The 288,358-nt window shown below is 38.2% G+C and overlaps 10 protein-coding genes and 2 long non-coding RNA genes across 21 annotated transcripts; 8 read left to right on the top strand and 4 right to left on the bottom strand.

Annotated features, from left to right (window-relative positions):
- Positions 1 to 41,267: 41,267 nt before the first annotated feature.
- LOC127965098 (UPF0538 protein C2orf76 homolog) lies at positions 41,268 to 44,923 on the bottom strand. 2 transcript variants are annotated; one of them, XM_052565661.1, is made up of 6 exons: positions 44,555 to 44,923; positions 44,403 to 44,453; positions 44,283 to 44,320; positions 43,945 to 44,026; positions 43,731 to 43,832; positions 41,268 to 42,793 (listed from the first exon to the last, which is right to left on the bottom strand). In XM_052565661.1, exons 1-5 carry the CDS (start codon positions 44,682 to 44,684, stop codon positions 43,756 to 43,758), a joined length of 378 nt encoding a protein of 125 aa, XP_052421621.1. In that variant the 5' UTR covers positions 44,685 to 44,923; the 3' UTR covers positions 41,268 to 42,793; positions 43,731 to 43,755. The 2 variants fall into 2 exon arrangements, with proteins under 2 accessions (XP_052421621.1, XP_052421620.1); XM_052565660.1 differs by lacking the exon at positions 41,268 to 42,793 and having other exon boundaries at positions 42,891 to 43,832.
- Positions 44,924 to 46,045: 1,122 nt separating this feature from the next.
- On the top strand, positions 46,046 to 49,394 carry LOC127965099 (acyl-CoA-binding protein). 2 transcript variants are annotated; one of them, XM_052565663.1, is made up of 4 exons: positions 46,046 to 46,209; positions 48,498 to 48,615; positions 48,720 to 48,782; positions 48,942 to 49,394. In XM_052565663.1, the coding sequence occupies exons 1-4, from the start codon at positions 46,201 to 46,203 to the stop codon at positions 49,013 to 49,015; spliced, it is 264 nt and encodes an 87-aa protein (XP_052421623.1). In that variant the 5' UTR covers positions 46,046 to 46,200; the 3' UTR covers positions 49,016 to 49,394. The 2 variants fall into 2 exon arrangements, with proteins under 2 accessions (XP_052421623.1, XP_052421622.1); XM_052565662.1 differs by lacking the exon at positions 46,046 to 46,209 and adding an exon at positions 46,776 to 46,798.
- A 1,206-nt stretch (positions 49,395 to 50,600) lies between these two features.
- Positions 50,601 to 52,216, top strand: LOC127965095 (voltage-dependent calcium channel gamma-like subunit). Of its 2 annotated transcripts, none has more exons than XM_052565658.1 (2): positions 50,601 to 50,767; positions 51,171 to 52,216. In XM_052565658.1, the coding sequence occupies exons 1-2, from the start codon at positions 50,747 to 50,749 to the stop codon at positions 51,780 to 51,782; spliced, it is 633 nt and encodes a 210-aa protein (XP_052421618.1). In that variant the 5' UTR covers positions 50,601 to 50,746; the 3' UTR covers positions 51,783 to 52,216. The 2 variants fall into 2 exon arrangements, with proteins under 2 accessions (XP_052421618.1, XP_052421617.1); XM_052565657.1 differs by lacking the exon at positions 50,601 to 50,767 and adding an exon at positions 50,790 to 50,963.
- A 2,350-nt stretch (positions 52,217 to 54,566) lies between these two features.
- Positions 54,567 to 80,449, bottom strand: LOC127965100 (secretin receptor-like). The gene is made up of 13 exons (XM_052565664.1): positions 80,059 to 80,449; positions 79,037 to 79,151; positions 68,318 to 68,413; positions 66,929 to 67,038; positions 66,610 to 66,716; positions 59,901 to 60,033; positions 59,632 to 59,785; positions 57,814 to 57,874; positions 57,524 to 57,593; positions 57,242 to 57,333; positions 56,865 to 57,003; positions 56,134 to 56,175; positions 54,567 to 55,913 (listed from the first exon to the last, which is right to left on the bottom strand). Exons 1-13 carry the CDS (start codon positions 80,119 to 80,121, stop codon positions 55,761 to 55,763), a joined length of 1,335 nt encoding a protein of 444 aa, XP_052421624.1. The 5' UTR covers positions 80,122 to 80,449; the 3' UTR covers positions 54,567 to 55,760.
- Positions 80,450 to 93,216: 12,767 nt separating this feature from the next.
- Positions 93,217 to 98,786, top strand: LOC127965103 (uncharacterized). Of its 3 annotated transcripts, XR_008155250.1 has the most exons (6): positions 93,217 to 93,996; positions 94,444 to 94,553; positions 94,721 to 94,812; positions 95,713 to 95,816; positions 97,851 to 97,971; positions 98,536 to 98,786. It is a non-coding gene; the product is annotated as an uncharacterized LOC127965103 (long non-coding RNA). The 3 variants fall into 3 exon arrangements; XR_008155251.1 differs by having other exon boundaries at positions 93,217 to 94,553; positions 94,736 to 94,812; XR_008155249.1 differs by having other exon boundaries at positions 93,217 to 94,553.
- A 1,195-nt stretch (positions 98,787 to 99,981) lies between these two features.
- Positions 99,982 to 105,828, top strand: LOC127965096 (ras-related protein Rap-2a). Its single transcript, XM_052565659.1, has 2 exons — positions 99,982 to 100,870; positions 103,254 to 105,828. The coding sequence occupies exons 1-2, from the start codon at positions 100,557 to 100,559 to the stop codon at positions 103,489 to 103,491; spliced, it is 552 nt and encodes a 183-aa protein (XP_052421619.1). The 5' UTR covers positions 99,982 to 100,556; the 3' UTR covers positions 103,492 to 105,828.
- A 6,735-nt stretch (positions 105,829 to 112,563) lies between these two features.
- LOC127965090 (FERM, ARHGEF and pleckstrin domain-containing protein 1) lies at positions 112,564 to 165,740 on the top strand. Its single transcript, XM_052565652.1, has 26 exons — positions 112,564 to 112,725; positions 114,914 to 115,101; positions 130,333 to 130,437; positions 130,690 to 130,732; positions 130,896 to 130,974; positions 131,052 to 131,149; positions 133,288 to 133,402; positions 133,951 to 134,098; positions 134,183 to 134,278; positions 134,359 to 134,525; positions 134,876 to 134,944; positions 135,030 to 135,102; positions 145,979 to 146,156; positions 153,696 to 153,826; positions 155,160 to 155,249; positions 156,427 to 156,560; positions 158,170 to 158,251; positions 158,337 to 158,574; positions 159,370 to 159,569; positions 159,981 to 160,070; positions 160,159 to 160,241; positions 160,434 to 160,543; positions 161,215 to 161,390; positions 161,478 to 161,585; positions 161,664 to 161,815; positions 164,347 to 165,740. Exons 2-26 carry the CDS (start codon positions 114,931 to 114,933, stop codon positions 164,420 to 164,422), a joined length of 3,012 nt encoding a protein of 1,003 aa, XP_052421612.1. The 5' UTR covers positions 112,564 to 112,725; positions 114,914 to 114,930; the 3' UTR covers positions 164,423 to 165,740.
- Positions 125,190 to 127,645, bottom strand: LOC127965105 (uncharacterized). The gene is made up of 4 exons (XR_008155252.1): positions 127,607 to 127,645; positions 126,056 to 126,223; positions 125,615 to 125,768; positions 125,190 to 125,427 (listed from the first exon to the last, which is right to left on the bottom strand). It is a non-coding gene; the product is annotated as an uncharacterized LOC127965105 (long non-coding RNA).
- A 1,570-nt stretch (positions 165,741 to 167,310) lies between the features above and the next one.
- Positions 167,311 to 242,557, top strand: LOC127965089 (dedicator of cytokinesis protein 9). 4 transcript variants are annotated; one of them, XM_052565648.1, is made up of 53 exons: positions 167,311 to 167,811; positions 193,621 to 193,737; positions 198,237 to 198,326; positions 201,067 to 201,149; positions 202,372 to 202,441; positions 205,177 to 205,272; positions 205,352 to 205,486; positions 207,911 to 208,085; positions 208,300 to 208,352; positions 208,990 to 209,064; positions 209,232 to 209,372; positions 209,461 to 209,661; positions 210,661 to 210,783; positions 211,072 to 211,154; positions 212,127 to 212,249; positions 212,446 to 212,525; positions 212,630 to 212,817; positions 214,981 to 215,046; positions 215,161 to 215,253; positions 215,358 to 215,481; positions 215,736 to 215,854; positions 217,139 to 217,228; positions 217,339 to 217,422; positions 217,522 to 217,637; positions 218,800 to 218,869; positions 218,979 to 219,101; positions 219,617 to 219,688; positions 219,813 to 219,959; positions 220,746 to 220,829; positions 220,962 to 221,073; positions 222,066 to 222,244; positions 222,328 to 222,441; positions 222,974 to 223,076; positions 223,265 to 223,389; positions 226,909 to 227,023; positions 227,106 to 227,172; positions 227,275 to 227,322; positions 227,837 to 227,973; positions 230,603 to 230,718; positions 230,825 to 230,962; positions 231,834 to 232,016; positions 232,127 to 232,240; positions 232,384 to 232,599; positions 232,690 to 232,747; positions 234,276 to 234,382; positions 235,536 to 235,658; positions 235,857 to 235,970; positions 237,046 to 237,192; positions 237,441 to 237,651; positions 238,325 to 238,515; positions 238,592 to 238,692; positions 240,565 to 240,703; positions 241,740 to 242,557. In XM_052565648.1, exons 1-53 carry the CDS (start codon positions 167,695 to 167,697, stop codon positions 241,863 to 241,865), a joined length of 6,222 nt encoding a protein of 2,073 aa, XP_052421608.1. In that variant the 5' UTR covers positions 167,311 to 167,694; the 3' UTR covers positions 241,866 to 242,557. The 4 variants fall into 4 exon arrangements, with proteins under 4 accessions (XP_052421608.1, XP_052421610.1, XP_052421611.1 ...); XM_052565650.1 differs by having other exon boundaries at positions 167,338 to 167,811; positions 217,142 to 217,228; XM_052565651.1 differs by lacking the exon at positions 167,311 to 167,811 and adding an exon at positions 188,660 to 188,908 and having other exon boundaries at positions 217,142 to 217,228.
- An 801-nt stretch (positions 242,558 to 243,358) lies between these two features.
- Positions 243,359 to 254,458, top strand: slc15a1a (solute carrier family 15 member 1a). The gene is made up of 23 exons (XM_052565655.1): positions 243,359 to 243,590; positions 243,680 to 243,717; positions 244,476 to 244,563; positions 245,227 to 245,368; positions 245,513 to 245,632; positions 246,682 to 246,781; positions 246,871 to 246,961; positions 247,045 to 247,128; positions 247,208 to 247,290; positions 247,553 to 247,639; positions 248,427 to 248,516; positions 248,594 to 248,638; positions 248,832 to 248,864; positions 249,394 to 249,482; positions 250,477 to 250,558; positions 250,637 to 250,756; positions 250,869 to 251,012; positions 251,807 to 251,853; positions 251,924 to 252,019; positions 252,731 to 252,839; positions 252,924 to 253,058; positions 253,690 to 253,797; positions 253,925 to 254,458. The coding sequence occupies exons 1-23, from the start codon at positions 243,584 to 243,586 to the stop codon at positions 254,144 to 254,146; spliced, it is 2,160 nt and encodes a 719-aa protein (XP_052421615.1). The 5' UTR covers positions 243,359 to 243,583; the 3' UTR covers positions 254,147 to 254,458.
- Positions 254,459 to 256,615: 2,157 nt separating this feature from the next.
- Positions 256,616 to 271,905, top strand: LOC127965094 (serine/threonine-protein kinase 24-like). Its single transcript, XM_052565656.1, has 11 exons — positions 256,616 to 256,716; positions 259,355 to 259,585; positions 261,135 to 261,191; positions 262,463 to 262,571; positions 262,692 to 262,849; positions 263,276 to 263,461; positions 264,089 to 264,231; positions 264,330 to 264,450; positions 270,713 to 270,790; positions 270,960 to 271,090; positions 271,168 to 271,905. The coding sequence occupies exons 1-11, from the start codon at positions 256,696 to 256,698 to the stop codon at positions 271,184 to 271,186; spliced, it is 1,254 nt and encodes a 417-aa protein (XP_052421616.1). The 5' UTR covers positions 256,616 to 256,695; the 3' UTR covers positions 271,187 to 271,905.
- A 484-nt stretch (positions 271,906 to 272,389) lies between these two features.
- Positions 272,390 to 285,408, bottom strand: LOC127965092 (INO80 complex subunit D). Of its 2 annotated transcripts, none has more exons than XM_052565653.1 (10): positions 285,139 to 285,408; positions 283,624 to 283,870; positions 281,625 to 282,430; positions 281,000 to 281,102; positions 280,664 to 280,888; positions 280,472 to 280,566; positions 280,180 to 280,313; positions 279,874 to 280,082; positions 278,043 to 278,203; positions 272,390 to 277,863 (listed from the first exon to the last, which is right to left on the bottom strand). In XM_052565653.1, exons 2-10 carry the CDS (start codon positions 283,839 to 283,841, stop codon positions 276,929 to 276,931), a joined length of 2,886 nt encoding a protein of 961 aa, XP_052421613.1. In that variant the 5' UTR covers positions 283,842 to 283,870; positions 285,139 to 285,408; the 3' UTR covers positions 272,390 to 276,928. The 2 variants fall into 2 exon arrangements, with proteins under 2 accessions (XP_052421613.1, XP_052421614.1); XM_052565654.1 differs by having other exon boundaries at positions 278,043 to 278,200.
- Between the last annotated feature and the right edge of the window lie 2,950 nt (positions 285,409 to 288,358).

The following is a 288,358-nucleotide window of genomic DNA, read 5'->3' as shown; positions in this document are numbered from 1 at the left end:
GGTTAGACTACTGTAATGCTTTATTGGGTGGTTGTTCTGCACGCTTGGTAAACAAACTACAGCTAGTCCAAAATGCAGCAGCAAGAGTTCTTACTAGAACCAGGAAGTATGACCATATTAGCCCGGTCCTGTCCACACTGCACTGGCTCCCTATCAAACATCGTATAGATTTTAAAATATTGCGCCTAACCTGATTTTACCAAGTGAGACATGTTCCTGGGACAACATCGTTGTTGACCCTGGAACAACATTGTGATTAACCAATCAGATTTGAAGAACCAGTTTATAGATTTTGTGAAGTTTATGCTTAAAATCAGTGTTTGGTGCTTGTACATCAGTGTCATTCATCTATCATTTCCTCTGATTTTAGGGATTACTCATGGTTAAGGTTAGGATTAGTTGTAGGGATATGGTTAAGAATATATTTTTGGAGTAAAATGTTGTTCCAGGGTCAACAAAATATGTTGACCTAGGAACACATAGGACTTGGCAAAATCAGGACGTGCAAAATATTGCTTATTACTTATAAAGCCCTGAATGGTTTAGCACCTCAGTATTTGAATGAGCTCCTTTTACATTATACTCCTCTACGTCCGCTACGTTCTCAAAACTCAGGCAATTTGATAATACCTAGAATATCAAAATCAACTGTGGGCGGCAGATCCTTTTCCTATTTGGCGCCTAAACTCTGGAATAACCTACCTAACATTGTTCGGGAGGCAGACACACTCTTGCAGTTTAAATCTAGATTAAAGACCCATCTCTTTAACCTGGCATACACATAACATACTAATATGCTTTTAATATCCAAATCCGTTAAAGGATTTTTAGGCTGCATTAATTAGGTAAACTGGAACCGGAACACTTCACATAACACCGTACTTTCTACATCATTAGAAGAATGGCATCTACGCTAATATTTGTCTGTTTCTCTCTTGTTCCGAGGTCACCGTGGCCACCAGATCCAGTCTGTGTCCAGATCAGAGGGTCACTGCAGTCACCCGGATCCAGTACGTATCCAGACCAGATGGTGGATCAGCACCTAGAAAGGACCTCTACTGCCCTGAAAGACAGCGGAGACCAGGACAACTAGAGCCCCAGATACAGATCCCCTGTAAAGACCTTGTCTCAGAGGAGCACCAGGACAAGACCACAGGAAACAGATGATTCTTCTGCACAATCTGACTTTGCTGCAGCCTGGAATTGAACTACTGGTTTCGTCTGGTCAGAGGAGAACTGGCCCCCCAACTGAGCCTGGTTTCTCCCAAGGTTTTTTTCTCCATTCTGTCACCGATGGAGTTTCGGTTCCTTGCCGCTGTCGCCTCTGGCTTGCTTAGTTGGGGTCACTTCATCTACAGCGATATCGTTGACTTGATTGCAAATTAAAACAGACACTATTTCAACTGAACAGAGATGACATCAATGAATTCAATGATGAACTGCCTTTAACTATCATTTTGCATTATTGAGACACTGTTTTCCAAATGAATGTTGTTCAGTGCTTTGGCGCAATGTATTTTGTTTAAAGCACTATATAAATAAAGGTGATTGATTGATTGTTTATTTAGAAAACGTAGAAGTACCGGGCAGAGGTCAGAAAACAGCATCAGGGATATCAAAGACAATCAGAATCGAGATCGGTTACCTGGCTTCAATCAGGGCAGGTGGAACAAAGCAGAGGTTCAGTAGGGCAGGCGGCAGAGAATCGGCAGAATAAGAACAGTCCAAGGTAAAACACAGATAATCAGGCAAGGATAAACGCTCAGAAATGCTAGATAGGCTAAACAAGACTTTACACTGAGTGAGTGTTTGGCTTCAGCTTATATAGAGTGTGGAATGAGGAACACTTGGTGGTAATTAGTCCGAGGTACGGGGCAGATGGGTAATGTAGTCCATGAGGATGTTAGTACTCAGGTGAAGGTGCCCTCTGGTGGCCGTCGGGAGAGAGCCACAGAGGCCTGGGCCGTGACATAAATAATATAGATTTATGTTGTAAAATATTAAATTAAATGTCTAATACTTATAGGGAAGAGTGGGGTAAGATTTGCCACTTTTTATTATTTTGCTCCTCAAGATATGGGAAAATTATGCAAAAGTATAAAGAAAGTATCATATCCAAACATCATTTCAAATTATCAGAATGTATCTTTGACAAAGGGTTCTAAAAATATGACTCATAAAAATGTGTTCCCATGGCTCAGTTTGCCCCTGGTTTGTGGTAAGTTGACACAAGTCGAGTCCGTGGCTAAAATGCACCATCTAGGTGTAAAACGACCATCTGACCAAATTTAATTCAAACCAATGTAAAATAAATAATAATTTAAAAACTAATTCATAATTTCCTTTTACAGACAGTCATATTTCTTTTCTTAAAGTTATCTTTAACAACATAAAATCAACCAAATTAAGTTTAAATTTCAATATTTAATTGTTTTCATTTCTGAAACAATATGTTGAACACCAAAGTTGTAGTCTTCCTAAAAACAGAATAAAAAAAGAGAAAGTTTGTTGGCCATTAGTGACTACAGGTGGAAAAATTTATTTATATTTATTTATTTTTTATTTGTTTTCATAGAAATATCTGGCAACACTGACAGAACTTAAACTGATAGTAATCAAAAGAGCCCACAGAAATGCTATTGCTGACAGGATACCACATTCGGGAAAGAGAACACAAACACACACAAAAAAACACATCATAATATTATCTGTCAGAAACATTATCAGCGCTAAGAAAACAGTTACATATAACACTAGTGCAAAGATCTGCAGAACAAGTATGCCATTTCATATTGTATTTGGAAGTCATGCCAATAACATTCATAAGGGAACTAGACAAAATTATATAAATAAGTTATATAAATAGCACAACTCCCAAGTTGTAGTTATATAAATAGCACAATTCCCACCCAGATCACAGTAATTTTCAAACACTGGCTACTGTCGTGGTGCCTTCCATTCCCCCGTGTTTCTCCTTTTAAAAGTCTGGCAGAAATTATGGGTGGTTCCAAAATACATGGTCAAATGACAGTAAAATTGTACAGTTGTCAAGATACAGGGGGTGGGTCAACTTACCCACTGTTTCAACTTACCCCACCTTCCCCTACTTCCTTTGAAGATGAGGCCAAATCAGACTCAGAGAGTGAGGGAGAGCCCACTCTTATCAAAACATATACAATAAAGTCAGTTATTACAGAGTGTGCTATCTTCTAATTTTATATTTGTAACAAATGGAACATTTGTATCAACAAGCAACCACCCTCCTTGTGGCCCTTTTTTGGTTTGGGCCACTGCCCCTCAAAATGTCTGTGCACGGCCCTGAGGGGCATGGTCACCCTGAAATATGACTGCCGCCCCCATTAGATGCCCCAACATAATTGGGCTAGAGACCTGTCAAACTGACTATGCCTGTATGCTGTATGCTACTGGATCAGAGCACTGTCAATTGCTGCCTGATTGTTGTTTGCATTTGGAGCACTCATCAATGACATTAGATCGATGGGCTCTGTCAGTGCTTTTCAGTTTTTTTTTTTTTTTAAAGCTACATTCAAAGGCCAATTAAACATATTGGTACAGTAAATAAAGTGCAAAAAAGAACCAAGCTCTCCTCCGCGTCCTCCTGCACCTTAACGAACAAATACAAATTGTAGTTTAAATATGCAAATAGAAAAAAATTTGAAAGTGCATAACACAACATGTAAATTGTCACATATTATACCCAAAAATTCTCCATACAATGGGCTACAAAAATTTGGTTGGTTCATCGTCTGGCTTACTACGCCTTGAATTAATGTTTCTGAAAAATCCTGTCATATGCACACAAACTGACAGTCACCACTTATAAGCTACTACTAAATACTGTAAAAACATAATTTTCTGTAAAGTTGCTTTGTAATGATTTGTATCGTAAAAAGCGCTATACAAATACAATTGAATTGAACTGAATTAAAAAAATACATCTTGTAGATGTAAATGCAGACATCAAATAGACGTCTCAGAGATGTGCAGAGTATACCAAAATAAAGTAAATTGTCACATATTATACCCAAAAATTCTCCATACAATTGGCTACAAAAATTTGGTTGGTTCATCGTCTGGCTTACTACGCCTTGAATTAATGTTTCTGAAAAATCCTGTCATATGCACACAAACTGACAGTCACCACTTATAAGCTACTACTAAATACTGTAAAAACATAATTTTCTGTAAAGTTGCTTTGTAATGATTTGTATCGTAAAAAGCGCTATACAAATAAAATTGAATTGAACTGAATTAAAAAAATACATCTTGTAGATGTAAATGCAGACATCAAATAGACGTCTCAGAGATGTGCATGTGCTATCAGCTACTATAGTAGTTAAATCTCAGTACATAATTTGCACATAAATCATACATAAATTCATTTAATTACATTTGGATTTGGATACATGTTTAAATATAAACAATGGCTACTTTTGGTATTTATCTGTTTTTTGTTCAATTGTTTTGTTGTTGTTGCTTGAAACATTACTGTCGTACTGTCACCGAACTAATGATCTTGGTGACAGGAAATGGCCAATAAATTTGGGAGCTAATTTATTAGAAACGGAGCGGAGCGGAATGTTGAAAGCCACACCTTTTGACCCACGACGTATACGGGAGGCTTTGACCGGTGGCAATTGGCCTTGGCCTTAGTGTGCTCCCTCATCTGGAAGCAGAGTCTCACGGACTTAAATTACGAAACAAACGTCGATAAAAATTGGCAAACCCCAGAAACCGCTGTAGGGCCTTACGGGAATCTGGACTAGGCCAATCTATCACAGCCTTAACCCTTTCGAGTCGATTAACGCATATATGCGTTTTGAGTCATTTTCACCTGATAACCCCTAAAAGAACTTAAATTACACTCTCAGTTTTAATCGTACAGATAAGAGCAATACATCAATCGAATCTGTAAAGGGTCTAGTTTTTTTTGGATACAGACATAATAACAAAAAACCTTTGTGCACTTATAAAATAAAGATAACAAACAAGGTGCGCTGTCTACAGTCTTTGTCTCCGCTGATCGTCATGTACAAACATTTCATTAAAATGAACTGTAACTCCGTGAATACTCAACGAAGAGACATGAGAGAGATATCTATAGAAAGCCTGGAATGTCTACTTTTAAACTAAACAAGTGCTGCCGAAAACAAATATTCTGAGATAAAGTAATCCATATGAAAACAACGCAATGTCTGTTTTTCATATCTCCGCTCATTATATCTAATGTGACCACGCCCCCGCGCTGAACGCGCTATTCAGATTCAAACTGAAGCGCGCGGCTTGAATACGCCCACACAGAAGAAAAAGCAGCCAGACTATTCTTCAAGTTTTTATTTTATTTTACTGTTTGCTTCGCGATGAGAGGACTAAGACATAATTCACCCCAAAAAGATGTGATGTGGTTGAGGATTTGAGAAATGGATTTCCTCAGAAAAAAGAATGAAGCACTTTATTCAGCAGAGATCATAAACAGAGTAAGTCTCTCTTTATTTATTTGTACTAGTTTTCACATAACGTGTAAACATTTTACTAGTTAGACTTTTTCCAAATACTTTTTCCAAACTATAATTCCTGACTAAATGTATAATCAAGTGAAACATTATGAAGTTTCAATAACAATATACAATACTATACCATTCAAAAGCTTGATGTAAATAATATAAATGTGACAAATAGAGATAACTCTAACAAATGTAAAAACAATGCAGTTCTTTCGATTTATTCCCCCTAAAAAAACCTGAAAAATATTATCAGCTCTTTTCAACATTAATAATAATAATAATAATAATAATGATGATGATAATAAATGGGGTTTATTTGGTAGAAAATAAGATTGTTAAAAGGATTTCTGAAGGATTGTGTGACTAGAGAAAGGATGCCAAAAAATTTGAAAGTCAGCTTTGATTGTTCCTAATAAACTGTTTAACTGCTCCCCCAAGTGGATATTAAATTATGTTGTGGGATAATTAAATATATTCTTAATAAACTACAAACATAAAATTATATACTTTTATTTTGTTCTCTTTCTTGTAAGTCCTCCCTCACAGTGGCACAGTTGAATGAGAGGCTCATTATGCTGCTCATTATGCAGGCCTTTGTCTTCTCAGGTGTAAATCACAATGATATTCATGATAGTTGACGCCTACTCGCATATGACTTTTACCAACAAAAAGTGTTTTAGAAAATTTAAATCAATATATTGTTTTCTGTGAGTGAGTAAACAAGATGATTTTCACATCATTCAGAAAGAAAAATTCTAGGCTACAAGCTCCAGTTCTCAACTTTTCCGGCAACCAATTTTATGTATGTGTTTTATTCCCTTATTCAAGTGATTTAACATTTTTAGTTTTTCACTAACCATGCATAACATTTTTTTTTCTCAAAAATACAATCATGTACATGCATGGGTTTCACATATTATTATAGCCCAGTTTGTGCTGATTACAGTGATATTAGACTTTACCCATTTAGATATTTATAAGAAACTGAAAAAAGCACAAATGTCAGGGCATGACAAAACTTCTCAAGGCCCCAAAAATACCCTTAGACTCCAGAGGGTTAACCTTGTCAGGATCCATATGTATTCTCTCGGACGAGACGATATACCCTAGGAATGGAAGAGACTGTGCATGGAATACACATTTCTCCGCCTTGACAAAAAGACCATTCTCAAGTAATCTCTGGAGCACTCGTCTGACGTGTTGCACATGTTCCTGGAGAGATTAAGAAAAAATCAGTATGTCATCCAGGTAAACATATATAAACTGATCTACCATGTCTCTCAACACGTCATTAACGAGTGCTTGGAAAACCCCTGGCGAGTTGGAGAGCCCGAACAGCATCACCAAATATTCAAAGTGCCCTCTAGGGGTGTTAAAGGTGGTTTTCCACTCATCCCCCTTCCTGGTGTGGACCAAATGATTAGCATTGTGTAAATCCAGTTTTGTGAATATGGATGCTCCCTGTAACCTCTTGAAAGCTGAAGACATCAACGGCAAAGGATAGGTATTCTTTATCGTGATGTTGTTCAACTCTCGGTAGTCAATACAAGGTCGCAGAGAACCATCCTTCTTACCCACAAAAAAGAATCCCACCCCTGCTGGAGAAGAGGAAGGGCGGATGAACCTCGATGCCAAGGAATCAGAAATGTATTTCTCCATGGCCTCCCTCTCCGGAATAGAAAGAGAGTAAAGCTTGCCCTTAGGCGGAGACTTACTTGGAACTAAGTCTATGGTACAGTCATAGGGACGATGCAGAGGAAGAGAAGCAGCGCAGGACTTGCTGAACACCTCCTTCAGGTCCAAGTACTCTGCAGGCACATTTTATAAAACCATGGTCTCCTCCTGAAAGACAGAAACAGGCACAACAGGACAAACAGAAACCAGACAATACTCATGACAACTTTCACTCCACAAAGTGACGGTGTTCGAACACCAATCCACTCGTGGATTGTGTTTAACCAACCAGGGATGACCTAAAACAATGGGAGAGACAGGGGAGTCCATGAGGTAAAAGGATAAGGTTTCAGTGTGGTTTTCCTGAGGTGAGCAGAGTTATGGGTTCATTGGTGTGAGTGACATGGATAGGACGAGACATGGGTAGGACAGGAAGGTTCAGGTGATGTGCAAGGACAGTGTCAAGGCGCAACAATGATGATGGTTCTCCCACACTGCCATCCCCCATAAGGCGGCCCTGCCAGAAAGCAAAGTGAGAGCAAACGCGACCTTGGATTCTTCCATCACGAAGGTGCGGGGTTGTAAAGCCAAGTACATGGAACACTTGTTAATGTAAATTCTGCAAAAGTCAGGCTCACCGGAGTAACTCTCTGGCGCCGGAAGTCGCAGCTCTGGTCGGAAGTGGTCATGGGAGACCTAGCGGGTGGCGGAGCGGGAGAAGTCAGCTGATGGATCTGCTGGGTGAGCTCGGACACCTGTGTCCCCAGCGCTTGGATCGCAGATCCAGTGTTTGCGATACTCTCCTGCTGCTGATCAATGCGGTTGAAGCTGTGGTGGATGAAGTCAGAGAGTGAAGTGGTGCTCGCTGCTTCCATGTTTGGTCAGAGCATTCTGTAACGACTGGTGAAAGGAGTGGCAGGAAGCAAGTGCGAGTTAATAGATATTTAATATAATGAAGGGCACAGTACATGAAGACAGAAACACAGGTGATACTTGGCCGGGGATACACAGTCAGAGAAGATGCAGGTGAGTGGAGGATCCGAAGTGCGGTGATAAGTTGGCAGCAGGAGAGGGTGACACAGGAACTGCAGGGAAGCAAGCCGAGAGGTAAGTGATGAATCCAACGGTGAGATGAGATGAGTGGACAGGGTTCGGGGGAGACAAGAACATCCAACGAAGAAACAACAAAGAGAGCAGAACATGAGACATGAGACAATTAGCGGAGACACCCACAAGAAACAATCAGTGCTGACGCGTAACACACAGACTTCACCCACATGGTGAAAAACCCAGAGATCACGGTTTACCAACCGTGACACTATGCATTCCATTTGTTTTTCAAATTGGTGTGTTTCAACGGGCCACAAAGAAATATAGAGCTGAGTATCATCAGCATAACAGTGAAAGCTAACACCATGTTTCCTGATGATATCTCCCAAGGGTAACATATAAAGTGTGAAGAGTAGCAGCCCTAGTACTGAGCCTTGATGTACTCCATACTGCACTTAAATTTAAAATTAAATTAAAAATTAAATTAAATTTATGCATTTATCCAAAGCGACTTACAGTATATTCAGGCTATCAATTTTTTTACATATCATGTGCTCCCGGGGAATCGAACCCCCAACCTTGCACTTGCTAGCGCAGTGCTCTACCAGTTGAGCTACAGGAACACCATATGATATGATATGATACCTCTTCATTCACTGCTACGAATTGATATCTATAATGCACTGTCTGATGTGATACTTTAGCTGACGGCTGAATGGTTACAATTTTATCTCTAATAGTATCGATTTTAGAAGTAAAGTAGTTCATAAAGTCATTACTGCTGTGATGTTGGGAAATGTCAACACTTGTTGAGGCTTTATTTTTCGTTAATTTAGCCAGTGTATTGAATAAATACCTGGGGTTATGTTTGTTTTCCTCTAAAAGAGAAGAAAAGTAATCGGATCTAGCAGTTTTTAATCATTTTCTGTAGGATAAGTTACTTTGTAGGATAAGCAATACGAAATACCTCTAGTTTTGTTTTCCTCCAGCTGCTCTCCATTTTTCGGGCTGCTCTCTTTAGGGTGCAAGTATGCTCATTATACCATGGTGTCAGACTGGTTTCCTTAACCTTCCTTAAGCGTAAAGGAGCAATTGTATTTAAAATGCTAGAAAAGAGAGAGACCATATTTTTTTAACATCATCAAGTTGTTCTGAGGTTTTGGATATGCTAAGGAATTTGGATACATCAGGAAAATTACTTACAAAGCAGTTTTTTTTTGTGGTAGAAGTGATGGGCTGGGCGATATGGAGCAAAACATATATCTCAATATATTTTGCTATATCTCGATATACAATATATATCTCAATAGCTTTACAGGAAAAATAACCCCCCCAAAAACTACTGCAAAAACAAATATGCCAAATATTACATGTTTAGGGCCCTATGAAACATTTAATTTTTTTCTTCACCATATGTTTTTGTTACCTAATTCTCTGTTTTATAATGTGTAATTATTTATATGCATAAAATCAACTTCATTAGTAAAAAAAAAAAAAAAAAAAAAAACTCTTAAAATAGCCTTATTTTAAATGTTTAATGTTTTTTTTACCTTCAGATTTTTTTTATAATTATTTAAAATTAACTTTAACTTTTATAAACTTATTTTTTTGGTAAACAAAGGGGATTTACTACTAAAACATGGAAGAAATGTTGTGTGATTATTCCTTAAAAAAATTATGTTCGTTTAATTTTAATAGTAGTAGTAGTAGTAGTATTCTGCTGAACAGTAGTAATAGGTTTCTGGCAAATACTTTTATTTTGACGGGTTTACCTTTACAGTTCTGTCTCTTTAGTGAGACGACAGAAGCTGAAATCACTGCAAGCGTCACGCGCTCTTCCGTGTGTTTAATGAATGAAGATGCGCTTATGCGCCATTCATTAACACAGACATGCAGAACATGCAGGATTCATATTTAAATAGACTTTACCGGGTTAATACTGTATTCGCAGATATTAGTCCATATCGTGATTTGATGTAAGTGCAATGACCTACTTTTGATTAATTCATTCAAAATTTTACAAATTCTATGACATTCCGCGTTAAACTGTAAATTCAGTTTTTATGACCTATCTGCCTGGTGTTTGCCCGACACCTTAAAACCGAAGAATCTCCATATAATGGAGCCAGTTGTCCTTTTTTTTTTGAGACTTTGTTTTAGACTAGTTCTGTACACGCGAGGGGAGGGGGAACAAAAGCAAGGAGGTGAGGGGCGAGCGAACGGGGGCGAGCACAGCACAGAGAAGGCAAACAAGCAAAGTGGCAGAATCAGAATCAAATATAAACAATATATCAATATATACGATATGTCAAAATCTATATCATGTTTAAAAAATATCTCAATATATTTTAAACTTCGAGATATCGCCCACCCCTAGTTCTACCATACTTGTAACAAGAAGTAGAATTTACAGTTTTGGCTACATGAAGTTTGCACAAAACTAAATAATGATCTCCAATATCATCACTTGGCTGCATAATTTCAACACTATCAACATCAATTCCATGTGACAGTATTAAATCTAGAGTATGATTTCGACAATGAGTAGGTCCTGAAACGTGTTGTCTAAACCCAGAGTTCAGAATGTCTATAAATGCTGATCCCAATGCATCTTTTTCATTATCAACATGGATATAAAAATCAACAACTAATAAAACTTTATCTGCAGCCAGAAGTAAACTCGGATGTAAAATCACCAAACTCTAAAATAATTTAATCATTAGGTTTTAGCCAGGTTTCTGTCAAACAGAGCACATCTAGATTATGATCATTAATCATATTATTTACAAAACCTGTTTTCATAGAAAGGGATCTGATATTCAGTAAGCCAAGCTGTATCATTTGTTTATCCGTATCTGTTTTTTGTTTGTTGAACCTACGTTTTTTGTACTTTCTAGTTCGGGGAACAAACACAGTCTCTACAGTGTGATATCTAGGTGAAAGAGTCTCTATGTGCTGAGAATTAACTGGACTCTGTGACATGAGGCAGCTAGCAGACGGTCAGTTTAGCCAGTCTGTCTGCTTCCTGACCTGGGCCCCAGTTAGTCAAGTATAAACTCTAAGACTATTTGCCATATTTCTAGAGAAAAGAGTGGCGACACCCCAGGAGGGAAGAAGACCATCTCTTTTCAACAGGTCAGGTCTGCCCCAAAAGCTTGTCCAGTTGTCTATGAAACCTATGTTATTCTGCGGGCACCACTTAGACATCCAGCCATTGAGTGATGACAATCTGCTACACATCTCTTCACCACGGTAAGCAGGGAGGGGACCAGGCATATTACAGTGTATGACATCGTGCTTGCAAGTTCACACACCTCTTTAATGTTGTTTTTAGTGATCTACGACGAACATCAGTCGAACATCATTTGCGCCGGGGTGAATAACAATCTTACTGTATTTACGTTTAGCATTAGCCAGCACTTTTAAGTTTGCCAAGATGTCAGGCGCTCTGGCTCTTGGTAAACATTTGACTATGGTGGCTGGTGTCTATATATTCATGTTCCGTACAATAGAATCGCCAATTACTTGAGCATTTTCCCTCAGGTTTCTCATTGGGTGTATCACTGAGTGGGGAGAACCTGTTTAATGTTTTGATCGGAACAGAAGAGCAGTGTTTTGACCCTCGACATCACCCAGTTGCCCTGCTGCAGGGGCTCTGTTGCTGAACAATGTACAGAAATCCCTCAGCTAGACGCATCCAAAGCTGTATCTAGAGCCGTAACATTCTTACTGTCCTCAATTAAAGTTTGGATGCGTGTCTCTAATTCTGAAAACTTTTCTGTCAGCCTAACTTTTTCCCTGCATTTATCACATATGAGTGAGAGACAGTAGCAAGAGAGAGGAGGAGAAAAGAAAACAGCTATAGGTACGAATGAAAACGCTAATGACAGGCTAACGATTGCTAATGCAATGCAGGTGTCCAACCTCAGTGGTCCACAGTCCTCTTTTCAGATGAAAGTAAATTTAATTTTTATTTCATTTGGAAATCAAGGTCTGGAGTCTAGAGGAAGACAGGAGAGTCACAGAATCCAAAGTCCAGTGTGAGGTTTCTGAAGTCAGAGATGATTTGGGTGCTGTGATGTCTGCTGGTGTTTCTCCATTGTGTTTTATCAAGTCCAGAGTCAATGCAGCCATCTACCAGGAGATTTTTGTGAGCACTTCCATCTTCCATCTGCTGAAAAGCTTTATGGAGATGCTGATTTCCTCTTCATGCAGGACATTAGCACCTGCCCACAGTGCCAAAACCACTTCACTGTTTGATGACCATGATACTACTGTGCTTGATTGGCCAGCTAACTCACTTGACATGAACCTCACAGAGAATCTATGGGGTATTGTGAAGAGGAAGATAACTAACATCTGACAAACAATACAGAGGAGCTAAAGGCCACTATCAAAGCAACCTGGGCTTTAGTAATGCCTCAGCAGTGCCACAGACTGATTGCCTTCATGCCATGCCACACTGAAGCCCCAACCAAGTACTGAGTGCATAATTAAACCTACTTTGGATTTAAAATTTTCTTTAAAAGTTTCCTACTTTTAATTTTTCTAAGCTGTAAGTCACTATCAGAATTAAAACAAAAAATCTCTTGAAATATTTCAGTTTGTGTGCAATGAATCTAGAATATAAGAAAGCTTGCTTTTTGAATTAAGTTACAAAAATAAAGAACTGTTCCATGACAATCAAATATTTTGAGATGCATCTGTATATGATCAGTATCGTTACCGCTACAGGCACAATTGAGGTAGCTACCAGCTCCTCGTAGGACCTCGTGGTCAGGAGTCATCGCAATACACACACAGGGAATGTAAACATCAGTGGCAGCACTATCGTCGTGTGTTTGACAACAGAACAGCGTGTAGTGAGAAGGTGGCTACAAAGTAACGGTTCGATTATTACTGTGCTTGTCTGCGTCTCCCCTGACCCGATTCTTTAGCACCAAAACAAACGTGCTGCAAATGACAAGACCTGCAAATTATGAAAACATCTTCATCAGTTTGACAACACGTGCTGCAAATACTCACAATACAAACAAATAAAGAAATATGCTGCAAAAACACAGACCACGTTGGAAATATTTAAGGGAACCGTAAAGTGACAAATATGGCTGGACATGATTTATCAATGTTTGCTCTGAAAAGATCTTTGTTTATTTTAACAATCCTGTTCATGCCATTCCTTAACTTTTTTGTGTGGATATTACTAAATACACAATTACTGTAACTTTGAAAGGTTATGTAAGCTAGCTAACTTACTTTTACAACTTACCTTACAAAAACTTACCAAAGCCTATGGTTTTACTATTGAAATTAATTAATTAATTTATTTATTTATTGTGTTGAGTATTTGCAGCTCGTTTCTGTATTTGTTTGTGTTGTGAGCATTTGCAGCATGTGTGCTCTCAAACTGATGAAGATATTTTCTTAATTTGCTGGTGCTTTTTATATTTGAATGTGTTTTGTGAAGTTGAGCTCTCTTGGCCACTGTGCCTCACCCCTATTTTTAAATCGTCATGGCAACGACAATTGCGGAAACAAGCAAAGATGGCATACAAACATATTCAAATAAAAGCCAACATGCATAAGTTGTGTGAAACAACGCAAAATCAACGATACTCACCTATCAAAAAGAAACAAAGAAACCTCTGCATCTGATTTAAGCCCTTCCCAATCCTTGAGTTTCACTCCACTGCTGGAAAGCTGCACCGATATTTACTCAGGTCCTACCTCTTGCCTGATTGTAAACCCTCTTTTTATCCACCATCTCTCTCAATCTGTAGTCGATCTGCTAATATGCTAATTTTGAATAAAAGCATCTGCTAAATGACTAAATGTTATAATAATATGCATCCTCTGCACTCAAATAAAGTGCTCTCTTCTCGCTATCAGGACAAAACACGCCCCCTTACCACTGATTGGCTACAAGTGTGTTTTGGGACTGTATCAGACACTGCGGTCAAAAGCGTGTTTCAAAAATCGTTTATTACTCGTTTAAGGAGCGGTGGCTCGGGTCGGCACTACTTAGACTAATGTATATAGCAGAAACTCAGATTAATCCTCTGTTTACCAATATAGCCTTTCATTGAGACAGTGAGGGGGACGGATCTGGTTACTATGAATCTGGGGGGATCATGTCCCCCAAGTCCCTAGTGCCATCTGCGCACCTGTCCCTGGGTGTCCACTAGAGGTCTCACTTTCCCATATCGTCACCCCACTTCAGGAACTGCATTTCCCACAGGCCTTTGTCTGGATTCATCACTGTTAATTGAACACAGCTGTTCCCACTTACGTTGTTTGCACCTGCCTATTTATACCCTGGTTGTTTCTGTCATTGTTATGGAGTCCTTGTTTAATGTCATCCTGTTATTTCGTGTTCCCTGGCTTATGTTCGTGTTTCTTGTTTTGTACTGCTTACCTGGGTTTTGACCTTTTCCGGGCTGGATTTATGATTTTGGATGACCCAAATAAACACTGTGTTTAGATCTACCTGTTTGTGTGTGTTCTGTGACAGAAGGACTCCATCATGCCCAGATCCAGCGGTGTGGGATTTCCAATCCGTTCCCCAGCCACCATGGAGGAGCAGAGGGGGAGACTCCTAAATTTTACCACCCTTCGTCAAAGGGGGTGTGAAGTGGGTGGTCTGACTCAAGTGTTTTGGATCATGGCAGTAGGGCTGGAGTATAACGATGAGGCGTTGTAGGACTTGTTTAATCACTGCCTTGATGACCCTTTGCCTCAATGGGAGATGAAGGGGCATGAAATCCTGGACTTTTGGGGCCTCACCAGATACATACACCATCGTAGTCAACAGGATACATCAGCCACATCCGTCTCTCCAGACACGATGGTCGACTCTACACCTGTGTCTCCAGACAAGATGGCCGCCAGCCCAGCGCCACTGCACAAGATGGCAGCCAACCCAGAGCCACTGCACAAGATGGCAGCCACAGTTATCTTCCAGAGTCAAGTCAGTTCCCCATTGGTTTTTCAGAGTCAAGTCTGTTCCCCGTCAGTTTTTCAGGGTAAAGTCAGTTCCCCGTCGGTCTTTCAGAGTCAAGTCAGTTCCCGTTGACTTTCCAGAGTCAAGTCAGTTCCCCGTCGGTCTTTCAGAGCCAAGTCACGTCCCCGTCGACTTTCCAGAGCCAAGTCAGGTCCCCGTCGACTTTCCGGAGTCAAATCATGTCCCAGTCGACCTTCCAGAGTCAAGTCAGGTCCCCTTTGATTTCCCAGAGTCAAGTCAGGACCCCATTGATCAGGTCTCCGTTGATTTCCCAGAGTCAAGTCAGGTCCTCTTGATCAGGTCCCCATTGATTTCCCAGAGTCAAGTCAGGTCCCCATTGATCAGATCCCCGTTGTTTCCTAGAGTCAAGTCAAGTCACCATTGACCATCCAGAGTCAGGTCAAGTCACCATTAACACCCATGAGTCAATTGAAACCACAGTTAAACTTCATGGGTCAAGTCAAGTCACGGTTGATCCCCATGAGCAAAGTCAAGTCACCGTTGATCTTTGTGAACAAAGTCAAGTTACCGTTAATCTCCGTGAACAAGGTAAATTCACTGTTGATCATTATGAGCACAGTCAGATCACTGCCATTCTTCCAGGGCTTCTTCGCATCTCAGTGGATCTTCCGGAGCTTCGTCATGCCACAACAGATCATCCAAGGCCTCGTCACATCCTGTCTGTTGCACCCACTAATGTTCTCTCAGCCTGTTGTACTGCTGTCAAGGAGACTCTTACTGCTGTGGAACCTCCAGAGGTGGCGGCAACTGCTGCAGAACCTTTTGAGGCATCAGTAGTATCCATCTATGAACTCACCACCTGCCCTGTCATGGCCATGGAGGCCATCTACCATCTCATCAACGGCCACGGAGGCCGCCATTAACCAGTTCATGTTCTCTGTTTCAGTCCTACCTGACCAGACTTGCTCTCCTGTTCTATCAACTCCACTGTGGTGGTCCTCTGCTCCTCCCTGGTGGGTTTCTGTCTCATCTGCTCGGATGTGGTGGTCCTCTGCTCCACCCTGGTGGGCCCCTGTCCTGTCTGCTCAGCTATGTTGGCCTTCTGCTCCACCCTGGTGTGCTTCTTTCCCATCTGCTCGACTGTGGAGGTTCTCTGCTCTGCCTTGGTGGGCTCCAGTTCCGCCTGCACTGCCCCGGTGGGCTCCAGTTCTGCCTGCTGCGCCCCGGTTGGCTCCAGTTCCACCTGCTCCACCCTGGATTCCTGCTCTGTCGGCACTGCCCTGACCCCCTAAACTTTCTGATCTGCCCTGGACCCCTGAACTGTCTGATCTACCCTGGCTACCTGTTAAGCCATCACTTCCTGTCCCTGTTCCCCCCCACCATCCCTCCCCCGATTCTCAACCATTCCACCTCCCTCCTGGACTCTTTTTTTTTTTTTTTTTTTTTCTTTTCAGAGGATCATCTGGAAGCTGCTCCTTTGGGGGGGGGGGGTAGTGTCACAGTGTCTGGTTCATGTATCCCTGGGTGTACATTAGAGGTCTCACTTCCCCATATCGTCACCCCACTTCAGGAACTGCATTTCCCACAAACCTTTGTCTGGACTCATCACTGTTAATTGCACGCAGCTGTTCCCACTTACATTGTTTGCACCTGCCTATTTATACCCTGGTTGTTTCTGTCATTGTTATGGAGTCTTCATTTATTGTAACCCTGTTATTTCGTGTTTCCTGGCTTATGTTTGTGTTTCTTGTTTTGGACTGCTTACCTGGATTTTGACCTTGGCCTGGCTGGATTGATGATTTTGGATTACCCTAATAAACACTGCGTTTGGATCTACCTGTTTGTGTGCATTCCTTGACAGAAGCTAAGAGCCGGCATGACTAAAAGCAAAAGCTAAAAGCAAACTTTGATGGTTTCCTGAGTATTTAAACTGGCCTTTTGGCCAAACCTCAAATGTTGTCTTGACCAGTTAGATATTGTCTTTGGTTGGGGTGTTGCGATGTTTCTCCACCCCCATAAATAAATCATATGTCATCTCCTCAATCATGTGGTCTGAATTTTTCCGCTCTTGCAGGGTATAATTTTGGACATGATTCCTATAACAAGAATATGATACATTTGACAAATAATTGATGCTCAGAAACGTTTCTGGCAAGAAGATTCAAATACACACATATTAAACATGAATATGAATCCTTAAGCTATTCAATAGTTATTAAAAAGTGATTAGAAACATGATAGTCAAATTTGTGGGTTACATATATAATATGGAGTTAATGAATGGACTGACATTCCTTAAGAGGATTTTTTTGATTTCATTTTGGTGCATCTACTTCTGTAAAAGGCTGTGCCATTCTCTGACATAAGGACGTTCTATGGAGACAAGAAGTTATAAGGAATTTCAGTGTAGTTATTTTCTTCTAGGTGGGGTAAAGTCAATCAAAAGATCTTGTGATCATGGGCTATGTTCACACTGCAGGCTGAAATGACCCAATTCCGATTTTTTTGCCCTATTCGACCTGTATCTGATCTTTTCATGACAGTCTGAATGACACAGATTTGATCTTTTAAAATGTGACCCAGGCCACTTGGGTATATGGTCCTGAATCCGATACTTATCCGATCTTTTGAAATGTGACCTCCGTCTGAACAGCCAGGCCACATGTATCCGATCCGTACGTCATTGATACGCTACAAACGTCATAATTCTGCATTGAAGTAGGCGGGAACGAGAGGATAAACGGCAACCATGGCGGACGATGCTGCTGAGTCCAGTCAATGGAAGGGAAGCGAGGTCACAGATTTGATTCATATTTGGGGTGACAGCTCTATTCAGGCCCAACTCGAGGGCTCTTATCGGAACCGGGTGGAAAAAGTTTCCAGCGAAATGGCGGAGCATTTTTTACAGACGATCCTGGCTCCAATGCCAGCGAAAAATAAAAAGCCTCCGAGCCAAATCCGAGGTTAAAGACTGGAACAAACGAAGTGGCCGTCAACGTATCACCTGTCCATTTTACGAAGAGCTGGACCACATTTTGAGGGATAAGCCCAGCGTTCAGCCACTAGAACTGTTGGGCAGCTCCTTTTTATTTTTTTTTTATTTTTTTACAGCTATTGCTGCCAAGGGCAGAACAAGAAAATCAAAGATGGAGGCAACGCTGGAGGTGTTTGCTGACAAGAATACCAGTGCCCTTAAAGATGACGACACAGATCTTTTGTTGAAGATGCAAGCAGCTCAGCATGAGCATGATCGTAAAATGTTCGCCATGATATCTCAGCTTATGGAGAGATCTATCCAGCCTCCACAGCCACCTTTCTACCAAGCACCAATTCACCCCTCTCAGATTTACAACTCCTCCTACTCATCATTCCACATGGTTTCCTGTGGCTTCCTCTCCATCTCCCACCCAGCCCCTGTCCTTTTTTCAAGATTTAAATCAACCACTGCCGTTCAATAATACTCATCCACATACTCATCTCACTCAGTCCTTTTTTCAGGCACCGGCAAATACTCAGGATAAACAGGCTTTTAACAACGAGGATCATCAGCCACCTTTCCAGTCTAAAGATGATGAAACCCACTTTACAATTTTATGAATGGTTCTAAAACATTAATGCCAGTTAATGATGCAGTTTTGCACAATGTTCAGGTTGAAGTGTGAAGGTAATTGATATGCAAGGTTATTTTGATTTGTTGATGGAAAACTGAATATGTTGCATTGTATTTGTTTGCACTATTATAGCCACACTGTTTTCTCTTAATAAAAAGGAATCCGCAATGGCAGTATTGAAAATGTTATGTAATAACGTATTGCAGCTATGGTAACAATTCAGCAAAGGAGCACAAAACTAAACAAATAACTAATTTGTGGTTAGGCCTGTCAAGATAACAGGTCCATATTACAGTAAATATTACAGAAATGTTTTTTTTTTTTTTCTTTTAAACTTGTGATTGTCCTGTGAAATTATTTTCCTGAACTGTGATTTGTTGGATAATTTGAGTTACAATGTTTAAATAAAGTCATTCATTTCCTGAGGTTATTTCATTGTATTTGTGTCAATTGTGCGATCCCATGCAATCCTAGAGTAGGCCTAAATAAAATTTATTTTCATTTAATTCATTTTTTTATACATCTAACACTAAATGCAAAGCAACTCACTTAAAAACTACACATGAAACATCTCATAGAATGGCTTTTAAAATGATGAAGTTCAACTTTAATTTATTTTACACACAATACAAGTCAATGCAAGATTTTTAAAACAGATTTCAATATATTGAGCTATTAAAATATTGAATACCTTGTAATGACACAGAAACTAACTAACAAATATATGTACAGATAAACATTGAGGTCAAAAAGTACAAAATGTTGAATGATATTGTAGTTATTGTGACAGCCCAGTTTGTGGCTCAACGTTGGCTAAGAAAAAGCTGAGTCAGTGCTTCTCTGACTCTTGATGGCTGCACATCTACAAATCCCCTTCCTTCAGCCCATCTCTCAACATGAGGAACAGTTCCACCAGCCTCTTCATAATTCTCCCCATGCATTTCACACACGTTTCACATTGTGGAGTGTGCAACATGCACTGATTATGGTGGGGACGAGGGAAACGTCCACAACAAGCCGTTTAGCAAGGCACCTCCACCAGCCCTTCAGTCGGCCAAAAGCGCACACTCCGCAGTCATCCTGGCTCTGCTGTGGTGCTCATTGAAGTACTTCTGCTCAGCTGTCAGGGTCCCTGTGTCACAATATCCTTTCAACAGCCAGCTTCGAAGGGGATAAGCCGGGTCATCGAGCAGCATGATTGGCAATTGAACGCCCATTATCTCCTCAGTCTCCTTAAGATTTAAAAGCACAAAAAAAGCAAAATAATTAAAGTGAAAGTGAAGTGACATTCAGCCAAGTATGGTGACCCATACTCAGAATTTGTGCTCTGCATTTAACCCATCCAGAATGCACACACACACACACACACACACACACACACACACACACACACACACTGTGAGCACACACCCGGAGCAGTGGGCAGCCATTTATGCTGCGGCGCCCGGGGAGCAGTTAGGGGTTCGATGCCTTGCTCAAGGACACCTAAGTCGTGGTATTGAAGGTGGAGAGAGAGCTGTTCGTGCACTACCCCCACCCACAATTCCATCCGGCCCGAGACTAGAACTCACAACCCTTCGATTGGGAGTCCAACCCTCTAACCATTAGACCACGACTTCCCCATAAGGGAAGACATTGTATACGTTATAAATCACTATTACTAGATTACTCACTGGTGGAAAAAGCTCCCCTCTCTCTGCGAGTGAGTACACATGGGAATTCCGGAGTACCCTTGCATCATGAACACTCCCTGGCCATGTTGGTGAAGCTGTTGGAAGAGAGTGTTAAATTACTGAACAGTGTACAGTGTCCTATGTACAGTATTTTCAAGGATAATATTCTTGCAGATGTATGGTTCTACCAAAAGAACTGCCGGGCGGGGGCAGCCTCCACCGAGTACCAGCTCCTCATACAGGGAGGCACAAAAACAGAGTGTCTCACGTGCTCCTCCAGCTAAGTGGAGCCATGGGTCCAGACGACTCTCTGGGTCAGGGGCTTCTAAGTCTAAGCCGGATCTGTGGACCGTACTTAAGGCTAAGAGGTCTTCGGCCAATAAGCCCTGACGCCACTGGCTCAGGGCTTAAGAGGGCAGTCCCCTCTCTGGTGCACCGGGTTACACCGCATTACATGGTGTCCGTCTCGCCTCAGTGCCCTCAGGAGATCGTTCTGCCAACCCTGCCGGAGTTACAGGGCGCAGCGGTCTCCCGCGAGCACCACGCCCAGTTACTGCCCAGAAACGTAGCGGTGCTGAGTGGTTCAGTACAGAGAACCACTTATCTGGGCGTGGTGTGGGATTCGACCACGATGCAGACACGCATGTCATCTGCTCGGATTGAGTCAATCCTCGCCGCAGTCGTGAGAAAAGGCCAGTCACTCACTGTCAAGCGGTTTCAAAAACTGCTCGGTCTGATGGCAGCTGCGTCCAACGTGATACCTATTGGCCTGCTGTACATGAGACCCCTACAGTGGTGGCTCAAGACCAAGGGGTTCTCCCCGAGGGGAAACCCACTTCGCATGATCAAGGTCACACAGTGCTGCCTACTAGATATGATATGTGGAGGAAGCCTTGGTTCTTGGCATCTCTGGCCAGCGCTTGCTTCATCCTTTGAGGCTGGTGACGGCTGTGCCTCTCCGGCTTTTATGCTTCCTGGTCTCTGACGACAACCGCCTATGACGTCTCGCCCATCCATTGGACTGATTTCACACATGATTCAGAGACGTCACGCTGGGGGCGTTGCTCAATTGTTCTCGACACAGCGTCTCGTTCCTTCGAGGAACCAGGGTTATATACGTAACCTTAGACGTTTGTTCAGACACTTTTGCGTCTCGGGAGTATGTGATGATTTCTTAATTTAAAACAAGGAGTAAAGATACAATTTATGAAATGTAGTGGATTAAAAAGCATGATCTTCTTTGGAATTTAGTGAAGTAGATGTAAAACTTACTCAAAACAAAACTACTCCGGTAAAGTAGGCTTACAGATACTTGGAAAATGTACCTCTGGAATTTTTTTATGAACTTGTTCTTTTGTTGTTATTATTATTATTATTATTATATGTTTGGAGCTTTTGACTTGATGCCTGATTTGTTTTGTAAGGTTTTTCACAAGTCCTTGAATAAATAAAGGAAAGAAGAAAGGATTATTAAGAGGTTAAAATTGTATATGTAAAATAATAAAATATATTCAATATAAGTTTAATAGACAGGGCGTGACAATGAAGGTATAGAGCCAAAGGCAAGATTTATTAAAACAGATCGTAGTCAAGACAGGCAAAGTCCAACACCAGCAAACAACCGTATCCAAGGCAAGGCAAAAGAGTAATAAAAATGCATTGGTCAGGGCAGGCAGCAAACAATGATAAAAACAATGAAACATTCCAAGGTATAAAACGCAGGCAAGACAAGGCAAGGCATACATGATATGGTACATTACATTTAGTCATTTGGCAGATGTTTTATCAAAAGCACCTTACAAATGAGAACAATAGAAGCAATCAAAATCAACAAAAGAGCAATGATATGCAAGTGCTATAACAAGTCTCTGTCAGCTTAACACAGTACACATAGTAAGTTTTACAAATAATAAAAGAAAAAGAAAAAAACTACAATATGTCACAGATCGCAAGAGGCGAAGACTCAAGTGCAGGCTGATGAGGAGTCTTTATTTATAAATCACCAAAATAAACCAAAACACAACTGAAACCAACCCAAAGGGGAAAAGACCAGAGAAGTGTTCATGGTTACAACGAGACATAAACTGAACACAGGGCAGCCACACATCAAAGGCACAAACCTGTACATATGTGAGACAAACGAGCACACAGAAAGACAGTGTCATATGGTGGCCATCCTGGGCACACCAGTTGAAGACTGTGACACAATAAAGTAAAAAGAATAGAATAGAGAAAGCTAGTGTTAAAGGCTTTTTTAGCTTTTGTTAATAGTATAATAAAAAAAGAAAACAAATACAATGCAAAAAGATTAGACAAACTAGTGTTAATTTCTTTTCTTTTCTTTTCTTTTTTTTAAGAAAACAAGCTGTTAGTAGATACACAGAGTGCAAGTCTGCTATACAGTGAATAATTCTAATTGTTAAATGATGATGATGACCAGTTTCCACTCTGTTGAAAACAGTCAAACATACTGGATTACAATATTATTATTGGATTATGATAATCTTTTAATGTATACATCTAAACTGTTCTACTTAGTCTATATGATCTACATCTTAATCTCTATTAGTTATGATTCAGATGTGAGCAGACTGCTTATGGGTGAATTTCTGTCAAGTGGAGATTAATTAACTTCTTGTCTGTAATAAGGAGAAGACGAGAGGGTAAGTTTAGCATCCGACAGCAGTTTGCACAAAAACAGTTTTGAATGTTTGTTTAAAACACCAATTGACATTTAACAAAAAATATGAACTGTTCTTAACACAAGGGTATCTTAATTTCATAAAACATTACCTTTTTGCTTTTTTCCTGAATTAATTTGTTTCAATGTATTTTCCGCTGACAAACAAAGCTGAGCTGCTCCTCACAGTTTCTGTGTGTCCAAAGCTTTGTTTGCTTGTCCAGGGCTCCACAACGAAGGCCTATGGCAGGACACTGGGGCTGTTGGTTCTGATACCAGGCTGTGTAGTTAAGATCATCTCCAGTGACCCAGAACCAGTCCCCTGCTAGAAAGCGTAGACCAGTCCACACATATTCAGTTTCAGCCTTTGTGATTTCTGGTAAAGCAGAATTCATCCTGTTCATTGTGCTCAGACTTGCCAGATCATCATAATAAGTCCTACAGTATTCCAGAGCTCCTTCCCAGGTCTCTTTCTGTTGCACCAGAACAAACTCTGATACGTTCATACAGAAGAAGTTATAATTAGCATTGCATACTGCACCTTGTAGTGTCTTCTGGTTATAGCGTAGATAAGCACATCCATATTTTACATCCAAGCTAATTTGTGTTGCATTTTCACCTCCTGACCACTTCCAGACTCCTGATTCTGTGTAGAGTCCAACCCAGGCATCAGAAGTTTGACTAAGTGCATCTTCCAAAAACTGCTGTTCCTCAGTCTGATTAGTAAAGGTGGAGAGGTCATAAAAGTAAGTTTTACAGTACTTGCTTGCAGAATTCCATGTGTTCTTCTCGTTCATAAAGAAATGTTGTTTAATGAGACCTGAGGAGAGTCTAAGGAGCTCCATGATTAGGAGAAGATTGAGTGCTGTCTTCATCTTTTTCCACTGAAGATGTTCTGTGATTTTTTTATTGAACAGTTGAAGCTGAAGAAAGAACTGTGCATGATGATGCTGACGTTCTCTTAAACTGACCTCCAGCCAATGACAAATGAGTGTGATGATGTGACCAATCACAGCACACCTTTACAGACAAAACAAACAAAACTTGTATATTTAACCAGTCAAAGAAACCTCATTATAGTTCTAAGAAAGTAACTGTGGGCAGAGAACTAGAGAATGAAACATGGACTCAAATAAATAAATAAATAAAATGTTAAATATACTTGAAACAAATTAAACAAAATTAATTCAAGATGTTGTACCAATTTCGTTGTGCTCATCAAATTTACATAATCCATTTGTGTTGAGTTGCATAAGTGATTGTTGTTGTTGTTTTTGGGTACCAAACATGGAAACAAGATTTCAACTTTCCATCATGTTTTGCATGGGACTGGACAGAGAGAGTAAATGCTGAAATGAAGTGTTAAATTAAACATATTTTTAGCAAGATGAGAAAATAGGCAGATGTGTTCATGTTTAATTTTACATTAAGTTAATACTTTTTTAAGTTAATAGTTTCTTCTGTGAACACACATGTTAACAAGATTGCACTTAAAGAAAAACAACTACTGTGGAAATGACTGTAACAAGTATAATTTCCTGCCATCATCTAATAGATAGTGTACTTCTGTCTGTGTAAAAAGCTTGCTAGCATATCGTACTGTTATATAAATTTTTACTTCAAAGTAATTCATTTCAGTTAAGATGAGCAAAAATTGTTGTTACGAGTGCGTCATTCTCAGTTGATTTAAACATGGTTCTAGATTTGTTTTTCATCTGATTTGTTTACAAATACCAGTTAACCAAGCACGGATGAAATAAAACATCCACTGCCTTATAAAAAATAGTTCATGCTGTTGTTTAAATGTGAAATGTTAATTTTACAGTTTTACACAAATATTTCAATGGAATAAATATTCATCACTAGTTTTGACCAAATTGGTAAAAAAATAAAATAACATAAAAAATATTCACAATCACATATTCACAATCAATCAAAGCGTTCTGATAATGTATCTCTAAAATCTATCATCATAAGGCGTCTTTCTCTTTTCAGAATTAGAAAAACAAATCTTTAATAGCATCTAAACGGGCAGAAAAGCATTTGCATTTGAGAATAATGGAGCAGAATGCAAAAACATGTCAAGTCAAGTCCAGTCTGCTTTATTGTCAATTGTACAGCCCATACACACAGAATTTAAATTGCGTTACTCTCAGACCCTTGGTGCATACAGATAACACTAACAATAGAGCATAAAAATACAGATAGATACATATTAAATATAAAGTACACCTATACAAATAAAGGCCAGTTAAAATAAATAAATAAATCAGCACATGGCAGATAGAGTCCAAACCAGTGAAGTAAACAAACAGTGCAGATAAAATGATTGTAGTGCAAAAGAGCTTATTCAGACAGATTTAAAGTGTCAAAAAGCTCAGAGAGCAGTTCTTTGTTTAAACTGACCGAAGAGGTAGTTGATTGAGACTTGAGGAGAGTCCGTAGAGCTCCATGATTAGGAGAAGAGTGTCTTCATCTTCTTCCACTGAAGATGTTCTGTGATTTTTCAGTGATCAGATGAAGATGAAGACAGAACTGAGAATGATGACGCTGTCTCTCTCTTAAACTGACCTCCAGACAATTACAAATGAGTGTGATGATGTGACCAATCACAGCTCATCTTTACAGACAAAACAGATGCATTTAACCAGTCAAAGAAACCACAAAATATTTCTAAGGAAGAAACTGTGGGCATAGAAATAGAGCATGGAGCATGAAACATGGACTCATTTTTTTTTTTTTAAGTACTTGAAACAAATTAAACGAAATGTAATTCTTGAAGCAAGATGAGACATCTGCCTATTTTCTCATCTTGCTAAATGTAGTGGGTTGGCATGGTTATTAACTTTTTTTGGGTGATGTCATGATGGGATGTGTGCCACGTAATTTCAGCCCCAAATGAGTTAAATGGTGTATGGCACAACATTGTGTGTCTCGCACATGGTTGTTTGTCATTGTCTTGGTGTAAGCGTGGACAGCGGCTGCACACGAGTATGTTATTTTATTGACGGCCAGGCACGTGTGTTTTATAATATTCGGCAACAAACCTGATTTGGGTGCTGTACGCCTGTAGACAGTACCCCAGTCACTAGGGTGTGTTGTGATGCAGTGATAATACTACTGGTCGATTTGTTTGATAGTTCTATATTGAGTTGCACGTTTTAAAGTTGTAAGTTTCCATAGTTCCAGTAGAAATAACTGAGATGGTTTCTTTCAGCCTAGTATGACTTTTCAGTCAGAGTATGACCTTACTAAGAGAAAGATGTTATTGGGCAAGAATGTGGAAGGATGTTAAATTGTGGTGTAGTGAATGTGAGCAATGTGTACTGGCTAAGGCCACACAGCCTAAATTTCACACTTACTGTATGTGGGAAGTATTACTGTATCAAGAACCCTAGAAATTATTGCCATTGATTTTACTCTTATGGAAAGGGCTAGTAATGGTCAGGAGAATATTTTGGTAGTAACAGATGTGTTTTCCAAATTTACTCAAGCCTGTGCCACATCAGATCAGAGAGCAAAAACTGTGGCTAATATACTGGTGGACAAGTGGTTTTGTGTGTATGGTGTTCCTAAGCGTATACATTCTGATCACAGCCATAGCTTTGAGAGTGAGTTACTTAAATATATCTTTGACATTTATGGAATTCAGAAGAGTCGTACCACCCCATACCATCCTGGGGGGAATGGGCAGTGTGAACGTTTTAATCGCACATTGCACGATTTGTTATGGACTTTGCCCCCAGATAAGAAAGGAAAGTGGCCACACTTCCTTCCGCAACTCTTATAACATTTATAACTTATATTTGCGTATAACACCGCTGTTCATCAGTCAACGCAACACTCCCCCTATGAACTAATTTTTGGCCAGAAGCCAAAGTTGTCAATTGATTTTCTTTTGGGTGTGGCTGGAGAGGAGTTAGTAGGAGGTAGTGTAAGTGACTGGATTATTCAACATAAAGAGCATTTATCCTTGGTCTATGATAGTGCACGGAGGTACTTAAGAGGAGAGGCCCCATACCAAGGAATAATGCCATTGAATGATGCATCCATACTTGCTCCAGGTACGTTGGTTTATTGTAGGATTCATCCTTAAGGGCGAGGTAAGATCCAAGATGCATGGGCCCCTAGCATGTTTGTTAGTTGTAGTTAGTTTGTTTAGTTGTGGAATGTAACGATGGCCTTGGTAATCTCTACAAAGTGCGATGCCGAGATGGGGAGGGACGCTCTTAGTGCCTTCGTAGATATGAACTAAAGTCAGTCCCTACCTCACATATAAGCAGGGTCCTGTGGCTGAAGGAGGAGTTGAGAGTGGTGAAGGAGTAGAGGAGGAGATGGAAGTGGAAGAAAGTGATGGATTGGTTGTGGAAATCCAAATTTCCCACCCAATTGCTTTGAGCCAGATCAGTAAAGGACAAATGGAAAGGGAAATACAGTTACATTCTGGGTGTGGTGGTTCATCTACTGTAATCGGTAATGGACAAGGTAGAGGGGATCTGATACCTCCTCCAGTTAGACGTACTACACGTCCCACCGCACGATGACACTCAAACCCATTACCTCAATGTTTGGGGTCCAGTGATGCAGTGGTGAATTCTCAGTTAACTGTATTTAGACAATGGCAGTAAGAGTTGTAGTGAGGTATTCACCGGGATGATACATTTTTTTAAGTAGGGGGGTGTGTAGTGGGATGGCATGGTTATTAACTTTTGATGTCACGAAGGGATGTGTGCCACGTTATTTCTGCCCCAAATCAGTTAAATGGTGTATGGTGCGACATTGTGTGTCTCGCACATGGTTGTTTGTCATTGTCCTGGTGTAAGCACGGAGAGTGGCTGCACACGAGTACGTTATTTTATTGACGGCACGTTTGGTTTATAATATTCGGCAACAAACTGGGCTTCCCAGCCATTGATTTGGGCCGGTACGTCTCTTAGCGTGGCTTTTTTTCCCCATTTTAGGTGCTTGCTAATATCGGGGTAGGTCGGTGGATTTTATTATGTGCCATAAATGGTGCGGTTTGTTTTAAGCATGTGTTTTGTTTTGTTTCAATGTAGTAATGAATTTGGCAGCACAGTCGCTTAATGTGATACAATACGATGTGTCCAATTGAACTGGGAAACAATGTGGAGGTAATTGAATTGTTTTAATGTTTTATAAGTGTAATTAATTGATTCATGGTAAACGTATATTGTATATTTTTTAGTAATATACAAATGTATGTGTATTTAAAAGTGTAATTGTGTTTTGGCAGATTTTTCTGGTAGCTGATCATCGACCACTGTTTTCCCAGTACTGAATGTTTATATTTAAGTGTTTGTTTTGGTTTGTTTATTTTTATTTGATTTGATGTGATTTTTTTTTTTTTTGGCTGCTTTAAGGGGACTCTTATTTGTTGAGACAGTACCCCAGTTACTAGGGTGTGTTGTGATGCAGTGATGACACTACTGATCGATTTGTTTGATAGTTCTATATTGGGTTGCACGTGTGAAGGTTGTAAGTTTCCATAGTTGCAGTAGAAATAACTGAGATGGTTAATTTCAGCCTAAGAGTTGTAGGCTAAGCGAACCAATCTGACCCTCTTATTATTGTCATATTTGTACTTTGTAGTTAAGTGATGTTTTGATTGTGTTGATTTTGTTGTCCTGTCCCCCTTTTATATTTTTTTTAAAAAAGAGATAAGAAATAAAGAGACCATGTACTGCATCAGTGCCTATGCATTCATTTAGTTGAATAGCTTGAATGGGTCTATTGCCCCTATTGGGTTTATATGTGTTGGTTTATGCCAGTCTGGTTACATAAAAATATGTTTAATTTAACACTTCATTTCAGCATTTACTCTCTCTGTCCAGTCCCATGCAAAGCATGATGGAAAGTTAAATTATGAAATCATCAAAAAATAAATATTGTTTCCATGTTTGGTACTTTAAAATAACAACGACAATCACTTATGCAACTCAACACAAATGGACAACATTTCTTTGTGAAAGTGGAGAGGACATGTGATTCTGCAAAAACATACTTTCATTACCTCTCTACCTACATCAGTTCATCTATTAGATGTTTCCTGAAACCATGGTTCCACTGAACATTCCCAAAGGGGTGGTTTACATTTTTTTTTCTAGGCTTGATTGTGTTTATGAGGTGCAGTCTAACATGTGTTAAAGGAAAACGCCACAGTTTTTCCATTTTCCATTTCTCTCCACTTAGAAAATCACCACGTTTTATTTTGTGTCACCATACTAACTCGTGTAACTACTCATGTAGTCGTCTTTAAATTGGGAAAACATGGAAGTGTTTGGTGGGTCTAAAATCATCCCTGTTTGGATCCTAAGGAATGAATGGAGCTAAGATAAATGTTAGCACGTGGCGCCGCGTGCTACAGCGATTGAGTGCAAGCATTGAAATGGGAGACATACGCATCAACTCATCTAAGTTGATGAAAGAACATAGTTGAAAATGGAAAAATGAGGGCATTTTTCTTTAATGCTTTGCTTAAAAACACACACACACACATTATTTTATTTTACATAATTTATTTTAATTATTTTTAGTTTGTTGTCTCATACTTTTAGATATGCTGCTACTTGTAAATGCTGGATTCTTATGTTAGCTTTTAAGGTTTTATCCTGATTAAAGCTTTAATACAGTATGGCAACTGCTCGCATGTCCATGTTTAACGAATAAGATAGAGAGAGAGAAATGCAGAGCATGTCCATAGCATGGTGACATGAGGAACAGGACTGAGAACCACTGCTTTAGAACATTTATTTTGAAACTTGTAAATCCATTAGAATCGTTAGAAGACAGAATCACGATTCATATATGAATAGATTTTTATGTGCACCTCATGGCATGGCCTTGCCCCCTTTCCTGCCTTTTCCTGAGGGCAGGGTATTTTCAGGGTTTGTGACATCACAATCCTGTGAACAGGGACGGAGCACCTTGGCCACCCCAATCAAAACTGTAGGTTTTGTCCACTTTTTTTGTGACAATAAATGCATTTATTTAGATACGGAACCGCCGTATCTCTTTATGAATACATCAAACAGCAGGCAAATGAGCTTCAGTAGAACAACAGTGAACTGCGGTCTGATGAGATGTTAGACTATTTCAGCAAAACACACTTTCCTGTCCCATCAGCCATTTTATTGTGCTCACGGTGCACACTCTTCAACAGAACGCAAATATGAGGCGCACACTCTATATCACTTAATAATAAATAACCCGCATGAGTCATGAAGTCATGAAATCATCAAAAAAGGCAATTTAAGCTGCATACACAGCACACAAGAACGTCTCTCAAATGTGTGCACTAAAGTATATTCTGCAATTTAAGGTCATGATATAAGGCACAAGCTTAGAATAATTTTTTATTTGCAATTTAAATGTACAAATTAATGTGAGAACAGGGCACTTGTAATAGAAAGTATGCAAAAAATTATCCATTTAAATGCATAAAATAAGTAATTTTATATTCTGGCATTTATGTCTACTGTTGACTTCCAGCCTTTTTCACATTTTATCACTATCTGCATCCCATCCACGAGTATGCAATGTCGGAGAGCAAGCACTTAGGAGTTTTGAGAAGCTAACTAATCAATAAATAAAGCTATAGTGAGCCCCTTTATTAAAATACCTACAGGTGAAGAACAATACAAAAACTGTCATATTCAGGCCATCCTTAAAAATATTCTTGTTTGCTGTAACCCGACCGACCCTGTCAATTTAGGACCGAATCCATTAAAAAAAAAAAAATTTCTTTTCTTTTAGTCTGACCAACTTGCCGGTTGTAAATTTGCGTTAAGACCGACAATTTTTTTTTTTACTCTTCAAACAACTAATAGAAAAGCAATAAAATAATATTAATTCTATTTTAGTAAGTATTGTGAATATATAAATTGCATACAAACGAAAGGCTACGTTCTTTCTTTGATTTTAAGCACGTCCAAGTTTTTGTCCAACACGCGTCACACAGCGACTGCAACTTCTGCACAATGTTTCTCTTTTAACAACAGAAATGTGAATTCTGCCGGTATTCAGACAGTCTCATGCATACAGATACAGATTCGGGCTAGAACCCGATTGAAGTATGCAATTTTTTGTTGTTGTTGACCTTTCTAATCGTAAACAAAACCATGTTGAAGCCTGCAGTAAATGTTTTGCATTGTTATGGCACTCCACTCTGCTTTTAGTTTTTCTAGAATGTTGTTTGAGAAATATTGTTTTTTAGCAATATATTGAATCTTTACATTCCTCCTGCCTGTTGTCCGTGGATTTAAATATAGTTGGTGTTATTTGCCGTATAAAACGTATTTAGACATGCAAAATTGATTTTACAATCGATTTAATGAACACTTCACAACTCTTCTCAAATCAAACAGTATTTTTTTCACAAAAGTGACAACCCAAGAAAGCAAAGTAAACGGTCTCTCATTTGTAGGTTGCATTGACATTTAGTGGTGGATGCAAGTAAAACAGTATAACAGTACCTCATTTTTTTTCTTCTCATCTGAAATTCATGCAATAAACATGTTTTTGACAAAGATCTAAATTTGTTTGTGGTCTATATAGCCTGCATCAAAATCCGGTTTGCAATTATGTACCAGAAGGCACAGGTTGAAGACCCAGTCAGTGACGACACAATATGCTAATTTGTTTAAATTTATTTTATTTTATTGATTTTTATTTTGTTTTTTTATTTAAAAAGGACAGTGCATATAAATGAACATAGCTTTTCAGTGATGTACATATAGTCCCCTTGGAATTATAAGGTTCTATCTGCGTTCTGAGTAGTTTTGAGATATTGAGCTTTAAAGTTTTTGTGTTCCATAGACTTCTGTAGATAGAACCTTATTGTTTTTTCAATAAAAAATCCCAAAATGTACACAACTTAAAATAAAACATCACATAATGTAAATAAATTGTCACAGAATAAGAATATGTGAATAACTCAATTTTGACAAAAATGTCAGATAGAACCTTATAATTCCAAGGGGATGATATGCCAAAGTTAGCCCCCAGGCTATTTTACATTTGTAGTCCCATGTGAGGTCCTCAACAATACCTAGTAATACAGCTAAACATTTAATTTAAACATGATTCGACTTAATTTAAAAGACACTACATTTAACAACAACATATGAGAAATGCCGCAGTTAGCAAACAGGGCATCTAACATGGCATACTCATACATGACAGAGACACACATATACACATACACAATAAAGTGCTACTCAAAGTGCATTAAGTGCATTATCAATTTCTTAAAGTGCTATTAGATGCTGCCAAGTGCTTGATCTAGTTTGGTATACATACATACACTTATAAAGTAATAAAATGGACCGTACCCATTTATCTAAATTACAACAATTATTATTAGTGGGCACATACTTGATTTGTTTTAAGCCAATGTTTAAGTTGGTTCTTAAAACTGGGCACTTCTGCCTCCGCCCGTTGTTTTCACTTTCATGTAATCACTTAGTGGGGGTGGGGCAAGACCATGTAAGATCTTATATATGCAAATTCATACCTACGTATTCACTATCACCAAAATGTACTCTTTTTTTTTTTTTTCATTGAAACTTGAAAAAAAAATATAGGCCTACCTACCGACCCATTAAAAAAAAAAAAAATTACTGTTACTGCAAACCAAAATATTTTTAAGGATAGCCTCACTCATGATTATTTGATCTAATTCACAAATATTTCAATAAAAGTTAGGAAGAAATTAATTGTTCTAAGCACTAAAACAGTCCAGTAGATTATAATCAAACACATATTGAAATTATGAAAATTTCATGTCGTATGGCATGTCGCAATTTCCTAATGGGAAATTAGATAGGTATAACATATAACTGAATAAGCCAAATACAAGTCTTCATGATCTCACACACACAAACCTGTTTACTGTACATACACAATGTTTTACTGTTTGCATTTCTAATACAACCCTCTTTCCTTAGTTAAACACACACCTTGTCCTCTGTTTGTCACTCTCTGCGTCACAGCGGTCTGCGGATTGAAAAAGAACACACTGAAAGATGGGGAGGAGTCAATCAAAGTCTGCCGCCATTTCCATATGAAATTTAAAGGGGACTGAGGCAATCACAAATTCGTGATATTCGGCCATAGCCCCCCTTAAAGTCTAGCGATGCTGAAATTTTTTCTGCATTCTGAGGTTGAATTCTTCCAGACATGGGGACTTGTGACTTGGTGACTTGGACTCGAGTCGACTCGAGTCGCTATTTTTAGGACTTGAGACTTGACTCGGACTTGGAAGTTAAAGACTCGGGACTTGACTTGACTTGAGACACGATGACTTGAATGACTTGAGTGTTAATCACATCATGTTTTCAGTTTGAATATAAAATATATAAATTATTTTTTTAAATAAAGTTGATTACTCAGCTGGAGCGCAGGCTGAGAATAGCGTCGAGACTGGATCAGGACACTATCATCAGTCATGCCCTCTCTACCTTACACACACCACGCCCACTTAAATCAGATATCACATCACATCAACATGTCAGCCTGAGAGGTACCGAGGGTCATCGCTTTTGTCTTCAATAGTTCGCGCCTAAAAACGTGTGGAAAACGCTGGGTGCGCCGCTTTCTCCTTCTTTCCAAAGCGCTCGGGCAGAAGTGCTCCTGGGGCGTCTGTCGTTGCTAAGCATCCATGACGCTCTCTCTCTCAATGAAGACGCGGAAATTTCAGCAAAGTATAAATGGATTTGCAGCACTAACAATCGCTCGCAGTAGCTCTGCTACTAAATTCGTTTCAAAATGGCAATCCATATACAGCTATGAACAGCTGTCCCTTCATCTTAGCTGAGCTTTCAACGTTGATACGGAAAGGATGAAGCTGATTGGTTAGTTATTGTCACATGACCTGCGGTGCGCTTGCGGCATTCTGAAAAGTTTAGATGTTTTTAACTCGATGCGGTGCGACGCGCGCGCGTTGCTTCCATTATGAGCGCGCATACCGCGCGCCTACATTGGAAATAACGAACTTGCGCGCGCAAAAGACGTGCTGTGAACGGCCCCTAATGATCCGCTAGCAGGCCGTCAAAAAAACGCATTCCAGGGGCGGTGCTAGGGCTGGGCTAAGGGGGCATAAGCCCCGAATATTTTGTTACCTTGACTTTCTCATAGAGCAAAACAATTAATCAGAAAAACTAATGTAGCTGCCGCGATTACCCAATCATGAGAAGTGCATATATATATTTTAAGAACCAAGAATATTACATATTTTTGGTTGTTTCACACTTTTTTGTTATGTATATAATTCCATAGTATATAATTCCACATGTGTTAATTCATAGTTTTGTTGCCTTCAGTGTGAATCTACAATTTTCATAGTCATGAAAATAAAGAAAAGTCTTTGAATGAGAAGGTGTGTCCAAACTTTTGGTCTGTACTGTACATAACAAAAAAGTATGAAACAACTGAAAATACGTCATATTTATATTCTATACTCTGAGAGAGAGAGAGAGAGAGAGAGAGAGAGTGTGTGTGTGTGTGTGTGTGTGTGTGTGTGAGAGAGAGAGAGAGAGAGAGAGAGAGAGAGGAGAAATTTTTTAACAGTTTAATGTTGTATGTAAACTGTGTTTGAGAGAGAGAGAGAGAGAGAGAGGTGTTCAGAGAGGAGTCTGTTGGATGTTTAGCTGTTATTTGTTTTATGGACTCAATGTTGAAAATGTAAAACATTTCAAACACTGTTGGCAGAAGTGAAAAATAAATAATTTTAGGAAGTTACAATTTTGTTTGATTCCATGATGTATTTTACTGAACATGAGTATTTACAATGCAAATCCAAATTATTTTAATTTACTGACAGTTACTTATATCTTGTCTTTTAACTTTATTAAGATCAGATTCTGCAGGTAAAATAACAATATTAAGGTGACTTGACTTGGACTTGACTTGACATAGCTTATGACTTGACTTGACTTGACTTGCCCAAGAAAAAAATACTTGGGACTTACTTGAGACTTGAAGGTTAAGACTTGAGACTTACTTGAGACTTGCACATGTGTGACTTGGTCCCATCTCTGAATTCTTCAGTCTGTTTTATGAAAAAAAAATTGTCAGTTATGAAACAGTCAAAAAAAAAACTTTCAATAATATTGTTAATCGTATGACAAAACAAATGAATAATAAACTGTAATTTAAACGTTAACAAAATGTAACATTAGTCTATAATAGTATGTTGTCTTTTGTTAATGGTAAACTCAGCATAATTCATATCTTTTACGTACACACATACATACATATATATATATATATATATATATATATATATATATATATATATATATATATATATATATTTATATATTTATTTATTTATTTATTTATTTATTTATTATTACAAACATACACACACATAAATACATAGACACACACACACACACCGTAAATATATTTTTGATTAAATCGCATTAATAAAATTGTTGACAACATGGTTTTAAATTTGAAAACTGTCACGTTAAACTGAAAAAACGGAAGTAGCATAAGACAACACATGCTCTGCCCACTTACAGCCTCTGCAGTTCTGCAGGGGTCAATCCATCTCGGTTACGTATGTAACCTTGGTTCCCTAAATAGGGAACATCTCCAGTTACTATCATAACCTTGGTTCCCTGTGAGCAGGAACAAGACATCAAAGAGATATTTTTTCCATTATGGGAACACCTTCCCTTCCAACATTTCTAAAGTCCTATTGGCTCGTGCCAGTCCAAATGATTTGTCAATTGTCATGAAGTATGCAAATTGCATGCAAATACTGGCATGCTCGAGAGGCAGCATAAAATGTTGTGGAAACGACAATTATGTCACAATTTGAGAGAGGCGAGCGCGCATCTCCACCGAGATAGCCCTAAGAACTCACATAGCCTAAGAACTCAAAGTGACAAAGTAATTTGTCTATAAGGCTGGCTATAGTGTGTTCCGTGACTAAGCTAAGATCAGCCAGTCATCCAAATTATTGAGAACAGGCATCCAGCTCACTCTGAGAGGGTGAGAGCTGCACTTCAAGAAAGCCGGCCAAAATGGGAGAAGTGTATGGTACGCTGTGCCATCGAAAGTAAATCTCAGAAAGTGTGATGCGGTGTTATTTAAATGTGAAAGTACTAGTCCTTTAAATTCACACACCAGTCCCCAGGGCGAATTCGCACCAAGATCTGTCTCATCCTGAACGTACACTTGCAGAATGCTGTGTTGATGGGCCTGAGATCTAGAATCGTGCAGAGTCCTCCATCTCTCTTGGGCACCACACATTGCAACTGTAAAACCCACTCTCCAGCTCGCATGGAGGGACTCGTTCTATCGCTCCTTTTCCGAGCAGGTTGCATACCTCTTGTCTCAGAACCAAGGCAATGTTAGAGACTGCACAACGCCGGATAAACGGGGGGGTCTGCATTTGAAATGAATGGCGTACCCACACTCTATCGCACCAAGTAACCAATGCGAGAGGCCTGGAATAGTTGTACACGTGCGAAGAAACTGATATAGCAGCTTAGTCATAGGATGCACTGGTGAGTGCTGCGCAGCTATAACCTGTGAGGACAGCAGCACTACACCGCTCTGCGGCGGGGCTTTTGTGTAATTTTTTTTATAATTACACATTCACCAAATGCATCTGTGCCTGTCACTACAGACTGTGTATAGCTATATGACCTAGTTAAACACCACTTTGTAGGTGCATGAACATGAAGCCCAAAGGGTCTTCTTTCCAAAGACACCAAAATTATGTTTGTAACACACTGAAGTAGGAAACTGTTACAATTACAGTATAAGTTAGGTAGAGCACTTTCAGCTGTGAGTCCCATAATGGGGGGTGCTGGCTTACAGGTTAAATCAAATAATGTCCAGTATATCTTTTTCTACGAATCCAGCTATGATTTGAAAGGTCGAAAATTACAGTAACACACAACCATCAAAACACCAATAAATAAAATGCAGCATTTTAAAGCAGAAGTATTAAAAAAAGAAATCGAGAAATGTCATCTTGTTTTATTATATCATTAAAGCACCAATTTCAATCATGACTGGCTTGACCATGTTCTTCTGAACATCTAGTGCACGAGTGGTAAGTATGTGTTAAATCAGCATATAGTATAATGGATATTCTGATATGGATAAATAATAATTTTAAAGATTGTAATTTCACTGTAAAAGTTATTTTCACATTTGTGTAATTGACAATGAAAGGCGAAAGGCAAATGTTAACATGCTCAACAATATAACTATAATAATAGCTCTAGGCAAATCGGCTATGTAGAATTTGTGTATTTTTTGTTTAATTTTATGACTAGGCTAAACATTTAATAAACATGCAAACAAAAAAACTGAGAATTTAAACTTGAGAAAATGGAATGAGATTATCTACTTTTTTTTCTTCTTTCTTTTATAAAAAGGGACATTTTGTTAGTTCCTGTGTCAGAATTTTGTGGAATGTTAAATTATTTTGATATGGTGCAATTTTCATGTGCAGCACAAATATTCAGAAACTAAATAGCAAGTTAATTATACACATGTATTAATGAACGTATATAAGTTAATAATAGTTAATCAAACATATGTAATGATTCTATCTCCAAATAACATGAAATGTGTCTCCTTATTACTTTCACATTAACCGGACAGCAGTTTGGAAATGTTCAAATATATAAATTCACATCACTTTCCAACCTCACACTGTTCTTCTCAGGTTCATCATGGTAGAGGATATGACAACTCCTTTGCTCTCAAACTCGGAAGGCCCTGCTGATGGCTTACCTGCATGTCTAACCAGCCCTGGTCATACTCTGTCCTGGAGATTTCTCTCGCTCACTGGCTCTGCCGATGGTGTGCAAGTGGTGGTTGGGAGTCGCTGTGTGAATTGTATCCCATTAGGACTGTTCCCTGATGCAGTGCAATACAATACAACAATATCTCTTCAAAAGCAGATCATGGAGACAATTTTATCATAAAAAATCTAAAATATTAATATCCTACCCTCGGCAGAAATCGCGGACCGGGGGTAGACCGGATTGCAAGGGCACTTTAGTGTCGGACCTCAAAGGAGCAGGGGCTCGAGATTACATCCAGGCCTCTCAAGTACACTTGTCTGTAATTTTCATGTGTCCTTGAAGACCTTCAATTATGTTAATGTCAACAGGGAAGGGCTGTTTCTAAATTTTAAGAATGCAAAGGTAAGTCTTGCCAGTCTACCTTTTTTTAACAAATGAGGACACAAAATTCATCTTTGTGAGAATCAAGATGTGTTGTGATCTTATTGCTCAAAATGGACCATCCCAGCACATTAAAAAACAGATAAATAAATAAATGATATAATACATACGTCATAATCTTTTAAAACTTTTACTTAATCTTTAATGATAAGATCTTTTATTTTATCTTGAGTGAGAACAATAGAAGTTTAAAATGTTAGGCTTCCATATGTTATGTACCCCAAAATTAATTAAAGGTTGTTTTAGAATGTATTGGTTTATTCGGGTGGGCGATATGGCAGATATGTAAATATTGATATGTAAAAATTGATAGCCTGAATGCACTGTAAGTCGCTTTGGATAATTTAATTTACTTTTTAATTAATATATATATATATATATATATATATATATATATATATATATATATATATATATATATATATATATATATATATATATATATAATATAACTTTTCATTTTACATGTGAAGTAAATGTTCAGCTAAATATTTAGAGAACATGCAAATTTGTATGGTGTGGCTGGATGATGACATGACGCCAAGCCAGTCATCTCAAGCAACAACAACAAAATGGACCTTAACCATAAATAATACAATAAGTACATTTTAAAAGAATGCGTACTGGTCGGATTGGAGTTAAAGTCGCTATGGATGTCGAAGGAGATGGACTTGCTTCTCTGAAGCACCTTAATGCTGCTATTACAGCCTGTTCTATGTTGAGTATTAATGTTGTTTATCCTCTAATCTAGTAGTCGATTGAGTTCATATCATAATTTGCATATCTCTGCCTGTTGCTTCCTGACTGGCTTGCCGTCATGTCGTCATCCAGCCACGCCATAAAAATTAGCATGTTGTCTAAATATATAGCTCAACATTTAGGCTAGAATTAATATTTAAAATGTTACACACATAGACACAGTGTTTATATATATATATATATATATATATATATATATATATATATATATATATATATATATAGCCTGTTCTCTAAATATTAAGCTACACCTTTAAATGTTTAGCTCTATGTATATATAATATATTACACTAAAATTTAGATTTAAAATTAAGATTTAGATAAAACATTTAGATTTACCTTTAATACTTTATTGTAATATAGTCATATAGTAATAAAAAAATAAATACAGATATTGCATAAAGCTTATTTAGCTAAATATTGCAAAAAAAAAAAAAAAAAAAATAGTATTTTGTTTTGTAGTCAAAATAATAGCAGTACAATGTGACTAACCAGAATAATCAAGGTTTTTAGTATATTTTTTATTGCTACGTGGCAAACAAGTTACCAGTAGGTTCAGTAGATTGTCAGAAAACAAACAAGACCCAGCATTCATGATATGCACGCTCTTAAGGCTGTGCAATTGGGCAATTAGTTGAAAGGGGTGTGTTCAAAAAAATAGCAGTGTCTACCTTTGACTGTACAAACTCAAAACTATTTTGTACAAACATTTTTTTTTTTCTGGGATTTAGCAATCCTGTGAATCACTAAACTAATATTTAGTTGTATGACCACAGTTTTTTAAAACTGCTTGACATCTGTGTGGCATGGAGTCAACCAACTTGTGGCACCTCTCAGCTGTTATTCCACTCCATGATTCTTTAACAACATTCCACAATTCATTCACATTTCTTGGTTTTGCTTCAGAAACAGCATTTTTGATATCACCCCACAAGTTCTCAATTGGATTAAGGTCTGGAGATTGGGCTGGCCACTCCATAACATTAATTTTGTTGGTTTGGAACCAAGACTTTGCCCGTTTACTAGTGTGTTTTGGGTCATTGTCTTGTTGAAACAACCATTTCAAGGGCATGTCCTCTTCAGCATAGGGCAACATGACCTCTTCAAGTATTTTAACATATGCAAACTGATCCATGATCCCTGGTATGCAATAAATAGGCCCAACACCATAGTAGGAGAAACATGCCCATATCATGATGCTTGCACCTCCATGCTTCACCGTCTTCACTGTGTACTGTGGCTTGAATTCAGAGTTTGGGGGTCGTCTCACAAACTGCCTGTGGCCCTTGGACCCAAAAAGAACAATTTTACTCTCATCAGTCCACAAAATGTTCCTCCATTTCTCTTTAGGCCAGTTGATGTGTTCTTTGGCAAATTGTAACCTCTTCTGCACATGCCTTTTTTTTAACAGAGGGACTTTGCGGGGGATTCTTGAAAATAGATTAGCTTCACACAGACGTCTTCTAACTGTCACAGTACTTACAGGTAACTCCAGACTGTCTTTGATCATCCTGGAGGTGATCATTGGCTGAGCCTTTGCCATTCTGGTTATTCTTCTATCCATTTTGATGGTTGTCTTCCGTTTTCTTCCACGTCTCTCTGGTTTTGCTCTCCATTTTAAGGCATTGGAGATCATTTTAGCTGAACAGCCTATCATTTTTTGCACCTCTTTATAGGTTTTCCCCTCTCTAATCAACTTTTTAATCAAAGTACGCTGTTCTTCTGAACAATGTCTTGAACGACCCATTTTCCTCAGCTTTCAAATGCATGTTCAACAAGTGTTGGCTTCATCCTTAAATAGGGGCCACCTGATTCACACCTGTTTCTTCACAAAATTGATGACCTCAGTGATTGAATGCCACACTGCTATTTTTTTGAACACACCCCTTTCAACTAATTCAACTAATTGCCCAATTGCACAGCCTTAAGAGCGTGCATATCATGAATGCTGGGTCTCATTTGTTTTCTGAGAATCTACTGAACCTACTGGTAACTTGTTTGCCACGTAGCAATAGAAAAATATACGAAAAACCTTGATTATTCTGGTTAGTCACATTGTACTGCTATTATTTTGAACAATACTGTAAATCTGACAAAATTTTACCACTTTTTATTACACATTTTATTTTTCAAACAGCAGCCCATAGGTTTGAGAAAGCATGCGAGTGAATAAACAATGACATAATTTATATTTTAGGGTGAACTATCCCTTTAAGACCTGCACGCATCTAACATACAGACAAGAATCTATTTTTTCCAGTTGTTTACTTTCATTTTAGACATATCCAACTGAGGCTATACATAAACCTTGTGTTTTTTGTTTTGATTTGTTTTTTTTTTAAAGTATTAGCACAAAACATAACTTAGATCAGTAATTCAGGTACAGTTTGATGGGCTTTTTATTTTTTGTTCCGTGTTTTAATTGTTTTCAGAAAAATAGAATGTCAGAAAAGCACACGGATTAAATATTTAAATAACCATTAAGGCTTTAAAGCAGATGCAAACATTTTCTATATTGTGTTAATAAGTGCAGTGTCCCGTGAGAGTAACTCAACTCTGAGTTAACACTGATGTTAATGTATTGCAGCTGATAGAATGTGCTACAATACAGTATTTCTTCAAAAGCGGATCGTGGAGAAATTTTTATCATCCATGATCAAAAATCTTCATATCACACATCCCTAGCCTCAGCAGAAATCGCAGACCTCAGAGGGCCAGGGCCCAACCCCCTCTTGTGCACGTCACTGGGGTTGAACAAACCCTGTACCAGAAAATTCAAAATGTGTTTCTTGAAGGCCTAGTTCTTAATTTCCAATGTGTCACACTTGATCCGTCACACTACATGTTGATGCTAGTCATGTCTTGCTAGTTTTGGTGTAAAATGTATTGACTGTTTATTTTTAGGCTTGGAAGAAATTACTTCAAACGTACATAGTTTTGGAAGTGTCTTTGATCAGCATACAAATTAGCACATTCAACCCAAAAGCACAATCACAGCTTTTTGAATAAAGTTTTCTCTCTCGTCTTCCTTTAGTCTGGTTTGGGCTACATTGCTCTGACTCTGTCCAACATGCACACACTCTTTCTTTGTTTGGGGGTTTGACTTCCACGTTGAGGCATATCCATTCTACATGACACCAAGCTACATATTGGCTTTAATTCTACCCTGCATTGTTCTGGTGTGCCGTTGCTTCCTTCTCAATCCATCTTCACCAGACTGACAAAAATCCTCTGGGTTGGGAGAGTAAACACAACTGTCCAGTCTCACAGCACCACCATTTGGTGGCTAAGGGAATACCATGAAGGTCTGAGAATGATTACAAGAACAGCTATGATCTTGGTGCAATCAAGGACTTATATAAAATGAAGTGTTAAACAGACATACATTTGGCAGTGAAGTGGTCAACAGTAAGGATGCTGGTCTTAAAAATCTCTAAAGTGAAAGGAAAGTCAAAAACACATTCCACGTTACAATATGGACAATTTTATAGTTGAGTATTTTGACTGGATGTTTGTGTTATGGTACAGTTTACACCAGCTGTGATCTTCTGTCAGAGGGACACACTAGAGCTCTGCTCAGATCCACAAAATACCTCAAGACCTTCAGCTCTCTGTTTCTGTTCACTAGAATATAAAAGCCATCATTAATGTTTTGTTTTGATTTCAGAGTTTTATACCATAGATTTAAAACTCAGTTCTGTATTCCACAGCTTTTAGCCAAGTCAATTGTACTGAGGTATCAAATGTCTTCAACTCCTGGCTTAAGTTTTACAATTCCAGGCACTAAAATGACTAAACATGTGCCTTGCATTATTGCTGCAGTAAGCCAACACCTCAGGTGATCGTCCTCTGGGCATGTTACTGTGTAAACTCAGTTTGCAAACTCCATGAGTACTGAGCACTAAAAAAATGACCAAAATTACATTTTATAATTGGAAACTGTTAGAAACAAAACATGTGTGAAATTGTTTATACTTATAAAAAAAAAGTTTAAAAGTAATATTTGTATGTCTGGCTATTTACACAGATACATGATACAAGTACAGATTGTTACAGTTGTACAGTATGCAATGCACGTGATGCAGATTAAAACATTTTTAGTTTCACTTTCCAGGTCTGACTGATAAGCTGTCGTTATATTGGATGATGTACTGGAAAGAAGTTCTGAATTGAACTTTTAGTCAATCAATACTTTTAGTGTTGTGAAAGCATGATTTATACATTCAACTTTATTTAACAAAATCAATTTCCAAGGTGTCATTTAAATAAAACTAAATATCTGGTATCTCATTTGTTGTAAATAAAATAAAAAATATAAAATAATAGGCATTCAAAACACATTATTTGGGACAGAAATGTAAAATAATTATTCCTTGCAACGTCTGCCTTCTAAGTTTGTCAAATGTGTACATCAGATACTACACTGAAGGATTTTGAATGGTAAGAAAAAATATAAGAAGTATAGCTATAAATGAAATTAAAATAGATGCTTTGATCCAACCAAAGAGATCACTTGCTTCTCACTGCTCAAAGTGCCTCTGATAAATATAGTCTCCAAGACCTCTTGTGTTGCATCCTGATTGTGTTCACCATTCTGTCTGTGGATTGGCCTTGAACTTTTCATAGTCTTCCATTTTGAAGAAGGCGAGTTCGGTCTCATTGGCTGGGAGGAGAGGAAAGATTAAATGTGCACATGGGCAAAATTAATTATACATAAAAATATACCATTCTATGAAAATCTAATGTAATATGCAATGAATCTTGCTTTTACTTACCAACACCACATGCTCTTAACCTGCAGCCATCATGAAGAATCAACTTTTCATCATCCTCTAAACTCATTACCAGCTCGTTTGTCTGAAATCATCCAAAGCAAACATCTTTATTAATACTAATTATAACAGAATTACACAATTTGTTGTTTATATATATATATATATATATATATATTCATTTTTCATTCATTTGTTAACTTTTGTGAAATAATAGGGAAAGAATGAACATGAAAGGAGTACAACTGAAAAACTTGCAAGTGCAGCTATTTAAAAAAAAATGTAGTCATGTCAATATTAGAAAATGTACGCCACAAGATGTTGATCTAATTTAAAGTTACCTTTGCTCCGTGTGCCTGGTGTATGATCTTCATTGTGTCTGCAACAACACATTAACATTACAGGGTATTAATGTTACAACTGTCAATCTTGTCTGTTTGAAAAAATAAGTGTAGACTTACCATAGTCAAACTTCTTAAAAGGTGGAGGCAATCCAGCTCTTGTTGAAACATCTTAAACGAGGGATGTGTGTTAGTTAAGTTACCATTATTAAATGATACAGATGAATCATGTGAACTGTGCTTACAATGAATCTGCTGTCATCGTGTCTTACCTTGTTTAACAAATGTAATAAACTCCTCCGACGTCTGATCTAAATTAACGTCTTTGTAAACCACCGGTTTAAAGTTGCGATGCTCAAAAGAGCGAACCAGTCGCACAGTCAGAACCGCCAGATCACACATCTCGAGCAGATCACATTACACACTACACGGATTACAGCGCAAAAGGTAGGCCTAGAAGTAAATAAACCTGAATAAAAATAAGGATAGCAGAGCAGACGCGACCACTACACTATTTTCGCGTATTTCTGTAATTATAACAACGTACTAATTTCGAAGCGATTACTTCCAGCACGTTCTGCGAAATAACGCAATTCTAGACCAACTTAGCCGCTACGTCGATCAGGAAACACCAGCAGCATCAGGCCAAAGCAATGGAGCTGCAGAACTATAGATACTTAGATAGTCAGCATGTGATTATTCAAGGAGGAAACAAAGTGGTAAAGAAAAAAATACATGTTTCCACCGTCTCCACACTTCAAAACAAACCGTTATGTTTATATTCTAAGGTTTGAGTTGCCTTTCTGACTTTTTTAAGCACCATGTTCGGGATAATATATAGCCTATCTCTATTTATCCTTGTCAAAAATGGAATGCAAATATAATATCTATTATGATTTGGACACTATCCAATGGTATAAATAAATAATCCTCCAAGAATGAAATGCAAGTAAAAATTCATGATCTCGAGGAATTATTCCCCGGGAACACATGATAGGTAAAAATTGATAGCCTGTAAATTGCTTTGGATAACAGTGTCTGTTAAATGCATAAATTAATTTTTTTATTTAAATATGGCGTAGCTCCACATTTTTTGCAAGAGTGGAAGATGATAATATTTCCCAGTGGACTGACAGAAAGTTGCTTAGTAGCGTTCAATGTCCTTGAGATGGACACACTGGTGGCATGACATGGACTGTTACTAAGTAGTTAACTATGTAACAAAACAGAAAAAAAATACTGTTAAATCTGATTATAACTATGTGTGAACATAAGGTCTACATCAAGTGCTCTGTATAAGAGATCAGGGCCAGCATGTATAACTTGGTCACTTTATAAGTCAGCTGGTGAACCATGAAAATATCATTTCTGACTGAGATTATAAACAGAATATCTGAAGGTAATATGAAGATCAGTGTACTGTAGTTAATTACTAAAAAGCTTTATATGTATAACTATATTTGCGTCCGCAAGTCTAAATTGAATATGCTCAAAAGCATCAGGTTCCACAAACCTGTATTTTAGGGTGTTTTTCTCTTTTACGTACATTAATAGTAGAGCACCTTAGCTAAGGATCAGCTGTTTTGTCCAAACACCAAAATACAAATCATACACGTCCGTGTAAAGAACTTCTGTTGCAATGAGTTTCTTCTGTTTGACTAAGGAGGAAATCTCTATACTTGCACAATACTCTCAAATCTGGCATCCCTGGGGTGACCCTGTGGCCTAGATAAAAGAACCTACAATTTCGTGAATTTGATTGGCCATATTGCTCAGTACATGCTCCGTCAGCCAATGGAGTGCAAGGGGGCGTGGTCACGGGCGTGGCATCCGACACTACAGCAATCGTCTGAGAGTCGCGCTGCCATCACAACGGGTTTCAAGCACATCATTATAACCGACCGAAATATCTACAACCATGTCTGAGGTCAGTATGAACAAACAAGATGATTTTGTTTGATAAGAGACTATTTGAGGATTGCAATGTGTGATCCACGTGTTGTAATTAGAATTTTTTGTTAAAGAAAACTGCATAGTGCTGTTATTATGTGCACATGTAATGTTTAATGTTTCTTTTAATTATCAAGTCTTGATAATTAATAATCGAGAGAGAGAGAGAGAGAGAGTCACCTTTACAATACATGCAGTAAATAGCACTGGAGGGCATAACATTCATGTAGACCTCAAGAGAGCGCATGTCTGCGTGGGTGCGGCGTGAATGTGAAGTGCATTATAATATAGAGCTACTGCGCGAGAGCTTTTGTCTTCCGTTTGCGCTGTTCCGTAAACGTTACTTTTGCACGCGCTACAGACTATTTTGATCGCTGCGTCGGGTTTTTACGAATCCTTATATGAATGATTACGCTCAAAAATCGTGTAGTAGGCCTTAATGTTGATAGCCTTTACCGTTCATTTTTTATTTATGCAAAGAGGCAAAAAGTGAAAGATGATTTGCTTACGGCCTCCTGTGCTGTTTGCATAGACGAATGTCATATATACTTTTGAGTGACATGAAGGTCAGTAAACAATGACAGAAAATACATTTCGAAGTAAAAAATGTAAATGAAAAACATGAAAACCGCTGCATTCTGTTCAGTTCATTTACTGTCTTTCACTATTACTCCATACTGTTGCTCAACAGCAGGACGTTTAGGAAATGCTTTAGCACTAAAATGCTCTTTAGCAATGCTCTTTATCACTTTCTAAAATGTTCTTGGATCGTTAGAAGAGATTGGTAAAGTTATAAGTACATTCATTTAAGTGTTACAGCATGCGGACTTCACTGCAACACATTAAAACATAATAATAACCCAAACATATTATTTGACGTTAACGGTTCTTCTCCAGAAATACTTGTCAGTTGAAGGTGTGAGAATTTGGTCAGTATTTAGTCTTTATGCAGTGAAATCTGATAACATGTTGCCATGATAAGGCTGGGGTTTACTCGAGCACGTTGTGGTTGCTGTAACAGGAAGATGGATGAACAGAAGATGGTTGATAATGAGGAGCCTTGGTGTGCATGGCACGTAACTAGGCCAAAGAATCACAGACAGAGTACAGTGTGTGTGTGTGTGTGTGTGTGAGTGAGAGAGAGGGATGGAGTTTGTCCCCGTGATTAGAGATTTGCTAAAAACCCTGTTTATTGAGTGCTGGCCATTGTGCATGGTTACATAATCAGTTCATGTCACCTGCCAGCGTTCTGGAGCAAGGCCAAGAATGTAAAATAGCCATGACTAAAATCTTTTCAGTCCTGTTGTGTTAGAAATAAGAATGAGACATGAATGCAAATGGATGGAGAGGGTTTTACCCTTCTTAATCTGTTTTTTTTTTCTTTCTTTCTTTTTTGGTTCACAATACAGAGTCTATTGGGAGTAAATTCACTAAAAGTTAATATTCCCATTCTGATTTAAAGCTCTTTCACATCAAGGACAACAACTATAATGAGAACTAGTTATGAAGTTTTGATAATTATTCAAATTCTATTAGAACAAAATCAAGCAACTTACAGTGACGTGAGTGCTTATAATAACAGTGAGTGCTTATGGTAAGGTTAAAAGGTTAAGTTAAGGTTTTTTCAAATTCAGTGTAAAGATGCAATGCCACATGAAAGCTAGATTAAAGTATGCCTGCTCAGACCCATCTCAGCCCCTAGCATCAATCATATAGTTGTAATTGCTAAGTAAATGCATTAATGCCACCTCTGAGCAGCCTTAGACAATCTGTAAAGATGCCTATATTCCACTTCAGAAGCACCTCTGTGCCATCTTTGCTCTGTAAATATAATGCAATCTAATCTACATATCGTTATAGTTATCTTTATAGATGTATTCCTTGGTTTCAGTTGGCCTTTAGTCTTGCAGTTAAACTAATATTACAAAGTATCACCAGTATTCTACGAATCGCTTCTCAAGAGGTGAAACAAGTATACAGTTGAATCCATTGCAGCACAGCAAAATGGTTGTGAGTTGTGAATTTGGTGAGATGAACGGCTCGCCGTAGATCCAGTTCTTTTACTGAATCGTTTAAAACACTCACACACTCCTGAGTCTGATGAACTCACTCACTGAACTGCAAATTAGCATAACTATCAGTTATGTCTCGCAATTGTTGTCTACTTAAGGGTTGTGAAATTGAAATCAATATTCCTGACTGATCGTCCATCACTGAATGTATTTGTAGAGTGTTCTGTAAACTCATGTTGTTGGTTTTCCACAGGCTGAGTTTCAGAAAGCAGCAGAGGAGGTCAAACAGCTGAAAGCGAAACCAGCGGACGCTGAGATGCTGGAAATTTACAGTCTGTACAAACAGGCCACCGTAGGAGACGTTAACACCGGTGAGCTTTACCGTATCAAAATTAAAGGGACTAAATAAATGTGGCCTACGTTTATCTCTAAATCGAAATCGCAGCTCTTTAAACAAATGTGTGTGTTTTTCCAGCTCGACCGGGCATGTTAGATTTCACTGGCAAGGCCAAATGGGATGCTTGGGAGGCCAAGAAAGGTCAGTTTCTCCTCCCTACCAGCAGAGGGCAGTGAAATATCATTTTAAGTTTGTGTTTTATCAGCATCTTAACTTACAACACTGTAAATGAGCTCCAAAAGCAGCTCACTCTGTGTCTCTCTCTCTCTCTCTCTGTTTTTCTTCTCCTGCACTTTTCAGGTATGAGTAAGGATGATGCAATGAAGGCATACATCGCTAAGGTAGAAGAGCTGAAGGGGAAATGCGGAATCTAATAGATGGAACCTATCATGGGCAGCCTGCCGTTACCTGTACTGTTCTCCCATAAAGTGCATTTAGGCCTCCAGCGAGTCCCCTCACAAGGGTGCTACAGTTAAGCTGTGGCATGCAGACTCTGTTCTGTGTGAGATAATAGGCACATTCCTCGCAGGCCAAAACAAATCATCCATTAGTAAGCATGTAGTGAAAGGCTGATCTATGCAATGCCATAAAATCACTTTTTTCAAAAAACATTTTTACTTTGTATTTTCTTACAAACACTGACTAAGAAAAACGTGTTGGATTTCCTTTAAAAAGTTTGATACGGTTTTCTTTTGTTTGTATGTTTTTGAGACCCTGTGAAAGATTTTGTGATTAAACAATTGATGAAATGCATTTAATGTATGAGTGTTGAATTTATTTGTTTCAAGATGTATTAGTTCATTTCTGTAAAATAGCAATATTCTATTCTATAACTGAGTTTATATATATATATATATATATATATATATATATATATATATATATATATATATATATATATATATATATATATATATATAGTTTTACTTGTCCATTATTCCTAATGCAATTGCCAATGCCTTAATTTTAACGCAGCCAGCACTTGATATATTATCAACGTCCTATTAGTCAGTAATTTGATTGCAGTTAAGAGGTAAGGCTAACGTCACCTGACCAGACATTTTACAAACACACAAGGGCTTTCAAATATTTCACTTTAGTTCACTGGGTTTGTGTGTACATATCAACATTAGGTTTTAATTGACCTATGTCCCCATTTTCAAAGTTTTCCACAGTTTCTATGCTACCTTATGTCTTCACCTCAGTCTGGAAAGGGCTCAAAGTCTTTTCGAGACTATAAATTGCATAATTATGTTTTGGGTCACAGTCACCCAAAAGGGACTTTGGCCTGTCAATAATTATGATAACCAGCAGTTTACAAAAAAATGTGACAATGGGATACTACACTGTTATTATTAAGAATATATATTACAAATAATTAGTCACCTTTAATATATTTAAATCCCCATATCCATCATACATAGGCTATCAAATTTCATTTTTAGATTTGTAATAAATAATAAGTCTACCTTTTATGGGTTTTCGTAGTGGATGCATATGCATTCTATATTATGCACATTATATTAAAGAATGCATATTATAAAGTTTCCAGGTAGTTTCTACGTTTTGTTACCTTCATATTGCAAACATAATAAATTATTAGTTGTAAAATAAGAAATCAAAATAGCTGATGCACTCTTTAATTAGATGATATTTTGCCATGAATAAGTTTTAACGATGGGTTTTTGTAGTGAATGCATGAGTATTCTGTGTTATGCATATTTTATTAATGAATGCATATTAACCTATAAAGTCAGACAGTTTTGTTACCTTCATAGCAACATAAAGAAAATTAGTTGCACAAAAAAAAAAAAAAAAACTAGAACAAAGTTAACAAATCTGAAGAAACTCCTTACAGATGCTGGCTTCAATATCTGATTCGTAGTTACCGAAAACGTCCGTGACCGGAAAACTAAGGCGAATCTCCCGTGATCTGCGTATCTAAGGAGCAAGACGGGACGGGCGGGTTTGAAGACTGCTTTTGCTGATCGACGTCAGTTAATGTTACACTAAAATTATACTGTACTTTCGACTGGAGTTGACTTGGCTTGCTTCTTCGTCTCTCTGCTTTTGGTCCGTGGGCTTTTAGGCACGTTGAAATCAATATGACGGCAATAAAAATCAGGGTAATGCCTTTTAAATGTATTTTTTATGTTTGTTTGACGTTTATGTTATTCTTTAGAGTAGAACCTTTCATTTACTGGGAATGAAAAGACAAGATAAGCTACTTAATGTTTAATAACGCAAGTTCGACAGCGCCAAGACATGGACAAGAAAATACACAACTAAATGAGGCTTTTACATGGTTGTGAGAAGAGAAAAGTTAGTTATTTACTAATGCTTATAATCTCATAAAAGCCTATTCTTATTACACTACATATTTAAAAGTTAAATAGATTTTGAACACTTGAATTTTCCAGCAGTATATGGCAGTTTTCAGAAATGGCAAAACAGAAGTGCCTGAAGCAGAATTGCATGTTGATACAGATATGGATTCAGATTTCTTCTGATAACTCTGTTTCTCTCTAGGTTGGGGCTGATCCACGTGGGAAATCCACTCCTCTTTTTTTAGACTTATTTTGCCGCAGTCTTATTATCCTGTGTACATTTCTGTCTGTCATCCTCTCATCTATTGCGGTGTGTGATGGTCACTGGCTGCTTGCCGACCGCCGTATGTTCGGCCTCTGGTATTTCTGCTCACTGGAGGAGCAGCAGGGCTCTGTGTTGGGGTCCCAGAGTTTTAAAGCATCCTCTAACTGCACTAGACACCTGGAGGAGGCAGGGGTGGATGGTCTGGGTGTAGGCTTGGCGTCCTGTCGTTTCGTGATTACTCTGGCTGTGGTCAGTGCCATATTTGGACTGGAGTTGCTTGTGATGTCACAGGCCAGTGAAGGGAGGGACTCCAGTCGACGCTGGACCCTTGGGGCACGGCTGGTGCTGCTGGCAGGGGTAATGGCTGCCGCAGGAATTGCATCTTTTGTACTCCTGTTAGGGGCATTTGCAACGCTCCTTGGGTTTACTCTCACCTTCTGGTGTCAGTTCACTGCCACCTTCCTGTTCTTCCTCAATGGAATGGCAGCGCGGCACATCCAGCATATTGAACCGCTGCTGCCCTTTAGTGGACATCCTGACAAACTGTAGAAAGAAGGCCGGCACCAACAATAAACTCTCTAAAACTAAAATGGATTTTGAAGAAATAAATAATGATTTATAAATAGTGAACTTTCTTAAAAGGTCTCAAAAAGGCCAATTGTATCAATGTTAATATTTGAAATTGCACTTTGCATTGTGTTGTGTTTTAGGGTTGAAGGAAATGTCTGTAAACTTAATAGAAAATATCCTTTAAGAAAATTACTGCAGGCATGGTGTGCAAATAAATGATTTTTTTTTTTTTTTTTTTTTTTTTACAGCAGATTGTTGCATTCTATAATTTTTATTTGTGTTATTAATTTTTAATTGTTTTTAATGTAATTAATATTATTGATGACCAGCAGCTGACAACTGACTCAAGTTTCATCTGTGAACAGTGCATCTTTATGGTTCATTTAATAAAGAATAACAGGTTATTTAATAAAGGAGCCTCACGTCTACATAATTAAACAGACTTTCAAAGTATTTTTAGTACTTTCTTAACAAGATTTTTCTTTACATTTTTGTGTTTTACAATAATATTTTACAGGGAAAATACATGGATAATAGGTCTTCAAGGCATCATCATCAATATTTACACAGATATACAAGACAATGAAAAAATATAAAGGGGTCAATGTCTGCTTTAAAATATGTTTCTTGAGGTTCACTTATGAAGGTCATTTATTTTTTGTATTTTTTAATGCAAAAACAAATATATATATATATATATATATATATATATATATTTTTTTTTTTTTTTTTTGCTAAACATGTTTCTCACCTCCCATAATGCTAGATTTTTGATGCTCAGTTTCCTTTTATGGTGTGTTTACACTTGGCAGGTTTGGTTAGATTAAAAAAAAAAAAAAAACTCTGGTGTGATTTCTCTGTTAGTTTGGTTCATTTGTATGTGTGAATGCTGCCATCAAAACCTTGGTGCTCATCAAGCAAGTGGCCCAAGACCCACCGTTTCAGGGTTCCTGGTCCACTTCGAAATAAAGGAAACTTCCAAATACCCACACTTGTTGTCTTGTCCATTTGAGGGGCACAGGCACACAACAGAAAGTAAATGCTCAAGACTGTCCCAGACACACGGTGCGTTCCAAATGGGATATGTCACCCTCCGAAGTACACTTTGGAGTGAAAACAATCATGGCCGCCATTTTGAAGGGTCGTTCCAAACCGAAGTGATCAAAACTGGCCACTTCAAAGGGCCCCTTCAGAATGAAGGATTTGAAGGGTACAACTGATGGACACTTCAGGCCCCCATGCTCCTTTGCGCTGGTTCGTTCCATGATGATGGCGCCTCCATGTGGGCACGGTATGATGGCGCTTAAGGGAACTTCAGGAAACAGCTGTTTGGTCCCCTACACCAGGGATCTCCAACCCTGCTTCTAGAGAGTTACCATCCTACAGACTTCAGTTCCATCCCTGCTCCAACATAACGGTCTGTAATTATCAAGTATCCCTGAACACCTTGATTAGCTGCTTCAGGTGTGTTTAATTGGGGTTGGAGCTGAAATCTGCAGGACAGTAGCTCTCCCGGAGCAGGGTTGGAGACCCCTGCCCTACACCCTTTGAAGCTCTCACTCTGGAGGGTAAACCCTTTGAAGGGATTAGGGCATAGAGATGAGCCCTTCCGAATGGAATGCAGGGACAGATACAGGTATGACTAGATGCCCCTTATTAGCAGCTGTTTCTATGGGCCACTTTTTTTTAAGCTGTCTGCTGTACTGGAATAGTCCAAACAGGTCCATCAACACTTGAGAGCAAGTTTCCTGTGTGTCTGCAAAGTTCTGTGTCATGCCAAGTTCTGTCATGAACTCCAGTTGGCGCAGGCTGATGGGTCATTCAAGCAAACTGATGATATTTACGGCATTAAACTACTTGGCACAAGCTGATTGGTTTATGTTGTATATTGCAGCCAGTTAGCTTGATTGTTTACAATTAAATGGCTGGTTAGCGTCTACTAGAGCATTTCACTGGGGAAGCATTCCAACTTCCCCAGCTCCAACTGTAATCTGCAATGGGTTATTACATGTATATGTTATTTGTGCAGCATCAGTATGTCTTAAATACTCACAGCACCATATATACACATGTAATGGCAGTAGCAAGTTCCTGTACTTGCTTTGCAGCAGCAGTAATAACCAACAGCAGCAGCACAGCAGATCTATTCTGCCAAGACCAAATACATTAACACATATAGATTAGCATGCTAAAATCTTCTGAGAGCTGTGATTGACAGAACTGTAGTTATACCCATGCATGTATAGTTTATCAGCAGTAGAGTTCAGCAGATGCTTTTTCTAAACTAACACAATTACTAAATTGTTTATTCTGTTAGATACGACATTTATAAGTTTATTCAAAATCAAAGTAAAGCAAGGTAAACACTTGCATTTTTACTGCATCTGAAACCACAAATAACCTATATTGTAGGCGACAGACAGTATGTGACAAAAGAAGTATGTCTGAATTCAAAATACTCATAAAAGAGGTAGCAAAAAGTACCAAGATGACCTACTACAACCGGTGTGATTCTGAAGTGTGCATCCAATGGACACTTTACTATCCCATGAGGCCACTGGAGAGGATTTATGAATTGCAGTGAAATGATGCAACTGACTCTGGTAGGTCACATGACAGTGACTGTAGATGCATGAATGTAGTACATCCACATTAATTCATGATACACACATTCAGACTAAGAGTATATTTAGAACATATTCCTTTTGCTGTCGCAAAGTAGTTACTTACTCAAAAAAGGTACCTACTCAAGAGAGTGTGCGATTTCAGACCCAGTCGAAAAGTTCTACACACGCTTGTGAACTTCACACCCATTTAAACGCTTGGATCAAATACAGGAAATACGTCATGTACTGTAAGTAGACAAGTGGTCAAGTGAAAAGACCACAAGTGTGGGTATTTGGACAAGCCCCTTGGACAGGCACGGTTGCGGTTCGACCGAAAGACATCTAAACAAACTAAAACAGGATGTGATGTCACGAGATGTGACAAAGGTACAGTAACTGGTTCTTTTCATCGTAGGAGCAATCTTGCCCTTTACACTTCAGTCCAAGCATCAAAACTGGTCAGGCCCTTATAGCAGATCTTCATGTGTTCAGTGGAGGAAACACTGCCACTGCTTTGACTTCGTTACACATCCCATAAGCTCTTTGTGAGTTATAACCAGGTAAAAACAACACCATACAGTACCTACACATGTAAAACGAGCACATTTAGCCTAGTAAACAGCAGATGTTTTAGATGTTTAGTAACTTCACTTCTTTTATGGTCTGGACCAAAAGAACCAAACTACAAGTGTATACACACCATAAGACTTTTCAGAAACAGCCATTGTTTTGATTAGCCAACGTCATTACATCTCATTCCTCGGGTGCTTCTCATTACTTAAATAGTGAGGATAAGAGGACACACAAATTAGGAAATGAGATGTGCCTCTTGTCACCTCGCTGCTCACCACTTCTGGACGGCTATGGAAAGGTAAATTCTGTGTTCATGTTTAGACGTAGATGCAAATGTCTGTTAAAGCATGACATTGCATTGTGGATATTGCAGGAAAAAAAAACACTATTTTGAGGGAGGAGGACTTTTTGCAGTCTGAAAAGTATTTAACATTTGGTAAAATAAGGTCTTATGTCAAAAAATCTAAGAAAATGTATTTCTTCAAGTCATGACCTCTTTAAATAATATCACATATTGTGCTCTCACTACCTAATATTGATGTTTTCTCATATTTATATAATAAGTTACTTTCACTGGACACATGCATTTGCTTTATAATACTATAACACCACCAAGAACAGGCAGATACAAGACAAATACAATCTTTTTCATGAATTGTTTGTTATGGCTGGTTTGTTTTAGTTAATCTGAGGGATTGTGTGTTTATAATGGACTGTGCATGATTTTAGCTGTTGGATTGTGGTTTGAGTGATCTCAGGCGGTGTTGGGTGCTTGTGGTCAGATGATCTGTGTGCTGGGACGTGTCAGAAGTGAGACCTGTGTCAGCGGCAGGCCACTGTTACTCAGGGAGCCGTGATACACCCTGGGGTCACCATGGAAATGCTGCTTCAGGCGCCACCGTCTCCATCGTCTTTGGACTTCATATTGTACCTGTGGAAAGTTAAAGGTCAACAGTTGTTAAGAATGACCCGTGAGACATTAAACAGAACAGTCCTGCTTCTTATGCCTCGAGCAGGATCCGATAATGACAAGCGAGTCTAAAACGTGCCGGAAATGTGTGATGTATTAAACTCAGAATGTCCCTGGAAAGCATAATCCAAGATAATTTGATTTGAATTTCGATTTTTTATTTTTATTATTATTCACTCACCTCTCCGTTCAAAAAACAGTACAGCAGTGCCACAATAAAACCCTGCAATATCAAACGCAACATGAAACAGAAGCAGAAGGCAAAGTGGATAATTTTATAAAGCCAGAGAGAATATAAATAACAAAAACAAGTGTTCAATAAATGTAATCTACAGTGTTTGGGATTCATTATTGAATATTTTTTCCTGTTAAATCTGCTATACCTACGAACATACAGTGCACCTATATAAATCTGTAAATCTAGATACTATATAACAAACCTCGGCTGCCTGATTGTTTATAATTACAACACTGTAAACAGTATTCTCGCACACCTTTATATTTGAACTTGGATATATATAAGGTATCTGTATATCTATATATAACTGCATCTCTTAAAGCAATATATTATGTGTATAAATCACATGTATAAATGAATATGTGTATAAAATGTTTATCAACATATACATTAAACTCACGTAGGACGATGTAAATATTATATACTATAGCACATCTCAAATACTCAATTGCTTGTGTCATTGCAAAATGTAATTTATACTATCAGTGAGCTCTAATCTGCTGCATGTGCCATAAGGCATGAAGATGTTATAAACATTAACATCATTAACTTCTGTAAAGCTACTTTGAAACAATGTGTGTTGTGAGAAGCGCTATACACATTTTTGATTTGCTGTGACTGCTCCTGTGCGTATGTGTTTGTATAAAGAAGATATGTTAAATTGATATCATCACCTGTGTGGATGCTAATGCTAGCTCAATGACATTCCAGATTTTGAAGGTTAGCATGCTCACTCTATCAGGGAAAAAGGCGAAGAGCACATACTGCAGCCCAAACAGCGACACTAAGAGAAATGTAGATTTCGCCAGTTTCCTACGCCATAAAAAAAAGAGGATGATGAGTAAGATTTCTGCATCTGTTTTATGCCCTCATTGATTTTTCAATCATACGAAGCTGTGTTTGTTCAGCTGGAGTATGTCATTTCTGTGACCCGAGCCGTACACAAAAAAAGAACAAACAATAATTTTCCATTAAAAATGCACATTATTTTTGTCATGTTCATTATTTTCGCAATTCTGCTAGTGACCTCAAACGTGTTATTATCTCTCACCTGTGATGATTAATTTCACTTCCATGCATGTCAGGAGCTTTCAGTTTTGCCACTAATGTCCGAATAATACTCAGAAAAAACAGCATGTTTACCTGAAAAACAGTTCCCTTGAAATAATTAAAGACTGTTCATTGTTCCATAAACTGTTGGATATTTAAAAAAATATTATAAACATGGAACAACAGTATTATGAATGATTGTAAGCAGAGCCATTTGAAATTAAAAACCCATTTTAAACAAGAGAGAATAGACCAGAAGCTGGCCGAATCAAACTTTGTTTACTGTAATAAAAATGATGACTGGAACTCGCAGTATCCACCATATCCAGCCATGATCTCTCGTCTCCCAGCATCTGACAGCACACATACACAACATACTGAGTGTTCTCATGCACAGCCATGATGGTTTAAAATAGCCTCTCTTACATAATACAAATATAATAAATAATCTTTTGTTGTTGTCCAAAGGAGGTTGGTATAAACTAAGAAAGTCCCTTGAGAGATCAGACTGAGCTTAAAAGAGTCAGACTCACAACTTTAACCCAAACTGACTTTCAGTGCTTGTGAACGTACCCTTCATCCTGATGCAGGTATTTGGCCAAACTCCAGCTAATAATAATGAGCATCGGGATCCCTGTGGGAACAAAATTAAGCTTTAATTGTGTATCTGGAATATGCTTATGCAAATTCTTTCTCTTTTACAGTACAAGTTTGGCTCTAATCAAACAGAAGAAATTGACATTATGGTAATTCGGTAGAAGTTTAGAAGAAAATAAACTTAAATTGTTTCTGCTTATGTGTTTTTAATAACTTACTTGTTTTTAAATAATCAAAACAGACCCTTTATGCTCCGAATTGAACAATTACACCTACTTAAAGTCATACACCAGCCAAAAATACAATCAAGGGTTCAAATATGCAAAGAAGCTGGAAAACTGGAGAATCTGCAGGACCTTAAAGATTTTTCTGAAGAACAGTTCTCAGTTTAACTGTTCAGAACAAACAAGGTACTCATGCACAAGCATCACAAAACAGAAATACAGTCGTGGATCATCCAGGTAACCACAAACAGTATTAGGATCCAAGGATTCACAAACTTTTGAATGGGGTTATTTTAATAATTTCAGCAATTTTTTGTCTTGTGGACTATATGTAAACATCTTTTATGTAATATATCTTACTCAGGACAGTACTAAATGAAAAAATAACATGCATTTATTATTATCGCTCTTATTTTTTGAAAATTATTCACATTTTCACAGATTCTGAAAGGGATTCCTAAACTTCCACATGCCACTTTATTGTTGACAAATTCTTTAAAAATGTGTAATTCTTTACAGTTAATCCAAAACACGGCAGCAAGATAATTTTTAACGAGCTGAAAAGAATGCAAGTCACACCTCTAATTATTAGTTTGCACTGGCTACCAATAGCTGTTTGCATAAAATTCAAGGCATAACCACCACTGGCTCTCTAACCCTTTACCTAAAATCATTACTTTAGACTTATTTGCCCTCTAGAAGCTTGCGTTCTGCAAGTGAACATGGTTTTATTGTGCCATCCCAAGGAGACACAAAATCTCGTTCACTGACTTTTATATTTAATGTCAAGCAACACCGCTTTGCAACACTGCCCAGCAACATAACCCCTTATATCATCACCTTTATTTTCTTCTGTGGAACCTAAAAGAAAGAATTTTAAAGACTGTTGGTAACCAGGCTGTTTTAATTAACTTTGACATGAACGAAAATACTAAGTTTTTCAAATCATCTTTTTTTTATGTTCCATAGCTTATGTTAAGCTGTTGTAGTCTAAATGTTTGTATGAAATTCATTTTATGTTGAATCGAATAAAAATATTTATTTATAAAGCAACTTATTGTTTTGATACTTTTCTCATTCAATACAACAACGGCTTTAATTTGCATTTTGTGCATAGTTTTACTGCCTGATTAATTAATTGCCACACCACATAATTAATTTGATTGCATATTAAAATTTTACTATGTTTATCTATCCAGAGAATGTACGAAAGTGGAAATTATATATCACCTTATACCAGTATATGGCAATATATGGAAATATCACTCATTGATGTAGGGCAATATATGTCATATATTACATTTCTGAATGGGGTCATACCGTGGAAATCAATGGGATTCTAAAGTAAGCACTAGAATATTCAACCAATATTGTTTCATATTTATTCATCTAAAGAACATTTTGAGCAATGAAAAGGTTAATTATAGGTTCTTCATGGAACCATAAATTCCAATAAATAACCTTTATATTTAAGAGAGCAGTTGCAGAGAATTGCATTAACAATCAAAACGATCAACCATCATTTGACAACCACAAAGTGTCACAATACTTTCAGGAGAAAGGACCCTACCCCAGCCAAGCAGGATGTACCAGTGCAGGCGTTTCTTCTGTGAACGCAGTGAGAGGTTTATGAGGCTGTGCAGATAATGTCCTTCCACCAGCAGCCAGCTGTAATTTGCCAGGATGCAGTAATTAGACAGGAACAGTGCCACTTTGCAGCCAGGCTAAGGGAAACCCCGGAAACACAACATATCAGAGAACTTATCTGTACATATCTTTATGATGAATATTTAGGATGTAATGCATTTATGTCTGTGTTGTGTGGTTGTTTATGTGTACCGGATGAGAGTTGCAGTGGTAGTACTCCTGTGAGTAATGCAGCGCAGCATCTCTGATGAAGATGAAAATGGCTCTCAGGATGAAGGACAAAAAAAGCTGCATGTGAATAAAATTACGAGTGCAGTGCAGCTTCCTGGAGGAGAGATGGGGGTTGGGATGAAGAGAGATTTAGAGAGATGAGACTTTTTAAACGAATAAAACACAATGTGCGTAAATTAAGTGTGGCATGTGGGATTTTTCTAGACTAGACATTTTCTAAACTTCTGAATGTAAACTTCAAAACGTCAAACATCTTTATCATCACAAAGCCAGCACGTACAAAGTAACTGCATTGTGGAACTTGGAGCACAAAAGGCAGAATTCTTTGGCTGATGTCACAGAGTTTAGCAGAGCGACGCTTTAGACTTAGACAAATTTGCTGTCGGGATACTTTCCATCTTCCATGTTCTTGCTCAGAATGACAGCTATTTTAATTCTAACTTCTTTTTAGATGATTAACAATTGTTATCACTAACAGAACAAGCACTGGAGGACAGTTTCTCTGCGCTTCAGGATTTCTGTGAGTGCTGCAGAGTGTTGCTTTTAAAGGGGTCATGTGATGCTATTTCATTTTTCCTTTCTCTTTGGAGTGTTACAAGCTCTTTGTCAGTTTTGGGTATAACACGTTACTAATTAAAGTAAGTAATATATTGTTTAACTTTTCTTAAACTTTTTTTTGATATTCGGATATGTTGTTATTCAGAGTATTTCTATTTGTTAACTAAAGAAGGTTACATTTTTTTATAAAATGACTCAAATTAAAAGAATAAAGAGTTTAATTTCTATTAAGGTTAATAGGGATTTTAAGATGTAGCCTAATTAGAGATTTGAATAATTAAGTTTTTTGAGTAACCAAGTTACTTTTCAGATAGAGTAATTAGTAAATTAATTTAAATACAATATTGATGATGTAATTAGTAATAGTGATTAATTACTTTTTGAAAGTAACTTACCCAACACTGCTCTTGGTGCATAAAGAAGATCTGATAAGTTGCAAAGGCTGAAGTTTCTAATTTTTTATAAAAGTTAAGACTTGTCCACGCCCTCCCAAAATGGCTCATTCAAACACACCCCCACATCTCTATGTCACAATGTGGGAAGATTTGCATAACATAATTTTAACACAAAGAAAGAAGGCGTAATTCTCGCTGTAGTGTGGAGATGCTGTGTGTTTCGTTGTGAAATAAAAACTACTTTGTTTGGCCTTCCAAAAGAGGACGATACCTGCTTCATCATGCCTAGAGCTGATCTGTGCTGGTCGCTGAGAAAATACATCAACTTCACACGTGGATAGTTACATGTGGTCACGCTTTCGTCGAATCCGCCAGCCGCACCATTCTCAATACCACCGTCCGACTCTCACTCAAGCACGCAGTGTATGACGCTGTGTGACACATTTTTCTGTTTCCTGAACCTACAGAGCAGCCTACAATGTGTCTGTGGCTCAAAGGCTGTTCTATAAAGTGGGGACGTTCCAACTTTGCATTGACAGTCTGGGCTTCTGACTCACAGCCTATAACGTTAAGTAATTTTTTTATTTTCAAAGAATTTTCCACTGATGATTAAAACGCGAGTTTTAAGCAGTGTAAAGTTGCGCTTGTTGTTTGTCGTTTCTCCGATCACAAATGCAGACATGGTTTATGTTTACGCAGCGCGATACACAATGCAATGCATAAAAACACAGTATAAGTCATTATAATCAGTAGTTATGTCCCCACTAGATGCAACAAATGCCTCGTTTGTAATGGGTTTTATTGGTTTTATTTCGCAACTCTGGGAGATACAGCATGACCGTTAAAAATGTTTATGGAATGGTTTATGTGTGTTTAACGAACTGTAATTTCCTATATTTTGTTAATGTGAAAGTGTAATATTCCTATTTGCTGTTTTTGTTCTTTATTAGTGGTGTTTCGTAAGGTGAGGATGAAAATGATGCCATTGATTACTCATCCTCATCTCAATTCAAACTCGTACGTCCTTTGGAACACAAATTAAGATATTTCTATGAATTCCGAGAGCTCTCTGACCCTCTACAGACAGCAATGCAACTGAAATGTTCCCAGGTCCAAAAACGTAGTAAGGACATTGTTAAAACAGTCCATGTGACATCAGTGGCTAAACTTCAGTTTTGCGATGCTACAAGAATACTTTTTTATGCAGACGAGTTACGTCTTCTGACATTTTAGACAGTATTACAATGCATATGCACACTTTCCCCTGGGTGTAAATAAAACCTATTACACACATTACGTTCTTCGGTATTCTCCAAAATGGCGGAAGGCTTATGTTTTCTTTGAGCAAACAAAAAAAAGTATTTGCATAGCATCGCAAAACTGAAGTTGATCCACTGATGTCACATGGACTGTTTTACAGATGTCCTTACTACATTTCATGACCTGCAAACATTTCATTTGCATTGCTGTCTATGGAGGCTCAGATAACTCTCCGACTTCATCCAAAATATCTTAAAGGGGTCATATGATGTTGCTAAAAAGAATGTTATTTTGAGTATTTGGTGTAATGAAGTATGTTTATGTGGTTTAAGTAAAAAAAAAAAAACTAATTATTTTCCACATCCTGTACATTATTGTTGCTCCTCCATGTCCCACCTTTCTAAAATACATCATTTTTAATCAAGAGCATTGTGATTGGCCGAGTGTGTGACGGAAATGTTACGCCCCTTAACCAGTCCCTCCAGAAAAACGCGATTATGCGATCGCCTGATTTAATGCATAATCAGCCAAAGGCCGCATATTTATGCGGGGTCGCATTTTTTCAAATACGCCGCTCTTTTGCCACATAAATTGCCGATTTCAGAAAGCAAAATATGCGGGGCTAGCATGATTTCATAATCCCTGTGTTTTCGTTGCAAAAAACTCACATATATATTAGCAGAAAGTTGAAAAATGTTGCGTTTCCTTCACACAAGTAAAGCGCCATTTTCCCCCTATTGCCATGGGAACCTTATGAAGTGACGTAAGTACGTGACGTGAAACATCATCTGCAAACCCCGCGGCTGTAAATACAACTTAACCACTGATTTCTAGTTGTGTCCTCTTTGGAAGGCCAAACTGTTTTTTCGCTTTCACAATGAAACAGTGTCTACACTACATGTCAAGGGCAGCAACAGTGAGAATCAAAGTTACGGCTTCTTTCTTTGCATAAACATTTTGGCAGTATTATGCAAATCTTCCTACATCGTGACGTAGACATGTGGGGGGGGGGGTGTTTAAATGAGGCATTTTAGGAGGGCATGGACGAGTCTGAACTTTTATAAAGAATATCTCTTTGGGTTTGAGACTTCAGTATTTGCAACTTTAGGGAGCTTATCTATTCACAAACAGCTTGTAACACTCAAAAGAGAAAAGAAAACTTGAAATCGCACCATATATTATAATTTGTTTGCTAATGAAGGTCTGGGTTTGGAATGTCATGAGGGTGAGTAATTTATGACATCATTTTCATTTTGCGGTGAACTAACCCTTTAAAATATAATTTAGTGAAGTATTTTTTTTATTTAATTTAATTTTTTTCACGCAAAAAAAAGTATTCTACGGAACCCCGCACATGACATGCAGGAATAAATATTAGGCTTAATCGTGTGCACGATTTACTAATTCGTTCCCTAAGTGTACTAAAACATGCACACAATTACTATTGCGTTCCCTCGATTTACTATTTCGTTCACTCGATTTATAAATTGTGCGCATAATTTCCTAATTCATTCGCTCGTTTTGCTAAATCATGCTGATGATTAAACAAATCGAGTTTACGCAATAGTAAATCGAGGGAACGCAATAGTAATCGTGTGCACATTTTAGTACATTGAGGCAACGAATTAGTAAATTGTGCGCACAATTTATTTATTTTTTTCTTGCATGTCTATATATGAGCGGGGCTCCATGGTATTCTCATAGCTTCATAAAATTAAGGTTGAACCACTGATGTCACATGGACTATTTTAATGATGTCCTTATTAGTCTTTATATATCTATGGAGGATCAAATATTAATTTGTGTTCCGAAGATGAATGAAGGTTTTACAGGATTGGAACTACTTGAGGGTAAGAAATTAATGAAAGGTTACCTATCCATTTGAAGGACGTTGAAGGAGAAACCTAAGTCCTATTTAAAGTTCAGTGTGGCGAGTGGGGCGGGGCCGAGAGGCGTGGGAACGAGGAGTGAGGCCAGGTGTAGTGATTTGAGATGAGCTACACCTGAGCCCCACCGCTAGTATCGAGTCCCACGTAGGAGATGGAAGGATATAAAACCGGAGTGACGACCGTGAAGGACGAGAGAGGACCAGGCCTGGGACATTATTTTATGTGTTTGGCTTTTATTTGTGCGCGTCAGTCGCCGTGAGGGGCTGACGCGCTGTTTTGTGTTTATTTTTGTAATTAAAGTTTCATTTTGATTGTGCGCCGGTTCCCGCCTCCTTCTTCCCGATGAATATGGAGATTTGTATATCATTACAGTGGTGCCGAAACCCGGGAGAAGGAGGGACGCGCTGCTGAAGATCCCTCGCCGCTGTGGTGAATCCGCGGTGCCCTCGAGCTGGCGAGGTACGTGCCGCCATTGACGCTCGAGGCGGTGGGCTGGAGCGAGTTGCCGGGGACGGACGAGCTCGCTGCCGACCGCCCACGACAAGGAGGGGCGGCTGCCGTCCGTGAGGGAGCGGAGGAGTCGGCGCCGTTCGCCAGGGGGCCGGAGCCTGCCGCCTCCGTGACGGAATCCGGAGGGGCAGGGAACGGGGGACTCCTGCCGCTGCCCAAAATCGGAGGAGCCGTCGCCGTCCACTGGGCGGCGGAGGAGTGTCGTGCCGTCCGCCGAGGGCCGTCCAGTGCCACCGCCGGGCACCGCGGAGGAGATCACCCAGCCGGTGGGGGGCCGAGCAGCAGTGCGTCTGGGAACCGGATTTTTTTTTTTTTTTTTTTTTTTTTTCCTCTCTCCCCTCTCTCGTCCCTGTCGCTCCTCCTTCCATCTCCTTTTCTCTCGCCTCGTCTGTCCTACCCCCAGGTTCCCGCAGGTCCCCGTGAGCGGTCTCCCCCGGAGGGAAGGGGGGGGGGGGAGTAGAGCGCAGTCTCGGGAGTACCCCCCGGCCTGCGAGGGGCGATGGGGGTATGTGGCGAGTGGGGCGGGGCCGAGAGGCGTGGGAACGAGGAGTGAGGCCAGGTGTAGTGATTTGAGATGAGCTACACCTGAGCCCCACCGCTAGTATCGAGTCCCACGTAGGAGATGGAAGGATATAAAACCGGAGTGACGACCGTGAAGGACGAGAGAGGACCAGGCCTGGGACATTAGTTTATGTGTTTGCTTTTAATTTATGCGCGTCAGTCGCCGTGAGGGGCTGACGCGCTGTTTTGTGTTTATTTTTGGATATTAAAATGAGTTTTGATTGTGCGCCGGTTCCCGCCTCCTTCTTCCCGATGATTACAAAGGGAACATTGTTACATTCAGAATATCATAAGGTATTGTATGTCTCTATACAAAGGTGTGAATTTAACTTTGAATATCATTAATAACATTCGCAGATATAGAACCATGTATATCCATTCAAAGAGAAACTGAAACACACCTATACTTCTCTCTTTCAGCATTAAAACAAATATTTCCCACCACGAGAGGCTCTGGCCTGATCGCTTAGATTTTTTTCCTTATAGTAGCAGAAACAAGTTAAAATACTATGTCATTTTTGGTCATATAGATAAGAATGAGACATTATTTTTCGGAATAATGTAACTGTAAAAGTTTAACAATATAACATAATAGTATAGGCTCTAATTCTTCCCCGTTTCCTTGAGCTTGTGTAGATATGTTGCACATGTTTTTATTTTGTTTTGTTAATAAAGTATGTAAATTATTTAAGTAAAATATATTTTTTCAGGACTATTTATTTTGTTCCTTTATATGTTGTTTTATTCTGTATTTCTCCCTGAAGCCCTGCATGTGATGTGACGATGTGGGAATCCTTATGTTGTAAATAATGTCTGTGCTGCTGCTGTTTGCATCCCCCGCATTGTATGCCCACCTGCTATGTTTCCATCCAAAGTTACAAATTAAACTTATTATATATATATATATATATATATATATATATATATATATATATATATAGTTTCCATAGTGAGTTTAAGAGAACAAAATTGTCACTTCCAGATTAATTTGCACTAAATATCACAGAAAATGTTGATTTGCCTGAGTAGGAGAACGCACTGACTGTAGGCCTATATGATGAATTTTTGTATAAAATTAATTACAAGCTTCAGAGCGCGCAGACAAAACCTGGTCATGTTATCTTATTTTCAGAGCCTGCTGTTTGGGAGATGCCGTCCCATCTCACGAAGATTTATGCGAATAGGTAAATGTGTTTAAATCATAGCTAATGTGCATATTATCAGTTGTGCACTTTTAGAATGTGCATCTGGGCATTTACATTAACTGTTTTTTTTTTTTTATGCAGTATCCCAAAATCCACAAAAATGGGTGTATGGAAACATAGCTATTGAAACTTGGAGACTCTTTTTACTTGGGCCAAGTAAGGAACTACCTAGAACACCTTACCAACTTCACAGCATGTTTTATTTTTGTTTACTTGTTGGTGTTATTATTACACTTCATATGCTCTTAATGTAAATAATCAAACATACACACACACACACACAGTCTGTTACCTGAACACACACAACACTGTGAGGGCAATGCTGAGTGAGACAAGAGAGATGGCATATCCCGTAGAATACATAATCTTCACATAAAAGAAATACTCATGTGAGACCTCCTAAGAGAAGAGACAGATCAATTTACATTATGTAGCATTTACATTTTTCATATATTTATTGTGTTTCTGTGTTACTGGTTTAGTGAAATGACGATAGGAAGCTATTGTTACATGTGCTGTTGGCCCTTGTACATGCATTTACTTCTTTAACTTCTGTTTTTCTGAAAGAAAACGAATATAGAAACAAAACATAATATGATTTTTGATAGTACCAAGTCAATGGGAATTTGAAAGCTGTCATTGAGCCCATGGCCACAGGCGAGTTCGTACGGGGGAAAGACTTCAGACCACCCATTCTCAGTGCAGTTTTTCATCACCGCTCCTGTGGTCAACACACATGAGACAAACATCAGACAGCACAATTACAGCCCGTCCAACAGTTATCCCTAAGAACAACCCAGAGTACTCTTCACTGTAAAATACTTCATATATGAAATATAAGTCCATAATCATATATGGCTCCAATAATCAGTCATTTTGTTGTTCATTATAAATAGAGCAACTTTATCATATTTGATACATGAATATCTATTTTATCAAAACTTTGCTTGAAGAGCCTGTTGCTCACAATCTACTCATGCTTCTGTCATCTGATTGCTAGTTCTGACTTTTTTTAGCAAGAAAAACGCCTTTTGGTATAATTGTTAAAACATTTCCCTTTAGGTCATGGTTCATTAGCTGGGAAATTTACAGATATTTATAAAGTAAACTTAAGGGTAACATTCATATTATTTGTAATATTTCAAGATCAATCCTCAAGCAACTTGTCCTAGTTTCCTTATTTGGTCATGTTCCTTTTCTTGTTTAGTTAATTAATTAGCCCCACACCTGTTTACCCCAGTTTACGTTCCCAGTATTTAAGAGTCTGTTTTCTCTATTATTCCTTTGTCCGCTATTGATGTTAGATTATTTGGATTTGTGTTTGGATGTGCCCATTTTTCTCCTGTGGATCATTAAAATAACTATTTTGATCTCTCCTTTGTCGTGCGCTTGCCTTATACACCAACATGTGTGACACAACAAAGGTTTACTTCATTATTCATGCATATGTTCATCTCTCTCAGGCATCATTGTATTTCATTGCATAATTTTACCCCCACAAACATTATAGCATTTTGATAAAACTAGGCATTGAAATATCATCTTACTAAGACATACCTTTGGAAGATATAGCATGCCAGCTGATATTTAAATGCATTTTATGTAAGTACTTTGTTATAGTGTTAGAGATCTTATTGATTTACATTACAAGCTATCAGAATTCCATCTTACTTTTTGGGCATATAAATTTAAGCAACTTCTCCAAATTACATACTTGTGTTATTTTTTTGTTGTTGTTTGTTTGTTTGTTTGTTTGTTTTATGCCACCAGATTTAATTTTCTTTCCTTGAGTATGAGCTCCATATTCTCAGTATATTTTACACTATATGAACCTTAAAATCATTACATAAAAAATAAAAGACACATGCAAATTTTGTTGAATTTTGAATTGCATTTTGTCTTAAAGGTTCAAATAACTCTTCCATTTAAAAACTATTTATTATTTGAAAGATTTGAAAAAAAAAAAAAAAAAAAAAAAAAAAAAACAGAATGCACCTGACCTTTGACCCGAAGGAAACTGGGGCACGGCTGTGACACAGTCTCTCCTACTTCAGCATGAGGCCAGCAGTTCAGATCATCCCATAAAGCACTGCAGCCTGGAGGGGGAGTACAAAAAAATTCAGAGCGAATCTGAACAGTGTGATAACTATAAGTGTATCTAATTATTGATCTGCACTGAACAAAATTATAAATGCAACACTTTTGTTTTTGCCCCCATTTTTTCATGAGCTGAACTCAAAGATCTAAGACTTTTTTTATGTACATAAAAGGCCTGTTTCTCTCAAATATTGTTCACAAATCTGTCTAAATCTGTGTTAGTGAGCACTTCTCTTTTGCCAAGATAATCCATCCACCTCACAGGTGTGGCATATCAAGATGCTGATTAGACAGCATGATTATGACTTGAGTGGGCAAATGCTCACATTCAATGGTGTCTGATACTTTGGAGAGGTGTTTTCTTCACAGATGAATCCCGGTTTTCACTGTACAGGGAAGATTGCAGACAGCTTATATGGAGTTGTGTGGGTGAGCGGTTTACTGATGTCAACGTTGTGGATCGAGTGGCCCATGAAGGCGGTGGGGTTAAAGTATAGGCAGGTGTATGTTATGGACAATGAACACAGGTGCATTTAATTGATGGTATTTTGAATGCACAGAGATACCGTGACGAGATCCTGAGGCTCAATGTTGTGCTATTCATCCACTACCATCACCTCATGTTGCAGCATGATAATGCACGGCCCCATGTTGCAAGGATCTGAACACAATTCCTGGAAGCTGAAAACATCCCTGTTCTTGCATGGCCAGCCTACTCACTGGATATGTCATCCATTGAGCATGATTGGGATGCTCTGGATCGGTGTATATGACAGTGTGTTCCAGTTCCTGACAATATCCATCAACTTTGCGCCTTCATTGATGAGGAGTGGACCAAAATTCCACAGGCCACAATCAACAACCTGATCAACTATGCGAAGGAGATGTGTTGCACTGCATGAGGGAATTGGGGGTCACACCAGATACTGACTGGGACCCCCCCCCCAAAAAAAAAAAAACAGTAAAACTGCACATTTTAGAGCAGCCTTTTATTGTGGCCATAAAAATGCGATAATCAATAATCATAATAACCACACTGTCTAATCAGCACTTTGATATCCCACACTTGTGAGGTGGATGGATTATCTCGGCAAAGGAGAAGTGCTCACTAACACAGATTTAGACAGAACAATATTTGAAAGAAAAAGGCCTTTTGTGTACATGGAAGAGTTAAGCTCATGTAAAATGGGGGCAAAAACTAAAGTGTTACGTTTACATTTTTTTTTTTTTTTTTGTGCACTAATGGATTTAAATGTAAAAAATACTGAATATTTTGTGTGCACACTTGTACATGTGTTAGTAGTGCATTTTGTGAATGTAATTTTGTTAGGCATTGGCAAATCATATTTTGTAAATATGAATTAGATTATGAATGTATGAATTGCTGTTTGAGAACAAGATTTACAGGCTACAATAGCAGTGGGATAAAACATTGACTTTTTGGATGACTATTAACTCAATGACTATTTGAAAATTCCTTTACATTAACTTATGCAGACCAGTGATGTTTCAGAGGGCACCATTTAACAAATTCCTAAGTTAGAAAATCATTATTTTTAAAGCTTGAAATAAAACATTGTAACAGCCACATTATGTACTATTCCAGCTTATCAAACCATACAGAGTAGATGTACTGGCAGTTGGTTGAACAAACAGCTGGTAAGTAATAACACCAGCTTCTAATTACATGCAGGTTTGGCTAGATCCCTTAATTTCTGTGAAGACAAACCTTAATGCAGCGACACACAACTCTAGAGAACTGTGCTGCCAACTTGTTCTATTCCACCATAGCTATGATTCATGCACAAAGCCCATTAAAATGAGTTAAAACATCTCAAAAGGTAGCCCAGATGTAAAAGTTTCTAAAGTTTCAAGACCTGGAAATGCCATGTCGATTTTCTATATTTATAATAAATATATAATTTTCTAGCTATGCCAACACTGAGACAAAAATAGAGGTTGTAAGTAAAACAAAGATTATTGGAGTATGTTTAAAAATAAAATACTATTCAAGTCTTTCTACACTAAAATTTAACATTCAATCCAATGTGTTACATGCTGTTTATTTGTAATTTGGTGTAAATACTACACCAAATATTTCACAGTGATGGAAAAATCAGAAACTAAAGAAGAGTGGAAGCTATTAAAGTTGACTAAATATCACTTAGTGTTAATGTAGGTATCCAGACAGGTGTCATTATACAGTATGTTACTGGATTAACCTTACGTCCCAAATTTAGATTCATAAACTAGATCAGGGTTATGTTATTAGCATCAATATACTATTATACTGTAGCTTTATTTCTATTTTTAATTAGTTTTTATTTTAATTTTAGCAATTTATTTTTGTATCTCTCTCTCTCTCTCTCTCTCCTTTTGCCCCTTTTGCTGTCTCTCTCTCTCAGTCTGATGAATGACCGGAAAAGTGTATGGTTTGTAAATGTTTCTCTCTGTACTTTCTCTAATGAAAAATGGAGAGGAGAGGTTGTGAGTATCTGTACAGCGTTGTAATGTTATTGTGATGTGCCCGTGTTGACAGGCCTGTATTGACTGTTTCCTGTGCATGTAAAAGGATGGACAGTATTTTGAGGACAAAAGGATTTCTGCTAACAGAGTAAGAAACTTCAAGACCTGTTCACGCTGACAGTTTTATTGCTGGGTGTCTGTGAGTGGCCTAATGTTGTTCCTTCCTACGTATGGAGGGTATTCCACAAAGCAGGTTATGGGAAAGTGAATTCACAGAAAAGGCCGTGTGTCCACCAAAGTGTTTTTTAGCCAGCTGCTAGCATAAGAGAGTGATTCTGCTGTGCAGTGTTTTCAATTGAGATGCTTTGGTTGCTATGATGTGAAATATCAGCTAAAGTAATATGACAGAAGTATCATGAGTGAAAAGTTTCTCCAAGGATTATTTTTCATAAAAAATATTGTGGTAGTCCGGGAATTCCATTTGGTGAAGACTCTGAGACAAGCAATATTAAGTTCTCCATTGAAGTTCAGCTGTAGTAGTACTGTCTAGGTTGGTAAACCGTGATCTCGGGGTGTTTGCACTTTGTGGTGAAGTCTGTGTGTTTCGCGTCTGCACTGATTAGTTTGTTTGCGTCTCTGTTAATTGCCATCAGCAACAGCTGTCACTCATTACTCATCCCCTATATATTTGCTTGTCTCACGTCTTGTGTTTGTGAGATCGTTGTTTAATGTCTTTTACCCTGTTTGTCGGCTTCAGTGTTGTCTGCGTTGGATGTTCTTGTTTTCCCAGAACCTAATCCACTCTACGCATTTCCTCTCAGCCACAGACACTTACCTTCGGCTCTATTCCCAGCAGTTCCTGTGCCATCCTCTCCTGCTGCCTTCTCACCGCCATCATCCGGATTCCTCACCTCCTCACCACCATCTTGGATTGTCGTCTTCCCAGCATCATTGTCTCTTCTTGTTTGTTTGTTTGTTTATTTAATTTTCATTAAACCTGTTAACTCGCATTTGTTTCCAGTATTTCCTTCACTCCACCGTCACAGAACGATCTCACCAACATGGCAGCGAGCACCAACACCCTCACAGACTTCATGCACCACAGTGTGAAACGAATGGATCAGCAGCAGGAGAGCATCTCGAACACCGGACGCACTAAGTGCTGGTGGCACAGGTGTCCGAGCTCACCCAGCAGATCCATCAGCTCACATCTCCCACTGCGCCCATCACACCGCCTGCGCTGCCCGTCCCCCGTGAGTGCCAGTGGAACGAGGCCGCTCAGTGGGATCGATTCCTGCATGGGTTATCCGACTGTGTTCAAAAGGAGATCTACCTCCTTGAGCTGCCCCCCACACTTAACGGACTCATAGAGTTGGCTCTACGAGTGGACGCACGGATTAACTGCCTGGGTCGCCAGCATAGTCCAACACGCCATACCATCTCTCCTGCCAGGGGGCGCTCGAGTCAAGAAAACGCAGTCGGTCCCGTCGACGACCACGAGCCCATGCAGGTGGGTAGAGCTCGGCTGTCCCGGAGGGAGAGGGAACAGCGGAGGTCCCAAAGACTATGCTTATACTGCGGAGGCTCAGCTCATAACATCTACTCATGCCCGGTAAAAGAGCCAGCCGGGTAGTAAACTTGAGGCCACTATCAGGTGGGATCTCCACTGGGAAGTCCTCAATTACATCATCGACCCTCCTTCCGGTGAAACTGCGGTGGAGGAATCAATCTCACGAATCTCACGCCCATCTGGACTCTGGAGCCGAAGGTAATTTCATTGATTCTTCACTTGCACATTACTTGAACATTCCTGTCCTTCCTGTGTCTCTCCCCATCCATGTCACCGCACTCAACAGCCAGGAACTGCCTTACGTCACTCACCATACAGAACCCATCACACTGCTCACGTCTGGAAACCATCGCAAAACCATATCCTTTTTTCTCATGGACTCCCCTGTTGCTCCCATTGTGTTAGGTCACCCCTGGTTAACAAAACATAATCCACGAGTGGAATGGGGTTCAAACACAGTCACATTGTGAAGTGAAAGTTGTCATGAGTCTTGTCTGGTTTCTACTTGTCCTGTTGTCCCTGTTTCTGTCTTTCAGAAATAGAACATGGTTTTGCCAAACGTGCCCGTAGAGTATCTGGACCTGAAAAAAGTGTTCAGTAAGTCCCGTGCTGCTTCTCTTCCTCCGCATCGTCCCTACAACTGTGCCATAGATTTATTGTCAGGTAAGTCTCCGCCTAAGGGCAAGTTATACTCTCTGTCTATTCCTGAGAGGGAGGCCATGGAGAAATACATTTCTGATTCCTTAGCATCTGGGTTCATCCGTCCTTCCTCTTCTCCAGCCGGGGCAGGATTCTTTTTTGTGGGTAAGAAGGATGGTTTTCTGCGACCTTGCATTGATTACCGAGAGCTGAACAACATCACGATAAAGAACACCTATCCTTTACCACTCATGTCTTCAGCTTTCGAGAGGTTGCAGGGAGCATCTGTATTCACAAAACTGGATTTACGTAATGCTTATCATTTGGTCCGCATCAGGAAGGGGGATGAATGGAAAAGCGCTTTTAATACCCCTAGAGTGCACTTTGAATACTTGGTGATGCCATTTGGGCTCTCCAACTCGCCCAGGGTTTTCAAAGTACTCGTTAATGGCGTGTTGAGAGATATGGTAGATCAGTTTATATATGTTCACCTGGATGACATACTGATTTTTTCTTCATCTCTCCAGGAACACGTTCAACATGTCACACGAGTGCTCCAGAGGTTACTTGAGAATGGGCTTTTTGTCAATGCGGAGAAATGCGTATTCCATGCACAGTCCGTTCCCTTCCTAGGATATATCGTCTCGTCCGAGGGAATACATATGGACCCTGACAAGGTTAAGGCTGTTATAGATTGGCCATCTCCAGATTCCCTTAAGGCCCTACAGCGGTTTCTGGGGTTCGCCAATTTCTATCGGCGTTTCATTCGCAATTTCAGCCAACTAGCCTCACCTCTGACAGCCTTGACCTCTCCCAGTACTCCGTTCAGGTGGTCGGACGCAGCTGAGGCTGCATTCGCCTCACCTCAAGAGCCGCTTCGTTTCGGCTCCCATCCTTGTGGCCCCTGATCCCACACGGCAGTTCGTGGTGGAGGTCGATGCGTCAGAGGTGGGGGTAGAAGCAGTGTTGTCCCAACGTGCTGCTTCGGACGATAAGGTACATCCTTGCGCATTTTCCTCTCATCGACTATATCCTGCTGAACGTAATTATCACATTGGCAATAGAGAGTTGTTGGCCATCAAATTAGCGTTAGAGGAGTGGCGTCACTGGCTGGAAGGTTCAGGGGTTCCTTTTATTGTTTGGACCGATCATAAGAATTTAGAGTATATTAGAACTGCCAAAAGACTCAATTCCAGGCAGGCTCGGTCGGCACTTTTTTTCGGTCACTTTGAGTTTATTTTATCGTACTGCCCGGGTTCCAAAAATGTCAAACCTGATTCTTTATCACGTCTTTTTGATCCCTCTGCCGCCCGGTGACCCCCGAGTGTATTTTACCTAAGAAGTTAGTGGTCTCAGCACTCGTATGGGAGGTCGAATCGAACGTCAAGACGGCCTTACAAGGGGTAACGCCTCCGTCCGGTTGTCCACCGAACTGCTTATTTGTGCCGGAGGAGTTAAGGTCCGAGGATGTCCAGTGGGGTCATTGTTCTAATGTAGCTTGTCACCCAGGGATAAGTAGAACTAATGGGTTGGTTAGACAATGATTCTGGTGGCCACGTATGGCTCGTGACGTCCAAGATTTTGTTTTGGCTTGCTCAGTTTGCGCCAGTGGTAAGTCATCTAACCAACCTCCTGATGGGCTTCATCAACCACTATCTGTCCCTTCGAGACCCTGGTCCCACATCGCTCTAGATTTTGTTACTGCCCTCCCGCCCTCTAATGGCATGACGGTCGTTTAGACAGTAGTGGACCGGTTCTCGAAGACGGCACATTTCATTCCCTTGCCCAAATTACCTACAGCCAAGGAGACAGCGGTTACTGTTCTAGATCACGTCTTTCGGCTTCATGGCCTCCCGGTAGACGTGGTTTTTGACAGGGGATCTCAATTCATATCCAAATTTTGGAAAGAGTTTTGTAAATTGCTAGGAGCGTCAGTTAGCTTGTCTTCGGGTTATCATCCCCAAATTAACAGACAGTCTGAGCGAGCCAACCAAGATTTAGAGAGGATGTTGCAATGTTTGGTCTCCAAGAATCCTTCTTCCTGGAGTCAACAACTCTCTATGGTGGAGTACGCCCACAATTCTTTGCCAGTGTCAGCTACGGGCCTTTCTCCGTTTCAGTGGAGTTTAGGTTACCAGCCACCAGTGCCAGAGCCCGCGAGACTCTGCTCCGGGTGAGGGAGCGCACTAAGGCCAAAGCCGATCGCCACCGGTCAAAGAATCCCGTTTACGTCGTGGGTCAAAAAGTATGGCTTTCTACTAGTAACATTACTCTGCGTTCCGTCTCAAATAAATTAGCTCCCAAATGTATTGGCCCATTTACTATCACCAAGATCATTAGTCCGGTGACAGTCCGCCTAAAACAACCTCCAGCGTATAGAAGGATAAATCCCGCCTTTCATGTGTCCAAAATTAAACCTGTGTTTTATGCACGTATTAATCCGCCTACTCTGGTTCCCCTGCCACCGCGTCTCATAGATGGGGAACCGACTTATTTGGTTAATCGTATTCTGGAATCGAGACGGAGGGGACGAGGATTCCAGTACCTGGTGGACAGGGAAGGATACGGTCCGGAGGAGAGGAGTTGGGTACCTGCTAGGGACATATTGGATCACTCCCTTATTGATGAATACAATCAGCAGGTAGGCCCTTCTGGGAACTCCAAGAGGAGCTCTTGGGGGGGGGGGGGTTGGGGGGTACTGTCACGGTTGGTAAACCGTGATCTCGGGGTGTTTGCACTATTTGGTGAAGTCTGTGTGTTTCGCGTCTGCACTGATTAGTTTGTTGGCATCTCCGTTAATAGTCATCAGAAACAGCTGTCACTCATTACTCATCCCCTATATATTGGCTTGTCTCACATCTTGTGTTTGTGAGATCGTTGTTTAATGTCTTTTACCCTGTTTGTCGGCTTCAGTGTTGTCTGCGTTGGATGTTCGTGTTTTCCCAGAACCTCATCCACTCTACGCACTTCCACTCAGCCACAGGCACTTACCTTCAGCTCTATTCCCCGCAGTTCCTGTGCCATCCTCTCCTGATGCCTTCTCACCGCCATCATCCGGATTCCTCACCTACTCACCACCATCTTGGAATGTCGTTTTCCCAGCATCATTGTCTCTTCTTGTTTGTTTATTTATTTCATTTTCATTAAAACCTGTTAACTCGCATTTGTTTCCAATATTTCCTTCACCCCACCGTCACAAGTAAAAGCAGGTGTGATGATTGGTCAGTGTGGTATTAGTCCCACCTCTCTTCCATTGTGATTGGTTAGCTGACTAAAAAGTGACAGTGATGAGCATTGCATTTTACCCAAAGTTGAACATTCTTCAAATCTCGGCAATAAGAAAAAACGCTGAGTTCTGTAAAAAAAAATTGCTCTTCTTTTTTACATTGTACACTCCTACCGTTTTAAAGGGGTCATATAATGCGATTTCATTTTTACCTTTCAAGCTCTTGGTGCATGAAGAAGATCTGTAAAGTTGCAAAGACTAAAGTCTAAAATCCAAAGATATATTCTTTATAAAAGTTCTCAGGGCTCATCCACACACCCCTAAAATGGCTCATTCTAACACGCCCCCACATGTCTACATCAAATTGTGGGAAAATTTGCATAATGCCACCCAGATGTTAATGCATAGAAAGAAGGCATACCATTTATTCTCGTTGTAGTATTGTTGTTCCGCCACCGACATGTTGTATAGACACTGTTTGTTTCACTCTGACACACCATATGTTAAGGGGCATAATATTTCCGTCACATGCTTGAGGTATTCAGCCAATCACAACGTACTGGATAGCTGGCCAATGAGAGCACACCTCGCTTTTCAGATCGATGAGCCTTGTAAAAACATTAATGTACAGTATGTGTTAAATAATGTGTTTTTTTAATCTTAAACCACATAAACACATTTCATTACACCAAATACACCAAATAATGTTCTTTTTAGCAGCATCACATGACCCCTTTAAAAAATGCTGTGCTCTCATTGAAAAGCAACTGTAAAATTATACTAGCCTGAGGAAAAAATGCTTTGGTGTGCACATGACCTACGTAAGAGAATAACCTAATATTTCGGTTTGCTAGCTGAGGTAACTGTTAGCGACTGTTAGCAGCTTTAGCAACTAATTCTCTGAATGTAACCACAACTGCCCAGTAGGTGGAGATATTCACTAAGAATGCAAATCGTAATTATACCAAATAAGAAGAAAGAAGAAGTAATGGCACTTTTCTTTTTAGTATAGGTTTCCATGGTGTCTCTTGGATTCAGTGCTCTGTTGAGAATCAGGACTGTTCCAGTTCCCACACATGATCTTTGCACTCGACCACTTATCTACTTACTTGATGTGTTTCCTGTATTTGGCCAAAGTGTTCAAGTGGGCATTAAGACCACACATGTGATTACAACTTTTGATTACCTGATGGGACACACTAACAACATGCTGTTCTAAATATGCAAGTAATGTTTTTACTGAGCTAGCCAAAAACTAATTTTGGAAAGATTTTACAGAGCTTTACTTATACATTTGAATTTAAAATACTTTGCACTTTAAAATAAAATTCTAAATGTCTGTTCAAGTAGTCCTTGTGAAACAAACAACACATTTTAGTATTGGTGGTGCTTCTATGTTATAAAACAAGCTGCAAACAATTTCTGAAATACACTTATCTCCACACCAATAAAATGTGTAACACTTTACACTTAAGTGCCAAAATATGTGTAAGACATAATTAATTTGACTTACACTAGAAAGGTTCCTATGAATTCTCATGATTTGTGGCACACGAGTTAGTATTTTCATAGTCTTGCACTCTGTGGTCAAACGTGTGGGTACTGGGACAGGTCTTAAGTTTCAAACTCCGGGTTGACTGAACTAACTCCAGACAGCATTTTTGGAACTAATAGATAACTATGAGAAACAAGGTTTGCATTAATCAACCCCTCAAGGGTTTATAACCTGGACGTGTACCTGGAAATGAGCTAACATTTTAGCACTTCTGGGTTTCATCAACCTGAAGTCAGGGTTTTTAATTTTTTTTTTTTTGTGTGTGTGCTAACAACTGGCTAAATGGGATTACAAAGGTTGGCAGGGATATTAAACACCATCACTTTAAAATAGTTTGTTTATAGCCTACATTTAGTTTTTTACTTCTGGCAATTGTATTTAGGCTTTAAATTTCATAAAAAAAGTTGTGTTCATTTGTGAAGATTACCATGATGAACAAAAAAGTGTATGAATCACAAATTTGTGTTGATGACATATTAAAATGAAAAAAAAATTATGTTGGGATTTAGTCAAGGGAGCTAAGGTGATGTGAACTACTGTGTTTGACTACAAAAATACGTCATTACTCTGCTGCTTATATGCATAAAGATAAATTCTTCTCAACTTTGACACATTGCTGGACATGCCCACATTACGCCAATGGTCACTGTTTTTCATGTCACTGTAAATCGCCAACTGTCATTGAATCTGGCTGCTTTGTCATTCCAAAGCACTGTACATGTAAACAGGGCATTAGAGTTTATGATACTGTCACTTGAACGCACACAGACCTTCTCAACCGTAACAGCAGATGCTCACACTCACATTACATTGTATCCTGAGGAGGCAATAGATGTGCCCAGCAATTGTGCGTGTACTTACTGCGCTGGAGGCCGTTATATATCTATAATCTGATAAGGGTGTGATTTATGGAATATGGATTATGGAGGCCATTCTCTAAACTTCCCTCCTGATATCGCATTACACCTCTTAGGAACACACATAAACACTCATCATTTTGTTTGTCCACATAAACGACAAGTATAAAAGGGCATTAGGTGTCTTGATGTGTATGAAGGAGGCTTGTGGAAAACACTCGAGGCATATCAGCAATATCTGCCCTCTATATGAACTCAATCTTCTCATTAGGTGTGTGTGTATGAGAGAGATTGACTGTAATGGCTTGCCTGTGCGTGTGGAACCGGTCTCTGTCAGGTTCTCTTGAAAGATGATGTTGTAGCAGTTTTCCTCCTCTCTGATTAGCATGACGTCTAGATCACATTCTGGAGGAACGGCACACACCTTCACCGGTGCACACACACACACACTTATGTACTGGTGTTAAATACAAAATATGTACAGCAGACAAAGAACTCAGAAAGCAAGGCTTCAAATTAAGAAATTAAATATATGCACTACTAGTCAAATGTCTGGAATACGTATGTTTTTTACAAGCTTGCATTTATTTGGTCAAAAATACAGTAAAAACAGCAATATTTCTGAAGGATCAGGTGACATTGAAGACTAGAGTAATGATCCTGGAAATTCAGCTTCGCATCACAGGAATAAATAACATTTTCAAATATATTTAAATAGAAAACTGTCCTTTTATATTAGAATCATACTTCATAATATTACTAGTTTTACTATTTATGTTTGATCAAATAAATGCAGCCTGGGTGAGCAGATGAGTCTTCCAAAAACATTTTAAAAATGTTCTTAATTATTTAAAACTTTTCACCAGTAGCATATATATATTGTATATATATATATATATATATGAATTGCATTATATATACATAATCATTTTAGAATTATAACATGAACGTTAATTTTGTAATGGCAATCACACTAACATAAATTTGGACAAGTCAACTATATAATGGAGGAAGATTTTAATTTAAAACCTGACGTTTTTAGTAAGATATTAACAAAGCCTCTGTTTTCATGACAGAGGGATTGTGTAAATTTAAAGCCAGTTGTCACTCTTTGTGTTGTTATTTTGTCAACAATATCTCAATAAATCTATCTTGACCAGAACAACAGTTTGAGATTTATATTAGTATTTTTTCTTTCATGAATCAATAAATAAATTGCAGCTTTCCACCTACGTGACAACTTGCCCCTCTGTTAACTGTATAAATGCACATTAAATAACCTTTGCGTCGTATAAGTTTCTGTATAACAAAGGAAACTGCTCTAAACTCACGTGAGAACAAGCGTGAAGTAAAGCTGCGAGAGCAACCAGATGTAAAACGGCAGAAATCTTCATTTACAAAACTTCTGACGGCAGAGCCCGATAACAAGCCAATAATCTCGATAGTCTTCTGATGGAAAGATCTCCTGGCGCTCGGTCTCTCTGAGGGAAAGTTTCATCTCCTCCCGCGCATTCCCTGACGCTCGAGCGGTGAACAGCGATGAATGTCCGGTCAGTCCACAAGCGACTGGTGAGACATCTCCTCTAAACATCTACCTGACTGACTGACTGACTGACTCACTGACTGATAACTGCCCTCAGATGCTTGCGTCTCTCAGCGCAGCCTCTGATGGACCCGTAACCATCTGCTACACTCATTTATTGCGCACAAAGAAAAATGTGACCATGCATGTGGGCTAGTTGTGAACCTTCTTGCACGTGCACTTGACAGATAAAACAAGATATAAGCCCCTTTCTTAAGGGTAATTATACAATATAGATCATTAGCTAGATTTTTACATTTTTAAAAGAGAACATAGAGCTGCTTTCCCTTCACAGTTAAGGCGTTATGTGTGGAGGTTGTTGCATTTTTATTTTTCATTTTTTTGTGTCTTGCGCACCTTCACACTTTGACATCAGCTTTTGTGTTGTTTCTATGTGGTTGCTAGCCTATAGGACCATGAATACATGGAAATCTATGGGATTTTTTTGTTGTTGGTATCATTTTCCAAAACAATGATTGATTGTATCCATTTTTTGCAAAGTCTTTAGTTTTCCTAGGTAATTTGGCTACATTTACACTGTTGTGAAGGGAAGGGGTCATGGTTTAGTGCGGGATTTTTTTCAAATACCTTGCAACTCACTTTCAATGCATATATATATATATATATATATATATATATATATATATATATATATATATATATATATATATAGCAACAGCACATATAAGCAGCACTGCTTAAAAGATCTCAAACCGCCCAGTCTTAAGTCTAAGTTCCAGATTCACTACCAGCCACAAACCCTCTATTGGCTTTAAATAATAATAAAAAAAAAAAATAATGTCAGGATTTAGCTACTAAAGACACACAGTGGAAATGTAGGGATGAGAAGATGTGAACAGTTATTTTTGCAGCTGACTCTATGCACATGAGTTTCCATTTCAGCCTCAAAATTTAAATAATGATGTATTAAAAGAGTTATGGCATTATTCTTTTTTTTTTAAATATGTTCTTTAAGTATTACTTATAATGTTAATAAAGTAAAAAAAAATCTATAAAAATTAAATAAATACATTTGGAAATATTTTTTTATTTTTGTTTAAACCATCATTCTGACCCTCTCTCAGAAACAGGCTGTTTTTAAGGGGCGGTCTTTTAAAGCCTGTCAGTATTCGGCCACTGTTATGGGAAGGTTAGGATGATTCCTAGAGCTTGACGTGGAAGGGGTGACCCGAAACGTGATTACTACAGAGGGCCCTGCATGGTGTTCATCACAGTCAGACTGATACCGTTTGCATTAGTGGCAGGAATCTTTACATCAGTATGTCAGTAGCAGGAGACAGGTGACTATCTTTTGAGCGAATCATTGAATCATTCACTCAACCATTTTGTTCACAATCACTTCTTCATTCTGTGTTATGTGTTTGATTGTCCTTTGTTTCTAAGGCACTCAATATTAACTTGTTTTTATCAAGCAGTTGTATAAAAATAATCAAAATCACAATCATGCTTTTGTGGTGCGAACATCAGCAGATAAATGACAACATGAGGTTTTAGTCCCGGTTGTCTTTCATTTTGACTCATGTCAGCATTTCATTTCCTGTGATACAGGATGTGCTGAGCTTTACTGAAAACACTTAGTGTCCACAACAATTACCATTCGATGCAATAACTTATATGGGGAGAGCTTAAACAATCATTTAATTAATGATTAAACAATCTCTTCTTCTTAAGTAGCGATGAGTTACTTATATCCCTCATTTAAGCAGAAAACCCTTATTGCTCTTTACAGCCTTTAATAAAAATCTCTGCTTTCCAATATTCAGAAAGAGCAAACAGTGGATCGCTGACAGCTGGAAGCTGTATTTCTCTGCGGGTTGCCATATTTGGAAATACAGGCACATTTGGAGCATATTATGATATAAAGATGTTTATGTAAGCACTCAATAAGTACTGCTTCGACTCTAAAATGTAGGACAACAGGATGTTCTGGAAAAAGAAAAAATCGCTTTGGTTGGTTTTGGTGGAGAGAAATTCACCTGATGTCAAAGGTTTGTTTCAGTCTCATATACGCTTCCCAGGTCCCACACACACACTCACAAGGCCTTATGCGGAAGTCTGGAGATTAATGTCTGCTGGTGCTTATGTAAACTGATGTGCTGTCTCTCTTTGATCAATGATGTTCTTTTTATTGACTTGATAACGAGATTATTCTCACCAGATAAACGTGTGTCTGTGTGAACTTGTTTTCACCATCTCTGATCTGGTGTTCTGGTCCCTATGGTAATGCCATCCCATAAGGGGGAAGTTGTAACCATCCCGTTGCCTCCTCTGCACCGTGAATTCTTCAAAAACCCCAAAAAGCTATGTTTAAATGGTTAATGTGTACTGGCAAGAATTTATAGTTAACTCAAGTATACCTACTGTAAATGCAGTTTCTATCCAAACTTGCATGTCATGTATTCCAATATATTAGTACATATTTGTGACGATGTTGCTATTTAGAAGATTTAAAATATATTAACTTTAAATTTAATGTAGTGTAAGCATAAAGTACTTTACATGTGCTTCAGTGTTAGGGTTAGGGTTAGGGTTACACTTCAAAATAAGTGTACTACTGCAAAGTAAGAATTAAGATTATGCAAACATCATGTTCTAAAACTTACTTCAAAGTAAAACTTTTAATGTAACATCATTACAAAGTGCACTTTTTAAAATTGTACTTAAGTGTGTTAAGATCTATAGTCATAAAAAGTAAAACTGTTTTCAAGTACACTTAAGTGGCCTTTAATTTAAATAATATTATCTGCGAGTATGGTTTTTTTAAATATACTTTTAAGATACACTGCTAGTGTGCATTCAGTACAATTTAGCAAATTTATTTTTCACAAAAGATTTACATTATATTACAAAATGCGGAACACTTTGTTGATGTCACTTTACCTAGATAATTTAACTAAAAATTAAAATTCTGTCATCATTTACTCTTCTTCATGTTCTTCTCATGAACACAGAAGATATTTTGAGAGATTTTTTTTGTCTATAAAGTGAAAGTTTTTAGCGCCTAGACACCACCGACTTAGATTGTATAGACAAAAACAGTTGCAGCATCCTCCCGGACATCTTCTTCTCTCTTTTGCAGAATAAAGAAAGTCATATGGGTTTGGAATTTTCATTTCGGGGTCTCCTTAATGTGACATGTAAAGCACCTTTGTGAACTTGTGGAGAATTGACTTCACATGTCCACCAAAATAACATTTGATTGCAAGTCAAAGATAATTAACATTTGAACATAGATTCTACTTTATTTGGTGTTTTGTTTTCTAATACAACATAATTACGTGTGGCATAAGTGTCCAAATGCTTTTGAGACCTATCTATTCACACAAAGTTGACAAACAAAAAACATCATGATGTTGTCACATTGGTGAATTAATTTTATGGTGCGATAATTTTCACAGACAAGATGAGCTCTCATTGTAAACATTGTTGAAGCCATGATCGTAACTGTCATGCCTTCATCATACCTAACAAAGTATCTATAAATAGCCAAGCAGACATCAAAGGAAGATTTGAAACGTTGCAAGGCAACCTCGGGGATAATTCACCAGCAAACCAAAGAAAATTACAACCAGTGTCCATAGTAAAGAAACATTGTGTCAGTGTCTCTCTCTCTTACACACACACGCACACACACACACACAAACACACACTTCTCGCTGCAGTGATTCACAGCATGGCTGAAAGCTTTGTGGTTTTTAGACAGTCTGCAACTGCTCAACATTGTGTGCTGCATCGCAACTACTGTACTGTACACATTAAAGAAAAGCTCAGCATGTTTCACTCTCTCTCTCTCACTCTCTCTCTCACACACACAGACACACACGCGCACACACACACACACACACAGATGTGATCAGTTATCACAAATAACAGTTTAGAGGCCACATTAAGAGGTTAAAATGCTTATATCACTTTTTTACTTGTATGGTATCCACAACTATTTTATTTATTCAATTAGCAAAATAATATTAAATACAATTACTCATGTTTTTTCCAAAAGTTTAATTTTTTCTGTTGAAAACAAAAGGAGATATTTTTGAAGAATGTTGGAAACCAAACAGTTGATGGTAGCCATTGACTTCTAACCACTGAAATTTCTTTTTCATATCTATTCACACTGCAAGTCAATGACTACCTTCAACTTAGTTACATAATTAGTAATTAGCACTAACAAACATTTCAACTCAGCCCACATTTTCCTTAAAAAGTCTGATTTTTTTTTTTGGGAGGATTCCAAAGCAAAAATGTGAAGCTTCATGTATTATATGAAAGTGTCAAATTTTCTGTTCAACTTCTGTTCAAATTTTAACTCTGTTGTTTTTGTTTTTATGTAAGTCACAGTTATGGTGATGCTTCTTTGTCTGAACTTCCCATTTGTATATACACTGCAATATAATATTTATTTTTTTATTCCCTTAAACTTTAGTCAAGTTCTTAAAGAGATGATTATTTCATTATATTTAGGGTCATTAAATTACTATAATCTTAGCATATCATTTTGTTGGAAGTTAAAAGAAAGACAAGTGAATCTCTATTTAAGAATTCTTGACACCTGTTGTAAAACTACATTTTCTAATGTTTATGGTCTCTAGGTTTGTTTATCAGCACACATATCTTAACGGATCAGTAGAGTGAGTATATCAGTATATCACTCTGTGTCAAATGACAGTAGGGTTACTGAATGTACAAATGCAAATTTCTGCAAAAAAAAAAAAAAGAAAAAAGAAAAAAGAAAGAAAGAAAAAGTCCTGCCTTGATGAACATCGCAGTACTTGTAAAAGTAGATTTCCTTCTTGCTTTTTCATTGTCTGAGCACAAAATAATCACCCTCACTAATCTATACAGACTACAGTAAACTATGTTTTAATTTATTTATATTTGAGCAGCCTATTTCTAATCATATATATGTGTCTTAAGAGCACCAGTCACATGTGCGGTGGCCACATGACGTGAAGTGATGCTGTACATTGAACAGCTGCCTCTCTCTAGCGGCTGTAAAAGGCAGCAGAATACCGCACAGTGTTTATGAACTTAGAACTTATAAAAAGGACAATAAAAAAATGGTTTAAACAGTATGGCAAGCCGTTTTAACATTTAATTTATAAACTGCATCTAATTTACGTTACTAGTACTTATTTTTTAGATACTAGTATCTTTTCCATTAAGTACTAGTACTTATTCATTAACTACTAGTGTTTCTTCTTTAGCTTCTAATGTCTTTTGTAAATTTACTAGTACATATTCATTCGATAGTAGTACTTATTGATCTAATACTAGAACTTATTATTAGATACTAGTATTTATTTAGTAGGTATTAGTACTTATTCATTAGATACTAGTACTTATGTCAGAACCTATGTTTACCTCCCCCATGTGCTCCATGTTATCCTTGTTTGGTCCTTCCTGTTCCCATTTGTTTCCAGATTAGTTCTCATTTGTTCCCAGCTGTGTTTAGTTAATTATCCCCGGTCCTCTATGTACTAAAGTTCTAGTCAGTTGAGTCTCTCTCTGCCGGGTCTTAAACATCAATGTCGTGTTCCAGCCCGCCCTGTGTCTCCCCTTCTGAAGCTCATTAAAATCTCCTTATTGATGTACTCCACGTGTCTTCATTCCTCTCTCCTCCTGTAAGCAACCGTGACAACTTATTCCTTAGATACTATAACTTATTTATTCGATTCTAGTACTTATTCATTAGACACTAGTACTTATTTCAATAGAGACTAGTAACTATTATATTTTTGCTAGTAACAAAAAAAAAATAGTAGTAGTTATTCATTAGGTAATACATATTGTTTAGACACTAGTACTCATTCATTAGAGACTAGTACCTATTAGATAGACACTAAAACTTATTTACAAGCTGCTAGTACTTATTCATGAATTGTACTATCATAAGTACTAGTACCTAATGAAAAACTACTAGTTTCTATTAAATAGGTACAAGTATCTAATGAATAGGTAACAGTTTCTAAAAAATAAGTACTAGTATCTAATGAATGCTTACTAATAATTAAATAGATACTAGTCACTATTGCAATAATTACTAGTCAGAAATTAAAAGATGATAACAAAAACAGAATAACTACAACTCCCTGTTCACTTGGAGATATCTTCAACCTCATGAAGAAAAAAAAACTACTTAGAATTTATTTGGAGTTATCTTAATTCAAACAGGTCATTAACTAAACATACCTTTCAACCGTCCAATTAGTCTTTATGGCATTATATTGCATATATATATATATATATATATATATATATATATATATATATATATATTATATATATATATATATATATTGTGACGAGCGTTCCCGGAGGAATCAGCGTCACCCTGGCAACCAACAGAAAGCACCTGCACGTCCTCGTCACCGGCTGATCGGTCACAGCTTCTCCCCATCAGCCTGCACACTCTTAAGTAGCACATGTTGCACTCAAACGACGGTCTCGAACAGAATGCAACGCTGGTCTAATCCCTCTCTCATTTCTTCGCAGAAAGCAGCGAGTGACCGACAGCCCACCCACTTTGGAGCACGTCAGGACACCCACTTTCACCTTGATTGGCACCGAAGAGCACGGAGAGCATACGGGAAGCACCAGCCACCAGAAAGCGGATCAGCACTCTTCACCAGGCACCCTACACTGTTCAATAAATCCACCCTCCGGGGCATTTAATTCACGCACCTCTTGTCGAGTGATTCTTCACCCCATGACAAGTGGTGGAGAATGCGAGCAAAACAGTGAAGAATTACCGACCGAAGATCACCGCCCAAACTCCAATTTTTTTTCCCTCTTTCCCAGTTTGTGTCACCAGCACCAAGTAAGGCGGTGCGTGCATCCCCGCGATGGAGGACGTCTTACAGCGCCTCGCTGAAGTGAGCATCCGCCAGCAGCAAATAGTGGAACACCTCGCCACTAGCCTGGGCAGGACGGAGGATGAACTCACCACCGTCCGGGCTTCGGCAGCCCAGCGCGTTCCGCTACCTGAGCCTCGGGCACAAGCCACCTGCCTGTTACCCAATATGACAGCCGATGATGATGTGGAGGCCTTCCTTCAGGTCTTCGAAAACACCGCCCACCGTGAGGGATGGCCCAAGGACGAATGGGCACGTGCGCTGGCACCCCTCCTCACCGGTGAAGCACAGAGGGCTTACTTCTCGCTCCCCTTGACGACCGCCGACAACTATGCTGAAGTCAAGCGAGAGATCCTGGCGAGGCTTGGCCTTTCCCCTGTGTGCGCCGCCCAGCAGTTTCACGAATGGGAATACAAGCCCGGATGCCAGCCCGTCCCCAGGCAGCTGAACTCAGCCACATCGCCCAGCATTGGTTGCTAGAGGGAGACCCCACCCCAACACAGGTAACGGAACGAGTGGTAGTCGATCGCCTCCTTCGCGCACTACCTCACGCTCACCGACAGGCCGTCGGCATGAGGAACCCAAGTAACGTCCGGGAACTAGTGGAGCCGATCGAGCTGGGGGATGCTGTCCATCACAGAGGGCCGGGGACCGGCTGCCGCCTAGCCCTCTCCGAGGCCAAGTATCTGGGCTTCCAAGTTGGCCCAGGATCTCATCCGGCCGCAGGACAAGAAAGTCAAGGCCATCCACGGCGCCCCAAGACCCCAGACAAAGACCCAGGTACGAGCCTTCATGGGGTTGGCGGGTTATTACCAATGTTTTATCCCCAACTCCTCCTCTTTAGCTGCCCCCCTGACAGAACTGACCAGGAAGGGGCAGCTGGAGAAAGTATGTTGGACCCCGTTGGCGGAAGAGGCCTTCGCCCAGGTCAAAGCGGCACTCACGTCCTCGCCTGTATTCCGCGCCCCACGTCGCCCTGGCAACCAACAGAAAGCACCTGCATGTCTTCACCACCGGCTGATCGGTCACAGCTGCTCCCCATCAGCCTGCACACTCTTAATTCACGCACCTCTTGTCGAGTGATTCTTCACCCCGTGACAATATATAATGGCTACCTTTAGGCTTAAAGAAGACATATAGCAGCAACAAATAAAATGTAAATATATTATAATTAAAATGTATATAAAAATGTATGTATGTGTGTATATATATATATATTCTTATATGCCTAATATTCTAATATGTCATTTCATTATTACATATATTGTTGAATATATCATATATTTGTAATTACGAATTTAGTATGTCGTTGGAGATTAGTATATATAAAATATCCCTAAATGTAATTTTGAAAAACATGCTGAAATTATTTAATTAATAATCAAGTACTTTACATGTTCTTTAGTAGACCTAAGTCAACACATCAAAATATGCATACTTCTTTAACACACTCCAAAATATTATTAAAAGCACTAATATGTACCTGTATGTACAATTTAGAGATAAATAATATACAAAGATTTACCAGCTGAAGGGGCACCAATAAGTACTCATACTTGGTCTACATTACATTTTAGCAGGGTTGGGATAAAGACTGGCATGGTCCCCCTGAAATATGACTGCCATCCCCACTGGATCCCCCAACATCATTGGACTAGAGTACTGTCAAACTGACAATGCCTGTATGCCATTGGATCGGAGCACTGTCAATTGCTGCCTGATTGATGCATGCAAAGGTTGGACCCCCCTTATCCCTTCAGAACTGCCTTAATTCTTCGTGGCATAGATTCAACAAGGTGTTGGAAACATTCCTCAGAGATTTTGGTCCATATTGACATGATGGCATCACACAGTTGCTGCAGATTTGTCGGCAGCACATCCATGATGTGAATCTCCCGCTCCACCACATCCCAAAGCTGATTTATTGGATTGAGATCTGGTGGAAGTGAAGGCCATTTGAACTGATGATTGATTCTAAACTGATTCTGTGCTAGTGTTATGAGCGCGGGTAAACGAAGGCTTGAATGAAGGGCAATTATCACCAATGACGTCATTACGTTTTCTTCAACGGGTTTATTGAATCAAACTGTCCTGTGCAAAAACTGATGCAACTGGATCTTGCCTCGAGAACGAGTCAATCTTTCGCTCATTATCTGGTTTGGATCAGTGTTCATCTTCAGTTCTCTCTTCACAGCAGTTCAGTCAGTGTACTGTTTGAGTACATGAATTACTCCGGGATATTGGTTGGTTTGGACTCAGAGGGAGTGTCAGCCACATTAAAAAAGTTAACAGCTTAAGTCATTTGTGGATTAATGCGTATTGGAGACACAAACAGTTTAAAATGGTTCAATTAGATTTGGTGAACTGGTTCAAAAAGATCTGGTTACATCGAATGATTCGTAGGCGAACCGGAAATGACAAACTGCTTTGTTTTGAACTCTCTCACAGCAGACACGGAAGAAAAGACAACGCTGAAAAAAGTCGTAGTTTTTGCTATTTTTAGACCAAGATTTATTTTCGATGCTTCAAAATATTCTAACGGACCCTCTGATGTCACATGGACTTCTTTGATGATGTTTTTCTTACCTTTCTGGACATGGACAGTAGACCGTACACATAGGTTCAAGGGAGGGACTGAGAGCTCTCGGACTAAATCTAAAATATCTTAAACTGTGTTCCAAAAATAAATGGAGGTCTTACGGGTTTGGAACGGCATGAGGGTGAGTTATTAATTACATAATTTTCATTTTTGGGTGAACTATCCCTTTAAGCTAATTAAAAAGCTGGGGAAGAAAAATCTAACAAGTGAACAGGTATTTGTTCATTAAGGAAATCTCTGTGAGTGTGATTCATGCACTGTATAGTTTTAATCAGTTTATTTGTGATTCAATACAGTCCTGCTAATATTGTTGGCCCCTTTAATGAATTGCTTGTGCTTCTCTTCATTTGTAAGTCACTTTGCATCAAAGCATCTACTAAGTGAATATTTCTAGTTGGAATTGATGAGAAAAACAGGATGCAAACAGGAAATGGAGTTCACCTCAGAAAGCCTTTATTCACCCCCCAGAGCAGTGTGGATGGATGGCTGCACTTTTTTGGGCTTTTGTGCTTAATTGAATTAAATCATGTGCACTTCAAATTTTAGAAGTATTTTTTAAAAGCTGTACTTGCAGAAAAATTATATTAAATGACATATAAGCCCATATAAGTGTATTTAAAAAGAGACACTTTCATGACTATGTTTCTTAACACACTTAAATACACTTTTAAACAGTGCACTTTGTAAATGGCAGATTAAACATATTAATTTAAAGTATACTTTAAATAAAGTATTTTTTTCTCAATTTTCTGTAAATTACTTCTGAAAACGTCAAGTTTAAGCTTTCACTAGTTTTATGTTCTTAAAGTATGTTTTTATAGTACATCAAGCTCTTTTATAAAATAAAAAGAAAACAAATGTAATCACTTTAAATATAGTTCAAATTATTTGCTGTTAACAAGTTTTATTAAGAAATATTTAGTACATTTGTTTTTACACCCTCTTATGTGTCTTTCCATCTTGTTTCTTTTTCATGTTCTGTGTATATGTTATGTTCACAAAAGATACATTGGATTTGGTCTGTAATATGTTTTATTAAAAAATTTTTGGAGGAGGAGAAGTTCTGCAAATGATCGTTCTCTTTGTTTCTTTAACAGATAATCCTAAATTAAACATGCAGAACATGGACCCAGTGTTACTATAATACACATGAATGAAACTTCTTTTTATTGTCAACACTTCTGTGTTAGAAATGTTTATTTTTAGTATATACAGAGTGATTTAAAAGTCTGACTGAATAAAATGCTTCTGTTTTGTCTTTTTTTTTATTTATTTTTTATTATAAACTACATAATTTTATATTATCCAAATACCATTCATTTGACAATTTCTAATAAATCGAAAAAAATAATTTTTAATTGGCTTTCCTACCTGTCTGTCATCATATGTATTAGCATACATCGTTCGCTCAGACAGGATACGTCATCAGCATGTTCACACACACTGTGCAGACAGAGCTAGAATAGCAAACATCAACAACCCAGTCTTCCTTCCTGGTATTGTAGTACTTTTAATGTTTTCTCACCAGTAAATGACACATCCTTGCAACACCCGGCTCTGCATATGTTGCAAGTCTCGCTTAGTTAACACACCTGATTCAGATCATCAGCTCATTAAATGTGTGCTACATGCATGAGCTGTGTTCCGATCGTTATGCTCCCTACACAGTGTTCATTGCTTCCTACTCCCTGAGCAGGGGTTTACTTCACTCCGTAACATATTGGGAACCGCTGATGTAGGCTATTCATATTGTAATGTTGTCTCTGGTATTCTGTTCTGTGAGCTTAAATTTGTTAAATGGGCATGGCTTTGGATGGCGGTTGCAGGGAGGGTGGGACGTTTGCCTTCAGTGCTATCTGATGGTCCTTTCACTTGATGGTCCAGATGGATGGAGATCTGGATGGTTGGTGAATGGCCACCTTGTTCCAACAAGATTGAGATGTCAGCAAGGAGGTGGTCGAGTGGAATATTGGTCTGGAATATTGGGAAGTGAGATGGTAGGTCCCTTTAGGGTCCTGACAGAGTCAAAATTACCTCTCCAAGATATGTGAAGCTCCTAGCAGACCATTTTCTGCTTTGGTATAGAAAGAAGAATTGTACCTTTGAAATAAAATGATTTTCATGCAGGATAACACATGCTGAAAAAAAACATTGATTCCTTGATTGCTATGGGCATAAAAAGAGGGGAAAAAATGGCTCCATCATCACCTGACCTCAATCCTATTGAGAACCTCTGCAGCATCCTTTAAATGAAGATCTATGAGGGTGGACAGAAGTATAGCTCCAAACAACAGCTCTGGGAGGCAATACTGGCATCCTCAAACCAAAAACTGCCAGAAACTATACAAGGACTTACAAGTTCAATGGATGAGAGAATTGTTAGTCATGTCCAAGAAGGGTGGATATATAATTTTTTTGTTTGTTCGTGTGTTGTTGTTGTTTTTTATTTAATTATTATTATTATTTTTTTTTTGTGAAAAGGATCTGTCCCTGCAGCACATATGACAGATTTATATTTTGAGTTCATTATAACCCATTGAATGTTTTCAAACTGCATTCTGCATAATTATTTGGAACAACATTTTTTTGTTTTTCAAAATATAATTAAAACTGCTCACAATATCAGTTCTTTCACATGTAATAACATTCTCATTGTAAGATAATAGTTGAGGATAAAATGAATAGGCTACTTAATCATACTGACTGATTTGGAAAAACAAACAAAAATGGCATTTGCATAAAAATTTGGAACGGGTGTATTTCATTTGTACTTGGGAAATGTCAGATGGCAGTTAGTAAAGTCACTGCTCATCAGACTGCAGTGTGTGTTATGTTGGATGCAGTGGCACAGAAGAGCTCTCTCTTATACCAACAGCGCCACCTACTGTCCTGCTGCGACAGGCACTGCATCAGCCTGTAGAGCAAACGGGACAGTGGTACAAATTATCCCTTTAAATGTTAATCTTTAAATGCACAATCAAGCGATGTTCACTTGCAGAACGCAAGCTTCTAGAGGGCACATAAGTCTGAAGTAAGGAATTTAGGTAGAGGGGTACAGAGCCAGTGCTGGTTTTGTATGCAAACATCAATGCCTTGATGCGAGCAGCTATTGGTAGCCAGTGCAAACTGATAAACAGAGGTGTGACGTGTATTCTTTTTGAATCATTAAAACGCTGCCGCGTTCTGGATTAATTGTAAAGGTTTAATAGAACTGGCTGAAAGAACTGCCAAGAGAGCATTGCAATAGTCCTGCCTGGACAGAACAAGAGCTTGAACAAGGACATAACTAGGAGCTAACCACACACCCTATTCATAAATAAAATCATCAAACTAAACTTCATAAACAGAATTATCATCATACAAAAATGAAAATAAATAAATAAAATAAAGAAGAAGTTCATATTGTTTCAAGAAACCAGCTATCCGACATAACCCTGCTGAAAAAAACAATAGAAACCATTACAGAATTTGTAATGGTTTTAATGGTTCTTATTGGAATTCTAATGGTTTTAATGGACACTGTAATGGTCTCTGTGGGTCTCTATTGGTAATTTGCTTTCTTCTATTGGTGGCGTGTATTGTCTATTGGATACCATTAAGGACCAATAGAACACCTTTAGAAACTTCTAGTGGTATCTACTGGACACCAGTAGAAACCATTATGACTCCAATAAATTTAGTGGTTTCTTTGGAAAACTGTAATGGTCTTAGTGGGTAGGCTACTGCTGAAAAAAAATGAACACACAAACAATAGAAACTATTACAAAATTTGTAATGGTTTTAATGGTTATAATGGGAATTATGTTGGTTGTAATGGTCACAGTAATGGTCCCTGTGGGTCTCTATTGGTAAATTGCTTTCTTCTATTGGTGGTATGTATTGTCTTGGATTGCCACCATACGTCATTTGGAAAGGTTATTTTTAATTCATTTAATTTTTTTTTTTTTTTTTTTTTTTTTTTAAATCAACTCGACTGGTCATGGCCTTCAAAATTGACTTGAAAAGTTGGTATTTGTTTTGTCTGTCGGATTTGGTCCAAATTTAGCCCAAAAATAGATGTGAAATAACAGTGAAATTCTGCGTGACTTCCACGTGCTGTAATGTGCGCGCGCGCAGAACTGGAGCGGAGGACGTCACCATGGAAACGAGGCGGCAGCCCAACCGTCAAGCAGCTGATCGCTGACACTCAATGTGGTTTCACTTTTTTTTTTAGGTAAGTTTAGTCTATTAAATTACACAAATAGTACATTAAAGTGTTCCTGACACTTTATTTCATGTAAATTATACACTTTCGTTTAATATTTACTTCATAGAAATGGTTTAGCGTCGTCAGAAAAAGGCCGTTAGCATCTCAAAGGTAAGGCTAACTACAAGAGGTAACGATAGACATGAGCTCTTATTTATTAAGTTTGGGCTTTTAATGTCATCTTGTGTGTAGATGAGCTCTCTCTCTCTCTCTCTCTCCATATAGATCAATGGATGAATGGAAGTAACCAAATTAATTTAACCCTAAAAGTATGCACTGTTTAATCCTAAAATGTGCACTAACGTAACCGGATAACTTTACATCACTTACATAGAGCGTGAAAATGGACTGAAACCTTCAGGTTTTGATCTTTCATGGTAAACACATAAATACAAACTTGTTCTGTGATTTCAGAAGTGCCAGAAAAAAACCTCTATGACGCAGGAGAAGTTCCTGATTTTAACATTTCTGAAGGGAGCTGCTGACAGAGAGGATGAAAACATACACATTTTGATGTCCACGCTGTAGGAGCATTACTAAGTAAAACTAAAATATATATATATTTATTGTAAATGATTATATAAATTATATATTATGTGAATTATTATTTTTCTTTTCTGCATTTCACCTCTGCTATAGTATATGCCTTATACCTGGCATTGTATAATAAATATTGTTGTCTCTGTGACAGTGCTTATGTTCCTAGGTTCTTCCATGCTGATGGCTGTGCTCTAGTCATATCTCCTGTCGAAGAACATTTTTAGACATTATGAACCATGAATAGTAAGCAATTCGTCAAACATACACCATTCAAAAATGTAAGGGTCAGATTTGTCATGTATTTCAAAGACATCTTTTATGCTCACCACTGCTGCATTTATTTGATCAAAATACAGTTAAATTGTGAAATTACCATTTTTTTAATAACTATTTTCTATTTAAGTTTGTTTTAATAAGCGATCAAAGCTGAATTTTCAGCATCAGTCTCAAGTGTCACACAATCCTTCAGAAATCATGCTTTGTGAAAACAAGAATAAAATTGTACAAAATATTCACATATAAAGCAGTTATTTGAAATTGTACTAATATTTTACAACATTACCATTTTTATTTATGATCAAATAAATGCAGTTTTCTTAGTGTACATGAGACTTATTTCAGAAACATAAAAAAATCTCTATCTCCAAGCTACACACTCTCACACAAAAGTGACTGTTAAAAATCATTTAAACTTTGTGTCAGTACATCATAAATAGGAAAAGGCATCAGATCACCGTCTGTGATTTGTTGTTTCGTGCCGCATCCAGTGTAGAGAACATCATTGATTATAAAAGGCTCTGTTGTATTTTGTTGTTCTGTCCAGTGACGACACAGTGTTAGAACTCTTGTTAAATATCATTACATATGATGTATGTATGATCCCATTCAGCACTGATAGATCTTTTCTATTTCAGAAACTGAAAATCATTGATAAAGCACAAGGTTACTGTAACATATTTAAACAAAATTAATAAGAATTAATAAAAATGCATCTGTGACTTAATATTGCTTCTTATTCTTCAGTGGAAAGTTCTCATTAAACACAGCTTTTTTCTCATCTTTGTGCATTTTCAAACGTTGTGCATATTTCTGAATCATTTTTTTTTTTAACTTCATAATATTGGTTGTCTTCTCTTGTTTCAGAGTTTAGCTCCAACCCCAGTTAAGCAGACCTGAGCAGCTGATCAAGGATCAGCAGAAACTCTGCAGAACGGTGGTCCTCCAGCCCAGGACTGGACACCAGTGTTGTAAGTCATTCTGTCTCTTTATAGTGCATGCTCAGAACATATTGCAGGAGATCTCATCATTGTCTCTTAAGGTCCACTTACATGCAGAGTTTTGCTCCAACCTGCAGTGCACCTGAGCACATTAATCGAGGTCTAGCTATTAGTGTTGTCACAGTACCAATTTCAGTACAAAAGCAAAACACAAAAACATGCTAATTATTATTTTTTTTAATTATTATTATTAGCCGCACTTATGCTAACAATTAACTACTCTAATAACAGTGTTCATTTCAATCCGACATTCAAATTACAGTTATATATATATATATATATATATATATATATATATATATATATATATATATCCTGATAAATACAGGTGCTGGTCATATAATTAAAATATCATCCAAAAGTTGATTTCACTAATTCCATTCAAAAAGTGAAACTTGTATATTATATTCATTCATTACACACAGACTGATATATTCCAAATCTTTATTTCTTTTAATTTTGATGTTTATAACTGACAACTAAGGAAAATCCCAAATTCAGTATCCCAGAAAATTTGAATATTGTGAAAAGGTTCAATATTGAAGAGACCTGGTGCCACACTCTAATCAGCTAATTAACTCAAAACAACTGCAAATCCTTTAAATGGTCTCTCAGTCTCGTTCTGTAGGCTACACAATCATGGGGAAGACTGCTGACTTAACTGTTGTCCAAAAGACGACCATTGACACTTTGCACAAGGAGGGCAAGACACAAAAGGTCATTGCTAAAGAGGCTGGCTGTTCACAGAGCTCTGCGTCCAAGCACATTAATAGAGAGGAGAAGGGAAGGAAAAGATGTAGTACAAAATAAGTGTAGAAGCAATAGGGATAACTGCACCCTGGAGAGGATTGTGAAACAAAACCCATTCAAAAATGTGGGGGAGATTCACAAAGAGTGGACTGCAGCTGGAGTCAGTGCTTCAAGAACCACTACACACAGACGTATGCAAGACATGGGTTTCAGCTTCGCATTCCTTGTGTCAAGCCACTCTTGAACAGACAGAACCAGAAGTGTCTCGCTTCAAAAAGGACTGTACTGCTGCTGAGTAGTGATATATCAGACCCAAGAATGCAGAAGAGCTGAAGGTCACTATCAGAGACACCTGGGCTCTCATAACACCTGAGCAGTGCCACAGACTGATCGACTCCATGCCACACCACACTGCTGCAGTCATTCAGGGGAAAGGAGCCTCAACTAAGTATTGAGTGCTGTACATACTCATACTTTTCATGTTCATACTTTTCAGTTGGCCAAGATTTCTAAAAATCCTTTCTTTGTATTGGTCTTAAGTTATACTCTAATTTTCTAAGATAATGAATTTGGGATTTTCCTTAGTTGTCAGATATAAATAAATATATCAGTCTGTGTGTAATGAATGAATATAATATACAGGTTTCACTTTTTGAATTGAAATTAGGATATTCTAATTATATGACGAGCACCTGTATACACAGAATGACTAACTGAACTGCTTTTATAGTTTTAATAATTAATTTATTTGTAATGAATAAAGGGATTTTACATTTGATTATTAGTTTTTCTTACTTGAATGCTTTTGTTCGGATGTAAAATAAAAAAGTGAATTATTATTAAGAAAAGAACTGCAGGAAAAGATGCAATGTTGCTCAGTGATTTTGGTTTGGAACCTTTAGAAAATAGAAAAGAGTTGACTTTGCCAACTCTTTCAACTTCAAACGGGTGTAGCTCAGTCATTTTTTATATATATATATATATATATATATATATATATATATATATATATATATATATATATATACAGTTATACATCATTTTGAAGGACTTTTTAATGAGAAAATAACCTCAACTGATTTTTGCTCATTGTGACTAACTTTGCCAGCACAGGTCACATATGCTACTTAATTTCCACTTGAGAGTGGTCAGATTTAAAGTCTGAGATTAGTCCATCAGTTCTTGAATTTCAATTTTTGTGTGTGTGTGTGTGTGTGTGTGCGTGTGTATGTGTGTGTGTGTGTTCAAAACAAGAGTGTCTGTCTCAGAAGCTGAAGAAAAAAGGTCACACCTTATAGGAAATAAACGCCTCCTAAGTGTATGGAAATACCTGGCTGAGGAGATCAGTGACATAAACCAGATAAAACTGTCAGTGGTAAGTGTTTGCATATCCATATCAGAATGGAATTGCTACAACCTCTTATCTAATATGACTCGAAGTGAATAGAGACTATGTACCATAAAAAGTAGATAATGTAATTATTCAAGCATATTTGTGAAACTGGACCACAAAACCAGTTACAAGGGTAATTGTTTTTATTTTATTTTTTAGATTTTTATTTCAATAATAATACTAAATAAGTTTTCCATTGATGTATGGTTTGTTAGGAGGACAATATGTGTCTGAGATACAACTATTTGAAAACCTGGAATCTGATGGTGCTAAAAAATCTAAATATTGTGAAAAATATTTCAAATCCAGGGCAAAGCATTTTATTAATAAAAAAATAAGTTGATACATTTATGGTAGGGAATTTACAAAATATATTTATGGAACATTTTCTTTTTTTAAATCCTAATGATTTTAGGCATGAAAGAAAAATCAATAACTTTTTTGAGACTGCCATATAAATATATGTATGGATAATCTCACATACTGGTAATGTGGTACATTGTCCTAATAAATTGTCCCTTTTTTTTTTTCTTTTTTTTTTTGCAGGTCTGAGACAGCTACAAGCCACAAAAACAGTTCATAGTTCCTGCATTTCTATAATGCATTAATGAATAACAATAATTAAAATAAAATGTAATGTCAAGGTTTTGTGTTAATTCCAGCTATGTTGAGTATTCTGTGAATAATTTTGATTTTAGGTGCATATTCTTAATTCTTTGCAAAACAACCTGAACTGTTTGCTATTGAAAGGTTGGTATGAAGTTTAAATAAATAAAAACATTATATTCTTGACAAAACCTGTGTACAGTTTGTATTAATAATTTAAATTATTTACTTATTAATGGCCTAATTACCAGCTATCAGTTAAACATTCAAATCAGAACCAATATAAAACTGCAACGAAAACTATTAAATATATGCAAATAAAGACCAGTACAAAGTTGCAATGGAACCATCAGAACCATTACAAAACCAACGGAAACCATTAAATTTGTTTTAATAAATACCAATACAAACTTGTAATGGAACCATCAGAACCATTACAAAACCAACAGAAACCATTAAATTTGTTTTAATAAAGACCAATACAAACTTGTAATGGAACCATTACAAAACCAACAGAAACCATTAAATTTTTTTTAATAAAAACCAATACAAACTTGTAATGGAACCATCAGAACCATTACAAAACCAACGGAAACCATTAAATTTGTTTTAATAAAGACCAATACAAACTTGTAATGGAACCATCAGAACCATTACAAAACCAACAGAAACCATTAAATTTGTTTTAATAAAGACCAATACAAACTTGTAATGGAACCATTACAAAACCAACAGAAACCATTACATTTGTTTTAATAAAAACCAATACAAACTTGTAATGGAACCATCAGAACCATTACAAAACCAACAGAAACCATTAAATTTGTTTTAATAAAGACCAATACAAACTTGTAATGGAACCATCAGAACCATTACAAAAACAACAGAAACCATTAAATTTGTTTTAATAAAGACCAATACAAACTTGTAATGGAACCATTACAAAACCAACAGAAACCATTAAATTTGTTTTAATAAAGACCAATACAAACTTGTAATGGAACCATTACAAAACCAACAGAAACCATTAAATTTGTTTTAATAAAAACCAATACAAACTTGTAATGGAACCATTACAAAACCAACAGAAACCATTAAATTTGTTATAATAAAGACCAATACAAACTTGTAATGGAACCATCAGAACCAATACAAAACTGTGATGGAAACCATTATGTGCAAATTGTGACCAATACAAACTTGTAATGGAAACCAATACAAACCAATAAATCCTAATGGAATATGCCCAAAACACACTACGTAATGGAAACCATTTGGTAATGGTTTTAATGGTTAATTGCTGATGGTTTGTAATGGTTTTGTAATGGAAACCATTAGAATTTCTGTAATGGTTTCTATTGTTTTTTTCAGCAGGGAAGGACCAGGTGACGACCTAATTACGTCATGACGTAAAAGAATCAGTGAGTCGCCTTGAACGGATTCCTTTGAACGAACTGCTTAAAGTAACCGGTTCGCCATGATGACTCGGACTTCACAATAGTGGAGCAGCGCGGCGGAGGATCCCCACCCGTGAGCATGGCGGTGTGTTAGTGTATTAATGAAGACCGGAGAGAGCAGACGGAGGCGGAAAACACTAACATGCGCCCCGATCGATTCACATAATCAGATTTTAACGGACTGTGTGTTAATTCACCGATGCCAGAGGCAGTCCGCTGGGTTTCTCCACGCAGTCTTCGTTTACTTCTATAGGATGGTTAGCTGAGCAGATAAAAGGCACAAGTTATTGGTGATTGCACCTATCCAGCCGTTCCCCGGTGTGTGAGTTATATGCGCGCGCGGGCCGCCGGTGCTCCGTGATCATGAAGCGCTGCTGCTGCGGGAAGCGAGGCGTGTTTATGTCCGCGGACAGACCCGTTTAAACGCCCTAAACATGAATGCCATTGTCATCTCGAGTGCCGTGTGAGTTTATTTTGATTCTGTGATCCGTTCAGACCGGAGAGATGCGTGAGTATAAAGTGGTGGTCCTCGGGAGCGGCGGGGTCGGTAAATCCGCCCTCACCGTGCAGTTCGTCACCGGGACATTTATTGAGAAGTACGACCCGACCATCGAGGATTTCTACCGTAAGGAGATCGAGGTGGACTCGTCGCCGTCGGTGCTGGAGATCCTGGACACGGCGGGCACGGAGCAGTTCGCGTCCATGCGGGACCTGTACATCAAAAACGGGCAGGGTTTCATCCTGGTCTACAGTCTGGTGAACCAGCAGAGCTTCCAGGACATCAAGCCCATGAGAGACCAGATCATCCGAGTCAAGAGGTGACATACCGGGACCGATAACCGTCTCGATGTTGGTGACATGCCAGTGCATACGAGGAAATGATCTTAACACATCTGACAGCATGCTCAGAATCGGCCCCTGTGTGTGTGTGTGTGTGTGTGTGGGCCTCCACAGGCCTGTTGCTCGTGCTTTGATGTGCCGCATCCAGTTCTGTCTGCATGAAAGATTCATGCTCAACTGATGCGATGCACTTCACTGCTGCTCTAAACCAGATCCATGCTTCAGATTCTGCTCTCATTCATTTAGGAAGGATTGCAATGACACTGCGATGCATATTCTTGTGTGTTTGAAAATGAATTAAACCGTAGTAGCCTTGTGGATTTTAGCCCATAGCTCACACAGTTTTTAAAAGCCTCTAAAATTATACTCAAAGTTGACAATATGCACATTTGCTCTCATCTTCATTTGTCTGAATATCCTTCCCTACTACCATACAATAAAAGTCTGTAATATAGTTATTAGAGTAGAATAAGAGTCAATTTGTGTGTAAATCAACATTTTACACTTTTGATGTTCTTTCTAGCAAGACATTAGTGTCATAGTAATTAAACATTTGTTTAGTTATCACCAAAAGACGTTCTATTTTGTATAGATCATTTAACCGTTACGCTGGCTCAGAAGGCTTTGCATAATCGTTTCATGAAATGCCTTAAGTCAGCTGCCTAGGCTTTCGGATGCAGCCAATGATTCTGTGTAAATTTTGTATTCGAAATATAATTTTGTGTTTGTTTGACTGGGTTCAGTGCCATTGAAACTAAAATGTAAGCAACAAAAGTGACAGAAAACCATGCTAATGGAATTTTGTTTAAACTGAAGAATTCCCCATGGATCCGTTGAGGTCCCACTGAAAACCAATGGAATTCTGGATTCCATTAGTATCCTTCAGGCTTGGCACCCAAATCCAGGAGCAATAAATCACCAAATCGTACTTCACTTATCAGGGACAGTAAGTGAACCAAAGATGATAATAAGTTTAATAGTTGGGGGAAGAAAAGTGATTCCATTAATCCTTCTTTAATCCTTCTTATCAGTTTAACTAACCTCCCAGTCACCCTGAAGCAGAAATATATTCATACTGACCTGCAAACAACATGTCCTCCAGCACACATTCCCACACAAATAATATACACCTGTACTCTCATACAGAAGGATGTTTCTGCCTTCAGAAAATATCAAATAATTGAACGGCATAGATATTGTGCACAGTAAAAGCCATGCATCATGAGGAGATCGTAGGAGTAAGAGACGTCTGTCACAGCTCAGTTTGCTCTTGTTGAAGGGTGAATGAGAGACAGGTAATCAAAGAGCAGAGAAGGGGTTCGTGCCATTTACAGAAGTGCATGACTACAACAGATGATTGTTATAGCAAGTGTAACTGCTATAATGGCTCATATTTATACAGAAAAATCAGTTATATATATATATATATATATATATATATATATGATAGGAACAGTGTATATAATGTGTTGAACTTAAATTTACCGTAAAAAGTATATTAATTGGTATAATGTTAAAACACCATCCAACAAAAATACTCTAATAAATAAATACCTACAAAGAACGATTAAAGGCTAATTCTATCAAAACTTTTTTTTTCAGTTTATTAATAAAATAAAGTGTGTGTATATATATATATATATATATATATATATATATATATATATATGCTTTTTTTTTAACAGCATTTTTAAAGTTTTTGTTTTTTTGTTAAACCAATCTGTAACTTGAATGATAGTTAGCATAATGCAGCTCGTTTGGACTATTCCTTGAATTCCCTTTCTGGATGATAAAACCAGCATGATATTTGGAGATCAGAATATTGTAGAGATCTGGAGGTTGGTATTTTTGATATAACCATAGGAAGCTTGAAACTAGCTGAAAAACCCAAGCACTGCGGTGGCCAATTCTGCAGTCAAGCGACTCTAAAATGTTTCTAAAATGGTTCAGTAGAGACATGTGACCCATTTTTGGTTCATGACCCACAAATCAAGTCAAGGGACAGCACACTGTCATTCTGAAAGAACTTTTAGAACGTGATGTCATTAGTGGTGTGTTAATAACGGGGTGTGTTTGAAAGGGGTGTGGCTTCAGTAACCCCACCCTCCTCATCCTCCCTTGACCATGATTACTGGCTGTGGGTGAAGACGTTCTTCTTTTGCCTTGAGGAAGACTGTACGGTGAGAATTCAGACGTGAGGTGCAGGATGTATTCTATACATCACTGTAATCCCATTTTGATACGGTTTAGATAATTAAACACAGGCGAGGCAATACAGATTGTGACTGAGACTGAGCTTGAGAACTGTTTAAAACTTGAAATGCTCTTAATGTCTCTTATGTCCTGTCTGGTTGTTTCCAGGTATGAGAAGGTCCCGGTGATCCTGGTGGGGAATAAGGTGGATCTGGAGGGCGAGCGGGAGGTGTCTGTGAGGGAGGGACAGGCTCTGGCCGAGGAGTGGGGATGTCCCTTCATCGAGACGTCTGCCAAGAGCAAGACCATGGTGGACGAACTCTTTGCCGAGATCGTACGGCAGATGGACTACGCGGCACAGCCGGATAAAGATGATCCGTGCTGCTCCTCCTGCAATATACAATAACCCCCTAACACACACAAACACACACACACACAGAACTCACATTACAGTAGCTTTGATAGACCTTCTAGTGTCAACGGTTTTCCATCATGCTGTATCTTCAGACTGACAGTAACTATGAGGATTTTTTTTCTTGTCACTTTAAATCCTGACTGACTCAACCACAGGAAGAGCACTTGCCTTAGGTTTCACATTTCCTGTTTGAGCAGGAACCTTCAGTGGCGATGAGCTGGACTTTTGTGTTCTTTTATGTGCTTTTATCACCAGGTCAAAGAGAGAGAGAGAGAGAATAAGAGGGTTCTTAGCCATATGCTTGATATAGCCATATAATCACTTAATGAAGACTTTCTAATTGTCCATTTATTTGTGAATAGATCCCTCAAAGTCATCAGCATCTCATTTGAAACATTAGAAGAAGAAAAACAGGTGACTTCAGCTCTGTTCCAAAACCTAGTTAGCCGCCTATTTAGACAGTATGTTAAAGCCTAAAGTATGCTCCCTGTGGTTTCACAGAATGCATTGCAGTGAGCTCTGAAAACTTGTGTTGGATGAGATTCTAAATATATTTGAATTTCATTCCACCCCATAATATTTTACTGAGAAATTAGTAAGATTTGTTCGATGTGGTTTTATCCATTGTGCACACAAGTATCACGCTGTTAGCATAACGCCATGCTAATGTCCAAATAAAATCGAAATCACAATATGGGTTTGTGCACTTATCAAATCACAAACCTGCAGTTTAAATGAAAAAATATATGTTGGAAGTTTCTGAGTGAAATGATGGTCAGTGTTTTCAGTAGTTTATAAAACATTTATAAACCTGCAGCCAAGAAAGGAGGAGCTTTAAAGTCGGCATGAAACAGAAGTTACGATTGTATTGTAAAAAACAAACAAACAAAAAAAACATCGGGCGGGGCTTGGGTTTATTCTTTGGGAATAGATCATTGTCATTTGCTGTTGCTGCAGTCTCTTGTGATTGACAGGTTGCACACTCGCTGATGTTGCTGGCTGCACAGTGGGAGAAAAGTTTGATTCAATTAATTTAAGCATAAAAGTGATCGTGCACATGGGGAAATAGTAAAATAATCACTGCAGTAGCAGTATACCATAAAATTTCAGATTTTCTAGTAAAAGTACAAGTTTGATAGGTTATTATTTGATAATGCTTTGTTTTATTTTATGTTGTTTTACAGTAAAACAGCATTATTTACTATAGTAATCAATTTTGTGTTTAAAAATATAATCATAAAAATCATTGTAAAAATAATAGCTCGCTTTACAGTCATATTGATATAATTGCTATGAGTTTTGTGGAATTTACAGAAGGAAATATACACAGCAATCACAATTCTTAGCAGAAAAAAACAATACTGTTCGACAAAACCGTTCAGTCTACAAAACCCATCTACACAGAATGTAGTAAATACACAGTAATGGGACTCAGTAGGTTTTGGAAAAGGGCTCTTGTCTTTTATGCTGCTTCCATTTCAAGTCAGATTTAGAAGATGACTTTCAGAAAACAGCGACTCTACCATTAGCTCTGCAGTGAAACAAATGTGAACAAAGAACTCTTTTAGCAACCAAATTGGGGACACTGTGCTCTACACCACTAGCAGTCGTTCTACTGTTGAGTATGTACAGAGAGAACCGTTTATCTTGTTTTTTATGTTGCTAAACAGGTTGTAACATGCAGTGTTGGACCTTTGACTCATTGATATATTTGAATTGCTTAAAAGTTGAATGTTTGACTGTGTAAATCTTTGACTGCCACCATGTCTGCATCATGAACCCTCCACCGTGAGTTTCAATAGACTTCCAGTTGCGCTTTTCCAAGTGGGAATGTTAACTTTCCAAGCGACTGGAATGCAGTGTAAGTCCCTGTCTCTGATTGGATGCGGACACATCTGGACACATTAGTATCTCGTATGGCTCTGTATGAATAGCTCTTTTTCTGTCTCTCTCGTTTGTATCACTCTCTTTCTGGCGTGTCTCTTCAGCATCTCAGCCCCTTTTTACACTCGTTCTCAATATTCGGTCATGCTCGTGTGGGTCATTGATGCTGACGATGATGGCTGTTGCTTGACTGTATATCCATTTGTCCAGAGGTTGCCAGTTTTGGTTGATATCCTCCCCCTGGCCGTGCTTGAGGTTGGATCTCAAGGCTGAACATACAGAGATTACGGAGGTGTGTGAGCGTGTGTGTTTGAATAGAGAGCTCTGAGTCAGTATTGATTTTATATTTTTTTATGTGGTCAACTCTTCTGATTGACTGAATGGTGACCCTCTTTTCTTTTTTGTTTTGTTTGGCACCTAAATAAAGTGCAACTGACACTTACAGACACTGCGGTGTGGTTTCTGTTTTAAAACCAACACGCTTACTGTCCAAACATATGCCCGCTTTATAAATAAGAAATAGTTGAGCAGAACATGTTACGCTGAAGGACAGACGTGTGTCCTGCAGTTTGTCTGAATATCTTCACACACACACACACACGAAATGTTCTGTCTTCCATCAGGCAGGTTTTGTTTGTTTGATGTCTGTTAAACTATTTTGTTGTGAGAGATACAAGTTAGTTACGTAACATTTAGCAGATGCTTTCCATCTAAACTGACTTTGAGGTGCCATAGAGGTTTTTTCGTCATGATAAAAGTTTGACACATGAAGACACAAATAGAGTTTTTGAGATGAAGCTGCATTTCTGCAGCTAGGTCTGTAATGGCAGTGTTATTGGAGTATCACTGATATACTGTTATAGTTTTGCTAATATTTTGAAATAGAATTATATATATATATCAAAAGCTTAGGCAAAGCTATTACCAGACTGTGTAACCTACAATTTACTTATATTTATCTTTTTTTTTTGGGCTATGACCGTAGGTAGTGCTGTCACTGACAGCCCAGTGTGACCTGAGGGTGAGTGGTTCTAGCGTTCATTGAATTGCTGGTTCTGACAGTTGTGACTGCCATTGGGCATGCACTCCCTTTAGCATGGCGGCGTGTGTATTTCGTTCCCCATAATGTTGATGACGTATTGTGTCGTTCCCTGTTCTCAGGGAACAAAGGTTACATTTGTAACCTGAGACGTTCCCTTTCGAAGGGAACTTCGACAATATGTCATCGACATTATGGGGAACGAAATACCCACGCCGCCATGCTAAAGGGAGTGCATGCCCAATGGCAGTCACAACTGTCAGAACCAGCAATTCAATGAACGCTAGAACCACTCACCCTCAGGTCACACTGGGCTGTCAGTGACAGCACTACCTACGGTCATAGCCCAAGCTATATGATACCACAGAAAACCTCCATAAACATAGTTTAGTGAAAGGTCTACCTGGGCCTGCTCAAGGGCCTAGGACCACAACTTCAACTTCTTAGAAGGGGTCCCTTCTAGGGAATGTGGCTAGGGAACCCGAGGGAACCCCAGCCAGTCACTATTCAGGGGAACGTGCCATCTGAAATGCCACCAGGCAGGCCTGACCTGGAGTCACTACATAAGACACTACAGACTTCCTGTCTGTCCGAAGACAGAGCCTCTGGACACTTGCCTTTAGGAAGGCATCCAACCCGAGGAACTGCGGAGCAGGCAGTGAACCACTCTGCCCAGATCTCAGAGACGGGATATCCTGGAGAGTATGACTCAGCATAGTGCTTTACAACCCTTGCCAGCGAGGGGAGTTTCTCTACTCGATCCACGGATCTACCCAGTGTTTGTGTTTCAAAACACTGAAGAGGCCTGTGAGGACCTAAGGACTGATCTTGCTGGGAGGCCTCATGAGAGGCCTACGACTGACTGACCAGACTCAGGAGACCACATACTCATATTGACCCTCAGTGAGGGGAGCATAAGATCTACCTGGTAGGCAACCAGGCTGTAGCAGGATAAAGAGGGTCCAGGAGGGAACCTGTAGCATAGAATAAAAACTTGAGCCGAGCCAGGGCGCAAGCTCACCTTCGGTAGCTGCCTGATAAGGACTGCTAAACCAAAAGTAAGCGGCCACTAGCTTACAAAACCCAGCACCACTGTGAAAATACTCTCAAGGAGACCTTGAGAGGCCTACTACCTGACAACCACAGTATGTGGGGGCTCACCTTCAGAGAGGCCTGGTGAAGCCTACTACCTGATAACCACAATATGTGGGACTTCACCTTAAGAGAGGTCTAGAGAGGTCTACTACCTGTTACCAGATAACCACCTTAAGTGGAAACTGAAAGTATGAAAAACCATCACATCAAGGAGCTTACTTTCAGGGAGGCCTGGAGAGGCCTACTACCTGAAAACCATAGCTGATAGTGAGCCAGACCAACTTCAACCTATCGGTCAAGCAATTAGCTCAACGGGCTGAGTGGAGCCAGCTCTAGAGGCCCAAACATCTCTGTTCGGCAGGGTCTGACGAACTGTCACTTCGCAGAGCGATAGATGGCCTAACCCTGCCAGACTGATCCTACCTCAGCTACCACCCTGCATTACTCTATCACCCCTGAATGCAGAGAAAGGGGCGGGCCTTGGCCAACAACTCCCATTTAAGGGAGGAGGCTGAAATCTAGGGGAGGAAGCCTAACACATAATGAATGTGTGGCAGCTATACTTAGCAACACGCCTCCAATATCCCTAGCATAGCCTAGGCCAGTTACAGAGGCGGACCGGATGAGGGCCGACCTACAAGCATAGATCTACCTGAGGGCTCGGAGGAGCCACAGCCTACTTGATTGAGAGGCTGTGAAACACTCAACCTACTGAAACCTTACAGAGCTCAGGGAGCGAGTACTCAGGATACCAATGTCACAAACCAATAGGCAGGACATCTATCTGAAGATCTTATCTGAACGCCAGCGTCAGTCTAAACCTAAAGCAAAAAAGCTCTCCTTTTTTTTTTTTTAGGAAGACCAACTACTCTACCCCTGGGTGGCTAATAGCCCTGAGGCTAAACAGAAATGAGCGGTGGCCCACCATGCATATAAAATGTTATTACAGGAAGGCCATCACATACTCAGCACGGAAGCCAAATCTTCTTTGAGCTTCTCCCTAATTCGTTCTAGCCACCAACTGGGGGAGGCTTCAGGGCCCTAAAGTCCAATACTTTAATTGCTCCTCTAAGAATGACCCCCTAGGTCTATACAGGGAACAAGGTCTGTAGAGAAATACAAATCAGTGTTAATTATACACACAGAATTTTAAAAACCAAAAAGTTCACCTGTGGCGTGCGGAGTGAAGACTCGCCAGAGAGTTCTCATTAAATTTGGGGTCCAACACTTTTACATGCCTAAAAGAGGCGCTCACATCAACCAGTTGCTACGGCAGGCCATCAGAACATAGTTCTCATCATAAGGCCCATCCCCAGGGCTGGTGTAACGTAAACGCCTGGGGAGTCCAGAAGAGGGAGAGGGCTGGTACAAAAGGCCCTCCAGGGAGATCAAACTCTACTTCCGCTGAGCGTAGCTGCGCTTGTGCTGAATGACCTCCCTTAAGTCCCTCTTTTTGCCGGAGACCAAGACGGACCAGGTCCTCCCGCCTGCCTGGGCTGGGGCCCGGATCTCAGCGGTATACAGGTATTAAATGCAGCTGAATGTGCCTTTGCCTCCCTAAACTTTCCAACCACTGCCTCAACGGAAGTGCCAAAATGTTTAGCAGGCGAAACTGGTGAATAAAGCAGAAGAGATTTTTCTTTCTCCCTGATATCAGCCATGTTGAGCCACAGATGCCTCTCTGTGGCCGCCTTCGATCGGCCGATCACGGCAGCAGTCTGTTAAGTGGCCCGGAGAGACAAAGCTGTGGTCCGGCGCAACTCAGCGACCGCCTCAGGGGACAGCCCTGCCCCCTGGTCGAGATCCTGCTGCAGGTCAGCTTGGAAAGGCTTGGAGCACTGCCATGGTATGAAGGGCAGCACCAGCCTGACCTGCTGCCGTGTACGCTCTGCCATTCAAGCGAGCCATGATTTTAAGGGGCTTGGATGGCAGAGTCTGAGCTTTTAGTGTCGACAACCGCCCAGATACGAGATAGTTCGCAAACGTCTCATCAATGGGCGGCATCGACACAGAACCATACTTCCCGATCCCCTCAACATCAGCGAAATTACCCCGCTGATGTCAATGAATACGGGCAGAGTACGGTTTCTTCTATGCCCTCTTGATCTCTGAATGGAGATCAGGAAGGAATGGAAGGCTCTGCTGAGCTGGTGGTCTATGTTCAGGGAGAAACCGATCATGGCAACTGAAGTTCAACCAACTCTGTGTACACGGGGCAGGATGGCTGACGAGGTTGAGGATCTAAATCATCCTCCTCAGCCATCTCTTGCCCAGCCCGAAGAGCACTCGCTGCAGTATCAGTAGGAGAATCGTCTCCGTCATCCACCTGCAGCTCACTCTCGTCAGCCGATGACGCATCTGAGAGGTTAACGCCCCTCTCAAGACTGTCAGCGAGCTCCGTCTGGGAGCCCCATGAAGCACGTCGCCACTCTGCCTCGGCACGAGCGGGACCCAATCCGCGAGGACCAGATGCTGAACTCTCTTCCCTCGAGAAGAGAGCCCGACGAGATCGGAGCGTTCTCATAGGAAGACGCTCACAATTTGCACAGGACGCTCCCTCAAGAGCATCCTGTGCGTGCTCTTCACACAAACAGTACACACACATCTCGTGAGTGTCACCCAGCGACAAATATCTTGGGCACGGGTCAGCACAGGACTTGCCTTAGATGTGTGTTTCATTTTCGCTGTAAGCAGACATTTAAATCAAGCAAAACAGTCCCTGAAGACGAAAAGAATAATGTCATGGTTTCAAGGTGCCCTTTTTATATATCCAGGTCGCACGCTCATCATTCAAGCTGATGATTCACGGCTGTCGCCGGTCAGCATGATTTCTGTGAGTTGATATTTGATTTCAGACACCTGTCATGCCTGAGGCGTTCCCCATAACGTCGATGACGAAACGTTTGACTAGTAGCTTACTGTACCTTTAAAATATAAGCCATACTCTATATACTAAAAAATGGTTGAGTATGGTATCATGCTGCACTCATGCATAAACTGGAAAATCTATGTGAAGAGTGGGCTGCTGTTTTATGGGGTAAATATTTTCCGTCGAACCTGGACTCTCTGCCCACTCACTGGACACAGGAATGCAGGGAACAGCAGCCAAGAGAGGACATGGGAAATGGACAGAGGACATAAGAGCACAGCAGTGAGGGGGAGATTCACACACCAGCATGAGACTTATTGCTGGGTGCCATGGAAACCACATGGCAACACATGCTGCCAATTTCACACTCTAATTTGCAGTGATTTGATTGGCCAAAAATAGTTGGTGGGGGAAGATACGGACACACACCATCTATCAGCATCCATCAGGACGCATGTACACCTACACTTAGCTGTCTGTCAGATGTCAGATGCAGCATACTCACTGTGATCCATGGCACACATGTTCAGGAACAATCTCTCCTGAGAAACCTGCTTTATAAAAGCCATAAAGACACAAAACTGCCCACAGATTTAAGTTTTTGTGTGTATGTTCATATCAGGTTTAAAGGTCCTTTGATGATCAAGGCATGTGTTCATTAGCCTGAACAGGTTTATTTTGCAAAAATGAATGCAGGATCTATATTATACCACTTTTTTGCTGTTTAACTTTATTTATTTAATCACTTAAAGACATTCAACAGGTTTAATTAACCAAGAAGTATCCAAGAGAAATTAAGCATTGGCAAGGAAACACTCAGGAAGAGGTAAAGGAAAAGCAGAACATGTCTAGATCCAAATATGCAGGCGACCATTAGACACCTGACTGACAGAGAAACAGGGTTGATTATATATTAGGATTAAATTAATCATATGGAGCTAAATTATTAAACATTTTGATCTAACTATGATTCATATTAACAGTTTCTAAAGGAATTTAAAGGAATAGTTCATCCAAAAAAAGAGAATTTGCTAAAATGTGCTTACCATCTTTTAAGATGTAGATGGGTTTGAAATTCAACATTACTGCTTGATCACTAATGAATCCTCTGCGGTGAATGGGTGCCGTCAGAATAAGAGTCCAAACAGTTGATAAGAACATCACAATAATCCACACCACTCCAGTCCATCAGTTAATGTCTTGTGAAGTACAAACTGTGTTTGTAAGAAACAAATCCATAATTAAGATTTTTTACTTCATACCAATGCGAGTCCATATCCATAATTTTGCTTTCTCTGTTCGTCTAGTCTGAATCAGGAGAGAAATCTGCACAGTTCAAGCGCTATTTACAAGGTAAATCAGTTCTAAACATATATGCCAGTGAATGTGAGAGGGAATGGACTTTTTTATAGGAAGTGTTGTTATGGATTATGGACTCAAATTTTCAAAGTTTGAAGTTAAAAAAATGCCTTGATGGATTCATGTAAAGCCACGCATCTTTTCACAAGACATTAACTGATGGACTGGAGTGGTGTGGATTACATTTACGCTTAATCACATTTAGCAGACGCTTTTATCCAAAGTGACTTACAAATGAGAACAATAGAAGCAATCAGACCAGAACAACAACAGTACTTGCTTTAAAATACTTTTAAAATACACAAATTTTGAAATAAATTGAAACTAAATATAACCTTACTTTTAAAGAAGATTTTAGTATTTTAATGTGACAGGCCACATTTTTATGGCTTTAAGTTTTAGCAGTTTATAATTTTTTGACCCCATTATGTAGAAACGGTCTAATGTAATGCATATAGGCTCATTGTTTTTTCTGTGAGTGACTATCTTACGAAAAATAACCATGGTTTTATTATAGTAAAACTGTAGTAACCCATGGTTTTTTGGCGTATTGACTGCCATTTGTAAAACCATTGATTTACTACAAATACCATGGTTAAACTATGGTTAATATAGCAAAACCATGGTTAATTTGTGGGTACCATGGTTTAACTACAGTAACCATGGTTTTTTGGTTTTATTTGTAGGAAAACCATGGTTAATTTTCGTAGACTGCGTTACGGTGCTTCTCTCTGCAGATGGCAGCGTCTGAGCGCACATCTCGTGGCTGCGAGCTCTCGTGTTTTGGTCGGGTCTGTGCTGTGCTGTGCTGTGCTCAGTCAGTGTAATCTCTGTCTCTCCAACCGGCAGACATGGCGACCTCGAGGACGCTCGTATGCTCCACAACACGCTGCGTCTGAAACGACTCCGCAGCATCACCGTCGCGCTCGGCGCATTCGTGGACAGACGCACACTTGCACACAGCGGATTTATAATCGGGGTAAGCGTTTGGATTCTTCTTCTCATTCACAGAGGTGTTCTGTGCTCGGAAGAGATTAAGGGGTAAATCTAGCCACAGATTTGAGCCTGAGAACTGACGTGACATTGCTGAAGCACCGCTCCGTTATATTTCCATTCTGCACCGACGCGTTCTGCCAGGTTATTATGAGTCCATTCACTTGATGAAGACCAGTGCGAAAGGCATATCGAAATAACCTATTTCTCTACAAGGACATTGACATTAGACGTCAATTGACCTGTTCTGCGCTTTGTTCAGTTACACCGACTGTGCGCGCGCGACGCGACGCTATGGACGCTCCAGTTCTGTTTTACAGTCTGAAGCCAAATGAGCTGTAAATATGACATGTGTGCATTTAGTATCATCTGTTCTAAAATAGACAATAGAACGTCGATTTAGAATTGAAATGGTTTTCATTCATTTCTTGCACCTGATTGAACGCTGAGGTGAGGTGACGCGCAGCCGCGACGCGACGCGCAGCCGCGACGCGACGCAACGCGTGTGGAACGCGCACTGAAATAATAAAGCGCTCCATACACGATCCATTCTGAAATCTTCCACGTTTAGTTCATTTTAAGGTTGAAAGAACACGAAAGCAGTTTATTTGAATTGTGAACTGTGGATGTTATGAAGGTAAACAAAGGCGAATAAATTCAGGGTAAGGTCCGTTTTGTGTTCCAAGTATAAAAGGATATCAACTTCCCAGCGTTTTTTCTCAGCATTTGGTCTCTGTTTTCTTGATTAAATATTGTGGCTTTTTGTTAAATCATAATTTTAGCTATCCTGATGTGTTATGCATGTGGCATTTGATTTCCCAGTCAAACAAAAGACACCAGTGTCTGAAGATGTACTTGCATCACCATCGGTGCCGATGATTTTTCCAGGGCTTTTGGGGCATTCCTGAATGGATGGAATTTTTTAAACACTACTGGCGAAGCACTGGCTGTGTTTCTCCTGGTGGATTTGGTTTTTGCTGGCACTGGTCTGATCTTTCATCCTCCCCCTCTGAATAACCCCTGAGAGCAGATCCACGCTTTATTGCTTCTCTCCGAGGTGTTTTATTGATAGTAGGGCTAGCCTATAAAACTAAACACCCCAGTTAATATCACAGGTTTATAATATCAGTCTATTTTTACCATGCACTTTGATTTATTTAAATCTACTTTTATAAACAGCACAGATATTAATTATATTGTTCATGTACATAAAAACAGTGGAGAGACTAGACTTTATTAATAAAGTGCAATCTTTATTTTTATCTATCCTAAGATAAATTAATCAAACCTCTCTTTTTATTGATTGTAGCCTATAAAACTAAACAGCCCAGTTTTTATCACAGGTCTGTTTTACAAATCACTTTGATTTATTTAAATCTACTTTTTTATAAACAGCTTATTATTAATATATTAATTATATTGTTAATGTAAATGCAAACAGTGTAGAAACTAGTGCCTGTATTTAATTAATAAAGTATGAATGTTTTATTTATTTATTTTTGTCTATCCTAAGATAAAATAATAAAACCTCTCTGGCAAGTAAATTGGCCTCAGGCACAAAAATAAACAACACTGTCATATTACTGTCAGGAAGACAAAAAAAAACCTATTTCCTGGGGTTTCTTTTATATATACAGGGATATATGAGCACAGACCAGTGAATATCTTGAATATTGAAGATCGCTTAGATAAAGGTTATTGCGTATGAGAAGTGCAGGTCACATATGGTTATCGGATCCACAGAGATCAGTGTTTGTTGTTTCATATTTTCCTCTTGACTGCACCCTCTGTCAGTCTCTCAGCTTCTCCCTTTCTCTCTTTTCCGGTCTCTTTTCCTCCCCTCTGTTTCTCATGCTGACCCTTGGTTTAGAAATAATGACATCAGTGCTCTGGCATGTGTGATAAACACTGAAAATGATGGGAACAGAGATGGTGAGAAGTTGGATCAGCGTAATTGGCTCATTGAGCACAAAATCTACAGACCAAAAAGACTGTAATTTTAAGCTTCACATAGCTGTCGAGAACCATCAGTGTAAAAGCACAACTTCTGCATTTTCATATGTGCAATGAGTAATTATCACTATCCTTATGGGACATTTGGCACAGACAAAACCTGATCATACACACACAGTTTTGGTCAGAGTGTGATGTGTATGTGTGTCTGTTGTGTGCAGGCTGAGCCAAGAAGACCATGGTGGAACAGGGCCAAACATCGTTGGCGGGACAGAGGTTAGGGGCACCAGAGACTCTGGGGATCAGCACCCTGGAGCCCGGACACAAACCACCTGCTATGCCACCTGGACGCCTGGTGCCCATCAGAGTCGTGCTGCTGGATGACTCAGAAGAGATCTTCGACATATCAGTGAGTTCATATATACAATAAAACTCTGCTGTTGTGTAAAAAAAAACAAAAACACAGAGACTCTTCTTGCTGGATATAAAAGGCCTCTTCAGACCAACATGAATGATCGGTACGATTTTGGCATTCTCAGAATGAAGTTATTTTCCTTGTTTAGGTTGAAAAAAAGAAATTTGCAGTGATATACTGTTAGCAAACATCCTGATGCCATTCAGACTTCTGAGAGCAGCATATGTAAATAGCAAGCTTTCCTCTAAGTAATACGACAAATACATGACAAAAGTGACAGGGGTGAGAAAGCAGCAGTTAAGAAAGCATCTGAACATGGCCTTGCACCAGCTCTGCAATTTTCATGTAACAAGTTGTGTTTATTTATATAGCGCTTTATACAATATATTGCTTTAAAGAAAGCTACTTTATAGTATTAAACATGAGTAAAATAGTATCAGTGTCACTTTAAATTATAATAACATCTCTTTTGTAAGGGAATAGTTCCTTGTCAAAGAAGTTGGAGCGCTAGAGCCACACCTAACTATTACATCATCACCACGGAAGAACTTTTCTGGAAAGTTTTTTACTCCCGATACAAACTCCAAATAAACACCATTTCGGTCTAATTTTGGACAAAATTAAGTTCATTCTTCGATTTCAGTTCCAGTATATCATCAACTTAATGTGTAAAAATCGGTAGAATGGCTAAATAAACTGTGTAATGTATTGGCTTTGAAAATGTTTAATTACTTTCATCCATAGCGCAAGCTGAGGTTTATGACAATTATTGTTTTAATAGCAGATGTCAACAAGAGAAAGAATGGGCCTTAATGTTGAATTTCTTTATATATTTTTTTATTACTATTCATACCTGATAGCAAAAGGCATTTAGACACTGATTGCTGTCTGTCATGGAGAACATGCTGGCACTTGATCTGATTGGAGGAATATTTGTCATTTTCATATTAGAAACATTCATAAGCATCTCTACTGAACATGATTGTGATTATTAATAGATTTTGTTGAGCTGGTTTTATTAGCTGCAGGTGTGAGTGAGACTTATTTGTGAAGGAATGTTAGAGTGTTTCATGAAGGTGTTTTGCTATTCTGTGGATAAATATAGAGCATGCCTTTGCAAACCAAATCTAAAATTATATGTTTTTTTTTTTTCTTGTAACCTGCAACACTGCAGGACTGTGAAACCACAGAGAGCTGAGAGGTATTGTTCTAAGGTTTGCTTGGCTGGGGTTCAGCTGCTCTGGGTTCAACACACACACACACACACACACCTAGGTGAATATGACTTTCTTCTTTCAGATGAATTCAGTTATTTTAAAAATCGTCTTTGATTTTTCAAGCTGTTTGATGCCACTTAGCGGGTGTTCCACTGCATCGTTCATGAGAAGTTTAATAAAAAGCTCATCCATTTAAAAAAAAAAGAGTCTCACAGGGCTCCAGGGTGTGAACAAAGCCCATCTGTAGTATCTGTAGTGTAGAATCGATCTGTTTTTGAAGAAAAAATATCCATATTCAAAATATAATGATGATCAAGCAGCATACAGCCGTTTGTACATTTTGACCAGTTGATGGGAAAAACATTCTTAAAATCCATTCCAAACTCTACAATAATTTGTAATATATAATTATCCACGGTATTTAGAAGTGCCCACGATAACAATATTGTGCATATTCATTACCGTGATTTATCGCAAATACCGGCACATGTTTAATCCAAATAAAAGTGTGTTTTCAACAAACTAACAGAAGTAGATTTGTTTTCTTTGTTGGAAACTTTTAAATGACAAAGTGTAATTGTTGTCATTATAAATATAAATATGTCCATGGCCACGGAGGAGAATCATAGATTGTGGGTCACATTCAACAGTCACAAACTCACTGTAATTTTTAGATTTATTTAAACAAATAACAAGCAAAATCAAATCCCTATGAGCATGTGAACAGTTCTGTAGCATTTTAAAATGGTGGCTTAATGTACTAAGACACTGATGCTAAAAGACATGCAGATGAGCCAGAATATCAACGTGACATTAAACGTAAAGCGTTTTCCTCTTTTTAGAATACTTTAATGAAGAAAGTGCTTGTGGATTAAGACAGTGATATTTCCTAAAGTTCATATTTTGAGTTTATCTGTTTTCTGCACATATTATGCTTTATTAGTAAGATGTATATGTTCTGCCTCAGTGCATTAATCGCATTCTTTTTATGAGAGGAAAATACTTAACGTGTAAATAACGTGTAAATTGCTTTCACATTTTGAGCATATTTGCATATCAGCAAACACTATTTGCTTTACGAATTTGTCTTTATCACTGTCTTGGTACATTGAGCTACTTTAAGCATTTTAGAAAGTCTCCTGTTCAAGTTCTGCTAATTCACAAGCCTAGTGAGAGTCATGCCTGCAAAGAAGGTAATGTTAACTATTAAACCAACAAAATCAAAACTTTCAAAAACACACAGCAATGAGATTCTTTCATTGAGTGAGAGTGAGTGGGTTTAATCAGTGACGTCAACAGATTTCAGCGTCTTCTCTGCGACCTCCTTCTTTCCCTTGGTGTTTTTACACATAGAAATGGTGAAAAAACATATTGCATTGTCCAGTTTTCTCTCTGAATGATGATCTAAGTTTCTATTGCAATTCTCGATGCAGCATGAATGACATGCAACGCTTAACATGTCAACCCTCTTGATTTTGCAGACTTTGATGTAATATCATTGGGTCCGTAAGATGTTTTTATGTTTTTGATAAAAAAAAAAAATAATACTACAAGCACAGTAATATTATGAAATAATACTGTATTTTAAAATAACTGAAATCTATTCAGTATATGTTAAAATGCAATATATTCATGTGATATATAAAAGTCAATTTGCAAAAACGGTAATACTTTTTTTCAGTATTTAATGTAATTCGATGCATCCTTTGTTGAATAAATGTATATACAGTCGTTGCAAAAATATTGGCCCCCTTGGTAAATATGATCAAAGAAGGCTGTGAAAATTATGCATTGTTAATTCTTTTGCTCTTTTATTTAAAAAAAATCACAAAAATATATCCTTTCATTGGATAATAAGAATTCAAAATGGGGGGAAATATTATTATGAAATAAATGTTTTTCTCTAATACACATTGGCCACAATTGATGGCACCCTTTTATTAAATTCTTTTTGAAAGCTCCATTTGCCAGTTTAACAGCTCAAAACTGTCTCCTATATAATGCCTGATGAGGTTAGAGAACACCTCACAAGAGATCAGAGACCATTCCTTCATCCAGAATCACTCCAGACCCTTCAGATTCCCAGCTTCTCCTCTTCAGTTCACTCCTCTCATTTTCTGTAGGGTTCAGGTCAGAGGACTGGAAGGGCTATAGCAGAAGCTTGGTTTTGAGCTCAGTGATTTCTTTATCTGGCGGTATTTGATATAATCCATGATGCCATGTGTCTAAACAAGATGTCCAGGACCTCCAGCAGTTTACAGTTTACCAGGTTACTTTTTATATCTGTGTTCACCAAACCCATCTTGAGTGTTTGCTTCTATAAACCTCATTTTTTAGTTTCATCTGACCATAGAAGCCAGTCCCATTTGAAGTCGTGTCTGATAACTGAATATGCTTTAGTTTGTTTTTGGATGAGCTAGGAGAATCTTTCTTGTAACCCTCCCAAACAACATGTGTTGATGTAGGTTCTGTTTGACAATTTTTTAAAGGTTTTCTGAACTATTACAACCACAGCTGATCCTTGGAGAGTCTTTAGCCACTCAAACTCTCCGTCTCACCAAACATTAAAAAGATATAGACACACGTCCTCTTCCAGGCAGATTCATAACATTTTATGTTGATTGAGAATTCTTAATTATTGTCTTGATGGTGGAAATGGAAATTTTCACTGCTCTTGCTCTTTTCTTAAAGCCACTTCACTAATTAGTGAAGCTCAATGATCTTTTGCTGCACATCAGAAATATATTTTTTAGTTTTTTCTCATTGTGATGAATGATTAAGGGAATTTGGGATACATTTTTGTGAAAAATATATATATATATATATATAATATATATATTATTTTTACAGACTCCAGACTATTGAAGGGTAGTGTATGTGTTGTTTGTTGAGATGTATCTAGATTTCAGGTATGCTTGCCTACACTGTAATTCATGGCAGCCATAGAAGGGGCCGGGCCCTATCATACACCTAACGCAAGGTGCATCGCATTTTTTTTTTTTTTGCTAGTTTCAGTCTGATAACAGTTCTCATTTTCCCGTCCTGCACCGAGTTGTTTAAATAGCAAATGCATTTGCGCCAATTTGTTTATTCATGGGCGAGCTGGTATAAAAAAAGAGGTGTGTTCAGGTGCATTATTGGCACATTGCTATTTTGAGGAACTGAAAATAGACTGCGCCATAGACCGACTCTAACCTGGTCTAAAGTCTGGCGCAATGTTTTTTTTTTGTTTGTATTTTACATTTTGTAGGTTTTTTTATGTTATTTTAAAGAGCACATTAGTAATATGCACCTATAGGAGGGTGCACAATGCGCGTACATTTTGCTTATTAAACACACTTATTATTAGTCATTAAGAGAATAGGGACAATCCGTTTAGACCATGTGTCCGGGCGTGCCAACCGTTTTCCCATTGTGCGCTTTAGACCATGTGCTTAGATCGTTAAAATAAGACACGTTAAGTTTAACACTGCAATTTGATGAGTTTCATTTTAATATGCCTCTGGCCATAGAGCTTTTTAGATGGATGCTGAGGCTTTTAGGTCGGGTACAATCTGCGATCTCTGGCCCAGTTCATTCACTGCCTTTCATGGTTAAAATACGAGAGTTTTCTGCCATCTGGCAACCCGGGGTGTTGAAATTCTATTGGGTAAACTGGCAGTGGGTGGAGTCACACAGACCAAAATAAAAACAGACATTTTGACACAGAACACACATTTCAAAGTAGATTAACTGGCTTGCAGTGTTGCTTTTTTTGAGAAACAAGTGTGAACCTGTTTCCTAAATATCTGCAACCATATTATGACGTTTAATGCTTTAGTACAGTCAGAAATGACATAAAGTACCTTGTTTTGGCTGTTTAATAGTAATGACTGCCATATACTGTCTTGTGCATGACATGTTTTTTTTAATTAAAAATTAAATTACATTTATGCATTTATCAGATGCTTTTATCCAAAGCGACATACAGTGCATTCAGGCTATCGATTTTTACCTATCATGTGTTAATTTTGCTCAAGCATTGTGCCAGTGAGATTCCCATCATGAAGGCTCACCCTTGACTGAAGTGTGTGTTGATTCTTGATCACGTGTGCTGTGTTTGTGTGAGAGCTCAAGCTCTGTCTGAGTGAAGATGATGAAAGTCCCTGATGAGGGTGTTTTTCTTTCTTCGTCCATACTGTTTCGATCAATATCTCCGTTAGTGCTATAATGAACTGAATAAACACTGGTCTGAGACTGAGTCATATTCACTGACACATCAAACTGACACACAAACTTCCAGTGTCTCTTCCTACTGACCTTCATCTCGCTAGTGAGGAGATACACATTTTAGATGTGAAACTAGGACATCTTGCCAACAAATACAACCCTGTTCATACACTCACACGTAGGTGAGAGAAAATCTTAAAGAAGCAGCTGTCAGAAAAGTGCTTTTAGGGCCAGATTTACACCAGCGCAAACCGTCTTTTGGTGTTAAAATAGTACAGTCATGTTTTACTAAAGATAAAAGAATTAGTGCTGAAAAGGCTTGGACACAGTTATTTTTTTTGCCTGACCTTTAGGGGTGTGCACGGATAGTCGAACATTCGAATATTTATTCTACTCCAAATATTTTTAAAATAACTATTTTCTGTCTGACTATGTTTTTTAAATGTATTTAAATAAATTTATGTCTGTGATGTAATTTTTCTGTGATGTAATTTTCAGAAACTACTTACTTTTTACTCCGTTCTTCTTCAACTTTGATGAATAGAAAGTTCAAAACAACAGCATTTATTTGAAATAGAAAACATTTGTAACTATATAAATGTCTTTTCTGTCTCTTTTCATTTTGACATCACATTTCTTGTTTACTAGCTGAATAATGTGATTCTGTTGTTTATATAAATGTTTGTTCATGAATATTTTGCTTAATATATAAAATCATGAAAGCAGAACAAACTATAAAAAGAAAAAAAATAGGCCACTTTCTTGAGTTATTTGCTGAAAGGCTGCAGTTGACATCATGATTAATGGCGCATTAAGTGCAACATTATTTTAATAGTTTAATAGAAGGAGTTTTGATGCAGGCTTGATGCAGTTTTTCTCATATATGGAGAAGTTGGGAATACAGGCCTTAGGACTTAAAAATGTGCATAAAATATAGACTGTTAAATCTGCAGTTATTAATGAAGCAATTAACATACTGCAATGATGAAAACTAAAAAGGACACTTCTTCTGTTTATTTTTATGTCGCCTTCTACAGTTTTTGGGTGATTAGGTAATTCAGCTGTAAATTCACGCTATTAGTTAAGCAAGAAGTTGAGTAATTTCAAACAGATGGTTAACTGTTTTTTGGGGAATTTAAATATGATACCAGCCGTGTGGAGCAAGAGTGAAGTCTGCATGTTCATAACGTGTTTGGAGTGAAATATAATAATGTCACAGTTCTATTGTGTTGATTTGGTCATGTCTCAGGGAAGGACTAACGTTCCTCTCTCTCTTTATTTGTCATGCTCTGAAACACAAAGATCATCTCATGGGCCGTGATGAAAGCAATGCATCTTGTTTTTGACCACAGTCATTCTGACTCTCAGTTTGCTTTGCACAGTATAATTTGATGTGAAAATCCAGCAATTATCTCACATTCTTTGGGTCAATATCAATTTAGGGTGCCTTTTTGTGTCTTGTACATAAATAACTCACTTCTCATGATAACTTAAACATAAAAATAACTATGAAAGGGTGTGTTATATTAGGCTAAGTTTTTATATTCATAACAAAAGCATTACTTGGCTCTTTAGATACGTTTTCTATATATTTTTTTCATGTTGTGTAAGAGGATATGTGTAATAGCGCTATGTTCCATGAACTGCTCATTAAATTTGAATGATAGTAAAATACTGTCAAATCATAAAACATACAGTTTTGTTCTCCTATTAGTGTTTCGTTAAATAAGAGATTTCTCAGTGTGTGTATTGATCATTTGGTTATAAAAAATGATATTTGCATTTAATAAAAAAGAAGAGTTTGTCCATGTCCCTGTATGGTTGTCGACCCTGTCGTATTGGGGAATCTGCCCCTTTAAGAGAAGGCCATCCCCTTTAGTGACATCAGCACCACAGATTTTTAATCTCTTCAGTGGCGGGAATCTCAACAGCTGAGGTGAGCAAGTTGGTGACTTTTAAACTGACAAATTTTCTTTGTCTGAGTTTGCTTACTTGCTTTGCCAAAGCTTAACATGTCCACCCTGTTGGCATAAAATATGACAGAAGTGATTTGAATACAGTATTTTCAAAAGATCTAAGTTTATACAAAATTATCTTCAACATCCAGACTAAATATCTAGCTAGTCATAGTTTGCTGTAAGCTAATATTCTAATTGAAGCTCAAAAGAAAAATGTCTACCTTGTCGGCCACTTAGACTCGATAGGGAGAACATTCACATGACAGGGTGGACATAGCATTCATTTGTAGTCAATATTGCCAAAATTCAAACAATGGGGGGGGGGACTCGGGTTGGGGTATATCAATGTGATTGAGGATGTAATTTATTTATTGTCATTATATGCTTTTTTCGAAGTTGAATAAATGTTTAATTGTCATATTTTTTCATGCTTTGTGTGTTCTGCATTAAGTTTCAACCCTGTCATGTGCTGATCCACCCTGTCATCTTGATATTTTACAAAATTCTAAATAATAATTCAATCATATCTATATAATTCAGTTTTTTCCGTAGCAAAGTGTGGGGGCAATAATATCCAAATATCACAGTTTTATCCAAATAAGAATAAAAATACATGTGCAAATTGTATGAGCTTCTTTAAAATCACATGGTTTACATAAAATCTTTTATATGTTGATAATTCGAAAGTAGACAACTAACCCTGTTTAGGAAAGGGACAAAATACATTTCGGGAAATATAATTTGCATCTTAATTTTGCAATGAAAACGTAATTAACAGTAATATATAAGGTGTATATTTCTTATGGTTTTTTATATATATATATATATATATATATATATATATATATATATATATATATATAATGGCCCATAATTATCTAAAAAAATTGTGTGGGAGCTCAGCTAATGTGTTTCTATAGTACTTCAGTGTTTATTATATATGACATGACATAAATTGAAATTCAGGGAAATTAAAAGTTTTTGAGTATTTTGAGGGTTGAAAGGCAAGTTTTGAATTTTTTCTGACATACTTTCTGCCAACATTACATACATAACAGATATTTCCTGGGAATCTTTGCAATAATTGATTTTTACAATGTGTTTGTTCATGGCAACATTTTAAATTAGCTTTAAAAAGTATATCTTGCTGGAAATGTATTGCTACACTGTTAAAAAATTACTGTAAATTTTACAGTAAAATACTGGCAGCAGGGTTGCCAGCCAGTTACTGTAAATTTTACAGTAATCGTACTGTAATTTAATTTACAGATTTTTACTGTATTCTCAATTACAGTAAAATTCTGTAAATTAAATTACAGTAAGACTACTGTAAAATTTACAGTAACTGGCTGGCAACCCTGCTGCCAGTATTTTACTGTAAAATTTACAGTAATTTTTTTATATTTTGTATACTGCATTTTTACAAAAAATATATTATATACTGCATTAATACATTGTATATGGCATTTAACAATTATTTAAATAGCAAATGCACACATTCAAGTAGTTTACTGTGCAAAGCAATTCTTTGAAAAAAAGTATCTGTGTATTTGCTATATTTAAAGTATGTAAAATGATAGCATACAATATATTTTCTCTATTGCTGACTTTAACTGCATAAAGTGTTATATAATGCATAACTTAATTCACCAAAAAATACAAAAAATAACATTTTTAAAATCTAAAAAAAAACAGGTCAAAATGTTATATATCACTTTCAAATTAACATAAAAAATGACATAAAAAGTATATTATTTTGAACATTTTTATTTATTTTAAAATTATTTCATTTTTTTTAAATGGATTTGAAATTTTGGCATGATTTCTTTTTTATTACTTGGAACATATTGGCCATCATGGACCTAGACACAAAGAAATATTCAAACTGCGTTATAACCGAAACATGACCAACATGGTCATATTAAAGCAGTTCACCCAAAAGTGAAAATTCTGTCATTTCTCACCCTCATGTCATTCCACACCCTTAAGACCTTTGTTCATCTTCACAACACACATTAAGATATTTTTTATAAAACCTGATGGCCCAGTGATGCCTACATTGCTAGCAAGATTATTTCCTTTTCCAATGCCCAGAAAGGTACTAAAAACATATTTAAAATAGTTTATGTGACTACAGTGGTTCAACCTTAGTGTAATGAAGCAATGAAAATACTTTTTGTGTGCCAAAAAACAAAATAATGACTATTCAACATCTCGTGATGGATGACACTGCTTCATGAAGCTTTGAAGCTTTATTAATCTTTCAGTTCAAATCAGAGCATATCAAACTGCCAAACTCACATGATTTCAGTAAATGAGGCTTCGTTATGTCATAAGTGTTTTGAAATTTCAATGGTTCATGTGACTTTTGCAGTTTGATACACGTTCTGAGCAAATGATTTGAAACAAAAGATTCGTAAAGCTTCTAAGCTTCATGAAGCACTGTTTTGAGATCGCCCATCACTAGATATGGTTGAATAAAATCGTTGTTTTGGGGGGTTGGCAAAAAAAGTATTCTCGTCGCTTTATAATATTTAGGTTGAACAACTGTAGTCACATGAATTTAAATGTTTTAGAGGCTTTCTGGGCATTGAAAAAAAAATGATCTTGCTAGAAATGCAGGCTTCACTGAGCCACATCTTAATGTGTGTTGTGAGGATGAACGAAGATCTTATGGGTGTGGAACTACATAAGTAATTATTGACTTAATTTTCATTTTTGGGTGAACTAATCCTTTAAAAACCACAAAGACATTTTCAGATAGAAAGAATAGACCAATATTGCCAAACAAGTCATACAAAAAAAAGTGATGCATGACTGACCGGAAGGAGCCGCGCACTTGCAGAAGTCATACAAACTTTCCATCAAACAGATAAAAATCAACCAAATAACAATTATGCTCCAGATGAAGTTCAATCCCAGGATTCAAAGTGTGACTAGAAATATTGAAAAGAGCAAAGAGGACAATACATTAGTTATATTACAAAACATAATAATACTTTCAGAAACAAATAGGGGGAGGACAGATACAGTTAGTGACAGATACAGGGATGAGAGGTACAGTCAAAGGCAGATAGAGAACAATAAAAGGAAGACGCAATCTTGGTGTGTGTGTATCCTTACATTTCAGAAATTCCATTGGAATTTGCACAGAAGAGTGGCAACATGTGGGTTGACTGCCACACATTTTCTTCTGTATCACTTGTCCTGTTTTTATTTCGATGGCACTTTTCCCTTGGCTTTGGATCCTCTCTCTGGATTTATGCCCACAAAGCACCTAAAGGGTCATGAAACAGACAATATGTAATTAAGATCGGTTTTAGGACCTCCAAGAAAGATGGAGATGTCCACTAATAAAAAAAAAAAAAAAACATGTTTAACTCAATAGCTTGCTGGTGTTAAATAGGGAGACAAATATATTCTCTTCTCGAGTTAAGACACATTGTTTTAAAGGCCTCAACGGAAATAACACTTATAACATAAAATAACATTATTAAAAGGAATGTTCTGATATAACTTATCTATAAAATGCTGTTTCTGAAGTTGTTAGAATTCAACCATTACCTTTGAATGAACTCCAAGGTACACACTGCTTCCTCCTGATACTCAAGATTAAACTAGTAATAAGCAGCAAACAGAGTGGCAAGGCCGGACAGGAAACTGGGATGAGTGCCCTCACACACCACCTCGCCTTCAATACTCAGCATCCAGTGCTCACTTTCAAAGTGTCTCCTATAACAATCAATATCACAATAGTAATTAATACCTATACCATTTTATTTATTATTATTATTATTATTATTATTATTTTGTATTTCAGATTTTTACATTTACATTATATACTATATTTAGTAGGGGTGGGATAAAAATTAGATTCTTAAATGTATCGCAATGCATAAGCAGACGATTCTGAACTGATTCACAAATGTCAAAAATAAATTTTCTAAACGTTAATTAATGTAATGTTGACGGAAAGTAAAAGGCGGATCTCTGAAACGCGGAAGTGCATGCCCAGACAGTCTGTGACATGCACATATTTCTTTTACTGTCTATGGTGTGTATCCACTGGCGCAGAGCAAGCGTTTTGAGACCTATAACGTTACTTGAGCGTTTTCAGTCCATTTAATGGAAGTTGAGCTTCCATAGTTGTATATGGTTTGTGGTGGATCGATTATGCAGCAAAATGCCTCCTAATGTGAAACAGACTGCAAGCACTTTGTTTTTTTCTTCCTGAACCTTCTGGTTGTTCGTTCATTTGAAATGACTCGAAAAAAGATTCGTTCATTTTGCTGAACGAGACTCAAAAGTCCGATTCTGTAAAATGATCCGAACTTCCCATCACTACATAAGATTCAAGTCATAGACGCAATAAGTCAACTCGTTTGTTTATTGGTCAGTGTCGCGCATGATCAGTTCATTTGTTCAAGTGTCACCGCACTGATAAGGTGCCTTTGTGCACCCTGTGCCAAAATACACACAAGATTTGCTTGCCGACATAAATATTGACACATATCTATAAATAGCATATTTAATAATTTCAAGGAAAAAGTATTTGGTCGCCGTAAGGTAATAAATTAGGCTAACTATACAAAGCAGACTTTATATCAAACAGATTTGTTAAAGTTTTCACATTAACGTTACCTGAAGTTAGCAAAGGCTCAAAAAAACTCTACATCTCACGTTAACCTCTTGGAAAAGCACCACTGAGCATTTATATGACACACCGTGAGCGGCCCTGACTGACCGCGAGGCTTTAGAAACGCGTTTTATTTCGGCGCCCGTGTTAACAGATGACTGCCTGTGCAAAGTTGTTTTACTTCATAAAATAATCACGACGAAGTGTGCTGATAAACACGAAGTTATCGTGAATATAAACTATAAGCACTGAAACATGTCATTCATAACGAAGGATTCCAGAGATTTTCTGCCCATGGCCGCCGAGGGATGTATGAAATCCTACCGCGACCGCGCTACTGAAACCCCGCGCAATTCTGCCTCGCGCCCCGCGGACGGATGATGCTTGAATCTGGGGTTACCAATATAATCCGCGAATGTAGAAGCATTCATATACTATAAACTACCAAACAATAAATATAAAAAACTGAAGTCACTTACCACAGTTGTGAATCACTCCTCTTGCCTTTAACGTTAACCTCCTCGACCGTTGATGCGGCTCTGAAGATTTGAAATTTACAGCAAAATTCTGTAAATTTGAGTCAGACCTACACGTTACCCCAGAATGCATTGCAGTTTACAGCAATATGCTGTATTATTAAAAAACAGTCCGCGGCTGTAAAATAATGCTGTAATTTTTACAGCAATTCATTACAGTGTAGTCACTGGCATTTATTTATATATATATATATATATATATATATATATATATATATATATATATATATATATCGGATCCATAAGTACACTTAAGTCACTTTTTATATCATTAATATTATATTATCTGCAAGTTCATTTTTTTTCATACATTTTACATATACATAATACATTTTAAGATTTGATTTGAAGTGGAAATACATTACAATTAAATGTACTTCTTTTTCACAGGGGAGATCCACATGAAAATGCAGACTCAGTTTTAATCCATTCACAGGTTGATTTTATCATTTTGCCCAATCAATGTTGGACAGGACTAATTACTAATTTTATTAAGGTTTTCTTTTTAAGAATGTAGTTGTAATTGCATCTTGTTTACTTACTTCATTTATTTCAACAGTGTTGCATTTGCAGTGTGTTTTCCATGTGTGTGTGTTGGTGTGGGGTTGCGTGTGTGTGATGTGATCTGTAATGACATATCGTTAAGGCAGATGCAAACATGGCAAAGGCAATCTGTCCTCCTGACACAATAGAGCAGTGACTAAATCAGACCATTTACTGTTTTCGTGTCTGTACACGATTCTCTTTGGAAAATGTCTCAGATCTTGCAAACCAAGAGGGCTGAACAAATGTTTCAGGGTGATTTTCCACCGACTGAACACTGGTTTCTGCAGGGCTGAGTTAATGAATAGACTACACACACACACACACACACACACACACATGCCTGTGGCATTTTCACCCGCTTCTGTTGTCTTGTGACCTCTCAGTAATTGACTTGGCTCATGTAAACTAGAGATAATGGGTCAGTTCTGTTTGTAAAGTGAAAGACAAAGACATAGAGAGACACTGTGACTAAAAAAGGTTTAAATATTGTGGCTTTTAATCCATGTCTTGCATTAATGTCATCTATGTGCTAGTGTTATATATATATATTCACAGTCCTTGTCTTCCGGAATTTTTTATACAGTATATGGAAAATAAAAAGTGCAATTTTGTCATTATACCAACTTAAAAGTTTTAAAGTGTCTTTCAAATCATGTTTTAAAAATATTGTCCTTGGTTGACCATTTTTATGCTCTCCAGTTTTTAAAGGTATGCTGAAGTGTACTTCCTTTCACTCAGAGAAACCATTTCATGAAGTCTTTAAGATATAAGTGCATAGACCACGATAATTACATTCACTCTCAAATATTTTCCATATGATTTTTGTGCGTGTTCATTTTACCGACAGGGACCTGAATAATAATAGCCAGGCAGCTATTTTAAGAACTATCTCTTTGTTTTCCACCCTCTTCTGCTATTCTGTTCAGCTTTCCTTTCTGATGCTCTTTCCCTTGTGACATTTCTTGTTTTTTTTTTTTAGCAATTATGAGCTCTGTCTCTTTACCACTTTCTCTCTTTATGATGTGTCTCTTTGGAGTGAGATGAGGAGTTACTAATCTTGCCCCCTGGTTATGATAACCATGGCAACCGTGCGATCTTCCGTGGGAACCAGATGGAATGTTCATCGAGATGGAATGTTTCAGATCTCTCTGTCATTGCTGCAGATATTCGCTCAGACTTGTGTTTCCTCAGAAGGGGGCGGGGCTAAATGTGGTACTGATGATGTCAGAGTATTGTTAGGGCAGTCAGTCTGAGCTGTTGTAGAACAGGACAGATTCTAACAAGCAGTAAATTCTATTCATTCTCTGTTCCTGTCCTAAATATTTGATGACCATCAACAATATGCTCCGTGGGTTATTTGGAGTTGATTTCTCGTGTTGCACTACACATGTCCATCAGATTTCATTTGCCAAAAATTCTGTTCTGATTGTAATTTTGAATGTCTAGAATGCTGATTTTTCCTAATCAAAAATAAGTGTGCTTGGTATAACTATTCAATATTAACTAGTTGCTTATTAGCATGTACATTTCTAGCAAATTGGCTGTTTATCAGTACTTATAAAGCACATATTAATGCTTTATTCTGCCTGACCTTATTCTAGATCCCTTAACCCTAAACTTAACATCTACAACGACTGCCTTGCTCACTATCAGTAAGCAGCAAATTAGAAGTTTATTGATGGAAAACTCTGTTAATATTGAATATGTGTTCCCTAATCTAAAGTGTCACCGTCTCTTAATTCATATCCAATGTGAACTAATAGTGTACATCAGATCTTTAAAGAATATATATATTAAACTTGGTCTTAAAGAGAGACACTTTCATGACTGTTTCGTAAAAAACTTAAGCACACTTTAAAAAATGGCACTTTGTAATGTCCAAATAAAGGTTTTTCAAATAATGTTTTAATACATTTTTATCATTCTTTAGAGAAGTACTTATATTTTGATGTGGCGACTAACACACTAAATGCAATAGTTCTTTTTGAATGCTGTGCTTCAGGTTCTTTAATAGTCCTCGTTTGCAGCACCTTAGATTCAGAAGCAAAAGAGTTTAAGAGGTTTTGACCTCAAGCCTAATTCGTTCTAACTAGTAAATCATCAGTGTGTTTTGTTGTTAACAGCACCGAGCATCGGGCCGGGTTCTGTTCGATATGGTCTGCTTGCATCTGAATCTGATTGAGGGCGATTACTTTGGCCTGGAGTTCCAGAGCCACCACAGAAAAACGGTAAGTCAGATTTAATTTTTTAATCCAAATACAGTCATAATAAAAAAGAAAATTGGACAATTTTCCACCATTTATCTGAGCAATATTATTAAACAAGTAGATTTTTGTTGCTGTAAGAGCTCAATCGTTGTTGTTAATATGTCAGCGAGTTTCTGAAATGCAGTTGTTGCGGTGCATTTGTGTAAGCTGAGGCTGTGTTTAAAGATCTGTGTGTCAGTCAGACTCATCTCTGCTGTGTGCTCTACTCCACAGGTTTGGCTGGATTTACTAAAGCCCATTAGAAAGCAGATCACACGTAAGAGGCCTCACTGCTGTGTGTGTGTGTGTGTGTGTGTAAGAGAAAGAGTTTAGTATCTCTATGATTTCCAAAAGACATACTAGTCTCTATTTTTAAATGATCTGAGTCTAACACATTCATGCTAGGCTTATATAAAGTGTGTGTGTGTGTGTGTGTCCAGGGCCCAAGCACACCGTCCTTCGGTTTGTTGTGAAATTCTTCCCTCCTGATCATTCGCTGCTGTTGGAGGAGCTGACCAGGTGAGGCCATCCCTCAGCTCATTCCCTGAGGCTCTCTCGTGTCTCTCACATGTGCTAATATCCCTGTTTTCTCTCAGGTACTTGTTTGCGCTGCAGGTGAGGCAGGATCTGGCCAGCGGACGTCTCACGTGTAGCGACGCCAGCGCTGCTCTTTTGGTCTCTCATATCATCCAGTGTGAGTTATGCTGACTGTGACTGTGTCGGGTTAAAGTGATACAGCCTTAAATACACTATAGTGAAACATTCATATACTAAAATGTATTTGAAATGCATCTATTTCATGTTAAGTATACTACAAATACATTTGCAAGTTTATGTCCTTAATAGAAATACCCTGAAGTAGTACTTTTAGTATACTAAATTGGTATACTTAAAGTCTGCTCAATTGGAATGACTAGTTTTGTTCTTAATGCGTTTTATTTGTGTGTGGAAGCAGTGCTGATGTCCAAAGTAACTAAAGTGGAACTATTGCACTTTAAATATCTTGTATTTAAAGACCGAAATTATGCAAAGATCGTACAGTCCTCATCAATAGTGACATTAAAACACATTTTAGGCTTAATATTAAGAAATGTCCATTGGCACTGTATTTCTAAAGAACATAGTTATCTGTTGCTTTAAAAAATGAATACAGTTTGTTCCCTATTAATTTATAGTACTATGTAGTATAATACATAAGTGCAAACGCATACTGTAATCCAACTGGACAATCGTTCAGTAAAAGGTCATAAAGCTATGGCCATGTATGTTAATATTTTTATACATCCTGTTCATTCTCTTTTTCTGTCTTTAGCTGGGTTTCCATCACCCTGCTTTTATGTGCGGAAATGCTGAATTCTGAATAAAAATGCCTTGATTCAAAATGTTTTTATGCTCACTTGAGCTGGTTTTTGACTTGTGCGAAAAAGGGTTCATGCGAATAATCATTTTGCAAATAAATTCCCTCAAGCACATCGAAAAAGTAATGTGACTTTGCACTATGGACGATAAATCCTGACTAACCAGTGGACCGATTTCATTCCACAGCATCTCAAATGTTATACACTCAAAAAAATGTACTTTCACCTTTGCCAATTTTACTTAATCCGTTCATGTTATGATTACTTAAAAAAATGTATTTAACAATGTGAACTTGATTTAATCTAGTTCATTCAACAAAAAAGTGTGTATTGTCAGCTTTACTTAAAAAATATTTATTCAGCCAACGTAACATTGTTGCATAAAAGTAACAGATTAATGAAACCAACACAGACTTGCATCTCATTGGCTGAGGATTTCTGCAGTGTATTATGGGTAATTGTTATTCTGTCACCCTCTTGGAGAAGTGTAGCACCATTAGATAGGTAGATGAGTAATACGATTTATAGAAATGAAGTTGTTCTAATAAGTTTTAGAACAAAACAAAAGAAACAAATGGTTTGAAATGTTGCTTTGTGTTTCAATTATGTTTTTGATATAATTGATAAGTAATTGAATGGAGAGTAATATTAATCAGCTGCTCATGATCCTAATGCAAGGGGGTGGCATTCCTAAAATGGCATTATTCAAATTTTATGTCATCATTATTTAACATTTTCAGGTACAATTATCTCATTTGTTGTTTTTTGACTCTATTAAGGTTTGTTAAGTTTACTTAAACTTATTTTGTAAAATGCATTTAATTATTAAAAACATTGTCCAAAACATTGCAAATTAGTTGGGCTGACACTATTAAATTAAGCTTTGCCCAACCATAGAAAATAAGTTGAATCAACCTTAAAAAATTAAGTTGACCCAACGTAAGTACATTAAATTGGAGTAAAATAATTGCATAATGCTGAAATAAAGCAAATTAATCATGTGGAAATCCTTTCCATGATTTTTTTATGTTCGTTCAAAGAGTTATTTTTTGAGAGTATGGTCACTCAGAAATGCCCGGGCAAAGTCTGTCATCAAAGTATTTCTGTTTAATTGCCTCCCATAACTGAAAAACGACTACGTTCCCAAACAGCAGCATCCACCTCCGAAAGCAGTTGGCACATTCATCTGATGTGCAGATAATTGTGAAGTAATTTATTTTATATAGGAAAATGATTATATTCAAGGGCTTCTCCTACTTTTCTTAGTGATGTACGGTGCCAGTTTATCTGGAATAGATGATTTTGTTCTGTTGGATGGAAACGCTGCCTGTTTGAAAATGTTTTGTGCAATATTCCAATTTTGCACACATATTAAATTTGCAACTTTGGATGGAAACCCAGCTACTGTCTTCTATCACTGTCAAGTCATTGACTCATAGTGAACCTGTGTGTGTGTGTGTGTGTGTTTATTTAGCTGAGATTGGGGATTTTGAAGAAACTCAGTGTAGACAGCATCTACTTAACACCAACTACATCCCTGACCAGATGGCCCTGATGGACAAAATCATGGAGTTTCACCATAAACACATGTGAGTCTCCCAAACAAAACACTTTGGAAAATTACAGTAGATCACCGACATCTAATTGATTTCCCTGTTGAAAGAAAAAAAAAAACAGCATATGCTGATTAGGTATGTTTTGAAGCATGGCAGCCACTATATATGTGCAACTAGCTCCTGCTCAGGACCAGCTCAAGACCAATTAAGGACATTGCTTCAAAACATACCTCACCAGCATATGCAGTTTTGTTTTTGTTTTGTTTTTCAAAAATGTTGATTATGCATTTAATCTGGAAGTATGCTCTGGTAGAGCATTGCGTTAGCAAGCAAGCTAGCGCAAGGTTGCGGGTTCGATTCCCTGGGAACACATGATAGGTAAAAATTGATAGCCTGAATGCACTGTAAGTCGCTTTGAATAAAAGCTTCTGCTAAATGCAAAAATGTAATTTAATTTAAGTAATTTTCAACAATTTGTTCAGCAATTTGAAACAAAATGAAATGAAACCTTTAAAGTAGAGTATAGCATATAGCAAAAGACCAGCCAGTGTTATAACTTGTGTGTTGTGTGTGTATATAAGTGGACAGACGCCAGCAGAGTCAGATTACCGGTTGCTGGAGGTGGCGTGCAGGTTGGAGATGTACGGCATCCGACTCCATCCTGCTAAAGACAGAGAAGGAACCAAACTCAGTCTGGCTGTAGCACACGGCGGCGTCCTCGTGTTTCAGGTGCATGCGATGCAATCACACACTCTCTCTCACACACACAGGCATACATGAACAACAGCATGACATGAGTGGTGTTTTACTCAGGGACACAACAGGATCAACAACTTCAACTGGTCTAAAATCCGCAAGCTGAGTTTCAAGAGAAGGAGGTTCCTTATCAAACTAAGGGCAGACCCTAGTGTGAGTTTCCTGTAGTATATTAAGCTCTCATTTATCATGTCGAATTGTAACGTGGAGTCTCTGTCTGTCTTGTCCTGTAGGAGAATGTTAATCACGATACTCTGGAGTTCTTGATGGTGAGTCGGGACTGCTGTAAAATGTTTTGGAAGGTCTGTGTGGAATATCACGCCTTCTTCAGACTCTTTGAGGAGCCCAGACCCAAACCCAAACCGGTGCTGTTCAGCAGGGGCTCTTCCTTCAGGTTCAGGTACTCAGCTGATCAAAGGTTTTTGGTGACATTTATATATGTGAATTTGTCTGTAGCTGAAGTGTGAACCCTTAACTTAACTGTATCGCATGCGCACTTGTTGTGTACTTCAAATCTTAAAGTATTTTTTCAGCTGTACTTGCATTTTATGTAATATTAATTATATAAAAGGCAACTTAAGTGTACTTTAAGAGAGTACAATCGTTATGTTTTAATATTTCTTGTGTCATGCTTTAAAGAAATACACTTATTTTGAAGCACGTCAAGTACTTGATTTTAATTTGAATTATTTTGCTCTTGTCAAAATGTTGTGTAATCTAGTTGGACTAATTACCCCCTCTTCTCTGCAGTGGTCGGACACAGAAGCAGGTGATAGATTACGTGAAGGAAAATGAGTTTAAAAAACTGCCCTTTGATAGGTGAGCCTGATCTGAACCCTTTAAGATTTAATTAGTGTAAGGCTGTGTGGTTCATTCTTTGTGTGTTTGTTGTTCTGTCTTTCAGGAAACATAGTCGAGTGCAGTACAACAGCAGTCTGTCACCTCTGCGATCTGCAAAGCACCAAGTGCCAAATCAAGTTAGTGTCTTCACATATAAATGTTTTCAAGCCATTTCTAATTAAGACAGATGTTTAATAAGGAATATTTTGGGTTCAGCACAACTTAAGCTCACTCTAAAGCATTTGCTGCATAATGGCATTATGTTGAACAGCAAATACTTTAGAAATGGATGGATAAATGAAATTAAATATTAAAAGTGCGTTTAGAAGTCTAATGCTAATTTAAAAAGTTATATACATAAGAAATATATTCTAAACTGTACTTTAAAAAATATATATTTTAAAGTGTTCATAAGCTGCATTTTTTACTTATTGTCTACTTTTCAACTGTATAAATCCACTTACAATGTTATCAAGATTATTATATGAAAAAAATAATATCATCATAATTTAGAGGATTTTTTTTCTGTCTGTTTCGTCCCCTTCTCATCAGAACGCTGTGTTTTAATAGATGCGGCAGATTGTAGACAGAGAAGTAAACGCCCACTTCTGTGATTGGCTAATAGTTGGGTATATTTGACAGCTTACATGCTTCACAGATGGTCGCTGATGGAATTTAGGTTACAAATGCATTAATGCTCAGTACATATCAAATTATCTGTAAGAAGAGACAAAGCAATAGTGATCACGTAATAAAAACAGTTACTCACACTTGTGTTATTAAATATGGGAATACCTAAGATTAATGAATGTTCAGAAGAATTTTAATTGGCAGTTAATGTTAACTAATGAATTAACTAATGTTAACTAATGAAGCCCTAATGTAAAGTGTGAATGAACAATAAAGAATCAAAACACTTCCAAACAATATCTAGGGCATGTTGTAGTCCATATTAAAATGAAAAGAAAAAGTTTGAAAATAAATAGCCTATAAAGTCTTAATATTATTAAGTATTTGGCTGATGAATACCATAGCAAATCCACAAATATGAATGGCTATTTAAATCTATTTAAATATGTTTTAGAAAGTAGAGCAGCTGCTTTATTTATGGGGTTTCCAGAGTAAAGGCCACATTTTCTGCAGTTTAGCGCCATCTGCTGTCAGAGAGTGAATGTGCTTTTATTCAGCACGTCTCTCATTTGTTCCCCCATGTGCTTCTCATGCGTGCTTGTTTACATCAGAGCACAGATGCATCTTTCAAGCAGCATACAAGCTGTGCATTTTGACCAGTTGATGGGAAAAGTATTCTTAAATGCATTGCAAATTCTGAATAATTTGTAATATATAATTATTCACGGTATTTAGAAGTGCCCACGATAACAATATCGTGCATATTCATCACTGTGATATCGCATTACCGAATAACGGCAAATGTCTACTTGTTTGTAAACGAATCCGCATAAAATGACGCAGTCTAGAGCTTCATTAATTTAAATAAAGTTAAATCTCTCTTTACTAACATTTGGATCAGAAGGAAGGCAATGCAAAAAATATTTTCCCATAACTTGGCACTGCACAGCATCTTGTTGTCTTCTGAGCCATAGTTCTAATTCGGTTTCTGCATAGATCTGCGTTCTCTAGTTACTTACAATTCCTGTGCGAATCCGTGGGCGGGGCTAAACAGGCAGTTCTGTAGAAGCAGGCGTTGATCTTCGTCGGAGGCGTTGCTAATCCACACTATTACATCATGGAACATGAGTGGAACATTCCACAAGCTGTCGCTCTGGCAGATCAGATTCAGTAAAAGCTGACTAACGGAAAAAACTTTTGAGTCCTGAAACTTACTGGATGTTTTTATAGTACAATGACCTCTTATGTTGAAAGATCAAGGGAACTTTGATTTCTCAGCTCATTACACTTTTAATTATGTATGGCCTCAATGAGAAGCCTCACACTTAATGACCATTGTCAGGGAGAGATGCATATAATGAGGAAAATGAGGATCCAAAGTCTTTAATAATCTATGTAGTGGTAATCTCATAGGGTGAAGACAGAAACACACATACACATCGACGAGACCGGACAACCAAACACTGAACTGAATGCAACTTATAAGAACAATTTTAATGACAAGACACACCTGAACATAATGAAACAATAACCATGGGACACGGAACACATGGAGGGAAAACACAACATAATGAGTCCAGGGGCATGACAGGTAGATAATTTGATAGGTATTTAAATTGATAGATAATTAGCCAATGGAAGTTTTATCATGATTTACCATCAGAGATAATATGAGAATTAGCTCTATGGCTGAAGAAAGAGAAAATGTCTGAAGCCAGAAGAACAAAAAACTAAAATAATCATAAACATCAGCATGCTATAAAAAAGGTGGAAACATTTGACTGAGAAAATCCTGAGTAGCAATGCCCAAATTGCTTCTTTTTGGTTGGATAAAAAAGGGAATTAATTACCGTGTAATCCGCTTTCTAAAACTCATTAGTACTATGCCGCTTTTCCACTACGTGGTATGACTCTGCTTGGCACAGCTCAGTATGATATGGCATGGGTCGGCTCAGCACAGTTTGCATTTCCTCTGCAGTTTAGAATTGCTTTAGAGTGGGCAGGATTATTCACATGTCATTATAGTTGCGCTGCTTTTACTGCCACGACTCCTAAAAAAACTTTTTCATTTTGCATCGCCCCATCAAGCTCTTGTTGTATCCGCTCATTGGATACGCAAAAGTACCAGGTATCAGGTACTGTACCCAATGGAAAACCCCCCAGAAGTGAACCGTACCAACCCGTACCTTGCTATACCATGCAGTGGGAAAGCGCCATTAAAGTAATTTACAAAAACCTCAGAGACGGTCATGCTGATCCATGCAACAGATGACAGTGAAGCATCTAACACTATAAAGTACACAAAGAACAGTAACACTAAAAACTACTGAATGCTCCTTTAAATTAGTATAATATGTAATGATTAAAATTAATGAATGACCGAAACAATAGACTGGGTCCTAGAGGAGCCTAGTGAATAGCCGCATTTCCACTGTTGGGCCAGTGCGAGCCAGGCTCATAGTCTCGGGCCAGTAGCACCGAGGCCAGAATAGAGCAGGGTTTCCACAGTCAGGGCCTGAAGCTCCGCTGCGCTTCACTAAAACATGCCCTTTACACGCCTCTCAGGAACAACGTCATGCAACCCCATCATCATTTCAGCAACAAAGAGAAGTTATCAGAAAACTAATAAGAATTGAATCACTGGAACGCGATCACAAAAACGAACATAATAAAATCGGGCGTTTGTTTGCATGTTTTGGTAATTTTTCAAATTCAAAAGCATCGATGTTTTACTATAGAATAAATGATACATTGATCATAATGAATTAATTTATCAGGATTCAAAATTAATCACACTGAAATAAATTTATTTATATTTTATTCATTTTTAACGCTTATGAAAATAGCCTGCTTATTCAGGCGAGTCTGTTTCTGTTTATTTGTAGCCACAGTAGCCTATACGTCACATTAAGAATGAATGATAATATCTTTATTTTTATAAAAGCTCCCGAACAAAAACATTATTATATTTTTATGATAGGAAACATGGAGCTATAACTATCGAGACGAGATTTATGACAGATAATATAAGTTACTAAATAAATACACGATTGTGATAGAGAATAAGAAGCTGATGTCTAATTTCTCCTGGTTGCGTTTACCATGTTTACTATGGTAATGTTTATGTTTACCGTGCATAGTCTTTTACATCGCTTATAAATATTTCTGCCATGTTTAGTGATTATAATCCACATCGGATCAAGTTATTTCAAACAGTCGCTGCTGACTAAGAGTGGGTTTTGAGCTCAACTTATTTTTAAAAGTCTTTAATACTGGTGATAAAGCTGTTATCCTTCTGTAATGATCCGCGGCTGACACTCTCCAGACGTGGAGAAACTCCGCCTTTGTTCATAACCCCTCCTCTAGCCCCAGCTGGCCTACTTTGGCCCAAGGTTTTCGTCGGGCCAAAAAACCTGGCCGTTGGCCCCGAGGAAGCCCCAACGAGGCACGATCAAGCCCCGGAAGTGACAGTGGAAACGCGACTGGCCCTGGCACGCACGCCCGCTTTAAGCCTGACAGTGGAAACGTGGCTGTCTTTGGCTTAAGGGCCTGGCATCCTGAAGCTTTGGAGGCTGCAGGGCAATGATCCCAGCGGTCCAGTTTATAATCCAGCCCTGGCAAGAATAGCAGAAAGGGTTCTGATGTAACTATCTGAAATCTACTATTCACACAGAGCAAATTCCACCCTTAACCAACCTGCTGGCATTACCAGAGGTTCATCCACATACAGGTGCATCTCAATAAATTAGAATGTCGTGGAAAAGGTCATTTATTTCAGTAATTCAATTCAAATTGTGAAACTTGTGTATTCAATAAATTCAATGCACATAGACTGAACTAGTTTAAGTCGTTGGTACTTTTTATCAAACGTCTTTTTATTAAAGCAGGTAATTTGACATACAATTCACTTGTACATTCTGAGAGCTCTTTTTTTTATAACCAATTCAAAAAAAATAGATAAAATAAAATACAAAAGGTAATTTAAAACTTAAAATGGTACAACATTAAAAAGGCAAAAACAAAACAAGAACACACACATATAAAGACAAAAAAAAAAAAAAAACCCCACCAGACTGACCACAATCCCCCACAATATCCCAACCCCCTATTCAACCATCTAACCCCTTCCCATTTATCTTCACCCTTCCTCATAGAGACCTTCACTCTAAAACTATTAACATTGTCACATATCGTGTGCTAGGATGCGGACTGTTGCACCGAATTTGTAGTTTTTAGGTATGATATGAGGGGTTTCCATGTTTTATTGAATAAGTTGAGCCTGTCTCTCATTGTATATCTTATCCTTTCTAAATGAAGTGTGTTAGTTAAATTCTCTAACCACATCTTAGAGGTAGGTACAGTTGCGCTCTTCCATAAGATGAGGATTAATCTCTTTGCTATTATTAAGCAATAAGAGAGAAAACGCTGTTGTGCCACGCTCAGTTCTCTGAAGGTCTCCGATATTCCAAGAATGATAAACATGGGCTCAGGTTCGATTGAAGTATTTATGACCTCAGACATAATGTTGAATATATCAACCCAGAACAATTGAACCCTTGGGCATAGAGCAAAACTATGGAGAAGTGTTGCTACGGAAGAGTGGCACTTATCACACATGGGTGACACTTCTGGGTATATGTGATGTAGTTTCTCTTTTGAATAATGAAGCCTATGCATAATTTTAAATTGGACAAGACAATGTCTTGCATTGTCTGAACAATTATGTATGTTTTCAAGACTATCTTTCCATAAATCATCTGAAATAGATTCACCAAGTTCCTCTTCCCACTTTCTTTTATAGTTTTCAGTCAATGGGGAGCTTATTAGTAAAAGGCTGTTATAGACACGTGATATCAGTTTACTTTCGTTAGGAGACAATTTCAGACAGTCGTCTATTTTAGATTGTGGTTCAGTCTCAAATTCTCTTAAGTATTTCCGAACGTAGTCCCTAACTTGCAGGTAACGAAAGAAATTATTTTTCCCCAGTTCATATTTCTTCTGTAATTGCGTGAATGAAGCAAAGATGCCTCCCACGTATAGATCACCAATACATTGGACACCCCTTTCACACCATGTAGAAAAGGCTCCATCCAGACTGGAGGGGGCAAATGTGGGATTTCTAGTGATGGGTAAGAGAAGAGAGATTGGTTTAAGATTAAAGGTGGTCTTGATTTGTTTCCAGGTACAGATCATGCTATGAATGATGGGATTGTTATTATACAGGGACTTATTAACCGCAGCTGGAGCTAGTAGGACTGCGGCCATAGAATACGGGTGACAGTCTTCCCGCTCCAGCATTAGCCAATCAGACATTGGTATTGAAGTGTCCAACCAAAAGGTAAACATCTTAATCGCTGAGGCCCAGTAATATAGCAAAAAATCTGGGAGTGCCAATCCCCCCTCTGGCTTTGGCCTACAGAGATGTTTTTTACCTATTCTGTGAACTTTGTGTCCCCACAGAAAAGGAACTATCAAAGAATCTAAGTTTTTAAAAAAAGATTTTTTTAGAAACATTGGGATGTTTTGAAATAGGTATAACAATTGCGGGAGAAAGATCATCTTTATAGCATTAATTCTCCCAATTAAAGAAATTGGGAGCGTGTCCCAAAATGATATTCTAGTCTGTAATCGCTCTATTAGAGGGGGGAAGTTTGCCTGGAATAGAGAGGAGTACTGCTTTGTCACTTCTATCCCCAAATAGGTAAATTTCTCTGGAGAGATTGTAAATGGAAAGTGATCTAGGTGTGTTAAGTCACTCATTTGGACCGGCATTAAAACACTTTTAGACCAATTAATCCGATAACCCGAAAATGTCCCAAACAGGTTGATTTTGTCAAGAAGATTAGGGATGGTAATTTGAGGCCTCGTTATATATAAAAGGATGTCATCTGCGTATAATGATATCTTATTATTTGTGTCTTTGGTGGAGTATCCATGAATCTGGGGTTCCATTCTAATACATTGGGCTAGAGGTTCGATAGCCAACGCAAAAATTAAAGGGGATAGTGGACACCCCTGCCTTGTCCCTCTATGTAAACTAAACGGGGAGGACATTGTCCGGTTTGTTAGGATTTGAGCCGTAGGATTCTTGTAAATGAGTTTGATAAGTGACAGGAACTTACTTCCGAAATTGAACCTGTTAAGAACTTCAAATAAATAACACCACTCGATCTGGTCAAATGCCTTCTCGGCGTCAAGTGCAAGTATGACAAGATCAGAGGGTGGACCTCTCTTTGTGTATATAATATTGAAAAGACGTCTAAGATTAAAAGTAGCACTCCGATTAGGTATGAAACCCGTCTGGTCCGTATGAACTAGCTTTCCCAATAGAGGATTCAGCCTGTTAGCTAATATCTTGGCAAATAATTTCCCATCGACATTAAGGAGGGAGATAGGACGATAAGCGCCTACTTCCTGTGAGTCCTTCCCTTTTTTATGAATTAATGTGATCACAGCCTCAGTTAAGGTGGGAGGTAAATTACCCTGTATCTGAGCATGTTCATATAATTTCAGCAGGTATGGGGATAGATTCTCATTGAATGTTTTGTATATTTCCCCTGGAAGTCCATCAGGACCGGGTGTCTTATTACTTTTTAGGGAGGCAATAGCGCTCCGAACTTCTGCAATTGTGAGGTCGGAGTTCAAGGAAGCACAATCTTCCTCGCTCAATCTGGGAAGTTCACATTTATCTAAAAATGCATTAATAGTTACAGAGTTTGAAGTAGTCTTTGAGGTGTACAAATCAGTATAAAATTCCAGAAACCTGTCATTGATATCTTTAGGCTTAGTAAGTATAGTGTTATTGTGGGCTTTTATCCTGTGTATCGTTCTATCGTTTTCCATTTTTCTAAGTTGTCTAGCTAGTAGTTTGTGTGGTTTGTCACCAAATTCAAAATATTTCTGCCTAGTATAGAGGAATGCTTTACTTAGTTTTGCAGAGATAATTTTGTTATATTCATACTTAAGTGTTGCTATTTTCCTGTGCAATAAAATAGAGGGGGAATGTGCATTTTCTATGTCAAGTAATTTAATTTGATCTTCTAATTCTTTTAATTTAATCTTATTTACTTTTCGCCTAGAAACTTCAAACGAGATGATACAGCCTCTTATATAAGCCTTGAATGCTTCCCAGAGGATGGAGGGAGAGGTATCAGGGTTGTCGTTTATTTCAAAGTATAAAGAAATCTGGTCTTTTAAGTATTCACAAAATTTATTTTCAGTGAGTAGATGTGAATTCAGTTTCCAAGAGGCGTGTGGCTTGTCTACATGATCTAAACACACCGAAAAGGTGAGTGGGCTGTGATCTGAAATCACTATACTGTGATATTTAGCATTTAACGTGTGCGGTACAAGTTTGGCGTCCACCAGGAAGTAGTCTATCCTACTGTAGGAGTTATGTACAGGTGAATAAAATGAGTAGTCCCTGCCTGTAGGGTTCATCGCTCTCCATATATCCAGTATATTTGTGTTATTAATGAACATATTTAAAAATTCACTAGAGGCATCTCTTGGAAGTCTCTTCGTGGAGGACCTATCAAGATATGTGTCGAGGACAGTATTAAAATCACCCCCTATTATCAAGTGTGTTTGTGAGATGTCTGGTATCAGTGAAAAAACCTTCTGAAAGAATATGGGGTTATCTATGTTAGGAGCATATATATTTACTAAGGTAAGGGAAGTGTTATGGATTTCACCAATCACTATTATATAGCGGCCCTCTTTATCAGTGATTGTTTTTTTATGCAAAAAGGGCACACCTTTTCTCAGTAGAATGGCCGCACCTCTTGCTTTGGATAAAAAGTTTGAGTGGTAAACTTCCCCTATCCAATTTGCTTTTAACCTGCCATGCGAGGCATTCTTCAGGTGAGTTTCCTGTAGGAACATAATGTCTGAGGTCAGTGACTTTAGGTGGGTCAGAATTTTACCCCTCTTGACTGGATTATTAACTCCACGTACATTCCAGCTAGAAAATGTGAGACCTTTCAACCCTCTGGTGTGATTATTTAAACTATCCTGCATCTGGAGTATGTGATCAGTACAGTATCTGCAGCAGTACAGTTGTCAATGTGTAGGATTTGAGTGAATGGTCTTCCTATCCCACCCCTCCCTTCTACCCCAGTCCACCCCATAACTGTTATCAAGGTCAGCCCAGTCCCCATATTAACAAATGTAAACAAAACTACTCTAGCCAATTCAAAGTGAATGTGGCACGAGCCTTCTTAAGGAAGTACAAACAAATCAGTAGCTTCCCCACACCTTCTGGTGGCCTGATGCTAACTCCTATCAATGATCACATAGCTTGGTAACTTACACAAAATATTTAGATAGATTAGTAAAGAGAAGAAAATATAACCAGTTAAAGTGCCATAATAATATTATTATCCATGGGTGCACACACACACACACACATACATATAAACGTATACACAGGTTCACACGACACACCCATACATATACAAATACCCATACACCTATGTCCATAGTTGAGAAGAAGAACGCTTTCCCCAGGGTGGGAATTTGCATCAACTGTATAAATAATAATAATAATACTAATAATGGATTTAAATAGGAGAAGTAGTTTTAAGTATGTATGACCAAAAACTTAACTGAGTTGCAACTCCAACGGAGGCAATGACACTTTGAATACCTTTCAATAACAGTGAGCCCTTTCCACACTTTAAAGAACTAGCTGAACAATTGTCAGGGCTCTAGATAAGATATCAGAAAAATAGAAAGAAGGAATAGAGAAAGAATAAAAATAAAGTAACAGTGCAAACCTCGATCTGTATGAGGCGGGACATAACACTTTCCAATTTTTCTTCTTATGAGAATGGCGGTTTTACAGTTTGTACGTGTGTATAACGTTAAGTGTGTAACTCACGTGTATAAGAAACAGATAGTGCTGTGCTAGTAAGCACCAGTACATAACCACCTCTCTGAATATCTTGTTTCTCCGCATCAGCAGTGATTGCATCAGTTTAAGCGTCTTCCAGTCTCACTTCAGTCGAGCCCGGTGTGAAGAGGCGTTCGGCATATTCCTCCGCTTTTTTGGCATCTATGAACGAGATCTGTGTGCCGTTGTGGGTTATCAGGAGTCTAGCAGGGTAGAGGAGGCCATACCTGACCCCGGGTCTGCCCCGTAACAGCTCTCTCGTGCGGTTGAATAGTGCTCTCTTTTTAGCTACGGCAGGCGGGTAGTCCGGAAAAATTTGGATCCTTTTACCACCATGGAAGAGTTGTTTCTCCGCTGCAGCCTTGCGTAGGATGTCCTCAAGCGTGTGAAAGTAGTGTAGCCTCAGTACAAAGGGTCTAGGTGGTTCATGAGGTTCGGGCCGTCTTCGGAGGGTCCGGTGCGCTCTATCAATGAGAGGCTTCTCATCCAGGGATAGCACCTCCTGTAGCAACCCGGCGATAAAGTCTCTCGGCCTGGGTCCCTCGGTCCCCTCAGGGACTCCGATGACCCGGATATTGTGTCTCCTCGAGCGCCCTTCTAGGTCTTCGCATTTCTCAGTTAGTTTTTCTACTTCAGAGCTCAGACGGGTGACTTGACGCTGAAGTGCAGTGACATCGTCCGAGTGGTGTGAGGCGGACTTCTCTATCTCTCCAATAGTGTTAGCATGCGAGGTCGCGGTTTTCTCCAGGGTCGTAATGGAGGTCTGCAGTTCTTCTTTAGTTGTAGCCAATTCGCCTCTCAGCACAGTATACACCGTTTGTATACGGACATCGATGGTGGCGCATATGTCATCTTTAATCTGGGTAATTTCACTTCGCAGCGCAGCAATAGCGGCCAGAACAGCTCGGTTTGGTGGGTCCGCCTCCTCGCTCAGGTATTCGGGCTCCACCACCTCAGTTGAGTCCGAGGGTTGATCAAGGCCTGATTCTTGTTGGTCGGTCTTTTTGGATTTTCCCTTCTTTGACATTGTTCTCTCCTTTTAGGTTTAGTTTCCCACTTGCTTGTATCTTCTTATGTCACTCCAAAGCACTTTTAGGCGGATATACAGGTGTTTAGTGTATTAATAAAAGAAAAGTTACCAGAGCTATGTAAAACACGTCTCACTCCTCCATTGCTCAGCAGCGCCCCCCTAAGTCGTTGGTACTTTTAATTGTGATGATATTGGCTCAAATTTAACAAAAACCCACCACGTCTGTGTGCATTGGATGTACCCTTATGTATCGTTTTGTGGTCAAAGGTAACATTACTGCTTCTTCACCTTCTGGAATGCTGGCCCCTAGACTTAATTTGTAATTGCACTGCTGTTCATGACAAGTTGATTAATTTCAGTGATTGGTAGCCCATGACTCATGTAGAACCCAGAATACTCTGGAACCTGTAATGTGCAGGTAATGATGAAAGACTCATTTCCTTCTCTCTTCTGCCCTCAGGCTGTCAAGCAGAGCTGGGAGGGCTCATTTTTAGTAAGCTCAGAAGATTCTGCGATAATAAGACCATGTGGAAACTCCTCTCCATCGACTCAGCGCAACGGATGCAGTGACCAAACGTACACCATTCAGGAGGACAGCAGAAGCCTGGCAGCCAAGCAGCAGCCCGTTGATCAAGCAGGTCTGGCGTCCCGTGCAGCTAAAGGCAGCAGCTCATCCATCCCGTACATTGACTGCAGTGATGCAGAGTTTAGCGAACAGGAAGTCAGAGGTCGGGTCAGCAGGTCACACTCGCACACACGCGATGGCAACAGTGACAGCGCTTATGGCACTGGGTTTGGTTTGCCCCGGTCACACCAGCAGGACAGATACTTGGGCAAGTTCATGCAGAGAGAGTCTCCGCCTCTTTCTCCTGTAAGCCAAGGCACAAGCCCTGCTCACAGCTACCCAAGCCCCTCCTCTCCAAATAAAAGTGCTAACATTTTCGAGTCGCCATTTTTTGGAGGCAGGGTACGTGGGCCGCTTCATAGCACACTAATGGAAGAGTTGGCCGCAAAAAGCTCCTTAAACCATCACACAGGCACCCGAAGCCTGACCTCTAGCCCCGCCCCCTCCTCGATTCACAGGACCAGCTCACTAAGCTACGCCCAGTATAATGGACACACCGGGCGGAGCTTTAGTTCAAAAACAAGACAGGAGGAAAGAGGGGGGCTATTTAGTAGCTGCTCCCCAATTATGAATCGTTCAGCAAACAAGTCCCAGAAAACCATTAGCCAGTTAGAAAGAAACAGGCATGTCTCGAATCAGCCACAGCCTCCTGTTCTCTCCCGTGCCGAGAGAATGGCCATGTTGGAGCGCCGAATGCTGGCCAATGGGCTCACGCCACCTGGCAAAGCCAATCTCAAGCCAAGCTCCCCGCACCGGCGCTTCGGGGCTGTGCAGATGATTGACGGCTCCACCAGTAGTGGAACAGACACTAGCGATTCAGAAGAGGCGGAGTCTACCGGCTCCTGCAGCCAATCGCTGGGATTCGAAAACCAAGCCCCTCGTAGTTCGTCCCGCCTCCCCAGAAATAAGTACTCGTTTGATAGCTTGGAGCTAGATGAGCTCAATGATGAAGGAGGGTGTGTGAACCTCAGTGATGAGGAAGGGATGCAAGTGTTTAGCTGCTAACATGCTAGTGTGAAAACCCCATTGCAGTTTGCTTCTCGGCAGTGCCACACTGCATTCTTTTCCTGTATCCTGAGATGGCCTTAGCTGTGTGACGAGGCGGGTATCCTTCCCTTTCTCGAGGCAAAACTCTATAGTTTTGCAGTAAGTGATTTTATCCAGCCTCTGGGTAGACTTTTGTGGTGCCAAGTTCTGCACAGAACGCTAATTACTTGCAGTTCTGATGCTGCAATAATCTGGAAAACTTCAGGAATTCAGAGTGATGTTGTCACTCCCTGGAGTAAATTTAAGATTTCTGAGATGGAAACATGCGAGGAGCCATAAAAGGTAGATGTGAACGGGATTTTGCCAAGAAAGACATGTTCCTGGATCCATATGCTAGTTGTTCCTGGAGTAACTTTTCGGTTAGATTTAGTCTTAGAGTTGAATCTGGGGCTCCTACAGCATTGTCAACTCATCGTTTCACTCTATTTTTTAAAGGTTGTTAAGACTTTTTTGGGGCCTTCATGCCTCTCCTTTATGAGGAACGATCTGCATAAACCATTACTTTTAGACTTTTTAATAATTGTAAGACATTGAGCATTTAATCCAACTGTACAGTTGAAATGTGGTACTTTTAGAACAAGGCTGGGCAACCCTGTGCTTCAAGGTCCACTCTCCTGCAGAGTTTAGCTCCAACCCTACCTGTAGCTGTCTAGTAATTCTGAAGACCTTGATCGCCTTGTTGAATCAAAACTCTGCAGGTGAGTGGATCTCAGGGGTCAGAGTTGCCCACCCGTCTTAGCAATGCTTAGCATGCTTAGCAATAGAGCACAGGAAGCCAGCCTTGTTCCTGGACGACTAGTTTCCTGCAGTCTTCAATTCCAACACACCTGCCTGTTAGTTTTAAAGCATTAGTTCACTTCCAGAACAAGATCATTTACTCACCAGCATGTCATGATGTTCATGTGTTTCTTTCTTCAGCCGAAAATAAACTTTCCAGGATTTTTCTCTATATAGTAGACTTCAGTGGTGGCCAAGATCCAAACTGCAGTTTCAGTGCAGCTACAAAGGTCTCTACACAGTCCCAGCTGATGAATAAGAGCATTATCTAGTGAAACAATTGGTCATTTAAAAAAAATAAAAATAAATTTGCCATTACACTGGAAACGTCATGCCTAGTTAGCTCTTAATTTGAGCAAAACAATTGGCCAAAAATGTTTTATGTTCTCCTCCAACTTTAAAATCATCCGACATCTTTGTTTTAACTTTTTTTAAAGGGCATTTGGCTTTCCTCACATGTTCAATTTGTAAATACCATTTGTGATTAAAACTTATATTTTTTGTTGTTATAAAATCCAACCGATCATTTCGTAAGACCCTTATTCCTCGTCTGGGATTGTGTTTAGCTGGATTACGTATATTTAATCGGGGTTGGGGCTAAATTCTGCAGGATGGTAGCTCTCCAGGAGCAGAACTGGCTTCCCCTGGTATAGAATTCATCTTCATTAATATCCTCAATCATCAGTTTGTACATTTGTGCTGGGGCTCACAGCTGCTGCTTCATAGAATCATTTAAAGAACAGTGTGATTTTTGAAGATTCGCTCATGCTGAGCTTTGGCTAAAGATCTTCAAATCCATTGTGTGGCTTTGTTCTCCTTCTGGCTGAGCCTCTGTTTGCTATGAGAAGTGAGCAGATTCAGAGACTTGACATTTTCAACGGTATCTTAAAATCCTGCATGATTTTTATTAGCTAGATTTGAATGTAAGCATATTGAATAATAAGGGGTTTTGTCCTGTTGTGTCTGAATTGTGATGAATGTATTTGTCAGTAAGAGCTTTCAGATAATGAAATGGGTGAGAAGGTAATGACAGAACTGTCCCTTTAAGTTATATGATGGTTCAGTCTATAGAGAGAAAGTGTCACAGCATTTGTGTCTGCGTCTCACTGTGTTTCACTCTCCTTCCCTGAGCACCTCTACCTTACCTTGCACATGGGTTTACCTGTTATCCTTCAGCAGGGATTGGAAAGGCCATTTCAATTAGGGTTTTATATTTAAAAAAAAAAAAAAAAAAAAAATGTCATACTTGTTGTAGTATTTTCCCAGATAAAATAAAAAGCAATGGAAATGTGATAATGCCATGTGTTTCTAATCCCTGCCTGATTTCTCACTCAGCTTTGATGTCACTGCACTATTGGCTGATATTCACTATTGTTTTGTACCTTTTCTTTTCTGCCCCGTTGTTGTTGTTGTTGTTTTTTTCTTCTGAAACTGCTTGAGCTTGTCATTCTTGTCATTTATGATCAATAAATGCTTGTTATGTTTTCTGCTGGCATTTAAAATGGAATGAATGAATTTGTAACTGATGGTGTTTTTAAATGCTGGGCTGCATGCTCTCCCTTCATATGGCTGTTCTGTTATATTTCTATGAAAGCTGAAAGGCAGTGCATTCTAGGAGATTTTCACACATGCAAATGTAAATATCCTTATATTTGTCTGTGACATGACTGATCTTCTTTTGTTTGTTCACACAATGATCAAATTATACACTAGGATTGTTTAGGCCAAAAAAAAAAAGGACACCACCTACTGTTCATTTGTGTGAATGACATGCTGATGATCTTTCTCACACCTTGGCTATGTTCAGAATGGAATGCTAGCGTATTATTTTCTGCCCAATACACACTGTATACTTCATGCACGTTTAAAATAATAATAATAATACTAATAATAAGTATTTGAAGAATCAATTGTGCAACAAATATTTCATGTAGCAGTACGCTATACTGTTGAAACTCACTTTAACAGAAATGCATGCTTAAGTGGCCTACATTTAGAAAATGAAAATGCAACATTGTATTGTTTATTATTTTAGTCTGATCAAACAATCAGTACGTCCAGTTCTTTTATCACATTAGGAATTTATATCACGCACAGTACATACTGCAAGTACAGTAGTATGGTAGTTGCTATTCTGAACATAGTGGTTCCCTCTCTTCCTCTGTCTCTCTCATTCAGCACTGTTCAAGCTTGATCTCTGTTCTGATGTTCACTGCCTGTTCCTTCTCAATGACTTTTGGTTCTGCTGCTCTTTATGAACCACATAGATTTTAACAATGTATTTTGTGCACTAGTGTCAATAAAGTTACAGTTGGCCTTTGAAGACTCAGGAATTGTTTTTTAAAGCTTATAATTCTCATATTTTTCATGATCCAACCCTCCTTCCCTCTCACCCCCACCCCCTCTCCGCTGTCTATGGCTGCACAGCGCATGTCTCTCTATCTGTCCACACATGTATGTATATAAAGTGCAGTATACATGCATTAGTTCTTGTTGTATGAATGTCTGTATGGCGTTGTGTGAATTGCTTATATTGTTTGTACATGTTTGTGTGTAAATGGAGGAGTTTGTGCTGTAAATACACTAGCATTTACAAGATTGGACACGTCCCTTATTATTACAGTTTTCCACTTTTTCAGGTTTGAGCTTCTTATCCAGCTATCACTCAACTAACTAACTTTAAACTGTTTTAACTGCCGGCGACTTGCTTTTCCTTTTCTTTCTGCACTTAATTGTATTGAATGTGCAAAAAAATGGACTTGCACATAGATAATGTAATATTAATAAGATGGCTCTTACGTTTACTCACACTTAAGCACACTTTTTAAAAGTACAGAAGGTCAAAATAAATTAAGTTTCACTTCACAATAAAACAGTTAAGTTTCATTTTAAATCGTGTTTTAATAATTTAATGAAGTATACTTCATGTGATGTGTTGACTAACATACTAAAACACGTGAAACACTTGATTATAATTTGAATTGATATCACATTAAAAGTTCATATATTTTAAATATACTGAAATGCAACTTTATCATTACAAATATTTTTAATTACATAACATGCAAGTTAGAAATAGCATAAGTATATTTAAGTTGACTATAAATGCTTGTCGGTACATTCACTTTAACCATATTTCATAGACAATAGAACAGAAGTAATTAGGAAATTACAGTTAAAGATGTACTTGAGTGATTTTTTTTTTAAGTTTATCTATTTTTATTATATAAGTTTAAACTACGATACATTTTAATTTAATCATAGTTAAATTAAATGTTTCTGAAAACATTGCAGTGTGTTTGCGCTGAAGAACATGTGCTTCTGAATAAATTAGATTGTCATGGAAAAGTTCATTTATTTCATTAATTCAACTCAAATTGTGAAACTCATGTATTAAATAAATTCAATGCACACAGACTGAAGTACCATATTTTTCGGACTATAAGTCACACCTGAGTATAAGTCGCGTCCAAAAATACGTCATGATGAGGAAAAAAACATATATAAGTCGCACTGGACTATAAGTCGCATTTATTTAGAACCAAGAACCAAGAGAAAACATTACCGTCTACAGCCGCGAGAGGGCGCTCTATGTTTTCAGTGTAGACTACAGGAGCACTGAACAGCATCTCTGGCAGTATAGAGGCTGTAGACGGTAATGTTTTCTATTGGTTAATTTCTCTCGGTTCATTTCTCTCGGTTCATGTCAAATTAAATTTGATAAATAAGTCACACCTGACTATAAGTCGCAGGACCAGCCAAACTATGAAAAAAAGTGTGACTTATAGTCCGGAAAATACGGTAGTTTAAGTCTTTGGATCTTTTAATTGTGGTTATTTTGGCTCACATTTAACAAAAACCCACCAATTCACCATCTCAACAAATTAGAATATGGTGACATGCCAATCAGCTAAAAAACTCAAAATACCTGCAAACATTTCCTGAGCCTTCAAAATGTTCACTAGGCTACACAATCATGGGGAAGACTGCTGATCTGACAGTTGTCCAGAAGACAATCACTGACACTCTTCACAAGGAGGGAAAGCCACAAACATTCATTGCCAATAAGCTGGCTGTTCACAGAGTGCTGTATCCAAGCATGTTAACAGAAAGTTGAGTGGAAGGAAATAGTGTGGAAGAAAACGATGCACAAACAACTGAGAGAACCGCAGCCTTATGAGGATTGTCAAGTGAAATCGATTCAAGAATTTGAGTGAACTTCACAAGGAATGGACTGAGGCTGGGGTCAAGGCATCAAGAGCACCACACACAGATGTGTCAAGGAATTTGGCTACAATTGTCGTATTCCTCTTATTAAGCCACTCCTGAACCACAGACAACATCAGAGATGTCTTACCTGGGGTAAGGAGAAGAAGAACTGGACTGTTGCCCAGTGGTCCAGAGTCCTCTTTTCAGATGAGAGCAAGTTTTGTATTTCATTTGGAAACCAAGGTCCTAGATTCTGGAGGAAGGGTGGAGAAGCTCATAGCCCAAGTTGCTTGAAGTCCAGTGTTAAGTTTCCACAGTCTGTGATGATTTGGGGTGCAATTTCATCTGCTGGTTTTGGTCCATCGTGTTTATTGAAAACCAAAGTCACTGCACTTGTTTACCAAGAAATCTTGGAGCACTTCATGCTTCCTTCTACTGAAGATGCTGATTTCATTTTCCAGCAGGATTCGGCACCTGCCCACACTGTCAAATGCACCAAAAGTTGGTTAAATGACCATGGTGTTGGTGTGCTTGACTGGCCAGCAAACTCACCAGACCTCATAGAGAATCTATGAGATATTGTCAAGAAGAAGATGAGAAACAAGAGGCCAAACAATACAGATGAGCTGAAGGCCAATGTCAAAGAAACCTGGGCTTTTTATTGGTTTTATGAAGTATTCTAATTTGTTGAGATTATTGAGAATTTGTTGTTTTTGTTAAATGTGAGCCAAAATCATCACAATTAAAAGAACCGAAGACTTAAACTACTTCAGTCTGTGTGCATTGAATTTATTTATATTATTAATTCTCTTTACTCTTTTTAAAATCATGCTGAAGTGTGCTTCCATTTTCACACGGCGGTCCGACTTTTCTATTTCAAAAGTATCATTTAAAATCTTTAGGATCATGAGAAACGTGTTCACAGCTTAGTGACTGGTAGTGTACACTGAATGTCATTAAGGTTGCTTTGTGTTGTTGTCTGTGTCGGGGTGCAATCACACCAGCTTCATTACTTACATAAATTCATGATTGAACTACTCAAAGAAAACACGAGGTGGGCAAGTACTGAGAAAAACCTCCGGTAGGAGTAGAGGAGCACTAGACTTGAGGAACAATGAATATAGGCATGCATATTTAGTACTTATCATTTATTTATGAGCTTGTTTATTTGTTTATTTTAACAATTTAGACACAAAACCTGTTACTGTCATACCAAAAGTACAATGGCAATACCATGGTACAGCAACTTTGATAAATATCTCAGTGGTGTACAGTATGATCACTGTAATGTGGTATTCACATGGTGCTTCCAAAAATAGCATGCTATTCCCATGGTTAATATTCAAAAGAAACATGGCAGTACTGTGGTATTTTTGTACTTTTTGTGGCATTTTTGCATGCTAAAATAGATGAAAGTGAAGTCTGAATGCACACATCACATATCGACATGATAAATATAAAGGCAATCTGCCTCAGACCGATGCTAATGATCTTCATCTGTGCCTGTCTGTCTTCTCAGAGGTGACGTGTGCTTTAGTTAACGGTCACGCTGATGACTGTAGAGGAGCGACGCCGTCTCCTCTCATCTCCCCCATGCTGAATGAGACTGGTGCCATACGCACTGATGATGAGGAGGACAACAGGAGGAAGGTGAGATCTGCGGTTGACTGGACTGTCATCCCTTACCAAAAAGAAGTTTATTCAAGTTTGCTACAGTATTAGTATACTTCTTTTAAACTAAAAATAGGAAAGTATGCTTTTAGTTTACTTTTTATGTACTCCTCCAAAATATACTTAAAATTACATTTAAGTATACTTGACTTATACTTACAAAAATTCTAAATATATTTGAGATATACTCCTAGAATCTGTGTTTTCATTATTATACCGTAGAGGGCGCTAGTACACATCTTCTGCACAGAATTTCCCCCCAAAAAAACAAGTGAAGAAGAAAAAGAAACAATAGATACTTACACATGTAATCTAACACAGTCATCTGACAGGAAACAGCATCAAAACTGTAAAGTTATGGAATAAAATGTTGACAGATGAAGAGGTAATAATTACAATAATTAATAATAGATCTCAAAAGCATTAGAAATTGATGCATGGTACCATAGCAGCGCAATGTCGAGAATCACAATTGTTTCTTGAGAAGCAAATCAACATTTTACATTGATTTCTGAAGGATTATGTGACACTGAAGAAGACTGAACATACAGCTTTGCAACAAAGGAATAAATTACATTTTAAAGTATATTTAAATTACATTAGCATACATGCATTTAAATTGCATTTAAAATTAATGTCAGTGTTGCTTTATTGTGTTTATATGTATAATAAACCATTTCTATTACTCAACTGCAGTATACGCATTTAACTTTTTCCCCGCCAGTGTTTTTGAAAAGCTGACCCCAATATATATATATATATATATTTATCAGTTTTATTTTTATTTTATTTTTTTCATTTTTATTTAGTTTTATTCTAGCATCAAGCATTGTTTTTTTTTTTTTATCAACACTTGAATGTAGGTTGGCTTCATAAAAAAGCTATATTTTCAGCAAAAAGCTGAGAAAACGCATTTTTATCAAATACATCTGGATCATATTCATTAATATTATTAAGGCAAAGATGCAGTAGATGACTTCCCTCAGTACTCCCAAAGCTTGCACAGGCCTTTACACACCATTTTACTCTATAAAATTAGGCAGTTTACATTTATATGCAGTTAGTGTTGATGATGGAATTATTTTTCATATGCACGTGCTTGCATATGAGATCACTTGTTTTTGTGTCTACATGGTCTGTGTTTTTGATCTGCACCTTATTCATTCGGGAGATGGGTAATAGCACCCCTAGTGTATAACAGCGAAAACGCGGAAACCCAGAAAATTCTGTGTTTGGCAGAGAAAGAGTTAATGTCAGCATGAAGTGTCATCTTGTGCTGATGACTTGTGTTGTATTGTGTGTGTTTGTGCAGAACTGTCCCGCTGATAATGCATACTGCATTGCTAAAGAGTTGCTGTGCACTGAGAGGACATACCTGAAGGACCTGGAGCTGATCACAGTGGTAAATGATGGACAGACTCTTCATCAGATCTCCACACACACACACACACACACACATTCCTGTCTAGCCGCAGTGGCCGGGTTTCTATTCAACTATAGAGATCGTGTTTCCTGTTTCAGCCCACAAAACACACAGTGCAGTCATCAGAGACTGTGGTTCAGGTTCAGAGATGTGTGTGTGTGTGTGTGTGTGTGTGTGTGTGTGTGAGACTAGAGAAATGGGGCTATGTTTACAGACCTGAGGGCAATGTGGCTTTTATAGGACTCATAGTTGAACACAGTAGTATATCAGCACAGGGGTTCTGCTTACTTTATCAGTTACACACCTAACATGAAGCACACACTCAGTCCAGTGATAAGTACAACATTTAGAGAAGTCTCTGATCTCATGTTACGCTCATTTATTATACATTTCATTAATGTTATCAGTGAGCTTTATTAGAATTGTGTGTGTTAATATTGTGTCCAGAATCATAGACTGTACACTTTTTTAAAAGTCTGGTGTCGGTAAGAGTTTTTTAATATATATATTTTTAAAGAAGTCTCTTCTGCTCACCAAGGTTGCATGCATTTGATAAAAAATACAGTAAAACAGTAATATTGTAAAGTAGATTTACACTTTATAATAGCTTTTTTGTATTTTAAGATGTAATTGTAGTGTAAAATGTCATTTATTCCTGTTGATGCAAAGCTAAAATACTCCAGTCTTCTGTCACATGATCCTTCAGAAAAAATATGATTTGTTGAAAACAGTTATCCTACTTGACTACAGTATTTCATAACATAAAATAACATACCGTATACGTCATGTTACAGAAAGAACAGAATTTATTTGAAATCGAAATTTTTAGTAATGTCACTTTTGATCAGTTCAATGCATCCTGGCATTAAAAGTATTATAATTTATTTTATTATTTTTTTTATTTATTTTTTTTTATAAATCTTACTGACCACAATCCTTTGAAAGGTGGTATATATATATATATACACAAACTATATCATTAACTACACTGAACAAACTTATGCATACTTATTCAAATTGTCATAATCGGAATAGTTACCCAATGCACATAGAAACAGCAGAGCTATAAGCTACAAAATGATTCATTTACAAGCAGGTATAGGTTTTGTAATATTGTTAATGTGTGTGTGTGTGTGTGTGTGTGTGTGTGTGTTAGTCATTTCAGGCAGTGTTGGATAAAGAGGAGTGTGTTCCTGACGCTCTGAAGACACTGTTGACTTCCACCTATGAGCCGCTACATTCCCTCCACACACACTTCCTCCAGGAGCTCGAGGAGAGACTGTCTCTGTGGTGAGTAACATACACACACACACACACACACACACGCACACACACGTGTTCATGAGTATGAAGGGTTAATCTTATCCTGCACCTCAGTCTGTATATGTTGTAAATAGTTGCAATTGCAATTAGAAAAGTGTCCCGAATCATAATAAGGTGAAAATAGTAAGATTAAGATTCCCGGATGGTTTCCTTTTGTCTGGTGGAAGTTCATCTGTGCAATTATTATTATTATTTTTGGCTTATATTGCCCTTTTAGCCAACTAAGTCCAGTTTGTGACAATTCAGTTTCACAGAGGAAGAAAAAAAATTTTGATTTCTGAACAGGAATAAATGAATCTTGATCTATGGTAGGGAGCTTTTAGACAGACTGATGGCACATTTAAACACACTGTAAACACTGTTAATCTTATATATATATATATATATATATATATATATATATATATATATATATATATATATATATAATAAGTATATTATACCCTATACTTTGTTTTATTATCTTAGATAATAAAATATAAGAATAATAATATTTCAGCTCAGTATTATTTTAGCATTATTGATATGCTATTATATATTTAATTCAATAGTTTGAATAATTTTGGCTTTCACTTTAATTTTAAAGTTTTTTCATTTTGTTGTGTTTTTTTCTTTCTTTTAATAATTGTATATATTAGTTGTGCTTAAACTAAACAAGACATATTTTGGGAAGGGAAGTCGTGGCCTAGTGGTTAGAGACTTTGACTCCCAAGGTTGTGGGTTCTAGTCTCGGGCCGACAATACCATGACTGAGGTGCTCTTGAGCAAGGCACTGAACCCCCAACTGCTCCCCGGCACAGCAGCATAAATGGCTGCCCACTGCTCCGGGTGTGTGTTCATAGTGTGTGTGTGTGCACTTTGGATGGGTTAATGCAGAGAACAATGTCACCATAGTTGGCTGTATGCCACGTCACTCACTTTCTGTTAACATTTATTTAGTTTCAGGTAATCAAGATGTTTTATGGTTTTAGTTTTTGCTTTTGGAACAAATGGGACACTAAATTAGGTTACAATTTATTTTACGGTGTCCTTGTTTAAGTTAAGTACTGAGTAATTTAATTAACAACATTTACTTATGATTAGGGTTTGGTTTGGGGTCAGTTGCTTTTAATTATGCATAATTTACTGTCATTACTGTAGTAAGTACATGTAAGGTGTAAAATAAAGTGTTCCCAAAAATAATGTGTTATATCTCCTTTTCTCCTCAGACGTTCACTGTCTGTCCTGTAGACTCAAACACCAACTCTAATAAAACAGAGCTCAACAAGCTACCAGATCTGAGAAACTGCTTTAGTGAATAATGTAATTAATTATGCAAATCGGTGCTCAGCCTTTCAGCTGTACTCAGAGAGCATCATTAGTCTGGAGTCTATTATGATCTCCACCTGCTGGTCAGACCACACCATTACTCAGTCACTGATGATTAAAGTGTGTACATGACGTTGAAGGTGTAGTTCATCGCCCAAAAATGCTAATTCTGTTATCATTTACTTGCATTAAAGCAATTCCAAACCTGGCTTTCTTTCTTCTGGTGAACTCAAAACTATTTTGTGAATGTATTTACAATGTGTTTCAGGGAAGGCCCATGCAATACGGAGGTTAAAGGTGAAATGCAGCGTATAGGAGACCTGCTGCTGAAGAGCGCACATGAGCTGAAGGTGATTCTGTCTGTGTGTGTGTGTGTGGTAGATGGTTTGTTTTCGGTCATGTTATTGACAGTACTGTGTGTTTTTGATTCTTCAGGCTCTCTCAGCTCAGCTGCAGATGATCTCAGAGTGTGTGTTTGCTCTGGAGAGAGCGTGTGTCGTGTCCCGGAGGCTGGAGTGTGTGTGCCGTGAGTTTGAGCTGCAGAAGGTGTGTTACATTCCTCTAAACGTCTTTCTGCTGAGTCCCCTCCATCGCCTGCTGCACTACAGACAGATACTAGACAGACTCTGCAAACACTACCTGCCGAAACACAACGACTACAGCGACTGCAGAGGTGCGTGTCTGTAACTCTGTCTGTGCTAATGTTTTGGACAAATGTTCCCTGAAGACAGCTATATCTGAAAACAACTTGATTTTGGGGATGTCTTTAAAAGAAAAATGTTTCATTTATTAGCTGATTGGCATGTCACCATTTTCTCATTTGAGAAAGTGAATTGGTGGGTTTTTGTTTGAGTGTGAGCCAAAATCATCACAATTAAAAAAACCAAAGACTTAAACTACTTCAGTCTGTGTGCATTGAATTGATTTAATTCACAAGTTGCACAATTTGAGTTGAATTACTGAAATAAATGAACTTTTCCTCGACATTCTAATTTGAGATGTACCTGTATATAATTTAGTGCTGTCAAACGAATAATCGCAACGTATATTTATTATGTATATATACTGTAAATACACACACATACAGTATATATTTTTAAATATTTACATGTATACACATTTATATATTAATATAATTATATTTTATAGTATATATATATATATAAATATATTTAATATAAAAACATAACACATATATATATATATATATATATATATATATATATATATATATATATATATATATATATATATATATACACACACACACAAGTAAATATAAAGTTTACAGAATTTATTTGAAATGGAAATATGTTTTTTAAAATGTATTTGCTCTCATTTTTTTGTTTTATTTAATGAATCTGAATAAAAGTAGTTATTACTTTCAAAATAATAATATTGAAAAAAATCTCACTGAGCACAGACGTTTTAATAGTAATGTATATCTGTGTGTTTGTGTGTGTTGTAGCTGCTTTGGATGATGTGTGTGATTTGGAAGCTGCTCTTGGTCCTGGTCTGGAGCAGACTGAGAACTATCAGAAGCTCCTGGAGCTTCAGAAGGATTTGATTGGAGTTGAGCATCTGGCCGTGGCTGGACGTCAGCTCATCAGACTGGGCTGCCTCAGCAAACTCTCTGGGAAAGGCCTCCAACAGCGCATGTTCTTCCTAGTGAGATTACAGCACACACATCTATGTTTCATATGATAGAGAGACCTGTTGTTCTTAAAGGATAGATCGAATTACAATCATGTCATCATTTACAGTACTCCCCCTCATGTAGTTCCAAACCTGTATGAGGGTCTTTCTTCTCTTCAGCACAAAAGAAGATATTTTGAACAATGTTGGAAACCAAACAGTTGACGGTACCCTCTGACTTCCATAATATTGTTTTCTATACTATGGAAGTCAATGGCTACCAGCAACTGTTTGGTTACCAACATTCTTCAAAATATCTTCTTTTAAAGAACGTTTGTAATTCTGAAAATTCTAATAGCTATATAACTAACTCAAGGCCTGATACTAAACTCTCTCCGTATTTTCACACGTGAACTCTTTCTATCTTTCTTTATGTGGAGCCAGTTCAATGACGTTCTGTTGTACAGCACTCGAGCGATAACATCAGCCAATCAGTTTACAGTGCACAGACAACTTCCTCTGCGCGGCATGACAGTAAGAAAACTCATCAGCCTTTATACAGATGTTATTGATTAGCATGGGAATTCACCCATGAGAAATCTGTGTGTGTGTGTGTGTTCAGATCCGCGAGAGTGAGGACGAGTGGGGCGTCCCGCACTCCTTCACACTGATGGTACAGCAGCAGTCACTGGTGGTCGCCGCATGGTAATTATTCTCAATATCTGTGTGTCATCAGCAAGTACAGCAATAGAGAGCAAGTCAACAGTGCATTCTCTGTTTACACACAAAACTTTTCTATTGATAGGTCCAGTACAGCTTTTTCAGTGGGTGCAAGAGTGTTAGAGGTGCATATATGATGGATGCCTCAAAAACATTCAGGTCTCTTGTCTCTTGCAGTTCAGAGTCAGAAATGGAGAAATGGATGGAGGATTTGAAGATGGCGGTTGACATGGCTGAAGAGTGTAATGGACTGACCGCTGACCTGCTGTCTGCTAGCAAGGATGTCAGTAAGTGACACGTGATCAGTTACAAAATACAGTTACCAGAGCATTAAAATAGACCCTGTCTGTTTTCTTAGTACATCTATATCAAAATGTAATATTTCGCTCCACATCTAAAATGACTTTCCTTTTTGGTAATTTGTCATGATCCAATTATTTTCATAGAGTAAAATTATCAAATCTGTTCCCAGATCCAGAAACGTAGTAAGGACATTGCTAAAAAAGTCCATGTGACTTTCGTGGCTCAACTTCTGTTTTGAAAAAAGCTACAAGAAAACTTTTTTTACGCAAACAAACAAACAAACAAACAAACAAACAAAAAACCAAAAAATGACTTTATTCAACAATTCTTCTCTGAGTCCGCTAAGTTACGTTTTCCGCCATTTTGGAGATTACCACAACACATACGCACGCTTTCCCTCTCGAATGTAAACAATGCTGATTACATATATGGGAAACTCTCTAAAACTTAGCGGAGAAGAATTGTTAAATAAATTCTGTTTAACTGAAGTTGAGCCACTGATGTCCAATGGACTGTTTTAGTGATGTCCTTGCTATGTTTCTGATCCTGGGAACATTGCAGTTGCGTTGTTGTCTACGGAGAGTCAGAGAGGGAGCATTTAGTAGCATGTATCAGCACAATTACGTGAAAAGATTACAGTGAAAGTTTTTCCCAGAATCCTCAGGGGCGTCTGAAGTGGAGTCAGAGGATGATCTTTGTGGATCTCGGATGTCTTTGCCTCGAAATGGCAACAATTCAGGAAACACTCTTAACCGCGGGAACACGACAGCCCATGTGTGCTGGCATCGCAACACCAGTGTCTCCATGCTGGACTTCAGCATCGCCATAGAGGTACCAGTCCTCCATCCGCTCATCTCTGTGTTTGAGTGTGTAAATGCTGTAACACAGTTTGGTCGTCATCTTGACTGTGTCTGACAGAACCAGCTCTCAGGAAATCTGCTCAGAAAGTTTAAGAACAGCAACGGCTGGCAGAAACTCTGGGTGGTTTTCACCAACTTCACCTTGTTCTTCTACAAAACACACGAGGTAAGACACTAGCAGACACACACTGTCATGTCCTCTGTGAATGTGTGTTCATGTTCTCTGTTGACTTCTCTCTGTAAGGATGAGTATCCTCTGGCCAGTCTGCCATTGTTGGGTTACTCTGTTACACATGCCGGAGAGTCGGAAAACATCCATAAAGATCACGTCTTCAAACTGCATTTCAAATCTCATATCTACTACTTCAGGACGGACAGTGAATACTTTTTCGAAAGGTACAGTAAAACTCAGTATTCTTCCAAGAGACATAGTAAACCTTGCAAACTACACTGGAAAAAAGATACTTTGGATCAGCTAAAAATACTCTCAAATACTCCGTTTCTTAAAGCCAAACGTCTTTGTTTTTCTGAAATTATGTTTATATAATTAAAATTCTAAACTATATTTAAATAATTTTGATTTAAGTAGTTTTTTTCCCTCTAAAAGACAATAATATTCATACAAAGTAAAATATTATTTATTATAAAGACCGTTCTTAATCAATATGTTTTCTTTAGAAGCATACCAAAATATATCATAATGTCGATCAATATAATAATTGTCTGGCCTTTTCGACTCAATTTTACCAACAAAAAAAAAAGCTAAATTAGCTTTAATATGTGTTGTGGCAAACAGTTGGTTGCTCTTGTTCACTAGATTTCACCATTGAGAGAACACCAGGTGAAATTAAAGGGTTAGTTCAACCAAAAATAGCCCATTATTTACTCAACCTCAAGGCATTGGTGTACTGTATATGACGTCCTCCTTTCAGACGAATACAGTCAGATTTATAATTAAAACTGTCTTCGATCTTTCTAGCTGTTTAATGGCTGCAGTGCATCAGTCCAAAAGAAGTTCAATAAAGTGCATTCATTCATAATAAAAAGTGTCTCACATGGATCCGAGGGGTGAACAAAGGCCTCCTGTCATGAATTTAACATTAAAATCATTAATTTAAAGTTGCAGTTGGTAACTTTTGACGCTCTAGTGGTTAATAAACAGAACTGCTTGCGTCTTGCGGAAGAACATTGTAGTCGGAACTAGTTCTCTCTGTTTATGTCTATGAAGAATCACAAAGGTACTGGGTTACTCCGCCGCGGTACCCCCGAAGCAATCTAAAATAGTCCGAATATAAACACTTATTATAGGTGTACCCTAGTGATTCAGGACAAGCCAAAAACACGGTTTGGAAAATGGATTCATGGTGTACTCGCTTATTATATACACTTTTCTACATGTTGAACACAAACAAAGTTACGGACCACAGCTCTGATTGGTTGTTTCTTACCGGGCGCGCATGACTTTCTGCAAATGGCAATAGGAAACTGGGAGGAGCCAGAGGAGCTTGATTTATTCACAGATTATCTGTCTCATATTCTACTGTCAGGACATAATGACAGGTTTAACAAATATGTAAAAAATACATTTTTACAAAAGTTACCTACTGCAGCTTTAAAAAGCAATGTATTTGATTTATAAACGTTTCATAAATATTTAAATATATGTTGTTTACTTACATGATGTTCTTTATGCTAATTTAAAGAAAACTTTCTATATAGGCTTTGCTTCGTTTTGTTATTGTATATATTTGTGCTCTTACAGTGGTGTTTGTATTTGTGTCGAAAGTTTTTTTCACCTGCTACACTGAATGACTGACTTACTCATCACTGCATCAAAAAATGTCAAAAAATAAATAAAAGAAAGCAAAGTATGGTTAGTGAGTGGAATCTGGTCGAATTCGTTTAGTTCTGCACACTGAAACTTTCTAAATGGTGAAACCACTTGACAATATGAAAACAGAATTTTCACTTAGGACAAAACTAAAAACATTTAGTTAAATTTAATGTTTCATTTAATTTGCTAACTTTAAAGGCAACTTCACAAGACCTTAATGTTCATTGTAAGTTTTTTTTTTTTTTTTTTTGAAAATACATAACTGTTCTGAAAAATTCATAAAGCCCCAAATAAGTCCTTTAGTCATTATAGCTTTCTGCACATTAAAGGGATACTCCACCCCAAAATGAAAATTTTTTCATTAATCACTTACCCCCATGTTGTTCAAAACCTGTAAAACATTCGTTTTCGGGAACACAATTTAAAATATTTGGGATGAAAACCCGGAGGCTTGAGACTGTCCCATTGACTAAATAACAGTGTCAAGGTCCAGAAAAGTATGAAAGATGACGTCAGAATAGTCCATCTGCCATCGGTGGTATAACCGTAATGTTATGAAGCGACGAGAATACTGTTTGTAATCGAAGAAAAAAAAAACTTTATTCAACAATTCCTTTGTCTCTCGACCTCCGCGTATGCTGGGTATGCTCTTCTGTGTCAGCCGCACCACAAGGATGTGCTGTTTTCTTTCAAATCAAAGCTAAATACACGTAGAAACAGCGCATCCTTGTGGCGTGGCTGATACAGAAGACAATACACAGCATACGCGGAGGTCGAGAGACACATAATAGAATTATTGAATAAAGTTGTTATTTTTGTTTTCTTCGCTTTCAAAAAGCATTCTCGACGCTTCATAATGTTACGGTTGAACCACTGATGGCAGATGGACTATTCTGGGGGTAAGTCGTTAATGACCAAATTTAAATCCAATGTCAAGAAAAACAAATATTGGTTAAACAATTTTTTTAAATTTAAACCAGAAATCTTGAATATTAATCTGACCCGTATAAAAATGCATTGTATTTTGCAAGGTAAGTGTGACCCTTAATGTTATAAAGTGTTGTTATATAGTAAGATTTTGATTTCTGTGTAGATGGATGACGGTGATCCGAAGTGCTACAGTCTCTGCCAGCAGAACCCGCTATCTGAACCGTACAGAACCGGACTGAACCACAGAGAACCTGCCATTTGAACCAGACCGAATACCACAGAAACTGCCATCAGACCTGGACAGAAAAAAACATAAACCAACAGACCCATGCAGGCATATAGGGAGCAACCATCTGTGTGTGTGTGTGTGTGTGCTTTTATGACAACGTCACTTTTTTTGTGACTGAATTTTTTTTTAATAGCATAGTTTCATAGTATGAAATTAAAGGGGAATGTCACCATTTCACTTCTGAGCCTTTAAATAGACACCATTGAGTTCAAATGTCAGCCTCAGGCAAGGTTTTTTTTTTTTTTTTTGCATTATGTGTTTCATAAAATGGCCCTCAAATAATGAAAAGTGCTACTGTGTGTTCACAGGATGTGTTCGTGTTGGGTGAGAATAGGACAAAGGTTAACTGGGGTTTGTTATAAGGCCTATTTATAGCATGTGTTGACATACTAAAGTCTTGATCTTGAGAAACTAAAAGGAAAAGTGTTAATAAAGGCTCAGAGATGAAAAGAGGTGGAATTCCCCTTTAACCTCATGGCATTCCTCATAAACACACAGGTGCTTTTTAATGTTTGCGCTTTGTCCTCTAGTGTAAAAAAAACAAACATGAAAAATCATTTCCTGCATTTTTTAACTGGGCTTTTACAGAATCTCATTTTGTAAATGATATTTAATTGTAAGCGTAAGCCGTAAGTGTCACTTGCTGCCTTTAAAAGGAGGCAGATCCATTTCAGTGCCATGGTTTTTATAGTACAGATTTCAATGTTTTAGACTTTGTTTCTATCAGCTGAAATCATGTTGGGTGCCAGAAGCCAATGTGCCAAAATCATGATGGGTATTTCTGTTTGTTTCCATTTTGGACTGAATAATGTAAAAGCATGGCAAATTTGGGACTTAAAGGCAAGTTATAAAATACATTTAGTCAACATTCATCAACCGAAACTTATATTTATAGATTTCAAGTGCCATTAAGATTATAAAACACAAAAAGTAATTTATACTATGTTTGTTTCCATCACCATGTAAAATTTGATAATGAAGAAAGGATATTTTATTATTCAAGGTTGTAAGAATATTGACCCCCCTCACTGTCATTTTAGAAAAAATAATTTTTCACAAAACTAAGACAAATTCACCCATAGGCAGCACCGTATAACCCACAACTGCATAATACAGGGTAGTTTAGTCCACAGGGGAGGTAAAGCTTTAAAATCTGCAGATAAACATGTTTTAGTTGCCTATGGCCAAAACACTTCTAAAATGAATGGAAAAAGACAAAGAGAGAGAGTTTATTGGAAATGAAAGCAATAAAACCTCATTCCAGAGAGCGACTGACTTCTGTGGTCTTTCTGCATTTCACTGGTCAGCAGGAGAGGGCGATACGACATCATCAGTGTGAGGACATTAGCCAACAGAGAATCAAGAGCTGCACATTGGATTATATATAGGCCTATATACAGATATACAATAATATATTATATTTTGGTGTATATGGGTGATTCTGGTAGGTTATAAAGAAAGTGAGAGTAAGTCATTTCAGCCACCAGAGTAGCAGAAAAACTGATTGAATTAATGATTGATTGAATGAACTAACAAAGGAATAAATGAATGAATGAATATACAAATATTAAATAAGAATAATAATAATCAAGAATTTGGCTATAACACATCTCTTCCATCTTTATTTGACCCTCTAACTCTAGCACTCTCTATTCTAATTCTATTCTTTAAAAAAAAAAAAAATACAAACTTTAGACTTGCACTCTAATCATTTACTAACGGCTTGTTTTCTTTAAAAAACAAACAAACAATACTTCTCTATTCTATGTATTCTATCTTATTCTAGTTTTATTATTATACAATTAACAAAAAGCTGAATAAATAAATAAAAAAGGCCTCTAACATTACCTTGTTCTATTCTTTTGCTATTCTGTCTGTTTTATTTTTATTATATAATTAAAAAAACACTAGCTTCTCTATTCTTTTTCCATTCTATCTAGGCTATTTGTTTTCTTGTTGTTTATTATACTGTTAAGGCCTCTAACACTAGCTTGTTAGTTTTCATTCTTTTAAATATATTTTTTTTCTCATTTTTTTTAAAAGTTACTTTAAATCACCATTACTAAACCACTCAACAGAACATTTGCACTCTTTTTACTCTCTTCAAAGATGAAAAATATGGTCACACTCATCTCAGAGAATTGTATTTATATATAGGCCTAATCAATATTATTAAAAATACTAAACTAAAATATTAATAGAACGTTTCCTTTATTTAAGATATGTTTTTGACATCATTAGCAAACCTCTCAACAAGCTTATTTAGTGAGTTTGAATTCAGAAACAATCCTTTTTTTCTTGTGGAAAGGATAGATATTTATAAAAGGATCATGGAAATAAATTAAGTAGGCTAGTTTGAGGAGGCTAGAAATAGACTTCAATGCGTCGTGTTGTTTACACTTGCCATCTGGTGCTCTTACTACAGAGGATTTCCTCATTACATTCTCTTGTCGCGTGTAAAGCGGGGCTCTAATGAGATTTCACACGCAGGTATGGCCCTCCTGCTGAGATTTACCGCGTTATATTACTGCGGGCCCCTCAGAACACACCACTGACTGATGCTCGTCTGATTAGAGAAAGTGAAACGATACATACGGCTATATTTCTGAAAGTCATTTGACTTGTTAAATTACGTAAATCATGTACTCTGTAGTATGGTATATGTATTTAATTAAATACCAGTCGCGCATTAACGATTTCTACTATGGCGAACTCTTAGCTCATGAATATGAATAGAATTACGCGCACGGTGCGTAAAGGCCGGTTCATGAATAATGAATGCATTTCATGGAACCTTCAAGTGGATATCAGCTTTGCTCATGAATATTAAGCAGTTCGACTTGGTCGTAGTAGAGTTCGTAAAGTCGCTTTCTGGACGGGGAGGGAGTCGAGACGCGACGGGATTACGCCTGACTTCAGCGGCGCGTGTTAAACCTCCCACAAACACACGGACATGAGACCATGACAGCACGGCAAAGCGTTTCATTTAGACCGCCAACACTTACCGGGGACTTTAAAGCGCTGGAAACATGGACTAAAACATCATCGCGTTCATCTGAACATGAGAGTTAACGGCGGGACGAGCGGAGGGCTTTTAGGAAGGATTTGTATATCACAGGCGCTCGCAAAAGTAGTCGGGACAGCGGAGAAAACAGACTTTGAATGTTTTTAATAGAATATTTTACACGTCTACTGGAAATTAATGAAAGTTTGTAGCTCGACATGTCAGTCCCGAGCCATGTGGAGACGCGTAAGTTCACCCGGGGGCTCGGTAAACCGGGCACGGCGGCGGAGCTGCGGCAGAGCGTGTCGGAGGCGGTCAGGACCTCGGTTTTAGTGGTAAGTTATGCCCGTTTGCGCGGTGGTGCAGCGGTTAAGAATGAGAACGTATTGCTGCTGGTTGCGGGCTCGAGGTAAAATGCTTAACCTCAGATTACTGCAAGACACTGACCAAGTGAAACTTTGTATACAAATCAGTTAAAGGGTGATTCATCTCTATGCTATTCTATCTTGCTGTGTCACATCCCTTAGACCTAATGTAGATAAATTGTCTTAGAGTCAAATCAGGCTTTTGAGAACTTTTTTTTCTTATTAATTAATGGACTGTTCACAGACCACACAAGTATTTTTGTAAGACGAAGGAATAAGTGTTTTGTAGTGTCTGTAATGTTGCCCTGAATGATGGATCCAATTTCCCTTGCACATTGTTTGAATACAGAAATCAAGTGTAGTGTCAGGCTCTCAGCTGATCCACATCTACCTATAGGGATGTGACATCTATCACAGCAGCCTTATAAAAGATCCTTCAGTATTATCACCAGCTTTTGCATTGCTCAATAGCTAATGACCCTCCTACATCCCCAGCACCTCCTCTTGTTTAATAAGGAGTCTAATTTCTAAAATGTTTACATCGAATTATTAAACATGCATGATATAGGCAATACATTTATGTTGGTTTTATTTTGTTACCCCAGAAAGTTTATTGCTGCTCTCCTTGGTATCATTTATGCTAGGCTGCATGGATGTGCAGGGAGTTATTGCCCAGAACATCTTTGACGATAGTGGCCCTGGCACAAATGGACTTCATCCAACTTGTTGACAGGGAAAGAGTCAACTAGAGAGACAGTGTATATCTGGAAGACTTGTTTGAGTGAACATCTCTCCATCACTATCCAAACAGTGTGACTTAGTGGTGAATGATCTGGTTTGGTAATTAAAGGCATTTGGTTTAAATCCCACCAGGGTTGAGCCATGAACTGTCACCTGTATGGCCTTTGGTAAGACTCTTAACCTCACGGGACTGACCCTGCGCTGTAAGTCACTTTGGACTACTTAATTACTCCGTATTCTTGCACATTTCAGGTGTTCCCTCTCAACCCTATAGACGTTTTCAAAAGGAAGTGATTTGGGTCCAGACTTGTGTGAATGAGTCATTGGTTTTGTTGCATAAAAGCACAAGCTGTTTTGTACTGAATAGCCTACTAGCATACTACTGTACCTACTGTATATACAGTATGCATACAGTGCAGAGAATGTACAGTTTCTGTAAACATGGAATAACATTTGCACAAATGGGATGTATACAGTAGAGCACAGTGAGTGAAATCAACCTGATCTTGTAAGAAACATGATTATTTAATAAAGTTGCCATTTCTTATGAATTTGTATTGAATTAGAACCAGAATTTTCAATAATTATCATATTTAAAAGGTTTATTGTTCAACAATAATTCATTTCTGATTCGCATCGTATTTCAACTATTTGGCAGTATACAGTGTACAAGGCACAATAAGAAGTATGCTTCCATTCTGAACACAGCCTGTGGGTTCAATCCCAGAATGCTCTGGCTGCGAGGTCTGAATCTGAGGATCAGAACTGTCAGAATGAACTCTCAATGAAGCATATGGTGGGCCAGTAATGTGTGTGTAACTCCAGTGAGCTCACACACACTCGCATTCCTGCATTATACATGTAAATATAATGAAATGAGACTCTGTGTTTGTAGAATAATGGATAGATTGTGTCACGGTCGTATGGTTGGTGCTCTGACCGGCCTCTGAACACAAATGGATTGTGCTTTGGGGTCGAGGGAGACCCACAGATATGTGTTTAGACGTGTAAACTCTAAGTATGGTCACATGCAATTTGCATTTCATCTTGAATCAGGTGTTCATCTATGAACCCTCTTTGGACTATGGGATGAATTTCATTGGGGAACTCTTGCTGTGATTTTGTTTTTGGCTATTGGTGAAGATTTCTCTGCTGGATCATTGGTAATGCATTTTTTCCACCATGAAATTCCATTGTGATATACAATTGTAAAAAAAAAAAAAAAAAAGCCTAAATATTGCAGACCTATGGCTTCAACAAAAACATATAATCGATTTAACAACATTACAGCTCCAAGTAGGTCTACAGTATCTTGTAATCATTAAAAATGAATGGGACTTTACTTCAGGATCATGACTGTTGGACTGTGTAAGACTAGTGATGCTGACTGGTCAGTAAAACACCTTCTGTATTTTAAGGGTTAATGTGCACATGTGTGTGCTAGTCATCTGGCTAGATTTTGTATAGTTTCACTAATCATGGACTTTGTTCAGCTGGGCATTAATAGGCACTTAGTCGCAAACAGTTACTTGTTATGTTTACCACCGACATTCACCACCAGTTTATACAGTCTGAAATATAAGCCTCATTTAATAAGCAGACCTGATTTAAAAAAACAAAATAGCAGCCTGAATTGAACTCGGTGTATCATGAGTTCTGTATTGGCACATCAGATATATTCTGTCAACATAAACTAGCATGAAAATCATCCAAGTTTGGCCTCACCCTCGAACCAATGATAAATCAACACGCATCACTCCTCCAACACACACCTGGTCCATGACATCATCAACACAAAAACATGCAGAAACCTGAGGAAGTCTTACTCGACTGTTAGCCGTTCAGTCTTTGAGCGTGTTCATATGAACTGAACTGTTGTCCAGCTGTCTGACACCGATGAACTCATGTGTTAATGTCATCTGAAGAGCGATGTGTTACGACTCTATTGTCTGCATGGTGCTGTTGGTAATTGTGGGAGTGAATTGGGCAAGAGATGGAGATGAGGGACTGGTCATCCTGGTTCCCACTGATTTGTCTCTGCCAGTGTTAGAGCAGCATTGTTCAGAGTGACCTTCTCCACGGCACTTCCTTCCTCATAAACACACTCATATACAGATCACATTACAGCTGCCCACAGGCGCTCAGGAGAGCCTCTGCTTCACACCCTGCAGGGAAACACACACACACACACACACACACACACACACACACACACACACACACACAGAGTCTGTTTGATGTTGAGGGGAATTCACCTGTAAGAAAGTTGCTTGGTTTTCATCATTGAATGTCTACCATGGTATTCCTGGAATGCCACAGTGCTGCTTCGTAAGAGTTGTAAGGTTAAGATTGGATTAAACCTGTTATATGATCATGTAATATTTATTTTTTATAATTTTGGGGTCAGGATTGTACAGCGTGTCAAGCATTACAGGCTGAAATGACACTCACCCACTAAATCTGCCTTTATATTAAACAGACAAGTAGAAAACTGCATATATATATATATATATATATATATATATATATATGTATATATGTATGTGTGTGCAGAATAATTGTAAAAAAAAAACATATATATTAATTAATTTATTTTTGCATTATTGCTTACATCATTCTTTAATATTACTCTTTTCCATATTTAAAACAATAGTGAAGCATCATGAAACTGTTAAATAACACAAATAAAAATATAAGTATTTTGTAATCAGTAATGATGAATAGATGAATGAGTAGGATCATAAAAAATCCAATCTGTTTTATGATGTCAACACTTCCTGTGTTTGCAGGTGTGTGTGTGTTGTGTACGCTGTGTCATTGATTACAGGTAGGTGTAGTATTTTTGAATGTGGTTTGGTGTAGCAATTTTGTACACTATCAAACCACAGGCTTTCCCTAAGGAAATGACTGCACATGTACAGTATCTACAGTTTGGTGTGTTTTTGGTCTTAAATTGGATGAAACCTGTATGGTTTACTAGGTTTGGCTTGTATGTTGTTAACAGACATCATGAGATTAGTGCTATGACAACATCTGTTTGTCAAGGAGGTACAAGACAACAGAGAGAACCAAGCCCTCCCTGTCTCTCTCTTTAAGTCTTTCTGTCTCTCGCTCATCTGTAATAGATCTGTTATTGGTCTGTGAGGTTTCCATAACAGTGTAGTTCAGCAGAACAGTCTGGATGAGCTGCAGACAGTTGTCTGAGCACTGAGCTCTTCTCAAGGACAGTAACACACACACACACACACACTATCTAAACATTCAAATGAGTATGACTACTGTATCATTGATTTGAATATGGTGGTTTGGAATGTAATATCTGTCCTGGAGCATCAGCATGCAGATGTCGTTGTGTAAAGATTGTAAATGTAGTGTTTATTGATTGATTTTTAGATGCATTAATAGGAAAATTCACTCAAAAAAGGAAATCCTCATCATTTACTTACCCTCAGGTTGTTCCAAACCTGTATGAGTATTTTACAGGTTTTAAATTTTTGAAGAATGTTGGTGACCAAGCAGCTGATGTTAGCCATTGACTTCCATTGTATTTTGTTCCATACAGTGGAAGTCAATGGCTACCAAATTCTTCAAACTTCCTTTTTGTTCAGGTGAGGTGTGTTATGTAGGAATAGGGATGTCTTGGTTGTCTATGATACATATGTTCATCATTAACACACTTCACTCTTCTAGCAAACACACGCACACACACACACACATGCGCGTACAGAGTCTTGCTGTCTGATGGTTTAGCACACACTCATCATGGATGTGGATTTCGCCCAGAAGTATTTGACGTAGGTTTGGACATGATGAGTTGCTCAGTCTGATGAGGGTTTAGTTTAGACTTGTCTCACAGATACAGTCTTAAGCCAGAGTTATTTTCCCCCATACTTCCTCTCCATTCTCACTCTCTCTCACACACACCCTGTGATATCTTTCCCACACAGTCAGTCAGTATCCTCAGCACAGGTTCAGCCTCGGACAGCACGTCCTCCGTCCAATCACAAGCTCTAATCTCATTAGCTGGCTTTACACCACTTCCAGTCTGCTGTTGCAACAGATACATGATCCTTACAAGAGAAGTACACTTCAGGTATAAATGGAATGTATTTTACAAGTATGTTCCAATAAGCATACCTTATGTAGTAAATATAACCAGTGTAAGTATACTTGTAAGCAGAGTGTGATTTGTGGGGTCTCTGCTGAATCATATTTTTTACCGGTAGGGATAAAGAAATGATCCTGGTTCACGCGCCTCGATCCATACTGCACTTCACAGAAAGTCAGCGAGTGTCATCTCATAGTGACAGTATGACATTAAAATTAGTTTGTATGTTGTGTAGCATATCACTGACCAGAAATATACAGGTGCATCTCAATAAATTAGAATTTCATGGAAAAGGTCATTTATTTCAGTAATTCAACTCAAATTGTGAAACTAGTGTATTACATCAATTCAATGCACACAGACTGAAGTAGTTAAATCTTTAGTTCTTTTAATTGTGATGATTTTGGCTCACATTTAACAAAAACCCACCAGTTCACATCTAAACAAATTAGAATATGGTGACATGCCAGTCAACTAATCAACTCAAAACACCTGCAAATGTTTCCTGAGCCTTCAAAATGGTCTCTCAGTTTGGTTCACTAGGGTACACAATCATGGGGAAGACTGCTGATCTGACAGTTGTCCAGAAGACAATCACTGACACTCTTCACGAGGAGGGGAGGCCACAAACATTCATTCTTGTGTCAAGGAATTTTGGCTACAGTTGTTGTATTCCTCTTGTTAATCCACTCCTGAACCACAGACAATGTCAGAGGTTTCTTACCTGGGGTAAGGAGAAGAAGAACTGGACTGTTGCCCAGTGGACCAAAGTCCTCTTTTCAGATGAGAGCAAGTTCTAGGTCCTAGAGTCTGGAGGAAGGGTGGAGAAGCTCATGGCCCAAGTTGCTTGAAGTCCAGTGTTAAGTTTCCACAGTCTGTGATGGTTTGGGGTGCAATGTCATCTGCTAGTGTTGGTCCTTTGTGTTTTTTGAAAACCAAAGTCACTGCACTTGTTTACCAAGAAATTGAGAACTTCATGCTTCCTCCTGCTGATCAGTTTTTTGAAGATGCTGATTTCATTTTCCAGCAGGATTTGGCATCTGCCCACACTGTCAAAAGCACCAAAAGTTGGTTAAATGACTATGGTGTTGGTGTGCTTGACTGGCCAGCAAACTCACCAGACCTGAACCCCAGAGAGAATCTTTGAGATATTGTCAAGAAGAAGATGAGAAACAAGAGACCAAACAATGCAGATGAGCTGAAGGCCACTGTCAAAGAAACCTGTGCTTCCAGACCACCTCAGCAGATCCACAAACTGATCACATCCATGCCACGCTGAACTGAGGCAGTAATTAAAGCAAAGGGAGCCTCTACCAAGTATTGAGTACATGTACAGTAAATTAACATACTTTCCAGAAGATCGACAATTCATTAAATGTGTTTTTGTTTTTATTATTATTATTGGTCTTATGAAGTATTCTGTTCCCTGTCAAGGGAACTTCGAACTGCGTCCTCTGAAGGGACACCTCGTCATGACCCATGTCTGAAGCATACTTTGAAAAATGCCAACCTGTTGGCCGGCGACAGCCTCTGATTTGTTTGAAGCGTGCATCTGAGAAAGACCAGAACGTTAAGAGCGATCTATTATTGTTATCATAGCATCCACTAACAAGGCGCTTAAACAGCGTGTGCATCCATGTCAGCATTATTTGACACCTGATGACACACACAGTCTTTGCGTCTCTTGTTTGGGCAAAGAGCACGTGCGCGATGTCCTTGAGGGGGCAATCTGCGCACACTGCTCCGCTCTCGTTTGTCTCTCTTTTCGAGGAAAGAGGGACAGCCATCTGGATCTCGCGGCTCAGGACCCGCCGTTGCCGAGGCACGGAGGAGAATGAGCTCGTGGGGATCACAGATGGATCTCACTGAGGAGTGTAGAGAGGGACTTTTCCTCTCACACTCTCCGGCGGCAAACGAGAGCAAACTTCGGGAGGAATATGCGTTGTCATTAACCCATTTTGACACTGAAGTTCGGGAATGGCGCCTTCGCACCCAGGTGTTGAAGCGGAGTTGGAAAGGTTGGCCAGATTTGGGTGGATCGGTTTTGCAGCTCGAGAGAGCATCGCACTATCCCCTCTGGCTTCCTCTGACTCATCCATCTCCATTGGGGCTGGACGCCATTGTACAGGCATGGCCAAGGCTTCATCTGTACATTCCGTCCTCCAATTGCTCTGCTCCCGGGCCATTCCATTTACGAGCTGCTCTATCAGAGTGCCATGAGAGCCCCTCCTTTGTGACAGGCAAGACTTGGTAATAAACAGTGCTAGGTTCTTAGCCGTATCCCTTTAAAGGAATCTTTCGTGATTTCAAGCCTTCAGCTCTACCCTGGGTATGTAGCTTAGCCCTTTGGCCATAAGGGATAATGTCATTGACAGCCGTCGAACCGTCCCAGGGGCGACTCCTGGTGAAATGGTACTTAGTGTTTGCCGAATGTAACCATGGTTCCCTGAGAGGGAACGAAACACTGCGTCCTCTAGCTCCCTGCCATGCTTCGGACGCAAGCTTCACGAAGAAGATAAGTGACGGGTCCTACGGGCACGTATTTATAGTCGTGCCGGTAGCGACGTCAGAGGCTGTCGCCGGCCAACAGCTTGGCGTTTTTCAAAGTATGCTTCAGACACGGGTCACGACGAGGTGTTCCCCATAGTGTCCCTTAAGAGGACGCAGTGTCTCATTCCCTCTCAGGGAACCATGGTTACATTCGTAACCTGAGAAGATTTGTTGAGAGAGTGAATTGGTAGGTTTTTGTTAAATGTGAGCCAAAATCATCACAATTAAAATAATCAAAGACTTAAACGACTTCAGTCTGTGTGAATTGAATTGATGTAATACACTAGTTTCACAATTTGAGTTGAATTACTGAAATAAATGTACTTTTCCAAGACATTCTAATTTATTGAGCTGCACCTGTAAATACACAAACATACAGAATGTAATTAGAAAAGGTTTACATTTATAAATTTATATTAATATAATTTGTTATAGATAAATCTAATTAATGTATAAAACATATTTTTTCTTAAATATATACATGCTTGTGTCTTTGTTTATAGAAATATTTTATATTGTACGTCTGCAAAACCAATATTTGCAAACAGACATTGTAATATTAATCCATATGAATCAAGATGTTTTATTTCAAGTCTTCTGAAGACATATGATCGCTTTATGTGATTTATTTTAGGCTTTTAATTGCATATAAACTTTGATGACACAAATGCATACAGCATAGCAAATCAAATATCATAAGCAGAAGCTGATGAGAGAAAAGCACAGAAAGGCGAGTGATATTATAATGTCTATTAGTTTTCCAAAGATGAATCAAAAGACATGAGGGTGATGAAATGAGGAAATAATTTTAATTTAAATTTTAGGGTGAACTGTATGATTAAACACTAACTGAAATTGGCTAGGGGTGCTCCGTTCACGATCGGCCGATCATTAATGCGCATCTCGTCAGTAAAGCCGGTTCTCTAATCAGCAGTTAATTCCATCAGGTGCGTGATTTCACATAGAGCAGCTGTTACTACACAGAGCCGTTGTTAATGGAGAAGATGCGCCAATAAACGCTGAAAATGAAGTGGATTTGCGCATCTTCTCTATTAACAACGGCTCTGTGTAGTAACAGCTGCTCTATGTGAAATCACGCACCTGATGAAATAAACCGCTGATTAGAAAACCGGCTTTACTGACGAGATGCGCATAACGATCGGCCGATCGTGATTGGAGCACCCCTAAAATTGGCATTTTCAACAAACGCAATTTCTGTAATCTGAGATGTTTCCAAAAAACAAAACGACAACAAAAAAACAAAAGATCAGCTGGGCATAATATATGATCTATTGTAATATGATTACATTAGTAAGGGCTGAAACATGCTACTGTAACAACAGATGCATTTATTAAGAAGGAATACAGTGTCAGTTTTTGCGAACTAAAAGACAATTATAGCAACTTCCACATCCCTCAGAGCTCTGTCCCGGCCCGTACAAGACCTGAGTCAGAGAGACGACTGATTGACCTCCTCAGATCCTAAGACGCCTCCAGCACCTCCACTGACAGGACCAAACAAAGACCTGTGCTGCAGTCACAGACACGCGCACACACACACACACACACACACACACACACACACACACACACACACACACACACACACACACACACACACACACACACTGGTTTCCAAGTTTTATGGGAAATCTAGGCATATTGATTTTTATAGTATACAGACTGAATTTTTATACCCTTGCCCGAATCCTACACCTAAAACTACCCGTAACACAAAACTTTCAGCTATTTTAGATTTTAGTGTACCTCACACTCTTCCTCTATCTTTGTTTGTTTGATTTGGTCCTGAAAGTGTGTGTGTGTGTGTGTGTGTCTGACAAAACAGGGGCTTATAAACTCTGTGACCAAAGGTCATATTTACTTGTTTTTCTCTGCAGCCACTGTACAGTCATAAAAAATCTATCCTTTGTAGAAAGCTCTTCCCTCATTCAAGGAATCAGTGCCTGAATATAGACTTTAATCACATAAACTCCAAGCTTTCAACCCTCTCAGCCACTTGTTGTCTTTCTCTTTTTTTAGGCTCTTCTTCGTGACATTTGTGTTACTCAGATTTAGATCTTTCAGTTTTTTTACCATTCTTCTCTGGGTTTGTTTTCGATGGTAACATCACTATAGTTAGTGTTTACTCTGTGAGTCAGTGTTTGCTGGTCTGGTCTTTGCGCTCTTTCAGAGATCTGGGAAGAGTTTTACTGCGCTGCATGTGTGAATCTGATAGCAGTGAGTTTAGGCCGCCTCAAGGCCGTCTCACGTGACTGACGTCAGTGCTGCCCAGTGCACTGAACTCTACAGAGGGCAGCATCTGATACTGCATTACACCACGCTGTGTGACCAACGAGTGCTTTTACACTCAAAGTTCAAGCTATTTCAATATTAAATCTGTTTGGTGCTGGCCTTTCAAAGCAAAATCAGGCATAGTGTAATGCATGTCTGTCTGTTTGTGATTTTTCACTCATGATTCCTGACATTTGTGATACACATTTAAGTTGTTCAGCAGTTGGAGCTAAAGTAGCTCTTCTGTGTAATTCTGGCCTTCACTCCTCACATGACCCTGACACCAGTTCACCGGTTGTCCTATCTTGCATCACTTTTGGTAGGTGCTAACCACTGGATACTGGAAATCACTATTTGGCTCTTGTCAAAGGCACTTTTTTCACATGCCCATTTCTCCTGCTTCCAACCCAACATATGCTGCGCATCTCTGGTAAACCTGACCGTACTATTTTAATGCCAAAAAAATAAAAACTTTATTATTTGGCCATTTCGTTATGACAGAAATGCTACAGCTACTGTAATTTCTTGCATGTGTACATTGAAACTTTAACGATGTGAGGTAACGTTAAACTCTGAGTGAGGGTTTGGGCTTTTATTTTGAAATCGTCATGAACAGTTAGCATATTGAGAAATATATTTATGTGTTCTCCTGTGTTTGTGTAGGAGAAATTATAATGATAAATGATAACAGTTTGTGTGGAGCTGCTCTGTGACCTACACACATGTAAATAATTAAAACACATATGAGTTTGTGTATTCACAATATCTTTATGCTTTATTATGATTCTTGAATGGGTTTCATATTTTGTGCAGCCTTGGAAAACAGTCTAATAATGCGTTACATGGATTCATATCCACCCAATACCACATTTCCTGTGTTTTGCAGGTTACTCGACTCGAGGATTTTGTTGAATTCAGTCGAGTACTTGAATTGAATCGATTAATCGGGACAGCCCTATAGACTAGTGCCATTATAACGTTATTCTCTTCACCTCTCAGTGGCTTTAATGTTGTGACTGATCAGAGTATTGTACTTTGGGACGTTTACACATTCATGTTTTTATTATTATATTTATAATATTGTTCTCTGTACACATGTACAAGCTGTACATACATCTCATTGTTTTTCAGCATCTCATATCATGAGCGCAGAGTTTTTTTTAAATGCCATGTCAAATTCAAAATATTTCAGCATTGATGAACTTGAAAAACGTGTCCTGTGTGAATATATCCTAACTTTTTTTCTGCTTCCTGTTCATGGCTGTGGTTTGGCAAGGTGAGTTACTAACAAAATAGTAAGGAGATACTTCAAATTGTAATGTAACTATGTAATTATATATATATAGCCATATCTACCATATATCAAATTATCCCGGAGTTTGTGCTTGCTTTCTCCTTTCTGAGACACTATATAGTGCCAGAACACAGCTGTGTCAATGCATACCTACAGTTTTATTAACTAAAGAAAATGTACATGATGCTTGCATATATAAAAGTTCCAGCTACTGTTTTTTGTGATTTCTTAGTAGAAAAATGATAAGTCAGATTGTTTATCTGTCCTCGTGATATCTGTAGTTTATAAAAACCATATCTGAGTCAAGGACTGTCTCTCTAGAGTTGATCAGCATTAATGAAGCTCTCTCTGCCAGTTACACTGCATGCCTCACATTCCTCCACGCGTCTGTGTGTGTATGTGTGTGTGTGTGTGTGTGTGTGTGTGTGCGCTAGGTGTGGATGTTTAAGAGATATTTCTCTGTGTGATTTGATTTAAATGAGTTATTAATGGAATGCACAAAACAGTCATGACTGCACGCAACATCTTTTCCTTTTTTTTTCCCCGCTCTTGTTGATTTATGTTTAGGTGGAGCTCTGACCACAGCTTTCTGGAAAAGAAAATAAAACCCATTATGTCAGGACTCTGAAATGCTGATCCTCCACCGCCCACCAGATAAAGACCACGCTCACAATGTTTAGATCTGTCTGATAGGGCTTTATTTCATTCTTTATTTCACTTCAGTTTTTTGGGTTTATTCCACAATTTCACAGAGTAAGCTGGGAAAAGTAAGAGTACTTACACAGGAAAGAGTCATCTAATTGTAGAACAAAGAATCTTATATATATATATATATATATATATATATATATATATATATATATATGTATGTATGTATACAGTATATGTATGTATGTAATGTAGGCCTATGTGATGTATTTATGGGCATTGAATTGTTGCAGTCTTTTTCAGGAATACTATAATGATTTTAATTTGTTTGAAATTTGATTTAAAATGCATTTTTATATTTTTTGGAGAGCAAAAAAAAATGTAATTTATTGTAATGTATTATTTTTATATACTACTATGTACTTTTATAGTTGGTATGGTATCTTTTTATTATAGCTTTTGTTTCTGTATTAGTTTTAATTTGAATATGAGTATTTTTATGTGATTTCGTCAGATTTTGTTAAATATTTATTTTTAGCCAAATTTTATTTCAGTAATTGGAGTACTTCAGATTAAAATATTAAATAATTTTATTTCAGCTAGATGCTAAGATCACATTTCATTTAAGTTTATTTTGACAATTATTTGTTATTTTATTGAAAGGTTATTTCAGCTAACGAAACATTTTCTGAACAGTTTGTTTTAGTTTACAATAACAACACTAGATCATAATGAAGAAGAATCGTATATTATTTCTAGGAATCAAGCATGCAGTTAAAATATTATTACAAATATTTGAAAACCCCTGTATGTTGAAGTCAGTAAATATATTAAAATATTATATAATGTGATCTTTTTATAGCATTGCAAGGTTAGTTAGGTTGTAAATGTTTAGCATCCTTGAAGATGTCGAGAAAAACAATTGAGGTTCTGCCAAAATGTGTTTCCAGCTTTTCTTGGTTTCCTCTAGTATACCAGTATAAATAGTTTTTAAAGCATTAGAGAAAATGGTTGCGTGTGATTCCTGTCTTCCTGAATAGCATGACTAAGTCAGGTTTAATGCCAGGAAACTGAATCAGAGAGTGACCGAGCCAGCAACAACACACACCTCAGCAAATGTGTGTCAGAAACCTGAGATTTTACTGGATATAGATCTTTTTGCTCCCGTGTGTGTATTTGTGGCAGTCTGAGATTAGTTTGTTTGATGTGTAGGGCAGCGTTATCTCTACTGAATGACACAGGAAACAGAATCAAACACAGCTTTATAAATGGAGTCATGTGAAATGTGTTTCCTACACAGGAAGGGTGTGTGTGTCCATGGGGCAGCCAGCGGTGTGCTGCGTGTGTGAACAGATGGGAGGTCAGCGACGTGATAACCTTAGGTCTGATCAGCTCCTCTCTCGGGTCACAGGGGTGTTGGGATTAGCATCATGTTACTCTTCTGCTGCACACACTGTGATTTATGATGCTTTACAGAGTAAATGGCATACAGCTCCACACAGCCAAGATCATGTGGCATCTCACGCTCTCCTTCTGTATCTTCATTAATCTTCTTCTGAATGCGCTTCAGTCATCTCGAATGTTCCTCAAACACTGAGTGTTCACTAATCTCCTCCCATGTTTCACAGATGTCTTGTGTCTTCTCAAGTTAAACTCACAGATGTGTAGTTCAGTCTTAAAGCACAGATGTGGTTACTGATGGTAGGATGTTTTCTCCAGAGAGAGTGCGGAGGGCGACTGGGGATTCGACTCAAACACACTCAGTGTTCAGCTGATAACTGTGTCAACCTGAGTCAGGAATCAACACTCATAAATCTGTCCTGAATGAATGAATGAACTGAGATGATGAGCTGACAGGAATGATAAGAATATACTGTACACTGTGGCAAGGTTAGACTGTAATCACAGTAATGTGCCATTTCTCTAACACTAATGAATGTTTCGAGGCATCTGTCAACACACTCCATCTGCAGTGGTGTGGTAGATATTGATTAGACTAGGAACACTTTATTATACTGTGTGTTTGTGTGTGCAATGTGATGTGCTGCCTGCAGGGGGCAGCAGTGCTGCTCTTTATTACGAGCGGGACCACATTATGTCCTTCTATTGCTGTTCTCCTGTTAGAAGTAAGCTACAAATGATTCTTCCATTTCTCTTTTGTGTCTGTCGAATGAAGTTCATTCAGGTTAAAGGATTCTGTTTGTTAGTAATCATCTCTCTGCTCCCTGTTCACATTGTAAAATCAACACCATACTGTATACACACTGTGCAAATGATGTGTTTGAAAGTAAAAATGTGTTTAGGTTTTAGCATAGAAGATCAAACCTGGAGTATTGCCAGTTTTTATAACACTATTAATGGTGACACTTTATTTTAAGGTCAAGTTCTTGCTATTAAAAAAACATTATCTATCTCTTTTGCCTGAGTAAAGACCTAACTTGCTGCTAGTAAGTTGTTAAGTTTATCTATTGGTTAGGATAGGATATGTAGAATATGCTCATGTAGATTATAAGTACTAATAAACAGCCAATATGTTAATAATAAGCATGATAATAAGCAACTAGTTAATAGTAATCCACCTTAACTTATTAATTTATTTGCCAAATCTTTAATACAAATCAGCTGCTTTTTCACCAAATTTACTCACATGTTGTTTTTCTATGGAAGGCCATTTCTGGTGTAAAAAAAACAAAAGGTAATTGCTAGATTAAGTTTAAAACAAGAAATACTCAAGAAATAATGTAAGACATAAATTCACACTTTGTATAGAATTTACATGATAACAAGTCATAATTATGAGATATGTAAAGTAACATGGTAAGATTGTGATATAGTAAGATTGTAAATTGTACAGTTAATCACATAAATTTACCAACACTTTTTGTAAATAAAACAAATATCGTTATGTTATACAAGAAAGTAACGTTTCAATCTTTCTACTTCAATTTCTATTTAAATGTTACATTTAATTAAATATGTTAATTGCTGGTTCTTTGTTATTGTGTGTGAAATGTACTAGCAATTTCTGAGTGAAAATAGTTTCAAAGTAAATCCAGTTTAGTGAAACTATTTCACACCAACCAAACAACAGACAGACTCAGATGCACTTAAAATATTCCTTTAATGAAAGTATTGCATTTAGAATCCTGCTACAGCATGTTGAGTAGTCACACTACAGTCTCCATCACTCTGTCCAGGTATGACTTAAAGGTGCCATATGCAGAAATTGAGGTAAAAATATCCATAACATGACCTACACGCATCAAAAGAATGAGACGAAATAAGGGCGATGATGTCATTAAAAAAATGTCAAGTTATAGTGCTGCAGAGATATCAACCTTAATTAGCATTAGCATTACTAGCCCCGGCCCGACAGGTGTTGTAATACCAGTTTCGGCCATGGGAGGCGGTATGCGGGCAACATAACCACCAGCCAACCTGCAATACACGAATAACTCGCAGGGCATACCTGGACCTGATGTCAATCATGTGGAAAGTACAGCCCACTACTTTCAGTTCAGAGAAGAGAGCGGAAGGATAGCTGAAGCCCTTGGCAAGAGACCAACACCCGCTGCAGGAAAACAACCGCGCTCGGAATCACAAATCAAATCCGATAAGAATACCAGAGTAAACATCGGCACTGCTTTTAATCGCTGGAGACAACTGATGGACCTGAAAGAAATGAGGTTCGACTCAGAACTTGCAAGTTAGATGCTGTTAGTATTTCGCTAGAAGTTTGTTTTATATGTTTGTGTATTTGTTTTTGGGAAGTTATAACATAGAAATGTATCGAAGGCTGTTCGATAAACGTGCTAATGTTAGCGATGGCTAACCGTAGCTGCGTTTGATAATTAGCTAGCTATAACTTAACGTTACCCATTTTATTATATAGGGCTGTGCATGTCTTTACTCATGCACCTCTCATCAGTAAAGACGCTCCTGTAATTAGGAGTATATCTCCACCACGTGTGTTCAGATCAGGATTGCCAGGTTTTCACAACAAATCCTGCCCAGTTGCTTCTCAAAACTAGCCCAATCTCGTAGGGGTGCTCCGATCACGATCGGCCTATCGTTATGCGCATCTCGTCAGTAAAGCCGGTTTTCTAATCAGCGGTTAATTCCATCAGGTACGTGATTTCACATAGAGCAGCTGTTACTACACAGAGCCGTTGTTAATAGAGAAGATGCGCAAATCCACTTCATTTTCAGCGTTTTTTGGCGCATTTTCTCAGTTAACAACGGCTCTGTGTAGTAACAGCTGCTCTATGTGAAATCACGCACCTGATGGAATTAACCGCTGATTAGAAAACCGGCTTTACTGATGAGATGCGCATTAACGATCGGCCGATCGTGATCGGAGCACCCCTACAATCTCGCTTCCAGAAGATTCCCTGATAAAACATTGCTTCCCGGGGTTAAAATATAGTTTTTTTTAGCAGGGTTGCCTTGGTATAATTCGCATTTTAGGGGCTAAATATCACGTTATTTGTATTGGGATCGCTGTGACCAGCGGACATGAAAAACAACCACCACAGACTTGGCAACACTGGTTGGCATTTACTACACAGAGCCGTAATTCACTGACAATCTACACAACATCGATGTTAAAATCGCAGGCGATTCTTTATCGATTTTGAAAGCGATTTTGTGTTAGTTGTCGGTAGACTAAGGCTCTGTGCAGTTTCTGCCGCTCCACCTAAACCAGTGTTGCCAAGTCTGCGGTTGTTTTTCATGTCCGCGGTTTGAAGCAATCCCAATACCAATAATGTGACATTTAGCCCCTAAAATGCAAATTTTACCAGGGAAACCCTTCCCAAAAATTTATATTTTAACCCCGGGAAGCAATTTTTATTGGGGAACCTCCCGGAAACGCGATTGGGCTAGTTTTGGACTAGTTTTAAGAAGCAACTGGGCAGGGTTTGTTGTGAAAACCTGGCAAACCTGATCTGAATGCACATGCTGGAGATATACTTCTAATTACAGGAGCGTCTTTACTGATGAGAGGTGCATGAAAATCGCATTCGATTTTTTGCACAGCCCTATGTATCATAACTAACCTGCTTTGTCTAGTCTGTTGGTCTCCGTGTCCTCTTTGCTTCGTGGTTTTTCTGTGCGTGAAAAAATTAATGTGTGGCGTGAAAGCGTGTGAAAAGCGTCAATTGCGTGTGTCACGGTGAATGCTTGAGAGTTGGCACATAAGTTCTCAAGCAGAATAAAGGACAGGTTGATTATTGCTGTTTAGCGTTTGTATTAATCTATGATGTGTCCCTGTTTGCCTACAGGGACATAAAAAAATAAATTAAAAGTGATACGTGGACCAAGGTGTCTGAGATTGTTCATTTTAAGTAAAGGATCCTAATATTTCGTCCACAACAATATTTAATGAGGTTATAACTCCTTGTGGTTAGTCTGCACGAGATCAACAAGCTTGTTTGCTTTGCGGCCGCTTTAAATACAAAATAAGCATTTGATCTACGTTAGAGCGTCTGAGCGCTCACAAATCTTTCTGCAGCGCCATGAGCAGAGCGGCAAGAGCGATTTTTGACGCTCTAGACGCCGGCGGTGTGAACGCACAGTTAGGCTTCGGCTATGGCTGTAGTGTTGTTGTGAAAGTAGGGGCGGAGCATAGAGACTATGCCGTTTCTCGTTTGTTACTCTAGAGTAGACCAATTCACTTTATTGAGGCATACTGCCCCCATCTGTTATGGAATGTGGAGTATGACTTGATTTTTTTTGCCAAACATTGCAGATGGCACCTTTAATGAAACATTGAGAATTTAAAGGATTAAATACACATTGCATGTCATAAAGCCGAGGACAATCGTAGTCCGATAAACAAACATGCATGCAGCTTGGCAAAGTTCACGGAGAAAACAATAGGTAATTAACAGATATGTGAGACTGAAAGGACACACACTGACACACTCTCACACACACTTCACACAAACAAATGTCTTTATTGTCAAAGTTTGTGTGTTTAAGCTCTCTGGGGGTCTTTAGTAGAAACAGCTCTGCACTCACTCAATTTTCTTGGAAGTATGTGTTTTGTCACATTCCAAGTTACACCCTCTTCATATTTCCCCATTCCTGCAGGGATCGACTGCCAATTACATCAGTTTTGATTATGCAACACACCCTGCGACGGTGTGATGATGTAGATGTGAGAGGTCAGAGGTCAGACTTAGCACGAACTACACATGAGAGAGTCCGCTAAGAAATAGATCTACATACTAAATATCAAAGCAAATATCTGTATGTGCACTCAAATCCTGCTTGCTTTTTTTTTTCATCTCTTCAGTCTTCGCTTTACTTTTAAGATTTGCTCAGTGTTAGCTGTTTTGGTGTTTATTAGTTGAAGTATGAAGCCAGTTCTTCTCAAGCTCACACAGGTATCCTAGCAGAGGAACCACAGGTGTAGAGAATCTCATTTACTATCATGAACTAACATCTGCCAACCATCCAACAAATATTGGCATAAATGTGAAAAGTATGGACATAAATATGCTTAAAAAAGATATAATATAATGCAAACTAAATTATAGTATCAAAGATTAAAATTATATTAAACGCAGTTTAACGTAAGAGTCCTTATTTTGACCCTCTTAAGTAGGTCTTAAGTTCATATTAGTGAGTAATTTCATAATTACTTCCATTGTCTTTGAAATATAATTAAAGTGTACTGCTGAATATACTGAAAAGCATTAATGGTAAACTAAAATCTACTTCAATGTAATTTCTGTTAAAACCTTGCATGTCATGTATTTGAATATATTTGAAACTGAACATTTGTAGTGAAGTTGCAATTTAGTATATTTAAAATATAAATATATATAAAACATATTAACTTCAAAATGTTTTAATGAATAACATGCTCCTCCCCCTTCTCCTTCATCAACTTCTACGGCTGATGACTTTGCAGTATTCCTCATAAATAAAACAACTACCATAAGTGACCAATTCTCCACACCACAAACCGATGATAACTTCATAACGACAAATACACACTCTCTCCTTCTTTCCGCTCTCTGAGATGGAAGTTTCCAAACTTATCCTTTCCAATCATCCTACTACCTGTCCACTTGATCAACTCTTTATGTTCCTTGCACAGGACAACCTCCTGGACAGCAACCAATCTGGCTTCAAAAGCGGCCACTCAACTGAGACTGCCCTGCTCTCGGTTACTGAAGGCCTGAGACTAGCAAGAGCAGCTTCCAAATCCTCAGTACTAACTTGCTGGATCAGTCTGCTTCTTTTGACACCATTAATCACCAGATCCACCTTTCCATCCTCATAAAGATGGGGATCTCAGGAACCGCACTCCAATGGTTCAAGTCTTCTCTCTGTGGTAGGTCTTTCAGGGTGTCTTGAAGGGGTTTCTAAGTCACAACTTCTTGCTGCTGGGGTACCTCAAGGCTCAGTGCTTGGACCACTTAATTTCTTCATTTACATATAATTTTTAGGATCTGTCATCCAGAAGCATGGCTTTTCTTATTGCTATGCTGATGACACTCAATTCTACTACTTCTCATTCCAACCAGATGATCTGACGGTAGCTGTCGACATTGAGAGACATTTCTAGCTGGATGAAGGACCATCACCTTCAACTCAGCCTAGCTAAGACAGAACTGCTTGTGGTCTCAACCAACCCTTCCGACTTTATTTGAGTGTAGTGACGTATTTCCAGCTGAAACGGAATATTGCATGATTTTATTTTTGCGTTCCTGGTCTGTCCATTTGTTTTATAATTGCAAACGTAACAAACATCTTTTTGGGAAATTTGCTTGTGCCATCTTTACTTAGTATTATTTACACTTGGTATTTTATTTATTTTTATGTGACCTTTTAGGGCACTGTCTCAATACATACAAAACCAAACACACACACACATCCATAGCTTCCGGAAAAATCTGAGCATTAAGTCATCTTGTCCCTTCACACAGGCTTAAACACACAGAAAGGTGTTGTCCTCGGGGCATGAGTGAGGAAGTGTAAGCTTATGACGGGCAAGATCTCTGTATGTGTGTGTGTGTGTGTGTGTAAGTGCAGCTGTGCTAGTTCCTAACCTTCCCCCCGCATGTCTCTGTATAGTAAAAGATAACACACACACACACACACACACACACTGTCCTTTTGTGGATTCTTAACAGTGTGTTTGGGTTTGTTTTGTGTGTGTGTGTGGAATTCCCTCTGAACAGATGAATAAACAGGGTGTGTCACAGAGACAGGAGACATGTTTAAAACTTCTGTCACACACACATATATACACACACATCAGCTGTGGATGAGGTACACAAATCAGAAGTAAAAGTACAAAAGTTTCTTAACTTTGTGCACACAGAGGAACTCCCAGTTCTTGATTCATTCTGAGTCAGACACAAACCCTCACATTCGCTCACTGAATCAGTGAGTTTTTGACTCGAGGACAGCTGTGATTAGATTAGTCCAGTTCGCAAATTAAAAAATTATTGCAAAATTTCAAACCAATTCAATGGACTCTTTGAAAATAATGATCTCATTCACGAATTGGACATTATCACGCCTCAATTATTTCCCAGTTTATTTCAGTTTAATCACGAAGTACAGTATGTTTTTATGAAATGTAGTAGAGTAATAATTATGCTTTAGAATATAGAAAGTTAACGTTTCTCAAATGCTATTCATTTTTTAAAGTTGGTGCATTAAGATGGATCATGTTAGGTTTGACATTAGTGATTAAGAATGTTACACTGATAGTTTTCTTCAGGCTGCTTGTTTACATTCAGACTCTTTTGAATAGTAAAGAGTGCTTCTAAACTAAGAAAACCCTCTCTCAATCCTGCCTGCAGGAAAGACAAATCACAATAGGGTTATCTTTGACATCTCGCTCGTTTCTCCCAGACAACAATGAGAGAAAAAATGGAGAGCAAATAGATTTGTCTCCTGAGAGACACACTCTTCCTATAGTTTTATGAGGGATCTCATACCCCCAGTTCCACTTTCCTTTAAGAGGTTTATGGAAGAGCATTGTCTGAGGAAGCTTTCCTGTGGGTGTCTGTCGTGGAATGTGTGTGTGTGTTGGGACACTGTGATTAGCGTGCAGGTGGATCCCGTGAGGAGGAATGTGTGTGTGTGTGAGTGTACTGTATGGTGACTCCCGTCAGCACTGGAGTGAGTGTAGGAGGGGCGTCTGTCTCCAGTCAGAGCGCGAGGTGAGGCTCGTGTCCAGTCTGTGAGAGCAGCAGGGGCTGGATTCATGTCACTCTGCAGGCGCACAGCTGCACGTTTTACAGAACCCTTTTGGATGTGGAGAGCTTATCTGATAGACAGAGTGTGGAGTCATGCAGGGCAGGACGGGGAAAGCGCCCAAGAAAGAGCTGGTGATCGAGTCTCCCCAGCAGTTTAAATATGTCCCTGTGGTGGAGGAGGAGCAGGACGGAGCGGGTCCTCAGGGGAAGGTGAGTGCGCTCGCTCATGAAGTTCCTGTCAGGCTGACCTGAGATGCTTTTAACTGAGAGAAATCTGAGTGGAATAGTTTGATCAATCTTATTGATTTATTTTAATAAACTGTTTGTTTTATAGTAAAAAGCTTAAACTACTTTATGATAGTTTTACAGTCAGTCAGATTGAGTTTTATAGTTAATCGGCTGTGGAACTGTTAAGTGAACTAGTAGTAGTTTAATAGCCTGTCAGCATTTTCAGTCAGTTTTTGATGGTCCACTGTGAATGTGACTTTGATTTACTTTTTTTTTTTTTTTAACTTAAAATTGGTTTCATGACATTTGAAGTGAAAGTTAAATTAAAGCATGAAATGGTCATGAAAACTGAGGTGTGGTGGTGACAGAAGGGCTGTTTAAAGTTATTGATTAAGCCTTTATTGCATGTAAACCCGATTGGCTTAGTTGTTTTTTGGGGTTGAAATGTGTAGTGTAGTAGAAGATCATACCATGATATATAAAATTGATAAAATACCGTATTAATATACCTTGGTATTTACATGGTACAGTTTAATCAGTGCATTATATCAAATGATTAATTTAAAGTTAAGAGCCCAGTAATAAAAGACTTTTTGAAGACTCTTTATTAATTAATACTATTTTTGAAGAATGTAAAGTTCAAGAGAACTACATTTATTTGAAAGATAAGTCTTTTGTAACATTATAAATGTCTTTACTGTCACTTTTGTCCAATTGAATGAATTCTTGCTGAATATAAGCCCGACCCACTTTATATTAAGCTATTGTTTTCAACATTGATAAAAATACAAATACAATTCTTGAGCAGCAAATCATCATCAGAATGATTTCTGGAGGATCATGTGACACTGAAGACTGGAGTAATGATGATGAAAATACATCACAGGAATAAATTACATTTTAAGATGTATAAATATATAAATGTTGACCAAATAAATGCAGTCTTGGGGGAACATGAGACATTTTAAAACCATTTAAAAAATTCATACTGACCCTTAACTTTTTAACAATAGTGTCCAGAATCATTGTGGTACATTAGGGTTAAAAAATAGCTCAAATGTCTTTTCCAGCATTATTGCCTGAACGCAGGTTCACTTTGTTTTCATGCGTACACACACACACACACACAACTATCACTGCCCACATACTGTATCTTTCTCCTGTGTTTCTACTGCTTCACACACAATAGAGCTGAGCTCAGCTTTCAGGCTGTTTGCTTTAAAAAGGGGAGTGCACTGCTCCTCAGAAGAGAGAGATGAATGTGCTGAGATGATTCATGTGGAAATCAGACAAGCTTCCATCCTCTCACACGTGTATGTCTTTCCTGCTGTCGTTTTAGTCCAGTATATTCTGCTGTTCTTCTGACTTATGAACTTTGTTTTGAATGCAGAGTGTGCTGTGATTTGTGGTCCTGTTGTGTGCAGCTGGAGTGTGACTGGATGTTTCAGACTACAGCAGTGTAAAGAAATAAACACAGACTGCACTGTCACATTTCAGCACTGCGTGTGTGTGATTTCCAACTGCAGTTAGAAATTTATATAGCAAAATATTGAATGTTTACTTAACAATAAGGTACAAATTTGTTTACAAAATAAGTGCACGCATATTCTCTGCCACATTAACTGATGCATTACTCTGAACACAACTGTGCAAACACTGTCCTATTCATGTGCACAGGAATAAATATAGGCTAGGCGTGTGTGTGTGTGTGTGTGTGTGTGTGTGTGTGTTTGCCATTTGTGTTTGTACACATGCTGTGACATACTATACTCCATCTAAATGATATTTAAAAAAAATGCATGCACATTTTTACAGTATATTAATTAAGAAATTATATTAAACAATTGTGTGCAAAAATGCACTTGTATCACAGGACCATAAATAAATTGGTGGTTGTCATGCACTGTGACCCATTTTAGGCAGCTCAGTGTAAAAGTAATACTATTGTTATTGTCATTGACGCTACTGAAAAATGTAAGGAAGTTAGTAGCATCTGTGTGTAGGTCATTACTCTCGCTCTAGAATGAGTTAGTAGTTATGCAGTTAGTTTCATCAGTGATAATAAAACCACCTGTCAGTCATATGACTGCAACTCAGGTCTCTCATATATGTGTTAAAGATTAAACTGCTGAATGTTTGAAATGTGAATATTCACTCTCACACACATACAAACATATCCGATTTATTTCATTTGACTGGACAGCATTTTTCTGCTGTTATTTTAGCAATCATTGGAAAAACAAGGCCTCTACCTACAGTTTTGCAAAGCAAAATTTTTACTGCAGTTTCCAGCTGAAATGAGCCCTAGTAACAGTAAAACACCAACCATTTTTATTCCTTTTCACACAAATAATGATTATGGGGGCAGATTGCACAATACCATATGATGACCTCAAAACACTTTTACCATAGCGCATGATTTGTACCCTAATACATTTCATTGTTTGCATCAGATAAACAGCTCCATATGTGTGGCTTTTCTGCCATAGTAAACTTGCTTGGTAGCTCACCTGGTGCAGCACTGAACTTGTGAAGCAATGTCGGATACAAGCTCCATAAAACACGATAAAAGAGCGGCTGTTTCAGGTGGTACATTATTTTCAAATGCATTGAAAAATCATTCATTGGATTTTTAAAATGAGAACATAAATATTGACATGACGCTGTTTAGATAAAACTGAACATGCTTTTAGCATCACTCACTGGACACTTGCAAAATGTGCAAAATCAGTGTAATATCATTTCGAAGAAATGTCACCACAAGCACATATTTCCAGTGAGCCTGGCTCAGTCTGGGTTCGTATGCTCATGACACACACACTGTTGGGACTGAACTGGTCGATGGTTGTTTTATGTGGTGTCTGGAGGCTTTAATCTGTTGTACAGTCAGTGGAGCTGGTGTTCATGGCGTTTGGTTGGGATTCTGGTCTTTGATTGGTCTATCTATGATATCATCATCAAAACAACGCCGTCTCCTTGGAGATCTGCATCTGAGGTCATTTTGCCAATATCACTCCCAGATGTGTGAGTGGACTGTGTTATCTCATTTAGTCTTACACACACACACACACACTCCCAGATTCCTCCTGTACCAGTGGAGACATATTACTAAGATCCTCATCCAGCACTCATATTCTTTAGAGAACACTGATTTATTTTATTACAAAAAGAGTATTAGCAGAGTGAATGTTATCGCTGCACAACATTCCAACTTTGGTTTTAACATTTTAGGTAACTTTTAGCATTAAAACTAATTTTGAAATGGATTTTTACTCCTTTTACTTTGGCTCAGGAAGTTCCTTTGACTCTTTAGACCAGTGGTTCCCAACCTTTTTCAACTCGCGGCCCACACAACCAAACACATATGTTTGCGCGGCCCACTTCAAAAAAATTAACTGACCCCGCTATTGTTGTGTTAATAACTTAGTACTCCGAAGCTAAATTTTAAACTGTATTTATTGAATAAACTAGGGCTGTGCGATATGGACAAACAAACAAACAAAAAAAACTATCGCAATATTTTTTATAAATTTTGCAATTGTGACACACATCGATATGCTTTTACAGTCATAAATGCATTCAGGATTAATTTGAAACATATTTCCAAAAGAAAACCAATCAGAGCTTTATCAAAAAGTCATCTCTAGAACAGACATAAGTCAAAATGATCACTATAGTGAAGATGTAAAAAAATTTATAGACTTGTGGCAAAAAAAAAAAAAAATCCTGTATACAGGGACTTTTTTTTCTTTTTTGCCATGCATTGTTCATAGAGCTCATTAATTGTAGTGGTGCCTCAGGTGTTTGCAGTGTATGCGGTCAGCAGTGAGAGCGCATAAATATAACGCGAAAGCACATTAAAATAATGCACGAGTGCGAATCTATCTGTTCGCTGCAGATTTCCTTTGCTCTGTCACAAAACCAGTCGTGCTTGCTCAGATACACGCTGCTTTGCGAGGAGAGAGTGTGCACACTTAAAACGTGTCTCCTCTCACTTAAACTGCATCCTGTTCACTAACAAATTCACTCTATGCTCATGTGTTAGACATGAATTATCGCACGTTTTTATTTCTAGCCTTTTACCGCAGTGAGAACGCTCTGATCCGTCAACATTGGCTCAGAAAAAAGGCGCATCACAGACAGTGTGTGAACCTGGAGTTAGGCATATGCCCAGTCTCTGTTCTCGCGCTAGGCGCAATGCATTCTGATGGGATCGGATACGGGAAGTCAGGGCCGCGGAAAATTGTGGTATAAAGCGATTTAGAAATCGCGCACACTCAAATCGTGATTTTAGGACGTTTTCTATTAATCGCACAGCCCTAGAATGGACTGGAAATGAACAGAAAATAATTGGCGGCCCACCTGCAATACCACCGCGGCCCACTAGGGGGCCGCGGACCACAGGTTGAAAACCACTGCTTTAGACAATATTGCCATTGAACACCATTGAGTGTGTTTAGAAACAGGTACAATCACAATGGCGTATCTTAAGGTGCTTTGCTTGAGGTTTTTAAGAAATAATATTTCATTGGACTTTACCAATCAACCCGTGCCTCATTTGATTGTGCTAATTCAGTTTTGTAACATGCTTTTCTCCTCTAATTAGTACATGTGAGGACCATCCTGTAACATATTGCCATATTAGAATCGGGATATCTGTAAGATGTGCTGAATTTGTGCATGTGTGTTTTCAGGTGAAGCCGCGTGTGGTGGAGCCTCTGGACTATGAGAGTGTGCTGGTGCAGAGGAAAACTCAGATCCTCAGCGATGGACTCAGGGACATGCTGCAGTTTCCTCTGGAGGATTTTCAGGTCTGATTATCTATGACTTTCCACTGATTTTTTTTTTTATTGTGGTATCCTGTCTGACATAAAAATGTGAACGGTGGTTGGTCACTTTACACCTCACTCTGATGTCCTTTACTGCCTTAAAATGTGGTCACACTAGACATTTAACAAGGCAACAGCTGTAATACAACATCAAACTCTGAGTTGTCTTTTTTTTTAAAAGCATACTTCAACATATAACATGGATAAATGTTATCTACTTCACTACTAGCTTGATTGTAAAAGTCTGTATGGTTTGGTTGCACCATTTATTTTTAAAGGGGTCATCAGATGTCCACTTTCATCAAAGTGGTTATGATTCTTTAGAGTCTTAATGAAAAATATTTTAAAGAAACATTCCTTGGTTAACATTTCTCAATGGTAGTGTAAAACAACACCTTTTTATACCCTGTCAAAAAAGCTTTTTTCACAGCAAGCCGTTTCAATGCATTTCCCTTTAAATGCTAATGAGCTCTGCTGACCCCGCCCCTCTCCGTCAGTGGGGTGTCAAGCCATTCTTTGAGACTGTAAACTTTAGTTGCATTTATTGTGAAACATTATTAAGAAAGGTGATTTTCAAAATAAATTGATTAATTTAAAAAAGTATAAAACATTTCTTCTGTAGTTGAAACTGAATCACAAATGATTCGCGCGAACATAGACGCATTTATGCAAATTGGGGTCTGGATTTATTATTTAAAAAAAAAAAGAAACAAAAAAAAAACACTGGGTGGATTTTTATTATTATAGGGTGGTTGTGTACACACCCTGCCAACACACATTTCAGTTCAAACAACTTGTAAAAGTGAATTTTTGTATCCGATGACTTCTGTAAGGGAGAATATCATAATGTCTCTTTAATGTAATGCATAGTCACATATGACGTTTACTCTCAATGAGGGCATGTTTCAGGTTAAACATAAGCTAATTGATGCAGTTCAGTCAATCTGATATTTTATTCCAAGTATTACTCCTGGATGGAGTTTAACGGTGCAACACAAATGTGTAAGCCTAATTGTGTAATTTACCCACAGCTGGGGAAACCGGTCCCAGATCCACAGTGTTTACACTTCAGAAAGTCAACCTACTAATGGTCCGTGTGTCACTGTCTCTGCACATTCAACTAGGACAGGACGTAACACTGAAATATGACACATTTTCACTTTAGTCCACGAACAATGAGAAGCACAGGTCTCATGACACCAGGCTCTGTCCATCCTGAGCTATGATCGGCCGGGACACTGACACATTCCACAGAGATCCTAACCGGCAGAGCAGATGTTCCCGGCCTCTTCTCTCTCAGTGTCTCGTGTTGTCTCTCTGGGTCACCGGCTCTGATCACACCACGCAGCTGGAGTCATGGCTCTCAGAAAAAAGGTTCAAGGCTGTCATACAATAAAGGAGTAAAGTAAACAGCTGTCTGACTGTCACAGCTGCACACAGAGTCCATGTGACCGAGATGTTGTCCACTGAAATCTTCTAGAATGCACACGGTTTCTGATGTCCATAGACGTGCTGCATGAAAACATCATCTCCTGCCAAACAGCACAGAGATCCAGGCTGCATCTCAACTTATACTACATATTAAATTGGGATTCATTCATAATATTTAAAAAACTAGGTGAAAGGTAACCGGATGATCTACTAGTTATGGGAAGATTTAGGCTTCTGCAATTAATGGACACGATCCCTTGAATCCCACGATCCCATGAAGCCACACAAAGGGTTTATGAATGCCAGTCAAACAATGTAACGAATGCTGTAGGTCACATGACAACATGACTGATATAGTTCATACTATTATGAACATACTTTTATAACACTCACAAAGTTTCATAGAATCTACTAAATACTTGCTTTTTCAGAAATACTCTATTTTTCAACTGTAGAAAACTGTAAAATACAAGGCTAAGGGGCCGTTCACACAGAATGTGTCTAAAAACGTGAGAGACAGTTCTCAGGAATGGTTTTAAAAAGCGCAGCGCAGAATGCAGCTTAATGGCTCTAAAGAAAAACGAAAGCTTGCCCGGCCTCCGAGGTCTTCTGATTGGTCCACTGTTTCAGAACTGACGTTGATGCACGGTGCTGTGTGTAAAAAAATTTAACTTGAGATGGCATCTTAAAAACTTGGGGCCCATGTACAGTATAAGACACTGCAAAAGATGTGAACGCAACAGTCATACACGTTCTGTGTGAAGTACCGATGTATACAGAAATGTGCCTGGTCATCAGTCTCCGGATGAGACGGTAAAAGTGGGCTGTTGACAGCATGATGGTTAATGAACCGGGCTCTGAAAGTGCACAGACTCATTTCCCAGTTAAGATAACTTAGAATCTGAGATCAAAGTTCTGCTCTATCACCAAAAGCACTTAAACTGCTCCAGTGGGACAGCCCTCACATCCGTTTGCAGTGCCTAAAGCTCCTTTAGATTAAAGCTTTTATCAAAGGTAAGAGAATGTCATATTTTATTACACTTATTACTGTCACTAAAAGGTTAAATGGGCAGTTCACCCAGAAATCACACTGATGTCATACTAAGCTCTTAAGACTGTGTTCTTTAATATTCAGAACACAAATTAAGATATTTTTAAAGAAAACCAAGACCTTTCTGACCCTCCCATAGACAGCAACTACTCAAGGCCCGGATACGTAGTAAGGACATTGTTAAAATAGTCCATGTGACATGAACGAAAAACGTCCTCTTCTGTGTCAGCCTTAATTTGTGTTCTGAAGATCAACAAAGGTTTTATGGTTTTGGAACATGATGAGGGTGAGTAATTAATGATTAATGAATTAAGGACATTTTTGGGGTGAACTAACCTTATAACACATGTGGATGTGATACTGGATGACATAGACAACCACTAACTAGTCCAAACTAGTCTCACAGATTCAGACCTTTCATCAGTTTAAAGTCTGGTCCATTTCCAGCTTTCCAGTCACACTGGATTTTTTGTTTCGTTGTCTTTTATTCAAATGCACACAAATGCAGGGGACAGGAAACACGAGACCATGCAAATTTCACTGCTTTCTAAAGTTTAGTAAACTCTGACCTGAGAAAATACCAAGTATTTTGCTTGGGCCTGTTTGTTCCTCCACAGGCCAAGATGTTTACCATCTTAAAGTTCCTGACGTGCTGCTTATCTGCTAATCTTGTGACATCAGACATGCCTTTTCCCACGTGTCCCCACAGTGAGCTTGCCTTAAACCTGTGACCTTGTAGGTTCCCAACCTAGGTCTCCATCCACTGCCTGAATCTCTATTAGCTCTTGAAGTTTCCCTCACACACTGCTGTCCCGTAGTTGTGTGCTCATGGTATTTGGCAGTGTGTGCATGGCTCCTGGTAGACTATGGCAGAGTTCCTCCTCTTCTCACCCACTGCGATTAGCATCTCTCCAGGAGGAAGTGAGGGCTTCAGGAAAGGAAGTTTGGGAACAGGAGGACTCTATTGTGTGTTTTTTTTCTCTTTGGAATGCTATTAACGCTATTTTCCGCTGGTTCTGAGATCCACTGACCCTGGTGACATAGAGACACTTTCCTTCTAAATATAAAACATCAAGAGCATTTGTGGTAAACAAACAGTCTCAGATCTCAGTGGACTTTGTTTAGGGCACATGACATATTTCATTTGGCATTAATGGAAAACAAATTGTGAGTTTGTCTTTAGCCACCTAAAATTCTTTGGATTATGAATATTTGATTACTTAACCCTAACACTATGTTTGTAAAATTACTATATAATGTCCTGTGTAATAAGCTGCCAGTACATTTTCTGTTATTTTACTGATTTATTTTTTGCTGTGCATATTGAATGTTTTAATTCATGTCAAATAAAATGCTTTAAAAGTGCTGGTTGCATAAGGAGAATGTAATTTTTTATTTTAATGAATATTATATAATAGCATTAATTAAAGTTATGGTTCACCCAGAAGTATTTGATTAAATGATCATTTACACCAAAACATCTTTAAAAAATTATATGATTGCTTCACATAATCCAGATAAGATATACTCCATAATGTCAGGCTTATGTCAAGTTTAAGAGTGAATGATCACTGGTAACCTGAAGCATTTTTCTAGCAAGTTAATTTCCTAAATGCATATATAATAATGTATATAAGATATGCAACATAAATGTAATCTTACAACTTGCATCTGCACAAAATTGATGGAAATTTCCATGTGATTTAGACCTCACTAGTCAGAATGTGTAACACTCTTGTGGATGTGCTTTTCACATAAAAACATGCCAAAACGCATTCTGGATGACATGCTGCCCCAACACTGACCAATCAAACCTCAAGGAATCACCCAGCATGCTGCCATAACCAATCAGAAAAAAGAGAATATGTTTTTGAAAGTCTTGTGATCTTTTTCCGAGTACTTGTAGCCATCCCAAATCTTTCGTATCAGATGTCAGGTTTTGTATAGATGTGGTTCTAGATAGCATAGATTTGATTCTAACAGTGTTTTTCTTCTGCAGGTGTGCACACTGCCACGACAGATCCGGACCTTCTACCCGTCCATACCTCCACACGCACTGAGAGAGGCACAGAGTCTGTTTGTGCAAGAGGTAAAACACACACACACACTTACAGAGCACTTTCTTTGAATTCATAACTTCACTGTCTCACATTTACAATCATACAGCGTGTGCGTGTAAGACAGAAGAGCACAGCACCTATTGTTCTTTAACAGTATTTGAGCATTCGACATCCTCACACATACTTTCTGCACTCTGAGGATTTCCTCTGTTGTTTATAAAGAAGACTTTGTCCGAGATTGACCTTCGTTTCACATAACACACTCACTCCTAGCTGAGAGGAGAATAGTCCTCCATTGTTCTGCAGATATTCCCAATTCTTTATAACACTCACTGCCAGATAGGTATAAACTCATGGGATACTCCCGAACTATCTGAGTACACACACACACACACACACTGTGTTACTGGCAGACACATGACTGCTCTCCAGTTGAATATATCAAACAGATGGTTTAACGTGAGTTTTCAAAACCTAGTGAGCTTCACCTCTGTCCGCTGTCTACGAGAAGCTTCCTTCAAAAGGGACATTCTTCCTTCTTAAGTGTACCTATGGTGCCTAAAATGTTGCATCTTACCAGAAATTGTTGTTGGAGTGTATGTGAGTGTGTTTTTAGCATTCACCATCAGCTTTATGCAAATATTGTGCTGATGTTGTGTATTTAAATGTTGAGTGCTCCTTCCGTTTCTTTTTTTTTTTTTTTGATCTATAAACAATTTTGGCTTTGAGGAATGGGTTTTCCTGCCCCTGTCTTTCATCTCCTTTCTGCTCTTCCTAAAAAAATCAGATTGGACAGAGAGCAAAGGATTGAGGGAATAAATGAGATCGTTTTGAGCACAGGGTGACTTTACATAAAACAGCGACTCAAACATAGTAATGCTGTTGCATTTCCTTTCCTGTCAGAAAGGAGAAAAGCAGTCAAAGATGTGGTTGTAGTTAACACTCATGCTCCAGATCATTTAAGCTGTGCTGCTCAGGCAAATGATGCAGGTTTGAATCCGGTTTGCGATTCGTTCTGATCCTGTTTCACCCTCCTTAAAGTTTCCACTCTTCATTATTTTAATTAAGATTCAAAACGTACATTGCTAACATAGATAGTAATACATTATAAGTGCACAAATTAAAGTCATTATCATTGATATTGTATTAATAAGGGATAATGCCTCCACGTCGTGCATTAAAATCCTTTAATGCACAGCTATCCATGCATTATCACAATTATACCATGGTCATTTAGTTAATGATATTTCCAGTGCAATGACTGCATACTGCATTCTTAAACCAGACACAGAGATGAAATAGTGCTGAATAAATCAATCGATCAAGAGAGAGAGAGTGAGTCAGTGTTTAGACATGCATTGACGCTTTTTAATGTAAGGGCAGAAGAGAGAAGGGACAGGACATCATGACATGTTAAAATCAGAAATGAACCCGTGTCTGCCGCTTGAGCACCAGGAGTACCAGCTGCTACTGTAGATCAACTCTAATTCACTTTAGCTTTCAAATTCATCCTTTTAAAGGGGGGGTGAAATGCTATTTCATGCATACTGAGTTTTTTACACTGTTAAAGAGTTGGATTCCCATGCTAAACATGGACAAAGTTTCAAAAATTAAGTTGTACGTTTGAAGGAGTATTTTTGTTCCAAAAAAAACTCCTTCCGGTTTGTCACAATTTTCGTAAAGTTTTTTTTCGAGTATGGCTCTGTGTGACGTTAGATGGAGCGGAATTTCCTTATATGGGTGCTAAGGACACGTCTGCTGGAAGAGCGCGCGCTCCCGTATAGCAGAGCACTGACAGCACAACAGACATTCACTGATCAGAGCGATTCACTGATCAGAGCGAGAGCGTCGCGAAATGTCACAAAAGAAGTGTGTTTTTGGTTGCCAGGGCAAGACAACCCTGCACAGATTACCAAAAAAAAAACATTGAGGGACCAGTGGATGGAGTTTATTTTTACAGAGCATCAACGGAGTTGTACAAGTGTTTTTGTTTTCGAAGATGCTTGTTTTACAAACAAGGCCCAGTTTGACACTGGATTTGCAAATCGTTTATTTCTTAAGGATAATGCAGTCCCAACGAAAAAAGGGTCACGATCGTGTGTTGGAACCGAATGCGTTGAGTAAAGCTGCTTCAAATATCTCTGTGTTGTTAACTTAGCTATCGGTGCGTAAGCACATCAAGAAACCTTGTACACCTTTAAAGAAAAAAAAAAGACGACATAAAGTGGAACTTAGTCATTTTCCAAAACCGCTAAGCAAATATATACAGTTTCAGTACATACCACATAGAGACGTCCTGCTGTAGTTGTTGCTGCTGCTGCTCTCGTTCAGTTTCAGCCTCTGGATCTGATTCTGGATCATAAATAAATGGCTGAATCTGACTGTTAGCCATGGTTTGTTTTGGATGATGGTTTTTTCCCTCACGGTAATGTCACAGCTTCCAAACGCTCTCAACTCAAAAGCCTACTCGCGCTCGTGATTCTTTAGCTCCGCCCACACGTCACGCCTCCAGCCGGTCGTGTTTTTCCGGGAAAAATCGGTACGGACTATTTTTCTCTTATAAATATAATAAAACTAAAGACTTTTTGGAGTTATGAAGGATGCAGTACTACTCTATAGGTACTCAAGATTAACAGGAGATTGAGTGAAAATGAGCATTTCACCCCCCCCCCCCCCCCCTTTAATAAAGAGAGTTTGTGTGAATAATTGGAGTTGTATATGCCAGAGGTAATGCTGCTGATGTTAATGCTATTGTGTTTGTTCTTACAGTGCATCAAGTCTTACATCTCTGAATGGCATGTAGTCAACTACAAATATGAGGATTATTCCGGTGACTTCCGTCAGCTTCCCAAGTAAGAACCTCAATTAGACCGAGACATGTTACAGCCTGTGTGACTGATTATAGCTATAGGGACAGAGGACTGCAAGGTATCATTGTTACAGTGTCTTCCTAGGCTGCTCTCTCTCTCTTTGTGTGTGTGTGTGTGTGTGTGTGTGTGTCCTTATGCCACATCGTGAGGACCAAATGTCCCTACAAGGAGAGTAAAACCAGAAATGGTAAAATATAATATAGTAAATGATGTTTATCTGAAAGTGTAAGAATGCAAACAGGTTTTCTGTAAGGGGTGGGTTTAGGGTAAGGGGATAGAAAATATAGTTTGGTCAGTATAAAAGTAATAGAAGTCTATGGAAAGTCCCCACAGTTCACAGAAACAAACATGTGTGTGATTGTCAGCATTTGGAAAGATGTTTGTGTTGGTGAGAGCAGGAAATGTGTTTTGCTGGGTAACAATAGAGCAGAGGAACAGCGAGTGAGCTCATCATCTCCACATTGCCACATATACACTTCCAGACCCTTTAACTGTTTAAATGGCCATCTGTTTTTTTCATCTTTTATTGAGACAAAGTTGAGCAGGATGACAGTCCAGCCAAGATCTGATTATCTGGAGAAAGAAACATAAAAACTTTCATTAAAAAGTCATTACCAATAATTATATGAAGCTAAATGGATCGTTTGTGTAGTCATGAGAAATAAATGAAATATGTTCCAAACAAACTAATTAAGATATAAAATATATCACAGATATAGATTAAAATCCTTTTTTTCTTGTACAGTAGTTCTTTTTATTTTGTCTGTAATTTTTCTATGGACTCTACTGTTACATTAGTTTATTAAAAATACAGTAAAAACAGTAAAAAAAAAAAAAAAAAAAACATTTTCTATTTTGATTTATTTTAATATTCCAGTCTTCAGTGTCACATGATCCTCAAGAATCATTCTAATATGCTGATTTGCTGCTCATTTCTCATTATTATCAATGCTGAAAACAGTTGTTCTGCTTAATATTTTTATGGAAAAAAAATTCAGGATTCTTTTGATGAAGAACAGTATTTATTTGAAATTAAACATTTTAAATGTCTTTTATTGTTAGCTTTGATTGATTTAATGAATCCGTGGTGAATTAAAGTATTGATCTCTTTAAAAAGTACTTCCCTAAACTTTGAGCGACAGTGTAAGTGCTGTTTTTTATTCCTTTGAATCTGGGTGTTAATTTGTGTTTGTTTTGTACACAGCAAAGTGTCCAGACCTGATAATTTAGCCCAGCATGTTTTTGAGGTGGATGAAGATGTGGATAAAGATGAGGTAAATCAAATTCACGCACAAACACACCTTCCAGAATTGTGACCCTCTTGTTAAACTTTGAAACTATAGTCCATCTTAAGTGGTATTTTCCCTCTCTAATAAATCCTACAGAATCCTGCCAGATGCCGAATATTTATTTTCCCAAACCACTTATAACACAAATCCCGTCCTGCAGCCAATTTTATTGGTTAATATTAAGATTAGGGGTGGTTGCAGCATTTTGTAGTTAATCAACACAACCAAGGAGTGGAGTTAGTGCTGAAATGGTTTGGGGAAAAAACACACATCTGCACTAAAAAGCATGTGCTACAGTATAATAGCTTTGAGTATGAAGTCAGTCAGTAGACTAGTATTAGGACATACTGTACTACCACTTCATAAAACTCCATCCCTTAGTCTGTTATGAAATACTTCCCATTTTTGTACAACTCAATTTATCCAAAACTCCTTTCTATTGCGCAAGGAATAGTAGGCAGCAATACTTCAAAACACATTCACAGATGCACAGTCATATGGGCCTTTTCTTTCTTTCTTTTATTTTTTTACATGCTATGATATAAGATGCAATACTGCTAATGTCACATACTATTTAGGATCATATGTAAACTGGGCTAGAGCCAGGCTTTAATTATGGACCAGGATTCTAGGTTTTCCCAAAATGGACATAGTCAAATCCAGTGACCATGAAGGCTGTCCACATATTTGATTCTACTAATCGGCTTCCATCTCCAGGTTGTGTCATGTTTCTTATTTTAGCCCAAATTTGTGCAGTACGACAGACTGATCTGTAACTCAGGTCGTAGGTTTGAGGAATGCAGTATGATTATTATGCTGAGTTTTGGCCTGTACTGTGGACTATTGATTACTCTGAGTTCCTGTTAGACTCATATATCTAGTTTGGTCGCTGATTGATTTCTTGTATTTCTAGAAAGTTAGTGTGGTAATAACGAGTGTGTTTTTGCAATGGAAGTAAACACACAGCCAATCACTGATGGCCATCCAATGACGCAGCCAATCATAACAACTCGCCACTTTGAGATTTATCATCATTCAGGCTGTTTTCATGAATGTTAATAATTATTAGTGATGCTTGCTGATGTTAACGGTGCTCATATTTAAACTAATCTAAACAAATCCTTAAGTATTAAATGATTTAAAAGTTTGCATGGATGCTAAAAATCTCGCTGACTTACTGTATATTGAAGGAAAGACCCGAGCAGTGTATTTAGAGAAGGTAGAGGAGTTCTTACTTAAGTTGAAAAACTGAAGTTCATGGCATTTCAAAACAACTTCTAATCATGTTTTTGAAGGCTTCTGTTGGATCATTAAAGGTCAACGTCAGTTTAGTTTTGCACAAGGCTCACGTTTCCCTCAGAAAACATGAAGCTGTAGATCTCTCTTTGCTAAAGCTGCCTTCTGAGAATACAGACCGTACAGTCATTCTGACTGGGTTTTGATATCTGCTGACTGGAAAGCTCAGATAGTGTGTGTTTGTTGAGAAAACGCAGCTCTGTGAGGTCTATGAAGCATCCAGACTCCCTCTGCCCACCCACACAATCACAGCACAGGCATTTCATCTGTTGAACAACGTTGTGTGTGTGGTTTGTTTATATCTGCAGAGTGTCAAGATTAAAGCTTTAAGGAGCATTTAACTGGTGCTTCAGAGACAACCCACCCATTGTACTAAAGTTTAACCTTCTATTGTTCTTAAAGGGTCTCTCCTCCTCACCTTGGAGTGTGAGGTCTGACGCTTCTCACAAAAGACCAGTTTACACCAGCATGCTTGTTCAGGCTGGTTGGTGCTGGTCTAGCAGGTGGAGCAATAGTGTCACCAGCAAAACTGTTAGTTTTTATAATAAAGTTTCCTCATCATGTCTCGCTGGTTAAGCTTGCTAAAAAGCCTGGTGAAATTACCAACAGACAAAGCACAAAATATGCTATAGTACGTCTGCCTCCCATGCTGGAGACCCGGGTTCGAGGCCCACTCGAAACGAGTACGAGGTGTGGCGGTGAGGACCCAGGAGAGAGGGGTTACATTGGTGCCGTGACCCGGATGGGAGTGAGGTTTAGGGGGGTGAGTGTAATGGAGGCCAGCAAGTAGGTGCTATGCAGGTAAACCTTACTCCCCTGATCCCAAGAGACACACTAGCTACAGATGCTAGTGGCTGCAGTCATTTAGCCAGTTAGTCCGTCCGCCTCCCATGCCGGAGACCCGGGTTCGAGGCCCACTTGGAGCAAGTACGAGGTGTGGCGGTGAGGACCCGGGAGAGAGGGGATATATTGGTGCCGTGACCCGGATGGGAGTCAGGTTTAGGGTGGTGAGTGTAATGGAGGCCAGCAAGTAGGTGCTATGCAGGTAAACCTTACTCCCCTGATCTCAAGAGACACACTAGCTACAGATGCTAGTGGCTGCAGTGATTTAGCCAGTCAGTGTGTCCGCCTCCCATGCCGGAAACCCAGGTTCGAGGCCCACTAGGAGCGAGTACGAGGTGTGGCGATGAGGACCCGGGAGAGAGGGGTTACACTATATTGTTCTTGCCAGCATGAGGTCAATAGTGTGGACCATAAAAAAGTACATTGAGGTAAAACACACCAGAAATATTATTATACTAGACAAGTATTTTGATCGACTTCTACTTTGTTCAACTGCGGGATCAAACAGACAAGGCTTGGACTGTCATCACAAAACTGTTTCTTGTTTCTGTGTGTGTGTGTGTGTGTGTGTGTGTGTACAGGACACAGCCTCTCTGGGCTCCCAGAAGGGTGGTCTCATTAAACAGGGCTGGCTACATAAGGGCAACATGAACAGCGCCATCAGCGTCACCATAAGGGTGAGACTTTTCATTCCTGCGGATAGGTTGTGTTTTCGTTTTTCATGTCTCATTTACACTCTTCTTGATTTCCGTGCAGTCATTCAAAAGAAGGTATTTCCACCTGACACAGCTGGGCGATGGGTCATATAATCTCAACTTCTACAAGGATGAGAAGATCAACAAAGAGCCCAAAGGAACCATCTTCTTGGACTCCTGTATGGGAGTGCTGCAGGTGTGCAGACGTGCTCTAATGTTCACAACACAAACCTCTTGTTCAGGAGTCATCACAGTATTGATTCACATTTTAATAGAAATGACATTTAAGTATATTTTAGTTTACTATAAATTCTAGTCCCTACATTAACGTTAACCATATTTCACTAGACAATATGAGTAATTATGAAATTGCATATAAAGTTGTACTTTAGCTATACTTAAGTGGGTCAAAAAGCTGATTATATTTAATATAAATTTAAACTGTAACACATTTTCACTTAATTGCAATTAACATGCAGTTAAAAGTCTGAAAACATTACATTCAGTGCACATTTAAGTATAGTATTTCCATAATAAGTACTGAGCATGATGAGAAGGCAAAGAAAGCAGAGAGTGGGGGATGAAGTGGCTCTCCTCCCTGTGTTTTAATGATTGATAAACTTTCTCTCTGGGAGTAAATTCTCCACATACACAAATCCCAAAATAAATCGCTACTCCCACGCCAGCCCCCCATGCTATTATTGTGTGGAATTTTCTAGAACCTGTGGCTGTATTCTTTCAAAGGTACAGTTAGCAAATCAGCGTCACACCCTGCATGTGTTGTTTTTGTCATTATCTGTAATGAGTTGTGTCCGTTTAATTAGCCCTCTTCCCCTGACCTCTTGACACACCTCTCACCTCCTCACCCCCCGTCTGCATCAACAGAGCAATGGCATTTACTGAAGACCGCGGCTATTAGAGTTAACCAAATCTAAAACCATGAAAAACATAATTACCTGAAAGAAAATAAATATACTACACAAACAAACAACAACTGAAGTCAGCTGCAGCAAAGCCCTGGCAAAGAATCAGAATTCAGGAGTGTCTTTATTCGCCAAGTGTGTGCAGACACACAAGGAATGTGTTGTGGTACATGCACACATACTGTTCATGCAGAGTTGGGTATAACGCCTTACAGAGTAGCATGTTACTGTAATTCAATTACTTTTCCTGCTAATGCGTTACAGTGCCAGTAAAATGATGTTACTTAAGTTACAAAAATTATGAATAAAACAATTATGTTTTATGCTGCGGCACCTGGGGAGCAGTTGGGGGTTCGGTGTCTTGCTTAAGGGCACCTCAGTCGTGGTACTGAAGGTGGAGAGAACACTGTACATTCACTCCCAACACCCACAATTCCTGCCGGCTCGAGACTCGAACCCACAACCGTTGGGTTATGAGTCCGACTCTCTAAACAATAGGCCACGACTTCCTCCTTAAGTAATTAGTAATCTGATTACTTTTTAAATCCAGTAATCAGTAATGTAATAATAAAAAATTTTTTTTTAAAGAAGTAATTAGTAATTTGTAGTGGATTACTTTTTTAGAGTAAATTACACAACACTGCATACATATCTGAAACAAGAACAGAAAACTAAATAAATAATAATAATGTATGAATCTGGAACAATAGATTTATGTACAGTTTTATGCATTTCTCTATTTACAGCTGTATAAATGTGCACATTTATTTACATAATACTTGAGAAAGAGGCAATAATTATATGTGGAGAATGAAGTACAGAAACAGAAATGAATTACAGAACAGCTGTTTAAACTGGAGATGGCATGGGGGAAATCAGTTTTTATGTCTGGATGTTCTAGTGCACAGAGGTCTGTAGAGAGGGAGGAGTGTAAAGGGATTGTGGCCGAAGTTAGCGAGGTCTGTGATGATGTTACCTGCCCGTTTCTCCACTCTGGAGTTATATAAGTCCTGAAGGTTGGGAAAGTGCACACCAATGATCCTTTCTGCCGTCCTGACAGTCCGTTGCAGTCTTCTTATAATTGAGTAAATTCCTTTACTGTATTTCTCTACCAATCATTAGTCAAAAATAGGTTTAATTTTTTTTTTTTCATTTTTAAATATTTAAATTCTTCACTTTTTTTTAAGTAAGAATAACCCAATTATGATTTCATCCATCGATATCCCACTCTTAACGTGTAACAGTTAAGTAATGACTGGTTTTGATCTGATCTCAGTGCATTCTGCGTGGTTAAAACACACAGCTCTGCCAGCTGAGCAAGCAACCGTGAGCAGCTTCACAGGAGAAATCCCCGGCTGCTGAGGGGTCAAGAGTTGGATGCCTGCATTCTTCTCTGGTTGTCTTTGCCTGACCAGATGCCCTTGCTCTTATGTTTTTAAACCCATCCCTTTAAAGACACTTAACTCCTCTGTAAGACGGGAATCTGTCCTCCTCCGTATGGAAATCATCTCTCTTCTTTCCCAGGCTTCTGGGATGGTTTCTTCAACATTACTGACTGAAGTTCTACAAATGAGTCTTACTGATGTAGCCTACATGATACACCTCAAGAGTCATGTACTAGAGATGTTTGAAGCGGTTTTTACTGTGGTAAATGTATCATCATGTGAGTTCCTTTTGAACTTTTTTTGATTGTGCAGAACAATCGTGTGCGGAGGTTTGCGTTCGAGCTGAAGATGCAGGATAAGAGCGGCTATGTTCTGGCCGCTGACTCTGAGAGCGAGATGGACGACTGGATCAACACCCTCAACAAAATCCTCAACAGCAGCTTTGAGCTCGCCATGCAGGACAAGAGGAACGGAGACTTACACGACGGTGTGTGTGTGTGTGTGTGCAGATTATCAAGAAGCCTTAACCATCTGTGCATTTTAGACTCATTTCGATGCACATTCCTGAAGCAAACCACACTGACCTCAACACATGGGAGTGACTGTATACACAATGACAAAGAGACATGACTGTGTCCCTCAGAGAGTTCCTGTGGTTACTGTGTGGTGTAATGACTTTCTTCTGTCCCTCTCTGTTGTAGATGATGAACAGGCGAAAAGCGATCACTCCTCGAGCAGCATGGACAGTTTTCAGGTAGGTCACACTACCTCCAGAAACAGGGATGATGACTCTTGAGTTTGAGAGAAACTCAAATCTGAGTGAACACAGAAATCATCACACTACTGCTGAGTTTGTGTTTGTGTTCAGTTGGTGTGTAGCTAGACGTTTGACTGTCATTATAAAGTCTTGGAGGCTTATTCTGGCCAACTACTGCCCACCGAGACTGGAAGTGCTGTTTGATAGACTGTGTTTGACATTAAGGGATGGAAAATTGAAAATGATAGTAATGAAGATATCATGAAGGTAAAAGTAATGGTGAAAAAACCTTGAGAGAAACCAGGCTCAGACCTTTACAAACATTTTGTTGGCCAATATTTAAAAACCAACCTTTTTTTTTCATAATCTCTTCGTACTATCAAAATAATGAAAGAAAAAAAATACTGAATGTTGGTTTGCTCCAGATTGTGCAGTCATCGTCAAACACAACTAAGATAATATAGCACGTAAATGCACATATGAAGTTATAGAGCACAGTGAACTTTTTTCCTCTAGTTTATCATATGGGTGTGCTGTGATAACTGTATTTGGTTTTGTTCATCTGGAGCTGGAAGTGAATGCAACTGAAACCAAAAACAGATTTTGACTGATGTCTCTCTGCTCTGTTCTCCAGAGTGCCAGAGACATCGAGAGCAGGATGAGGAATGAGACACGGCTAAAACTCTTTACACTGGACCCGGACTTACAGGTACAGTAAATCAGCATCATGTGACACTGAAGACTGGAGTAATGATGCTCAAATTTAACCCTGCATCACAGGAATAGAGACTTTTTTCAAAAAGTTTCCTGACCCTTGTGAACGGAAGTGTATAAAAACATGTCGATAGATGAATCCCCTGACCTCATTATCCACAGAAACTGGATTTCTCCGGGATCGAGCCAGATGTGAAGCCCTTCGAGGAAAGGTTTGGGAAGCGAATCTTGGTGAGCTGTAACGACCTGTCCTTCAACCTGCAGAGCTGTGTGGCGGAAAACGAAGAAGGGCCAACCACTAACGTACTTTACCCTAACTCAATATAGTTTCCAGTCATTTCCATCACCGTAAACCAGCTTCTGAGAGTTTCTGCACTGGTTTGCATTGCAGGTCGAGCCCTTCTTCGTCTCTCTCTCGTTGTTTGATATTCAAAGCGGACACAAGATTTCCTCGGACTTCCATGTGGATATGAACCATCCGTCTGTGAAAGAGCTGCTTCCTCAGAACAGCACCGCAGCGCCAGACAGTCCACAAGCAGCTCAACACACAGCCAACAGCCTGACAGAGAGCGCCATTCAGTTTCCACGACAGGTGAGGACACAATCTCTGTCAACAACAACTGTGACCTGCTACTGATAGACACACAAAACCAGTTTGGTGCAGCCCTCAAATGAAAGACAATTACAGTATTACAGGCATTTTAAAAATATTCACAAAAGTGTAACAATGACACTTGAGCCCCCCTCCCCCCTATTTATTTAACATCAGTTCTGATCATAATGTCCACAAATGCATTTATTTTTATGATTCCAGCCCTTTGTTTTTTTATGGAAAAAGACAACATATGACACATTTTCCAAATACTAAATGCTAAGTACTTTTTATTTCTTTTTTGTTTGTTTTGCAATGTGTTGCTTTTTGTTTTGTTTTGTGTTTTGTGTTTTGTGTTTAGTTTTTTGTTTTGTTTTGTTTTTTGCTTTGCTTTCATTTAGTTTCGCTTCTCTTTGCTTTGTTTTATGTTTTGTTTTATTTAAATTTTACAGTCCTTGGATAACTCAATGATTAGAAACAATCATAATTTTAATAATTTATTATTTTTTGTGAAGTGTCCGAACATTTGCCAATATGATGCCATCAGGTTGTAAAATAGATTTATGGAGGGAAAATTATGTTGAAATATTAAAATTCTAATAAAAACAAATTTTATGCTGTTTGCATTAACACAAACTAGGAAAAAGACAAAAAAGTCCACACCTGGGTTAATGTTTAACTCTCTTATGCACATCAAGGCTGCATATATTTGATTAAAAAAAAATTTCATTCCTTTGAAAATCATTCTTATATACTGATTTGCTGCTCAAGGAACATTTCTTATCATCCATTATACAGTATTTCTGTAGAAGCTGTGTTGTATTTTTCCCAGTCACTTTACTGTTAATGATTAATTTAGTGCATTATTGCTAAATAAAAGCATTTCTTTAAAAAAAAAAAAAAATCACTGACCCACAAACACTTGTGTACATTAAACTTTACTACCCTTGTTTGTGGAAATCTTTAACACTGAGTTGTTGTAATCATGTGTGTCTCTAGGGAGTGTTTTCGGTGACCTGTCCGAACTCTGACATCTTCTTGGTTGCTCGGATTGAGAAGGTCTTACAGGGTGGAATAGCACATTGTGCCGAGCCTTATATGAAGAGCTCAGACTCGGCTAAGGTAGGGTGAAATCACTGTTAGGCCTCTGGAAAAAGCCCCAAAATGTTGCTGTTGGCGAGTGTTTTTAAAGCTCTCAGATTTCTGGAAGAGATCCTCCGATATACTAGTCCTTCTCAGCCTAGAGACCTGTCATACTTTTTCCATTCTGGGTGTGTTATAGTAATATCATTCAGATACAAATAATGTGAAAGTTTTTTGAAGTCCCATTTAAAATGGCATGCTTTGCAAACCTAAATACAGAGCTGCATTTCTTTAAAAGTGTAATCCTTTTCTTTCGTCTCTCCTCAGGCTGCTCAGAAGGTTTTGAAGAACGCTAAGATGGCCTGCAGCCGGCTGGGTCAGTACCGGATGCCGTTTGCATGGGCCGCTAGGTGAGACACTGACTTTTTATTAGAATAAGCTCTTGAAAGTCACACACAGAAGCTGGAAGTCACTTATGATGGTGCAGACATTTTCATGCCTGAGTGTGAGACTGTGGAGGATGCGATGTTGTCTGTGTATGAGAACAATGCTAATATTTTAAAGCTCTGTTCCTGAACACGTATATAATAGTTGGCTGGAAGCAATGGCTTTTAGTTAAAAATATGATTTTTATCAGAAACATCAAAAGCCAGTATTCTTTTTCGGGTGAAGGATCCATTTAACTGTCATTAAAATGTCGCAATGCTTACATTTTTAAACTTAAAATAGGCTTTATTGCAAAATACATTTTCCTATTTTTATAGGAAATACAGTGTGATGTGGCCATTTTTTGTAAGATCTGTAACATGCTATTCTCCATCATTTGGTTATAATTTGTACATACAAAAGGCACATATAAATCCCTTAAAAAATCTATTTTCTATGGACAGCAATAATGCATTTACATCGCATTAATTGCAGCAGGTCAATATAGTGAAACACATTATGTATTCAGGTTTATTTGCATGGAAAAGTGGCACATTTGCCCTAAAAACAACTTAAGATTATAATATGTGTGGTCCAGTGCTTTACCAGTGCATAAGTTGGACTGTGGATAGTAAGAAAACATCACTGAAACATTTTAAAGGTCTAAACTGTACAATGACTTCCAGCCTGAGTGTGGGAGATTTCAGTTCCACTGTGTAAAAGCAACAAAAGGCGAATCACTAATGTTCGACCAACAACTGTTTTAGTATCTGTTTTGTTCCAGTGAAGGCTGTTGTTTGTCGTTTAAAAGCCATGCCATTAAGTTAATCTTTCCAGTGTGATGTTACAGTCGATCTGGGCAGGATGTGTGTGTCTGTGTGTGCTCTTATCTCTTTCACCCGACTGGAAAAGTGCCATAACACAGCAGCAGGATGAGCTTTGTGTCTGTTTCTCAGGCCGCTGTTTAAGGACGCCTCTGGGACGGTGGACAAGAGCGCTCGGTTCTCGGCTCTCTACCGACAGGACGGCAACAAGCTCTCCAATGAGGACGTGTTCAGACTCCTGGCAGACTTCAGGAAGTCAGTTCTCCAATCATAACACTCTTGTAGTGTATCATGTGTTTAGTGTTTGCATGACCTGCAGAACCATGTTGTACACACTCTTGTTCGGCTATTGTTTTTCTCTCTTCTGTCAGGGGTGGTGATGTTCTAGAAACAGAATAGTCTCTTTTTCCCCTTGTTTATTTTCCCTCCTCTGTGCTTTCTCTTCTCTCAGGCCAGAAAAGATGGCCAAGTTGCCTGTGATTCTGGGTAATCTGGATGTTACGGTCGATAACGTCGCACCAGATCTGACTAGTAAGGCCTTCATATGATTCTCTGCATCGAATGCATATATTTGGATAGTTTCAGGTCGGCTACCTGCTGCTTCTCACTGATTGGTTGATCTCTTGTGTGTGCAGATTGTGTCACGCCCTCCTATCTTCCTCTACGTCAGATGGAAGTCGCAGACTGGAGCAGGATGGTGTTTGAGGTGGAGGAGTTTGTGCCGTCCATCCCTAAATACTCCCAGCCTTTCACCGTCTACAACAATCACCTGTATGTGTATCCACGCCATCTCCGATACGACGGCCAGAAGAGCTTCACCAAGGTAAAACTCCACAGTCCTGTTGAGATTGTGTTGTGTTTCATTTACCTCAGAAGTCAGATATCAGAGCTGGGAATGATTTCACACCCGAGTCAAGGTCCAACCGTGTTGTTAGCAAAACCAATACTGAAAATACTGAATTTTTGTCTTGTTTTCTAGTATAAATATCGAAACATTCTTGAATCAAGATGCATTTACTTCCCAAGTAAAATGACTTAAGTTAATCGAAAAATAAACAATTTAGTTTGTTTTTGCTTAAAACAAGCCAAAATATCTGCCAGTGGGGTTAGAAAAATGATCTTAATTCAACGGCTAAACAAGATTATTTTTCTCGCCCCATAAGCAGATATTTTGGCTTGTCTTAAAGGGGTCATCAGATGCCTATTTTGCACAAGTTGGTATGATTCTTAAGGGTTTTAATGAAAAGCTCTGTCTACAGCAAGTTGTTTTATTACATGTTGCTTTAAATGCAAATGAGCTCTGCTGACCCCACCCCTCTCTGAAAGACAGTACATTTATCTGTTCATTGTGTACTTGCTAACTATCACAGCCATTTTGCAAATTCATTAAAAAAAAAACCTTAAACTCACTTCCATTTTTTTTTTCAAAAAACAAGACATGATATTTTAAGTCATTTTGCTTGTAAAATAAAAGCATCTTGATCTTTTTTATATATATTTTTTTTTTATACTAGAAAATAGGACAAACATACTAAGAATATATATATTTTTTGCAGTGAATATATAAAACCCTATAAAAAGCTGTATTTTGCACAGATAATGCTGTATTAATATGTGCACTGATAGAAGTTGGACAGTGCTGTGTGCACCAATGAGTTTACTGAGACACAGACAAAGAGAAATGCTACAAAACAATATACTGCTACTGTTGTTCATATTTTATGAATGTTGACATGCTGAGTAGCATTTTGGGATTCTGAACTCAAGAGTTTCCAAGTCCGAACTCTGACTTGAGAAGACGTTCCAGTTAAAACTTCCTACTGGGAAAATACATTTCCCATCTCTGAGCACAAATGGATCCGCATTAGTTCAAACCCTGCTCCAACACGCATGAAATACGCCTGCAGGACTGCATTTAATTAAGGTTGAAGCTTAACTCTCTGTGACTGTGGCCCTCCAGGAACTGACTTTGAGAGCATTATGGGAAAAATGCAGAAACTGATCTGACCAAACATTCTTCTTAATATTTAAACATATGGAAACAAGTGTGATGAGGCATTAGGGAAACCTGAAAAGTAAAAAAAAATAAAATGACAAGCAATGGGACGCTAGTGCTTTTCTGTTGCAAGGAATGTGATGTACCTCAGGAATAAATCAGTCTAACAGTCACTGCCAAAAACCTTCAAGTATGCAAAGGAGGGCTACATCCAAAACCCTAATTTGGCTTAAATACAGGATGGGGAGACCATGTGCTACAGCAGCCATTCCCAAACTGTTGAGATCGAAAATATTTACTTAAAGGCCCCTGAGATCTTTCTAATGATATATTGTTTGTCAAGATTAATTTTGTCCCGTTTCATTTAATCTATTTGTAAACATTGACACGTGCAAACAGAGAGTGAAACAAATGTAACAATTTGACAATGCCATCACAGTTTACAGCTCTCTGATGTTGGTTCATTGGAGACATAACTTGTAGCAAAAGGACTAAAACATTTAGGCCTGGTTTCACAATCAGGTCTTAGACTAAACCAGGATTAGACCATAGTTCGATTAGGACATTTAAGTAATTTTTATAAATGTGCCTTACAAAAAAAAACCATTACTGGTGTCCCTCTTGAGGCAAAACAAAGTCATTGATATATTTTAAGATCAATCAGTGCACGTTTCTTTCAGATTTACATTTTAGTCTGGGACTAGGTTTAACCCCGCCTCGTCTGTGAAAATGTTTAATTTTTATATTTATTTAGATTAGTTATTTTAACTGTACATTTTATGATGTACATCTTTATTAGCTTTTCATCAACTCACGAATAACTGTAAGATCATATAAACATCAAAGACACAACGGTTTTCTAAAAGATTCGGTACAATTCTGTTCAAAGCTCAGAGGATGCAAAAGTAGGGTTAGAAAAATCAGTATTTTTTTTAGCCAAGTGCTCAGTGAAGTGTTAGTTGAGTGTGTTTCATGTTCATGTGATTCCAGGCCAGAAATATCGCTCTGTGTCTTGAATTCAGAGATTCGGATGAAGAGGACGCTCTCCCACTGAAAGTAATGTCTCACACAGACACCCAATTATCAACACTCAAAAAAAAAAAAAATATATATATATATATATATATATATGAATTGTAATATTTCACAACATATCTGTCTTTCCTGCAGTGTATTTACGGGCGTCCAGGAGGGCCTCTGTTCTGTAAGAAAGCATTTGCTCCCGTCTTACACCACCAGCAGAACCCAGAGTTTTATGAAGAGGTGAGACGTTTACCTCTGAGCCCTACATATTTATGTTTGTGTGTTCTTATGGTCAGACGGTTGTGTTGTCTGTGTGTTTGAACGCTTGTTTTTACCGTGTTCAGTTTAAGATCGAGCTGCCGGCTCAGTTGACGGACAGACATCATCTTCTGTTCACTCTCTATCACATCAGCTGTGACAGCAACAGCAAAGCCAGCACTAAGAGACGAGAACAGGTGGAGACACAAGGTGAGACACACACTCACATACAACCTTCAGAAAGCAGTCTTAACCACTGGCCTGAAAATACACAGTGAAGGAGTAAAAAGAGAATCAATATTTAGATCCATTATAACTAATAAAACCCATGTGTGGGCTGCATACGTTGGCATTTTAGGGACCTTGTTTCTTGCTAAGAACCGTTCCACCCACTCATTCTGTTGTGTTGTGTGTGTGGGTGTGTCTGTGTGTGTCTGTGTGTGTGTGTGTGTGTGTGTGTGTAGTGGGTTATGCGTGGCTCCCCTTGTTGAAGGATGGCAGGGTCATCATGAATGAACAGCAGGTGGCAGTGGCTGCAAACCTGACACCAGGTTACCTGAGTTTCCAGGACAGCAGCAACAAGGTGAGAGATCCTACTAACATTAATCATGTTTTTTTTGTGTTTTTTTTTTGTGTTCTTTGATGTGTTGTTTTGTTGTTGTTTTTTGTTTAGTTGTATTATTTTTTTTTGTTTTGTTTAGGGTGTTGTCTTTGTGTGAGTGTGTATTTTATTGTGCTTTTTGTTTTATGTTTTTTTTTTCTTTGTGGTGGTGGTGTTGTTTTTGTGTGTATTTATGTTTGTTGTATTATGCTGTTTTGTTTCATTTTTGTTTTTTGTTTATTGTTATATTGTGTTTTTATTTTATAAAAAAAAATGTATAATGTTGCTTTGTTGAGGTGTTTTGTATTTTTGTGTTTTTTGTAGTTGTGTTTTGTTGCATTGTCATATATATGCATTTTGTCACCTTCTGTTGTTGTATTGAGTTGAGTTGAGATGTGTTAAGTTTGTTAAGTGGTGAATTAGAAATGTTTTGCAAAATTCAACATTGAAAACAATGTTGCGTTACGCCCACATCATAATTCCATAATAGGCTAAAAATTATGTACATAAATTAAACAATATTATCGAATAATAATCTAACAAATCAAATACAGCTCAGCTTTTAAAATTAAATATCACTCACCACTGAAAGGGCTTCTTTCTGCTGTTCTTATATTTAGTCTACAGTGTTCCCGTGGAATTGGACTACTTTAACACTGTTGCTGTGGGTTGTTTTTCATGTCCGCAGGTTAAAGCGACCCCAATAACATTATATTTAGCCCCTGGAATGCAAATTAAAATGTGTATTTTACCTCCAGAACACAATTTCTAAACTGGGGACCCCCTTAAAAACACGATGGACTAGTTTTGGGCTAGTCTTAAGTAGTATCTTAAGTGATCCTTTCTGGATCAGCTATGTTCACAATTCATTTGTTATTTGTATGGTCTAGGTGGTCATACGGTGTATGCCTGCAAATACAGGACAAACTGATGCCTTAAATACATGATGGTTCCGTATTATACAGAATGTTTTGAAACCCTATTTAAAATGCAAAAGAGGATTGTCTCGGGGGCCCCCTAGTGTTGGGACTGCAGCCCATGTTGCCCACTAGGATAACCGACCCTGATTGAAGTATACAGGCACATATGCTTGAAGTCTGAAATGTGCATGAATATACATAAAATTTTTGAATAATTAATCAACACATTTGCATATTTACATTGACATCACCATCTTTTTTAGTAAGCATTACATTTTGAAAAATAAAGGACTTTTCAGATCCATGTTTCCTGTGCATTGATTAAGTGTGTGTGTGTGTGTTACAGCAGCACACTGGTCAGGAGGTGAAGTGGGTGGATGGTGGGAGGCCGCTACTCAAAGTCTCCACACAGCTGGTGTCCACTGTATACACACAGGTACGATGTGTCCACCTCCACATCTCAGAACAGAATTTATACATAGTAATGATATACAAATTGGGAAATGGAGCATTAATGCTTATTTTTTATCTTCTCTTTCTCACCAGGATCAACATCTGCATAACTTCTTTCATCACTGCCAGAGTATTGGATCCACAGGCCAGTCAGGAGAACTGATCAAATACCTGAAGGTACTTGCTCTGTTTGTCCTTCCTGAGGATGTTTGAGGCCTGGAGGTGTTTGTTCAGTTCAGGTGTTTCTCACAGATCTGTCTCTCTCATCCTCTGTAGAGTCTGCATGCCATGGAGGCTCATGTGATGGTGAAGTTCCTCCCCACTATACTGAACCAGCTGTTTCGTGTGCTCACCATGTCCAGTCAGGATGATGTTGCTGTGAACGTCACCAGGTCTCTTCTGTAGTGTGTCTGATACAGTGTTATTTTAGTATGGCTAATACACTATATCTATATCATGTTATTGAGGTCGCTTTATCCTGCAGACATGAAAAACAACCCACGGCAACAGTGTTAAATACACTAATAATTATACTTAGTGGCCGACCGATATTGTTTTTTTTTTACAGCCAATGCCGATATCTTGGAAAGCGAGGGGGGCGATAGCCGATATATATATATATATATATATATATATATATATATATATATATATATATATATATATATATATATATATATATATATATCGGCTATTGCCCCCCTGTCTAAATATTTTAACAATGGGTTAAAAAATAAGTGTTAAATAATAATACTTATACTTTAGATTTATACTTATACTTATACTTAAGTATTTTTCACAAACAAAATGAAAATTAAATGTTCACTAGCCATTCAAAGATTTGTTTAAATTACATAAATGTATATTTACTTAATGCTGACAGCAAACAAGAAAGTATTATAATGTTTGCCTTTCTATTACTACTAATAAAAATGCAATCGTTATAATACTTTTTGTATACATTAATTCCAACAGTTCTATCTGATTATTATACAGACTTCTTTCTTTCTGTATCAGACAGAACTGTTAATGATGACAGGGAACAGGTGGGAGAGAGTGAGCACTGTGTGATCAGACACTGCTGTTCTCAGTGCCATCAAAATAAAAGTCCAGCCTCGAACACATTGAACACACACAACTTATCGGCCAATGCCGATATTTGAAAAATGCCAAATATCGGCCGATATATCATCATGGCCGACCACTACTTATACTTAGTATAAATTTTCTTTTATATTTTACATTTTCATTTTCATTGCTTTATTTTTAGTAATTTTATGCTGTTAGTTTTTTTTTTTTTTTTTTTTTTTTTTTGTATAATACATGTTTATAATACATATAATATGTTTTTTTAGGTTTAAATTATTTTTATTTCCGTTTTAATTTTATTGTTTTTAATTACAGTTATTAACTTCATTGTTTCACCTTAAACATATTTTGTTTATTTGCCAATACATTTCTTATTGTCGTTTAGTTTAAGTTTTACCAAACTATTTTTTATTTTATTTTATTTTGTACCCATTTTGTCTAACATTTTGTCTCTTCTCTCGTCAGGGTGATGATTCACGTCGTGGCTCAGTGTCATGAAGAGGACCTGGAGCATCACTTACGTTCTTATGTAAAGGTGAGCTACATCATAATACGTCACACCTTTGCCTTTCTGATGTAAATCAAGTCATTTTGATCATAACCCTGTGTAACCAGCATTCTTGTTTTCTTGTGTTTTTGAGTAGTACGTTTTGAAGTCTGAAACTAATTTAACCAATGGTAAAACAGTCCATGACGAACTGGCCAAAGCCATGACCGCCATCCTGAAACCCTCCACTGACTTCCTCACCAGCAACAAACTGCTGAAGGTACAACCAGCCAATCAGATTCAAGTTTGTTTTATGAACTAAACTTAAGTTCAACTATATTTTGAGGTTTACATCATGTATTAAGTATACTAAAATCAGTGTACTACTAGTATATTTGTAAGTGTACTACTCAAAACTTTCTAGGTATAAATTGGCCCACTTTTAGTTCAGAAAAGTATGCTTTTAAGTGTGCTTAAAGTGTAGCTGTGGTAATTTTACATCTAAGTTTTTCTTCCTATTGCAACTATACTGTGAACTATACTACAAGTGGTACTCTTTGTTTAATAGCTAAGTACTTGTAGCTGTCTTTTGAGTTTATGAAAGTACACTGTATAGTACAGGTTTTATATTGAAATATATATCTGCTTTTGCTCAAAAAATAAAACTAATATTTTAAAAACATACTTTTAATTAACTTTAATTTTGTAAGTTACCTGTATTTTTTTTTAAAGTAATTATGACTTAATTTTTTGTTTTTGTAAACGAGCTCTTGATATATTCTCTTTCTCCTCTAGTACTCCTGGTATTTCTTTGAGGTTTTAGTCAAGTCTATGGCTCAGTACCTGATTGAGACGAGCAAGGCCAAGGTGAGGATGGGCAACATCACCGCATGCTCTTTTTCACACACACACACACACACACAAAAAAAATACGGATGTTATTTTCATGGCAGTTGTGAGATAAACCCGTGATTTGACCCCTGTCCTTCAGGTGTCTAGGAACCAGCGTTTCTCAGCTTCATTCTATCACTCCGTGGAGACCTTAGTGACAATGCTGATGCCTCATATCACACAGAAATACAAAGACTACCTGGAGGCGACACGAAACGCCAATCACAGCCTTGCTGTCTTCATCAAGGTGAGCCGAGCTGCTGGTCTGGAAGACATCAAGCATCACATCTTCCCTACTGAAAAATACAATACTAAAATGTATTTGAAATACATTTATATATAGTATATTAGAATAACATTAAGATATTTATGTTTAATAAAAATACCCTGCTTTTGTTCTTTTGGTATAATAAAATGGTATGCTTAAAGTCTGCTATATTAGAACAACTAGTTTTCTACTTAATGCACTTTAATTGTGCAGAAGTTGTGCTGAAGTCCAACTAAAGTTATGCTGAAGAGTATTTGATTGTGCTAAAGTGAAACTATTGCAAGTATACTTCAGGTACACTTTAAATATATATTTGATATTATACAGAGAACATGCACTCCTAATTAATATTGATATTAAAACACAATTTAGACTTAATATTAAGAAATGTGCATTGTGCAATAAAGAAATGCATAATTAAAGTGATATGTCTATAATTATGTAAATTGATTTTAAGTATAATTGTATTTTGAATAGATTATGGCATAATTTTTTACTTGGGTTAAAATCTAGAAGTTAGAAATCAAGTACAATATTCCTTTTGGTTTGATTTTATTTGCACAGTAGTTCAACAAATTTAATGTTATAATTTAATTAAAAATTTAAAATGATATTAATTTATGTTGTTATATATTACTATTTATCTTTATTTTTTCTTTAGTTTTGGTTTTAGTCATAAGTAATAACACTGGTTTAAAGACAAAAAAAGACACATCTGGTGTCTTGAATGGTTCAGTAAACTCAGCCATTTTTTGTTTTCACCAGCGCTGTTTTACCTTCATGGACAGAGGGTTTGTCTTCAAGCAGATCAACAACTATATCAACTGCTTCATGCCCGGAGATGCAAAAGTAATATGCTTCTGCTTTTATATTTCCATTTACACCCATGCATGAAATTATTTTTTAAATATATATATTCCATCATCTATAATTTCCCATGATTCAGTCTGATGGCTGTCTCTCTGTTTCTTCCTCACTCAGACGCTGTATGAGTTTAAGTTTGAGTTTCTAAAGGTGGTCTGTAATCACGAGCACTACGTTCCTCTCAATCTGCCCATGCCGTTCGGGAAGGGCCGAATCCAGCGCTTTCAAGGTAATCGGTCATTAAAGACAAGAGCAGAAGGAGCAGACCTTATTGAATATTGATTTGAACTGTATCGAAGGCTGATACAAGTTTTTAAATGAGTATACTTTATTATAGCCGTCTTCCTTTAATCCAGTGCTTCTCATCCAGGGGCTTTCGCCAAACATCTAAGGAGGCCTCAAGATGACCTAAATGATCTCAAATAAAACAGAAGGAGCATTAAAATAAGCAAAACCAAATACAAATTATTATTTACGTTTTTTTCGTTACGTCTTGAAAACCATGTATTAAAAGTATTAATAATGATATTAATTGAAACAATTATTATCAATCATTATATGACTTAAATAATATAAATACATTTTACTTACCCTTTTATAATGCATAATCTTCTTGTCGATTCACCAGTTCACATTTACAACTCTACGAGTTTGCTGCATAAAAACATAGGTTGATTTCCACAGTGGTCTGAACAAAAACAGCAGACAGGCTGATTGTAAATGCACATTCATTTTCAGCCAGCAGGTGGCGCATTAGGAACAGCAGAAATAAAGCAGCAAAAAGCAGTTTTATCGCAATTCTTCCCTTTCTGTCCCCAAATTTAAGACCTCTAGAAATCATAATTAAGGTTCTTGTAAAATTTAAGACTTTAATGTCAATGTTCCTAATTATTTCTCATATAAAACATATAAAACATATCTCACTGAATGTTTAATCTGTGTGTGGGCCACTCTCTTCTCTCTTCACTGCACTGATGTGCTTGATATAAATGTGAAGAATAAATTCTATAAGAAATTAGCATTTAGCATTTATTTATTTCATTTGGTCAAAAGGCTTCATGGACTTGGACCGGAGTCCTCCTGTTGATCTAAATCATGACAGAAGACTATTCCGAAATAATGCCTGTTTCTATAATGATAATGCATGTTGTTTTCATTCCTATAGTTCAGGAATATATTTTCGGTTCTGAACTCGCATCCTTCTCTCTGTGTCTCTGTCAGATCTTCAGCTGGACTACTCTTTAACTGAGGATTTCTGTAAGAATCACTTCCTGGTGGGGCTGTTGCTGAGGGAGGTGGGCGGAGCGGTGCAGGAGTTCAGAGACATCCGTCAGATCGCAGTACAGGTGCTGAAGAACCTGATGATCAAGCACGCCTTTGACGATCGCTACTCCTCCAAGGTGAACAAGCACCGCAGTGTGTTATGAGCACGTGTGTTAATGAATATATGAAATATAAAGCATGTGTTTTGTGTGTTTTTCAGGCTCAGCAGGCTCGCTTGGCTACGCTTTACCTGCCTCTGTTCAGTCTTCTGCTGGAAAACGTCCACCGGCTCAACATCAAAGATGTGCTGCCTGTCACCAACCAGACGAACATTGTAAGACTGACACCTAGTGTTCGCTTCAGACTCTGCAGCTAAACAGAACCACTTGCTACCAGATTGCAGGTTTAACGGGATAGTTTACAGAAAATGACAATTCAGTCATAATAAAGGCATACCCTTATTAGTCATAATAAAGTGTTATTTTAGATATTAATAACATTTTACATTATACACTTATACTTTTAACAGTGTATTTGATCAAATAAATGCAGCCTTGGTGAGCATTAGAGACTTTTTTCAAAAATATAAAGCAATTTTACTGTACCCAAACTTCACAAATCCATTGAATAAAGGTGAACATTAAATGATACATTTTGAGATGCATCAATATCATATGTATCAACAATTAATATCAGTATCAGATTGCTTGAATTATTTTTATCAGAAAACAATGTAGTATACTACATTGTAGTATATGCGTATACTAACATGCTAACAAAATGTATAGTAAAATACAAATTGAGACGTCAAAATATAGTGGTTAGCAGGTTGCTCTTTAAACCAACTTCAGTCTGTATTGTTTCAGAATGGCCGTGATGATCATGTCATGATGACACCTACAAAAAATATGGCCAGTCCAGTGGACGGCAGCCTGCATAAAGAGCTGTTTGGAGTGATTTCAGGAGCAGGTGAGACACTATCTGACAGTTTTACAGGAACGAGCTCTTTGTTTGTCCCCATTGAAATGCCTTTTGACTGTTATTTCCCATGTCAGGCCTTACAGGGTTCAAATAATTCTGTTCCGATGATTGTTCTATGAGAAATATCGTTTGAGAGTGATTGTGTCCAGTGTATTGATGTGCTTTGTGTTTGTCAGTCTCTCCTCACACTCCGACCATGAGCTCTGTACGGCACACTGACTCACGCAGCTCTCTTATCAGCACAGACTCTGGGAACGGCCTATCAGAGCGCAGCGTTGACAAGCCACACCCCCTAGACAAGGTACTGCTCACATGACCTGATTGTCATTTTTGTGTTAATTATTTATTGATGCACTGTTATCATGTTTATCAATGATTATCAAGTTTATGTGCTGCAGTGTGTGTGCGAGTGTGTAAGGTTGTATGTTTGTCCCAGTAGTGTGTGTGTGTGTGTGCTAACCTGTGGTTGTGTGTCTCCTGCTGTCGTGGCGTTCAGCAGGAGCGTTTCACTCGCCGTCACTCTGCCAGCGTGCTGCGTTTCTTTACTGACTCAGAGGACACGTCTCTCTCTGCACGTCTCAAACGCCAGACCATGGACTTCTCTCTGCTGTCTACACCGTCTGAGCAACACACACACCCTACACAAGTATTACATCAGCGCTGACCTCTGACCCCTGCCCTGCAGCCCTGCTATTACCACTCACCTATGACCTCTTACCTTACACAGTCCCAGTCTGGTGTTTCTGTGTGTGTGTGTGTGTGTGTGTGTGGCTTTACTGAGCTTCTGTTCCCTTAGTTAGAAGATAAAGATTGTCTGTCTTAAAGGGGTCATGTTGCATTTGGTTTTCCCTGAAGGTCACTTGTACAAGGGATAGTTCACCCCAAAATCATCATTTACTCATCCTCGAGTAGTTCCAAGCTTGTATGAGTTTCATTCTTCTGTTAAACATAAAATAAGATATTTTGAAGGATGTTTTTAAGCAGTTATGTCGGTAGCAATTGACTTCCATATTATGGAAAAAATACTACGGTCAAAATAATGGCTGCCGCCAACTGATTGTTAACCAACATTTTTCCAACAGAAGGCAGGCTGTTTTTTTTTTGTTTTTTTTTTTGCAACTATACCTTTGAGACTTTAAAGGAACACTCCTACTTTTTGGGACTTTAGCTTATTCACAGTATCCCCCAGAGTTAGATAAGTCCATACATACCTTTTTCATATGTTTGTTTTGTTTAAGGAACCATCAACAGCGCGTCTCGTGTGCTGCGCTAATCACTCCGCCCAAGTATCCACTCCACCCAAGTAACGTTAGCTGTGCTCCTATGCCTAGTGAGAATATAGTTCCCAGTATTTATACGATTAAAAATGGTTTCTGTCTCATATAGCCTTGTACATGCTATACAGATCACAACATGTAAATAGGAAAATGTTTGCTTTATTTTGTCACTTATTGGGATTACTATGCTACCATTATCCATTTACATCCAGTCTTTGTGCTAAGCTAGGCTAGCGGCTGGTGCGTCAAATAACACTTACAGAACGCACAGAAATGAAAAAGGTATGTATGGACTTATCTAACTCTGGGGGATACCGTGGAGTGTTCCTTTAATATGTAAATTATCTTACCTTTTTAGTGTATGTATTAAATTTTTTTTGCATTTTTTGAATTAGTTTTGCATGCCTGTTTTATAACCTTACTAAATTTCACTCACTAGCTCACTAGCATCTAGCTTTAAAACTCCTGCTCAAATGGACATAGCTTCCCTCAGAATAATAACAGTCTGCTGCATAGTTTTTGTTTTGTTTTTTTCAGAAAGAAAACTGTAAACCAACACCACCGACATATTATAGTCCATATGTGTTTGATTATTAAATCCGGATAATAGGAGGTGTTAACAGTGATTAAGGAGGGAGTTGGGTGGAGTTGCTATAAACCAATTAAGCTCATTTGTTAAGAGAGCATAACGACCCCCCCCCCCCCCCACCGCACAACACACTACACCACATCTGCCTTCTGGGATGCCCGAGTCATTTAGAACCTCACCAAATCAATATCAAAGATTCCGAACATTCTCTCTGTCGTGGTGATGTCATCAGATCAGCCGTAGATTCCGCTTCACTTGCACACTGGGTTTATAGGGGCTTGTGTATTTAAAGGAACATGGGTGAATCAGCTTGTGTACTGAAAGTACTGCGGCCCCCTGCAGGGGTGTGCTGGGTGGGTGTGGTGTTGTGTGATAATCAGGATAATAATCAGGAACATACATTTTCTTTCAAATGATACCACAACATTGTAAAACGTTGAACACAGAATGACGATAACAAAGCCAATTAATGTTCAGTGCCATAAACTGACAGAACTGAAGCTGAATGATCTTGTGCTGTTGTCTTGATTTAAGCATTTCAGTGCAATGAAATAAATCAGACCTTTATTAAAGCATATAAACTGATGGTTTGTTCGTTTAGTAATGAACCTCTCTTTCATTCAGTGTGTCATTGTGTCCTGCATCATAAATGTGTGTGTGTAATAATTCAGATATGTGCAGGTTTTTGGGAACTCTGTCATGATCTGGCCTCTTTAAGATATCCTCCAGTGGAGAGTAGACATTTCTGTCAGCAGCACGTCTGTATTTTGTAGACAGATCTTGTGCCTAAATCCACAGCTGAGTCAGTAAATCTGTTGACTGCAGGAATGTTGTGGTGCACTGAATGATCTCTCTTTGATATTCTTTCCTTTTGTTGCATTTCAATTAGTACAAAAACAGTCCTTCAGTCTCCATCTGTGTAACCACATAATATATTAAGTGAATAATCAGACGCAGTATTTTGTGGGTTTCATAGTTTCCACACCCTGCTGTCTCAGTGAGGATCTGCTGGCAGGGGAACATGGGAAATATTCTGGCCAGTGCTGTGCTATGGTAGATACATTAGCATCTTAGTGTAGGCCAGCGTGTGTGTGTGTGTGTGTGTGTGTGTGTGTGTGTGTGTGTGTGTGTGTAGAGCTGCGCTCCTCCCTGTGTGACATCCTTTAGGGAAAGAGCTATGAATGGCCGTTTTGAGTGTGTGCAGTGCTTTACAAACATGACATTTATCAAAGTGTGTTTGTGATTTGAGGTGGATGTGTGTGTTAATAAATGTGCACGTGTGTGTGAGTGCTTATAACTGCCTGAGTGTGTATTTACAGTTACCCCAAAAAGTCTTTGGACACTTAAGCAACACTTCCATAGATATAATTGAATTTAAAAGTAATAGCAAAAAAAAAAAAAAAAAAAAAAATATATATATATATATATATATATATATATATATATATATATATATATAATATATATATATATATATATATATATATATATATATATAATATATATATTTTATTATTATTATTGTTTTTTTTTAATGGGTTAAAATATAACTGAAATGAAATATTATATATTTCATGAAAATTTAACTAAATTTAAATCCAGTTTAAAAACTTGAAAATGAAATAATTTAATGAAAATAAAATGAAATGTAAAAAATTCAAGTGGGAGTGCTAAAGTTACTGTAACTGAAAAATGTAACCTAAAATAAAAAATAAAACATTAAAAAAATCACATATCAAACTTATTAATGTGACAATAAAAACTGAAAATATAAACTAAAAGCTAATTCAAAATATTAGAAAATATAAATAGTACAAAAATAATGAAGGAGAACACTGACATTGTTATATTATTTTAGTATATTGCTAGATTTCCAGACAAGTGTGACTTAAGTGTCCAGAAGTGTCCATGTTTTTGTGGTCTGTGATGTCTGATCTTGTTTTCTCTGTCTCAGGGTCATGTCGCTGGGGTTCTGGGCAGCTCTTTGCTCCGCTGTGATAAACTGGACCAGTCTGAAGTGAAGAACATATTAATGTGCTTCCTGCATGTGCTAAAGAGCATGTCTGAAGGTACACACACACAACTGTGATTATATAAGTCTGCTTCAGCGTAGTTGTCTGTTGTTTGACCGATGCATTTGCTGCGTGTTAGATGCTCTGTTCAACTACTGGAATAAAGCTTCACCCACAGACCTGATGAACTTCTTCAGTCTGCTAGAGTAAGTGCTGCACTTCACACCTGCACCTCCACAACACACACACACACACACACACACACACACACGCTCCTGCCTCATCATTCACTTCTCATCTGATTTCAGAATGTGTCTTCATCAGTTCAGATACATGGGAAAGAGACACATTGCAAGGTAATTTTCTTTACAAACACATTTATTAATTTTGCACATAGTAGAATATAAACATGTTATGAATAACATATAGAAATATAGGTAGCACTTTACAATGAGGTCCTAAAAAAAACTAAATTTAAATGAGTAATATATCTGCTTTAGTGTTTATTAATCTTTGCATTAATGTTTATTAATGTTGCATTAATTTTAGCTCAGGTCCATTAAATAATATTAACAGATACTTTTGATTGTAGTCATGTTTTTGTGAATGTTGAAGATTAACTAAGATTAATAAATGCTCTACGAGAGTTTTTCAATGTTTGTTTACATCAAGTTCATGTGAAACCCTATTGTAAATTACCCCAATGTAGAATGTTATGAATAAATAATGTAGAAATAAAGTAACCAGAAATGTGTTCAGAAAACTGACAACCACCAGTAATAACAGAAGATTGATTTTATGTCAGTGAGAGTTTAATGAGCTCATAACAGAAGCTTCTGAAGATCCTGTTACATTTGACTCTGTCATCAGGACTCTGGAGGGATCAGGTCCCGTGGTTCACGAGCGCCGCTCTCAGACTCTTCCTGTGTCCCGCAGCAGGACAGGAGCTCTACACATGAGACTGCAGCAGCTCAACAGCCTGGACAACTCCTACACCTACAACCACAGTGAGACACACACAGATCCAGCTCATACTAGTCTTGGAATAAAACACAAGAAACGAAAGCTTCCTTCTATTCTAATATTTAATGTTGAAAGAATTGGACTTAATTTATGAGATCAAATGAAATAATTTTTTTTAAGAGAAAATGAATTAAAATTTGCCACAAATGTATTCAGACTCAGGCCATCCAAGAGGTAGATGTGTTTGTTGCTTCATCTGAACAGATTTGGAGTCCAAACAGCTGATAAAAACATCACAATAATCCACACCACTCCAGTTTATCAATTTACATCTAGTGAAGCGAAAAGTGTTGTAATAAAGTCTTGTAATAAACAAATCCATCATTTGGGTATTTTTCTGGCTATAATATGTATCCATAATAATAACACTTCCTCTAGTTAAACATTTAATGCCCCGTTGTTTTATCACATTAAAATCCATTGTCAAATTTGTTAAGAGCAATTTTCTTTCTAGACGGTGCTTAATCTGAGCACATTCACATTCACTTAGATGAGACGAGACAACTTTTCAAGAGAAAGCAGTGTTATGGAAAAAGTATTTTAGCCACAAGCAATAGTTTGAACGAACTTATACATATTAATGATGGATTTGTTTCTTACAAACACACAACTTTTCCCTTTTCAAGATATTAACTGATGGACTGGAGTGCTGTGGATTATTTGTGGATTATTGTGATGTATTTATCAGCTGTAAATACAAATTTTCAAGCATTGTTAAATAAGTACAAGCTAGACAGGGAAACATTAAAGAAAAGATAAAACAAAGTGGTTGTTATTTAATTTTTTTTAAGGATGAAGTCAAATAGTGACTAAATAGATTAGTTTTCAGCTGTCGCTTGAAAATTGTTTTGGAATCAGCATTCCGGATGTGGTGGGAAGATCATTCCACCAGCCAGGAACGGTGAATGACAATGTTCTGGAAAGTGATTTTGTGTCTCTTTTGAAAGTTTTAAAGTTTATTTGCACATATAACATTCGAAATACAACTTTACAAAATCCATTGAAGAACAAAATACTGTGCGAGAGAGAGTGAGAAGACCATAAGGTCTTATAAAACCACCTCCCCAAAATCTCATTAAATGAACGTAAAATTACATGATCAAGCAAGACAATACAATCAATACATCAAACATTTTCTTTGTAATGTTACCACGAGGTGTCGCTCACTAGCGGATCTCAGACTTCTGGAGGGGAGGTAGATTCATAATAGTGAGTGGAAGTAGAGTGGTGCTGAGTCTGTAGCTGTTCTATTTGCAAGCATCAATGTCTTGAACTTGATGCGAGCTGCAACCTGCAGCCTGTGCAAGGAGATAAAGAGAGGTGTAACATGAGCTCTTTTGGGATCGTTGAAGACCAGTTGTGCTGCTGAATTCTGAATCATCTGTATAGGTTTGATTGTGCTTGATGGAAGTCCAGCCAGAAGAGCATTGCAGTAGTCCAGCCTAGAAATGACAAGGGCCTGGACAAGAAGTTGTGCAGCATGCTCCGTTAAAAAGAGCCTGATCTTTCTGATGTTGTGCAATGCAAACCTGCAAGATCGAGCAGTCTTTGCAATGTGGTCTTTGAAGGTCAGCTGGTCATCAAAGGTTACAGCAAGATTTCTGACCTAACTTGATGGGGTAATTGTTGATAAACCTTATTGGATGTTGAAATGATGCTGTACAGTTGGAGTGGCAGGGAAGACAAGAAGTTCAGTCTTTGCCATGTTGAGCTGTAAGTGATATTCTTTCATCCATGCCGAGATGTCCGCCAGGCAGCCTGAGATCCGTCCTTTGGATCATCTGGTTGAAATGAGAGAGAGCTGTGTGTCTTCAGCATAGCAATAGTAGGAGAATCCATGTGCCTGTATGATGATGGGACCCAGTGATGTTGTGTATATGGAGAAGAGGAGGGGTCCAAGAACTGATCCCTGAGGAACCCCAGTGACAATTTTATGTGCTTTAGATACCTCCACTCCCCAGGCAACCCTGAAAGATCTACCAGTGAGACTGGATTGAAACCAGCCAAGTGAAATCCCTGTGATGCCCAGTGATGAGAGGGCAGACAGGAGGATCTGATGATTGACAGTCTCAAAATCAGCAGATATATCCAGCAGAATAAGAACTGATGATTTGGAATCAGCTTTAGCTTCCGTTGAATGTCCACTCCTGAAACCAGACTGGTTAGGATCCAGTTGGTTGTTCTGAGTAAGAATGAAACCTGGTTAAAAACAACTAATTCGAGTGTTTTTGCTATGAAAGGAAGGAGAGAGACAGGTCTGCACAGTAGCTATCTGTGAAGTGTTTAATGTAGTTTTTATTTTGAGAGGTGAGGTTGCCCGAGCCTGTTTGTATGCAGAGGGAAAAGTATATATTTTGATGAAGAAACAAACTCATTTCTAATCATTTCTTTAAGACAAATTTAATGGAATTTATAGGCAAATCTCAATCAATTCAAATATTAACAGCATTAAAGCTGTTGACAGCCATACAACATTCTCATTTGTTTACTTTCATTCACAGTTCTTTGTTTTACTCTTTTACTATTATTCTGACCCCACAGCACACAGAGCAGATCTCAGATCAGCTGTTATATGACCCTTCCACGTGTGTGTGTGTGTGTGTGTGTTTGTAGATTACAGTCACTCAGATGCTGATGTGTTGAATCAGTCTCTGTTGGAAGGAAATATTGCCACAGAAGTTTGTCTAACAGTTCTGGACACACTGAGCATCTTCATCACAAGCTTTAAGGTCAGACATCAACCATCATCATAATAACATCATCACAATCACCTGCAATCATGAGTGGTGTTTGTTCGCGTTAGTGTGTGTTTTTAATATGTGTGTTTGCTCTCAGACTCAGCTGAGTTTGGATCACGGCCACAATCCCCTCATGAAGAAAGTCTTTCAGGTTCATCTCTGCTTCCTACAAATCAACCAATCAGAGACTGCCCTCAAACAGGTCTTCACTTCTCTTCGCACTTTTATCTACAAGGTGAGTGTGACAATAGAATAAGCACATCAATCAGTGGCGGAGAGTCCATCCAAAAATGAAAAATCTGTCATCATTTACTAGGGACCTATTATTTTGTGGCGTGGAAAATACGGATAGAATCCAGTCATAAATTGCATAATGTCACAGAATAAATCAAAAGTGGGGTTGTACAGTTTATCAAACTGCAATATGTACTAGTGTCGGTGAGAAGTAAAATGTGAAAGAGTAATATTTAAATCTGGAGTCTGCATTTCTACATGTCTTTGTGTGAGTGAGTGTTGCAGTACAAGAATATTTTACTACTATACCACATTACGCATTCATGATTATAATAATGAAATTATTAAAACCTTTATCTAAAGGAATATTTCAGTGTTTTAATTAAAAAAAATGTTTTTTACAGTAGACTGCTGTTGTTCAGCACTTTGTTTGACAAAAATAAAATAAATTGAGTTTTCATTTGATAATATTTGAAAAGTTTAAAATATTTTTTTTATTATTAAATTCTTAATGTTTTATGTTTTCATTTGAATACCACCATTGTTGATAATAAATGTGTATAACGTTAAAAATCCAAGTAAGTTAAAATATAGAACATTTTAATTTCAAATGTCAAAATGTTAACAAATTATCAATTGTTAAAGTTTTATAAATTCAATTTATTAGTTGTCCTTTTTTATCAGATTTAATCCGAATCCGAAACTACAGAATTTGGCAAAAATAAACAAATTTTTTTTGGGGGGATATCAATTAAATTTGTAAAAAATATACGTTTCATAGGGCTCTTATTTACTTAGCCTTGTGTCATTCCAAATGATGAAGATGATGTTCACACTGTTGTTCTCCTGGTTTCTTTCATGGATGTGTCCAGTTTCCATGTACGTTTTTCGAGGGCCGTGCGGACATGTGTGCGTCTTTCTGCTACGAGATCCTGAAGTGCTGTAACTCCAAACTGAGCTCCATCCGCAGCGACGCGGCTCATCTCCTCTACTTCCTGATGAAGAGCAACTTCGACTACACCGGACGCAAATCCTTCATCCGCACGCACCTGCAGGTGCAAAACTGCCACATTTATCTCATGACGCTGAAGTCACAGAATGTTTCCAGATTCGATGGTGACAGCACGTGATGATGTCATAACGATGTCATGACATGATTCCTCAGGTGGTGATTGGCGTCAGTCAGCTGATCGCTGATGTCATCGGAATAGGAGGGACGAGGTTCCAGCAGTCGCTGTCAATCATCAACAACTGTGCCAACAGTGACAAGACTATCAAAGTTAGTTCACTTTAAATACACTCACACGAAAATGTTTCTTGTCACTTATGAGCTCTCTTGTACAAACGGTCAGATATCCAAGATTATCCTTTAAATAATGAATATAATATATTATAAAAGAGTTATCCTTCCTTCTCCCACAGAACACAGCATTCCCATCCGAGGTGAAAGACTTGACCAAGAAGATCCGCACGGTTCTGATGGCCACGGCTCAGATGAAGGAGCACGAGAGAGACCCTGAGATGCTGGTGGACCTGCAGTACAGTCTGGCCAAATCTTACGCCAGCACTCCTGAGCTCCGCAAGACGTGGCTGGACAGCATGGCTCGGATCCACGTGAAGAACGGAGACCTCTCTGAGGTACATCACACACAGTCACACACACACACACACACATCTTCATGTGTGTTTAACTGTGAAGCTGATGTTCTCTGTTTTGGTTCTCTTCAGGCAGTCATGTGTTATGTGCATGTAGCAGCGCTGGTGGCCGAGTACTTGAGGAGGAAAGGTTAGACACACACACACACACACACACATATGCTATTATAGTCTAGGGTTGGTCAACTTTAATTGTGGAATTGGGAAAGGAACCATTAAGAAAACAACAGTGACCTACTGGAGAATACTAGGAGTATTTTCCCTTTGGGATATTAAACATTTGTCAATAAAGAGTATAAAAAAATAATAATAATAATAAAAAAAATAAAAATAATAATAATTAATAAAAAATAAAAAATAAATATATATATATATATATATATATATATATATATATATATATATATATATATATATATATATATATATATATATATATATAATTTCACATAAATCACTTTAAAATACTTGTTTACTTTAGTAACTGGGTTAAATGTATACACTAGACTTCAAAAGTTTAGGTCCAGTAAGATTTTTCATTCATAAAAATCCTGAAAATGTATTACGCTTTCTACATAGCATTGGTAATAATTAAAAATGTTTCTTGAGAAGCAGATCAGTATATTAGAATTATTTCTGAAGACCATGTGATACTGAAGACTGGAGCAATGATGCTGAAAATTCAGCTGCTCATCACAGGAATAAATTTTACATTAACTTTCTGTTTTTACTTTATTTTTGATTTAATAAATGTAGCATTAGGGAGCAAAACATCACCCTTACAAAAGCCTTACAAACCTAATTTTGTAAAGGAAGTACAGTATATGTTATGAGTTTAAGAATATATAAACACACACACACACACACACACAGTGCTGTGAAAAGTTTTTTGTCCCCATCCTATTTTTTTTTTTATTACATTTTTTACATATTTCTCACACTTGAATGATTCAGACCATCAAACAAATATTACACAAAGACAACCCGAGTTAATACAAAATGCTATTTTTAAATGATGATTTTATTTATTAATAAAAAAATCTGTCCAAACTAGAGAGAGAGAGAGAGAGAGAGAGAGAGATTTTGTTTATTGTTCCTATGTTGTAGAAAAAGTCCACAAACATTTCACAGTATTTTAGAGTGAAATAAAAGCAAAGTGTGCAAAATATTATCTACAGTATTTAATAATTAATATACATAACACTACAATTTGAATATTAATTCAACACAGGTTATATATGAAAAGGGTACACTATTTTAAATTGTATTTGTAATTCATTTTTATGATATTTACTTTTGAAAATCCTACTGTCTGGTCTATAATGGGTCGAAATGCTTTAGTTTTAATTCTTAACTACCAAGGACACACGTCTCATTTGTTGAAGTAATTACTCTTAATGATTACACAGTAATATGTGGAAGGTTTCACTATCAGTCACTTGTGTTTTCTCACTCATATCTCTCTCTTCCCCGTGTCTGATAAAGTCCCTGATGATAGAAGTTATCACTCAGTATCTTACTCACGTTTTGCTGCAGTTCTAAGAATTGAAACATTCACTCCAAACAATTATCTTTCATCTTTTCTACCATCGTCTGTTTTTAAAATGGCATTGCTTCAGGAAACATGAATGGTAATGGTAGTTTGTGTGTTTGTGTAGGCACGTTTAAACAGGGCTGTACTGCATTCAGAGTGGTCACACCAAACATCGACGAGGAAGCGTCCATGATGGAAGACGTGGGGATGCAGGATGTTCACTTTAATGAGGTGAATATATCTGGCTGAAAAGCCAACAAACCATTCGTTCAAATCAGAGGAGAAACAAGTAGTCATGATCCTCAGCAAAAAGCAGATTCGCACAGTATGGCCACCTTCTACAGTAGCTGGTGTCAAAAGCAGGATTAAATCAATTAAAAATGTCATTTGCATTTTTGTCACATCATAGCAAGTTAAGATGCAGCATTATAGAGTGTCGGTGTTGATTTAGTGCAATATTAGTACAGTAGAAGAGGGAAGCAATAAACTAATGTCCATGTAACTGATGGTGGTTATCTGTGCGCTTATCTCCACTGTGACTGATACTCAAGCATCATCCTGCACTTTGACTCTGAGATAAAACAACAATAAGATCAATCAACAGCCTTCAGCGCTCTGAAGCAGACTCATTGTAGTTAACCAAAACCATAAATAAACATTTCCTTACCTAGAAATAAAAGAACTAAAATGTATTAAATATGGAAGCCCGTTTCCGCCATTGAATAAAAAAAAGGTTACTGTGACTATGTATCTCACAATTCTGACTTTTTTTCTCATAATTGCGAGATAAAAAGTCACAATTGCAATATAAAAACTCACAAATCTGACAATTTTTCTCATAATTGCGTGATATAAACTCACAATTGCAAGTTATAAAGTCAGAATTGCAAGATATAAACTATATAAAAAACTAGCAATTCTGACTTTTTTTTTCTTAAAATTGCGAGTTTATAAAAAGTTAAGATTAACTTTTAGATTTTTTTTTTACTCAGTGGCAGAAATGTGCTTCCAAAGCGACGTTTCTCATTTTAGTTTGGTTTAACTTGTACTAAAATGACTTAAACTAAATCTAAAATGTAAAAAATGACAAATACCAACAACTTGTGAAACTATTAACAATTAAAAAATTAAAATGTTTAATAAAAAAAATAGTACTTCAGTGATACTAAAACTAGACTGCCCTGAAGAAAATGTGATTCACTGAGCAGAGATGAAGAAAAGTGAATTCAGTCACAATTTGAGCTCATAGACAGTCACTAAGGCTTAAGTGAGACTAAATACTTTTATATTCAGTGTATGCAAAAAAAATCTTTATGTATATAAGACAACTCTCCATTGTAAGGTTTTTAATGTTTAAGTGTGTGTTTGTCTTTGTGCGTCTCAGGACGTCCTGATGGAGCTTTTGGAAGAATGTGCTGATGGTTTATGGAAAGCAGAGCGTTATGAGCTCATCTCTGGCATCTACAAACTCATCATTCCCATTTATGAGAAACGCAGAGACTTTGAGGTACAGCAGTAACACACACACACACACACACACACACACACACTGCGGAATAAAAAGGAGTGTGTGTTAAATGTCTAAGGAGACTTAAGTTTATCCAAGCTTTTACTAAAATTACACACATAAGTACAGAATTTGAAGCTCTCCTTGAAATCAGAGCCGATGTGTTTAGTAAACCGTGTTGTTGGTGTTTTTTGGCAGAGACTGGCTCACCTCTATGACATCCTGCACCGTGCCTACAGTAAGGTCACAGAGGTCATGCACACGGGCAAGCGCTTGCTGGGAACCTATTTCAGAGTAGCGTTCTTCGGTCAGGTGAGTCTCATCAGCGTCCCTCATCATTCTTTATGAGAAAGAGCTCTATAATGACTCTTTATTCTGTCTTTATTTGTCTGTCATATGATTCATGTTTCTGCTGGTTCACTGTCTGAAGGCAGCGGTAAGTCTAGTGTGTTTGACCTGAACTTTCTGTGGCCTAACATGAACTACTGGATTTCTATGCTCATGTTTTATCGTGTTTTAAAATCATTTATGGGATTTCGAAGCCTCCAGTGTATAAACGATACAATCTGATCAAATAAGACAAAAGTATTGCCCTGCAAACAGAAACGTTGAGTTTAGTCTCATTGGTGTCTCTTGGTGTGTTTACATGCATCTCCTGCTGCACTGATTTTCTTAAATCTGGTAACACATAACATGCCCATGAACCTTTTTTGATCAGCATCAAGATTTTTAGGTTGAAATTTAAAGCATATGAATATATAAGCCTTGCGAAATAAGAATTAAAAGACTGAACTTGCTGATGATACACACTTTTAATGAACTGAACGGCAACTTCAGTGCACTTAAAGAGAGTCACCTTCATGCCTGATTCTTAACTTTAAGTAGACATTAATAAAAAGTGCACTTTGCAATATCAAAGTTTCACTTTAAAGAACATTTTAAATCTTTGTTTTAATAATCTTTTGTCAGGATTTCAATTGCACTTATTTTAATGCGTGACTAGAATACTAAAGCACAAGCACAAAGTACTTGATTATAATATCTTAACCGTAGTGAAAATGGCTGCTTAGTTGAACGCCTGAGGTGTGTTTCTCATTGACGAGTTGTTTCTGTCGCTGTGGTGGTTTGTGTCTAGCAGTACCAGTGTAATGACTCTGAGATGAACCAGGTAAACTCAACATCACTTCTACTACGTGTGTGGCGTGTTGTGGAAGTCATCCTAATCCCTGTTTAATAATTAGGATTTATCATCAACTCCAGTATTTCTGTTGAAAATAACTGTGTCCTGTGACTAACTCAAAAAGTAGTAGGCAAATAGCTTGACTTTGATCCAGGAGCCTTCTCAATGCATTCTTCTGATTGATTCAGATTTGCTTTATTGTTTTAGGGGTTCTTCGAGGATGAAGACGGTAAAGAATACATATATAAGGAGCCCAAATTCACCCCGCTGTCTGAGATCTCTCAAAGACTCCTTAAACTCTATTCAGACAAGTTTGGAGCTGAGAATGTCAAAATGATCCAGGATTCTGGCAAGGTACGAACTGTTTTGCATAGCCAGACTTTTGACCGATTCTGATTCACATCGCAACTAATTCTGGTCAAGAAATGCCCACCTTATTAGACAGGGTGGTTTTTGGGTGGGTAAACCTGAAATGGCATGCATCATATCATATGTGGCATATACCTGCAGTGTGGCTTTTAGATTGCGTTGAACAGTGTATTTTAACTAGCTCTACAACTATAACTGCGTTTAAGCCAAAGCTGTGTTACTGTCTGGTGCAGATTAATCCAAAGGATCTGGACTCTAAATATGCCTACATCCAAGTGACTCATGTCACCCCGTTCCTGGAGGAGAAGGAGCTGCTGGAGAGAAAAACCGACTTTGAGAGGAGCCACAACATCCGTCGATTCGTCTTTGAGATGCCCTTCACTGTTTCAGGCAAAAAACAAGGCGGCGTAGAGGAACAGTGCAAACGCAGGACCATCCTCACCAGTGAGTACACACACTTACACACTGCATGCTGGCCATAGAAACAAAAGATAGACTTCCAGAGAGTGCTGTGATAACAAATCTTGAGTGTCAGCTGAATCTGATGGCTTATTTCCCCATCTGTGCTGTTTATTTGATCCTCCCAATCACAAAGTACAGGCCTTATCTTCACAGAGCAGATCCAGACAGCCCCTGTGTCAAATCTTTCAGGACCGTTTAAAAGCATCGGTAACACTTTAGTATAGGGTCCAGTTCACACTAATAAGTAGTTGCTTATTAGCATGTCTATTAATAACATATTGGCTGTTTATTAGTGCTTATAAAGTACATATAATGCATGACATCCATAATCCTACCCAATACCCTAAACTTAACAACTACCATAAACTATTAATAAGCAGCAAATAAGGAGTTAATCGAGGCAAGTCATAGTTAATGGTTAGTTAATAGTGAGAATTGGACCCTAAGATAAAGTGTGACCAAAGCATGTTTTGAAGTCGTTTGAGTTGATGTGCAAAGCGAGTTAAGCCGGTGTCTAGACAAAGCTCAAATATAAGAGAGAGACATAAGAATCACTTGTTGAGGGTGTGTTAGCTTGGCTTGTGCTAATATTTCTAACCTCATTCTTGGTTACACTTCATATGTAAATCTTCCCTTCTTTCTCTTCATGTGTCAGCCACACACTGTTTCCCGTACGTGAAGAAGCGGATCGCGGTGATGTATCAGCACTATGTGGATTTGAACCCCATCGAGGTGGCCATTGATGAGATGAGTAAGAAAGTGCTGGAGATCAGACAGCTGTGTTCGTGCAGCGATGTGGACATGATCCAGCTGCAGCTCAAACTACAGGGCAGCATCAGCGTGCAGGTACACACACACACACACACACACACCGCATAATGCCATGTGACATCTTTAAACCTGTCTTTCACGCTCTCTTCAGGTAAATGCCGGGCCTCTTGCTTATGCCAGGGCTTTCCTGGATGACGCCAGCACTAAGAAATACCCAGACAACAAAGTCAAACAGCTGAAGGAAGTTTTCCGGTAAAACAGACACTTCATTTTCTGAGCACTCTTTCATCTAATAATAGTATCATGTATATATAGTCATGGCCAAAAATATTGGCACCCTTGGTAAATATGATCAAAGAACACTGTGAAAATGAATCTGCATTGTTAATCCTTTTGATCTTTTACTTAAAAATTCACAAAAATTTATCCTTTGATTGGATAATAAGAATTTAAAATGGGGGGAAATATCATTATGAAATAAAGGTTTTTCACAATTATTGGCACCCCTAGAAATTCTTACGAGTAAAATATCTCTGAAAGTATATTCCCTTTCATATTCACTATTTTGAGCACTCCAGCGTGATTATAAACATGAAAGTATCCACCCATGGCCTCCTGTTTCACAGAAATATAAAGAGGAGGGAAAACAAAGCCCAAATGCCATTAATCATCCATCACAATCAGAAAAACCAAAGAATATATTTCTGATGTGCAGCAAAAGATAATTAAGCTTCACAAATTAGTGAAGTGGCTTTAGGCAAAGAGCTAGAGCAGTGACAATCCACCATCAGGCCAATAATTAAGAATTTCCCCAGTCAACAGAAAATGTTATGAAACCGTGTGTAAGAGGACGTGTGTCTATATCATCCTAATGCACGGTGAGAAAGAGAGTTTGAGTAGCTAAAGACTCTCCAAGGGTCACAGCTGGAGAATTGCAGAAAATAGTTCAGAAAACCTTTTAGAAAATTGTCAAACAGCAGCTACATCAACACATGTTGTTTGGGAGGGTTACAAGAAAGATTCTCCTAGCTCATCCAAAAACAAACTAAAGCATATTCAGTTATCAGACATGACTTCAAATGGGACTGGCTTCTATGATCAGATGAAACTAAAAAATGAGGTTTATAGCAGCAAACACTCAAGATGGGTTTGGTGAACACAGAGATAAAATGTACACCATGTGTACAATTAAATATACTAACAATATACATATTTTTTATGTTGTGGGCCTGTATTTCCTGGACATCTTGTTTAGACACATGGCATCATGGATTCTATTAAATACCAACAGATAATAAAACAGTAAGTGACTGACTCTGTTAGAAATCGTATAATGGGCCATGTTTGGATCATTCAACCGTACAATAATCCAAACAAAAACCTCAAAAACAACACAGAAATGGATCACTGAGCTCAAAACCAAGCTTCTGCTATAGCCCTTCCAGTCCTCTGAACCCTACAGAAAATGAGAGGAGTGATCTGAAGAGGAGAAGCTGGGAATCTGAAGGGCTGGAGTGATTCTGGATGAAGGAATGGTCTCTGATCTCTTGTGAGGTGTTCTCTAACCTCATCAGGCATTATATAGGAGAACATTTAGAGGTGTTAAACTGGCAAATCGAGGTTTCAGAAAGTATTGAATCAAAGGGTGCTGTTAATTCTGTCCAATGAGTATTTGAGAAAAACATTTAATTCATAATCATATTTCCCCCCATTCATAAATGCTTTCTATTTATCATAGAATCCTGATAAAATGTCACAGTTTCCAGAATTTCTCAGTGTTACTGTTTTTGCTGAATTTTTGTTTACCTTTCTTTTTTTAAGTCTTACAGACTCTTATGTGATATGTAATAATGAGCTCACACTGAGCTCCTGTTTAAAAATACTGAAAGATCCTATAAAATAACACAAACACTAGTATGTGAACATGGGAATAATGCAATTTTTAATTTAAGTTAATCGAATCTTTAAAAAATAATTTTTTTGTGCCTTTTCAAAATAGAGTACAGCTCTGCACTAAATTCTTTTGTCAAGAAGTTCCTACGTTGAAACGATGAATGTGTGCTCACACATTGATGGGTATTTAATTAGTAATCTTCAGTTGTGCGTTTGTGTGGTGTGTTGCAGGCAGTTTGTGGAGGCGTGCGGTCTTGGTTTAGGTGTGAATGAGCGTCTGATTAAAGAAGATCAGCAGGAGTATCATGACGAGATGAAGGCCAGCTACAGAGATCTCATTAAAGAGCTGTCTGCCATCATGCATGAGCCTGTAAGACACACACACACACACACACACCGACCTGAAAGACATCCTGTCATCATTACTCACTCTCCAAACCTGCGTGAGGGTCTTTCTTCTGTTAAACACACAAGAAGATATTTTGAAGAATGTTGGTAAGCAAATAGTTGACGGCAGCCATCCACTTCCATAGTATTATTTTTCTATTCCGGGGAAACTGTGGCAACTGTTTGATTACCAACATTTTTCCAAACATTTTCTTTAGTGTTGAACAGAAGAAAGAAGCTCAGGTTTGTAACAACTTGACAGTAAATAAATGATGAAATATTAGATTTTATCCCTTTAATCTTTCTCATACTTATGCATAATGTCTTTTCATAGTGTTTTTTAATCTCTCCATTTTCTTTTCCTCTTTTGCTCTCATGATCAGACTGAATGGTAAATTATTTCTAATAACTGAAACATTCTTAAAACCTTTATATACATACCTTTGGAAACTGAATTATCTGAAAGCTCCCATTTCATATTGTGAAATCAGGAAAGTGCAACTCAAATGATGTCTGTTCAATGTCATTTCATTATAGCTACTGTTACCTAATGCGTTTTTGGCTTCAAAATTTAGCGAATAATATTGAGAGTATTTTCATTGTTTATTTGTTTATTTAGTTCACAAAAAAAAGGGACAGTGTACATTAATCAACATTTATAAATGTAAATATACCCAAATTGGGACCATTGGTGGTAGCTTTGCCAGATGTTATTAGGCTAAAATACTAGAGAAAAAAAAGAAACAAATAGAAAAACAATAACAACAAAATTAAACCAAAAATTATAAATAATGTGGAGGTAACAAACCGCACATGCATCCTTAGAAATGAATCATGTAAGATAATATTATCTGATGATATTATTGATATTATTGTCTTGTCTTATTTTATTTACAGTATTTTTTAAATAAAATTAATGTTTTTTTTGTCTTGTTTTTGTGTCTTGTTTTGATAAATGCAAAGCACTGTTCAGATTTTATTTCTGATCATTCTTGTTCTTTCCTCCTCCGTCTCCACAGATCAGTCCGGTGGATGATGGGATGCGCAGTCCTCTTCCAGATTCGCTGCACATCTTCAATGCCATCAGCGGGACACCCACTGCCGCCTCTGTCCAGGGCCTGCCGAACTCCTCCTCAGTGGTGTGAACCTGACCCCTGCCGTGACCTCATGACCTTTCCTCTCCCAGACGTCATGAAGAGGAAGTGGAGGAGAGCAGAGGGAAGGTTCTCAGGAGGGGATCTGTTTGGGGATATCACCTACCGTTTCCTGTGGAGACTTCATCAAAAACTATTTTATTTTTGGCCATTTTGCCAGTTTTATTAGAAGCCGTCCCAAAGAGAGAGAGAGAATGGGTCTCATTCAGCCAAATTCATGTAAACACTGCATTCAACGTGTGCTAACACCCAAACTGTGACTCTGACTGCAACGGCTTTTACAGATTATAAATATGTGCACCCTCTGCATCATTCTGTGTTGTTTTATTTCGTGTTACTTGTTCAAGCTCAGACTGAAGTCGCTGTCTGAGAGGCGCCTGACGATGCATCAGCATCAGACGTGTTCAGAGCGGTTTGTGAAGCAGAGGCACATTGAGTGGGCGTGGCTTCCGTGTGATGAGGTCAGCGCTTTCACTGGACGTGATACACTGGAGGCGCGGCGCGGCTTGTGTAGACACAAATGCTAATGTTCAGCATTATATTATCAGTTACAAATATTTTTATACTGTGGGGCATCTGAATGTGATAATGTTTTTTAATCTGTATTTAACAGTCTCTTCTCTGCTGTATTTAAACTGGTATTGTCCCTAATGCTTTAAATAAAATCTCAAACACTCTTTAAATTGACTCTAAACACTTTTTTTATATTATTATTATTCAAAAAATTATAATTATTTAACATAATTGTATTGTGTTTTATCTTTTCTTTTCAGTGTTGTTTTTTCTTTTGGTTGTTTTGTTTGTTGTCTTTTGAATTCTGTTCTTTGTTTTTTCCTTAGTTTTTTTTTTTTTTTTCTATTTTGCTTTGTTTTGTCTCGTTTTTATGTTTTCACATTTTATTTCTGGTTTTATTTTTTATCTTGTTTTTTGTCCTGTTTTTAGTTTTTGTTTTGTCTTTTTTGTAATTTGTTATTTTTTGTTTTATTTATTTAATTTTTTTTTGTTGTTGTTGTTGTCTTGTTTTTTTTCTATTATTTTTGTTTTGTCTTTTTTGTTATTTGTTATTTTAGTTGTATTGTTTTGTCTTGTTTTTTGTTTGTTTGTCTTGTCTCCAGCTTTTTGTTTTGTCTTAGTTTTTGTTTGTTTGTCTTGTCTCCAGCTTTTTGTTTTGTCTTAGTTTTTGTTTGTTTGTCTCGTCTCCAGCTTTTTGATTTGTCTTTTTCGTTTTGTCACTTAATTTTTTGGTTTGTCTTGGGGTTTTTTGGCTTATTTTTGTTTTTTCTTTTTGTCGTATTCGTCTTATTTTTTATATTGTCTTGTGTAATTTTTGTTTTGTTTTGTATTGTTTTTTTGGTCTTGGTTTCGTCTAATTTTTTGTTTCGCTTCTTGTCATTTTTTGTTTTGTCTTACGTTTATTTTTGTCTTGTCTTTTTAATTGATTTAATGTTACTTCTTCTTTAATCCGCTATAAACCGTGTAGAACACAAAACTGTAAACCACAGTGTAAGCAGATGTTTGACCCTATGGACCCCTGTTTTTTATCTATCACTCTTGCTCTTGTTTATGTCATAAAGTAGACGGGACACAGTCCATGCTAATAAGACACACACCTGTTCTAGCTGCTCTTACTCAGTTGTCCTGTCCAGGTCTTTCCTCACGCAGGTATCCAGCAGCTCACACACACACACACACACACTCCTGCCGCCAGTATGCCAGGTGAGGACCTTGAGTGTGTCAAACTACAGAAATCATCATCATTATTTATGTGATTTTGCATGTGTACTAAAAAATGATAAATCTCACAGATGAAAAGATGGACGAGAATAAGAAAAAAAAGAAAAAGGTAAGATTTGTTATTAAAAAATAATAATTTTATGATTAAGGCAATTCCTTTTTAATATTTTGTCATGTCAGAATTTGTGGATACTACTAAGATCGTTTGAGAACAAAGTCGTCTGTATAAGCGGTGCAAATCTGTCATGAATGTCTTTGGGGGCAGTATCTTCATTTGGGAAACCCATTTTTAAAATCTTAAAATACAACATGTTTTCATTTAGCGTTAGTCTGTTATAATCTTTTTAATTTTTTATAATGTTAATTAAAGTTTACAGTATGTTCTGTAGTATATAGATTCTGGACTACTTTTTTCCCATTTAGAGAGCTACTGTGAATAAACATTGATTTATCACAGAGATAATCTCAACGATCTGATAATGCTCCTTCCAGCTTCAATAATGCCACTGTACTGTCTTTTTTTTTTTCAATCCTGTATTTTTTTTCTTGCATATTGCAAATATGGTATATTTGAGCGATTAATAATAGCAACAAAAAAAGCTTGCACAAATAAATAATATTAATAATAACAATATATGTAACATGCTATTTTGTACAGTATACTCTGTATTAGATGTTCAATATACTACTGAACTATGTATTACATAATCTGTATACTACATAAACTGTGTATATATGTGCACACGTGTGTGTTTTGACATTAAGTCAAAGTATGCAGTGTGTTATCAATTAATGGCGATGGAGTATCACAGTGTGCTTCCAAGAGTTTGCATCTCATGTAGTGTATGTTTGTGTTTGCTGGTACAGACCGCTGAGTGCTGTGGATATCCAATCAGCATCTTCTTCATTGTGGTCAATGAATTCTGTGAGAGATTTTCCTACTATGGCATGCGAGGTAAGTGTGTGTGCACTTGCGCATTTGTCTCTCAATAATAAAAAAAAAGTAATTGACTGCTACACTATAAAAAAGACATGCAGAGTAGTGTGTGAATATAAGCAGTGCGTGATGAAATGTTGTAGCAGATCTGAATCCAAGTTCATGCAACAATGTGAAAGAGAGAGCAGATCAGTGTTTTTGATAACACAGTTGTGCAGTGACTCCTACAGGACAGAAACTATCCCAGGTTTTGAGGACCTTTGGATATTGTACTCCTAATATACGGGGTCAATTAGTATTTACAGGCTACGTGGAGAAATGCACATCTGTATTTATGAAACAATCTGACCAATGCTAAGAGTCTGTAGATGAAGAAACACAAGAAGTCTCATGTGAATTGGAAAACTATTCTAGGACTGGTTTCTCTAAATGTATGCTAGATTTCTTCATGGAGACACAATCATACTACTGTTATTATCTACAGCACACACATGAGGGCATGTCTGAGAAAAAGGTTCTGTAGATCATTTAAGACTTGATCTTGATCATTTAAATTAGACATTGAATTATTACAGAGCCACCTAGAGCTTGGCACTTGTTATTGCATTTATCTATAATGGGTGTGATTTGAGACCTTACTAAAAAATATCATAAATAAAGCCACACTCTCTCTTTGTCTAGCCGTGTTGGTGCTGTATTTCCGGTATTTTCTGCTTTGGGATGATGACCTTGCGACCTCCATCTATCATGCTTTTGTGGCGCTGTGCTACTTGACGCCCATCTTGGGTGCCATCATTGCTGATTCCTGGCTTGGGAAGTTCAAGTAAGTTTTTTGTAGAGCTTTAAGGTGTAACTCTCTACAGATCTCAGTCCATCCAACACTTAGAAGCCGTTTCTGAAGACTGTCTCTGATCTGTGAGCATATGCTGTCATGGCTGTGATGCTGGTCATGTCTGTGTGTTTTCAGAACAATCATATACCTGTCCATAGTGTACGCCATCGGCCAGGTCACCATGGCCGTCAGCACTATCCATGACATCACAGATTCAAACAGAGACGGCACACCGGATAACTTCACCTTCCACATGTGAGTCAGTCCACACACCGTGCACCTCTGTTCCTCACACACAGAGAACAGAATTAATAACAGAATTTACCATGAACCAAACCAACCAGCTCTGAGGTGAATGACATCATTACATCATTTGATTTGAAGGAAAAGGTAGATGAAAATCACAAAATGAGTCATATGAATAAACTAATCTTAAAGCACTGTAATTGAGTTGTTGATATATGTGTGCCAAAGAAATGTGTTCATACTCTATTACTACAGTATAACATCCCATCTCACAAAAACATAACTTCAATGACAAATTGAAATGTTTTTAAATGACACACTGATGCCCCTGTTGTTAAAACTACACTGTTGTGGTTTCCACATTTTCTAAATTATACATTAAACCCCATTTCTATTGAAACGTGTATGTTATGTATTTAAAAATATCTGTAATTTGACTTTGGTAATTTGCAATTGAATACCTTTAAATAAAATTAACTTTAAATTCAGCATCAAATAACACACACACAAAAATAATAATAACCATGTGCTGTAGTATGTTAAACAACATATGAAAATAAATGTACAGTTTAAAAAAAAAAAATGTAAGAATACTTTTTAGACCCGACTATTGTATCACACCAGTAAGGTTTCAGGAGAAAAATATATATTTCAAAACATATTTTTTTATGTTAAATATATGCATGCACATGAAGTTCGGTAAAGAAACTCTTCTGAGAAGCTAAATGGCAACACTATCTTTTCTATCTATGCAACCTTTTTTATTTCTGAATCCATGTCAATACAGTGCACCATTAGAGTTTTCTTTATCCCTCCTCCTCCCCAGCGCCACCTGTCTGTCTGTTACAGTTCTTCCTACTTTGCCGTGCTAAATCTGAATGTATTTCAGTAAAAATATTTGCTCATGCCAGCAGCAGAAGCATAGCAGATATACTCCGCCAAGACTAATCTAACCTTTCTTTTCAATGGAATGCTGTCAAAATCTATTTCAGGTTTTAATGGAACTACACTAAACAGCGCTGATAGAACTGAATCTATAAAGTGTGTTTCTCTTTCAGCGCTCTGTCCATGCTGGGTTTGATCCTCATTGCTCTGGGCACTGGGGGTATTAAACCGTGTGTGGCTGCATTCGGTGGCGATCAGTTTCAGGAACATCAGGTAGGATACTTCCTAACCTCTCCATTCGCTTAAAGCACCTTCTTAGTCTTTCTGTCTAATGGTTTGTTGTGATGTGTTGATCTTTACAGAGTCGCCAACTCAACACGTTTTTCTCAGTGTTTTATTTGTGCATTAATGCAGGAAGCCTTCTTTCCACACTCATTACTCCTGTTCTCAGAGGTATAACCACATAATCACACTCATTTCCATTAGACATATGCCTTACTCCCTCCATGACTAACGGCTCTCCTCCATGTGTGCAGCTCAAGAGTGTGGCATCCACACTCAGCAGCAGTGTTATCCTCTGGCTTTTGGGGTCCCAGCCGTTCTCATGGTGATATCTCTGGGTAAGACTGAGTTCGGCACAAACTGTACGCACACACACTGATCTCTGTATGTGATTGGGATGTGTTTTGTGTGTTACAGTGGTGTTCATCGCTGGCAGTGGCATGTATGTCAAAACAGATCCGGAAGGAAACATAATGTGGTCCGTGTGTAAATGCATAGGGGTGAGTCTTGTTTTCTTGTTTTCATTTCAGGTTTAGTTAGAGTTAATCATTTTGTTTGATATGTCCGTTGTCGGTGTATGAATGAGTTGTGTGAATGTGTTTAATTCATTAATTCATTTATAAAAACCCTGTCAGGTGAAAATTATTTTTGAACAATATGAATACATGAATTTTCATTATTTTGGTCAACTATCCCATATCTATAATTCCTATGTTCTTTTAACCATTGCATTAAATCTAATAAAGCCTTCTCTTTCTGTAGTTTGCCATCCGAAACCGTTTCAGGCACAGAAGCAGCAGCTATCCAAAGAGGGAACACTGGATGGACTGGGCCGATGAGAAATATGATGTATGCCACAATCTCTGTACACATAAGTTGACTTCACTTAAATACAGAGTTCTGGCATGAAACTCTAGATGGCGCAGTCCGATAGGTCTAATTCAATCTGAAATAATGACATCATTATCACAAGGCACAGCTGATTGGTTCTCCCCTGTATCGGTAGCCAATGAGCTTGCTGCTCAACATTCAAATATATGACTAGAGCTTGCCATAGCCTGTGCAGCTTGCTTCAGAAACCCTCCACCTTCCCCAGCTCCACCTGTATAGATCTGCTACAGGGTGATTCATGTATGCCATATGGGGGTTATTCATATATATGTGCAGCAGCAGTATTTCTTACATGCTCATAGCAGCATGTTGTGGAGGTATTAGCATTATTAGTATTAGTATTAGCAGCGTAGCAGATCTGTTCCACCAAGACCAAATACATTATTGTCCTGTATATTACCATGCCAAACCCTCAGAGACAGAGAGTTGTCATGAAAGAACGTAGATTATCTAAATGGGAACATTCCATATTGTTTTTATATATAGCTAGTTAAGATAATTAAACAAATAAAAATAATAATAAATTCTATGGCCCACACATAGAAAACAGTCATTTTCTACATTTTACACACACACACACAGACAAAAGGTATTTTGCTTCATTTTTAATATTAATTATACTTGGGGATATCCCAAAAAGTCTTTTGCTCGCTTCTGTGAACAAATTTGTCCTTAAAACATGGTTAGTGAGGCACAAACACACTCACTGACACACCCATTACTCTATTTTCTCTGTCTTCTGTAGAAACTTCTTATCGCTCAGATAAAGATGGTGTTGAAGGTGTTGTTCCTCTACATTCCTCTGCCCATGTTTTGGACCCTGTTCGATCAGAAGGTAAGTATTGGTCATTTCTCAGGTCTGTTGGGTGGACTAGTGTTTTGTAATGGTTTGTGTGTGTTGACTGTGTCCAGGGCTCTCGCTGGACTCTCCAAGCCACTACCATGAGCGGAGACTTTGTAAGTATCTTGATTTCAGCTAATTGCTCTAAATGTTTGTGTTATTTATCTAACGTGATCTGATGAACTGTCTGTAATCACATTTAAGATGTCAAATTGAGCTCCACTAGGCTTAATACACAGAGATCACTTGCATCATTTAAATTTTAAAATGTCTTTTTTTATTATTGAAAGTCATTTCCTCTTTCTCTAGGGAGGATTCATCCTGCAGCCAGACCAGATGCAGGTGAGTTTACTGCTGTTATGTTAGCTCCTCGCTCAGTATTGTTATCAGAGAGTGTATTAGGTGAGTTATTCATCTTGCGCTTGATTATAATGGTCTAGTATTATAATGCAAAACTTTTTGGGTTCCTGCATTCCTGCAGTAAAAGTTTGAGATTGGTAAGATTTTGTTTTATAAAAAAAAGCAGTCCAGTCTTCAGTGTCACATGATCTTCAGAAATCATTCTAATATGTTGATTTGCAGCTTAAAACACATTTCTTATCACTACCAATGTTTTATATTTTTATGGAAACCATGATCCACTTTTTCATTCAAAAGAACAGCATTTATAAAAAAAAAAAAAAAAATCATTTGTAAGATTATAAATGTCTTTACTGTCACTTTTGATAAATTTAGATAAGTCCTTGCTGAATAAATGGATTCATTTTTCTTAAAGATAAAATCTTAGTGACCTCAGACTTTTGACAGTAGTGTAAATACTGTAGCGTGAAATAAACCTGTAGCTGTTAGACTGAAATCTCTTCTCTGTCAGACTGTGAACCCAATCCTGATCCTGACCATGGTGCCTATTATGGACCGGTTAATTTTCCCTCTCATCCAAAAGTGTGGCCTCAATTTCAGGTATGACTTAGTATGTAATAGGAAATGATTGATCTCTTAGCATAACTGTGGTGAGAGTGATGCTGATATGAAAGTGTTAGTTCACCCAAGAATAAAAATTCGTCCATCTTCTACTCACCTTCAAATCATCCTAGGTGTATGTGACTTTCTTCTTTCAGAATAATCCAATCTGAGTTATATAAAAAATTGTCCTTGCTCTTCCAAGCCTTTCAATGGGGGTAAGCGGGTGTTTGTTGTCAACAGTTCAGAAGACGAGAAATAAAGTACGCACATCTGTAATAAAATGTCCCTCAACTGGCTCCGGGGGGTGAATAAAGTCCCCCTTGTAGCGAATCCATGAGTTTTTGTAAGATAAATATCCAGATTTCAAACGTAATGAACACTGTTTTTCTCACTTCTGCTGTGGGGAACCATAGTTCGTAGTTCTTCAGCGCTGCGTGGTTCGTGACGAGTGCGGACAGAGAAAAAAACTAAATGCTGGTCACAAGGATTTGTAAAGAAACACATCAGAGGATTTCGAAATAAGCCAAGAGGAGACTGGTTTCCTTTGCTAAAGTAAGGAAACTTTGTTCTTTTTCTCCTACATTTCCCAGAGGCCCGCGCGCTACACATGTCTTCCATCTTACGCCTGCACATCTTCTGTGTCCCACAGTCAGCAGAAGTGAGAAAAAAGTGTTTATTACGTTTGAAATCTGGATATTTATTTGCATGGTTTCACTACAGGGGGCCTTTATTCACCCCCCAAGCAATGTGAAGATGTTTTATTAAAGATTCACGCACTTTATTTCACGTCTTCTGAACTGTTGACAACTTACCCCCATTGAAAGGCTTGGAAGGACAAGGACAATTTTAATACCACTCCGAATTGATTATTCTGAAAGAAGAAAGTCACATACACCTAGGCTGCTTCGAGGGTGAATAGAACATGGATGAATTAAACTTTATGGGTGAACTAACCCTCGAATGTGTTGTGTGAATCTGTTTTCTGCTCCAGCCCTTTGAAGAGAATGACGGTTGGCATGCTCTTCGCTGCCACGGCGTTTGTCTCGGCAGCTTTGGTCCAGATTGAGATTGATGTGAGTGTGAAATCTGTGAGTCATATTCATGTCACTGAGTAGAGCAGATGTTCATTAGCACGTCATTTCCCTCCTCAGAAAACATTGCCAAATTTCCCATCATCCTCTGAGAGCCAGCTAAAGGTGGTGAACATGTACAGCACAACACTGAACGTGACCATCTCACCCAGTGAACATCTTCTGATAGAGTCATATGGGGTACAGCTACACACATCTTAACACACGTTCTCCTCTATTTCACACATGCCTGTAGCCTAACAAGAACCTCACTGAGATGCTTCACCACTGTTTCTCGTGTTTGTTTTCATAGAGCAGTGCAGATTACATTACATTTGACCATCAGGACATCACAGTGTCCTTGAACACGAGTAATGTGATCACGAAGGCTTTCAGTTTAATCAAGGGGGGGCGACAGACCCTGATCATCCCCTCCGACCCGACCGTCATGTATCTGGTGAGTGTCCACTAAGAGAACATGGGCAAAAAAACACATCTATTAACTCAACTTAAAATGTGGTTACTCATGCAAAAGTTTGCATTTCGCTATGTTCCAGTGTTTGGTTGAACTTTGATCACTAGAAGACATGTGACTAGATTAAGATTTTAGCTTCAAAAAAAAAAAAACAACAACAAACTTTAAAGCTGCATGTTTGCAGAATTTGAGGAATGTGGAGAAGACTGCATATGTTTATATTTTGGATTTATTATTGTTTGTTAGATGAATTTTTTAGTCTAGTCTAGTTTGAGCACTGATTAACAACAAATGACAGCAGTGAGAAAAGAGGAGTTAAGAAAGCATCTGATCATTAAGATGTGACGATCAGCTCTGCTATTTGGCAGTCCAATGTGTTTAATGTCTTTTCTCACACCTGACCTTGACGGACTGACTGAACAAATCAACCTGGAATAATTTCAGTATCAAAGAAGACACCCGTTTTTTTTTTTTTTTTGGCAGACTGCCAAATATAAGCAATATCCCTTCAATTTAAGCTGTTTTTAAACTAACAAGAAAGTTTTGTGTTCTGAAACTTGTTTCAAATAACTTTGAAACTTACCAAAACTTCTTATATTACAACGACTTCTTATATGTCATAAGATCAAGGCAATTTTGGTTTCTCAGTTCATGTCCGCTTTAATGAACAAACAGCTTCATGGCCTGGTAAAACCGTTAGAGTAATATATATTTGATAAGTATAACAAAAAAAGTATAACAGTGTAACTGACACTGATCTTTCTTTTTTCCTCCAGGTAGAAGACACCAAGTCCAAACCCAGGGAAGGAAAGAACGCCATTAGGTAGGACTTTAAAATTGGTTTAACTGCTCTTTAAAAACAAACTTTCACTGAACGATTTCATGTCACACAGGTTTGTGAATGGCTGGACAGCAGATCTGAATATCACCAACCTGGATTCCATCGAACCATCGGCCACTACAAACTACACACTGGTGAATCAGGGGAAGTGAGTCAATTTTTCAGATTTTTCATTGATGTTTAATAAAAATATTTTGATTGCCAACTTGCTTTAACTTTTTAACTGAGTTGATTATTGATTGTATCAAATTACATTTTAAAGTCAACATGAAATCATACTTACTAATTGCGTTTTACTAACTCTTAGCATTCCCATTCCTCTCAATAGCAGTTGCTAAGCTGGAGCATGCAGCCCTGAAAAGACAACCTAAATGCTGCCATGTTATCAGATATTTCCTTTTTGGAAAAAAAGTAGCTTTTATACATTGTAATTAGAGGGATTCACTAAATACACTGTTTGAACAATCAGCCCTTATTATTTTATAAAGTTGTTTAGTAATACAATTGATAGTCTTGGTTCCGGTTTCTGATTAGTTAATACAGTGTTCTCACCATGCTAAAATACATGGTCTGTGTATGTGAATGACATCCAAAACTAGAATTAGTTCTAAGTGAAACCAATTATTAAAAAGGAAGAACTGTAAGCATTCCCATTCACGTCAATAGCCGTTGTTTGGTTTGTGCATGCAGCTCAGAAAATACACAACCTAAATGCTGCCATATTTTTGGCCCTTTTTTCATAATCCAGTTATCAAGTGCCATCCTACTTTTTTTTTAGTGAGTTTTTAATACCACTTCAGTTTGACTTGAATAAGTCTTAAAGTCATGGTGTCTGATTGCTGTTGTTTTCTTTCCTAAGGCGGGATTTCGTGCTCAGACATGGTGAACAGTGGTGTGAGTTTTCCCGGAAGTTTGGGTTCGGTGCCTCATACACCTTCCTCATCACCGAGGCTGTGTTCTCCTCTGATGTGTGTACTTTAGTAGGACTTTTTATATAGTCCTGATATTGTGTCTACTGGTTTATATGTGCATGTGTGTTTTTGTATGTGCAGTGTGAATCTATAGTAGAAGTTGAGGACATGAAGCCCAACTCGGTCCACATGGCTCTGCAGATTCCTCAGTACTTCCTCATTACTACAGGAGAGGTCATGTTTTCAGTCACTGGCCTGCAGTTCTCGTATTCACAGGTACAACAACAGCACACTTCACTGGATTGGTTAATACAGCCTTTTAAACAATAATTGTATACTGAATATAGATTGCAGACGACAAAAAAAGCCAATCAATGGGATTTTTAAAAAAAAGTCAACATACGCATGGATCAATAGTTCACTAAAACATCATTAATCATTATGCATTTAGAAAACATTTAGCAAAATTTTGGGGCCAAATTTTAATTCTTATATAAATTAAATGAAATGTATGCATTTAGCAGACGCTTTTATCCAAAGTGACTTACAGTGCATTCAGGCTATCAATTTTTACATATCATGTGTTCCCGGGGAATCGAACCCCCAACCCTGCACTTGATAGTGCAGTGCTCTCCCAATTGAGCTACAGGAACTCTAAAAACAAAATTGTTACATTTAAATTTATTTAATTTTTAATTCTTATATTTACATAAAAACTAAAAAGTAAAGCTGCAAAAGCCACCACTTACTAAACCTAGTCCTAGCAGATATTGTGTGTAATTAATAATTTACTCTTCACTGGAATATTTAATGTTACATTTGATATCCTGCGGACTGCAAAGATAATTCTACCAACAATTACGCTCCGGACACTTCCCTCTCAACAGCTATTTTTCCATGTCTGTAGGCTCCAAAGAACATGAAGTCAGTGCTGCAGGCCGGCTGGTTGTGCACCAATGCCGTGGGAAACATCATTGTGCTGATTGTGGCAGAGATAGGAAAGCTTCCAAAACAGGTGCTGCATATGAGCTCATGTCCTGACACAAACTACACATATTCAGCCAGGTTTTAGCGGTATTTTCATACAGGCTGGGAACAAAATAAATGTCTGAATATTAATTTGTGTGTGTTTTCTCACACAGTGGGCGGAGTATGTGCTGTTTGCGTCGCTGCTAGTGGCTGTGAGCATCATTTTCTCCATCATGGCTTATTTCTACACCTACATAGACCCAGCGGAGATTGAGGCCCAGATCAGGAAAGAGCAAGGGCTCGAGCCAGAAGAGAAGGAGAAGGAGAAAGAGACACTAGAAATGGAGGAAAAAGACCAGAAAAATGAGCAGGGGGTCAAACAAACCAAGATATGAGATTTGTGAAGATTGGATTGTGCTAATATCTCCGCTTTAGTGCCATATTTATTAAAAGACTGTAAACAGACATATTGATGATATTTTGGTTATTGAATGGTTGTTGAATTCATTGTGACCATTGGCTGTAAGACCCCGCTGAGTGAATCAGATGTAGCATGAAAAATAAAATAAAAACCTTATTTCATGATATCTTTAGATATGGTTTATGATGCAAATGGTCTCTGGTTAGTGTTTTTGTGTGTGATCCGTTGCATCTTGTGTGATTTGTTATTTTTTTAAGCTAATAAACAATACACTGCTATGAAACAATGGTCTTTAGCTTTTTCAGTTTAACTAACCTAGCAATTGTGTATAATGCATTGGAACAAGCTCAGTGGAGAAAGAAAAATCATCCAAGATGGATATGTTATGACCAAAATGGGTGTCCAATTTGCCAAACATAACCCATTCTAAATTAGCTCTGTGGGCTGACAGAGAAATTGACATCATGACCTGGATGGGGAAAATGACTTCTGGTAGGGGTGTTAGTAAGGCCAGCAGAGTCCTATTGGGTAACGGCAGAGCATTTATCCACAAATACAAATAAAAAAAAAATTACCTATTGACTTTTATCATAACTTTTATTTATGTTACTGTGAACAGCTAAATGTAAACAATTAGCGTTAAAAAAAAGAAAGACAGTATTACAGGCTTAGAACAACATGAAGGTAAGTAAATAATGGCAGATTGTTATTTATTTTCTATTTTTTTACCCTTTAATAAATGTGATTACACTTATACTGATGATGGGAATCACTCTTCATCCTTTGGGTTTAGCTTAGTTTTGTGGAAATCCTTGTACAAACCCGATTCCCAAAAAGTTGGGACACTGTACAAATTGTGACTAAAAACAGAATGCAATGATGTGGAGGTTTTAAATTTCAATATTTTATTCAGAATACAACATAGATGACATATTAAATGTTTAAACTGAGAAAATGTATAATTTTAAGGGAAAAATAAGCTGATTTTAAATTTCATGGCATGAACACATCTCAAAAAAGTTGGGACAAGGCCATGTTTAACACTGTGTGGCATCCCCTCTTGTTTTTATAACAGTGTGCAAACGTCTGGGGACTGAGGAGACAAGTTGCTCAAGTTTAGGAATAAAAATATTGTCCCCTTCTTGTCTAATACAGGCTTCTAGTTGCTCAACTGTCTTAGGTCTTCTTTGTCACATCTTCCTCTTTATGATGCGCCAAATGTCCAGAAAGATCTGGACTGCAGGCTGGTCATTTCAGTACCTGGATCCTTCTTCTACGCAGCCATGATGATGTAATTGATGCAGTATATGTTCTGTCATTGTCATGTTGGAAAATGCAAGGTCTTCCCTGAAAGAGACGATGTCTGGATGGGAGCATATGTTGTTCTAGAACTTGGATATACCTTTCAGCACTGATGGTGTCTTTCCAGATGTGTAAGCTGCCCATGCCACACACCCTCATGCAACCATATACCATCAGAGATGCAGGCTTCTGAACTGAGCGCTGATAACAACTTGGTTGTCCTTGTCCTCTTTAGTCCGGATGACATGGCATCCCAGTTTTCCAAAAAGAACTTCACATTTTGATTTGTCTGACCACAGAACAGTTTTCCACTTTGCCACTGTCCATTTTAAATGAGCCTTGGCCCAAAGAAAATGCCTGTGCTTCTGAGTCATGTTTAGATAGGGCTTCTTTTTTGACCTATAGAGATTTAGCCAGCAACGGCGAATGGCACGCTGGATTGTGTTCACCAACAATGTTTTCTGGAAGTATTCCTGATCCCATGTTATGATTTCCATTACAGTATCATTCCTGTATGTGATGCAGTGCCGTCTAAGGGCATGAAGATCACAGTCATCCAGTACGTTTTTTCTGGCCTTGATCCTTAAGCACAGAGATTGTTCCAGATTCTCTGAATCTTTGGATGATATTATGCACTGTAGATGATGATAACTTCAAACTCTTTGTGATTTTTTTTTTTTCTTAGAAACTCCTTTCTGATATTGCTCCACTATTTTTTGCCCCACCGCATTGGAGGAATTGGTGATCCTCTGCCCATCTTGACTTCTGAGAGACACTGCCACTCTGAGAGGCTCTTTTTATACCCAATCCTGTTACCAATTGACCTAATAAGTTGCAAATTGGTCATCCAGCTATTCATTATATGTTCATTTAACCTTTCTGGCCTCTTATTTCTACCTTTCCCAACTTTTTTGGAATGTGTAGCTCTCATGAAATGCTAAATGAGCCAATATTTGGCATGACATTTCAAAATGTCTCACTTTGTAAATTATTCCATTCCTTTTTTACTCACAATTTGTACAGTGTCCCAATTTTTTTGGAATACGATTTGTATTAAGCCTGTATTCGTAATCATAAGAAGAGGCATTCTGCTCTTTGACCCATTACTGTGGTAGAGAGTGGGCGTGTCACCGCCCTGTTACACCCACATGATAAAGAGCCCTGATGGACTGACTAACACATGAGAGTGAACAGCATATTCAGGAAGCAGCAGCCATCGTCATGGACACTGAAGGATCAAAGGTACTGTGTGTTTGAGTGTGAATGAGAGTTTTCTGGTTATTTTTTTTTTTTTTTTTTTTACAGTACGGGTCTGATGCCAGACAAGTGGGGAATTTGTAAAGTAGGTGAAGTTAATATTTGTAAAAAATAAGATAAAAAATGCTGTTGAAAAAATTGCTGTACCAGCAGAAACATTCTATAAGTAAATTACTTTCAGTGACTTTGCCACAGTAGAAGTTTGTAATTTTAGTATCATTTCAGTTCCACCCAAGGTTTTTTTTTTTTCTTTTTTCATAAGGTCACTTAATATTTGATGACCAAAGTGCCATTGTTAGTGGAAAGGCCATGACTGTGGTCATTGTAAATGACGTGTGAGCGATTAGACTAGCAGTGTATCTCTCTTCTGTTTCTGCATAAACTTCTTTAAAGGGGACATATGATGTTATTTCAAGTTTTACTTTCTCTTTGGAGTGTTACAAGCTCTTGGTGCATGAAGAAGATCTGTAAAGTTGCGAAGAATAAGGTCTCAAACCCAAAGAGATATTCTTTATAAAAGTTGAGTCAGCAACACCCCCCTAAAATGGCTCGTTCTAACATGCCCCCACATGTCTACATCACAATGTGGGAAGATTTGTATAACAACACGCAAATGTTAACCCAAAGTAAGAAGGCATAAGTTTGATTCTCGCTGTTGCCGTCAGCACCATGTTGTGGTGATGTTTTTTCATTGTGAAAGCAAAAATACTTTGTTTGGCCTTCTAAAAGAGGTCACAACTACAAATCAGTGGTTAAGTTGTATTTACAACTTAACCAGAACAGTTCAACCCAAATATTTAGTGTGCAGCACATTTTATGTTTCCTGATCCTGGGAGAATAGACTACAATGCCAGCTGTTCTGACTCCCAGTCTATAATTACGTTTACATATGTAAAAGATTTGACACTGATGATTCAAACGTGAGTTTTGAGCAGTGTAGAGCAGCGGTTCTCAATCCCTGTTCTTGCATTCATGCACGCTGTGCAGACTGAGCTAGACTGGCCGGCAAACATCAACAACCTTCCTTTCTGGTATTGTAGTACTTTTAAAGTTTTCTCTGGTTAAGGACACATGATGTAGCCCAGCGGTTCCCAATTCCAGTGATCGCACACATATTTTGCATGTCTCACTTAGTCAACACACCCAATTCAGATGGCCAACTCTAGTTACGTAAATTAACTTTGTTCCAATTGATATGATCCCTAGACCGTGTTCATTGCTCCCTACTTCCTGAGCAGGGGTTTTCTTCACTTCAAAACATGGACCGGAATTGGGAACTGCTGATGTAGCCTATTGCAGTAATGTTGTCTCTGGTATTCTGGTCTGTAAGCATAAATGCGTTCAGGGGCATGGCTTTGGGCGGCGATTGCAGGGAGGGTGGGACGTTCGCTTTCAGTGCTATCAGGGCACAGGGACCTGAAAATGAGAACCACTGGTGTAGAGTAGAGCTTGTTGTTTGTTGTTCCTCAAATCACAAATGCAGACATGGTTTTATGTTTTACATGGCAAAAAAATACAGCATAAGTCATTATAATCCGTAAATGTCCCCACTGGATGCAACAAATGGCTCGTTTTTTAATGGGTTTTATTGTTTTTGTCTTGTCTCGCCAGTGTTCTGACAGGGACATGCATCACTGTTTGACAAGGGATGTAACATTTCCATCACACACTTGAGGCATTCGGCCAATCACAAAGCAATGGATACCTGGCCAATCAGAGCACACATCGCTTTTCAGACCTATGAGCTTTGTAAAAAACGACATGTTACAGAAAGGCGGGGCATAGAGGAGAAACAATAAAGTACAATATGTGGAAAATAATGTTTTTTTTTTTTTTTTTTTTTTACCTTAAACCACATAAACACAATTACACCAAATACACCAAATCATTTTCTTTTAATCAACATCATATGACACATTTAACATTTAAACAGTCCAAATGTGCTTGTCATTGCTTTGTGCTGAAAGTTCCTTATTGTCAAAACATTAACTTGGCAACCACTGCCTCAAGTAAAAAGAATATGCAAGCATTCGTAGGACTATATAGGGCTAGATGCTGGCAAATTGCTGGATCATTTGTGCCTCAATAATGTTTTAAACTAAAGCTAAGGTATTCCAGTACGAAATAATTCCTTTGGGAAAAGCAGGATGCACCTGCCACGTTCCAGCAAAGAGAATTGCAAGACTTATTTGGATGAAATTGTGATTTATTTGAACATCTGGTAACTGTAGCAGTGTTTGAATTCCTCTCTAATATTAAACCTTTGCATAATAGGCTTAGTGCATTTCATAATAAAGTTTATAATAGACACCTGGGGATTCTTCAGGAAGCCATTAAAACAGACAATGTCAGACATAGATTTTTCTTCAGGTTTATTGACAGAAATGGGCTTTGGGTGTTATGCAGATGAGAAAAATATCTACATCAACTGTGTGTGATCCATAGCGTTTGTTTGACACCATTTGAGTCCCAGTGGTCTAGTTTTTTTTTTTTTTTTTTTTTTTTTTTTTTTTATTGACTTGAAACCTTGAAAGGATTTCTAGCATTTCAAATTCCAGATTTTTAAATGTTTTCAATATACAACTAACTAGAGTACTTCTTATTAGTTTTCTTTCTTTTATAGAGTTTAAACGTTGACCTGGAGAAACTGTTCACCAAGCAAGAGAGGATTGGGAAGGGGTCGTTTGGAGAGGTCTTTAAAGGCATTGACAATCACACGCAACAGAAGGTCGCTATAAAGATTATTGACCTGGAGGAGGCTGAAGATGAAGTGGAAGACATCCAACAGGAGATCACAGTCCTCAGCCAGTGTGACAGCCCCTTCATCACTAAATACTATGGCTCTTATCTGAAGGTGAGGCCCATGTACTTAAAGCAGCCATTAAAGCAGTTTAATGTGTATCAGTCAGCTTATGATGACTTAAGTTGGATTTAAGATGTAAGCTGTATGGTATTTGGGGATAGCAGAGGTCCCAACTTGTTTTGGCTGAAAATGTTTTCTTTGGGAGAAGTAGAGTAGAGTATATATATATATATATATATATATATATATATATATATATATATATATATATATATATATATATATATATATATATATATATCTTGAACATTGTGATGTACTTATACTTGACTAAATTGCTGCTTGGACTTTTGCATTAATCTTTGTATGATCAGATATATATTTAATCAGTAAATACACAGTAAGTAACCAAGTGTAAATATCAGAATCAGAATCAGAATCAGAATGAGCTTTATTGCCAGGTATGTTTACACATACGAGGAATTTGTTTTCGTGACAGAAGCTCCACAGTACAACAGAATGACAGCGACAGAACATAAAACACATAATAAAAGAATAAAATACAAATATGTAGACAGTGAATGACAATATACAAATGACAATTGTAGGCAAGTATATTACAAAGTGAAGTTATGTATGTACATATATATTGTGTGCAAAATTTAAGTGTATACTAAGTATGTGTGTTAGATAAATAAAGTGTGTGTGTATATAAATATAAAGTGTAGTGTGTCCGCCGTTATTATAAGCTGTTCATAAGATGGATTGCCTGAGGGAAGAAACTGTTCCTGTGTCTGGTCGTTCTGGTGCTCAGAGCTCTGTAGCGTCAACCAGATGGCAACAGTTCAGAGAGGGAGTGTGCTGGATGTGAGGGGTCCAGAGTGATTTTGACAGCCCTTTTTCTCACTCTGGATAAGTACAGTTCTTGAATAGATGGGAGAGTTGAACCGATGATTCGCTCAGCAGTCCGGACTACTCTCTGTAGTCTTCTGAGGTCAGATTTAGAAGCTGAGCTGAACCAGACAGTTACTGAAGTGCAGAGGATGGATTCAATGATGGTGGAGTAGAACTGTTTCAGTGTGAAACAGTTTCAATATCTTAGTACTTAGTACTGTTTCAATATCTTAGTGTGAATAGGCCTTTTGGTTGTTAGAATAGCTTTACATAGGCAAATTTCACCATAAAAGGACTGGCGAGCTCCCAAAGAGAACTGGCTATGGTTGTGAGAGTGTCCTATATATTTGTGGGCCCACTGCTCCTGGGTGCCTTTTTGAGATCTGATACCTTTCTCCTGAAGGGCTAGCATCTTGCAGAGCTCCAACTCCAATCCTAGTCAAACACACGAAGCAGCTAATCAAGGTGTTTAAGGTCACTTGAAAATAACAAGCAGGTGTGTTGGAGCAGGGAAGTTCGCAGGAAGTCCTCCAAGAGCAGGGTTGGCTACTCCTGGTTTACAGCTAATGGGAACATCTGGATGGAGTGACATTCCCAGAAAATTGGTCATTTAGATCTTTAAGTTTGGTTCATGAATTTCGAAATTTTTAAATGACTGCAGCTTGTTAGACACCAAGACAATATTGACATAATAACTCTCTTGCAGGACACACAACTGTGGATCATCATGGAATATTTAGCAGGGGGGTCTGCTCTGGATTTGGTGAGAATTTTTATTTCCTTAACTTTATTGTCTAGTACAGTCTATATTTATGACAACTTGGAAAATTTAAAAGTGTATAATTTAAAACAATATTTAAAAAAGCATATTTCTGCAAGTTGCTGTTAAAGGTACAGGTTGTAGGACCTGTCACTAGAAGGCGCACTACCAAAACAATAACAAACACGTGGTTTGATGATGCTAAGGAATGATGGGATTTGTTGTCTTCTTCCCACCCTCTCTTGGCCATCAGTCAGATTATATGAAAACGATTACCACTTGTTCAACAAATATATACATTAGTGTACACAATAGCTGGGCATACATAGCAAACGCGAGTTCAACGATTTGTGTGAGTAGATTACATACAATGCAAAGACTCGATCAGACATGTAATCGCACGGGTCTAGAGACGTGATGCCCTGCGTTTGGTGTGTATGCCCCATAATACTAATCTTGTTGATCGTTATAATAGCATACGTTTTCTGTAAAATATGAATCAAAACAACTCACCTGTCGAGTAAAACACAAGCGAGATCGGCATATCTTTCTAGTTGAAGTTTGTAGCGAAGCTCTCTCCATCTAGAAAATGCAACACTGATATTGGTCCTCACTCTTTCTCTCCTCTTGTCCAAAACTTTTCTTGGTTCGTTTGGTTGGCCCGTACACTTACGTTTATTGTCTTACGTCCTTGTCGACAGAACCAGCGGCAGATGGTAAACAGCAATTATGTAAATAAGTATCACAAGCCACCATAAAACTTGCAAGAAGAAGTAAATGAGGAACTGCTTGAAGCAAGCTAGTGGTTTGCTGGATGTTAGATACTACTTCCGCATTTGTCCATGACACTGTTGTCATGTGGTTTCTACGTCAGTAAAGGCAGTAACAAAGGGTAACTAACGTCATTGACAGGCGACTGCACTGCCCCGTGTCACTGTTCAGAATGGGAATTTTCTCAATATTTACAAGTAGTTGAAAACATTAGAGATATTGTTAGTAATCAGCTGGACAAAATATATACAGTTTTTTTTTATATTTTACTGCAAATATCTTATGAATTGTACATTTAAGCACTATTATATATGCTAATTATGATACATTTTGTTTGTAGACTTTAAAGTTGCAAATGTCTGGGGTCTGTATCTCATTTAGAGTTGACGGGAGGAATTAGTGTAGTTATAGTCATGTAGTACATAATTATACTTGTGTTTTTACAGAGGTTTAGAGCCCTACACGTTTAAGCTCTTCTAACAGGCTTGTCCTTTGTTCTACAGCTTGGACCTGGAGCTCTTGATGAGTCCCATATCGCCACCATCCTCAGAGAGATCCTGAAAGGTCTGGATTACCTGCACTCCAAAAAGAAAATTCACAGAGATATTAAAGGTACATGTTCCATATTACCTACAGTTTTCTTCCATTTAAAATCTCCAGCATTTCGAGATGGCACTTCTGTTCTGAAAAAGCTCAAATCATGATGTGATTTGCATTTGTGTGTTTCTCTAGCCGCTAACGTCCTGTTGTCAGAGCAGGGTGATGTGAAGCTAGCGGATTTTGGTGTGGCCGGGCAGCTCACAGACACACAGATCAAGAGGAACACGTTTGTGGGCACTCCATTCTGGATGGCACCAGAGGTCATTAGACAGGCAGATTATGACTCAAAGGTCAGATCCATTGACTGTGTATTGTACGTAACAAAGTTTTAATCATAGCCTGGCATGGGTCAGTAGCTGGTCAACCAACCTGCTCTTCTACCTTCATGCGGACTTCAGTTCCAGTCCTGCTCCAACATATCTGACTGTTGTTTTCCACTTATCCTGAACACTTTGAATAGTTGGGGCTGAAGCTAAACTCTGCAAGAGGGTAGCTCTCCAGGTGGAGTGTTGGCTATGTCTTATTTAGCCACTCTTTTCCATACTTTGTAAGCCTTTGATATGCCTATTGATCTTTAGGAAACACCAAGCTCCATTTAAAGTTATTATCCAGAGTCGTTATATAATAAGTTCTCAACAAGGGCAACAACATTTGTGTAGCACATCGCACATTTTACCACATGTAGAATAGGTCACTTAGGTGTGTGTGTTTTGCAGGCAGATATCTGGTCAGTGGGCATTACTGCCATCGAGCTAGCAAAAGGAGAGCCACCCCACTCTGATCTTCACCCCATGAAGGTGTTATTTCTCATCCCTAAGGAAAACTCACCCACACTGGAGGGAAACTACAACAAAGCTCTCAAAGAATTTGTAGATGCCTGTCTCAATAAAGACCCCAACTATGTAAGTGCAGCCTGCATGTTTATAGGGATTTACAGGTGTGCTGAGTTAGACCTGGAGCTACATTTTGCTAGAAGGTAGTCCTTCAGGAGCAGGACTTAACAACACTGATAAAGCAGGGTTTCTCAAATCCAGCCCTGTAGGTCAAACCCTAAACCAGGGGTCTCCAAACTCTGTCTTGGAGGGCCGTTGTTCTGCAGAGTTTAGCTCCAACTTGCCTCAACACACCTGCCTGGAAATTTCTAGCATGCCTAGTAAGACCTTGAATAGAGGGTTCAGGTGTGTTTCATTAGGGTTAGAGCTAAACTCTGCAGGAAACCGGCCCTCCAAAGCCAAGTTTGGAGACCCCTGCCCTAGACAAACCCACCTACCTGAAATGTTGTAGTAACTCAGAAGATCTTGATTGGCTTTGCTCAGGTGTCTTTGATTAGGGTTGTAGCTAAACTCTTCAGAGCATTGGCCTTTCGAGCTGGATTTGAGTAACTCTGCAAAATAGTCTTTGGATTTTTGCATGTATAGCGGTGGTGGACTGCTTTGACCCTCGACTGGCGCTTGGGGGCCACAGCTGCCCACCCCAGATGTATATAGTAATGTATAATCAAAAGATAATGTCTGTATTGTCTCTGCCAGAGGCCAACAGCTAAAGAGCTTTTGAAACACAAATTTATAATTCGATATGCCAAGAAGCCATCATTCCTGGTGGATCTTATCGACAAGTACAAGAGATGGAAAGAAAAACAGGCCCGCAATGAGTCAAGCTCTGATTCTGAATCGTAAGAATCTTAAAAAAAGAAAAACATTGGCACATTTAGTTATATTTATAATGTAATTAATTATTCACTGAGAAAATGTTGTGTGTATGTGTCTTCAGAGATGATGATGAAGCATCTGGAGAGTCTGTGGCTGATGACTGGATCTTTGGCACTGTCATAGGACAAGAGCCCACAGTGAATCAGAATGAAGTCGTAATAAAAGAAGAACCACACAAAGAGGTGACATACGCCATTGTACAAAAACAAAGTAGATCATTTTTGTTTGTAAGACAGCCTTAAGAACAATTAACAATAATGGGTTTGGAATGATAAACAAAAAATAAGTGGTTTTTGGATGTTAGTGGCTCATCCTTCCATCTATTCTCTTGCTGCTTGTCCAGGACCAGGTCACAATGGCAGCAGGCTAAGTAGGGCCCCCAATATATCCTTTTCCTTCCACAGCTCCTCCTGGGGTATACCATGACAATTCCAAGCCTTCCAACATGGAGGTCTCCCCAGGCTCTATTCTCAGTTGGACATGCCTGGAACACCTTTATTGGGAGACATCCACATCAACTGGTTTATAGAAAGAGGCAGGTCTAAATGAATGTCTCAGGGATGTGATACCTGTGATCTCATTCTTCTGGTCATTACCCAAATGCCATTACCATAGTTAAGGGTCAGAACATAACTTGACTGGTAAATCAAGAGCTTCACTTTTGAGCTTAGCTCCCGCAACGGTCTTGTACAACAACTGCATTATTGTCGACACTGAAATGCTTCACCTTTAAATCTAACGATCTGACCTGCCCTCAGGAGAAAATCACTCGCTAACCAAAGTGGGAAAACCTTTTTCCAACTGGGAACCACATCCTCAGATTTTTGGAGGTGCTGGCCCTCATCCTCCCTGCACCCACTCGGTTGCAAACTGCACACCCTTCACTCCCGGTTGTGCTTTGAGATCCTGTCCTTGAATATCACAAAGAGGGTCGGGGCAAAGGACTGTCCTGATGGAGTTTATCAGTCACTGGGAACTAGCTTGGTGGATAATGTTGATAGTTAAAGGGACAGTTCACCCAAAAATGAAAATACTGTCATTAATTACTCACCCTCATGTTGTTCCAAACCCATTACACCTTTATTCATCTTTGGAACACAAGTTAAGATATTTTTGATGAAATCTGACAACTTTCTGACCCTGCATAGACAGCAATGCAACTTAAACGTTCAAGGCCAAGAAATGTAGTAAGGACATTGTTAAAATAGTCCATGTGACATCAGTGATTCAACCATAATGTTACGAAGCTACACAAATACTTTTTGTGCACAAAGAAAGCAAAAATAACTTTGTTCAACAACAACTCTTCCATGTCAGTCTTCGACATCTATTTACAAGAGTCTGCCTAACAGTGACACGCGCGTCAATGTATTGTCATCCCTTTATATTAATTTAATTAATTAAATAGGCTATAGCCTACAGGATAATAAGCATTATGACAACACACAAGGCTTGCCACAAAGAACCATTAATGATTATTATGTGTCTAAATTAGCACGGAGACATTTAATTGTTTAGTAATAAACTGGTGTTTTTTGTGTCGCTGCTAAGATGAAGTTGACCATGTAGACTCACCATGAACGGCGGAGAGAAATGCACATTTCATATGGATTACATAATTAGATTATAGTCTATTTATTTTTGTTTGAAAATTTTAGTTTAAAAGTAGACATTTCAAGCTTTCTGTAATATATCGCCTTATCTTTCTTTTTAAACCCTCCAACTAAAAGATTTAAGACACTACTTGACCCAAAATGTCACCCAAAGTTTCTACAGCTTTTTTCTTAGCTATTTCAGAATCTGGAAAAAATTACTGGGGCTAACTTATTACTGCAGTCGGTGGAGCAATATGAATGTGTGTGATGTACGGCATGATGATAAATGCTCGTCACTTCTGCTGCCAAAACTTTGTCAGCCTGTGAGTCATTTGGTTTATTGAAAAACGATTGCACTGATTTGCATGTTTCTTGATGATGTGCTTTTTTTTTCTGTGGTACTCACATGCACCATGTCGCTTCACATCGTATTTTCCACCATGTCCCACAGAAAAACTGCTTTTGCATAAAAAGCTCTCTCTGCTTCACCATCTACAGGTTTAACCTGACCGAACAGCGCACGCTCTCTCCAAATTGAAATTGTTGAATGTTGAGGAGGCGTTCGTGCACCAGTCAACAGTTTGATTGATGTACGACTCAGCCTATCGACTAACACTTTTATTGCTCTCCTCTGGACTATTGGACATAAGTTAACAGTATGCTTATGGACGTATCCATGTATTTATTAGGCAGGGTCGAATGAAAAAGCGGGACAGATGCTCAATTTGCGTGAGGCGGGACAAAGGGTAAAATTGCTGTACAATGTAAAGCGGGACAGGTGGTCACTCTATTCGTGCCAGTTATTCAGCCAATAAAGTGTAGGCCAATGTCAAGTCAAGTCACCTTTATTTATATAGCACAAAATACATTGCATCAAAGCAACTGAACAACATTCATTAGGAAAACAGTGTGTCAATAATGCAAAATGACAGTTGAAGGCAGTTCATCATTGAATTCAGTGATGTCATCTCAGTTCAGTTTAAATAGTGTCTGTGCAATCATTTTCAATCAAGTCAACGATATTGCTGTAAATGAAGCGACCCCAAAAAAGCAAGCCAGAGGCGACAGCGGAAAGGAACCAAAACTCCATTGGTGATAGAATGGAGAAAAAACCTTGGGAGAAACCAGGCTCAGTTGGGGGGCCAGTTCTCCTCTGACCAGACGAAACCAGTAGTTCAATTCCAGGCTGCAGGAAAGTCAGATTGTGCAGAAGAATCATCGGTTTGCCTTTGGTCTTGTCCTGGTGGTCATCTGAGACCAGGTCTTTACAGGGGATCTGTACCTGGGCTCTAGTTGTCCTGGTCTCCACTGTCTTTCAGGGCTGTAGAGGTCCTTTCTTGGTGCTGATCCACCATCTGGTCTGGATACGTACTGGATCCGGGTAACTGCAGTGACCCTCTGATCTGGATACATCTGGTGGCTACGGTGACCTCGGAATAAGAGAGAAACATACTAATATTAGCGTAGATGCCATTCTTCTAATGATGTAGCAAGTACATCGGGTGTTATTGGAAGTGTTCCCGGTTCCGGTTTACCTAATTAATGCAACCTAAAAATCCTTTAATGGATTTGGATATTAAAAGCATATTAGTGTGTTATGTGTAAGCCAGGTTAAAGAGATGGGTCTTTAATATTGATTTAAACTGCAAGAGTGTGTCTGCCTCCCGAACAATGTTAGGTAAGTTATTCCAGAGTTTAGGCGCCAAATAGGAAAAGGATCTGCTGCCCGCAGTTGATTTTGATATTCTAGGTATTATCAAATTGCCTGAGTTTTGAGAATTTAGCGGACGTGGAGGATTATAATGTAACAAGAGCACATTCAAATAATGAGGTGCTAAACCATTTAGGACTTTTTAAGAAGTAAGCAATATTTTAAAATCTATACAATGTTTGATAGGGAGCCAGTGCAGTGTGGACAGGACCGGGCTAATATGGTCATACTTCCTGGTTCTAGTAAGAACTCCTGAACTATTTTGAACATTGAGCATTTTGATCTGTAGTTTGTTTACTAAGCATGCAGAACAACCACCCAATAAAGCATTACAATAATCTAACCCTAAGGTCATAGATGCATGGATTAACATTTCTGCATTTGACATTGAGAGCATAGGCCGTAATTTGGATATATTTTTGAGATGGAAAAATGCAGTTTTACAAATGCTAGAAACATGGCTTTCTAAGGAAAGATTGCGATCAAATAGCACACCTAGGTTCCTAACAGATGACGAAGAATTGACAGAGCAGCCATCAAGTCTTAGACAGTGTTCTAGGTTATTACATGCAGAGTTTTTAGGTCCTATAATTAACACGGTGTGTTAATTAATATGGTGTGTTTCACCAGGCCGCAAAGAAATATAGAGCTGAGTAATTTCAGCATAACAGTGAAAGCTAGCACCATGTTTCCTGATGATATCTCCCAAGGGTAACATGTAAAGCGTGAAGAGTAGCGGCCCTAGTATTGAGCCTTGAGGTACTCCATACTGCACTTGTGGTTGATATGATACCTCTTCATTCACTGCTACGAACTGATGGTGGTCATATAAGTATGATTTAAACCATACTAATGCACTTCCATTAATGCCAACAAAGTGTTCTAGCCTATGCAAAAGAATGTTGTGGTCAATTGTGTCAAACGCAGCACTAAGATCCAATAGCACTAACAGAGAGTTACAACCACGATCAGATGATAAGAGCAGATCATTTGTAACTCTAAGGAGAGCAGTCTCAGTACTATGATACGGTCTAAATCCTGACTGGAAATCCTCACATATACCATTTTTCTCTAAGAAGGAATATAATTGTGAGGATACCACCTTTTCTAGTATCTTGGACAGAAAAGGGATATTCGATATTGGTCTAAAATTAACTAGTTCTTTGGGGTTAAGTTGTGGTTTTTTGATGAAAGGCTTAATAACAGCCAGTTTTAAGGTTTTGGGGACATATCCTAATGACAATGAGGAATTAATAATAGTCAGAAGAGTATCTATGACTTCTGGAAGCACCTCTTTTAGGAGCTTAGATGGAATAGGGTCTAACATGCATGTTGTTGGCTTAGATGATTTAAAGGGTTAGTTCACCCAGATAGCAAAATTATGTAATTAATAACTTACCCTCATGTTGTTTCAAACCCGTTAAACCTCAGTTTATCTTTGGAACACAGTTTAAGATATTTTAGATTTAGTCCGAGAGCTCTCAGTCCCTCCATTGAAGCTGTGTGTATGGTATACTGTCCATGTCCAGAAAGGTAAGAAAAACATCATCAAAGTAGTCCATGTGACATCAGAGGGTCAGTTAGAATTTTTTGAAGCATCGAAAATACATTTTGGTCCAAAAATAGTAAAAAAAAAAAAAAACATTGACTTTATTCAGCATTGTCTTCTCTTCCGTGTCTGTTGTGAGAGAGTTCAAAACAAAGCAGTCTGGATATCCGGTTCGCGAATGAAATTGAACTGAATTGTTCGGTCCGCATCTATAATACGCATTAATCCACAAATGATTAAGCTGTTAACTTTTTTAATGTGTCTGACACTCCCTCTGAGTTCAAACAAACCAATATCATGGAGTAATGCATGTACTCAAACGGTACACTGACTGAACTGCTGTGAAGAGAGAACTGAAGATGAACACCGAGCCGAGCCAGATAATGAACAAGAGACTGACTCGTTCACAAGTCAAGAACCAGTTGCATCGGTTTTTGGATCACCAGTAGTTCTTTCGGACAGTTCGATTCAATAAACCGGTTGAAGAAAACGGTTCACCGGTTCTTTTGCGCTCGATGTAATGGCGTCATTTGTGATGATTGCCCTTGATTTAAGCCTTTGGTTTACCCACGCTCATAACACTAGCACAGAATCAATCACCAAAACAATAAGTTCGGTTCAGACGCTCTGTGTGTCGGTTTCCTCCATGCTGAATCACACATGCGCAGTATCATTCATAAAATTCTAACTGACCCTCTGATGTCACATGGACTACTTTGATGAAGTTTTTCTTACCTTTCTGGACATGGACAGTAGACCGTACACACAGCTTCAATGGAGGGACTGAGAGCTCTCGGACTAAATTTAAAATATCTTAAACTGTGTTCCCAAGATAAACGGAGGTCTTACAGGTTTGAAACAACACGAGGGTAAGTTATTAAATACATAATTTTGCTATATGGCTGAACTAACCCTTTAACAAGTTTATACAATTCTTCCTCTCCTATAGTAGAGAATGAGAGAGAGAGAGAGAAAACTGTTCCTCAGGGGGTCTATAGTGCACTGTCTGATGCAATACTGTAGCTGACGGCTGAATGGTTATAATTTTATCTCTATTAGTATCGATTATAGAAGTAAAGTAGTTCATAAAGTCATTACTGCTGTGATGTTGGGAAATGTCAACACTTGTTGATGCTTTATTTTTAGTTAATTTAGCCACTGTATTGAATAAATACCTGAGGTTATGTTTGTTATCTTCTAAAAGAGAAGAAAAGTAATCGGATCTAGCAGTTTTTATTGCTTCTCTGTAGGATAGGTTGTTTTCCTGCCAAGCAATGTGAAATACCTCTATGATATGCTAAGGAATTCGGATGCATCAGGAAGGTCTTTTGTGGTAGAAGTGATGGTTCTTCCATACTTGTAACAAGAAGTAGAATTTACAATTTTGGCTATATGAAGTTTGCACAAAACTAAATAATGATCTGATATTAAATGAATATTTTTCATTATCAACATGGATATTAAAATAACCAACTATTAAAACTTTGTCTGCAGCCAGAACTAACTCGGATGTAAAATCATCCCTGTATACGGTAGCCAGTACAAACATCACAGGAAGAACAAACGTCTGCCTTTCTCTCATTGTTTAGGTGCCAGAGAGTACAAAGAAGCCTCCGCCCAAGAGCAAAGAGTCTATGTCCTCTATTATTTTACCATTGTTTGCAGAGGTAAGAATTTAATCCAGATTAACCTTCCAATTTACGTTTAATGTATTTGCTGATGTTTACCTTGAGTGGAACTTGATCAGGCAAATGAATGTCAGTGCATACTGAACTAACAATGCTGTATATAATGAAAGTCTCAATCACAGAATGGATGTGTTTGTTTTTCTGTCAGCTAAAGCAGAAGCAAGGTGTTTATAAGCCGGCGGTGTTAGAGGAGCTGAAGCAGGCCATGCTCCTGGCTGAAGAGACATGTCCCGAAATCACTGACTCAATGGTCACAGGGGTGGTACAGAGATTAAAGAGGTATTTACAGCACCCTGCCTGCAGTGCCCAATACGTGTGAGTTGGTGAGAGTCTGATGTGTGTTTTCTGCCTCACAGGTTTTCATCTCAACACTGACTGACTCTCGGTGCCTCTGCATGAAGACTCTTTCTTCTGTGGGTGTCTGTATTATCTATTTTGTGCTTTGTGTGTTTTAATATGGTGGAATTGTGAATAAGCCATTTACAATCCCAGTTACTTGGTGTCTGTACATAAGTGTAGAAAATGTGGATTGGATTTGTTTAAGGACCCCATGGAATCATTTGATATTTTGTTTTCCTCAATAATTCTTGTAAGAGAAAGATTGGAAACGTAAAAATAATAATAATAATAATAATTGGTCAGCTCAGCCTTTAAATGCATCAAAGCTCAGCTATCTCAAGGGGTCTGTGTATATCAAAACTTTTTTTTTTTTTTTTAAACAGAGCTGTAATTTGTGTAATAATAAAATCACTATTGTGATTTACAGTATGGACACAATTGTCCTTTTGCTAGCATTGCTCTTAAAGATGTTTGAAAAAAAAGGCTGTAATATTAAAATCACTTATCACTTTTTTTTGCCCTTTAACATATTTGTAATTCGTTAATGGTGATTTATTTTATACCATATCTGTACAAGTTTTATGCCTACTAATTCTATTCTATGCTGTGGCTAGTCTCAGCTTAGTTTTTTTTTTTTTTTTATCTTTATTGTAGCACCATGCTAACATGCTCATGAAGATTAATTTAGGAAGAGAGCCATGGTTTTCATTTGTATGGTCAGTTTTTTTCTATTTAACTCATTTATGATTATTAGAGTACAGCAAACTAATTGAATTTTAAGCTGAAGTATAATATAGAATAGCATAATAACAAAAATATAGGTTTGGCAAATCTCCTTAATAGTTGATTCTGTACAAAGCAGAACAGGATATATATATATATATATATATATATATATATATATATATATATATACACTAGCTTTCTCTATTCTTTTTCTCTGTTTTCTTTTTATTTACTATATAAAAAAATCTTGCTATGTGTACTATATTAAGCTAACTGAGACTTGTTATAGCACTTGCATATCATTGCTCTTTTGTTGATTTTGATTGCTTCCATTGTCTTCATTTATAAAACACTTTGGATAAAACTGTCTGCTAAATGAATAAATGTAAAAAATACACTTGAGCTTTGAATGATCTCATTCTGTGTAAAATCCTTTATATAATTCATTTAGCTGTAAACCATTTTTGTTGTCCTTCGTGTATCTGCAATGATTCACTTTTACAGCCTGCCTGATTGCACCTGGATGATAACAGCATTTTAATATGTTATATAACAAGAGCCCATGGGATTGCAGGACTATAAATCTGTGCTAAAGTTCAAACCAGACTAATGTCCAACTCTTGAGTGTTCACTGCCATCATCACCCTTTCCAGACACAACTGTAACGATCTAACAAATTCACACCATTTTAATTCTTACATCCAAAAACAAGATCAAAATCTGTCACTCTATATACAGATATTACATACAATTTTATACACATATTACATACTTTTTTTACACAAGAAAAATATACATAAAAATGTAAACTTTTGTATACAAAAAAATACCTTAGACAAATTAATGACCAATAACAAAAGGTGACTAGATTTATCCTATGAGTTGTATAAACAGTTCTACAGTACATTCAGTGAGTACAGGAATCAGTCAGCCATCTAAACGCAGAGTGCAAGCGACTTTTGTCTGGGGGTGTCTCTGTGCAGCAGACCTGCTGTCATTCACACAGTAGTAACACAGTAAAAACTTGGACTGCACACAACATTTCAGCTCATTAGAGGAACAAAAATGCTTTTGCCACAACTGATGGACATTGGTGGACAACTCTTTTGCACAAGTGACTGAAAAGTCATTTTGAACCTGTGGAACACCGTGCAGATGAAAGTGCAGCTGATCACAGGAGATGAAAATGAACAATGATTTGTCACTACAAATGAACTTTGAGTGATTGACTTACTCAAGGATCCCTCCAAATGAAGTAACAGCTCCAGTATACCTGTGATCATTCTGCCACACAATGATCTCTTTCATGAAGCAGAGCAGAATGTGTGTAAATCATCATAAAACCATTATTACGCAAGCTGTTGCATTCAATATAATGTCAACTTATACAAGAATGATTCTACTAGTGATTCAATCTAAGTGGTTTTAAACCAGTTCAATGCCACAATTTATAACTGTTTTACAGATGATTCCATTCAGTGTGAAAATTATGTAACAGCAGTTTTATGAACTGTTCAGTTTATGCAAGAATTCATCTTTTTTAAAAACCATTCTTGCGTAAACTGTCACTGCTCTTTCTTTAGAAATTACTAAATGTAATTACATAAGAATGGTTAATCATGAATGAGACCCATTCTTTTTTTCTTTTCCGGCTAGTGAGATTGGATTAGACTAAGTGCATAAGGGTCACGGCTGTGATTTTACATCGTTCAGCGGCCACTGACTGTTATTTTTTAATAGCTATCAAAAATACTGCTGCACATGATCACAGTCTCTTCATCCACAGATACACAACATCAATCAATACAAAATGATTAATCACGAGAATTTTGATAGCCATTAAAACTACCAAACATTATGCCACTAAATGCATCGGTTCCACCAAGTATGCTGCAAATGACTCGTTTTCTTTCAAATTTCATATTTACCCTTCGCCACTCAATTCAACCAATAAAACCCAATCTAGAGGATTCTATTCTATAAATATATTTAATACTTAATATATAAGATAATGGTTCAGTGTCTAAAATCTACCAAAAACCTTGGTTTTATGGTCTTAAAATGAGTGAAACTGAAATCCGCAGGGAACATTGGTCCCACGTGGGATAAGGCTGACTGACGGTGACTAAAAATGGCTGAGTTTGAACCTGACACTTCTGTGGAAGTCTGGAGAAGAACCATCAGGTTGCACAAACCATCCACCATAGAAATTGCACCAAATGTCCACAAAAAAAGGGCAGGGTTATTTCAGTTGACCTCAACTCTCCTGCCATTCATTCAGCTCTACTGTTCTCTGAAACCTTGCCGCCAAGGGGTTGTATTAGAAAGACCAAACAAGGTCCTAAACTGATTAAGCACCATGAAGAAGAACAAACATTTGAACCCATGTATTTGGCAAAATATCACCTCAAAGTGTCATTGTTCCATTTACTCTTCACAGAAAGAGTTCCAATGTCAGTGTTTCTACAAGATTAGCGAAGTTGAGATCTTTGCCGTGAATCAAACATGAACATCCGTTTAAGGAGAATGAGATCCAGCTGTTTGTCACCGAGGCTGGTATGAGAGACTCTGCTGAGGAGATTATTGCTTTAATTCACCTTGTGATGTGAGCAGTCCAGGCCTGGTCCACTGAGCATGAGCAAAGACCCATCAATGAATCACACTGTTCAGTCATACAGATTTGTGTCCTGATTACAAGTCGTATGGTGGATTCTCTGGAGACCACATCAAGTTCAGACCAGTCCTGTTATATAGAGACAGGAGTGTTGTTGGCTGTGCTGGAGTTCATTCTGGGCTAGTGTCTAAAATCAGGCTGAAAGTTGGACAACTTCAGTGCCACTGTGACAGTGTTGACATTCATGGTTTGTTTTTCTACTTGGTATGCATCTTGGGTGATCTAATCAGACTTTCAGAGATGCCACATCACATTACAATAACACACCCTGGACCACCTTCTCGTTTAAGACTTAATCAATGGGCTGCAATTTTGCAAGCCATGTACAACTATAAAATTGACCTCATTGCAACCAGATTTTCTTCTCTATTGTGACGTATCAGAATGACTGCATCTCGAAGAGCGGGACTTTATTTGTCAATCAGGAACTGATTGGTTCGCTGTCATTTGCTTATTGCTGCAATCTCATGTGAGTGACAGCTAGCTCGAAAATAAAGCACAAGATATTGCAGAAATAGGAAATTGTTCCTATCTTCATTCAAGTTGAAATATGAGTGCACGAGTGTGCCAATTTTTGCACTTCATCAGCATAATGACCCACTGATAACACACTACTGAAATCACATTAACTCCCCTCAACAAAACCCACCATAAGTGGTCATAAGGTCAAAGGAAATCCACGTTAACACCACGTGTAAATGATGATTCCTCAGATGACTTCTTGTGATCAGATTACCCGAAACTGGTGCTAATACCAAGTATAAACAAGTCTTGCTTGCTCTTTCTCTAGCCAGCACATTCTTCTCACAAAGACTCTACAGGACATTAGCCAACCATCAACCTGCTACTCTCATTTGAGGAATATTATACTAATGGAATAAGTAATATGACAAGAATATATGATCCACTAGCCTTAATACAACAGACCATCAACCCTTTTCCACTGACACAGTGCTGATGCCTGGCACCATTTTGCATGTTTTTCCACTGAAAAAAGGTGGTTTTTGTGCCTTACCTTCTAAACCTGCAGATCTCAAAGATCTAGTAACATTAGAGTCACTGGATGCTATAAGAGTCCTATATAAGGTAAAAATATATGTTGCACAACCACAGTTGACATTTCTAATTTGAATCGTGCTGCACAGCTTCTCAAACAACATTATAGTCACCGTCTAAAACAATGATTTATTTACAAATATCATATGTGAATCGTGATTGTTTCTATGATAATTCAATAAAAATAAGTTCTTAAAAACTTGAATAAACTAAGACTGTAATGCGCATGATTTGGTTATGTAGTCAGTTAGATCATAGTTTGGCTATCCAGAAATATGGGTCGTCTCTGGGACAGCTCCATAGATCACTGGCTCCTGCACTAGCACCATTTAGTGGAAAAAGGGCATATGAGAGTAAAACATAACTCTTGGATCACCACGAAGACAAACAGAAGATGGACACTGTTGACAGACCAAGCAAATACGTGTACAGAAAAACTCAAATCTGCTGCTGATCTAAGGTTGGTGATGGACATTCAAGAGTTAGTTCACCCAAAAGAAAAACCCTTAAAGCCACATTTTCTTCTGAAGAACACAAAAGGAGACGTTTTCAAGAATGTTCAGACTGCTCTTCTTCAGGAAATTAGAAATGAATGGAAACAAAAGCACCATAACAAAAGGGTCCATATGATTTGTACACTATATTCCAAGTGAAGACATACGGTAGCTTTGTGTTAGAAACTGACTGAAATGTAAGTAATTAAAGGCCTGTTTACACAGCTTAGATTGTTTGTGGTGTGGTGCCTTGCTCATGGTCTCACCTCAGTCGTGGTATTGAAGTTGGAGAGAGCACTGGTTATTTACTCCCCCAACCTTCAATCCCTACTGGACCTGAGACTTGAACCCGTGACCTTCGGGTTACAAGTCCAACTCTCTATCCATTAGGCCACGACTGCCTAATGTGTGCCAAATTAGCACTGAGCGTGTACAATATTTGTGTTACATATGCATCAACGACCGTTCATTCAAATTAAAATGTTTACTTAACATTTGTCTTAGTGTAAACAGGCCTTTACTCAATCTTGCAGTGTGTAAACAGGCAAATATGCCATGCAAATACAATGCTAAACAATCAGTCATAACCGATTGTTATACACCAGTTTAAATGTGCAGAAATTAAGAGTGCTTTTTGGAGATTGAAAGCACTTGTTTGCTACATAAATTTTTTTTTTTTAAGAGCAGAGAGTGAACATTGTTCAAAATATATCCTTTCATGTTTCAAGGACAAACGGAAGTCATGAGAGTGAGTTAATAAGGAAAGTTTTCATTTTTGAGTGAACTATCCCTTTAAAATGTGAGATGGGGTGGTCTCTCTAACCAGACTCAGTTGCTCTGAGGGAACGGGGGAGTGGCCGCAGTGGCACTAGTGATGGTAAAGCCTGTAGGTGGCGCTGTTGAGCTATGGCTAGGCTGCAGGTCTTTGGGAATCCCACTGTGGGAAGCCAGTTGGTGGCCGAAGGCTGCGCTAAACTGTGGGAGCTGTAGTTTAGGTTGGGTGTGGGTGAGAAAATCCCGTGAAGAGGGCGAGGATGATGGTGAGGTGAGGCCGGTCAGGCCCGGTTGGGGTAGAGCGGAGAGAGCAGCGGTGGGCTGCAGGATTGTGGAATGGGACATGGAGGGAGGGGTGGACAGAGCAGTGGAGAGCAGGTGAGTTTCAGCAGTGAGGAGGTTACCGAACTGTGCCGGGTCTGTGAGAGAAAGCGGGAGGTTATTCCAGGAGGTGCGCGGTGGCCCAGGCGCTCCACTCAAAGGCACCTCCAGCAAGAGAGGCGGGTCGGTTTGATAAGAGGCACCATGTGGGGGTGAGATGGGATCCCTGTAGGGCGTTGGCACATGCTCGCTGCTGTAATGACTACCTGGTGGGGACAAGTCCGGTTTGGGAGCTCGGGAAAACGTTCGTTCTGTTAACCCACCATTGGGATTTGTACAGGGTGTGGTGGTGCTGCTCTGCGTTGGCTGGGGAGAAGTGGATGTTGGGAAATGATGGTCTGTCGGGGCATGGAGGAGGTTTCCCTCCAGCTCTAGATTGGGAAAAGTCTCCGAAGTCATTCGGCCATTTAGAAGGTCTCCGATGCTAGTCGCTGTGACCCCTGATCCCGAGAACACAGCCATGGTTCGGTGGTCTACCCCATCTGCTGGGGTCAGTTCACCCATTGAGGACAAACACACCAGGGAGTCGGGATATGACCCCATGGCCTGCAGGGCTCTGACCAACTCCTCTGCCTCCTCTGTGGTGGGCAACAACTCTCCATTCTTACCTGTATCCACAAAGACAACTCAGACAAAGTGCAAACCAACCAATGGGCAAGTAGATTTTTTTGGAGAAGACTTGAGTGTTGATTGGCAAATGCTAATCCTTGTGATTTCTTGCTGGCCCAAATCAAAAGAGGCTATTCTTTATCATATTTTGTAGTCATATAATCAGATGTGAACATACCCTCAAAAAGGTCAAAGTCCTGAAGATCATCGGGTAGTCTGGGCAGCACATCAGAGAAATCTTCCTGATTCAGCTCAAGATCATTGGGAATGTCAGGCATTTCGTTTGTGATGTCGTCAGGAAGCTCATCTGCGCTGAGTTCAGGGGTCGATGGACTCCTACTGGAGTGACAGACAGGGTGAGTGCCAGCTTGACTTAAACTGAATAAAGTCGGAAACATGCTCTAACAAGTACGTGAATATGAATGTTGGGCAACACATTACAAGCACAGATCCTCTTGTGGCTGTAACCTTCTCTACATGTCTTTCAGTGAACCAGAAAAGTTGCATTTCAGACTGACAGATTGTCTTACATTAACTAACTTCCTCAGCAAGATACTGTTACTCTTTGATGACAGTAGTTGTCTTACTCTACTGGTTGTTCCAGTATCCTTGTGACAACACTTGCAATACAATATCTATTTGACAGTTTTGTTAGAATTCGAAACTGGACTTGGCCTCAAGACCATATTATCGTGCTCTTGGTCTTGTCATGGTCTCAGCATAATACTGTGGATACATTTTGTGGTCCTCGTTAAATAGTGCATATGATCTACTCTGTGCTGCCAAGACAGAATTTTTCATTTCATTTCAACTCTGGGGTCCCCTGTCCTGTTCCTGAAGATATACAGTACCTACCTGCAGAGTTCAATTCCAACCCTGCTCCAGCACACCTGTTATATTATCTGTAATTATCAACTGCTCCTGGAAAAAAAAAAGTGTACCTTAATTAAATGGTCTTCGAATCGGAGATGAACTTTTGTAAGAAGGTTTATCTCCAGGAACAGAACTGGGTACTCCTTATTTATGGATCATTCAGAACCTCTTCTAGTCTGATTCTTGACTTGACTCAACCTACTTGGGTCTTGAGTTAGACACCATGCAGGTTTCTTCTGGTCAGAGGAAAACTGGCCCCCCGACTGAGCCTGGTCTCTCCAAAGTTTTTTATTTTTTTTATTTCTTCCCTTCTATCACCGATGGAGTTTATGTTTCCTTGTCGTCGCCTTTGAGGCCGTTCACATATTGCGTCATATTGCTCAAGTTCGTTATTTCCAATGTAGGCGCGCGGTATGCGCGCTCATAATGGAAGCGACACGGTCGCGACGCACCCGTCTTTCCAGGCGCGTCTGCACCGCATTGAATTAAAAACATCTCAACTTTTCAGAATGCCGCAAGCGCACCGCGTGCCATGTGACAAGAACTAACCAATCAGCTTCATCCTTTCCCATAACAACGCTGAAAGCACAGCCAAGATGAAGGAACAGCTGATCATAATTGTATATGAATTGCGATTTTGAAATAAATTTAGTAGCAGAGCTACTGAAAGCGATTTTTTGTGCTGCAAATCCATTTATCCTTTGCTGAAATTTCCGCATCTTCATGGAGAGAGCACGTCATGGTTGCTTAGCACAGGCAGATGCATTTTTAGGCGCGATATGTGAACGGCCCCTTTGTTTAGTTGGTGACACTTCATTTCTGGCTATTTGACACTATTTGAAGTGAACTGAACTGAGATGGATGATGACATCACTGAATCAATGATGGAATGATTTTAACTGAACAATGTACTGTTTACTATTGTTCTCTTAGATTATCAACATACTATTTTCCTCTGTAATACTGTAAAGCTGCTTTGACAATCTGTATAGTATAAAGCACTTGAATTGGGACTCAATGAGCCAGTCTTGACTACAACATTGGTACTTCTGATGTGTAAAAGGACACATTTTGAAATGCAACAACGAAACATTTGTGAAGCAAGACTGTGATGCATTTGAAAGCAGGATATGCACCTGACATGAGCGTGGTGGGTGGGCAGTGAGAGGGAGGGCATTAGCAAGTTGCCCTGTGGCACAGCGGGAGGAATGGGCTTCTGCGGTCTGCGTGGACCTCGTCTTCTTTTCTTTTTGTGTTTCTTCGTCAGTGCAGGTGGCTTGGACTTCTTACGTGGGCGCCGCAGCTGCTGACTGCGTCTGTTGCCATCCCCACGCAGAAAATTATCCTGCCACACACACATTTGTGTACAACTTACAACCAACTCCATACGGAGTAAACACAACCCTTTTAAGGTTATCAGCATAAGATGTGTGGTTTCTCACCATTTTCTTGGCATGCTCGTCGCAAAGAGGTGTCTGGTGAGTGATGTCAAACACAGGAACGGAGCACTGCTGTCCATCAGCGAACCGCGCCGTGCAACTGGAGAACAGCTGCTGAGAGCGATTCAACAGGATATCTGCGTCAACGTGCTGTCAAGAACATAACACACTGGCATCTGACAACTGTTGTTTTGTTGTAGGTGTTGCTTGCGACTTGGCCGCTGTTCACACTGACAGTTCATCGTTTCATCACTAGGCCAACCACTAACATCTGGTCATTTTACTTGAAGGATACGTTGAAAACAGTGACGTGAAAATGGCAAAGCTATGCTGCTGCAGCTTTGACCCTTCGTGGTTCCCGTACACAATGCCCTTTCATACTTGTGTGAGCTGAAAAAAATGTAATCATTTATACAGACATATTAAAAATGACACACAGCCCTGAAATGCACACGATCCTTGCAAACAGGTCATGTTCAACACACACCAGGGTGAGGTCTGTGAGCTCTTGCTGAGTTTCTGAATGAGCTGTGCAGTGCAGTCGGAGTCTTTGCTTGCAGCGTGGAGCAGAGCTTTCCGGAAGGCATATCGGTATCTGCTGTGACGGGTGGCTGCCCGGTCCTGTCGACACAGGTGCTTATACCTCTCCTGTAGGTATGTACATAGCTGTGCCAGGCGTGCCCGCCTGGAAAGCGGCTTTTCATTGGAGGAGCTGATGCATACAAACAAAACGAATCATTTTAGATAAGAACATGCTTGTTTTTCTCTAAAATATTTTTATCTATACTCTTTGAGTACATTAATTGAGGAGTGAATTTCTTACCTTTGACAGGAGCTTTTTTCCTGAAGTCTCCAGGCCTGAGGCAATAAAGGAACAAGCTCCTCTGCCTCTTCATCATCTGTACTGTCCTCAGACCAGTCTAGCCCTATGGAAACACACATGCATATATGATCAGACATCAAGGACACTGCACATGGTTACATATAATATTAAATATTACAACAATTTAAAACAACCATTTTGTAATTTAGTATGTTTTTAAATGTATTAAAAAATGTATTACAACATATTTCTGTGACGCAAAGCTGAATTTTTCAGCATCATTACTCTTTAGTCTTCAGTGTCACATGATCCTTCAGAAATCAATCTAATATGATGTTCTGCTGGTCAAGAAACATTTGATAAATTAGTGCATTTCTCATTTCTATTTTAGGATACTGTGGGAAACGGAAAGTTGAAAAGAACAGAATTTGGCTTTTTGTAACTTAATAAATATCTTTAATGTCACTTTTCATCAATTGAATATCATTCTTGCTGAATAAAATAAATAATTTCCTTACTGTTTCCTACTAAGTTTTTTTTTGCCCCTTTGCATCCCTAGTTTTTAAGTTTGTGCATTTTGCATAGCGTAGAACAGTGCTGCTTATTTGTAACAAGTTTGTTGTACCAAGATGTGGGAACAGGTCTCCGTGTTCTCTCTGTCTCTGAGTGTAAAGCTGCACGAGGTGCTGCAGTCTGAGCAGGCAGACTGGGGGTGCTGTAAAGGCGGTGGGCCGCATGGCCACGGCTCGGGGCTGTGGGCAGTCCTGGGCAGCAGCTGGGCGAGGGGACGCAGCAGGGACAGGTCTCCGGCTAACAGACTGGTTCTGAACCCCAGCTGACGGGAGCAGACCAGACAAAACAGAAGGCCCAGTCTGAGGTGGAGCTGGCTTGCATAGCAGAGTCGGCACTGCCCCATGCTGGGCGTAAGCGGGCCGATCTGTGTGTTCAGGGGACTGGACAAGCTTCGCCGAGGGTTGAGGCGGAGGTGGAGCCGGTGGTGGAGGTGGTTGTGGGGATTTTGGAAGTGTGCAGGGTTCAGTGACGGCGCTAAAGTGCTCAATGTCCGGCTGACGGTGCTCTGGGTCCCGGGCGGTCACCCTCAGGCCAATCACTGGCCTGCTGGGCAGCTTCCTCTTGCTGGAGCTCTTCTGCACCACACTTTCCTCTCCGTCCGTGTCCTCCTCATAGAAGGCAAAGGGGTCGAGGATGTCTGAGTCCGAGAGAGGCATCGGAGTCAGACGGGAGCAGAGCGGAGACGGAGGGAGCCCATCCAGTCCATTAGTGTCTCTCAGAGCCAGAGAGGGAACGGTGATGTTCAGAGCCACAGACTCCACGTGAGCGCGGGCACGAACCTCCTCCAGAGCATCCTGCTTCTTCTTACGCTCCTTCTTAGGGATGAAGCCAAGCACCTGTAGGTGGCTGTTACAGTATCTGCCAAAGTATCAGTACATGTTACAACATCTGCTCAAATCACAAAGCACATTTTAATCATGAATTAAGATGTACTGTCAAATGCCTCCACACTACTACTGGCAGAGCTCAAATTTTAGAGCTTTATTTCATTGATTTTCATTGTAACGCAAGGGCTTTAATGTAAAATATGGTTATTAGGCCAGGAACAGATCCACACATATAAGGATGAGAATTAGATAAGAAATTCTAATTTTGTTTAATAATCGTTGTCCTTTAATTAATTACTCATTAGTAAATTTGAAGGGAGAAAAAGGACAAAGCTCTTATTGCATTTCCTGCCATCAGCAGCCTGGGGTCAAACAAGAGATTTTCTGATTTCTACACAACAGAAACTGCAAACCAACAATAAATGATAATATACAATTTGTGCAAAATAAAATAAAAAAATGGGTTTGAGGTAAGTAGCTAGTTATTACTTCAGGAACTACTTGAAGTAGTATATTAGTCTGGACTTTCTAACTTTGACACAATACCTTGAAAAATACTGATATTCAACACTACTGTCAATAACACAAGAAACAAAAAATGTCAAATATTATATAACATTTGATCAGTATCTAAATTATCATTAGATTTTATTTTTTCTGAAACAAGGCGAGGGAAATTATACCATTATAAGTGTACTATAAAATAAGTGTTTTATAATAAGTTTATTCATTATTTTATACTACAGTAGGTAATTAGTTTCTTCGCTGTTATTTTTGCAGAAAACTGGGAAGCCTTTAAGATTTTGTGACAACAGTCTGTCACAGACACTTCTCATTACAAATCTAGCCAAACTTTGCAAACCTCCATCCACAAAAATGGAGATTATGCAAATGCAAATTATGCCAATTATGCAATTATGTGAAAATAAAGCATAACTGATGTAACTGACGTTGCATTACCAAATGCACATTAAACATACAGCGATAGAGTTCGCTGCAAATTGTGGTTTGACACTGCCACAGTGTCACATTTCCTAAGAAACATGCAGTGTTGTACAGTGATTTTCCCACAGATAAGGGTAACTGCTCTTTGGCTTCACCGTTAAGAGAAAAAAGTGTGAGGTAAAAAAGAAAAAAATCTGAAAAAGCACCTGTTCATTCCTGACACTAAACACTCAACTAAGTGTGTGCAAACCATGACCCCCTGTAGGCCTCACGTCTTACCTCCGTTCTTCTGCTTTGGGGATGGGGTTTGTGCATCGCTGACTGTTATACTTGGCCACATATTCGCACTGTTTAAACGGAGCGGTTTTGTCCTCCAGAACATGACGAATGCAGAAGGCGTATCCGTTCAACCTGCGCTGCTTGCAGAGTTTGGGGCTGTAGGAGCACAGCGGCTTATTATCCACCTCTGAGAAATGGATGTGTTTGCCTTCGTACATCACGTGACTCGGGTCCCTGAGAACATCAGCTGATCGAGACAGAAAACAGTGTGCATTACACCACAAAAACAACACACTTAATTCATAATGTTATATAATATCTATTGTATTAAATGTTATAGGCTTTAATCATGACCGTGCAATAAAAAACTGACAATGACAATATAATAGTGATCTCTTGTGTCTCTGGTTTAATATTTGAACTAAATGAAACCGAGAATCGCAGCTAGTTGATGTGGTTATAGGTTAACTACAAAGATCTCAACACACAGATAGAGACCTGTGCAACCAAAACAATCACAGGAAACAAGTGACAGAAATAAGATCTCCTCAGCTTGGTTTGGACATAACTGCATTATGATTATCAGAATTGTTCAGACCACTGTTAGAAATTAAGTGGTTTTGAGATGAGTCATTAAAAAGGCATAAGTAAAATGCATTGAAAATAATATAATATTATATTGCATGCTCTAAATTATTAGCAAATTTATGTAAAAGGTTATATGCACGATAAGTTACCACGTTTTATTATTACACTGGATTAATGAACTTAAACGTTTCCGCAGATATTACAACGATATCTAAATAATCTTTTCATTGACTTCATACTTTACAAAATATCATTTTCGTTAAATAAACATCGCTGTCATCAAATCGATATGCTAAATAACTCCTAAAATATTACATACAAACATATTCAGTCAGTATTTTGACACTTTTGCCAACATTAAAGAATAATTATATTAAGTATCAGTTTAAAATTTAGTTTCAGCCCCTGACTGTCAATATCACACATTATTTTGATCCCACACTCGTTAGCTACAATGCTAAAAACAAACCCAGGAAACAGAAACACTGACGTGATACTGCGCTAATGTCATATTTGAAAAGCTAAAAATAGAAAAATAAGCGCATGCATGCGCGAATTATGTTATTAGATTTTATTAAATGCGTGGAGTTTGTGCATGTTAATCGCAGTAAATGTCGCTATAAACAATGGCGAATGCGGCAGGTTGAAACAGGCCGACGGAGCGGATCGCTACAGCCGATTGAGCAATAATAGTAGTTTAATTTTTTATAAAACTTTACAATTTGATCTCTTTAAAAATAATATAATTATTGCAACATCCGTTTAATTATAACTAGTGATCACAACATGATACGGTTTGCTGAATATACATTCTAAGTCAATGTAAACATTGGCCTACAGTAACGGCCAAGCCTCGGGGTTCGAGTAGCGCCGTGAGGGGGTTAGAGCGCACATCAGTCGGGTAAAGCTGTAATCGAGTCCGCTTACCTGCAGTGGGTTCAGCCTCTACGGGGTCTCACTCCGGACAAGACTGTACAAACGCCACAGATCATCAACTGCACCGAATATTCATCGGAATTCCTTATGCTTAGGAATATTATTCCCTGTTGAGGTGGTTAACCGTCAAAGCGATCACTAATGTACTTTCGATATTATGTTATCGTCTTCTCTCATTGAACAGATCTGCGGGAGTTTAGAGTTCAGAGCTCGGCGGACTCACAGAGCCACTAGCGGCGCTGTGGGGACATGACAACTGCCCCTCTACCGCGATCCACTACTGCAACGCACCAGAGAGAAAAGTGTATCTTACTGTTGTCTTAAAAATAAACTTTCAGTGTAGGAGTGTTGTTATCAATAACTAGGCTGGCTACTATTAAAATAACTGTCTGCTGAAATAACATAAAAAAATAAGCTAAACATAATCGTTATTTTTATTAATTGCAAAAATCACATAACAAAATGTCTAAAACATAAACTATAATTACTGAAAAAAATATCAGATGCTACAGTAAGCTTTCAGGTAACACAGAGTCAGAAAAATCATAACTTGGCTTATTAGGGGTAATGCATTAATGTTATTTCCAATCCATAATCTATTCTATAATCTTTAATCATAATACATTAACTAAACAGGTCTCTGTCTCACTTTTCATAAGACAATCTGAGGTGTTGACTTTTAAGCAGGTTTTGGGGGGTAATTTTACCCATTCCAGCCTTGGCATCTTTTTTCATTTGCCCCTAAACTTTCAACTTCTCCCAAAGGTTACTGCACTTGTTTACATGAAATACATTGTAAGACGAAAAGGAAAAGAAAGAAAATTTTAAATAGATAAATAATATTTAATATACAATACATTTGTAGCTTTGTCAAATTATGTCAAAGCTGTGACATTTTATTTGCTTGTTGTGTGCATTTTAGATATACTGTATAATACGGATTATGAAATGAACCTTAGCAAGACAAAGAAGTTACCAATCTGAGATTTAGTTAAAATATCCATGTCTTTAATAAAAAGAGCTGCTTTTTGTGGACATGTTGTTGAGGGGGAATCAGTGCCACTTACAGGCCAGAGGGCGACAGGGAGAAATACACAGATGTGTGCACACAGAATGACTGTCTCCAAAGGACTCGTCTTTAAATAAAGGTACAATAAATGTTACAGGAATGTAGCAGCTTGACAGTAAACTGTTTTTGCAGTATTGTCTTATATTAAAGTCAATTAAAGTAAGACTGTATTAAAAACCTTCAGCCACTGTCTCCAACAATTATTTTTTAATTATTTATTTATGACACACAGCAATGCGTCATGTTCTAGATCATCATGTTTGTGGTGTGTTCCGGGGGATCAAAACGTACAGATCTAGTGGAGTGATAGTAACTAATAGTAACAGTAAATGTGTAAACTTGCATAAGCGCATTCTTACTTGGTGTCATATCCATATAAATCATTATTATGGTCTCTATGGCTAGGACCTGCAGTTCCTAAAAAGAATTAAGTTTAGACTAAAAACAATTAAAGTTAGCAGGTCCATAAGATAATGCTCAAACTTATGGTCCCACTTCAAAACAATATTTTTACCTTTTTGTGAATTGTCTGGGTCTTTTGGGAAACGATGAAAGGCAAGATTTTTATTATCATGCTCATAATTTTTGCAGTGGACTGGCCAACTTGCATTCTTTTATTCTTCTCTGGCCTCTCTTTCGTTGTTATTCTGTCTATTTCTGTGCATCTGTGCTGTTATTAAGTTGTAATACAAGTGGATCACCGTCTTCCTGACAAACAGGCAGCAGCTTGTGAGAAACTCACATCCAGGACTGTCACTATCAGCAGTGGAGTTCCTCAGGGGTTTGATCTCTCCCCACTGCACTTCTCTCTACACCAATGACTACATTGTTCTTATATATTCCATGTTATTCCTAAGTATGTCTGCACTATGTCTGTACTTTCTTCTGCACTGGAAGCTCCTGTGGTCAAGTCAAATTCCTTTTTGTGTAAATATACTTACTAATACAGCTTTTCCGATTCTGATTCTGAATTTTCACTCCAAAATGGCGGCCTTGCTACCGAAGCGCCACCTAGTGGCTGTTAATTAAAAAAGCATCCGCGTTTCACCTCTTGATGGTCTTCTACTACAGTATACTCTTACTGTATCTAGTTTAGTTAATGTTTTTAACAACATTCATAATTTATTAGAAATAATGATAGAAAGCACCTTTCACCATATCGAGGCACAAATTGAACAAATAAATCATCAGAAGACGAGAGACAGCTAGAGTACTAACTAGATTCTGAGTGATGCCTGTATGTGCAAAATGTATTGCCATGAAACTCTGACGTTGTTAGTGTTTGCCAGTACATTGCTCTGTGGTTGCTAAGGGGTTTTTGAATGGTAATAGCAAGTTGCTTTTGTTAGGGAAATGCTAAATCTCGATTGCTAGAGTGTGCTGGGTAGTTGCTTCCGGTCCCAAGTCACACACTTCCTTCTTAAAAGTCTCCTGATGATGTGCTTGGAAAGTCTACCACACCTCTCATCATGAGGAGCTTTTTCCTAATAAACATTTAGAATCAAAACATGTTTTGTGAGGTGTGTTTCAGGGGTAAATGATGAAGCCGTCACTGGGCAGTCTGCCCCCAGCAGGAGGAGCACTTTGGGTGGATTGTTTCTCTGGTTTATAGCTCAGCTCCAGGGCTGCTGACTGGCCGACCTTCTTCAGCACAGTTGTGTGTGACACACATGGTTGAAACATTTCCACACATGCTTTGTGCAATGTTTCCGCAACTAAATAATAAAATAAAAGTTAATTGTGACTTTTTATTTCACAATTCTGACATTTTTCTCTCAATTGGGAGTTAATATCTTACAATTCTGCCTTTATATCCCACAAATTCCATTAAAAAAAAAAAAATAGTTTCCAAAAGAAGCGATGCAACAGAAGAAACATTTCAATAAAATAACTTTTTTTTCTTAGTTGTTTTTCTTAGGAAAACATTTTAATCAATTGACATCCTTTGAAACCTTTTTCTAAAAAATTTTTTCCACTAAAGACCCTTTTGTGCAGTTGAAAAGTTCTATACAGGTTCTGGAACCATAAATGCCAATAAGATCCCTTATTTTCTCACTGATGGACTCTGAAGTCACTCACCTCATCAGGCAAAAGCACTAAAGAGCACTTTATAAGAGACCAGTGCGTGTAAAGTATTTCTGC

The sequence above is a fragment of the Carassius gibelio genome, chromosome B9 (genome assembly GCF_023724105.1).
Source record: "Carassius gibelio isolate Cgi1373 ecotype wild population from Czech Republic chromosome B9, carGib1.2-hapl.c, whole genome shotgun sequence".
NCBI classification, from domain to species: domain Eukaryota; kingdom Metazoa; phylum Chordata; class Actinopteri; order Cypriniformes; family Cyprinidae; genus Carassius; species Carassius gibelio.
Note: the sequence above shows the minus strand (reverse complement) of the source record. Positions and strands in the feature narration are given on the sequence as shown.

What these genes read in the sequence shown, in the direction of transcription:
- LOC127965098 (XM_052565661.1), bottom strand. Translation starts at nt 44,684, where the DNA reads ATGTGTGATCTGGCGGTTCTGACTGTGCGACTGGTTCGCTCTTTTGAG. An exon ending in ACCAGGCACACGGAGCAAAG is followed by an intron (nt 44,027 to 44,282) that starts GTAACTTTAAAT and finishes GGATGATTTCAG; the next exon opens with ACAAACGAGCTGGTAATGAG. An exon ending in GTTAAGAGCATGTGGTGTTG is followed by an intron (nt 43,833 to 43,944) that starts GTAAGTAAAAGC and finishes CTCTCCTCCCAG; the next exon opens with CCAATGAGACCGAACTCGCC.
- LOC127965099 (XM_052565663.1), top strand. An exon ending in CGTAGGAGACGTTAACACCG is followed by an intron (nt 48,616 to 48,719) that starts GTGAGCTTTACC and finishes GTGTTTTTCCAG; the next exon opens with CTCGACCGGGCATGTTAGAT. An exon ending in TGCTTGGGAGGCCAAGAAAG is followed by an intron (nt 48,783 to 48,941) that starts GTCAGTTTCTCC and finishes TGCACTTTTCAG; the next exon opens with GTATGAGTAAGGATGATGCA.
- LOC127965096 (XM_052565659.1), top strand. Translation starts at nt 100,557, where the DNA reads ATGCGTGAGTATAAAGTGGTGGTCCTCGGGAGCGGCGGGGTCGGTAAA. An exon ending in CAGATCATCCGAGTCAAGAG is followed by an intron (nt 100,871 to 103,253) that starts GTGACATACCGG and finishes GGTTGTTTCCAG; the next exon opens with GTATGAGAAGGTCCCGGTGA.
- LOC127965095 (XM_052565657.1), top strand. Translation starts at nt 50,931, where the DNA reads ATGAGGCTTTTACATGGTTGTGAGAAGAGAAAA. An exon ending in ATGGTTGTGAGAAGAGAAAA is followed by an intron (nt 50,964 to 51,170) that starts GTTAGTTATTTA and finishes GTTTCTCTCTAG; the next exon opens with GTTGGGGCTGATCCACGTGG.
- LOC127965089 (XM_052565648.1), top strand. Translation starts at nt 167,695, where the DNA reads ATGTCAGTCCCGAGCCATGTGGAGACGCGTAAGTTCACCCGGGGGCTC. An exon ending in AACTGATCAAATACCTGAAG is followed by an intron (nt 217,423 to 217,521) that starts GTACTTGCTCTG and finishes CATCCTCTGTAG; the next exon opens with AGTCTGCATGCCATGGAGGC. An exon ending in GCTAAAGAGCATGTCTGAAG is followed by an intron (nt 227,024 to 227,105) that starts GTACACACACAC and finishes GCTGCGTGTTAG; the next exon opens with ATGCTCTGTTCAACTACTGG.
- LOC127965100 (XM_052565664.1), bottom strand. Translation starts at nt 80,121, where the DNA reads ATGAAGATTTCTGCCGTTTTACATCTGGTTGCTCTCGCAGCTTTACTT. An exon ending in GACCGGTTCCACACGCACAG is followed by an intron (nt 68,414 to 79,036) that starts GCAAGCCATTAC and finishes CTCCCCCTCCAG; the next exon opens with GCTGCAGTGCTTTATGGGAT. An exon ending in AGTGAAATTAATCATCACAG is followed by an intron (nt 57,004 to 57,241) that starts GTGAGAGATAAT and finishes TTTATGGCGTAG; the next exon opens with GAAACTGGCGAAATCTACAT.
- slc15a1a (XM_052565655.1), top strand. An exon ending in TGCAGTTCTCGTATTCACAG is followed by an intron (nt 253,059 to 253,689) that starts GTACAACAACAG and finishes CCATGTCTGTAG; the next exon opens with GCTCCAAAGAACATGAAGTC. An exon ending in TAGGAAAGCTTCCAAAACAG is followed by an intron (nt 253,798 to 253,924) that starts GTGCTGCATATG and finishes TTTCTCACACAG; the next exon opens with TGGGCGGAGTATGTGCTGTT.
- LOC127965094 (XM_052565656.1), top strand. Translation starts at nt 256,696, where the DNA reads ATGGACACTGAAGGATCAAAG. An exon ending in GGGGGTCTGCTCTGGATTTG is followed by an intron (nt 261,192 to 262,462) that starts GTGAGAATTTTT and finishes TTTGTTCTACAG; the next exon opens with CTTGGACCTGGAGCTCTTGA. An exon ending in TCAATAAAGACCCCAACTAT is followed by an intron (nt 263,462 to 264,088) that starts GTAAGTGCAGCC and finishes TGTCTCTGCCAG; the next exon opens with AGGCCAACAGCTAAAGAGCT.
- LOC127965092 (XM_052565653.1), bottom strand. Translation starts at nt 283,841, where the DNA reads ATGTACGAAGGCAAACACATCCATTTCTCAGAGGTGGATAATAAGCCG. An exon ending in AGACCTGTTCCCACATCTTG is followed by an intron (nt 281,103 to 281,624) that starts GTACAACAAACT and finishes GTGTTTCCATAG; the next exon opens with GGCTAGACTGGTCTGAGGAC. An exon ending in TTCACGTCACTGTTTTCAAC is followed by an intron (nt 280,314 to 280,471) that starts GTATCCTTCAAG and finishes ACGTTGACGCAG; the next exon opens with ATATCCTGTTGAATCGCTCT.
- LOC127965090 (XM_052565652.1), top strand. Translation starts at nt 114,931, where the DNA reads ATGGTGGAACAGGGCCAAACATCGTTGGCGGGACAGAGGTTAGGGGCA. An exon ending in AGAGCGCACATGAGCTGAAG is followed by an intron (nt 158,252 to 158,336) that starts GTGATTCTGTCT and finishes TTGATTCTTCAG; the next exon opens with GCTCTCTCAGCTCAGCTGCA. An exon ending in TTCCTCTGCGCGGCATGACA is followed by an intron (nt 160,071 to 160,158) that starts GTAAGAAAACTC and finishes GTGTGTGTTCAG; the next exon opens with ATCCGCGAGAGTGAGGACGA.